Consider the following 288,358-nt stretch of genomic DNA (forward strand, 5'->3'; position numbering starts at 1 on the left):
GCACCCTCGTCAACTACTATGATTATTATTATTTGACCATGCTGGTCATTTATGAACATTTTAACATCTTGACCATGTTCTGTGATAATATCCACCCTGCACAGCCAGAAGAGGACTGGCCACCCCTCATAGCCTGGTTCCTCTCTAGGTTTCTTCCTAGGTTTTTGGCCTTTCTAGGGAGTTTTTCCTAGGGAGTTTTTCCTAGCCACCGTGCTTCTTTCACATGCTTTGCTTGCTGTTTGGGGTTTTATGCTGGGTTTCTGTACAGCACTTTGAGAATATCAGCTGATGTACGAAGGGCTATATAAAAATAAATTTGATTTGATTTGAAATTTGATATGGCAGGCAAAAACCTGATAAAAATCCAACCAGGAAGTGGGAAATCTGAGGTTTGTAGTTTTTCAAGTGATTGCCTCTCCAGTATACAGTGTCTGTGGGGTCATATTGCACTTTCTAAGGCTTCCACTAGATGTCAATAGTCTTTAGAACCTTGTTTCAGGCTTCTACTGTGAATGGGAAGAGAATAAGAGCTGATTCAGTCATGTGTCTGGAAAATTGGCATGAGCTCAAACATGCGCACAGCCGTGAGAGCGAGCTGCCTTTCCTTTCAATTCTAAAGACAATGGAATTGTCCGGTTGGAATATTATTGCAGATTTATGATAAAAACATCCTAAAGATTGATTCTATACATCGTTTGACATGTTTCTACAAACTGTAAAGGAACTATTTTGACTTTTCGTCTGGACTAAACTCACACGCTTAGTGAATTTGGAGTGCTGCACTAAACTCGCGAACAAAATGGAGGTATTTGGACATAAATATGAATTTCATCGAACAAAACGAACATTTATAGTGGAACTGGGATTCCTGGGAGTGCATTCTGATGAAGATCATAAAAGGTAAGTAAATATTTATAATGTTATTTGTGACTTCTGTTGACTCCAAAATGGCGGGTATCTGTATGGCTTGTTTTGATGTCTGAGCGCTGTACTCAGATTATTGCAAAGTTTGCTTTCACCGTAAAGCTTTTTTGAAATCTGACACAGCGTTTGCATGAAGGAGAAGTTTATCTATAATTCTGTGCATAACACTTGTATCTTTTATCAAAGTTTATGATGAGTATTTCTGTAAATTGATGTGCTCATTCACCGTGAGTTTTGGAGGCAAAACATTTCTGAACATTACACGCCAATGTAAATGGGGTTTTTGGATATAAATATGAACTTTATCAAGCAAAACATACATGCATTGTGTAACATGAAGTCCTATGAGTGCCATCTGATGAAATTCATCAAAGGTTAGTGATTAATTTTAGCTGAATTTCTGGGTTTTGTGACGCCTATCCTTGCTTGGAAAATGGCTGTGTGGTTTTTCTTGTCTAGGTGCTGTCCTAACATAATCTAATGCTATGCTTTCGCCGTAAAGCCTTTTTGAAATCGGACAATGTGGTTGGATTATTGAGAAGATTATCTTTAAAATGGTGTATAATACTTGTACGTGTGAGAAATTTGAATTATGAGATTTTTGTTGTTTTGAATTTGGCGCTCTGCTATTTCACTGGCTGTTGGCGAGGTGGGACACTACCGTCCGATATATATTCCTAGAGAGGCTAAGGGAGGTAAAGCAATAAATAAGCCATAGTGGCGAAATAAGTACAATTTAGCAATTAAACACTGGAGTGATAGAGACCGGAGTGATAGATGTGCAGAAGATGAATGTGCAAGTAAAGATACTGGGGTGCAAAGGAGCAACAAAAGAAAGAACAGTATGGGGATGAGGTAGTTGGATGGGCTATTTACAGATGGGCTATGTACAGGTGCAGCGATCTGTGAGCTGCTCTGACAGTTGGTGCTTAAAGTTAGTGAGGGAGATATGAGTCTCCAGCTTCAGTGATTTTTGCAATTCGTTACAGTCATTGGCAGCAGAGAACTGGAAGGAAAGGCGGCCAAAGGAGGAATTGGCTTTGGGGGTGACCAGTGAAATATATCTGCTGGAGCGCGTGCTATGGTTGGGTGCTGCTATGGTGACCAGTGAGCTGAGATAAGGCGGGGCTTTACTTAGCAAAGACTTGTAGATGACCTGGAGCCAGTAGGTTTGGCGACGAATATGAAGCGAGGGCCAGCCAACGAGAGCATACGGGTCACAGTGGTGGGTAGTATATGAGGCCTTGGTGACAAAACGGATGGCACTGTGATAGACTGCATCCAATTTGCTGAGTAGAGTGTTGGAGGCTATTTTGTAAGTGACATCGTTGAAGTCAAGGATCGGTAGAATAGTCAGTTTTACGAGGGTATGTTTGGCAGCATGAGTGAAGGATGCTTTGTTGTGAAATGAAGCCGATTCTAGATTTCATTTTGGATTGGAGACGCTTAATGTGAGTCTGGAAGGAGAGTTTAAAGTCTAAGCAGACACCTAGGAATTTGTAGATGTCCACATATTCTAAGTCAGAACCGTCCAGAGTAGTGATGCTGGATGGGCGGGCAGGTGCTGGTAGCGATCGGTTGAAGAGCATGCATTTAGTTTTACTTGCATTTAAGAGCAGTTGGTGGCCACGGAAGGAAAGTTGTATGGCATTGAAACTCGTCTGGAGGTTAGTTAACACAGTATCCAAAGAAGGGCCAGAAGTATACAGAATGGTATCGTCTGCGTAGAGGTGGATCAGAGAATCACCAGCAGCAAGAGCGACATCATTTATGTATACAGAGAAAAGAGTCGGCCCGAGAATTGAACCCTGTGGCACCCCCATAGAGACTGCCAGAGGTCCGGACAACAGGCCCTCCAATTTAACACACTGAACTCTGTCTGAGAAGTAGTTGGTGAACCAGGCGAGGCAGTCATTTGAGAAACCAAGGCTGTTGAGTCTGCTGATGAGAATGTGGTGATTGACAGAGTCGAATGCCTTGGCAAGGTCTATGAATACAGCTGCACAGTATTGTCTCTTATCGATGGAGGTTATGATATCGTTTAGGACCTTGAGCGTGGCTGAGGTGCACCCATGACCAGCTCAGAAACCATATTGCATAGCGGAGAAGGTACGGTGGGATTCGAAATGGTCGGTGATCTGTTTGTTAACTTGGCTTTCGAAGACCTTAAAAAGTCAGGGTAGGATAGATATAGGTCTGTAACAGTTTGGGTCTAGAGTGTCTCCCCCTTTGAAGAGGGGGATGACCGCGGCAGCTTTCCAGTCTTTGTGGATCTCAGACAATACGAAAGAGAGGTTGAACAGGCTAGTAATAGGGGTTGCGACAATTTCGGCTGATAATTTTAGAAAGAGAGGGTCCAGATTGTCTAGTCCTGCTGATTTGTAGGGGTCCAGATTTTGCAGCTCTTTCAGAACATCAGCTATCTGGATTTGGGTGAAGGAGAAATGTGGGGGCTTGGGCAAGTTGCTGTGGGGGGTGCAGGGCTGTTGACCAGGGTAGGGGTGGAAAGCATGGCCAGCTGTAGAGAAATGCTTATTGAAATTCTCAATTATCATGGATTTATCAGTGGTGACAGAGTTTCCTACCCTCAGTGCAGTGGACAGCTGGGAGGGGGTGCTCTTATTCTCCATGGACTTTACAGTGTCCCAGAACTGTTTGGAGTTTGTGCTGCAGGATGCAAATTTCTGTTTGAAAAAGCTAGCCATTGCTTTCCTAACGGCCTGTGTATATTGGTTCCTAACTTCCCTGAAAAGTTGCATATCGCGGGGGCTATTCGATTCTAATGCAGTACGCCACAGGATGTTTTTGTGCTGGTCAAGGGCAGTCAGGTCTGAGTGAACCACTGGCTATACCTGTTCCTGGTTCTACATTTTTTGAACGGGGCATGCTTATTTAAGATTGTGAGGAAAGCACTTTTAAAGAATAACCAGGCATCTTCTACTGACGGAATTAGGTTAATATCCTTCCAGGATACCCGGGCCAGGTTGATTAGAAAGGCCTGCTCGCTGAAGTGTTTTAGGAAGCGTTTGACAGTGATGAGGGGTGGTCGTTTGACCGCAGACCCATTACGGACGCAAGCAATGAGGCAGTGATCGCTGAGATCCTGGTTGAAGACAGCAGAGGTGTATTTGGAGGGCAGGATGGTTAGGATGATATCTATGAGGGTGCCTATGTTTATGGATTTGGGGTGGAGAAGGTGGAGGCCATTGCCAAGATGAGCCAAGCTCAGCTGATGGAGGTAGACGAATGCACTCCCGCTGCTCGGAGGCTGAAATCCATCTTGGTTATGGTATTACATTACCAGTACTTAATTCCTGACTGTTCCCCCATAGCCAAGCCTTTGTATGCACTCATCGGGGGTCAAAAGAGGAAGAGATGGGAAGAAGAAAGGCAACAGTGTGATTTTTTTGGAAGCTGACGCTATCGGATTGGACTGAGGAGTGTGTTGTTGCATTCTAGAAGCTAAAGGATGCTCTTCTGAATTGTGTCATGCTGGCTCACCCTGATATTGAGAGGTCGTTCATTCTCTTCACTGACGCCTCTTTGGATGGTCTCGGAGCTGTGGTTTGTCAAGTGCCTGAAGGTGAAGATAAAGCAAGGCCCATAACATTTGCGAGCAAGACCCTGAGTAAGTCGCAGAGAATGTATCTGGCACACAGACTTGAATTTCTAGCCCTGAAATGAAGAGTGTGTGAGAAATTCAGTCACTGGCTTAAGGGGTACAAGTTCCATGTCTGGACAGATGGTAACCCGTTAATGTACATCATGACAAAACCCAAGCTGGACGCTTGTGAGCAAAGATGGGTTGCCAAGCTGGCAGCATACAACTTCGATTTGAAGCGTATCCCAGGGAGCATGAATACAGTAGCAGATGCACTGAGCCGTGACTCCTTCGCAGGGACTGTCACGCAGAGACTGATGAGGAAGTCCAACCAAGCACTTCTGTCTGAGGCTGTTGGGACGCTGAATGATGATGTTCAAGATGCCTTCCTGTGGGCTTCTTATACACAGGAGTTAACTTCCTTGACCACTGCTGAAGTGAAAGCCATATATCAGCTCCATATCGACTGGAAATGTTCAACAAAGATGCAAGCAATCCAGCTTGGTTCCAACATCCAACAGCTGCTTTCTCCTGGTATTGACACTTTGCCTGAAATCTCATATGAGGAACTTTGGGATCTCCAGCTGCAAGACTGTGATTTCGAAGGTCATTCCTTTCATCTTCAATAAGAAACAGCCCACCAGACGGGACCGATATGCTGTGTCTTCTAAAGTGTTGTTGCTGATGAAGCAGTGGGACCGCTTGATCCTAAGAGAGGGAGTTCTGTATCGTGTCATTAAGGAGAGTCTCACAAACCGGAGAAAGTTCCAGTATGTCTAACCAGAGGTGTTGAGACTCAAAGCAATGACCATCATTCACAACCTTGCAGGACATCAAGGCCAAGCTAGAACTCTAGCCCTGGCCAGACAGATGTTTTTCTGGCCTGCAATGGAGAGAGACATCAAGGAGTATGTACGCTGCTGCCAGAGATGCGTTCTAGCAAAGACTCCAGAGCCAACGGCTAGAGCCCCGTTAGAGAGCATCGAAACCTGCTCTCCCATGGAGTTGGTGTGTTTGGATTTTTGGACCGCGGAAGACAGTAAGAAGAACTCACGTTGACGTTCTGGTGGTGACTGACCACTTCACTAAAGTTGCACATGCATGGCCATGCAGAAACCAGACAGCCAAGCAAGTGGCTTGTAAGCTGTGGGATCATGTCTTCTGTGTCTATGAAATGTGCTGCAAGATCCATACTGATCAGGGTGTGAATTTCAAGAGCGAGCTAATAGCAGAACTCCTTAAGCTCTCCGGTGTCCAAAAGTCAAGAACCACTGCATATCACCCAATGGAGAATGGAGAGACTGAACGCTTCAACAGGACTTTAGGCAACATGCTCAGGAGTCTACCCCTGAAAATCAAAGAACATTGGCCTGAACAAATCCAGTCATTGACATTCGCCTACAATGCCACTGTTCATGAGACTACGGGCTATGCTCCATTCTTTCTCATGTTTGGTAGGGTCCCTCGGCTACCAGTGAATGTGATGTTCCACAATGTCTTGGATGACTCCAGTGTTGTGGATTGGAACAAGTATGTCGAGACTCTGATCACTGGGCTGAAGGAAGCTATGAGTGTTGCCCAAAGGCACACTGACAAGCAACAGAGACGACATGGTTGGGAGTACGACAAGCAGGTTAGAGGCACAAACTCACATGTACAGAATCCAAGACCACGACGGCAGAGAGGTGGTGGTTCATAGAAATCTACTGCTGCAGGTGAACTTCCTGCCATTTGAAATTGATGATTCAGAGCACTTCAATGACAGTGATGCTGCAGGATCTTCCATCAATGTAGATACAGGAGAGGCCATGCACTCCAGTGATGGACTGGACAGGGAAGAGATGGAGGACTCTGGGGAGGAAAGTGCATCTTGGATGGCGGAGGATTCAAGCAATTACTCCGAGCTCTGGACATTGGATGGAAAGACACAACCTCCCTGAGGAAAATGACTTGGGAAGCAGCCCTGAGATCCTGGCGCCGATTCCTTCAAATCTTCTTCTGATCACTGATCTAAGGCCAGAACCACTATTAGTCACCATGGCCCCTAGCCCAGTCCACTGTAATGCACCTGATAAAAGCAGCCCAGTGGCAGGAAGCACAAGGGCAGGGAGGGTAGTTAAACCAGTCAAGTGACTAATTGAGTCAATCCCCCAGAAGGTGCATGTTTAACGTAGTACAGAATGACTGTTTGTTTTTCTTTACGGCTAAGAAGGTACATATAGTGTAAGAGACACTGTGCATCTAGGGGCAGTTGAAGGCCTGACCAACCTTCACTTGCCTTGAACCCTATGGGTAGCTTTGAGCTGAATTCAGAATTATGCCTTGAGTTTGGTAGTTTTCCACCTTTGGTGAAATTCAGGAGGGGTGAATTTAACAGTTGTTAAAATACTTTGTGAATTTCACCAGGTTCATATATTTATATAGCATGTTGATTTGTTATTATGCATGCCTGCATCCTGGGAATAGGGGAGTGTGTACTTGCGTTTTGCCCTGCATGCTCGTGCTCAAATAATTTTGATGCACTATGAGAGGTAGGCACTCTTTTTCTGTTATCTTCAGAAAAGTAAGATTCCTTTAAGCACAAAGTCATACAGTTTCTTTGTTCATGAATAATGTTGTATATTTAGACTTTGTGACTTAGACTTTAATTGTACTTTTTAGGATGATATTAACATTCTGAATTCAACATGTGGTTACTAGCGAGCTAAGGTATTGTATGTGTGAACGATGCCTTGCTCCTCGACTGATCCCAGTCCTATGAAATTGTGCATCTATGTTGTAGAAAGAGGCGACAATTGGCAGAACATTTTTATGCTCTACAAATGTTTTGTCTTTTCTTTTGGATGCAGAGAGAATCCTAATTCATTAATACAGCCTGATCTCTGAAGTCCACGTCTATAGTCTCAATTCCACAATGCTGAGGTACAGTACAGCACCGGTTACTTACAGTTGAAGTCGGAAGTTTCCATACACTTAGGTTGGAGTCATTAAAACTCGTTTTTCAATCACTCTACAAATTTCTTGTTAACAAACTATAGTTTTGGCAAGTCGGTTAGGACATCTACTTCGTGCATGACACAAGTAATTTTTCCAACAATTGTTTACATACAGATTATTTCACTTATAATCCACTGTATCACAATTCCAGTGGGTCAGAAGTTTACATACACTAAGTTGACTGTGTCTTTAAACAGGTTTTACGGTTTGCAACTGCACACGGGGACAAAGATCATTCTTTTTGGAGAAATGTCATCTGGTCTTATGAAACAAAAATAGAACTGTTCGGCCATAATGACCATCGTTGTTTGGAGGAAAAAGGGGGAGGCTTGCAAGGGGAAGAACACCATCCCAACTGTGAAGCACGGGGGTGGCAGCATCATGTTGTGGGGGTGCTTTGCTGCAGGAGGGACTGCTGCACTTCACAAAATAGATGGCATCATGAGGTAGGAAAATTATGCGGATATATTGAAGCAATATCTCACGACATCAGTCAGGAAGTAAAAGCTTGGTCGGAAATGGGTCTTCCAAATGGACAATGACTCCAAGCATACTTCTAAAGTTGGCAAAATGGCTTAAGGACAAAGTCAAGGTATTGGAGTGGCCATCACAAAGCTCTGACCTCAATCCTATAGAAAATTTGTGGGCAGAACTGAAGTGTGTGCGAGCAAGGAGGCCTACAAACCTGACTCAGTTACACCACCTCTGTCAGGAGGAATGGGCCAAAATTCACCCAACGTATTGTGGGAAGCTTGTGGAAGGCTACCCGAAACATTAGTTTAACTTCTAAATTGTTTAAACAATTTAAAGGCAATGCTACCAAATACTAATTAAGTGTATGTAAACTTCTGACCCACTGGGAATGTGATGAAAGAAATAAAAGCTGAAATAAATAATTCTCTCTATTATTCTGACATTTCACATTCTTAAAATAAAGTGGTGATCCTAACTGACCTAAGACGGAGATTTTACTAGGATTAAATGTCAGGAATTGTGAAAACCTGAGTTTAAACGTATTTGGCTAAGGTGTATGTAAACTTCCCACTTCAACTGTATATACAGTACCAGTCAAAAGTTTGGACACCTACTCATTTCAGGGTTTCTTTATTTTTGCTAATTTTCTACATTGTAAAGTAGTTAAGACAAAACTATGAAAAATCACACATGGAATCATGTAACATAAGTGTTAAATAAAAAAGTATATTTTATATTTAACATTCTTCAAAGTAGCCACCCTTTGCCTTGATGACAGCTTTGCACACTCCTGGCATTCTTTCAACCAGCTTCATGAGGTAGTCACCTGGAATGCATTTAAATTAACAGGTGTGCCTTGTTAAGTTCATTTCTGGAATTTCTTTCCTCAATGTATTTGAGCCAATCAGATGTGTTGTGACAATGTCGGCATACAGAAGATGGTCTTTTACCAAATAGGGCTATGTCCATATTATGTCAAGAACAACTCAAAAAAGCAAAGAGAAACGGCAGTCCATCATTACTTTAAGACATGGTCAGTCAATCCGGAAAATTTTGAACTTTGAAAGTTAAGCGCAGTCACAGAAACTATCAAGCGCTTTGATGAAACTGGCTCATGAGGACTGCCACAAAAGACCTAAGACCCAGAGTTACCTTTGCTGCAGATAAGTTCATTAGTTACCTGCCTCAGAAATTGCAGCCCAAATAAATGCTTCACAATGAGAATGTGTTCTTAACTGACTTGCCTAGTTAAATAAAATACAAATATTCCCACTAAGCACAAACCAGTTGGAATGCTGTATTGCTGCAGAATGCTGGTTAAGTGTGCCTTATTCTACATAAATCACTGACAGTATCACCAGCAAAGCACCATCACCTCCATGCTTTACAGTGGGAACCACATATACGGAAATCATGGAGAACATCCGTTCACCTACTTTACGTCTCACAAAGACACGGCAGTTGGAACAAACTATAATTTGTTTTTCAATAGGACAATGACCCAACACGCCGCCAGGCTGTTTAAGGGCTTAGATCAAGGAGAGTGATTGAGTGCTGCATCAGATAGCCTGGCCTCCACAATCACCCAACCTCAACCCAATTGAGATGGTTTGGGATGAGTTGGACCGTAGTGAAGGAAAAGCAGCCAACAAGTACTCAGCATGTGTGATCTCCTTCAAGACTGTTGGAAAAGCATTCCAGTTGAAGCTGGTTGAGAGAATACAGTGTGTGCAAAGCTGTCAAGGCAGTGTGGCTACTTTGACGAATTGGAAATATAAAAACACTTTTGGTTACTACATGATTCCATGTGTTATTTCATAGTTTTGATGTCTTCACTATTATTCTACAATGTAGAAAATAGTAAAAATAAAGAAAAACCCTTGAATGAGTAGGGGTGTCCAAACTTTTGACTGGTACTGTATGTATATATATACACATTTATTTTCCTAGAAAGACTTAGAACAAATAGAAACCAGACAAAACGGTTGTTTGGAATTAACCTTTTATTGAGTGAAAAACTCAAAGCACATTTACAGACGACGCCCACGACGACCTCCCTTTCTTCGGGTGCTGTCTGATGGAATAGGGGTGACATCCTCTGCAAGGAGAGCAAGCATTGGTGTCTTCACATGCATTAACAGAATTGTACGTTGACTCCCAGATTCATTGACATCCCCATTTACATTTGTAATTTATATTGTCTTTAGGGAATTGGAACAGAGCGACTCGCTAACGATACGTCACGCTGAATAAGTGCATCTGCTAAATGACTGAAGTGTTAAAATGCCATGGTTGTGACAACAGCATGCGAGAGTATAATGTAAACTGTAATGTAATTAACACAGCCTCCTTGTTCAGGAGACTCCCAAGAAAACAGGCCAAGAGAAAAGTTGAATTGTTTCACATGTAGTATTCAAAGACCAGCTAAAAATACATTTCCAACTGAAAAATGTATATCCTCTGGAAAACATCATACAACCAGTATATTTCACCCTTGACACATTAAATATGCAGACACATGGTACAGTGTTTTCCAACCCTCTCCTTGATTAGTTGACTCAGCCACATCAGTGCAGGGGCTATAACTAACATGTGGACGGGACAATCCATTGGTCCAAGGCGAGGGGTGAGAAACATTGGTATATCAAATAAATTATTCTCCCAACAGGACGGCTGAGCTAAAGCTTACCGATGCGTCCGATTTTCATGCCAGAACGAGCCAGGGCACGGAGAGCAGACTGTGCTCCTGGTCCAGGGGTCTTGGTTCTGAAAGGCAAATGTTCACACAGTTACACAAAAGACAAATCTAATGTGTAGTTGACTAGAGAGATCCAGTTCCACAACTCAGAAGACTAAGCAAAATATAGACTGCACTCCTAAATTGATTGTTCTATTTACAGTGGTAACAAGAGTAGTAGTCGAAAGGAAACAATGTGGCCTACCAAAACTATTTAGCTGCATCAAGCACTGTGCAACCCCATGGATGTACAAAAGACAAGGTCTGACGGAGCAACAATAGGTTGCGCTTCAGCGAACAGAGGGAGGGATTCATTACCTGTTACCGCCAGTGGCCCTCAGCTTAATATGCAGGGCAGTGATTCCCAGCTCCTTGCATCTCTGTGCCACATCCTGGGCGGCCAACATGGCAGCGTAGGGGGAGGATTCGTCTCTGTCGGCCTTTACCTTCATACCACCAGTCACACGGCAGATAGTTTCCCTGGAGGGTGCCGGGAAACGTTTAGGGCAAAGCATTTGAAATCAACACTGAACACTATAATGTGATGACATCGATTGCTGTAAGCATGCAGGTTGATTGATAATGTATCAGGTCACTTGAATATTTTCCAAAGCCGAGCATGCACGGTTCCCATGCCTCCAGTACTTACTTGCCGGAGAGGTCAGTGACATGAACGAAGGTGTCATTGAAGGATGCAAAGATGTGGCAGACTCCAAAGACATTCTCGCCTTCGGCAACCTGAGGTCCCAGGGCGATGACCTGTTCTTCCTTCTTTTCCTTACCCTTGCGTGGTGCCATAGCTGCAAAGGAATGCACGTTGGTCAGCATTTAGTTTAAGTGTCAGTTACCAATCCTGGCATTAGCAAGTGATCGGATTGAGGCGAGGCAGGAAGTAACGTTTCCATATCTAGCAAACTGGCTAGATCCTGACTCCTGGTAGGGGATGGATACATTACTCGACAACTTCACCACAAGATGCGTTTGAATTGCTGTATTTAAAAGGTGTCCCTCACTAGTTATGTGCACAATGAGAATACTTAGCAAAATGTCAACCATTAAAGCAACTGACCAATAACTACTAGCTAACGTTATATACAAGCAGTGGTGGGAAAAGTACTCAATTGTCATATTTGAGTAAAAGTAAAGATAACTTAATAGAAAACAACTCAAGGTAGTCAACCCTGTAAAATACTAGAGTAAAAGTATTTGGTATCAAAAGTAAATGGAATTGCTAAAATGTACAAAAAGTAAAAGTATAAACCATTTAACATTCCTTATAGTAAGCAAACCAGACGGCACAACGTTCTTGTTTTTATTTTAGGAGAGCCAGAGACACACTCCAACATAATTTACAAACTAAGCATTTGTGTTTTTAGTGAGTCCGCCAGATCAGAGGCAGTAGGGATGACCTGGGATGTTCTCTTGATAAGTGTGTGAATTGGACCATTTTCCTGTCAAAATGTAACGAGTACTTTTGGGTGTCAGGGAAAAGGTATGGAGTAAAAAGTACATTATTTTCTTTAGGAATGTAGGGAAGTTAATGTAGGCAAAAAATGACAAGGTACAGACAACACAAAAACTACTTACGTAGTACTTTAAAGTATTTTTACTTAAAAACTTTACACCAGTGTATAAAAGTGTCACATGGCAACAAACGCCAGTGGAGTGGCGTTAACGTCAACTAACGTTTTTGTTAACAACCAAACACCAGAATGTATAACACGACAATGTGTGCTTGTCACAACAATGTAAAGACTAAAAACTACAGTAGCCCATAGTTTACCTGGTTAGCATGGGCTAAACAACGCGACAGCAAGTTAGCTACAATAACTAACCGTTAGCGCACCATGAGCAAGCTACACTCCACATGACACTCAGGTACAATTAAAGACGTAGATAACACTTCCCTGCAGCAAAAATGAACACGGGTGAAGACATTCGGCACAATATGGTTAATATAACTAGTGACACATGAGCCCCACTCAATGTGCTTCAGCAAACTACATTTCCAGGCCTTGCGATGATGAACATCCCTTCTTCCAGCCTACACTAAAGTAGTCTAATCCATAAACTTCTAGTCCGATTTTCGAACAAATTGCACATTTTCCTTATCTATAAACGCTTACTTTATCGAATACAAGGACAAGGGGCAATAGATACTTTAAGGGATTGAGGATTCATTTGGATAACAAATCTGCGATAATTTACCTGTGTGTGTCTCTAGTAAAGCCGAAACAGAAAAGGAAAGAACTTTCGCAACCGGGTTGAAAGTTCAAGCTTCCCCCCCCGGAAGTGGATCTTGCTCTTTACTGCCTCATAGCGGTTTGTATGTGTACAGCACGCAATCAGTTTAGAAAGGATCGGCCTTTATTTTTTTACAGGTACACAGCATCATTTTCAACTTGTGAAATTCTGCTATTTCACCCCAAAATATATATAATCAATATATATAATGCTATTTCGTCCTGTCATATTCCATGCCAAATTATACGATTTGTTTCACTACATTAAAGAATCCAATGCCACATGTCAAAATCCTCTAACTGTTTACAAAGTCCTTAGACATAGATATTTGTTTAGAGAAAATAATAAACAGACCTAATTCATGAATTCCTTACCTTACTTATTCCTGCAATGTATTTTGAAGATTCTGGATCCAAGCATGCATGTTTTTCAAAGGGTTGACTATTTTTGTGGGTAATAATGATGACTTTTGCCTTTTTAGTCTTTAGAGACATTCCATTTTCATTGAGTAACTTATTCAAAAGGCTTGAGTAACATTATATCTTTAGAAATTATTTATAGCTGCAACCACATCTGTTACAAGCACATCTGCCACAGACAAGCACACGTAATTCAACTAGTCAAGTCATGGAATGTTTCCTCACAAGTATAATCTATTGGCTGATCCCTCCTGGTGACCTGGGTGGAATTATGTTGTCCTTCCATAACCCATAGCAAGTCCCACCTAGTTGGATACTTCAAAATGGTGAAAGTCCTCAATGGCGCTGCCCATGCTAAAACAAGTTTTTGGGCAGTAGAGTATCTCTATGGCTGAGTCGAATCACCCAAGAGGCTACCATCTAAGATTCACATCAAAGTTTATTGTCGTGTACACAGATTTGCAGATGTTATCGCAGGTGCAGCGAAATGCTTGTGTTTCTAGCACCAGCAGTGCAGTAATACCTAGCAAAAATTAAAATAAATACACACATAATAGAGAAAAATAAAGAAATTAAGTAATATCAAAATGAGCAATGTCAGAGACCAGAATATAAATATATATACATATCATGGTGTGTAAAGACAGTAAGGCCAGTATATGAATAGAAAAGGTGTGTATAGCTGTAGTTATATAAGACGAGTCATGACTAGAATACAGTAAATACATATAAAGTGGGTAAAACAGAATGTAAACATTATTAAAGTGACCAGTGTTCAATGACTGTGTGACCCAAACTGGTGTCAGAATCCGAGACATTCCATTCAGTATGTTATGTTAAGTTTCGTATGCTATGTATTCATTTGTGGATATCCATCAACCATTTTGTATGATATGTTCCAAATTATAATTTGTATTAAACAGTATGTTACAAATTTGCTAAAACTTACAATATGAATTTGCTAAATGTATGATATATTACGAATTCTAGCTAGGTGGCTAACCTTAGGTAGCTGGCTAACGTTAGCTAGGCTAGGGGTTGGGGTTAAGGTTAGGGTTAAGTTTCTTTTTTCAGCCTCCTGAAGTTGAAGAGGCGCTGTTGCACCTTCTTTATATCACGCTGTCTGTGTGAAGGAACCATTTTAGGTTGTCAGTGAAGTGCACACCAAGGAACTTTAAGCTTTTGAGCCTCTCAACTGCAGCCCCATCAATGAGGATGGGTGTGTGCTCTCTCTGCTGTCTCCTGTTGTCCACGATCAACTCCTTCATTTTCCACTCCAGCCATTACCACGAGCCCGTCCTCCCCAATTAAGGTGCCACCAACCTCCTGTGCAGAGCATGCGCCCCAGTGGGGCCCCCGTGTTGATCAGCGTGGTGGTGTTGTTGTTGCCTACCACCTTCACCTACCCATCAAAGCACTTCATGATGACAGAAGTGGGTGCTACAGGTGATAATCATTTCATTTAGTTACCTTTGCTTTCTTGGGTAAAGGAACAATGGTGGCCATCTTGAAGGAAGTGGGGATAACAGAGTGGGATATGGAGAGATTTAATATGTCCGTAAACACTCCAGCCAGCTGGTCTGCACATGCACTGAGGACGCGGCTTGGGATGCCGTTTGGGCCGGCAGCATTGCGAGGGTTAATATGCTTAAATGACTTACTCATGTCAGCCACAGAGAACGATAGCACACAGTCCTCATAAGCGTCGGCACTCTGTGACAGAAAGTGTCACCTTCTATGAAATACCCAACCAGTTGGCGGTGAAACCCTGAAGTAAATTACCAATGTGTGCGGTTAATGTTTCGGCTCATTCTGAATGCCAGGATGATTGAAAGTCCAAAGTTGGCCAAGGTGCACTCTGGGATGATCGATGTCAGCGGTAGTAGCACAGGGCACTGCTCACTCAGGCATCCATTTTGTGTCAACAGGAGATTGAGCTGTATTCTGGACATGCTCTAGATTACTCAAACATCCACCAACATGGATATTGTTTATGTCATAGGAATTGATCAAGTTAACCACCCATGCAAGATGCGGCAGTTCATTTTAGCACATATTTTCATCCATCTAAATGTCCGTTTCTGTAAAGGCTTTATCCAGAAATATTACTTAATTGGCACCACTTCTTTCAATTTGGTAATATAATACTGTTATATAGGCATATCAACTTGTGAAACCCTGTAATCTCTTCTGGCTTGATGAAATTCAGGACCCTTGTAATTTAATTTATGTAAATTACACATTGGCTAAAATGCCCATTTAACCCTCTCAATCTGTACATTGACATGGGGGTGGTGTGCAGTGCAACCAAAGTGCAAGTGTAAAATCAGATGATCTTGATTCAAAAGGTTGAGTTTAAAATCTATTATGGTGACAAGCTCCTTTGGTGAAACATCCTCGATCTTCTACACCGATCTCGACAAACCATTTCTGTATGGACCTTGCTTTGTGCACGAAGGCATTGTCATGTTGAAACAGGAAAGGGCCTTCCCCAAACTGTTGCCACAAAGTTGGAAGCACAGAATCATCTAGAATTTCATTGTATGCTGTGTAGCATTAAGATTTCCCTTCACTGGAACTAAGGGGCCCCCCCGAACCATGTAAAACAGCCCCATACCATTATTAATCCTCCAACAAACTTTACAGTTGGCACTATGCATCGGGGCATCCGCCAAACCCCGAGTTGTCCGTCGGTCTGCCAGAATATGAAGCGTGATTCATCACTCCAGAGAATGGTTTTCCACTTTTCCAGAGTCCAATGGCAGCGACCTTCACACCATCCACTTCGCAGCTGAGCTATTGTTGCTCCTAGATGTTTCCACTTCACAATAACACTTACAGTTGACCGGGGCAGCTCTAGCAGGGCAGAAATCTGACGTACTGACTTGTTGGAAAGGTGGCATCACATGACAGTGCCACATTGAAAGTCCCTGAGCTCTTCAGTAAGGCCATTCTACTGCCAATGTTTTTCTTTGGAGATTGCTACATTTTATACACCTGTCAGCAACAGGTGTTCTGAAAAAGCCAAATCCACTAATTTGTAGTGGTGTCGACACATATATATATATATAATACACATACATACATATAAATAAAACACAAAAGTATGTTGAATCTGCCAACTACGATCTGAAATGAGTTAATATTGCGCTTACAGTAGTAGGGACAGATGGCTGAGGTTTGTGCTTGCAGTGCAGAACAACTGATACGGGTTGGATTTACTGTCATTTGGCAGCTAAGAAACCAATTTACAGTCTATGAGCCACATGAGTTTACACAGCATTCATGATGCACCTTCTCCTGGCCAATAGCTGTTACTTTACTTTGATACAAGAGATCAACTACATAGAAAATGAAGATGCACGACAAGAGTTAAAAAAAGTGGTTTCTTTATTTGTAAATTAAAAATCACAAAAATATTAGCTACCAACAATTTAAAAAAAAATTAACAATTGGTTGATTGTACAGTCCAGATGATTATTTCCTTATAGTTAATTAACAATTACTACTCATTAATGTCCAATATTAACCATTCATTTATTAACTACTCATTAAATGTCATACAGAATCTTTGAAAGTACAACACTAGGACTTTTGCTGGGGTGGGGTAAAGAAGGAACAGCCCAGACATGAGATGTGCTGGGCTCATCTCCTGACTGTAATGTATAGGCTGGAACAACAACACCCTCCCTGATACTCGGAACCAGAACACTTCTACCACATATTGCATTGAAAAATAGGCTCAAGTCACAGGAAGTTGTAAAACGGCTCAAGACAAAAAAGGAAACGTGAATATATTACAGCTCCTCGAGCAAATTGAAATGAGAGCAGCATTTGTGCATCCGTGTATCACCACACAAGGTGCATGATTCAGTACCTTACATACAATTAATCTAGAATGGACTCGTAAGTCCACACTTCCTTACAAGAGTCCAAGTAATACAAAATAGAAAAATGGAGCCCTGCAAAATTCCTACCACAAACAAGGACTGTTCTCCTTAACAGGAAAGTTGTAGCAGTACCTTCTTCTAACACCTAGTGCTGAGAAATAAATATTGTGCTTCTAGGAGAGAATGGATTCAGAGTAGATCATGTGTCTGTACATACTGGAACTGTAATACAACAAATAAATGTCATTAAGCCCCAATATATGTTTAGATGCTTTGTATCTGTATAGCAACTAACAGATGAAACGATGCGAGTTCACATTCCTCTAACCTCGACTAATAACTGGAGAAAAGAAAGCCCTGTGTGTCCTGTACAGAAAACACCAGCTCCTCAGAATGTTTGATTTTGCAGCTTCAAAATCCAATTCCACCTCCTTTCATTTTCACCCAAGTCTTTGCAGAACACTAAAACTCTCCTGATTGAAATGAGCTAGGACCACAAGCTGTGGTGATAAATAAACCATGAGGATGACAGGTCAGAGAGTGAACCTCTTAGAGCCATCATACAGGGACAGATAAGAACAACTTCTTACAGGCGTCCATTTACACTATCAACTGACCCAGTGGGCTTCAGTTCAAAGGGCATACTAAATACTAAATCAACTTCACTGCAGCTAAATGCTGCCGAGCTAGAGACATGTTGCTGTGACTGACGATCCTCAACATCCTGTGTTGGATTAAGCATGTGGCCAAGTCATTCTACTGTAGGTGAAAGGGGAGACTGTGATGTTGTCTAACTGTAAACTAGGACATTATGGCTAAGGGAACCAGTAGACTTCCTTAGTGGAGTAAATCAACATATAACCTTCCATTCTACTCTCCCACATAGCCCAATTTTACAGGAACAGTAGGAGGAACAAATCAAGTGCCCGAATGCATAGGGAGGGGATTTAGCTTGAGTTGAGAAAGACCAGAAGTCCTTACCTCATTAATAACGTATAGATGTACAGGCTACCTGACTCAGGCTCAGGGATGGAGAACTCTGGCGATCCCTTCCATCTCCACTGAGTTGGGGAGACCTGCTTTTAGTTTTGTTGTACACGTGGAATGATCTACAATACACTTTAAAATGGGAGGAATTGGTGCCTCTAGGGCAGGCCTGGGCAATTCCAGTCCTCGGAGGCCTGATGTGTCACACTTTTTCCCCAGCCAACACACCCGACTCCAATAATAAAGATCTTCAGTTTAGAATGCAATTAGTTTAAATCAGCTGTGTTTGCTAGGGATGGGGGAAAAGTGTGACACCAAATCAGGCCCCCGAGGACTGGAATTGCCCAGGCCTGCTCTAGGGCCTTTCAGACAGTTGTTAGGGGACCTTTTTACAGAAAAATGTGTCAGTTTACTTAACGTGTATTGTTGTGTATAATAACGTCTATTTTAATGTGTATATGAATGTGTCGTTTAATGTGTGTATTGTATTTTGATGTGTATGGTTGTGCTAAACAGGGCTCATCTGTTAAATAGACCTTTGTCTCAGCATCGACTCCCTGTCAAAATGAAGGCTGAGTAAAAATGTAGTGCTTAATGTTTTTAATCAATAATTCAAAACTTAATTTAGTCTTAAATTGGTAAGGCATTTGATAAGAATGAGAAGTGCAAATATAAGAGGCGCATTACTGCAAATTTACAAATGTAGGATCTTAATTTGAGCCAGAAAATAATCCGGCAGCAATAGGAAATGTGAATTATAACATTAACCTGCTGTCAAAATAAATGTAAAAAGAAAAAAAAAAGTCAACATCATGCTCCACTTGCTCTACCATCACTAGTGGAAACAAAGATATGCTCGGTACAGTAACACATCGGATGGCGATGATGATGCTCGTCTCCTCAGTGATAAATTGCAATGTCTACCTTAAGGCCTTTTAACTTGCAGCTACATTTCTCATGTCACATTTATGTTCAGTTTGCAGTGTACTCTACAGACATGGTAGAATCAGCTGTATTTAGGAATGGGTTTCAATATTTAATTATTAAAGGAAGTTACAACCAAGGACAAGCGGGAACATTCCACTGACCAAGGCAAGGCCAGCTTGTCTTGTTCGGAAATATCATTATGGATTTAACTTTTTTAATCCACTGTGAATTCATTCAATTGAAGGTCTCAGACAACCAAATGTAGTTGGACAAGATAAAGGTCAAGGGTCAGTGTGGTCTGTGGTAGCAATACATGGGCTCCAGTTAGGTTTTCAGATGAACACAGATTAAAAACAAGAACAGTTAAAAAGAACATACAAGGCTCGACAGATGCGTTGTGCAACCATAACACCTCGGAAACAAATACAGACATCCAGCAGTATATGAGTGTTAATTATGAAAATATAAATTCAGAAATACTTTCAAATGAACATTCCACTCTGGCACTTGAATATCCATTATTGGCTAATGTATTGTTCATGACAGGCACAGAGAAATGACGTTGTCTTGTCTGTGTGTGTCTGTGTGTGTGTGAGAGAGTGCACACTTCAGTGATGGAACAAGAACATCAGTCCCCGTTGAGGGATCGCTCCCTCTTCTCTCTTTGCCCCAGTGTCATTCTCTCTGAGAAGGTAGTAGAACAATCCTAAACTCAGTTCATGTCTCTCCTTCACCTCTGCCTCTTCTCCCTCCTGAGGGCCCACACCCCATGCTAGGGTCCCTGGGGGCCACTGGGAGCAGCTGGGCTGACTTGGCATGGGGGGGGGCCTGTCTCTCCTGTCTTCCTCAGCTCCTGGTCAGCCCGCATGGCGGTGAATAGCTGGAGCCGAGGGGCGAGCACGTGCATCCCCCTCTCTGTGGGGGACAGGAGGGTCAGGTTGGGGTGGTGTCTCTGTCCTCGTGTCCACGGCCGTGCTGAGGCTACCTGGTGTGGAGCAGCTCCTCCCTGAGCCAGCTGGGCAGAGGCTGGCCCATCTTATAGAGCAGCTTGGACAGCTCTATGTTGTTGTCCCTGTAGTGCTCCCTAAGGAAGGAGCGAGACTGCCACAGGACAAGAGAGAAAGAGTGTGTCAAATATAGAGCACAGTTACAAGAAAATGTTTAATAAAAATACATTGTTTGTAGCTCCCACCCTAGATACAGCAGTTGCCCATTTAGTTAGGGGCTCATCAGTGAAGCTGGGTCAAACCCTACGGTATTTGTAGCCATTGGTTATTTTCTTCTGACGATTTGGTTAAATAAAATTCTAATTCCCGTGAGATGGTCGGGCCTTGGAGGTTGCAACCTTGCATCATGGCAAAGGGCCAACTGGCCACATGGTGGCGCTATAACAAGTGACTGAAAATGCTAACTTTGAAAGCTCACACCCCTCACCCAGTTTGAGCTAGTCCTGAAATTCAGTGCATAGGTCTCTGTCCTCACAAGGAACACATTTGCCATGTATCTGCACGAAACTTGATACACGGCATATACGGACCAAGGTCTCACAACGCATGTTTTTCCAGACTAGCATCATAAACAACATGGCCACTACTGACTAATAAACATTAAAGTGGGCGTGACCTGGCACATAAATGCATATCAAATCAGACACAGTTATTCGTAATGAATAAATCAGATTCACCACATGGTGGAGCTATAACAGGCACATATTCATATCTCTTGATCGGTTTGAATCAGTCTTGGAATTTGACATGCTCAGGGCCGTGACTCTTGCTAACCTGCAGAATATGGCCAGTTTGGCCTCATGGGGGTGCTATTGGACAGGAAAAAACATTAATGCAAGCTCATTGGCTTATGTTGTTTGAATTAAGAGTGTTGGAAAATATTTAAAGACGTGGGTTTATAGATGCTTACATACCAAATATGGTGCCAATCGGTTAAGCGGTTCCGGAATATAATACTTTTATAGTAGTCAACATAAAAACGGTACATAATCCATTAAAAGCATACTGCGTGATCCGTTTGATTTTGAGTTCTGATATTAGGCAAACGTGATAAGTACAGAAGTGGCTTGTCCAATTTCTCCTTAAAGTGGCGCTGGGCGGCCAAAGCTTGAACCCCTAGATATGGGGCGGCAGGTAGCCTAGTTGTTAAGAGTGTTGGGCCAGTAACAAAGTTTGCTGGTTCAAATCCCCAAGCCGACTAGGTGAAAAATCTGTCGATGTGCACTTGAGGAAGACACTTAACCCTAATTGCTCCTGTAAGTCACTCTGGATGAGTGTCTGCTAAATGACTCAAAGGTACATGTATATGGCTGCTTGCAGCTAGTTTTGGTATTGAAATTATATGACAATCTTCAATGTTATGATGAGTATTTAACTCTTATACCCAGGGAACAACATCACATTTAATGTTACATTACCTTTAGTTAACTTAGTGTGCAGAGAGAGCTTTAGTCCAGACTACTGAGTAACTCAGGCAGAGGGCACTGCAGCTCTGCTCTGTGTGTCTCATGAGCCCTGTCATCCCAGCTAATTACCCCTGAGGTGTCTGTGCCAACACAGGCAAGGTAACTTCAAGGACCTGAGCTCAGTGCCCACCCTGCCCTCCTCAACACCCCTCTCCTCTCTATGGCTGCTCCTTAGACACTACCAGATCCGGTAGATTTCCATGCCCATCCTGAAAAGAGCTGAGCGGAGGCTGTCACAGACAGACAGGCAATGAGACCATAAAGCACCACTGACTAGAGTAGGAAATACTTCTATAACATCTATTCTAGGAGAGACAATTCAACTATATAAAAAAATACATGCTTATCAAGGTAACAACATTTTTACGTCTAATAATGTTTTTAAGTTGAGGGAAAGACAGACATTTTTGAGGTTTGTGTACATGGTTCATAGTAACTTACATCTGTGTCCATGTCGGGGTATCTTCGTCCTTTACTCTTGCCCAGACATTTGGTCTTCCCTCCGTCTAACAACTGGCACCAGAACCCTTTTTTGGGATCAAACCTGGAAGAGGAATATAGAACCACACAATGGAGGTAGGCAAGTCAAAATGTTTAAATTAATTCTCATCAACCTAATTAAAAGGGAACATCCTGAACAGATGGTTTGCGGCTCTTCGTGTTTAAAGAGTCACGGCGACAAACCATATCCATTGTCCACAGGGGGATGTGGCTGACAGATGTTGCTGTTTACTGCAGTCTGGCTGGGTGATTATGTGGTCAAGCATCAGAGGCAGAAACAGATATGGGGGGGGCTTGTGAACAGGGGGAAGCAGAAGAAAGGGAAAAGGTTGGCATGGTGATGTCAAAGCGATGGTAATCCCTCCAAAAGAGAGCATTCTGAAAATCACATCAAAGCTGTTCAAACCAAGCACCTCCGCTCCGACTGAAAAGATAGGTTCCTTCACAAATCACAGCGGTGTTGAACAGCTCAATGCTTTAACTTGTTATGGATAGGGGGCAGTATTTTCACGGCCGGATAAAAAACGTACCCGATTTAATCTGATTATTACTCCTGCCCAGAAACTAGAATATGCATATAATTATTAGCTTTGGATAGAAAACACTCCAAAGTTTCTAAAACTGTTTGAATGGTGTCTGTGTATAACAGAACTTATTTGACAGGCCAAAACCTGAGAAGATTCCAAACAGGAAGAGCCCTCTCTGACTATTTCTTGGCCTTCTTGATCATCTCTATCCAAAACAGGGGATCTCTGCTGTAACGTGACATTTTCTAACGCTCCCATAGGCTCTCAGAAGGCGCCAGAACGTTGAATGATGACTTTGCAGGCCATGGCTGAAAAACAGTAGCGCATTTGGTAAGTGGTCGATCTGAGAACAATGAGACTGGTGCGCGCGTGCACGAGACGACTCCATGTTTTTATTTTAAGTCTTTGAACGAAAACAGGGTTTCCCGGTTGGAATATTAACGCTTTTTTTACGAGAAAAATCGCATAAAAATTGATTTTAAACAGCGTTTGACATGCTTCGAAGTACGGTAATGGAATATTTTGAAATTATTTGTCACGAAACGCGCTGGGCGCGTCACCCTTCTTTACCCTTCAGATAGTGTCTTGAACGCACAACAAAACGCCGCTATTTGGATATAACTATGGATTATTTGGAACCAAACCAACATTTGTTATTGAAGTAGAAGTCCTGGGAGTGCATTCTGACAAAGAACAGCAAAGGTAATCCAATTCTTCTTATAGTAAATCTGAGTTTGGTGAGTACCAAACTTGGTGGGTGTCAAAATAGCTAGCCATGATGGCCGGGCTATCTACTCAGAATATTGCAAAATGTGCTTTCACCGAAAAGCTATTTTAAAATCGGACACCGCGATTGCATAAAGGAGTTCTGTATCTATAATTCTTAAAATAATTGTTATGTTTTTTTGTGAACGTTTATCGTGAGTAATTTAGTAAATTCACCAGAAGTGTTCGGTGGGAATGCTAGTTCTGAACGTCACATGCTAATGTAAAAAGCTGGTTTTTGATATAAATATGAACTTGATTGAACAAAACATGCATGTATTGTATAACATAATGTCCTAGGAGTGTCATCTGATGAAGATCATCAAAGGTTAGTGCTGCATTTAGCTGTGGTTTTGTTTTTTGTGACATTATATGCTAGCTTGAAAAATGGGTGTCTGATTATTTCTGGCTGGGTACTCTGCTGACATAATCTAATGTTTTGCTTTCGCTGTAAAGCCTTTTTGAAAATCGGACAGTGTGGTTAGATTAACGAGAGTCTTGTCTTTAAAATGGTGTAAAAGAGTCATATGTTTGAAAAATTTACGTTTTCAGATTTTCGAGGAATTTGTATTTCGCGCCACGCCCATCATTGGATATTGGAGCAGGTGTTCCGCTAGCGGAACGTCTAGATGTAAGAGGTTAAAGCAGGGATGGGCAACTGGAGGCCTGCACCCTTTTGAAGGCCCTCAGATGAATTTCCAACAATTTAAATGTTTTATTTAAAATGTTTTAGCAACTCAGTCGGAGTTTCAACTTCATGTTGAGAGTTAGAATAGTAGAATACACAAGGTGCAATTTAGAAATTTGGTTGTGCATCAGCAGTTTTTCTCTTATGTCATTCACAGATAGCAATTCATTTTTTTTCTGCTGATAGGGGCTAATTGACTAAGTTAGTTTAGTGGCCAGCTGTCTAAACTAAAACGCTAGAATTATAGGCTGGGGGGCCAAAGTTGATTTCGTTAGTCAATCTCACTTAGACATATTAAAAACTGTTAACATTTCTCTCCACCCTATGTCAAAATGTTTAGAATTACATCCTGGGGGCAGCCCGTCAAGAAGTCCAGGACCCAGTTGCACAGGGCGGGGTTGAGACCCAGGGTCTCGAGCTTAATGACGAGTTTGGAGGGTACTATGGCGTTAAATGCTGAGCTGTAATCGATGAACAGCATTCTTACATAGGTATTCCTCTTGTCCAGATGGGTTAGGGTAGTGTGCAGTGTGATGGCGATTGCGTCGTCTGTGGACTTATTGGGTCGGTAAGCAAATTGGAGTGGGTCTAGGGTGTCAGGTAGAGTGGAGGTGATTTGGTCCTTGACTAGTCTCTCAAAGCACTTCATGATGACGGAAGTGAGTGCTACAGGGCGGTAGTCATTTAGCTCAGTTACCTTAGCTTTCTTGGGAACAGGAACAATGGTGGCCCTCTTGAAGCATGTGGGGACAGCAGACTGGGATAAGGATTGATTGAATATGTCAGTAAACACACCAGCCAGCTGGTCTGCGCATGCTCTGAGGACGCGGCCGGGGATGCCGTCTGGGCCTGCAGCCTTGCGAGGGTTAACACGTTTAACCTCTCTAGGGTATGTGGGACGAAATCGTCCCACCTAGTCAACAGCCAGTGGAATCGAGTGCCGCGATATTCAAATACCTTAGAAATGCTATTACTTCAATTTCTCAAACATATGACTATTTTACACCATTTTAAAGACAAGACTCTCGTTAATCTAACCACATTGTCCGATTTCAAAAAGGCTTTACAACGAAAGCAAAACATTAGATTATGTCAGGAGAGTACCCAGCCAGAAATAATCACACACCCATTTTTCAAGCTAGCATATAATGTCACAAAAACCAAAACCACAGCTAAATGCAGCACTAACCTTTGATGATCTTCATCAGATGACACTCCTAGGACATTATGTTATACAATACATGCATGTTTTGTTCAATCAAGTTCATATTTATATCAAAAAACAGCTTTTTACATTAGCATGTGACGTTCAGAACTAGCAAACATACCGAAAACTTCCGGTGAATTTACTAAATTACTCACGATAAATGTTCACAAAAAACATAACAATTATTTTAAGAATTATAGATACAGAACTCCTTTATGCAAACGCCGGTGTCAGATTTTAAAATAGCTTTTCGGCAAAAGCACATTTTGCAATATTCTGAGTAGATAGCTCGCCATCACGGGCTAGCTAATTTGACACCCACCAAGATTGGCACTCACCAAACTCAGATTTACTATAAGAAAAATTGGATTACCTTTGCTGTTCTTTGTCAGAATGCACTCCCAGGACTTCTACTTCAGCCACAAATGTTGTTTTGGTTCAAAATAATCCATAGTTATGTTCAAATATCCTCTGTTTTGTTCTTGCGTTCAAGACACTATCCGAACGGTGACGCGCGGATGCGTATCGTGACAAAAAAATTCAAAATATTCCATTACCGTACTGCGAGGCATGTCAAACGCTGTTTAAAATCAATTTTTATGCAATTTTTCTCGTAAAATAGCGATAATATTCCGACCGGGAGACGTCTTTTTCGTTCAAAGACTGAAAATGTAAAATGGCCTCTTCACGTGCACGCGCGCCCCCGTCTCATTGTTCTCAGATCGACCACTATCCAAATGCGCTACTGTTTTTCAGGCAGGGGCTGCAAAGTCATAATTCAACGTTCTGGCGCCTTCTGAGAGCCTATGGGAGCCTTAGAAAGTGTCACGTTACAGCAGAGATCCTCTGTTTTCAATAAAGAGAGTATAGAAGGCCAAGAAATGGTCAGAGAGGGCACTTCCTGTACAGAATCTTCTCAGGTTTTGGCCTGCCATATGAGTTCTGTTATACTCACAGACACCATTCAAACAGTTTTAGAAACTTTAGGGTGTTTTCTATCCAAATCAAACAATTATATGCATATTCTAGTTTCTGGGCAGTAGTAATAACCAGATTAAATCGGGTACGTTTTTTTATCCGGATGTGAAAATACTGCCCCCTACCCTAGAGAGGTTAAATGTTTTACTGACGTTGGCTGCAGTGAAGGAGAGCCCGCAGGTTTTGGTAGCGGGCCGTGTTAGTGGCACTGTATTGTCCTCAAAGCGAGCTAAAAACTTGTTTAGCCTGTCCGGGCGCAAGGCATCGTGATCTGCGACGGGGCTGATTTTTCTTTTGTAGTCCGTGATTGACTGTAGACCCTGCCACTTACCTCTCGTGTCTGAGCCGTTGAATTGCGACTCCACTTTGTCGCTGTACTGACGCTTAGCTTGTTTGATTGCCTTGTGGAGGGAATAGCTACACTGTTTATTTCGGTCATGTTTCCGGTCACTTTGCCATGATTAAAAGCACTGGTTCGCGCTTTCAGTTTTGCGCGAATGCTGCCATCAATCCATGGTTTCTGGTTGGCAAATGTTTTAATAGACGCTGTTGGTACGACATCACCGATGCACTTATTAATGAACTTGCACACCGAGTCAGCATATTCGTCAATGTTGTTGTTCGCAGCAATGCGGAACATATCCCAGTCCACGTGATCGAAGCAATCTTGAAGCGTGGAATCCGATTGGTCGGACCAGCGTTGAACAGACCTGAGGGCGGGAGCTTCCTGTTTTAGTTTCTGTCTATAGGCTGGGAGCAACAAAATGGAGTCGTGGTCAGCTTTTCCAAAGGGAGGGCGGGGGAGGGCCTTATATGCGTCGCGGAAGTTAGAATAACAATGATCCAGGGTTTTACCTGCCCTGGTAGCACAACCGATATGCTGATAGAATTTGGGGAGCCTTGTTTTCAGATTAGCCTTGTTAAAATTCCCGGCTACAATAAATGCAGCCTCAGGATATGTGGTTTCCAGTTTACAGAGAGTCCAATGAAGTTCTTTCAGGGCCGTCGATGTGTCTGCTTGGGGGGGATATACACGGCTGTGATTATAATTGAAGAGAATTCTCTTGGTAGATAACGTGGTCGGCATTTGATAGTGAGGAATTCTAAGTCAGGTGAACAAAATGACTTGAGTTCCTGTATGTTGTTATGATCACACCACGTCTCGTTAATCATAAGGCATACACCCCCACCCTTCTTCTTACCAGAGAGATGCTTGTTTCTGTCGGCGCGATGTGTGAAGAAACCAGGTGGCTGTACCGACTCAGATAGCGTGTCTTGAGTGAGCCATGTTTCCGTGAAACAAAGAATGTTACAGTCTCGGATGTCTCTCTGGAATGCTACCCTTGCTCGGATTTCATCTACCTTGTTGTCAAGAGACTGGACATTGGCGAGTAGTATGCTCGGGAGCGGTGCGCGATGTGCCCGGCTACGGAGCCTTACCAGAAGACCGCTCCGTCTGCCCCTTCTGCGGCGCCGTTGTTTTGGCTCGCCGGCTGGGATCCGATTCTTTGTCCTGGGTGATTCTTTGTCCTGGGTGGTAGGCCAAAAAGAGGATCCGCTTCAGGAAAGTCGTATTCCTGGTCGTAATGTTGGTGAGTTGACGTTGCTCTTATATCCAATAGTTCCTCCCAACTGGTCTGGTGAGCATGCAGGCCATGGATGAACTGGGACATTTTCAAATAAGCTTTTTGTGCATATGGAACATTTATGGGATCTTTTATTTCAGCTCATGAAACATGGGACCAACACATTACATTTTTGTTCAGTATAGTATAAGTCATTATCAATAAAATGTCACAATAAGGTGCAGTGTGTTTGATTTGCCTGTTGGTGGGCAAGGAGACGCCCAGCTCCACTAAAACCATGAATAACTGTGCCGGGATAGTTAAATAAATATTAACTGTTTGGTTGTAATATCATCACCTCTTGAAGAGCATAGTCAGCGATACAAATGTCAGATTATTCAATGCCAAACAATTGCTCACATTTAGATCTATCAGAGTTATAGAGCAAGTAAATCCATGCTTTTCATGATCATGAACATAAATTTAACATGTCATTTCAGATACGTGATGGTCAAGATGAAGGAAAAAGGAAACCGCACACTGCTCTTGATAGTATCACTGATCTTTAATAAGCTTTACGTATCGGACTCGGCCTTCGTCAGAGCTTTTGATTATATATATATTTTTTTATTAGCACCCCTATGTAGACCTAGCCCCACCCACATCCGTTCCACGCATGGAAAGGGGTTGGAGGCGAAGGAAAAACAAATAAGTGCTACCAAATATAACAATACGCATTTCATAAATATTCGAATAAAGTGTGTAAATAAGACGTATTAAACACATCTGTAAAGCCACAATGAGGACATAAACCTACCGAGCAAGTTTTCATTAATCATTGGGTACATCTTACGATGATAGGGGCATAATTCATGTTCAAATTCACAACATAACATACATAGGCATTTCATCATTAAGTCCTTTAGGAAATAATGTCTGGAGGGTTGTATCTCTTATTGCGGGACTCTGAAACTGTGAATTGAGCCACATTTATTGTCAACCTATGTATATTGAACACTATTTAAGAGGAAAAACAATACTGCGTGGATGTTTTGTAGTCTGATAACTCTGAGGATCACTTTCAAGGAGGTATTTTTATTTTGAAGGCAAACTGCAAATTCCACTATTGTGACTAATCCTTACTGTGGCTAGCTTCACAACACATAACCCGGTCCGTTTGAGCTTCACTAGCCAGATGAAGCTAGCTGGCTGCTTATGTTAGCTTTGGGCAACAGGGTTAAGTAGCTGGCGAGATATTTATTTTCAAGAACTCAAGTTCAATTTCAATATGCGAACAAACAAGTGGCTACCTAGCCAATACTCACAAGGATTCCTAAATCATTGCTAAGAATAATGAAAATGACTGCAGTTTCTACCGGTCATTGTTTTCAGGCTGCTAAAGCTAAAGCTAAAGCTAGCTACCCCAGAAGTTACGGTCGAACAAATAATGCTTTATTACCAACACGGTATTGTAAACACATTGTTTGTGGCCGGTGTTTGCAGACTTTTTTGTACAGCTTTGACAGTGCTACTGATAGTAGTGGTGGCGCTTGGCTTGCACGTGCAAATTCAATATCAACCGTTCACCCACGACAGAGAACGGTTGATTGTCAAGGGCAATTAATTCCACTATCTCGGCGTTAATGGATTTCAATTTTGAGCTGTCTCGCTGAGTTGTTACTCTTTTAAATGACTGCTCGACTTGTTGACTGCACCATCCACACAGCAGACATTGTGGCCTAGGTTAGCAATGCCGTGTTGCACGTGTAGCACAACATTTTACATGGCGTCATGTACCTACGTTATATAAGTATGCACGTCAGCTTTGATATCGGTTTTGCTCATCGGCATTAAACTAGACATTGGGCCAATACCGATGTTGGCATTTTTAGCTAATATCGGCCGATTCCGATATGTTCACCGATATATCGTGCATCCCTACTGATGACAGAGCTAAATGTGGAATAATCAGAAATGTGTAGTTCTGACAATGCTCTTCAAGAGGTGATGATATTAAAACAAAACAGCTATAAAATGTATTTAACAATTCCTTTAAAACGGCACGTAGTTCAAATCAAATTTTATTTTTCACATGCACAAAAGTTGTCAATGGTTTTAGCGGAGCTGGGGGTCTCCTTGTTCCCCAGCAGCCAAATCAAATCCTCTGCACCGTATTGTGACATTTTATTGATAATGACCTATAAGAAAGAGTTCCAAACCTCTCTGCCAATAAAAACACACTTTTTGTTTTCCCCTCCCCATTCAGACCACTCCCAGACAGACCTAGAAAAATTACTGCTTGAGAAATTATCCTTTGCTAAGAAGCCATTTCTTTTTGACCATTTTAATTGTAAGGAACTTAATTGTTACACCGAAATAATTTGATAGAGAAAAATGGCTGATAACGCTTTAACCTGTCTGGGCTAGGGGGCAGTATTTTCACGGCCGGATGAAAAACGTACCCAATTTAAACAGGTTACTACTCTGGCCCAGAAACTAGAATATGCATATTATTAGTAGATTTGGATAGAAAACACCCTAAAGTTTCTAAAACTGTTTGAATGGTGTCTGAGTATAACAGAACTCATATGGCAGGCAAAAACCTGAGAAAAATCCAAGCAGGAAGTGAAAAGTCTGAGAATTGTAGTTCTTTTGATTCTCTATCAAAGCTACAGTGTCTCTGGGGTGACGTTGCACTTCCTAAGGCTTCCATTGGCTGTCTAAAGCCTTCAGAAAGTGGTTTGAGCATTTTCCTGTCACTGGGCAGATAATAGGAGCTCAGTTACTGAGTGGTCTGCCTGGCAACAAAGGGATTGGATATGCGCAGTCACACGAGCACGCCGTTCCTTCTTTTTCTTCTTGAATGAATATGCTATTGTCCGGTTGGAATATTATCGCAATTTTACGTTAAAAATACCATAAAGACTGATTTTAAACAGTGTTTGACATGCTTCTAAGTACGGTAATGGAACATTTTGACTTTTCGTCTATTGTTTTGCGCTCGCGCGTTATGCCTTTGGATAAGTGATCTGTACGCACGAACAAAACGGAGGTATTTGGACATAAATATGGATTATTTCAAACAAAAACAAAATTTATTGTGGAAGTAGCAGTCCTTTGAGTGCATTCTGACGAAGATCAGCAAAGGTAAGAGAATATTTCTAATACGAATTCTGAGTTTAGGTTGCCCCGAACTTGGCGGGTGTCTGAATAGCTCACCGTGATAGCTGAGCTATGTACTCAGAATATTGAAAAATGTGCTTTCTCCGCAAAGCTATTTTAAAATCTGACACAGCGGTTGCATCCAGGGGTAGTCTATCTATAATTCTTAAAATAATTGTTATATATTTTGTCAACGTTTATGATGAGTATTTTTGTAAATTGATGTGCACATTCACCGGACGTTTTGGTGGGAATTTTCTGAACACCACGTGCCAATGTAAGATGCTGTTTTTGGATATAAATATGAACTTTATCGAACAAAACATACATGTATTGTGTAACAATGTCCTAGGAGTGTCATCTGATGAAGATCGTCAAAGGTTAGTGCTTCATTTAGCTGTGTTTTGGGTTTTATTGACACATGTCCTTGCTTGGAAAATGGCTGTGTGATTATTTTTGTCTATGTACTCTCCTAACATAATCTAATGTTTTGCTTTTGCTGTAAAGCCTTTTTGAAATCAGACAATGTGGTTAGATTAACGAGAAGTTTATCTTTAAAATGGTGAAAAATAGTTGTATTTTGAGAATGTTGAATTATGACATTGTTGTTTTTGTATTTGCCGCCCTGATATTTCACTGGCTGTGTCCCGCAGGTGGGACGCTAGCCCATAGAAGTTAATGTTACATGCCAAACAGTTATGGAAACAAAAGCCTTCATTTGCCATGTGTTTTCTACAAAAGTGATGTTGGCTCTAGTCTATAGTGTTTAGCAGGCCTAATAAGACACTCACGCTAGAATCTTGTGGTAGTTCAGTGTGTTTGTCAGCTCAAGGAACTTCTGGATCTTGTCCATCACTGCAGCAGGCTCCGTCCTCAGCACTTGACCATCCAGAACCAGGATCTGAGGAACCACAGTTACAATACCACAGTAGGTCAGATAGACTAGCTGAGCAGTCTCAAATTCAAATACCAGCAACAACCTATACACACACCCACTGTACTAACCATGTACATTATAGACAGACTGAATACATCAATGTTTGTTTACATTTAAACCATATGCTTATGAACAAATCTGCAAACACACAAGCATGAACATGCACACGTGGGACCCAGATGACCAAACATACCTGGCTGATGTGGTAGTGGCTAAGCCAGCGGTCCAGGTGGGTGGCGTACAAGCCCGGCACCAGACAGCGGTTCTGGAGCACCCGCAGCTTGATGGGGGCATCGTGGCCAGCAGTGATGACATCATGGAAAGTATACTTCAGGGCGACTGAGTCGTCATGGGCACGTTGGTGCTAAGGGCAGAGCAGACAGGTATGACAGTCAGGCCACCTTGCTAGTTTAATCCAGTGCCCTTGCAGAGGGCATTCTAACTCACTCCTACAAACCGGTACATCACCTATTTCTCCACCAGGATATTAGCTCCTTTATTTCCAAGTTCAAGTGAAATCAGCAGTACAGCTGACCTGGAAAAGGAGTGATGCTACCCTCAAGACACCCATAGCATTTTACCCAATTGCTATCCCTATAATATAGTCTGGTGTTGGAAATGGAACAGTGGGAAGAGGTGCAACTCGGAGGGAGGGAGGCTCACCTGGTACCATGAGTAGGCCCTGTCTGCAGGGTTGATGAGGATGGTGATTATTTTGGCCTTGGGCAGGAGGGCAGCTGCCCGCCGTGCAGCCACCTCCGAGTCAAAGTAGTTGGCGCTCTTCTCATAGTAAAAGTCTGAGCTGGTGTTGGAGGGTAGGGGAAAGTACTCCATGTACCTGTCAATCATAAAACACAGACAGACAGGGGTTTAAACAAGGCCACTGGACTCGATACATACACTGAGTGGACAAAACATTAGGAACACCTGCAATTTCCAAAATACAGACTGACCAGGTGAATGCTACGATCCCTTATTGATATCACTTGTAAAATCCACTTCAAATCAGTGTCGATGAAGGGGAGGAGACAGGTTAAAGAAGGATTTTTAGGGGTCTCCTGAGCGGTGCATCGCAGTGCTAGAGCCTTCGCTACAGATCCAGGTTTGATCCTGGGCTGTGTCGCGGCCGGCTATGACAGGGAGACCCAAGAAACGGTGCACAATTGGCCCAGCGTCGGCCGGGTTAGGGGAGGGTTTGGCAGGTATGGTAGTAGGGGCCAAGCGCATCTACTACGTCTATGAAAGGGTACATTTACTGCCATCTGGAGTGTGTTGTCTGAACAGGTATAAAGCCAAGGTTGGTGATTTACTGCCACCTGGAGTGTGTTGTCTGAACAGGTATAAAGCCAAGGTTGGTGATTTACTGCCACCTGGAGTGTGTTGTCTGAACAGGTATAAAGCCAAGGTTGGTGATTTTACTGCCACCTGCAGTTATGGAATGTTTGCTCAGGAGTATAATTCATCGGCTGATCTCTTCTGATGACTTGGGCTGAATTATGTTATTCTTCCATAACTCCTAGGAAGTCCAACACGTTGACTACTTAAAAATGGTGAAAGTGCCCAATGGCGCTGTCCATGATAAAAAAGGCTTTGGGCATTAGAGCTGTCTATCTAAGTCTATGAAAACACCACAAATACCAATGTCCTACCTAGGGCTGTGGCGGTCATGACATTTTGTCAGCAGGTGATTGTCAAACAAATAACTGCCAGTCTCACAGTAATTTACCGTTAATTAACAAACATTTAGCATCTCCTTGATCCACGCATAGCCTACAAGCCACTGATGCAGACTTTTGGAACATTTACATTTTATAAAGTCGAATAAATCCATGTAATATAGCCTACACCATCACATTAAATATATTTATTTTACATAGGTCTAAAGAAACATGATATGAAGAAAATGTAGTCTATTTCAGAAGAACATATTTGCTTAGAATTCTGTGGCATTTCATAGTATGAAGAATACAATTGAACATAGCCTTTTTATTTTATTGTGCTATTTTCTTCAAATTATTTGAGGGAGTGCGCACATGCGGCTATTCTGTGGTGAGCGGTTATCAAAGAAACAGGTACTCCTATGTGTTTAATTTAGAGTTATGTAACTATAGTTGTGAAATAAATGTTAGGCTATATGTTGATTTTTAATACATTCTAAGGCTGCATGATACAACTAATAATGATTTGAAAAAAGTTGTATGAAAGGCATGAGCTTTGCTTTGTTAATTTTTGCGCAGGCTGTACACACTTAATCAGCCTCTCGGTTACAATTTGAAAAGCACTAAATGCCTTGAATTTCCCGGCTGCATCCCCTTCTGTGGCCGTAATGCCCCTGAAAAGAATCCATGCCTGTTGCAGCCAGTGGCCGTTGTGCCCTTGGGCTGAATATAATAATTATTATTGCCTTCTCCCAGCTGTGTGTCGAAGCACCTCTCACTCACATGGCACTCCGTCACGTGATCGGGTCTTTCTCACAGGCTACAAGTGAAGACCAAAACATCGGGGATGCAACTGCACGGGTCCTTATCCAATTCCGAGGCGAATATTGAAGATATTGGAAGAACTGTCCACATTTACTTTCGTCAGCCAATAACATAAGTAGACCTAACAAACAGCAAAAGCACTAGCCAATGTCAATCTACTATCCCTCATAGTAGAAAAAAGTTTACCTATTCTTTTCGACAAATAAATATTCCAAACAGTCGCGGGATGCGTTAGATCCCAAAAACACAACCACTAGCAAAAAAACAACCTATTTTAAGCAATGATCCTGATGCAACAGATGAGAACACTTAGCCTAATAGTTGATCAACATTTTAAGCTATTTCTTCACATTATAAACCCAGCAATGCGCACACAGCAGTAGGCTATAAGCACAAATGTTCCATTGGAAGGAAAACATTCTCAAAAGTGACCACAAATGTGATTATGCATGTAATGCTTGGATTACAAAAGATGGCTCTAAACCCATTGTAAAGCAGATGAATGTGCTTAATTTTAAGAAGTAATTTGGCCACTTTAGTTGTGATACAAACCTTATCAAAACATATAGGCCTATGGACTAGGCTACATGAGGTGTGCGACTATAATTCGAAAACATTTGGGGGGGGGGGGGGGGGGAGCATGTGCTGTTTCTTGCCTTAAGCTTGGCATCATTCACAAGTTATAATATTTAATTCACAAGCGATAGGATAATAGTCACCCATCACATTATTCTTGATAGAATATTGTCTTTAAATATACAGTACCGCTCAAAAGTTCGGACAAGCCTACTCATTCAAGGGTTTTTCTTTATTTTACTATTTTCTACATTGCATAATAATAGTGAAGACATCAAAACTATGAAATAACATATGGAATCATGTAGTAACCAAAAAATGTAATGTATTTTAGATTCTTCAAAGTAGCCACCCTTTGCCTTGATGATAGCTTTGCATACTCTTGGCATTCTCTCAACCAGGTTCATGAGGTAGTCACCTGGAATGCATTTCAATTAACCTCCCTGGGCAAGGTGGGACGCTAGTCAACAGCCAGTGGAATTGCGTGGCGTGAAATACAAATACCTCATAAATGCTATAACTTCAATTTCTCAAACATATGACTACTTTACACCATTTTAAAGACAAGACTCTCGTTAATCTAACCACACTGTCCGATTTCAAAAAGGCTTTACAGCGAAAGCAAAACATTAGATTATGTCAGGAGAGTACCCTGCCAAAAATAATCACACAGCCATTTTCAAAGCAAGCATATATGTCACAAAAACCAAAACCACAGCTAAATGCAACACTAACCTTCATCAGATGACACTCCTAGGACATTATGTTATGCAATACATGCATGTTTTGTTCAATCAAGTTCATATTTATATCAAAAACCAGCTTTTTACATTAGCATGTGATGTTCAGAACTAGCATACCCACCGCAAACCTCCGGTAAATGTACTTAATTACTCACAATTAACGTTCACAAAATACATAAATTATTTTAAGAATTATAGATACAGAACTCCTTTATGCAATCGCGGTGTCAGATTTTAAAATAGCTTTTCGGCGAAAGCACATTTTGCAATATTCTGAGTACATAGCCCGGCCATCACGGCTAGCTAATTTGACACCCACCAAGTTTGGCCCTCACCAAACTCAGATTTACTATAAGAAAAATTGGATTACCTTTGCTGTTCTTCGTCAGAATGCACTCCCAGGACTTCTACTTCAACAACAAATGTTGTTTTGGTTCGAAATGATCCATAGTTATATCCAAATACCTCCGTTTTGTTCGTGCGTTCAGGTCAGTATCCAAAGGGTGACGCGCGAGCGCATATCGTGACAAAAAAAATTCTAAATATTCCATTACCGTACTTCGAAGCATGTCAAACGCTGTTTAAAATCAATTTGTATGCGATTTTTCCCGTAAAATAGCGATAATATTCCAACCGGGCGACGTTGTATTCATTCAAAGAGCGAAAGAAAAACATGGAGAATTCACATGAACGCGCATCTCCAGTGTCACTGTTCTCAGCCTAACCACTCACAAAATCTCCTGCTGTTTTTCGCCCAGAGACTGGAGAGACGTCATTCCGCCTTCTGAGAGGCAAATGGAAGCCTTAGAAAATGTCACGTTACCGCAGAGATGCTGTATTTTCGATAGAGATGACGCAGAAGGAGAACAAAATTGTCAGACAGGGCACTTCTGTATGGAATCTTCTCAGGTTTTGGCCTGCCATATGAGTTCTGTTATACTCACAGACACCATTCAAACAGTTTTAGAAACTTTAGGGTGTTTTCTATCCAAATCTACTAATTATATGCATATTCTAGTTTCTGGGCAAGAGTAGTAACCAGTTTAAATCGGGTACGTTTTTTATCCGGCCGTGCAAATACTGCCCCCTAGCCCCAACAGGTTTTAACAGGTGTGCCTTTTTAAAAGTACATTTTATGGTATTTCTTTCCTTCTTAATGCGTTGGAGCCAATCAGTTGTGTTGTGACAAGGTAGAAGAAATCCCTATTTGGTAAAATACCAAGTCCATATTATGGCAAGAACAGCTCAAATAAGCAAAGAAAAATGACAGTACTTTAAGATGTGAAGGTCAGTTGATAGTTTTTGCGAATGCATTTGAAGAAACTGGCAACTATCAAGCACAATGATGAAACTTACTCTCACGAGGACCACCATAGGTAAGAAAGACGCAGAGTTACATCTGCCGCAGAGGATGCATTCATTAGAGTTATCAGTCTCAGAAATTGGAGCCAAAATAAATGCTTCAGAGTTCAAGTAACAGACATCTCAACATCAACTGTTCAGAGACCTCGTGTGAATCAGGCCTTCATGGTCGAATTGCTGTTAAGAAACCACTACTTAAGGACACCAATAAGAAGAAACTTGCTTGGGCCAAGAAACACAAGCAATGGACTTTGACCGGTGGAAATATGTTCTTCGGTCTGATGAGTCAAAATATTAGATTTTTGGTTCTAACCGCCTTGTCTTCGTGAAACGCAGAGTAGGTGAACGGATGATCTCCACATGTGTGGTTCCCACCGTGAAGCATGGAGGAGGTGTGATTGTGTGGGGGTGCTTTGCTGGTGACACTGTCAGTGATTTATTTAGAATTCAAGAAACACTTACCCAGCATGGCTACCACAGTATTCTGCAACGAAACGCCATCCGAACGGGTTTGAGCTTAGTGGGACTATAATTTGTTTTTCAACAGGACAATGACCCAACACACATCCAGGCTGTGTAAGGGCTGTTTGACCAAGAAGGAGAGTGATGGAGTGCTGCATCAGATGACCTGGCCTCCACAATCACCCAACCTCAACACAATTGAGGTGGTTTGGAATGAGTTGGACCGCCGAGAAGGAAAAGCAGCCAACAAGTGCTCAGCATTTGTGGGAACTCCAAGACTGTCGTAAAAGCATTCCATGTGAAGCTGGTTGAGAGAATGCCCAGACTAAAGCCGTCATCAAGGCAAAGGGTGGCTACTTTGAAGAAATACTACATGATTCCGATTGTCTTCACTATTATTCTACAATGTAAAAAATAGTAAATATAAATAAAAACCCTTGAATTAATAGGTGTGTCCAAACTTTTGACTGGTACTGGTATGTGTGAAATTTGTTTCGATTTAGAATGGACTATTATCATGCTCTCGAAACAGGGACAGCGGACAAAATACATGTCATCTATCCACTTTTATAGCGCATGGAGGATGCTTTTCCCATGGTTCATTTTCATGCCAGCCAGGTAGGCTATACTGCAGCTGTAAATATAGGAAAGTTGAGAAATAAATAGTACATTCAGAAAATATTCAGACCCCTTTAATTTTTCAAAATGTTGTTACGTTGCAGCCTTATTCTATAATTGATAGAATTGTATCAACACACAATACCCCATAATGACAAAACAAGTTATAGATTTTTTGAAATTTTATTTTAAAAAAGAAAATAATTAAATACCACATTTACATAAGTATTCAGTCCCTTCACTCAGTACTTTGTTGAAGCACCTTTGACAGCAATTACAGCCTCAAGTCTTCTTGGGTATGACGCTACAAGCTTGGCACAACTGTATTTGGGGAGTTTCTCCCATTCTTCTCTGCAGATCCCCTCAAGCTCTGTCAGGTTGGATGGGGAGCGTCGCTGCACAGCTATTTCCAGTTCTCTCCAGATGTTGAAATCGGTTTCAAGTCTGGGCCTGGCCACTTAAGGACATTGAGACTTGTCCCAAAGCCACTCCTGTGTTGTCTTGGCTGTGTGCTTTGGGTCGTTGTCCTGTTGGAAGGTGAACCTTCTCCCCAGTCTGAGGTACTGAGTGCTCTGGAGCAGGTTTTCATCAAGGATCTCTGTACTTTGCGCAGTTCAGCGTTCCCTCGATCCTAACTAGTCTCCCAGTCCCTGAAGCTGAAAAACATCCCCACAGCATGTCAGAGTGGCCATCGGGTTCTTGGTAACCTCCCTGACCAAGGCCCTTCTCCCCGGATTTCTCAGTGTGGCCGGGCGGCCAGCTCTAGGAAGAGTCTTGGTGTTTCCAAACTGCTTCCATTTCTTAAATATATTTTTTTCTCCACAATTTTGTGATATCCAATTGGTAATTACAGTCTTGTCCCATTGCTGCAGGTCGAGAGCCACAGGTCCTCTGAAACACGACCCTGCCAAGCCGCAATGCTTCTTGACACTGCTCGCTTAACCCGGAAGCCAGCCGCACCAATGTGTCGGAGGAAACACTGTCCAGCTGGCGACTGAAGTCAGGTTACAGGCGCCCGGGCCAGCCACAATGAGTCGCTACAGCGCGATGGAAAAAGGAAATCCCTTTTTGAGTGCCGCCTCATGGGTCCCCCGGTCACGGTCGGCTGTGATACAGCCTGGGATCGAACCCGGGGCTTTAGTGACCCCTGAAGCTCTGCGATGCAGTGCCTTAGACTGCTGCGCCACTCCAGAGGCAACAAACTTCTTCCATTTAAAAATGACAGAGGCCACGGTGTTCTTGGGGACATCAAATGATTAAGAAATGTTTTAGTAACCTTCCCCAGATCTGCGCCTCAACACAATCCTATCTCGGAGTTCTACGGACAATTCCTTCAACCTGTCAACCAGGTGGGTACCTTTCAAAATCATGTCCAATCAATTGAATTTACCGCAGGTGGACTCCAATCAAGTTGTAGAAACAGCTCAAGGATGATCAATGGAAACAGGATGCACCTTAGCTCAATTTCGAGTCTCATAGCAAAGCGTTTGAATACTTATGTAAATAAGGTATCTGTTTTTTATTTCTAATAAATTTGCTAAAATGTCTAAAAACCTGTTATCGCTTTGTCATTATGGGGTATTGTGTATAGATTGATGAGGTAATAAAAAAAAAAAAATCAATTTTAGAATAAGCCTGTAACGTAACAAAAATGTGGAAAAAGTCAAGGGGGTCTGAATACTTTGCAAATGCACTGTATAGTAGGCCAGAAAGCTGATGGGATCCTCCTATTTTTAAGAGAGGCAATCATTCTGTTTTCACACAAATCCACAGCCTATAGAAATGTTGCACAACATGAGATCATGGGCTCTCACGAAGTGTTTGAAAATCTAATCAATTACATTTGCATTGATTTCAGAGTGATTAGAGGAACAATAAAGTGCTGAGTACCAGGCAGTTTGCAAGTTTGGTAGGCTACTAATGACCATCAGCAGCATCAGAGCTTGGAGAAGCCTAATTAGCGTGACTAAACGGTATTCGTGGAATTTGCCTGCCGTCATGACTTGTGACCGCAGGTGTGGTGGTAATACGGTCACCGTAACAGCCCTAGTCCTAACTAAACATCACTAGTTTCATTTTTCATCAGTAACTTGCAATTTAATGGATAAAACATATGACGGCACCAGCATAAACCTTACTCCCACAAGCTGAATGGGAGTAAGAGAGACAGACATGAAAGATTTTCCACAACTGAGCCCACCACACACTGTTTGATTCATAAATCCAATTGTCTGCTTTCTGTTAATCAATGATTGAGCTCAGAGGGGGATGAACCAAAGCCTCTGCCTTTGAAGGATGAAACGTTACTCTAAAGCCAAAAATACTAACTGGAATATGTTTCAAAACTGGGCAACTCAGTTGGTTTAATATACTATGAAAAGCACAGCGGTTTACAGGAGCAACATGTCTCCATTCAATCATGCTGCCCCCAAAATACAACCAGGAATGTTGTAAATGTGTTGGAGAAGAGGAATTAATGCCCAACTGACTGGTGGCAATGAATATGTTAGGGTAAGACAAGGGGAAGTCACATACCAGTCTATGCCTCTGTGGTAGCTGTGGCCACTGAAGAATTGGATCTCCTCAAAGGTCTCCTTGCTGGGGTAGTTACTGGTCAGATCAGGATGCATCCCCAGGAACAGATACAGGGCTGTGGTGCCTTCGCAGAGAACACACGTTTTCATTAGTATTGCTCATACTAATATTAAACGGAGATAGCTACTATTAGGTGATGTAAATATAGATTTCATTTAAATATAGAACTTGATGTAAATGCTAAACATGCATATTTACGGGTAATTGGAACAGCTATTTACTACCCATCTCAAATGTGCCAAAGCTTAAATAGCAATAAAGACCAGAACACTCAACTACGTTAGAGATGTGACAGTTAAAGAGGAGTGGTGGATGTAATGTTGATAGTAAACGACCGTTTATCAGCCATGCTGATATATCGGGCCGATATTGGCTTTTCTAATCTATCGGCCCTTCTCTAACGACTTTGCTGATACTCTGTCCACATACCAAAACTGCTGCTATGCCAGCTGCCAGTCACCGCCTGAGCCACGAGCACTGCCCAGAAAGCTCATTCTCCAACAGAAAGGTGCAGTATTGAGAAACAGATGAATTGACACAGTGACCAAAATTGATCTCCTGTTGCATCACCTTTTTGCCCTCAGAACAGCCTCAATTTGTCGGGGCATGGACTTTACAAGGTGTTGAAAGCATTCCACAGGGATGCTGGCCCATGTTGACTCCAATGCTTTCCACAGTTGTGTCAAGTTGGCTGGATGTCCTTTGGATGGTGGACCATTCTTGATACACACAAGAAACTGTTGAGCATGAAAAAACCCAGCAAAGTTGCAGTTCTTGACCCAACCGGTGCGCCTGGCACTTATTACAATACCCCGTTGAAAGGCACCGAAACACAATCCATGTCTCAATTGTCTCAAGGCTTTAAAATCCTTTTTTAACCTGTATCCTCCCATTCATCTACACTAATTGAAGTAGATTTAACAAGTGACATCAATAAGGGATCATAGCTTCACTAATAATAAGGCTTGTGTCGACGTGCATGCAATAAGCTAGCTAGCTAGCTAAGCAGATAGCTATGTGACCCGTTAGCAAATGTAAATGTATAGCTAACATCTCTTGAAAAAAATTAACTACTGGAACCGAGACACAAAAATAAGTGACATTGGCACAAGATGGAGGGAATGTTGGAACATTAACACAATTGCAATTAACAAAAAATGTACACTTAATCCAGTATAAACCAATGTATAGAATATATTACACAAGACACAAAATTCACAAATTCTACAGCACCACGGCAGAGTCATGTCTTAAGTGTAAAACTAACAATGACTCAATAATCCATGCCTTCTGGGAATGTACCAAAAGGTACGGGCAGCTAGAAAGTTGGCTGTCAGAAGTATTACAATGTAAATTTACATTTAATCTGTTTGTCTGCATATTTCCAGACATGGCATAAAAGGGTGTAGGAACAACACTTTTCTCGTCAATTGTAAAAAAGTATACTTAAACTGAAAATCAACCAATCCTCCATCGTTAACATGTTTGTCAACTGTCAGGAGGCATCTGTATTATTTTTTTGCTCTCGATTACTTAAATGACAAAAAAATACTAGTTTCATAAGCATCCTCGAAAACAAATCATGATGTTGCATTGAATAGAGGTTATTTTACATTCTCAAACAGCAGTGCCTATATGATATCCTTCCAAACAGGCGTGACATGCTGGAGTGATGCTTCTATGCAAATGTTGTTGATCAGTAGGCTAATATACACTACATGGCCAAAAGTATGTGGACACCCATTCAATAGTGGTTTTGACTATTTCTGCCACACCCGTTGCTGACAGGTGTATAAAATTGAGCACACAGCCATGCAATCTCCATAGACAAACATTGACAGCAAAATAGCCTGTACTGAAGAGCTCAGTGACTTTCAAAGTGGCACAGTCATAAGATGCCACCTTTCCAACAAGTCAGTTTCGTCAAACTTGTGCCCTGCTGGAGCTGCCTTGGTCAACTGTAAGTGCTGTTACTGTGAAGTGGAAGGACCTTTCTTGTTTCAGCATGACAACGCCCCCGTGCCCAATGCGAGGTCCATACAGAAATGGTTTGTCGATATCGGTGTGGAAGAGCTTGACTGGCCTGCTCAGAGATCTGACCTCAACCCCATCTAACACCTTTGGGATGAATTTGAACACTGGCTGCGAGCCAGGCCTAATCGCCCAACATCAATGCCTGACCTCACCAATGCTAGTGGCTGACTTGAAGCAAGTCCCCGGAGCAATGTTCCAACATCTAGTGGAAAGCCTTCCCAGAAGAGCAGAGGCTGTTATAGCAGTTGGGGGGAGGGGGGGGGAAACATCTCCATATTAATGCCCATGATTTTGGAATGACATGTTTGACGAGTATGTGTCCACATACTTTTGGCAATGTAGTGTAATTCCCAAATTGAAGGCTATCAGATTTGTCATCTGTAGCATCATAGACTCTACTGATCAGCCAAAACAAGCTCAGCTCAATATATGCACACACTCCTATTGAATATGCATTCACCTGTATAGTGAGTAGGCCTATGCCATCTTAATTGACCCAGTTTATTATGAGATTTACCATTCAAATAACATTACCACCATTGTGTTATGTAGTTAGATTGGTGAAAACACAAGTCGAATGGATTGTTTAAAATTGGGAAATTTGTAATACATTTTTTTCACATTTTATGATGTTGAATATCAGCCTAAAATATTGGCCATGGGTCTCCATCCAAAATCAGTATTGGTCGTTCACTAGTTGACAGACAAGATGGCTGACGTGACTATAGTGAATTTTGGTGCAGTTAGGTAATTAAAATGGTGAAGTGTGTGAATTTACTCTCAGCTCCAACCCCCTAATCCATTTTTATTGAAAAGATTAACGGGGCCATTTTACAGCGCTCTCAGAAGGAGGGTTATCGCTCCCTTAAGACATCTTCAAGAACTTTAATTAGGCTACGCAGTAAATCTGGAATTCCCATTTACTGGGGTGCAGTCAAGGTTACAATAAAAGCCAGCGACTGCCTGCCTGCCTACGGTGAACCTATAAATGAAATTAAATGTGTGACACTCTGTAAATGACTGCTCAGTTGCCAATTATCCATCCTTTCTCTCCAGGCTGTCAATAATCGAGGTTCAAGGCTGCCCCATGCCAGACAGAGAAAAACTTCTCCTGGTGCAGTGGATCTAGTACAGTGAGCCACACCCTGGTGGTGTGTAGAGTAGACTGGAAGTGTCCGCATTCGTCACAACCGGAACAGTTTGCGCATATATTATGACAACATTTTGTGACGTATTTGTTCATTTTCATTACGGCAAGTTTTTAGTGAGGTCAGCTGTTCGTGCACACAACATTTGTTCTCGAAGCAAGCCAAAGTCGGAAGCCGATGTCCACACCCATTCGTCTGTGACTGGTCAACAGTAGGGATTCTTTAATGAAGTGTTTGTTGTCATTCAACAAGAGGCGACTTGTTTTCATGCAAGATTTTTCACTTGAGAAACACTGCACCAAACACCTTCGTTAGATATAAAATGGTGCAACTAACACCATGCCCAATGCCCCCACATCAAACGCGATCACGACATGCAGGTTGAAATATCAAAACAAACCATGAACCAATTATATTAATTTGGGGACAGGTCGAAAAGCATTAAAAATGTATGGCAATTTAGCTAGCTAGCTTGTAGTTGCTATTTAATTTGTCCTATTTAGCTAGCTTGCTGTTGCTAGCTAACTTGTCCTGGGATATAAACGTTGAGTTGTTATTTTCGCTGAAAGGCACAAGGTCCTCTACTCCGACAATTAATCCACGCACAAAACGGTCAATCGAATCGTTTCTAGTCATTTCTCCCACTTCTAGGCTTTTTCTTCTTTGGACTTTATATGGCCATTGGCATCTAACTTTCATAATTAGGTGTATTACCACAACCGACCGACCGACCTACCTCACTTCATATTCCAATTACCCACGTGGGCATAACCAATGAGGAGATGGCACGTGGGTATATGCTTCTAAAAGCCAATGAGGAGATGGGGAGAGGCATCGCGTTCGGCGTCACAAATGGAAGCAACTTCTTTTTTAGCGCTTGGAAACGCAGACGCTCGTTGGCGTGCGCGAGCACTGTGGGTGCAATGATTGAATAACATTGTATGTGTATATTTATTTTGCAACGCTCGCACACGCAACAAGTCCGGTTTGGGTAGCGTGTAAGATATCCTCGGCAAAAACGTAAACATTTATGACAGATTTCTTGAGTTATCTTAGATTGATTCTCACTATTTTGAGGAATTGTATACTGGCTACGGCTTCTCAAGATGGACAAACAGTACTATTGCCACTATTTTTGTGGCCCCCCCACAAGCTCATGTTTTTCTCTCTAGGTTCAAACTTGTCATTGCTATGAGTGTGGTTGCATCACTGAACTGAAGTAACCTTGTTAATTAAATGGTTTTTGTACAATACATTTGTTTACTACTCACCTGTCTTCTGTGGTCCAATTATGAGCAGCTTAGGGAATCGGTCGCATGTCTTCTCTTTGGACCAGATGTCTTTGTGTCTTTTGTCCTCACAGGGGTCCTGTGGGGACAGAGTGGGCAGAAATAGTTCACCTGGAAGTTCCGTTCAGTAAACATGGAAGGAATGTATGCCTCAGGATGAGCTGCCATAGGTACGACTTGCCCAACCAGTTCAGAATATACAGTACCAGTCAAAAGTCTAGACAAACCCATCAATGAGTGAGTAAGTGTTTATTTTTACTATTTTCTACACTGTAGAAAAATAGTGAAGACATGAAAACTATAAAATAACACGTATGGAATCATGTAGTAACAAAAAAGCGTTAAACAAATTAAAATATATTTTAGATACGAGATTCTTCAAAGTAGCCACCCTTTGCCTTGATAACTGCTTTGTACACTTAGCCTTCTCTTAACCAGCTTCACCTGGAATGCTTTTCCAACAGTCTTGAAGGAGTTCCCACGTATGCTGAGCACTTGTTGGCTGCTTTTCCTTCACTCTGCACTCCAACTCATCCCAAACCATCTCAATTGGGCTGAGGTAGGGGGATTGTGGAGGCCAGGTCATCTGATGCAGCACTCCATCCCTATCCCTCTTGGCAAAATAGCCCTTACACAGCCTGGAGGTGTGTTGGGTCATTGTCCTGTTGAAAAACAAATGATATTCCCACCAAGCGCAAACCAGATGGGATGGCGTATTGCTGCAGAATGCTGTTGTAGCCATGCTGGTTAAGTGTGCCTTGAATTCTAAATACATTACTGATAGTGTCACCAGTAAAGCACCCCCACACCACCTCCTCCATGCTTCACAATAGGAACCACACATGTGGAGATCATCTGTCTTCATCTACTCTGTCTCACAAAGACAGAGTTTGGAACCAAAAAGTCTCAAATTTGAACATATCAGACGAAAGGATAGATTTCCACCGGTCTAAAGTCCATTGCTCGTGTTTCTTGGTCCAAGAAAGTCTCTTCTTATTGGTGTCCTTTGCAGCAATTTAACCATGACGGCCTGATTCACGCAGTCTCCTCTGAACAGTTGATGTTGAGATGTGTCTGTTACTTGAACTCTTTGAAGCATTTATTTGGGATGCAATTTCTGAGGCTGGTAACTATAATTAACATATCCTCTGCAGCAGAGGTAACTCTGGGTCTTCCTTTCCCGTGGTGGTCCTCATGAGAGCCAGTTTCATCATAGTGCTTGATGGTTTTTGTGACTGCACTTGAAGAAACTTTTAAAGTTCTTGAAATGTTCCGGATTGACTGACCATGTATTAAAGTAATAATGGACTGTCGTTTCTCTTTCCATATTTGAGCTGTTCTTGCCATAATATGGACTTGGTCTTTTACCAAATAGGGCTATCTTCGGTATACCACCCCTACCTTGTCACAAGTAACCTTGTTGCGGTGACAGTATTACTGCCACACCGGCGATCACGAGTCATGAAGGCAGTCAAATTCCACATGACCGTTTAGTCACGGTAATTAGGCTTTTCCAAGCTCCGATGTTGCTGCTGGTCATTAGTTGCCTACCAAACTTGCTAACTGCCTGGTACTCAGCACTCTATTGTCCTTCTAATCACTCTGACATCAATGCAAATGTTTCGAAAATCTAATCCAACACGTCATAAGAGCCCATGATCTCATGTTGCACAACATTTCTATAGGCTATGCAATTGCGGGCTTAAACAGTGATGGGCGCTAATAAAAAGATGTGGATTGTGTCAGCTTTCTAAAGGCTAGGCCAACTATATTTATTTCGCAACTTTCCTAATATCAAGCACATTGCTTATATTTACAATAGGAGTATAGCCTACCTGGCAGGCAGGAAAATAACCTACGGGGAAAAGCGTCTTCCATTCGCTATCTAAGTGCATAGATGACATGTATTTTTTCCCACTGCCCGTTTCGATGAAGGTGCATAATGGTAAATTCTAACTGCCTAACTGGCATACAGTTTTAGTCGGAAGTTAACATACACCTTAACCAAATACAATTAAACTCAGTTTTTCACAATTCCTGAGATGTAATCCGAGCAAATATTCCCTGTTTTAGGTCAGTTAGGATCACCACTTTATTTTATTAAGAATGTGAAATGTCAGAATAATAGTAGAGAGAATTATTTATTTCAGCTTTTATTTCTTTCATCACATTCCCAGTGTTTACATACACTCAATTAGTATTTGGTAAAATTGCCTTTATATTTTCAAATGTTTCGGGAAGCCTTCCACAAGCTTCCCACAATAAGTGGGGTGAATTTTGGCCCATTCCTCCTGACAGAGCTGGTGTTAACTGATTCAGGTTTCTAGGCCTCCTTGCTCACACACACTTTTTCAGTTATGCCCACAGATTTTCTATAGGATTGAGGTCAGGGCTTTGTGATGGCCACTCCAATACCTTGACTTTGTTGTCCTTAAGCCATTTTGCCACAACTTTAGAAGTATGCTTGGTTCATTGTCCATTTGGAAGACCCATTTCCGACCAAGCTTTAACTTCCTGATTGATGTCTTGAGATGTTGCTTTAATATATCCACATCATTTTATTTTCCTCATGATGCCATCTATTTTGTGAAGTGCACCAGTCCCTCCTGCAGCAAAGCACCCCCACAACATGATGCTGCCACCCCCGTGCTTCATGGTTGGGATGGTGTTCTTCAGCTTGCAAGCATCTTCCTTTTCCCTCCAAACATAACGATGGTCATTACGGCCAAACAGTTCTATTTTTCTCTCATCAGACCAGAGGACATTTCTCCAAAAAGTACGATCTTCGTCTCCATGTGCAGTTGCAAACCTTAGTATGGCTATTTTATGGCGGTTTTGGAGCAGTGGCTTCTTCCTTGCTGAGCGGCCTTTCAGGTTATGTCGATATAGGACTCGTTTTACTGTGGATATAGATACTTTCGTACCGGTTTCCTAAAGCATCTTCACAAGGACTTTTGCTGTTGTTCTGGGATTTATTTGCACTTTTCGCACCAAAGTTCGTTCATCTCTAGGTGACAGAACGCGTCTCCTTCCTGAGCGGTATGACGGCTGCTTGGTCCCATGGTGTTTAAACTTGCGTACTATGGTTTGTACCGATGAACGTGGTACCTTCAGGTGTTTGGAAATTGCTCTCAAGGATGAACCAGACTTGTGGAGGTCTACAATTTTTTTTCTGAGGTCTTGGCTGATTTCTTTTGATTTTCCCATGATGTCAAGCAAAGAGGCACTGAGTTTGAAGGAAGGCCTTGAAATACATCCACAGGTACACCTCCAATTGACTCAAATGATGTCAATTAGCCTTTCAGAAGCTTCTAAAGTCATGACATAAATTTCTGGAATTTTCCAAGCTGTTTAAAGGCACAGTCAAGTTAGTGTATGTAAACTTCTGACCCACTGGAATTGTGATACAATGAATTATAAGTGAAATAATCTGTCTCTAAACAATTGTTGGAAAAATGACTTGTGTCATGCACAAAGTAGATGTCCTAACCGACTTGTTAACAAGACATTTGTGGAGTGGTTGAAAAACAAGTTTTAATGACTCCAACCTAAAGTGTATGTAAACTTCCGATAATTTGCACCATAAAAACGCACCATTATAATAAAAGCATTACATTTGTAATTGCATTTGCAGTCACTTTTGAGAATGGTGTTTTCCCACTAATGGAACATTCACATTTACAGCCTACTGCCATGTGCGCATTGCTGCGCTGATAATGTGAAGAAAAAGCCAAATAATTTATCAACATTTTACAATAAACGTTCTGATCTGTTACATCAAGCCAAATTGCAGAAAAAAATATATGTTTTGATGCTAGTGGTCGTATTAATTTGGGACCTATCGTATCCCACAACTGTCCCAGACAATGTTTGGAATATTTATTTCTCGCACAGAGTAGGTTGACTTTTGTACTATGGGGTATAGTAGATTGCCATAGGCTAGTGCTTTTGCTGTTTGTTAGGCCTACTCATCTTGTTGGCTGCCAAAGTAAATGTGGACAGTTCTTCCAATATGCACATCGGAATTGGATGAGGCGCGCAGTTGCTTTCCCGATGTGCCCATCTTCATTTGCAGCCTCTGAGAAAGACCAGATCACGTGACGGAGAGCGCTTCCGATTGCGCAGCACACTCAGGGAGAATTTCATTTAACCTTTATTTAACTAAGCAATTCAGTTTAGAACAAATTCTTATTTTCAATGACGGCCTACCGGGGAACACTGCGGGAGAAGGGCACAATGCTGTAAAATAGATTTTTTTATGGTGCAATATGGCCACAAAGGGAATGCTGCTCTGAAATTCGAGGCATTATCAAGTGCTTGTCAAATTGTAAATGAGAGACAGCCTGCGCAAAAAAACTAAGCAGAGCTCATGCCTTTCAAGCAAATCTTTTCAAATCATCATTAGAATCTCATCATGCAGCCTTACAATGTAAAAATCTAAACATATAGCCCAACGTTTGTAGAACAACTGAAGTGACATGAATAACTCTAAATTAAGCATTTAGGAGTACCTGTTTCTTTGTTAATCGCTTAACACAGAATAGACGCATGTGTGCACTCCCCGAAATGTTCGGAGACAATATTTATATTTTATTCAACTTTGTTCAACTGTATTCTTAATACTATAAAATAATGCCATGGAATGATAAGCAAATCTTGTCTGCTAAATGAACTAGCGTAGTTCACAGCCATTTGGCATAGCCGCATGAGGAGTATGCCATTTCTTTCTTCTGAAGTAGACTACATTTTCTCCATATCATGCTTCTTTAGACCTGTCTAAAATAAATAATGGATTTATTGTGAAAGTGTAGGCTATATTACATGGATTTATTATACTTTTTATAATGTTTTGTATGGAAGCCAGGAGATGCTAAATGTGTTTGTTAATTAACGGTCAATTACCATGAGACCGACAGTTATTTGCTTGACAATCACCGGCTGACGAAATTTTGTGACCTCCACAGCCACAACACAACTGATTGGCTCAAACGCATTGAGGGGAAAAAAATCCACAAATTAACTTTTAATAAGGCACACCTGTTAACTGAAATGCATTCCAGGTGACTACCTCATGAAGCTGGTTGAGAGAATGCCAAGAGCGTGCAAAGCTATCATCAAGGCAAAGGGTGGCTACTTTGAAGAATCTCAAATATATTTTGATTTGTTTAACCTCTCGTGTATGTGGGACGCTAGCATCCCACCTGGCCAACAGCCAGTGCAATTGCCGCGCGCTACAATTCTAAATACACAATTCGTTATATTAAACATTCTTGTAACTACATGTGTCTTACATCACTTAAAAGCTTAACTTCTTGTTAATCCAGCCGCTGTGTCAGATTTCAAAAAAGCTTTACGGTGAAAGAAAACCATGCGATAATCTGAGGAGAGCACCCAGCTAACAAAAGTATTACTAGCATTTTCCAACCAAGTATTAGCGTGACAAAAGTCAGAAATAACAATAAAATAAATAGCTTACCCTTAAAAATATTCCTCTGGTGGCAATGCCAATTGTCCTAGCTCCACAGTGAATGTTAGTTTTGTTTGATAAAATCAATTTTTATAGCCTAAACACGAAACATTTGTTAACCGCTTGCGTCGTGATTTCCGTCTCATTCAACTTTGGATGAAACATTCGTGGTAAATACACACACTTAACACACGTTATCCAGTCATGGTTGGTTTCATTGCAATCCTCTGTTAGTAACACAATCACACTTGATGGCTCTTTCCCCGGGACGTAATGACCGAAACAAACCGATTTGAAGACACCAATCAATGACCTCATTGCGCACCAATGGTAGGAGCGGTCTATCGTTCATTAACTGTATTTTGGCCTAATGACCACTGATCATCTTGAAATCTAGCTTGGAAGATAGCCAATGAGCTGAGGTAAACGGCAATATGTAATGGTTATACGTTCGAAGACCAGCCTTTGTCGTAAACTCTGGCGTAAAAGAGGTTCATTCGCCATTGCAAATCCTACTTGACGGAGCCACGAGTGTTATGCATAGCAGTACATAGTGAAGAGCATTTTCAACAATTTTATATATTTAAATTATGGCAAATAAATCAGGAAAAGTTCAAACAAAGTCTAGATATACAGATGTAACCCAAATTATAGAGGAAATTGATAGAGAAAGCAAGACCGAGTTGCTTCAGGAAGATTAATCTTTCAGCGTGGCAAGTTTTGACTCCCAGGCGGAAGACATGTTTCTGCACGGAGAGGATGCCATGCTGGACTGGTAAAAACTTCTCATGCTGATGTCGTTGTTTGAAATTAATATCAAATATTATTCATTTGAGATTTTTTTGAGACTTTCTTATTTTATTTACAATATATAAAAATATTATCAGTAATGAAATCTGTAATGAAATGTGTTAGGTACACATTGGCTATAGATTGTGTGTGTGTTTGTGAGATACATTTTTAAAAATGTATTTTATATAAACATGGAATGGAACAGCACTTCACCATAGTGATTATGTTCCCTGTACTCTATATAATACATCTGTTTATTTTACGTGTTGATACAGGGCTCATACGTGAAAGTATTCTTACTGAAACAATTTTTTCCCCCCCAGTGGCAGTGATTCTGATTATGTGCCATCAATGTCTAGGTGTCCATCCCCCTCTGAAGCTTGTTCATCCAGCCGGACCCCTGCTGTCTCTGGCTCCACACCTACCCGGCCATCTAGAGGTTTGAAGTCAGTGACAAAGAAGCGGAGGTGGGGAAGACAGAAACCTGCAGAGAGAGGGCCATTGGCACTCTGTGTTGGAAGATGATGTGGAACCAATTCCACCAGTTTTAGACCAAAAAGGCAGCCAGGACCTCAACTAGACATGACTGCAAAGTACAGACCCGTGTGGCTCAGTTGGTAGAGCATGGTGTTTGCAATGCCAGGGTTGTGGGTTCAATTCCCACGGGGGACCAGTACGGAGAAAACAAAATGTATGAAATGTATGCATTCACTACTGTAAGTTGCTCTGGATAAGAGCGTCTGCTAAATTAAGTAAATGTAAAATGTACAGCCCCCTTCAACTTTTTCAACTGTTTTTCACCTCGTCAGTTGTTGATTCCCTGGTGTCGACCACCAATAAGTACGGGGCTAAGAAGCAGGCAGGAAAGAAAGAGGCATTGAAGCCCATTTCCATGTCAGACCTTTTCTGCTTTCAATTCACTGGTCATTTACATGGGGCTGGTGAAGTTGAAAATTCTGAGGGACTAGTGGAAAACATCAGCCCTCTACCAACTGCCTTTCCCCACCACTGTCATGTCTTCTAAAAGGTTTCTGACTATCTCACGGGCGCTTCCCATCAGTGACCCAGAAGTTGATGGGGAGAATGACAAGAAGAGGCACAGCAAGGTTTGATAGGATCTGCAAAATCAAACCTCTCTACCCCAGCATCGTTGAGGCCTGCAAGACCTATTTTCAGCCTGCCCAGAACCTGTCCATCGATGAGAGGATGGTAGCCTCAAAGGCCAGAATCAGCCTCAAACAATACATGCGTCCCAACCCACCAACCAACCAACCAACCAACCAAATGGGGTTATAAACTGTTTTGGCTGATTCTGTGTGTGCCTACACTTGTAATTTTTTTTGTTTATGAGGGGAAAAACAGTTTTGCTACCGGTAATGGACTGAGTTATGATTCCGTTATGGAGTTTTGGGATTTTCAACTGCTGGGGAAGGGCTACAAACTGTTTGTGGACAACTTCTACACAAGCCCTACCCTGTTTACAGACCTGAGGAAGCGGCATGTGTGGGCTTGTGGCACCATTCGGACCAACAGAGTGGGCTTTCCAAAAACAAAGGTGAAGATGGCCTGCTCTTTGTAAAGTGGATTGATACCAGAGAGGTGGTAATGTGCACAACTATCCACAAGTCCTTCAGTGGCGATCACGTCGTCAGGCGTGTGAAGGACGGTAGTGGGGCATGGACTAGAGGTCGACTGATTAATCGGAATGGCCGATTAATTAGGGCCGATTTCAAGTTTTCATAACAATCGTTGCACCAATGTACCTAACCATAAACATCAATGCCTTTCTTTAAAATCAATACACAAGTAAATATTTTTTAAACCTGCATATTTAGTTAATATTGCCTGCCAACATGAATTTCTTATAACTAGGGAAACTGTGTCACTTCTCTTGCGTTCCGTGAAAGCAGCCAGGGTATATGTAGCAGTTTGGGCCGCCTGGCTCATTGCGAACTGTGTGAAGTCCATTTATTCCTAACAAAGACCGTTATTAATTTGCCAGAATTGTACATAATTATGACATAACATTGAAGGTTATACAATGTAACGGCAATATTTAGACTTAGGGATGCCACCTGTTAGATAAAATACGTAACGGTTCCGTATTTCACTGAAATAATAAACGTTTTGTTTTCAAAATGACAGTTTCCGGATTCTAGAAAAAAGAAACGCACACCTTTAAAGGCGAGGTGCTGGCTAGCGGAGTAGAACACTAGAAAATAAAGGAAAGCCGCACACTCTAAGAGCTCAGATGCAAAAATTTTATCACCAACGTTTCGACAGCGAAGCTGTCTTCATCAGGGTATCATCAAACACTGCGAGATGAGTAATTTATATAGTGTCAAGAGACACACAGGTGTTTGTAATCATGGCCAAGTATGGCCTAATATCATTGGTTAACTCAAATATTTAAAAAAATGGCATACAAAGAACATACAAAAAGACAAACAAATGGATAGCATACGATCATAGCATTTGTAGTCTAAAATGTATCTAACAAACAATTACAATGGCAAAATCACAATTATCACAAGAATGGCTTCAGATCAAAGTCTATGTTGAGACCGAAGGGAGCAAGGGTCTTTAAATTAAAGATCCAGGCAGCCTCTCGTTTCAACAATAAATTATCAAGGTCACCCCCTCTCCTCGGGAGGGTGACATGTTCAATACCAATATAACGCAGAGACGAAATCGGATGGTTTGCTTCCAAAAAGTGGGCCGCAACTGGGTAAGTTAAGTTTTTGCACCTAATGGTGCTACGATGCTCTGAGATACGTACTTTTAATTCACGCTTTGTTTTACCCACATAATTTTTACCACAAGGACAAGTTATAAGATAAATAACTGCCTTAGTGGAACACGTAATAACATCATCTCGCAGTGTTTGATGATACCCTGATGAAGACAGCTTCGCTGTCGAAACGTTGGTGATTACATTTTTGCATCTGAGCTCTTAGAGTGTGCGGCTTTCCTTTATTTTCTAGTTTCCGGATTCTACCATTTTAATGACCAAAGACTCGTATTTCTGTGTGTTATTATGTTATAATTAAGTCTATGATTTGATAGAGCAGTCTGACTGAGCGATGGTAGGCACCAGCAGGCTCGTAAGCATTCATTCAAACAGCACTTTCGTGCGTTTTGCCAGCAGCTCTTCGTAATGCTTCAAGCATTGTGCTGTTTATGACTTCAAGCCTATCAACTCCCAAGATTAGGCTGGTGTAACTGATGTGAAATGGCTAGCTAGTTAGCGGGGTGCGCGCTAATAGTGTTTCAAACGTCACTCGCTCTGAGACTTGGAGTTGTTGTTCCCCTTGCTCTACATGGGTAACGCTGCTTCGAGGGTGGCTGTTGTCGATGTGTTCCTGGTTTGGACCCAGGTAGGAGCGAGGAGAGGGACGGAAGCTATACTGTTACACTGGCAATACTAAAGTGCCTATAAGAACATCCAATAGTCAAAGGTATATGAAATACAAATCATATAGAGAGAAATAGTCCTATAATTCCTATAATAACTACAACCTAAAACTTCTTACCTGGGAATATTGAAGTCTCATGTTAAAAGGAACCACCAGCTTCATATGTCCTCATGTTCTGAGCAAGGTACTTAAACGTTAGCTTTTTTACATGGCACATATTGCACTTTTACTTTCTTCTCCAACACTTTGTTTTTGCATTATTTAAACCAAATTGAACATATTTATTTGAGGCTAAATTGATTTTATTCATGTATTATACTAAGTTAAAATAAGTGTTCATTCAGTATTGTTGTAATTGTCATTATTACAAATAAATAAAAATCGTCCGATTAATCGGTATCGTTTTTTTTGGGCCTCCAATAATCGGCATTGGCGTTGAAAAATCATAATCGGTCGACCTCTAGCATGGACCACAAAAAAAAATGTCCCCATTCCAGCTGCTGTGAAGGACTACAACAAGGGCATGGGAGCTGTGGACTGATAGGATACTACAAAAGTTCTCCCGCCATGAAATGGTACAAGACATTTTTCTATCATTTCATTGACATTGCTGTGGTGAATGCCTTCATCCTCCAGAAGGAAATGGCCAAGAGCTGTGGACAGCCCCCCCATCTCACAGCTAGCCTTCAGGGAGCTGCTCATCCAGGAGCTTGCTAGCTACAGCAAGTGCACTGTAGCACCTTCTGTCCCCTCTACCTCTGTCCCTTCTGCCCCAACCAGTGGTGTTGCCCAGATTCATCTCTGCAGGCATGAATGTGCCTCAGGGCAAAAAGGGCACAGTAGGGAGACATCGTTGTGCCCTTTGTCACAGGAAATGCCCCATCACCTGCGCCACCTGTTCAGTAAGCCTCTGCTTTACAGCAGAAAGAGACTGCTATGGGCCATGGCACCAGCAGCACAATATTGTGTAGAGGACTGAGGGTCTTCACAATATTGTAAATAGAAAATGTGTAAATAGTTACCCTTGTTATTTTTTAGTTGTTGTTGAGGGGTGTGTGTGTTAGAAGAGCATTTATGCATTTTGTATATAGTTCTTTCCTTCAAAATGTATCACTGTACCAATTCGGCCACTTGCGTACATTTGTGTGGGACACCTGGGTGACTTCATGCTCAATGTCATGTAGCTCGCTCATTTTTGAAGTTCTGTCTAAAACTTTGCTCAGCTATTGTTGCCATCTTATGTTCTTCATTCAAATCATCCGCAGCATCCTATCTGTATGTTTGGCTGTTCTTGTTCATTTGAAATATGATGCAGCAACAATAAAAAACAGAAAACGTATGTTTATTTCCTTGTATTTTCTTCTACCAGATCTATTGTGTTATATTCGCCTACATTCAATTCACATTTCCACAAAATACAGAGTGTTTCCTTTCAAATAATACCAAGAATATGCATATCCTTGCTTCTGGGCCTGAGCTACAGGCAGTTAGATTAGGGTATGTCTTTAGGCGGAAATTGAGAAGGGGGGCTACCCAGAAGAAGTTAACACTTTTTTGGTTTTTCCATGATTCCATAGTTTTGATGTCTTCACTATTATTCTACAATGTAAAAATAAAGTAAAACCCATGATTGAGTAGGTGTGTCCAAACTTCTGACTGGTACAACACTATTCTCACACACCAGTCTCATATCTAGCGGCAGTCTGTAATTAAAGTCTACCACTGACTTGGCCAGGGAACTTGTTACTGTGGTAAAGCAGTGAGACCTGTGTGTGTGTGTGTGTGTGTGTGTGTGTGTGTGTGTGTGTGTACAAACATGTGGCACAACGGTTACAGACAACTGTATCCACCCTGTGGGACCAACAATGTGCCAAGGCGAGGGGTGCTTTTAATTCAGCTCAAATGAACCCAACCAGTCTAGTCTAACAGAGGCTTGGGGGAGCAGACTCAAACATTTGGTTTCTAAATCAACCCTTGATCAATTGTGCTCTTTTGTCCCTACAAGGGACTAAGGAAAGAACCCATAATCAGCATCAGGAAGGGTGCCTTTTCATTGGTCTTCCTGAGTGGTTAGAAGCCTTCAGTGTATCTATGTGGAAGATTGCTCAGAGCAGCCCTGCAAGGCCCGCGGCTTCATGTGCCTCAGGGTCAATCTGCATGTCAAGACGATACCAACTGCCCTAAATCTATCTACCTCCTTCCCTCCCCACTGCCTCATGGGGATTGAGGCGACCAGGCTATCATATTAATCCCAACACATTTAACACAGTGCTGTGTTTAAGAAACCTCTGGACCCAGGCAGGCACAAGTTTACTCTAAACTTCAAAGGGAGCTGGCTGGCACACATTGACTTCTACACTCTGAGACAACTCCACATTGACTTCTACACTCTGAGACAACTCCACACTGACAGTGTGAGGAACTGCCAAGATGGCAGTTGGACGTCTTAGGGAAAGAAACCGTCTTCTTTCTGTGTTGTTGGGAAACAGTGTCAGAGTCTGCTCCCCCCACAAAACCACAGTTCAAAGAGCCAGCCTCTTGTAGCTCTAAACCCAAATAAGACTTGCACTGTAGGATGCAATGGTCTGAGTCAAAATGACTTGCACTGTAGGATGCAATGGCATGAGTCAAAATGACTTGCACTGCAGGATGCAATGGCATGAGTCAAAATGACTTGCACTGCAGGATGCAATGGCATCAGTCAAAATGACTTGCACTGCATGATGCAATGGAGTCTGATTGAAAAAGCAAAGTCTTTAGCGCCTGTCTAGCCTTCTCTAAAATGACTGCCTGGTTTATGATAGTCCCCGAGCTCCACAAACCCAGTGACCCACAGCTCACATGGCCTCTCACACACGCACCTGCCAGATGGGGTCCCTCTCCTCTGGAAAGATCTGCAAGTAACGCTGGGCCAGCTGCACAGGCGCCAGGGTCTGCAGCCGCAGGTTAGTCCATGTCTGGAGGAACTTCACCAGGTTCCTAAAGGTGTACAGACCCAGACGATCGTTCCCGTAGTTGGACAGGTGGGTCATGAAGATGCTGATCTGTGAGGAAGGAATCAACACAGAACAACGTTCAGAGAAAAACACAATGCAATGCAGGCTGCAATGTCACTTCCAACCACTGTTGCACAAAATACATTTGAGGGGGGAAAAAGGGCTAAAGCAACCATAGAGCATTCCTCTCCTGATGTGATGGAGGTGTGTCTGGTCTCACCGGGTTGAGGAGCACCGTGAGGAAGAGCTCCCCTCCGTTGATGAGTTTGTCCAGCTCCTTGGGTCCTCCAGGATACTCGTTGTAGAAGATGGTGTGAGTAAACAGGCCACACGTCTGCCTCGGCAGCACCTACAGTACACAACACAATTAATATTACATAGCAACACATCTGCACAGTGGGGAGTGTTCTTATATAACCGCACCCTGCTGATTCCCAGTCAACAACAAATCAAATACACAGACGTTCAAACAGGGCCATAAAAGCTCGGTGACACTATTTCGATGTGTTGTTTCCACTTCACTGACAGCTCAGGTGATTCAATTATCCCTGTAAACTAGAGATCACACTGTGGAGAATAAAATGTGACGAAAATCTTTATGCTGTCAGCGAAACCCATTTCTCGAGCCAAACATAAAGCCTCTGTCCTAACATAGTTGAAACACACAATCGATTGGCATCCGAGCACACAATCACAGGAGCAGAACAACCTGGAAAACATTACACTGTCTGTTCAGCCTAGGTGCTGTACACAGTGTACCCATCAGGTTGTGATGTTAGCTAGCTACACAGTGTATCCATCAGGCTGTGATGTTAGCTAGCTACACAGTGTACCCATCAGGTTGTGATGTTAGCTAGCTACACAGTGTATCCATCAGGCTGTGATGTTAGCTAGCTACACAGTGTATCCATCAGGCTGTGATGTTAGCTAGCTACACAGTGTACCCATCAGGTTGTGATGTTAGCTAGCTACACAGTGTATCCATCAGGCTGTGATGTTAGCTAGCTACACAGTGTACCCATCAGGCTGTGATGTTAGCTAGCTACACAGTGTACCCATCAGGCTGTGATGTTAGCTAGCTACACAGTGTATCCATCAGGCTGTGATGTTAGCTAGCTACACAGTGTATCCATCAGGCTGTGATGTTAGCTAGCTACACAGTGTACCCATCAGGCTGTGATGTTAGCTAGCTACACAGTGTACCCATCAGGCTGTGATGTTAGCTAGCTACACAGTGTACCCATCAGGCTGTGATGTTAGCTAGCTACACAGTGTATCCATCAGGCTGTGACGTTAGCTAGCTACACAGTGTATCCATCAGGCTGTGACGTTAGCTAGCTACATGGTGTATCAAATCAAATTTTATTTATCACATACACCAAATACAACAGGTGTAGACCTTACAGTGAAAAGCTTACTTACAAGCCCTTAACCAACAATGCAGTTTTAAGAAAATACCTAAAAAAGAGATAAGAATAACAAGTAAAGAGCAGCAGAAAATAACAAAAGCGGGTCTATATACAGTGAGGGAAAAAAGTATTTGATCCCCTGCTGATTTTGTACGTTTGCCCACTGACAAAGAAATGATCAGTCTATCATTTTAATGGTAGGTTTATTTGAACAGTGAGAGACAGAATAAATACAAAAATCCAGAAAAAAGCATGTCAGAAATGTTTTAAATTGATTTGCATTTTAATGAGGGAAATAAGTATTTGATCCCCTCTCAATCAGAAAAATGTCTGGCTCCCAGGTGTCTTTTATACAGGTAACGAGCTGGTAACTGATCTTTGTCAGTGGGCAAACGTACAAAATCAGCAGGGGATCAAATACCTTTTTTCCCCTCACTGTACAGGGGGTACCGGTACAGAGCCAATGTGTCAATGTGCGGGGTCACCGGTGTCGAGGTAATATGTACATGCAGGTAGAGTTATTAAAGTGGCTATGCATAGATAATAACAGAGTAGCAGCAGTGTGGGGGGTGGGAATGCAAAAGTCTGGGTAGCCATTTTGATTAGCTGTTCAGGAGTCTTATGGCTTGGGGGTAGAAACTGTTTAAAAGCCTCTTGGACCTAGACTTGGCGCTCCAGTACTGCTTGCCATGTGGTAGCAGAGAGTACAGTCTGACTAGGGTGGCTGGAGTCTGACCATTTTTGGGCCTTCCTCTGACACCGCCTGGTATAGAGGTCCCGGATGGCAGGAAGCTTGGTCCTGGTGATGTACTGGGCCATACACACTACCCTCTGTAGTGCCTTACAGTCGGAGGCCGAGCAGTTGCCATACCAGGCAGTGATGCAACCCGTCAGGATGCTCTCGATGGCGCAGCTATAGAACCTTGAGGATCTGAGGACCCATGCCAAGACTTTATAGTCTCCTGAGGGGGAATAGGTTTTGTCGTGCCCTCTTCACGACTGTCTTGGTGTGCTTGGACCATGTTAGTTTGCTGGTGATGTGGACACCAAGGAACTTGAAGCTCTCAAGCTGCTCCACTACAGCCCTGTCGTTAAGGATGGGGGCATGCTCAGTCCTCCTTTTCCTGTAGTCCACAATCATCGCCTTTGTCTTGATCACGTTGAGGGAGAGGTTGTTGTCCTTGGACCACACGGTCAACAAAACAATCTCAACATCTATCAGGCTGTGATGTTAGCTAGCTACACAGTGTATCTATCAGGCTGTAATCTTTGCTAGCTAGGGCTAGAAGTAGCAGCCAAGACAGTACTGAGATGCTTAGAAACAGAAAGGAAGGGAAGGCTGGATACAGACTGAAGCTCCCAGGCTTTTCTCTCTGCTTTATAAAACACAGAGCGGGTCACAGCTAACGGGAGTCACAGACTGCTGATTAAGGGGAAAAGAGAGAGTGGAAGACAGAAGAGAAGAGACACCTCAGAGAGTCTCTGCCAAGTTCCCGGTGAATATTTCACAGGGACGTGTCGAGATGGGAATTAACATCTTTGTGACATCACACTCTTCCACCAGACAAAATAGAAAACTGCTGGGTCTAGAACAGGAGCATTCTACCAGGATAATCACAACATGGTTTGTACATTAATGAAATACAAATGTCTTTAAGCTCTAAAATCTGAGCCATTTCAGCATACATTTCTTAGAGGCAAGCTGTTGTTTATGTCCAGGCCAAGCATATGGACATAAAATGACACTTTGTAAAGATACTGTACATAAATTGGCACTGACAGACAGATTAACATTTGTCAAAAAATTTGAATGTTCTTGTCACATCACAAGCTAGCAGTTGTCTTTGTTGATTTTGCCAAGGCTGTCATTTGCGATGAAATTGTCTTGTTGAGAGTGATAAACATGGCAATTTCCATAATGATCATTCACACTGCTCCATCTGTCTGTCAGCATGCTTTATTCCATGGGGTGTGGGGAGGAGCAGAGAGAGAGACACGCACTGTCTGAGGGGCACTGAAAAGACCACACCACAAGGGCATGGCAACACGACTACTTCAGCACTACTGATCCTTCCCTTCACTCAGCGCGTTGTTCCCAACAGCTAAACTAAATTGTTCAAGCACACCAAAAAAAAACAAGGATTCCAATACCCAGCACTTCCCAAAAGCCAGAGGAGCAATGCAATGCATCTGTCTACACGCAAACCAGAGTAAATACTTCAAACAGCCTAATTTAATACTTCTAGTTAAATTATTGAGCACAAACCCAGGACTGAAAATACCAACTAAGACTTAGTTTCAAGAATAGCTAGTTTATACGTACAGTAGAACCTAGTGTGTGAGTGTGAGTGAGTGAGATAGGGGTGAGTCCTTACACTGATGCCACTGTGGTAGAATCCTCGTCTGAAGCGGGCAGGTTTGAGGTGGGGGTACTCCTCCGTGCTGGTCACCTTGATGCCCCACACCTTCTTCCAAGCGTCGTACAGCTGGACGTGGACGGGGTACACCCCAGAGTGGTGGGGAGCCACCGCGTAGCCCATGTTGGTGGGGATGCCATGCTCCTGGGAAGAGACAGCCAGTGGATTCAACACATTGTTAGGATTTATATAACCCTTGCTATTAATACATATATAAATAAATACACACAAACACGCGTTTTTTTATTTTTACTACCATCTACATTGCACAATAATAGTGAAGACATCGAAACTATGAAATAACACATACGGAATCATGTAGTAACCAAAAGTGTTAAATCAAAATATATTTTTATATTTGAGATTCTTCAATGCAGCCCCCTTTGCCTTGAGATGGAGGTGTGATGGTGCTATGCTGGTGACACTGTCAGTGATTTATCTAGAATTCAAGACACACTTAACCAGCATGGCTACCACAGCATACTGCAGCGATACTCCATCCCATCTGGTTTGAGCTTAGTGGGACTATCAGGACACAGTAGAGGTTGTGTAAGGGCTATTTGACCAAGGAGGAGTGCTGCATCAGATGACCTGGCCTCCAAAATCACCCAACATCAACCCAATTGAGATGGTTTGGGATGAGTCGGACCACAGAGTGAAGGAAAAGCAGCCAACAAGTGCTCAGCATATGTGGGAACTCCTTCAAGACTGTTGGCAAAGCATTCCAGGTGAAGCTGGTTGAGAGAATGCCAAGAGTGTGCAAAGCTGACATCAAGGCAAAGGGTGGATGTTTGAAGAATCTCAAATTTTGATTTGTTCAACACTTTTTTGGTTACTACATGATTCCATGTGTTATTTCATAGTTGTGATGTCTTCACTATTATTCTATAATGTAGAAAATAGTAAAATAAAGAAAAACCATTGAATGAGTAGGTGTTCTAAAATTTGACATGTAGTGTATGTATGTGAAGATGATCCCGGAGTGAAAGACTGGAAACGACCTGGCTCATCCTCCATGTTCCCAGTTCTATCAGCACTATCAGCTGCTAAAGGATAGAAGCGGCCGCGGCTCACAACTGTGATCTTTATTACACTTTTGCTGAAAAGATGATTGCATTTATGATGAGATAATTGCATGTCTTCACAATTATTCTACTATATAAATAAATAAATATATATATATAAAATATATATATATATATATAAAAATATCACACATACATACACCCAATATATATATACACATACACACACACCTGAAGTCGGAGGTTTACATACACCTTAGCCAAATACATTTAAACTCAGTTTTTCACAGTTCCTGACATTTAATCCTAGTAAACATTCCGTCTTAGGTCAGTTAGGATCACCACTTTATTTTAAGAATGTGAAATGTCAGAATAATAGTAGAGAGAATTATTTATTTCAGCTTTTATTTCTTTCATCACATTCCCAGTGGGTCAGAAGTTAACATACAGTCAATTAGTATTTGGTAGCATTGCCTTTAAATTGTTTAACTTGGGTCAAACGTTTTGGGTAGCCTTCCACAAGCTTCCCACAAAAAGTTGGGTGAATTTTGGCCCATTCCTCCTGACAGAGCTGGTGTAACGGAGTCAGGTTTGTAGGCCTCCTTGCTCGCACACACTTTTTCAGTTCTGCCAACAAATTTTCTTTGGGATTGAGGTCAGGGCTTTGTGATGGCCACTCCAATACCTTGACTTTGTTGTCCTTAAGCCATTTTGCCACAACTTTAGAAGTATGCTTGGGGTCATTGTCCATTTGGAAGACCCATTTCCGACCAAGCTTTAACTTCCTGACTGATGTCTTAAGATGTTGCTTCAATATATCCACATAATTTTCCCTTCCTCATGATGCCATCTATATTGTGAAGTGCACCAGGCCCTCCTGCAGCAAAGCACCCCCACAACATGATGCTGCCAACCCCGTGCTTCACGATTGGGATGGTGTTCATCGGCTTGCAAGCCTCCCCCTCTTTCCTCCAAACATAATGATGGTCATTATGGCCAAACAGTTCTATTTTTCTCTCATCAGACCAGAGGACATTTCTCCAAAAAGTACGATCTTGGTCCCCATGTGCAGTTGCAAACCGTAGTATGGCTGTTTTATGTCGATTTTGGAGCAGTGGCTTCTTCCTTGCTGAGCGGCCTTTCAGGTTATGTCAATATAAGACTTGTTTTACTGTGGATATAGATACTTCAGGAAACAAGTACAAAAGTATCTTCACAAGGTCCTTTGCTGTTGTTCTGGGATTGATTTGCACTTTCCGCACCAAAATACATTCATCTCTAGGAGACAGAACGCGTCTCCTTCCTGAGCGGTATGACGGTTGCATGGTCCCATGGTGTTCATACTTGCGTACTATGGTTTGTACAGATGAATGTGGTACCTTCAGGCGTTTGGAAATTGCTTCCAAGGATGAACCAGACTTGAGGTCTACAACTTTATTTCTGAGGTCTTGGCTGATTTCTTTTGATTTTCCCATGTCGTCAAGCAAAGAGGCACTGAGGTTGAAGGTAGGCCTTGAAATACATCCACAGGTACACCTCCTATTGATTCAAATGATGTCAATTAGCCTATCAAAAGCTTCTAAAGCCATGAAATCATTTTCTGGAACATTCCAAGCTGTTTAAAGGCACAGTCAACTTAGTGTATGTAAACTTCTGACCCACTGGAATTGTGATACAGTGAATTATAAGCGAAATAATCTGTCTGTCAACAATTGTTGGAAAAATGACTTGCCAAAACTATAGTTTAACAAGAAATTTGTTGAGTGGTTGAAATACGAGTTTTAATGACGCCAACCTAAGTGTATTTAAACTTCTGACTTCAACTGTATATATTTCTTATTTATTTTTTATCCATGTTTTTTTTTTTGTCAACAAAATTATAACATTCAAATAGAAAAGTTATTTTTTTACCAACAGTAGTACCAGTAGGACCCCCAGTCAGCGTAGAGCAGGACCCACCAACCTACCTGTGCAAACCTCCTGTTGAGGAGCATCTGTTCAGCTAGCACTGACTGGTTGTGGAAGAGGTGGGGCTGCATGTGACTCCACATGTGGGGGAACCACCAGAACTCCTTCCCATAGGAGAGGAGCAGGTCATCCCCCAGGTCCTCCTCATCTGTACCTGGAGCATAGAGACACACAGTGGGGATTTAGTCTAGTCTATATACACTGCTCAAAAAAATAAAGGGAACACTTAAACAACACAATGTAACTCCAAGTCAATCACACTTCTGTGAAATCAAACTGTCCACTTAGGAAGCAACACTGATTGACAATACATTTCACATGCTGTTGTCAAATGGAAGACACAACAGGTGGAAATTATAGGCAATTAGTAAGACACCCCCAATAAAGGAGTGGTTCTGCAGGTGGTGACCACAGACCACTTCTCAGTTCCTATGCTTCCTGGCTGATGTTTTGGTCACTTTTGAATGCTGGCAGTGCTTTCACTCTAGTGGTAGCATGAGACGGAGTCTACAACCCACACAAGTGGCTCAGGTAGTGCAGCTCATCCAGGATGGCACATCAATGCGAGTTGTGGCAAGAAGGTTTGCTGTGTCTGTCAGCGTAGTGTCCAGAGCATGGAGGCGCTACCAGGAGACAGGCCAGTACATCAGGAGACGTGGAGGAGGCCGTAGGAGGGCAACAACCCAGGAGCAGGACCGCTACCTCTGCCTTTGTGCAAGGAGGAGCAGGAGGAGCACTGCCAGAGCCCTGCAAAATGACCTCCAGCAGGCCACAAATGTGCATGCGTCTGCTCAAACGGTCAGAAACAGACTCCACGAGGGTGGTATGAGGGCCCGACGTCCACAGGTGGGGGTTGTGCTTACAGCCCAACACCGTGCAGGACGTTTGGCATTTGCCAGAGAACACCAAGATTGGCAAATTCGCCACTGGCGCCCTGTGCTCTTCACAGATGAAAGCAGGTTCACACTGAGCACATGTGACAGACGTGACAGAGTCTGGGGACGCCGTGGAGAACGTTCTGCTGCCTGCAACATCCTCCAGCATGACCGGTTTGGCAGTGGGTCAGTCATGGTGTGGGGTGGCATTTCTTTGGGGGGCCACACAGCCCTCCATGTGCTCGCCTGAGGTAGCCTGACTGCCATTAGGTACCGAGATGAGATCCTCAGACCCCTTGAGACCATATGCTGGTGCGGTTGGCCCTGGGTTCCTCCTAATGCAAGACAATGCTAGACCTCATGTGGCTGGAGTGTGTCAGCAGTTCCTGCAAGAGGAAGGCATTGATGCTATGGACTGGCCCGCCCGTTCCCCAGACCTGAATCCAGTTGAGCACATCTGGGACATCATGTCTCGCTCCATCCACCAACGCCACGTTGCACCACAGACTGTCCAGGAGATGGCGGAAGCTTTAGTCCAAGTCTGGGCGGAGATCCCTCAGGAGACCATCCGCCACCTCATCAGGAGCATGCCCAGGTGTTGTAGGGAGGCCACACACACACTACTGAGACTCATTTTGACTTGTTTTAAGGACATTACATCAAAGTTGGATCAGCCTGTAGTGTGGTTTTCCACTTTAATTTTGAGTGTGACTCCAAATCCAGACCTCCATGGGTTGATAAATTGGATTTCCATTGATTATTTTTGTGTGATTTTGTTGTCAGCACATTCAACTATGTAAAGAAAAAAGTATTTAATAAGATTATTTCATTCAATCAGATCTAGGATGTGTTATTTTAGTGTTCCCTTTATTTTTGTTGAGCAGTGTATATATATACACAGACATGGCATGTGCAAGGGTGGGTGCCGGTGTTGAAAACCTAGAGATAAACAGTATCAGTCAAAAGTTTGGACACACCTACTAATTCAAGGGTTTTTCTTTATTTGTACTATTTTATTCATTATAGAATAATAGTGATGACTTCAAAACTATGAAATAACACATTTGGAATCATGAAGTAACCCAAAAAGTGTTAAACAAATCTAAATATATATTTGAAATTCTTCAAAGTAGCCACCCTTTGCCTTGACAGCTTTGCACACTCTTGGCATTCTCTTAACCAGCTTCAAGTGGAAGGAGTTAATACATATACTGAGCAGTTGTTGGCTGCTTTTCCTTTACTCTGCGGTCCAACTCATCCCAAACCATTTCAATTGGGTTGATGTCGGGTGATTGTGGAGGCCAGGTCATCTGATGCAGCACTCCATCACTCTCCTTGGTCAAACATCCCTTACACAGCCTGGAGGTGTGTTGGGTCATTGTCCTGTTGAAAAACATAATCCCACTAAGCACAAACCAGATGGGATGGCGTATTGCTGCAGAATGCTGTGGTAGTCATGCTAGTTAAGTGTGCCTTAATAGATCACAGACAGTGTCACCAGCAAAGCACCCCCACACCATCACACCTCCTCCACCATTCTTCACGGTGGGAACCACACATGCAGAGATCATCCGTTCACTTACTCTGCGTCTCACAACGACACGGCAGTTGGAACCAAAATTCTCAAATTTGGACTCAGACCAAAAGGACAGATTTCCACCAGTCTAATGTCTATTGCTTGTGTTTCTTGGCCCAAGCAAGTCTCTTATTCTTATTGGTGTCCTTTAGTACTGGTTTCTTTGCAGCAATTTGACCATATAGGCCTGATTCACACAGTCTCCTCTGAACAGTTGATGTTGAGATGTGTTTGTTACTTGAACTCTGTGAAGCATTTATTTGGGCTGCAATTTCTGAGGCTGGTAACTAATGAACTTATCCTCTGCGGCAGAGGTAACTTTGGGTCTTCCTTTCCTGTGGCGGCCCTCATGAGAGCCAGTTTCATCATAGCGCTTGATGGCTTTTACGAATGCACTTGAAGAAACTTTCAAAGTTCTTGAATTGTTCCAGATTGACTGACCTTCATGTCTTAAAGTAACGGACTGTCGTTTCTCTTTGCTTATTTGAGCTGTTCTTGCCATAATATGGACTTGGTCTTTTACCAAATAGGGCTATATTCTGTATACCACCCCTACCTTGTCACAACACAACTGATTGGCTCAAACACATTAAGGAAATACATTCTACAAATTAACTTTTAACAAGGCACACCTGTTAATTGGAATGCATTCCTAGTGACTACCTCATGAAGCTGGTTGAGAGAATGCCAAGCAGGTGCAAAGCTGTCATCAAGGCAAACAGTGGCTACTTTGAAGAACCTCAAATAAATTTGATTTGTTTAACACTTTTTTGTTTACTACATGATTCCATATGTGTCATTTCATAGTTTTGATGTCTTCACTATTATTCTATAATGTAGAAAAGGCATCCAAACTTTTGACTGGTAGTGTATGTGCTGGGCAAATCTAAAAGCAAGTTCATTATATTAAGCATCAACAGTAATGCAATAATTGATTTGGACATTTGATCCATGCATTTTCTTGGTGAAGTAACTGATGATCTAATATCGGTTAACCCAGAACTAAAAATCACGTGTCGTTTGGTCAAATGTTTACGTAGTCTGTCCACAAGAGATTATTGATGATTGTCTGCCATAAGACATTGTATTTGATCCCCCTGAGTGTTACAGTCATGCAGTGGGTCTGTCCACACCACCCACCAGTATGGAAGAACTTCCCAGAAAAGCCCAGGTTGAAGGTGAAGTTGGGGACGGAGGTTCGGAGGTCATTCTGCGTCTCCAGTAGGGCCTAGACAGAGGGGACAGGGACAACTTAAGACTCATTCACATGCATTCCTTTTTTAAATACATATATGTTTAAGTATGTTGTTTGTTTATTGGATAGAGAGAGACGGAGCTGAAAGGTAGGAGAGATGTGTCAGAGGAAGTGTCTTAGACCACTAGGCCACCACATATGCATTCTTTGTCACTCGCAACAGATGTCATCAGAGCGCGCAACAGAACAGTGTACAGTCTACACTCGGTCTACACTCGGTTTGTTGTTTTTATGAAATATACTGAAAAATAAAACGCAACATGCAATAATTTCAACGAATTTACTGAGTTACAGTTCATATAAGGGAATCAGTCAATTGAAATAAATTAGGCCCTAATCTATGGACTTCACATGACTGAGCAGGGGCGCAGCCATGGATGGGCATAGGCCCACCCACTTGGGAGCCAGGCACAGCCAAACTAGAATTAGTTTATTCCACACAAAAGGGCTTTATTATAGACAGAAATACTCCTCAGTTTTATCAGCTGTCCAGGTGACTGGTCTCAGACGATCCCGCAGGTGAAGAAGCCGGTTGTGGAGGTCCTGGGCTGGCGTGGTTACACGTGGTCTGCGGTTGTGAGGCTGGTTGGACGTACGGCCAAATTCTCTAAAACGACGTTGGAGTGGTATGGTAGAGAAATTAACATTCAATTCTCTAGCAATAGCTCTGGTGGACATTTCTGCAGTCAGCATGCCAATTGCAAGTTCCCTCAAAACTTGAGACATCTGTGGCATTGTGTTGTGACAAAACGTAACATTTCAGAACGGCCTTTTGTTGTCCCCTGCACAAGGTTGCACCTGTCTAATGATAATGCTGTTTGATATGCCACACATGTTAGGTGGATGGATTATCTTGGCAAAGGAGAAATACTCACCAACAGGGATGCAAACAAATTTGTGCACAAAAGTTTAGAGAAATAAGCTTTTAGTGCATATGGAAAATTACTGGGATCTTTTATGGGACCAACACTTTACATGATGCGTTTATATTTTTGGTCAGTATAGTCTTCATTAAATAATTGTTTATTATAGCTAAAGTTTGTATCGCTAAGGATTCCGCAACGTCAGTGGCGGAGTTGGGTATAGGCGACATGGGCAGCCACCCAGAGCAGCGTCTTGCCGGGGACGGACACATTTCTTTTGGAATGGTGACATTTGCGCGATCGGTTTTCTATCGCTCATTTGCACGTCACGTCAATATCATGTCACCACGTGGAACTGTGGGTCAATTAATCTTGTCGGAGTGAGCTCCCTGATTCTAATTTGTAAGCTAGGCAGGCTACTGCCTGGGAAGGTCTCCCACTCAGAAGTACGAGATGGGGCAGGGGTAGGTTGACCTCAGGTCTCTGAACTGGAAGCCCGAGGTAGAGGGAGCGGGGGGAATCTATCAAAAAGCGCACCTCTAACTTCTACAGTACTAATACAATTAGTAAAATCAGTCACACTACGAAACACTACCAAATAAACCACAATTCTTTCATAATACTGTGAATATATAGTTTCACAGACATTTGTTGCATTTTTTCTGGTTTGTGCGAAATCGTGAAGAACAATATAAAACCAGTCTTCACACCACCCAGGTGAATCGGTTTAGTCTTGACTCTTGGTTGACAGTGTGGGGGATGGGTAATGTATTGATGCTCGAGTGCCAAATCACATTTTTTTCTATTTGCCTTTGTTACTTCTTTTTGATATTTATGAGTCTTATTTTTGTATATATTTTTAAATGTTATGATTATTCATTTTTGTTGTTCCAAATGTCTGAATAAAAATTACAGTTCGTGCAGAATGGTGGGATTCAGGGAGCCATACAAGCTAGAAACGCCACTGCGCGACGTGGTCAGTCTTTACCGCTGGGACCTCAAGTTTGTGTCCCGGATTCCCGTTAAGTAGCAGTTAGCTGCTAGCCATCATGAAAACGGAGCAGGCTAATGCTAACAGTGCTAGCCCACTGGTGTTTTTATCCCCGGCTGGGCACAAATGCCTTAGGTGTTAGATGATTTCCACACAATCACAAGATGAAGATAAGGTAGAACTGGAAAATAGACAGGGATTTGTTTGCCCTAAATGCACCACCATCAAGCAGTTTAGGGATGATATCCTCCTGCTGTTAGCTTGGCTGCAGGAAAAGGATAACCTGCTTTCTAAGTACACCGACCTTGCTGTACACTGACCTTGCCGTAACTTAGGTAAACCACATCTCATTTTTAAACGCCTCCTATAGCAAAGCTGTCGATGAGTCGGGGTTCCAGGATTATTTCCAGCAACATTGGAAAAAGTTTTAGAGACTGACAGACAGGGTCTGGTAGTGCTGCAGTCCTCCCTGTCAGAATAAGCAACAGAGGACTTGGAAACCATGTCAACTCCTGTACAAATGGCACTATGGTTATTGTGAGTAACATAATGCTTTTTTTTTTACTCCGCCTTCTAGTGAGTTTATAGAAAAGGTAATCTCCTTTCATTCTGTTAGATGCGAGACTGTGAGAAAATGTGGCTGTAATATGAATAATTTGGTTGTTATTCCATTGGTTACCTCAAGGCAGATGCCCCAGGGGCAAAGTGGCCCTGTAAAGGCCACCAAAGCACTTTCTTTACTGATTTATCAGTAAAGAAAAAGAGACTGACTCCAAGGCCATTGAATTACTGAATCTACTGAGCTCTACAGACTTGATCCAACATGTTACTGGGCCCACCCTAACTGTGGGCATACTCTGGACCTGGTTATTACCAAGGGCTTTCTTTTGATATATCCTCTATTGTTGATGTTGCTTTATCTGATCCCCACTGTGGATTTTTTACTACCTTGTTGCCTATAGCGCATTATTAAGAAACGCCATCTTACCCCTGAAGTTGCTACAGATTTTATTGCGTGTATGAACAATACGACACCACCTATTCTGCCTTCCTCTAGTGATGATTCAGTTAATAACTTTCATTTAATATCAAATTAAGAGTAACCATTGATGCCATAGCTCCAGTAGTTGAAAAAGGCCACATCCAAACAGAGAGGGCCTTGAATGAGTGAGGCAACTAATCAATTAAAGAGAAATTGCAGAAAGGAAGAGTGGCAGTGGAGAAAGTTAAAGTTGCAGGTCCATTATGATATTCTGAGACAGTAACTTGGGATATATAACAAGGCAATTAGTAATGCCAGACGGACTCATTTTTCTAACTTGATCACTATTAAATCAGAATAATTCCAGAGTGCTCTTCTCAACCATTGATGGCCTGATAAATCCTACCCCCTCAAACCTATGTGAACTTTCCTCCCCATCTAAATAAGTTTGCAGCATATTTCAGAGATAAAATAACCAACATTAGGCTGGGTATGAGTCAAGCAAGACCTGATGAGATGTTTAATGATATGTGCCATAGCCTACCACGCAAAGGCACTATGGATTTTTTACCCCCTCGTTTACACAGACGTGCTCAGGAAAGTGATATCACAACTTAAGCCTTCAACCTGCCTTCACAATCCTATCACCTTCTTCAAAACAGTTTTTAATTGCATATCTGAAATAGTGCAAGCGATTGTTAAATCACTCCCTGTTCACAGGCACTTTCCCAACTGCACTAAAAACTGCTATGGTGAAACATTTTACATTACTTTTCTTAATAATCTAGTTTCTTCAGCTATTAGCAATTTGTGTCCAATCTCCAACCTTTCATTCTTAAGCAAAATTCTGGAGAAATTGGTTTTCAAACAGTAAAATATATATATTTTTGCCCACCACAGCAGACAGACAGCCTTAGTTAAAGCGGTAAAATGATCACAGATGCCAAACAGAGCTCTGTCCTTGTACTCTTCGATTTAAGTGCTGCAACCGACAATGTTAACCATGATGACCTCCTGGACAGACTGGAGAGGTGGGTTGGATGTCCGGTCCAGTTCTAAATTGGTTTAGGACCTGTTTAACCGGTCAAGATTGTCACCTTTAGTGAACATAATTCAGAGAAAACACACATCACATGTGGCGTTCCACAAGGTTGGAATTTGGGTCCGGTAGGGTTTAGTTATACATGTTAACCCTTGGCAGCTTTATCAGAAAGCACAGCATTGATTTTCACTGCTACACAGACGATACACAACTTTGCATTTCTGGGTCACCAGAGGATATTATTAGACAGTGTTAGTGATGTAAATAATTAAAAGGCTCTCAACTTCCTCCAGCTAAATCAAGACGAGACCGAGGTACTTATTGTTGGAGCAAAAGCACAGAGAGAAACTGGTGTTATTTTAGATTCGGAACTTTTGAATCACACAATAAGATTCATCCATGTTTTTATTACAAGCAGGCTTGACTACTGTGATTTTCTCCTGTCTGGTCTACCCAAGAAAGCCATTGATCAACTGCAAAACATACATAATGCTGCAGCACAGGTACTGACTAAGACCAGACAGAGACCACACGGACTGTTTTTAAGGTCTCTGCACTGGCTGCCTGTGAGTTTTATTGGTTTTGAAATCAATCCACGATTGCGCATCCCAATACATGTCAGACATGCTTTTAAGTTATGTACCCAGTAGGTCCCTCAGGTCCTCTGGTACTGGCCCTTTAACTATACCAAAACCTAGGACAAAGAGACATGGAGAGGAAACCTTTAGTTATTCCCCGAGCCCCTGGAATAGCCTGCGAGAGAACCTGAGGGCCTGAAACTGTGGACATATTTCAGAGATCTTAAGACATCTTCTTAGCTTTGCTTTTCTGTCAACTGTTTTTTAGTCATTAAGATGGTCATTCCTTTATTTTTTTAATCTTATGTTTGTTGTAAACATTTCAGATTTTATTTTCATTGTTTATATTTTTTTTCCTGTGCAGCACATTGCATTCCATGTATGAAATGTGCTTTATAAATAAAGCTTGATTTGATTTTCTCTAAGGACTGTAGTTAGCAGTAGTATTCAGTGCATACATTTCTCCCCCCCTTCATTACCGTATCCATATTCAAACCTTCCTCAATACCCTTTCCATATTCACTTTGCATCTGCATCCATTTGTTTTTTAGGTTTAGTCCCCCCCCCCCCCATTTCTCCCACAGCTCAATCAGAGCCTGATTCATATTTAACACTGCTGTGGCCCGCCGACATACAAAACAACTCAACAAGACCGCTTTGATTGTGTTTATGTTTCATTCCCCCCTCTTCACTGAAAGTCACTCCCTCGTACCGGGGGAGGGGAGGAAGAAGAAGAGAAAACAACACAAAGCTGTATCAAATATTTATGCTGCAGGCGAGTCTGTGGACGCCCTTTGAACAACAACTCATCACACAAAGCAAAGCTGGAGAAGAGTGGTTAAACTGAGCTTCATACCCTACTGCTGTGGGAGGGAGGCTGTATGGACAAAGACCGTCCTCTGGGTTTGAGGGAGAAAGAGAAAGATGTGGAAGAACGCTGGAGGGCGGCTCCTGACCTTTAGTTTGTTATAAGTGTTTGTCTGAGCTGAGTGGAGGGAATCCAGTAACAGAGTCTTATTCTACTTTCAAACGAGGCATTGGATGGAAATACAAGAAAATATATTCTGTTCCACTCCGCTGCACTAATTTTCTCTCTCTCTCTGTGTGTGTGTGTGTGTGTGTGTGTGTGTGTGTGTGTGTGTGTGTGTGTGTGTGTGTGTGTGTGTGTGTGTGTGTGTGTGTGTGTGTGTGTGTGTGAAAATGGCAGGGTGAGACTGCCATGGCAGTCAGGCCAACTGTGTCCCTCTGTCCTCAAGTCGGCTCCCCCTGGGGACAGACATGTTGGTGACTGCACCTGTGCCCATGTCACCGTCACATCTGCACAGCTCTAGCATGGACTCTGTCCTACAAAGTAATGTCACCTGGCTGTCTCACCTTCTGTCTCCTTCAATCACGGTCAGCTCTGCCTCTGACACCTGCATGACTTACTGTTACTCGCCATGACACAGCATGGCTCTCTGGGAAGTATGTATGCACCAGCAATAGAATAGGGCAGATTGGGATGCAACAGATAAGTGATTACAGATAATGAGCGATTACACATGATTACCCACACAAGTAAACCAACTTCTCACATACAAAACCCCCCGTACAAAGACCAATCCACTGCAGATGCTTACCTTGACATCTGAGACCTTCATGCGGGTGCCCTCCTTGCCCACGAAGATGTCATCGATGTCCACCAGCAGGTAGCGATCTAGAGACAGAGACAGCCTCTTGCCCGTAAGGAAGGCCACAGCGTCCACAAACACCAGCTTGTGCAGCCAGAAGTTGAGGTTGTTGCCGAAGAGCACCCGCTGGATGCCGTCGTGAAGCCCCAGGTCCTGAACAACAGAGGCATGGAGGGGGCTGCTACCCACCCCCATCCCGGACATGCCCAGGTCAGGCACCCGGGTCCTGGCTAAGAGAACAGGCTCGTAGGTAGAGTGGTTGGACTGGAAGACAGTCCAGTCATCTCCAGGTAGGGGGCCTCGCTCCACCTCCCGGGCCTTAGTGATGAGGAGCAGGGGGGACTTGGGGTTGACGCTGCAGTCCTTCAGGCCCAGGTTGGAATGGAGGAAGAGGGGGAAGCCCTTCAACTGGGCACTAAGTAGGCTGTTCTCATTAGCCTGGGAGAGAGGACAAGGGAGAGATGGAGTCAGCTGCATTTCTGTTTACAGTTAGTTTCCTGGTGAAAACATTTGCACACTTTATCCTTGAGATGATTACATACCTGGCAATGTCACTTAAAATTCTCCTACACACAATAGACACCGATTCAGAAATTCATTACCAAAGAGGTAAAGGGGCTCTATAATTCCCATAAGTGTGGCTATGCGTCGGTCGTGTGTATGTGTGTAAATCTGTGTTTGTGTGCAGGTAGCCTCGCGGTTAAGAGCGTTGGGCCAGTAACCGAAAGGTCGGTGTTTCGAATCCCCAAGCCGGCAAGGTGGAAAAATCTACCATTCTGCCCTTGAGCAAGGCAGTTAACCCCCAACAACAGCTGCTCCCCGGGTGCCAATAATGTGGACCCCCCCCCCCGCATCTCTCTAATTTGAAGGGGTTGGGTTAAATGCGGAAGACACATTTCCATTGAATGCAGTCAGTTGTGCAACTGACTAGGTATCCTCTTTCCTATCCATTTGTGTGTGGGGGGGGGGGGGAATAAATACTTAGGTGAACCCTCTGCCCCTTATTTCTTTGTTTACATTCTGAGCAGGAGCCCCATAACTGTTGTATTGATCAGTGATAAACAGCATTTGGCGATTCTAAACAAATCAATCACGGTCACAGCAGCCCCAGGCAGTGAGTCATCCTGAGCCTGTCAAACCATAATTCAGTGGTTTAGCAGATGCTGCTTTGCTCTCAGAGCCACTGGCAATATCATACTTTAAAGAATATGATTTACTATGCATATATCTGTCTGGATATTGACTTAAGGAATTCAACATCACTGACCTATAGCTATTAGGCATACCTCTCAGTCAGATATATATAGGGACTAGGATGGTATATCAAATACTAGCCCTCGGTGCGTCTTGGCAACATGATTACTAGCTCAGGGTTACTACGGGCTGATTGGCCAAACGGCCACAAAACAGCCGGAAAAGGGTGCAGTTCTTAACATAGTCTCCTCATAATTCACCCAGGGTTAGGCTGACTGTAGTGCTAGTTAAGGAGGGGAGGATTTACTCCAATTATACAGCAACTACATGGATATGGGATTAAGCTCAATGACTAATGGGTGGACGAGAGGGGCTTAAAGCAACCTCTATCCCCTGCCTGGGTGTAATTAAAAGTGAGGGTGCTGGTGGCTGGCCTCTGGTTCTAACAGCCCTGCTCTAGTGCTGGGATCTAACCTGTAGTTCTAACAGCCCTGCTCTAGTGCTGGGATCTAACCTGTAGTTCTAACAGCCCTGCTCTAGTGCTGGGATCTAACCTGTAGTTCTAACAGCCCTGCTCTAGTGCTGGGATCTAACCTGTAGTTCTAACAGCCCTGCTCTAGTGCTGGGATCTAACCTGTAGTTCTAACAGCCCTGCTCTAGTGCTGGGATCTAACCTGTAGTTCTAACAGCCCTGCTCTAGTGCTGGGATCTAACCTGTAGTTCTAAACAGCCCTGCTCTAGTGGCGGGATCTAACCTGTAGTTCTAACAGCCCTGCTCTAGTGCTGGGATCTAACCTGTAGTTCTAACAGCCCTGCTCTAGTGCTGGGATCTAACCTGTAGTTCTAACAGCCCTGCTCTAGTGCTAGGATCTAACCTGTAGTTCTAACAGCCCTGCTCTAGTGCTGGGATCTAACCTGTAGTTATTAACAGCCCTGCTCTAGTGCTGGGATCTAACCTGTAGTTATTAACAGCCCTGCTCTAGTGCTGGGATCTAACCTGTAGTTATAACAGCCCTGCTCAAGTGCTGGGATCTAACCTGTAGTTATAACAGCCCTGCTCAAGTGGCGGGATCTAACCTGTAGTTATAACAGCCCTGCTCTAGTGGCGGGATCTAACCTGTAGTTATAACAGCCCTGCTCTAGTGCTGGGATCTAACCTGTAGTTATAACAGCCCTGCTCTAGTGCTGGGATCTAACCTGTAGTTATAACAGCCCTGCTCTAGTGCTGGGATCTAACCTGTAGTTATAACAGCCCTGCTCTAGTGCTGGGATCTAACCTGCAGTTATAACAGCCCTGCTCTAGTGCTGGGATCTAACCTGTAGTTATAACAGCCCTGCTCTAGTGCTGGGATCTAACCTGTAGTTATAACAGCCCTGCTCTAGTGCTGGGATCTAACCTGTAGTTATAACAGCCCTGCTCTAGTGGCGGGATCTAACCTGTAGTTCTAACAGCCCTGCTCTAGTGGCGGGATCTAACCTGTAGTTCTAACAGCCCTGCTCTAGTGCTGGGATCTAACCTGTAGTTCTAACAGCCCTGCTCTAGTGCTGGGATCTAACCTGTAGTTCTAACAGCCCTGCTCTAGTGCTGGGATCTAACCTGTAGTTCTAACAGCCCTGCTCTAGTGCTGGGATCTAACCTGTAGTTCTAACAGCCCTGCTCTAGTGCTGGGATCTAACCTGTAGTTCTAACAGCCCTGCTCTAGTGCTGGGATCTAACCTGTAGTTATAACAGCCCTGCTCTAGTGCTGGGATCTAACCTGTAGTTATTAACAGCCCTGCTCTAGTGCTGGGATCTAACCTGTAGTTATTAACAGCCCTGCTCTAGTGCTGGGATCTAACCTGTAGTTATAACAGCCCTGCTCAAGTGGCGGGATCTAACCTGTAGTTATAACAGCCCTGCTCTAGTGGCGGGATCTAACCTGTAGTTATAACAGCCCTGCTCTAGTGCTGGGATCTAACCTGTAGTTATAACAGCCCTGCTCTAGTGCTGGGATCTAACCTGTAGTTATAACAGCCCTGCTCAAGTGGCGGGATCTAACCTGTAGTTCTAACAGCCCTGCTCTAGTGCTGGGATCTAACCTGTAGTTCTAACAGCCCTGCTCTAGTGCTGGGATCTAACCTGTAGTTCTAACAGCCCTGCTCTAGTGCTGGGATCTAACCTGTAGTTATAACAGCCCTGCTCTAGTGCTGGGATCTAACCTGTAGTTATAACAGCCCTGCTCTAGTGCTGGGATCTAACCTGTAGTTCTAACAGCCCTGCTCTAGTGCTGGGATCTAACCTGCAGTTATAACAGCCCTGCTCTAGTGCTGGGATCTAACCTGTAGTTATAACAGCCCTGCTCTAGTGCTGGGATCTAACCTGTAGTTATAACAGCCCTGCTCTAGTGCTGGGATCTAACCTGTAGTTATAACAGCCCTGCTCTAGTGCTGGGATCTAACCTGTAGTTATAACAGCCCTGCTCTAGTGCTGGGATCTAACCTGTAGTTATTAACAGCCCTGCTCTAGTGCTGGGATCTAACCTGTAGTTATTAACAGCCCTGCTCTAGTGCTGGGATCTAACCTGTAGTTATAACAGCCCTGCTCAAGTGGCGGGATCTAACCTGTAGTTATAACAGCCCTGCTCTAGTGGCGGGATCTAACCTGTAGTTATAACAGCCCTGCTCTAGTGCTGGGATCTAACCTGTAGTTATAACAGCCCTGCTCTAGTGCTGGGATCTAACCTGTAGTTATAACAGCCCTGCTCAAGTGGCGGGATCTAACCTGTAGTTCTAACAGCCCTGCTCTAGTGCTGGGATCTAACCTGTAGTTCTAACAGCCCTGCTCTAGTGCTGGGATCTAACCTGTAGTTCTAACAGCCCTGCTCTAGTGCTGGGATCTAACCTGTAGTTATAACAGCCCTGCTCTAGTGCTGGGATCTAACCTGTAGTTATAACAGCCCTGCTCTAGTGCTGGGATCTAACCTGTAGTTCTAACAGCCCTGCTCTAGTGCTGGGATCTAACCTGCAGTTATAACAGCCCTGCTCTAGTGCTGGGATCTAACCTGTAGTTATAACAGCCCTGCTCTAGTGCTGGGATCTAACCTGTAGTTATAACAGCCCTGCTCTAGTGCTGGGATCTAACCTGTAGTTATAACAGCCCTGCTCTAGTGCTGGGATCTAACCTGTAGTTATAACAGCCCTGCTCTAGTGCTGGGATCTAACCTGTAGTTATAACAGCCCTGTTCAAGTGCCGGGATCTAACTTGAAGTTGCGGTAGCCCTGCTTGAGTGCTCTGGGACCAGGCAGGCTGGGCGAGGCCACTTGGTCCCAGTGTAGTGGTTCTAACAGGTGGGTGTTCACTTCAGAACCAACCAAAGAGAATTAGGTAGGCGGACGTACTGTAGCAGCCAAGCAGCTGAGTCCCACTCCCACTCCTGGTGAATGTGCTGAGCCATGTTCCAACGGGGCCATTATCAGCTGAGCTATCAGCCATGACAGCAGGGTAGCAGCCAACCACAGCATGGCAAACAACCACAGGCACAGGCTCTGTATACAAACCTCTGTGTGTGTGTGTGTGTGTGTGTGTGTGTGTGTGTGTGTGTGTGTGTGTGTGTGTGTGTGTGTGTGTGTGTGTATTATACTGTACTCGCTGCTCTTGGAGGTAGATGACACCAAGGCGGAACCTGCCCGCCTTTTAGGCAGCTGGGAGTCATTTAAAAATTAACGAGCGCATATTTCATTCAGAAACTTTTATCGCAAATCACAGAATTCCCCCTCGGATTCAGGGAGGTACACATTAGGAAAAAAATTACTATTTTATTTAGTCATTTGACTATGTGGTTACATAAACCAATCTAGGTGTCTATTTTCTCTAAACCTGACCTCCAGCAATGCATGCATATCCCAGAGAGGGAAAGGATATTTAGTGCTTAGGTCAGGAGGACGTCTTCTAGTCTATGTGGTGATTGCAGCCTATTGCAGACAGAGGGCCAAGGGCAGAGTCAGGGTGAAGGGGACTGATGAGTCTAATTCACCATGATGGGGTCAGCCTGAAGAGGTGCTTAAGCACAAAAAGATTTGGGGCAGCAGGTAGCCTAGTGGTTAGAGCGTTGGGCCAGTAACCGAAAGGTTGCTGGATCAAATTCCCAAGCTGAAAAGATAAAAATCAGTCTTTCTGCCCCTGAACAAGGCAGTTAACCCACTGTTTCCCGATAGGCCGTCAATGTAAATAAGAATTTGTTCTTAACTGACATGCCTAGTTAAATGAAGGTTACAGCAACATCTGACAGACACAATCAGTACAAGTGCCCCTAGTATTCAAATGAGTAATTTCTATAGCTTCACAGGCATCTATATTTTACCACTGTTTACACAGCTGATTAAAGATAATACGGGATCGGTGTCCTGGGCTGAAATCAGTGACTGGCTCTCATCTTAAAAGAAGCCTATAAAACCCACTGCATACTAACCTTAAAGAAGCCTATGATACCCACTCCATACTCCACACAGTACTTGTCCAGCAGGTCTCTGTTCCAAGCATCCAGGTTGACGTACTTCAGGATGTTCTCGTAGATGACCAGCGTGAAACGGCCTCGGTCCTTGTCTGTCAGGGTGGGCATGTCCCCCTTTCCCGGGGCCATCTCGGTTCGGTAGAGGAAGCGGCCAGACTCCAGGATGGCCACAATGTCCTGTCCCAGCTGGGAGTATAGGCTCTCCACAAACACCAGCACCACAGGGTCAGTGCGCAACGCATCTGAGGGCCTGGCCGTGCGTGGAGGGAGCGCCCGGGAGGAGGTGGAGGGTGTGGCGGCACGGCGGTCGTCCCAGTCAGCAGTGCCCTCCTCCGGCCCTCCCATACCCCCCGCCGCCGGCTCCAGCTCCCGCTTGACTCCGTAGAGGAAGTAGGCAGAGACCAGGACGCTCACCATGCAGAAGAGGAAGAGGAGCAGGAGGCTGGTCTGGAGAGTGAGGGAGTGAGACTGACGGAAGAGCCGCCGGAGGCGACCGCATGACGGCAGCAACATCACCCCGCACAGACTCAGTCCGAGTGCACGGCGAAAACAATCAGATTGTAACAGTAGTTTTGGAGGTGGTAGAGATTCCTCTTCAAAAATACAATAGGCTCCTCCACATCACGCACTCATGTCACCATTGCCGAGGGGTGGTGGGAGCAACATAGGCAGGGGACACCATCAGTGTGGGTGGGTGGCTCTCTGGCAGACAGGGATGTGTGCCTTTAACCCATCCACCTGCCCCCTGCCCTCCCCACCCCCCGACACCGCTTAAGCTCTAAATCCTGGGGCTCTCTACAGGACTTGCAGAAGGACAAAGGTGGTGACGGAAGATGGTTCTCTGGGGTCACACGGGTAGTCCAGCACAGTGCTGCTCTTCCAGCAGGTCATCCCCAAATCCTTCTCCTGGAGACCTGGAGGACAAAGACAAATATTCAGAGATTAGAACAGGACTGTTCAGTGTTCCAGATATACACAGAGATTAGAAAAGGACTGTTCAGTGTTCCAGATTTACACAGAGATTGGAACAGGGCTGTACATTGTTCCAGATTTACAGAGAGATTAGAACAGGGCTGTACATTGTTCCAGATTTACACAGAGATTAGAACAGGACTGTTCAGTGTTCCAGATTTACACAGAGATTAGAACAGGACTGTTCAGTGTTCCAAATATACACAGAGATAAGAACAGGTGAGGATCTGCAGTGAAGAAATGGGAGAAACTCCCCAAATACAGGTATGCCAAGCTTGTAGCATCATACCCAAGAAGAGAGGATGCTGTAATCACTGCCAAAGGTGCTTCAACAAAGTACTCAGTAAAGGGTCTGATTACTTACGTAAATGTGATATTCCCAGGTTTTTGTTTTGTTTCTAAAAACCTGTTTTTGCTTTGTCATTATGGGGCATTGTGTGTAGATTGATGGGGGTGATTTGCGTAACAAAATGTGGGAAAGGTCAAGGGGTCTGAATACTTTCCAAATGCACTGTATGTTATGGGATGTATTGACATTATGGACAGTATGTGAACAGAATATTTAGTATATTTGTAGGATAGAATAGTATATATACACAGCAATAGTTGAATTGGGTAGCATTGACTAGAATACAGTATATACATATGAAACAAGTAAAACAATATGTAAACATTATTAAAGTGACCAGTGATTCCATGACTATGTAAATAGGTCAGCAGCCTCTAAGGTAGCCGGCTAGTGACTAAGTTCAGGGCAGGGTACTGGGTGGAGGCCTAGTGACGACTACTTAAAACTGATGGCTTTAAGATTGAAAAACAGCTTCCGTCTCTCGGTCCCAGCTTTGATGCACCTGTACTGACCTCGCCTTCTGGATGATAGACGGGTGAACAGCCGTGGCCCGGGTGGTTGATGTCCTTCATGATCTTTTTGGCCTTCCTGTGACATCGGGTGCTGTAATTGTCCTGGAGGGCAGGCAGTGTGCCCCCGGTGATGCGTTGGGCAGACCGCACCATTCTCTGGAGAGCCCTGCAGTTGCAGGCGGTGCAGTTGCCGTACCAGGTGGTGATAAAAGCCTGACAGGATGCTCTCAATGGTGCATCTGTAAAAGTTTGTAAGGGTTAGGGGCCAAGCCAAATTTCTTCAGCCTCCTGAGGTTGAAGAGGCGCTGCTGTGCCTTCACCACACTGTTTGCATGGGTGGACCATTTCAAAATTGTCAGTGATGTGTACGGCCCCATCGATGTGGATGTGCTCCCTCTGCTGTGCCCTGAAGTCCATAATCAGCTCCTTTGTTATGTTGAGGGAGAGGTTATTTTCCTGGCACCACTCTGCCATGGCCCTCACCTCCTCCCTGTGGACGGTCTTGACATTGTTGGTAATCAGGCTGCAAACTTGATGATTGAGCTTCATTTAGTTCAGTTACCTTTGATTTCTTGGATACAGGAACAAATGGTGGACATCTTGAAACAATAGGGAGAGATTGAATATGTCCGTAAACACTCCAGCCAGCTGGTCTGCGCATGCTCTGAGGACGTGGCTAGGGATGCCATTGTCGTGTCTTTGGCTATGCCGGATTAAGTGATATGACATACTATTCTATAAAATAATTTCTCTGTAATTCATATTACCCGATTAAGCTAATCAGGTGAATGTAATTAACTAGAAAGTCGGGGCACCACGAAATAATGTTTATAGAGCCGTTATCTTCTGAATAAACTCTTAAAACCTCTCTTGGGTAGGGGGGCAGTATTTTCACATCTGATGAAAAGCATGCCCAAAGTAAACTGCCTGTTACTCAGGCCCAGAAGCTAGGATATGCATATAGTAGATTTGGATAGAAAACACTAACGTTTCCAAAACTGTTAAAATAATGTCTGTGAGTATAACAGAACTGATATGGCAGGCGAAAACCTGAGAAAAATCCATCCAGCAAGTGGAATTATTTTCATGTGGCTGTTTTTCAACTCAATGCCTATAGAGAACCCAATGGGTCAGGAATCAAGATTGCAGTTCCTATGGCTTCTACTAGATGGCAACAGTCTTTAGACATGGTTTCAGGCTTTTATTTTGAAAAACGACAAGTAAAAATACATTTTTGGTCAGAGGAAGTTTGCAGACCTGATTTGGCGCACTTCCGTGAGCACCCTGTTTGTTATTTTTCCTTTCTATTGAAAACGGTATTGTCCGGTTGAAATATTATTGATTATAAAGACAATAAACAACCTGAGGATTAATTATAAACATCGTTTGACATGTTTCGCCGAACTTTACCGGAACTTTTAGTATGTATTCGTCTGCCTGTTGTGACCGCCTTGGAGCCATTGGATTACTGAACAAAACCCGCCAACAAAATTGAGTTTTTGGAACATAAAGAGGGACTTTATTGAACAAAATTAACATTTACTGTGTAACTGGGAATCTTGTGAGTGCAACCATATGAAGATCAAAGGTAAGTGATGAATTTTATCGCTATTTCTGACTTTAGTGACTCCTCGACTTGGCTGGTAAATGTTTGTAAGCTTTTTTACACGGGGCGCTGTCATCAGATAATCACATGGTATGCTTTCACCGTAAAGCCTTATTGAAATCTGACACAGCGGCTGGATTAACAAGAAGTTCATCTTTAAGCCGATGTATAACACTTGTATATTTTATGAATGCTTATTATGTGTATTATGAATTTGGCGCTCTGCAATTTTACCGGATGTTGGCCAGGTGGGAAGCTAGCGTCCCACATACCCTAGACAGGTTAAAGACCGAGTAATCTTTTACATCAATAGCAGTCAATATTTAATCGTCACTTTATTCTGTCTCATCTGAAAGTTGTAAATTCTTGGTTATCTTCACGAACCCTGGCTAACAAGTTGAATCAGCAATACAAAATGTGGTTTAATTATTTATTTACTAAATAATCACACAGAATGGATCATACATTGATTATAAATTCTGTCAAAGAAAACGTCCCTGGTGGACGGAGCCGACATGACGGCTGGTTACACAAAGGAAAGGGGTTGGGTTTCAATGAAAGAGCGGGAAGACTGAGGAGCAAAGGGAGAAGCCATGTCTCTATCGGGCCGTAGGCAGCTACTCTATCGTAAATCCAGAATCTTATGCATTCTAAATAACCGCCCATTTGGAAAAGGAAAATGCAATAAATATTTACTCTGAGCTGCGCTTCGATCGGTTGGTCGTTGATGGGAGGCCGGGGTGTCCTTTGAAGAATGTCTGAAGGTAGAATGGATACAATGGATACCGTCTTCTTGTGGTAGATCTGATACTCTGTCCGTCCTCTCCTAGCCCACATCTACAGTTGCTGCGCTAACGCGACGGCTAGGAATTATCACTACTTTAGTGAATAAGAGTTCAAAGTTCATACCAAGTTTCCATGCTATATGCTCATGCTATATTCTGGCTGGTATAGTCGAAATTCATCCTTCCGGCGTGTAGGCCGTCACCTTCACATTGAAATTCGATGCTAATTTCGTTAGATAACCTAAGGTTGGCTTAGTTCTGTAGGTGGTATTTGACCTTTCAACGTGGGGACCACAAGTCCACACGTCCTTGGAACAGGTTATTATCTGAGCCCTTTTAACGTAGGACCGTCGCCCTAACGTCCTCGGAACAGGAAGTTACATTTTCGTAACAGGGCTTATATAGTAGGGGAGAGAAGGGCATGTTTCATAATTTATAACCGATGTCTGTTCACATGGGCAGGGCCACTGAGTTGAGCATAGTTCACTCATGAAAACCCAATTCTCTCATTTGGAAGCTAAAATTACATTTAATCTTTTCACAAATAGTTTCATATTTAAACATTTAAATTGCACAACAATTCCATGTGAATCTGATGTGTAGAATGTCAATGTGTAGACTAGAATGTGTAGACGTTCCAGGATACAGTTTATGTCGTCCTATCATCAGTAATCATGTCTCAGACGCCAACTGATCTGGCATCATATTCATTTAGTACCAACGCATATTTTCAGCTGGTTGGATTACCGAAATATGGTTCCGTTCCCCCACCCTTTTGATGTTCCCAGGCTCTCTCTCAATGTTAACAAATGGATTTTCAATAGTCACATCGGTAGAGTAGAGAGAGGAAAAAGGGGAAAGGTATTTATGGGGGTCATAAACCTCCCCCCCAGGCCAACGTCATGACACCGTCTGGGCCGGCAGCCCTGTGAGGGTTAACACGCTTAAATATCTTACTTACATCGGCCACTGAGAACAAGAGCCCACAGTCCTCGGGAGCAGCCCCCGTCGGTGGAACTGCGTTATCCTCAAAACGGACGAAGGTGGTGTTTAGCATGTCCAGGAGCAAGACGTCTGTGGTCGCGACGTGGCTGGTTTTCCCTTTGTAGTCTGTGATTGTCTGGAGTCCCTAACACATACATTGTGTCTGAGCCGTTGAATTGCGACTCCACTTTGTCTCTGTACTGTTTTGTCTGTTTGATTGCCTCGTGGAGGGCATAACTGCACTGTTTGTATTATAGGGAAAAACATTCCCTATACCGCTCCTGATGAACTCACCGTGTCAGTGTATATGTCAATGTTATTCTCAGAGGCAACCCGGAACATATACCTGTCCGCGTGAGCAAAACAATCTTGCGTCCATACAGAAATGGTTTGTCAAGATCGTTGTGGATGAACTTCTCTGGCCTGCACAGAGCCCTGACCTCAACCCCATTGAATTTGAACGCAGATTGCGAGCCAGGCTTCATCTCCCAATATCAGTGCCCGACCTCCCTAATGCTGGTGGCTGAATGGAATCAAGTCCAACATATAGTGGAAAGCCTTCCCAGAAGAGAGAATGCTGTTATCGCAGCAAAGGGGGAAAAACGTCATATTAATGATCATGATTTTGGAATGAGCTGTTCGACGAGCAGGTGTCCACATACTTCTGTAGTGTATCTTCAGACTGTTTTACATATATCTGCTAATTGAAAGGCTTCTGATCTCTACTGAACAAAAATATAAAAAACAACATGCAACAATTTCAATAATTTTACTGAGTTACAGTTCATATAAATGCAGTGTATATGCCTCATCACAATTCTAACTCGGAGATCTACGGACAGTTCCTTGAACTACACGGTACAGTTTCTGCACTGTCAGCTGTGGGACCTTTCTTTCGAATTCATGTCCAAACAATTGAATTGGCCACAGGTGGACACCAATCAATTTGTAGTGACATCAAGGATGATCAAGGAAATTGGATGCACCTGAGCTTAACCTGTTGGGGATAGGGGGCAGTATTTGCACGGCCGGATAAAAAACGTACCCGATTTAATCTGGTTACTACTCCTGTCCAGTAACTAGAATATGCATATAATTATTAGCTTTGGATAGAAAACACTCCAAAGTTTCTAAAACTGTTTGAATGGTGTCTGTGAGTATAACAGAACTCATTTGGCAGGCCAAAACCTGAGAAGATTCCAAACAGGAAGCGCTCTCTGACTATTTCTTGGCCTTCTTGATCATCTCTAACCAAAACAGGGGATCTCTGGCATAACGTGACATTTTCTAACGCTCCCATAGGCTCTCAGAAGGCGCCAGAACGTTGAATGATGACTTTGCAGGCCATGGCTGAAAAACAGTAGCGCATTTGGATAGTGGTCGATCTGAGGACAATGAGACTGGAGGCGCGTGCACGAGCCGACACCATGTTTACTTTCTTTCTCTTTGAACGAAAACAATGACTCCCGGTCGGAATATTATCGCTTTTTTACGAGAAAAATCGCATAAAAATTGATTTTAAACAGCGTTTGACATGCTTCGAAGTACGGTAATGGAATATTTTGAATTCTTTTGTCACGAAACGCGTCGGGTGCGTCACCCTTCTTTACCCTTCGGATAGTGTCTTGAACGCACGAACAAAACGCCGCCATTTGGATATAACGATGGATTATTTGGAACCAAACCAACATTTGTTATTGAAGTAGAAGTCCTGGGAGTGCATTCTGACGAAGAACAGCCAAGGTAATCCAATTTTTGTAATAGTAATTCTGAGTTTGGCGAGTACCACACTTGGTGGGTGTCAAAATAGCTAGCCTGTGATGGCCGGGCTATCTACACAGAATATTGCAAAATGTGCTTTCACCGAAAAGCTATTTTAAATTGGACATAGCGAGTGCATAAAGGAGTTCTGTATCTATAATTCTTAAAATAATTATGTTTTTTGTGAACGTTTATCGTGAGTAATTTAGTAAATTCACCGGAAGTGTTCGGTGGGAATGCTAGTCACATGCTAATGTAAAAAGCTGGTTTTTGATATAAATATGAAATTGATTGAACAAAACATGCATGTATTGTATAACATAATGTCCTAGGAGTGTCATCTGATGAAGATCATCAAAGGTTAGTGCTGCATTTAGCTGTGGGTTTTGGCTTTTCTGTAATAGCATTTCTAAGGTATTTGCAATATCGCGCCACAGGACCAACACTGGCTGTTGAGTAGGTGGGACGCAAGCGTCCCACCTAGCCCATAGAGGTTAATTTGGAGTGTCATAGCAAAGGGGTGTGAATACGTATTTAAATTAGGTTTCTGTATTACATTTTCAATACATTTGCTAACATTTCTAAAAACATCGTCATGACTCTCCTGTGAAGATCTGAAGGATCAGAGGGAGAGGGGCGACGTTGGCCATTTTATGACAGTCGTAAATACCTTGTAGAAAATCTGCCTTTGGGCTTTGCAGGATAGAGGGGAAAGGAGATTCCTCCAGCCAAAACTACAACACCAAAAGGCTGGATAATGAAACAATATTTCTGTAATCCAAACATTGGGAATGGTCCGTGGGTATTTGAAGAATAACCATGTCCAACAGTAGTTGTTTTGTGATATCATAAAGGATGGTATAACTAAATACCTGTACCTCTACAAATGTGACATCTGATAACTGGGATGTATACATCTAAATGTTATGGAACTTAAATTATTAAATATGAAACTTTTTGTGAGAAGATGTAATGTGATGTTAGCCTTCTAACCTCTCTGGGCTAGGCGGGACGAATTCGTCCCACCTACGTAACAGCCACTTGAAGCCTGTGGTGCGATTTTCAAAACCTTAAAAATCCTATTACTTCAATTTCTCAAACATATGACTATTTTACAGCTATTTAAAGACAAGACTCTCGTTAATCTAACCACACTGTCCGATTTCAAAAAGGCTTTACAACGAAAGCAAAACATTAGATTATGTCAGCAGAGAACCAAGCCAGAAATAATCAGACACCCATTTTTCAAGCCAGCATATAATGTCACCAAAACCCAGAAGACAGCTAAATGCAGCACTCACCTTTGATGATCTTCATCAGATGACAACCCTAGGACATTATGTTATACACGGTCAGAAACAGACTCCACGAGGGTGGTATGAGGGTCCGACGTCCACAGGTGGGGGTTGTGCTTACAGCCCAACACCGTGCAGGACGTTTGGCATTTGCCAGAGAACACCAAGATTGGCAAATTCGCCACTGGCGCCCTGTGCTCTTCACAGATGAAAGCAGGTTCACACTGAGCACGTGACAGACGTGACAGAGTCTGGAGACGCCGTGGAGAACGTTCTGCTGCCTGCAACATCCTCCAGCATGACCGGTTTGGCGGTGGGTCAGTCATGGTGTGGGGTGGCATTTCTTTGGGGGGCCGCACAGCCCTCCATGTGCTCACCAGCGGTAGCCTGACTGTCATTAGGTACCGAGATGAGATCCTCAGACCCCTTGTGAGACCATATGCTGGTGCGGTTGGCCCTGGGTTCCTCCTAATGCAAGACAAGGCTAGACCTCATGTGGCTGGAGTGTGTCAGCAGTTCCTGCAAGAGGAAGGCATTGATGCTATGGACTGGCCTGCCCGTTCTCCAGACCTGAATCCAATTGAGCACATCTGGGACATCATGTCTCGCTCCATCCACCAACGCCACGTTGCACCACAGACTGCCCAGGAGTTGGCGGATGCTTTAGTCCAGGTCTGGGAGGAGATCCCTCAGGAGACCATCCGCCACCTCATCAGGAGCATGCCCAGGCGTTGTAGGGAGGTCATACAGGCATGTGGAGGCCACACACACTACTGAGCCTCATTTTGACTTGTTTTAAGGACATTAAATCAAAGTTGGATCAGCCTGTAGTGTGGTTTTCCACTTTAATTTTGAGTGTGACTCCAAATCCAGACCTCCATGGGTTGATAAATTGGATTTCCATTGATTATTTTTGTGTGATTTTGTTGTTAGCACATTCAACTATGTAAAGAAAAAAGTATTTAATAAGATTATTTCTTTCATTCAGATCTAGGATGTGTTGTTTAAGTGTTCCCTTTATTTTTTTGAGCAGTGTACATATATATATATATATATATATATATATTTTTTTTTTTTACACAAGTATTCAGACCCTTTGCCATGAGACTCGAAACGGAGCTCAAGTGCATCCTGTTTTCATTGGTCATCCTTGAGATGTTTCTACAACTTGATTGGAGTCCACCTGAGATAACTTAAATTGATTGGACATGATTTGGAAAGGCTGCTGCTGGTTAGAATGCCTGCACCTTGTTTTTTTTTGTCTTCTACAAAGCACCAATTTTCAGAGGATAAAGCTAAAACAAACGAGAGCTTGTTCAACAGTCGGAAAGGGCTGAAGCGACAGGGTGACAAGATCCAGCGTGCTTGGGGATGGATCCAGTCAGGCACCACAGATCCATTAATATATGTAAAGAGTGGAAAAAATTAAAGCCTTGGGGATAAAAAATTAAATAAAAACGCATGAATACCAAAGCAAAGCAACAGCACAAAAGTACATTTATAAAGATGAAAACACAGGCAACGGAAGGGAGAAGGGGGCCAGGGAGAAAGCCATTTCATCACTTCAAAAGGGTGTTGGGAGCAGAGCATGTGAAAGACGCCAGAGTCGTCTTCCCTTTGGTGAGACACAGCTGTTCATGTTCTAGTCCGTTAAGGCTTGCACATATCGCAACGAATGGGGATCTAGCGTTCGTCTGATGATAGTTCAGCTCGCTGTGTTTCAGGGACCACCAGCTGTAGACCTCTGGCTGCTGGGGTTTTTCATGTGTTTCTACATGTAAAATCGGTGTGCACTTGGCTTTCAAATTTCATTGAGGTGCTAAGTATTCTTGGCCAGCAAACACTATTGGTGTGTGAGCCCTTAGCGTGATCCAATTTCCCCAATCAGGAATTTGAGGCGGGCAGGGGGGGGGGGGGGGTTAGCTTTAGGGAAGCAAGAAAGAAAAATTCCATAAGGGGTTGCAAGGATGACGTGCAGGCATTTGAGTCCTTAACCCCACTCCCGGCCCCCTCCCCAGTCCCCACACCCAGAGTCTGAGCTCCAACCACAATACCCATCACTTGGCTCCCATTGTGGCAGTGAGAGGGAGGTGAAGACCTGTCACCATGTCATCTGGGCCAGGATTAGAGGGACGGGGCTCTGCTATTCATCCACAGGGTATTTAGCCCACCCTTTTAAATGTGTAAAGGATTATGAAAACCCACTATAATTCAGATGGCAATGCATTTGTCAAGTGAAAGAGGGGAAAAACCCAATAAACATGAAGCACTAAAGCTGCTGTGTCATAGACAGTATGATTCTACTGTCTGTAATACAGGGCTGGGCTACACAAGATTAGCTAGCTAAAACAGGAGTTTGATTAAATCCGTGTTGATGTTTTTGATGGTGGCCTGGTTTAATGTTGGCAACAAAAACAGGCAAGACAGGGTGGTAAAGGTGGCCACAGCAAGCTCAACTGGGTGCAACAGGCACAGCTCTCAGAAACATTCAGGAAGCAAGTGGTTGGGAGAGCTAACCGTATCCTAGGCTGTCCTGATCACCCCCTTCTTGACGATTTTGAGCTCCTCCCCTCAGGTTCGTCGTTTTAGACTTCACAAACTCAAGAGCAACAGATGGAAGAACTATGTTATCCCATAAGCTTTCTGAATCTGCACATGAAATGAAATCATGTCTAATGCTGCACTTTTGCACAATGACCGCTCCTTTTTTTATTGATTTTAAGAACGTAACCAATCTCATTAGCTGCTGTATGGCTGACACCGTTTTTAATGTTTTTATTGTTGAACCCTGACTGAACAACATTTCCCAATTGGGACAATAATGATAACTTGAAAACACATAAAAAGTGTAACGTTTGAATATCTGTGTTCTTCTATGACAGTAGAGACAAGTGACGAGTCGGAGCGGCCTCTGGCAAATAGCTGACAAAAGAACAGATTGTATTCACCGCTCCTACAGATCAACAAAAACCCAGCTTTTCCCTGACATCATGTGTCTCATCTGAGGAACTGAATACCAGGCTGAGATGAAGGCACATAGTCTTACAAGACAACAGTGCCAAAGGATTTGAGGATTCTTTTTTTGTTCAATGTACCAGACAAAAAAAATGAATGGAGGGAGGAAAAAAAGTTGTCTTCCTGGCTGGTATTTGATTCTTGTGTGTGTGTGTGTGTGTGTGTGTGTGTGTGTGTGTGTGTGTAGTGATGAAACTCGATCCCAACTTCAAGAAAAATGAAAGTTTTAGTAAAAACAGCCTGAGCAACATTAATGGGTTCGAGTAGAGACTGGCTGTCTGGGTCACCAACACACTGCTCACTTCACCACACTAACAAATTGCTTTTGTGTCACAGGTTTCAAAAGCCTCTGCAATGACACACCAAACATGCGGAGGTGGTGTAAAATAAAAGTAAGAAGAAATACCAGTCCAGGACTGCAAAAAAAAAAAGTGGGAAATTGAGGACCTTGACATGTAAGAATACCTCACCAACTCCCATGCCAGACAGTCCCACTATTTGGTCGCAGTCAGGGGACTCTGACAGATGTGTGAAAATGAGCTGTGGGCATCTGGGAACAAACACAAACTGCCATTTTTTAGGATTTGCGTCATCACACATCTTGCTCTCAGGGCATCACATACAGTGGCTTCAGAAAGTATTGATGCCCCTTGACTTATTCCACATGTTGTTGTTAAAGCCAGGAATTCAACATGTATCAAACATATATATTTCTTCACCCATCTACACACAATACCCCATAATGACAAAGTGAAAACATGTTTTTAGAAATGTTAGAAAAAGTATATTAAAAATCTCATTAAGATAAGTATTCACACACATTTGCTGTAACACTTGAAATTGAGCTGTGCCTACAATTTCCTTTGATCATCCTTGAGATTTCCCAACAACTTGATTGGAGTCCACCTGTGGCCAATTCAAGTGCTTGGATATGATTTAGAAATTAACACACCAGTCTATATAAAGGTCCCACAGTTGACAGCGCATGTCAGAGCAGAAACTATACCAAGGAATTGTCCGTAGACCTCTGAGATAGAATTGCGATGAGGCATATATCTAGGGAAGGGTATAAAACAATTTCTAGATTGTTTAAAGTTTCCAAGAGCACAGTAGTCTCCATCATTGGGAAATGCAAAAAAAAATAAAAAAATAAATGGAACTACCCAGACTCTGCCTAAAGCTGTCCGACCAAACTGAGCAACCGGGCAAGAAAACCCAACGACCACTGACAGAACTACAGACATGACAGCACACCTGGAGTTAGCTGAAAAGGCAAGTGACAGCACACCAGGAGTTAGTTGAAAAGCCACGTGACAGCACACCAGGAGTTAGCTGAAAAACCACGTGACAGCACACCAGGAGTTAGCTGAAAAACCACGTGACAGCACACCAGGAGTTAGCTGAAAAACCACGTGACAGCACACCAGGAGTTAGCTGAAAAACCACGTGACAGCACACCAGGAGTTAGCTGAAAAGCCACGTGACAGCACACCAGGAGTTAGCTGAAAAGCCACGTGACAGCACACCAGGAGTTAGCTGAAAAGCCACGTGACAGCACACCAGGAGTTAGCTGAAAAGGCACATGAAATACAGATCATAAGGCAAAAGATTCTGTGGTCTGATGAGACAAAATATTTACTCTTTGAGCCTGAATGCAAAGTGCTATGTCTGGAGAAAACCAGTCACAGCTCATCACCAGTCTAACACCATCCCTACTGTGAAGCATGATGATGGCAGCATCATTCTATGGGGATGCTTTTCAGCAGCAGGGACTTTGAGACTGGTAAGGATAGAGGGAACAATGAATGGAGGCAAATACTGGCAAATCCTTGAGAACCTGCTTCATAGTGCAAACGACCTTAGACTGGGGTGAAGACTTATGTTCCAACAGGACAATGACCCCAAACATAGTCAAAGCAATGCTGGTATGGCTTCAAAACAAGAATGTGAAAGTCCTTGAGGGGCCCAGCCAAAGCCCAGACTGGAATTCCAGAAAAACTTGAAGATCGCTGTTCACCGCCGCTCTCTATCTCAGCGATTGAGAAAATCTGCAAGGAAGAAAATCCCCAAATCCAGATGTGCAAAGCTGATAGACATACCCAAGATGGCTCAAAGTTGTAATCACCGGCAAAGGTGCTTCTACAAAGTATTGACTCAGGGGTGTGAATAGTTCTGTAAAAATGTATTACATTTTTTATAAACTAGCAAACATTTCTAAAAACATGTTTTACTTTGTTTTTCCCGCACTCTAACCCATAATGACATGACAATCAATTGAATCCATTTTGAATTCAGGCTATAACAACAAAATGTGGTATAAGTCAAGGGATATGCATACTTTCTGAAGGCACTGTACTTTATGCATCAAGTGTTCCTACCTCGAGAGACAGATATGCTCCTAGCCCTCTGACCCAGACACATAGAGTACAGGGAAAAGTCCTTTCAACAAATTAGCTACAAGCTGAACCATTAAGCATCACCTAGTTGATTCATGTTCAACAAACAAGGAATACAGTCTTTAATGTGGCTATCAAAATGTGGACAAGAAATCATATTCTAATATAGCCCTATTTTAATTACATTATGTCATCGTAGCCTCAGGTATGTGAGGAAACCTATCGACTACCCTTATTAAAGCAGTTCAAATTGTAACACCGTTGCACCTAATCAAACATGTTGTCAGACTAATACATGGGCAAAGCTCTTAATGTGCTGGAATTACTGGTCATCCAATTCAACCAATCAGTGGGATTTTATTGGAAAATATAGACAAGAGAAGAGGCTAGAATGTAAAGTAATCTTCAAAGCTTCTCGAGTTCCTCTTCATCTGTCACTGCTTCTTCAATATTTTTCTTTCTTTGCCTTTTCAAAGCACATTTGGACAGAGAAGATCGGCTACTGAAAAAAAAGGAGTGCCTCAACAACTGGGAATATTAGTGAGCCACTGATTGGAGCGTAGGCTCATACACACCAGAACCCTTCCTGTAATGAGCACCGTGGGTAACTGCGCCAGGGGCTTGGGCTACAAGACGATCCCTGGCTGCCGGCCCTGGGTGGCTAGCCTTGCAGGACTGCTTTCTCTCAGTCTCAGGCAGCCCCAACTTTAGATTCACCGAGTGTACCCAGGCCTAACCCCATGGGCTCGGTGCCATTTCACATTCACAATGACAGACATTGTTTGGAGCAGATGATGACTGCCTGTGAATCCGGTCCTTGCTCAGGCATGAGGGGTTAGCAGACTGAGACTAATGCAGGTTTTCATGGCCTTCCCTTCCCGCCTCCACTCTTCTCCACTGTACACCTAAAAAGAAGTCAGGGTGGAGTTGGGAATATTGAAACAGAGGAACAGGTTGGCTCATGGGGTTTGGTGGAAGTAAGATGGAGGAGCAACATTTTATGTTTATTTTAACTTGTTCCAATGGTGGAACAAGTTCCCTCACGACGCCAGGACAGCGGAGTCAATCACCACCTTCCGGAGACACCTGAAACCCCACCTCTTTAAGGAATACCTAGGATAGGATAAAGTAATCCTTCTAACCCCCCCCCCCCCCCCTAAAAGATTTAGATGCACTATTGTAAAGTGGTTGTTCCACTGGATATCATAAGGTGAATGCACCAATTTGTAAGTCGCTCTGGATTAGAGCGTCTGCTAAATGACTTAAATGTAATGTAATGTATGTTAAAGCTCAGAGGAATACAGACAATATGAAATACCTCTTCAAAAACCAGATGTGGAGGACACCGATGTTTCCTGTTCCAGCTGTTCATGTGTTGCCTTATTGCAGTAGGCCCTACATGCAATCAAGCTGTCTTCAAACTGCCAAGTTCCTTCCAGAAAATTTAGAGAAAGGAAAAAGTGGAAAGTTGGTATAGAGCAAGAAATATGCTCATTATGGCATGCTAGACCCTGATTATGTTCCATTAGTCAGCCTCTGTATCTAAGGTACTGAGATAGTTAACCAACTGGTGGGAGTCTTCAGACTAACTACCATCATCACTGAGGTCGGTCTCATTTCACTTGAAGTCGTAAATGTTCCTGAATCACCATAGCGTTTGACTGTCTGGGGTATGGGTTAGAGACTATGGTTTAGGTTTACAGATTGACTTGTCTAATTAGCATTGGATAGGAATCACACCGGTTGCTAAGGCAATCCAGGTGATAATAGCCATTACAGAGGGAACCATGCTTACTGGATAACATAGGCTAGATTATTTTATTTGTAATAAATTAGTAAACCTGTTTTTCCTTTGTCATTATGGGGTATTGTGTGTAGATTGATGAGGGGGAAAAAACTATTGAATCCATTTTAGAATAAGGCTGTAAAGTAACAAAATGTGGAAAAAGTCAAGGGGTCTGAATACTTTCCCAAATGCCCTGTTTCTATCACAGAGGGAGGGACAGGACAAAGAGAATCTTCCACATGGATGACCTAAGTTGAGATACTCGGTATACCTTAGAAGTCTCACATGGGCGAGAAATCGGTTTCTGACAACACATACATGAAGAACATAAATATTGCTTTCTGTGGGACAGTATCAGTACCGCACATATGAAAGAGAACACTAACCCAAAAGCTGTAGCCTCTCTGTTAAGTAAATAAGGTAAGGACAAACAACATTCATCAAGAAAGAAAAAAATGGGGCTAAAAACAAGCATTGGTTGGTTCAACGGTTTCAGTCACCGTTTCCAAAGGAAAAGCATAACCACAGCCTTCTTCAGAAAGCAGATTTCAAACGGCGTCTAATCAGACACCAAAGTTCCCCTTCATCAGAATTTGAATTAGTGCTGGAGAGCTGGCAACTGCCATCCGTGAAAACAGACACTACAAAACTCTGACGGAGATGAATCAGAGAAATGCAATCAGGGGCGGATGTAACATGACAATGAGAAGTAAAACACTAAGTTTAAAAGCGCCACTGCTTTGTGACAGCCCTGAATCCGTTTGACTGAGGAGTTTGAGATCCTTAGTGCTGATGTTCTATCTATCACACAGGAGCATTTGTCTGTGAAATGTAATATGCCATGAATGTAGAGCACCACAAACACTAGAGTGTGTCAACTTTACCATGGTAAGACTGAAAAATAAGATTAAAATCCTAACACCGTGGTCCTCTCTTCTCTCTTATTAGTAGGCAATAAAGGTCAGTCAGAACCCAAATGTTGTTCAGTTCACTGCCTTCATTCAGTCATTAGTTTATTGCAGTCACAATTCTTGCTTGCTAAAACTGTAAAATATTATTTTATGCACAGATTAAGGGGTACCATGAAATGGTACACGGAGAAGCAATTTTCAAAACCAACAAGCAAGACCACTGAAAATACAACCAATATCCATTCAAATGCTGTGAGAGAGAATCATATCAGAGGCATTCTTCAGGCCATCCACCACATTTTCTTCATTTTTTAAAAACATTTTGTCATTTAGCAGACACTCTTATTCAGAGCATTCGTTTTCATAAATCTTTTCCCATACTGGTCCCGCAGGGGAATGAAACTCACAACCCTGGTGTTGCAAGCGTCATGCTCTACCAACTGAACCACACGGGATTAATTGCACAGCATACCAATGAATGGGGTACTGGGATGGTTCACCTCTGTCTCAGAGGCAGAGTTAATACAAAACATTAGCAATCTGAAGGGCCTAATCCAGCACAATCTGGGGAGGGTCAGGGAAGTGTAATCCTAAATCTCTAATCCTGTTTATCTAGACTGGACCAAATGCGCAAACAAGTGGCAGATGAATGTACAGACATACAGAGCAGTGACCACAACTTGGTGTCCAACATGGACTACTGCATTGATGGATCCAGAACCCATTTTCAGTAAACCAAATTAAATCTGTCCAAGACATCAATGTGAACCAGTGAATAACATTTATGTCAATATAGCCTCAGCCTACAACGAGAACACAAGTGCCTATCCTATAAAACCATACAATCCCATTTCTTATCGATGGAGCCACTCTGAAGGAAAGTGTCAGCCACAGTACCTTGTGAAGCGTGTCCATCCTGTGAAGAGAACTATCCTCCAGGGCCCTCTAGCAGCCTGTGTGTGTGTGTGTGTGTCCCTGCCAGGATAGCCTCTGTGCTCCTCCAATCTCCACTCTGCTAGCTAGGGCTGCTCCTACCGCTACAGGCGCTCTGCTCTACTCTCAGAGCTTCAACTCCACTTCCCCACCATGCTCAGCTCTGTCTGAGCTCACACACAGCTGCTTACGTCTGGTGATGAACGCACAGTCCACCAGCCAACCCTCTGCGCCAACCCAGCACAAACTGTACCACTACCATCACACCTGCTGTGTCGCTCCAATCCCTCTGCCAGCCCCTAGAGAGTACTTACTTGGCGAGAGCGGGTGCACCCCCCCACCCACGCACTGCATGACCAGTGTTTGGGGTGAGCTGCGAGCCCACCACGCTGCTTATCTAATGTGCGTTTTTGTCCGCGTGCTAATCTCCTGTTTCACTGGGACGGCGCTAACCCCATGAGCTGTACCCCTGACATAATCCCCCCATGGACTGACTCCGGCATGAGGGTAAGGGGATTACTTCCTGTTTGGAGGTGTTTGTCTCCTGACATTAAAAGGAAGGGAGGGCGGGGGACAGGGGAAAAGTCTGTGTTTTCAGAGATAAAGACTGAGGGAAGCTGTGGGTCTAAATCCAATATGATACACCACTGCACGCCGCAATGTAGTTTACTTCCAAAGCGCTTCTGAAGCAGCACAGATATGAAACATGAAAAGGCCAGTAAACTGAAACTGTAACAGTCTCTCCAGAATTCCAGTTGCGTCCAACAACCACTTAGCGTTCATAAAATGCATAATTTAATTGGGTTTCACTCAATCCATCTGTGATTACTGTACATTAAAATATTGTGCCCACAGATGGCCTTAAAGGCAGATGGGTAGTAAGACCGTAGGGCCGCCCGATACAGGAAAAAAACATTACATTTCGATATACTGGTAACTGTCAAAATAATGGAAACACTTGAGTAAAATTAGCAATACAAAGTACATTGAAAGCAGGTGCTTCCACACAGATGTGGTTTCTGAGTTAAAAGGTTAAGCAATTAACATCCCATCATGTATAAAATGCTTGGCAGGCCATTATTTTGGCTACAATGTTATGCACCCATCCACAGGGCACGAGTGGTCACAATGGTTTGATGAGAATGAAAACGATGTAAACTATCTGCCATGGCTGTCTCAGTCACCAGATTTCAACCTAATTGAACACATAGGAGATTCTGGAGCGGCGCCTGAGACAACATTTTCTACCACAATCAAAAAAACACCAAATTATGGAATTTCTGGTGGAAGAATGGTGTCGCATCCCTCCAATAGAGTTTCAGACACTTGTAGAATCTATACCAAGGCACATTGAAGCGGTTCTCGTTCGTGGTGGCCCAATGCCCTATTAAGGCACTTTGGGCGGCAGGTAGCCTGGTGGTTAGAGTGTTGGGCCAGTAACCGAAAGGTTGCTAGATCGAATCCCCGAGCTGACAAGGTAAAAATCTGTTGTTCTGACCCTGAACAAGGCACTGTTAGTAGGCCGTCATTGTATATAAGAATTTGTTCTTAATTGACTTACCTAGTTAAATATTTTGGCGGTTACCTGGGCGAACTGTTGAAATCCTAGAAAGAATGATAATATTAAAGAAGCAAAGTGAAATCTTTCTTGTTTGGAACAATCTGTTGACAGCACTGAAGCAGCCGCAAGAGTAGAGCGGGAGAGAGATAAGAGAGAAGACTGATGGAGAAAACTGACCAAAACGGACATTACACGGGGCTCTGTGGCGTTTTAAAAATATTTCATGCGATATACACTACTGGTCAAAAGTTTTAGAACACCTACTCATTCAATGGTTCTTTATTTGTACTATTTTCTACATTTTAGAATAAAAGTGAAGAAATCAAAACTATGAAATAACACATATGGAAACATGTAGTAAGCAACAAAGTGTTAAACAAATCAAAATGTATTTTATATTTGAGATTCTTCAAATAGCCACCCTTTGCCTTGATGACAGCTTTGCACACTCTTGGCATTCTCTCAACCAGCTTCACCTGGAATGCTTTTCCAACCGTCTTGAAGGCGATCCCGCATATGCTAAGCACTTGTTGGCTGCTTTTCCTTCGCTCTGTGGTCCGACTCATCCCAAACCATCTCAATTGTATTGAGGTTGGGTGATTGTGGATGCCAGGTCATCTGATGCAGCACTCCATCGCTCTCCTTCTTGGTCAAATAGCCCTTACACAGCCTAGATGTGTGTTGGGTCATTGTCTTGTTGTAAAACAAATGATAGTCCCACTAAGCCCAAACCAGATGGGAGGGTGTATTGTTGCAGAATGCTGTGGTAACCATGCTGGTTAAGTGTGCCTTGAGTTCTAAATAAATCACTGACAATGTCACCAGCAAAGCACTCCTACACCATAACACCTCCTCCTCCATGCTTCACGGTGGGAAATACACATGCAGAGATCATACGTTCACCCACACCGCATCTCACAAAGACACGGCGGTTGTAACCAAAAATCTCAAATTAGGACTCCAGACCAAATATCAAATTTCCACTCGTCTCATGTCCTTTGCTCGTGTTCCTTGGCCCAAGCAAGTCTCTTCTTATTCAAGTCCTTTAGTAGTGGCTTCTTGGCAGCAATTCAACCATGAAGGCCTGATTGACACAGTCTCCTCTGAACAGTTGATGTTGAGATTCGTCTGTTCCTTGAACTCGGTGAAGCGTTTATTTGGGCTGCAATTTCTGAGGCTGGTAACTAATGAACTTATCCTCTGCAGCAGAGGTAACTCTGGGTCGTCCTTTCCTGTGGCGGTCCTCATGAGAGCCAGTTTCATCATAGCGCTTGATGTTTTTTTGCGACTGCACTTGAAGAAACTTTCAAAGTTCTTAACATTTTCCATATTGACTGACCTTCATGTCTTAAACTAATGATGGGCTGTCGTTTCTCTTTGCTTATTTGAGCTGTTCTTGCCATAATATGGACTTGGTCTCTTACCAAATAGGGCTATCTTCTGTATACCACCCCTACCTTGTCACAACACAGCTGTTTGGCTCAAACGCATTAAGGAAAGACATTTTTAAGAAGGCACACCTGTTAATTGAAATGCCTTCCAGGTGACTACCTCGTGAAGCTGGTTGAGAGAATGCCAAGAGCGTAATAAAGCTGTCATCAAGGCAAAGGGTGGCTATTTTTAGAATCTCAAATATAAAACACTTCGTTGGTTACTACATGATTCCATATGTGTTATTTCATAGTGTTGATGTCTTCACTATTATTCTACAATGTAGAAAATAGTAAAAATAAAGAAAAACCCTTGAATGAGTAGGTGTTCTAAAACTTGACCGGTAGTGTAGATATTGCACATGTCAATATTGCGATTTGTGTGTCATGACTCCTGTGAGGATCCAAAAGATCAGGTTACAGTAGATAAGCTGTACAGAGCTCTCCCTCTCCCGCAGATGGATGGATGTGTGTTTTATGACACCTCATGTCAATCGTAAACCATAGGCAGCAGACAATTCCTTTTGGGGCCTAGTTTGGATGATCGGAATGCCTTAGTGTCTTATGAAGAGTTTACCGTCCAAAACTACAACATTAAACCATGGACACTTGGACAATATAGTTCAACATCTGAATATTGAGACTGATGAGAGATGGAATATGGAAAATGTATGTCTATTTTGTGATGTCATTAAAAGTTGCATGAAGACAAAACATTGTAACTTGAAGAGTTTTCATACTGTGTATATCAACTTTATATACTGTACGTTGGAAAATATCCAGGATAAAGAGAATGTTTTTGTGACGATAAGATTGTGATTTTAGTTCTCTAATGAGAATATAGTAAATTGTGATACCTTTCCCAGGGAACCCAGAGAGCGTGTCAGCCTGACGTAAACACCCCTTTTCTTTTTTTACCAGAGGGTATCAAGCATTTGAGTTAAGAATTAACTTAAATGGTTAACGTTTAGCTTGTTTTTCTGATTTAAAAAGTCACATAGTGGCTCTCGTTCAGTGTGGGCAATCATTTTTGGCTCGTGGGCAACATCGGGATTTCGAAATTCAACAGGAGGGCCTTCGCTGTTTTTTGGGGGGGGACGATTTGTTCTTCTAGCCTAAATCCATTTGTGGGCCGTATTTTGCCCAGTTCTTTTCCAGCCAGACAATGCCACTTCCCTCATCCGCAGATAAAACATGCTGACCCTTATCTCCAACCCCCTCACTCTCTTGTCACAAGTATTCCCCTGAAAGCAGAGAGAGAAAATTACTAGGGAACTGCAATTTTCCTATCCTGTGTCCACTTTAACTGGCTAAATTAATTCTGGAAAACACAACGCCAGAGCTATTACCATAAATCCAGGGGCGAGAGAAAGGATTGGAACACAACTTGTTTATATGTCTCAGACAGAGAAACCAATCTACATTGCTCACTCCTGTTTACCAAAGGCAGGATGTATATTTCACTAAACTTTGTCAGAATCTGGGGAGGCGATCTGTATTACACCGTTCTGTGATTCCTATGGAAGTACCCTTGATGTCACATTACTGGGGATAATTGGAAGCGGTGTGTAATTACTAGTGCGCATGAACAGGGCAGCCATTCCGCGCCAAACCCAGATGCTTGGAGCAGCGTCGTCCCTCTACCCTTAAAGGAAAAATCCACCCAAAACCACGAATTCCTACAATTTAGTGTTAAATGACACTGAAATGTAATAAAAAAAATTCTAAACAATTTTTTTACATTTTGTTGTATGGTAGTAGCAACATGTTAAAATCATTGTGGAAATCTGTTACAGCTCAAGTCGACTACAAAACCCACAATGCAATGCTCTATGGGCTGGCTAGCTGGCTAGCTAGCAAACGTAGCTACACACAATAATACCATGTGAAGTAGCTAGTTACCTATAAAATGGCCTAAACAAACTGCCCTATCAATTTAGGAGTATACAATCTCACCGTGTTCAACCTGCAGATCGACGTGCCTCGCACAGTGGAGTCTGACAATCACAACGGCAGTACAATGTCACCATGCCATGCAACTGGACTGACAAGGCAGAAAATAGGAGAAATGTGATGGACCCTCTGTTAAATTTCAAAATATCTTGAGGTAGGAATATCGCAAAAATATGATTAATGGCTCGAGAGGCGAGTCATGACATCGGCCAGTATTGAAATCTGACATGAATGGTAGACGTTGTCGCGATCTAAAAGTAATATTCCTATTAACTTCTAGTGTAGTGAGGGCAGATTTATCGCTTCGTCATACTGGCCGAATTTCTGCCTGCTTGAACGGCAATAGCTCAGATACACATGAAATGACCCCAGGAAAAATCGATAGAACGCCACTCAGACGCACATAACCAATACAGTGCATTTGGAAAATATTCAGACCCCTTCAATTTCTCCACATTAAGTTACCCACTGGCTGGGCCCCTCAAGGACATTCAGAGACTTGTCCCGAAGCGACTCCAGCATCGTCTTGGCTGTGTGCTTAGGGTCATTGTCCTGTTGGAAGGTGAAACTTCGCCCCAGTTTGAGGTCCTGAGCGCTCTGGAGAAAGCTTTTATCAAGGATCTCTGTTCTTTGCCCAGTTCATCTTTCCCTTGACCCTGACTAGTCTCCCAGTCTCTGCCGCTGAAAAACATCCCACAGCATGATGCTGGCACCACGGTTCACCGTAGGGATGGTGCTGTTTCCTACAGACGTGACGCTTGGCATTTAGGCCAAAGAGTTCAATCTTGGTTTCATCAGACCATTGAATCTTGTTTCTCATGGTCTGAGAGTCCTTTACGTGCTTTTTAGCAAACTCCAAGCAGGCTGTCATGTGCCTTTTACCAAGGGGTGGCTTCAGTCTGGCCACTATCATTAAGGCCTGATTGGTGGAGTGTTGCAGAGATGGTTGTCCTTCTGCAAGGTTCTCCCATCTCCACAGAAGAACTCTGGAGCTCTGTCAGAGTGACCATCGGGTTCTTGGTCACCTCCCTGAACAAGGACCTTCTCCGCCGATTGCTTAGTTTGGCCGGGCGGCCAGCTCTAGGAAAAGTCTTGGTGGTTACAAACTTCTTCCATTTAAGAACGATGGAGGCCACTGTGTTCTTGGGGACCTTCAATGCTGCAGAAATGTTTTGGTACCCTTCCCCAGATCTGTGCCTCACCACAATCCTGTCTCAGAGGTCTACGGACAATCTCTTCGACCTCATGGACTGGTTTTTGCTCTGACATGCTCTGTCAATTGTCAGACCTTATACAGACAGTTGTGTGCCTTTACAAAATCAAGTCCAATCAATTGAATTTACCACAGGTGGACTCCAATCAAGTTGTAGAAACATTTCTAGGATGATCAATGGAAACAGGATGCACCTGAGCTCAATTTTGAGTCTCATAGCAAAGAGTCTGAATACTTCTGTAAATAATTATTTTTTTTATAAAATATTTTTGTAATACATTTGCAAAAAAATGTAAAAACCCGTTTTTGCTTTGTCATTATGGAGTTATGTCTAGATTAATTAGGGGATTTTTTTTATACCCATTTTAGAATAAGGCTAACGTAACAAAATGAGGAAAAAGTGGTCTGAATACTTTCCGAATGCACTGTGTAACATTCAAAATAGGTGAATCTTTCCTATAATTATGATCCGCAACATGGCATCATGGCCTGGATATGTATAGATGCTTTAACTACTGACAGACAGCACCCAGAGATAGTGGCAGGCTGGGAAAACACACACATCACCTTTATTTCACAGGACACTGCTGCTTTTTTGCTATGGTGGCCTCTGAACTTGAGTGAGATGTAGGCTACTGGCGTCGGAATTGTGGCAAGTCGCACTTACAATCATATTTTCAGAGGTTGGCAGGGAACAAAGCCTACCTGCCATTGTTTACGAAATGACTGTACAGTTGTGGCCAAAAGTTGAGAATGACACAAATATTAATTTTCACAAAGTCTGCTGCCTCAGTTTGTATGATGGCAATTTGTATATACTCCAGAATGTTATGAAGAGTGATCAGATGAATTGCAAAGTCCCTCTTTGCCATGCAAATGAACTGAATCCCCAAAAAACATTTCCACTGCATTTCAGCTCTGCCACAAAAGGACCAAAAGGACCTGACATGTCAGTGATTCTCTCGTTAACACAGGTGTGAGTATTGAGGAGGACAAGGCTGGAGATCACTCTGTCATGCTGATTGAGTTCGAATAACAGACTGGAAGCTTCAAAAGGAGGGTGGTGCTTGGAATCATTGTTCTTCCTCTGTCAGCCATGGTTAACTGAAAGGAAACACGGCCGTCATCATTTCTTTGCATAAAAATAGCTTCACAGACAAGGATATTGCTGCCATTAAGATTGCACCTAAATCAACCATTTATCAGATCATCAAGAAATTCAAGGAGAGCGGTTCAATTGTTGTGAAGAAGGCTTCAGGGCACCCAAGAAAGTCCAGCAAGCGCCAGGACCGTCTCCTAAAGTTGATTCAGCTGCGGGATCGGGGCACCACCAGCTTGCTCAGGAATGGCAGCAGGCAGGTGTGAGTGCATCTGCACGCACAGTGAGGCGAAGACTTTTGGAGGATGGCCTGGTGTCAAGGGCAGCAAAGAAGCCACTTCTCTCCAGGAAAAACATCAGGGACAGACTGATATTCTGCAAAAGGTACAGGGATTGGACTGCTGAGGACTGAGGTAAAGTCATTTTCTCTGATGAATCCCCTTTCCGATTGTTTGGGGCATCCGGAAAAAAGCTTGTCCGGAGAAGACAAGGTGAGCGCAACCATCAGTCCTGTGTCATGCCAACAGTAAAGCATCCCGAGACCATTCATGTGTGGGGTTGCTTCTCAGCCAAGGGAGTGGGCTCACTCACACAATTTAGCCTAAAGACACAGCCATGAATAAAGAATGGTACCAACACACCCTCCGAGAACAACTTCTCCCAACCATCCAGAAATAGTTTGGGGACGAACAATGCCTTTTCCAGCATGATGGAGCACCTTGCCATAAGGCAAAAGTGATAAGAGGCTCGGGGAACAAAACACCGATATTTTGGGTTCATGGCCAGGAAACTCCCCAGACCTTAATCCCATTGAGAACTTGTGGTCAATCCTCAAGAGGCGGGTGGACAAACAAAAACCCACAAATTCTGACAAACTCCAAGCATTGATTATGCAAGAATGGGCTGCCATCAGTCAGGATGTGGCCCAGAAGTTAATTGACAGCATGCCAGAGCGGATTGCAGAGGTCTTGAAAAAGAAGGGTCAACGCTGCAAATATTGACTCTTTGCATCAACTTCATGCAATTGTCAATAAAGGCCTTTGACACTTATGAAATGCTTGTAATTATACTTCAGTATTCCATAGTAACATCTGACAAAAATATCTAAAGACACTGAAGCAGTAAACTTTGTGTAAATTAATATTTGTGTCATTCTCAAAACTTTTGGCCACGTCCGTACGATCCTGTATGTAGTGACACTTCTGCACAGCTCAGTATGAGACCAAGGTCTTTACATGGTTAATTAATCATCCCTGGTATTGTATTGACATCCTAGACATTGCTGTGCCTTTGACCTTTCTGGTGTATAATGCACAACAACTCTTTACCCAGCTTCCATCTGGCTGAGACAAGCCAACCAACACCAGCTGAGTGATGCCAGGTAGTGCCCCCCAGAGGAAGATCTATACATACACACAAAAGTAAACTTACCCTGATCCCACCACAACTTTACATCCAGCTCTATTGATTGGAACCAGCTGCACAAATAGCACACACGTACATGTCTTTCCTTCGACTTTTCTGTGTTTTTTTTTTAAATGTTTAAATAAGCCAAGGGGAGCTATCTGTTCCATGGCCAGTAATTAGATTAGGGCTAACATAATTGAGACTAACTGGATTGCACGGGCGGGTGTGTAGATCTGTTCATTGTGTGAGACATAGGATGTCTTCCCAAAACCCTGTTAAGAAACTCAAAACCTCCCCCTGTTCATTAGCCCTGAAACTCAGTTAATCATTTTACTTCCTGAAAAGGACCCACTACCTCAGTTACAGGATTTCCATTAGCCAGCAAAACAACTTTTGGCCCCCCTAAAAATGAAGATGATAAAGTGTTGCCCGGCCAAAATGAGTGGGAGAAATAAAACCCCATTGTAAAATAATGCTTTTTATTCATTGATGGAAATACCAGTTGATGTAAATACATTTGACCGCCATGCTTATCGGTCTATAGGTTAATTTGCATAATTTACTGGAATTAAAATTGGCCTGTGTATTTTCATTAGTCAATATGCATCTTATTTATCCAAAACAACTATCACATGTGTACAGCATACAGCACCTATTTTGAGTAGGATTTCTCCTGCAGCTTGTCAGCTGGTTGCTGTTTGAGTATAACATGCTTTCATAAGCCCATTCACTGTGCAGCAATTCTAAAACACAATCGCGTGTTAAAAACAGTTTTGGTGTACGATTAAGAAGAGCTACTATTTTTATATCTCAACTGGTAATTGAAGTGCGGCTCCCATTCACCATAAACATCAGCGCGTCACCCACCACTTTACAATGTGAGATGGAAGCAATATGCATTTTGAAAACATACATAACTGTTTGAAACCTGAATTTAATATTATGAGGCATGTCTTACAGTGCCTTCAGAAAGCATTCACACCACTTGACTGGACTAGATAGATAGAATTTGTTTCACACCTATCTAAAACACAATACCCCAGAATGACAAAGTGAAAAAAAAACAGAACCTTAATTGTTTTAAATACAGAAATCTAATTTACATAATTGTTCACACCTCTGAGTCAATACTTTGTAGAAGAACATTTGGCAGTGATCACAGGTGTATATCTTTCTAGGTAAGTCTAAGAGCTTTGCACAACTGGATTGTACAATATGCACTTTATTAAAAACATTTTTTAAAGCTCTGTCAAGTCGGTTGTTAGACAGCCATTTTTAAATCTCGCCATAGATTTTCAAAGCGATTTAAGTCAAAACTGTATTTTGGCCACTCAGGAACATTCAACGTGGTCTTGGTAAGCAACTCGTGTATATTTGGCCTTGCGTTTTAGGTTATTGTCCTGCTGAAAGGTGAATTTGTCTCCCCGTATCTGGTGGAAAGCAGACAACCAGGTTCTCCTCTAGGATTTTGACTGTGCTTAGCAATAGTCCATTTTTTTTTTATCCAAAAAAGCTCCCTAGTCCTTGCCAATGACAAGCATATCCATAACATGATGCAGCCACCACCATGCTTCAAAATATGAAGAGTGGTACTCAGTAATGTGTTGTATTTGTCTCAAACATAACAATTTGTATTCAGGACAAAAAGTTAATTCAATTGCCACATTTTTTCGTTTGGAAAAAAAAATCAAAAATCTGTACAGACTTCCTTCATTTCACTCTGTCATTTAGGTTAATTTTCTGGAGTAACTACAATGTTGTTGATCCATCCTCAGTTTTCTCCAATAACACCCATTAAATCCTTGAGCGGTTTCCTCACTGGATCATAAATTAATCCATACTAGCTTGAATGTGTGTCCGCTGTAAGACTACAAGGTGAAAATTATGGAGAACATGTGCATCCTACTGTTCATCCCTCTAACGTTCAGCGGAGAGCCAATTTACTAAATATATTTTGGTCCCTGCTGGCACCCGTAGACAGCACACACACACACACACACTTCCTCATTCATCTTCATTTGGGAGAGGTGGGGGAACAGACAGCACCTTCTAATGTTAACCTTGTTACAACTACCATGAAAAACGACAACCGAATAAAAAATATAAAAAAATATTCCAAGAGGACACTTAATTCATTCTAGAAGAATGTGTGCATTCCTTAACCCGGGGCAGGAGATTACTAATCATTCCATCTTAAAATGAAAAGAGGGGGACATCCACAGCACTAGTGTTGTCAGCTTCTATAGCTAGCTGCAGAAAATAAACAGGCAGTGAATGGAAAGATGAGTGTGTGTGAGGGGGACGTATAGAAGGGTATAGTATACTAGGCCCAGGGTGAGGAGGTGAGAAAGGTTTAGGAGAGAGGGGGGAAATGCTAAAGAAAGCCGAGAGTGATACATCAGCCTGTCATGGTGCAAGCGTGGGGGAAGGCAGAGTTTACTCTTGTGGATGGTAAAGGAAACCAATAGGCTTGGCCTTCCCAGAGATTCATGACGACTCGAGCACTACCAATTAAAAACGGCAGGAGCTCTCGCAGCCATTGATCTTTTCCAGGAGAAACCTTTTTGTTACACCTTCATTGATGTGTATATACTGTACGTTTACAAAATAGCACATCTGGGGGAAACCAACAACTACAGACAACTATTATTCTACCGTTGTATGGAGATAACAAATACATGGCAGCTCAGCCTCCTGGAAACCTCAGTCCACGGAGCATACCATCCCCCCACACACACACACACACACACGGCACGGACCCCTCCCAAAAAGTGAAATACCAGTGGAAAAAAACAATCTGTGCTGACAACCACAGCAACAGAGGAATTAAGAATAGTTGAGGAGTTCTTAGAACTGTCCCATCTTTGGCATCGGTTAAACAAACACAGACTTAAGAAGCGATTCAATTATCACTAGCTAACAGATGTTAGACCGAGCATTGGCATACCTACCTGCTTTCCTGTCCTTACTGCTTTAGGTGGTGTGTACACAGTCTACCTTATCCCGCACCTGCTGTCTCGACCTCAAAGCTCAGCTATGAAAAGCCAACTGTAATTTACTCTTAAGGTGCTGACCTGTTGCACCCGCTATAACCACTGTGATTATTATTTGTCCCTGCAGGTCAAATAGGAACATTTGAACATCTTGAAGAACAATCTACCCTTAATGGCCATGTACTCAATCTCCACCCAGCACAGCCAGAAGAGGACTGGCCACCCTTCATAGCCTGGTTCCTCTCTAGGTTTCTTCCTAGGTTCCTGCCTTTCTAGGGAGTTTTTCCCTAACCACTGTGCTGCTACATCTGCATTGCTTGCACTTCGTGGGATTTTAGGCTGGGTTTCTGTATACACTGCGTGCACAATTATTAGGCAAGTGAGTATTCTGATCTTATCATTATTTCTATTCACATTTTCGAACTCCAAACCATATAAACTTGAATGCTTATTGGATTTAATCATTTTCAGGTGATATGTATTTGTGTAATGAGGGAGGGTGTGGCGAAAGTGAATAACACCTTATATCAAGGTGTGCATAATTATTAGGCAGCCTCATTACCTCAGGTAAAATGGGACAAAAAAGAGATTTAACTGACACTGAAAAGCCAAACATGTAAAATGCCTTTCAGACAGATGCGACACTCTTTAAATAGCTAAACTATTGAGGCGTGACCACCGGACAATCAAACGTTTTGTTGCGAATAGCCAACTGGGGCACAAAAAATGCATGGGGAAGAAAAGGCGCAAATTAACTGCAAAAGACTTGAGAAGAATTAAACGTCAAACTACCAGGAACCCATTATCCTCCAGTGCCACCGTATTCCAGAACTACAACCTACCTGGAGTGTTCAAAAGTACAAGGTGTCAAGTGCTCAGAGACATGGCCAAGAAGACTGAAACAAGACCACCACTGAATAAGATTCACAAGTTGAAGCGTCAAGATTGGGCAAAGAAATACCTGAAGACAGATTTTTCAAAGATTTTATGGACAGATGAAATGAAAATTACTCTTGATGGACCAAATTGATGGGCCCGTGGCTGGATCAGTAATGGACACAGGGCACCACTTTAAGTCAGGTGCCAAAAAGGTGAAGGAGGGGTACTGGTATGGGCTGCTATCGTTGAGGATAAGATAGTTGGACCTTTCCGGGTTGAAGATGGACTGAAACTCAACTCCCAAACCTACTGCCAGTTTCTGGAAGATTCTTTCGTCAAACAGTGGTACAGGAAGAAGTCCTCAGCACTCTAGAAGGCCATGATCTTTATGCAGGACAATGCTCCATCACATGCATCCAAGTTCTCCACTGCTTGGCTAGCCAGCAAGGGCCTCAAAGATGCCTGAATAATGACCTGGCCCCCTTCCTCACCTGACTTAAATCCTATTGAAAACTTGTGGGCCCTTCTCAAACGTGAGATTTACAGTGAGGGAAGACAATACACCTCTTTGAACAGCATTTGGGAGGCTGTGGTTGCTGCTTCAGCGGAAATTGATCGTGAACAGATCAAGAAACTGACAGACTCCATGGATGGAAGGCTCATGGCAGTTCTTGAAAATAAGTGTGGCTATATTGGTCACTGAATATTTTTGAAAGGCCAAAAATGTTATATAATTGTCATTTTGTGTTACACTTACTCTAAAAATTGAGAATCAACAAGTGAGTTGAGAGAAATTATTTTTGTAATTTAGTTGCCTAATAATTCTGCACACTAATAGTTGCCTAATAATTGTGCACACTAATATATTTCCCTGAGAAAGACAAAACTCACTTTTCCTTTGTTAAACATTCAGGTTTGAGGTTCAATAACATTTTGGATTGACTGAGAGCATCGTGTTTGTTCAACAATAAAATTAATCCCGAGGAATACAATTTGCCTAATAATTGTGCACGCAGTGTAAGCACTTTGTGACATCTGCTGATGTAAAAAGGTCTATATAAATACAGTGGGAAGGAAAAGTATGTGAACCCTTTAGAATTACCTGGATTTCGGCATAAATTGGTCATAAAATGTTGTTCTGATCTTCATCTAAGTCACAACAATAGACGAACAGTCTGCTAAAACTAATAACACAAACAATATGTTTTCATGTTTTTATTGAACACACCGTGTAAACATTCACAGTGTAGGATGGAAAAAGTATGTGAACCCTTGGATTTAATAACTGGCAGCAATAACCTCAACCAAACGTTTTCTGTAGTTGCGGATCAGACCTGCACAACGGTCAGGAGGAATTTTGGACCATTGCTCTTTACAAAACTGTTTCAGTTCAGCAATATTCTTGGGATGTCTGGACAGACAGCCAAACATTCTCTTGCGAAATGTCTTGATAAACTTGGGACTTCCTTTTTCCGTCAGTGATAGCAAGCTGTCCAGGCCCTGAGGCAGCAAAGCAGCCCCAAACCATGATGCACCCTCCACCATAGTTTACAGTTGGGATGAGGTTTTGATGTTTGTGTGGAGAAAAAAAAGGCACAGCACAACGAGTGTTGTGTTCCCTCCAAACAACTCAACTGCAGTTTCATCTGTCCACAGAATATTTTGTCAGTAGCACTGTGGAAGATCCAGGTGCTCTTTCACGAACTTCAGACGTGCAGCAATGTTTTTTTTGGACAGCAGTGGCTTCTTCTGTGGTGTCCTCCCATGAACACCATTCTTGTTTAGTGTTTTTACGTATCGTAGACTCGTCAACAGAGATGTTAGCATGTTCCAGAGATTTCTGTAAATCTTTAGCTGACACTCTAGGATTCTTCTTAACCTCATTGAGCATTCTGCGCTGTGCTCTTGCAGTCATCTTTGCAGGACGACAGCCCCTAGGGAGATTAGCAACAATGCTGAAATTTCTAAATTTTTAGACAATATGTCTTACCATGGACTGACTTCTAGAGATACTTTTGTAATCCTTTCCAGCTTTATGCAAAGCAACAATTCTTAATTTTAGGTCTTCTGAGATCTCTTTTGTTCGAAGCATGGTTCACATCAGGCAATGTTTCTTGTGAATAGCAAACTCAAATTTTGTGAGTGTTTATGGAGCAGGGCAGCTCTAACCAAAATCTCCAATCTCGTCTCATTGATTCCACTCCAAGTTAGTTGACTCCTGACTCCAATTAGCTTTCGGAGAAGTCATTAGCCTAGAGGTTCACATACTTTGTCCAACCTACACTGTGAATGTTTACATGACGTATTCAATATAGACAAGAAAAATACAATCATGTGTGTTATTCGTTTAAGCACACTTTGTCTATTATTGTGACTTAGATGAAGATCAGCTAAAATGTTATGTCAAATGTATGCAGAAATCCAGGTAATTACAAAGGGTTCACATACTTGTTCTTGCCACTGTACATTTGACTGATTGAATTTGACTGATATAGAAATGGAGTAAGTGCTGAAACCACAGGCATGGGCTGCTCCTCATGATATCCATTAGCAGGGTTGCCTATGGAGACTGCATACCAGTACTTTATTAAATACCAGATACCATGCATTCTTCAGGCTGTGGTGAGGGGGTTGTCTCTCCCACAACTGTTTTCACATCCAACCCTCTCTGGCAAAGCCTCATGGGGTTCCTTAAAAATGATCCATGAGGCCTATAATCTGTACTCTACTGGCCTTGACATTTAGCTCAGTAAAACTGCTACAAGTGTAGACTTTTTTGTACCAAACTGAGAATAAAATAACTACGCTCTCACTTTAACGGAACACAGTAAATAAGAACAGAGGAGGAAAAATAGGGCTGCATTCAAAAGTCGATTGAAGGTGCACAGCGGCATCTGAAACGTGTTGATTACATGCCAGCCCTTTCCCAGAAAGAGAGAGCGTGGTGAGATTTAGGATTGCATGTTTTCTAGAATCAGCAATTCAGTTCTGAAACACTAGGGATGACCTCGGGCTGCAGCACGCATCTCCAAACATCCAGATCAATGACACTCACTCTTGGCTTCTCCAATCACAACGCAGGGAGACTGCCCCACCTTTTCACTTCCACTCTATAATTCCTCTCTTACCCTGAGCAAACACACACCGAACAAAAACCCTCATCTTCATCTGAGATTGGCTTACACTTAGATCAGATTAAACTCAATAGCTATATATTTATATTTTGACCCTGAAGAATACAATAATTATTTAATCAGTAATTCAGAATGTGCAAGCCTTGCTTTGTCAGTGGGCAAAGCCAGTACCCCTGAACATTGACTCGGTACCCCCTGTAGCCCCTCTACACTTGTTGTTTTCGGCGCATGTGACAAATAAAGTTTTATTTGATTTTAGACAGCTATTTGTAGACACCAGTGTATTTCCCCTTAATAACGCCTGATAGCACATTGCTCTCTTCTAGGTCCTATTATATTGAATACTACTAAACATCCATTTCCTCTCCATATGTTCTGTGTCCACCATGATAAGATATAAATCCCTAGGCATTTCCAACTGCGTATGTTGACTAAATTCTTATTAAAATAAAAAAAATGTCAGCTCCCATTGCAATCCACAGGATATACAGGGAGAGACAGGAAGGGGGCAGTCCGTACATTCTATTATCTGTGGGATTGAATACCCCCCAGCGATTAGAGTCTTTGACTCTTCAGTGTGGCCTCACTAATCGCGTCACACATTGATACAAAGTTACACCACTGCCCAGAGCTTGGAGGTTAAGACGACAAGGCGTGGGGACTGGAGAAGAGAGCACTAGGGAGCGATTGGCTTTATGGCAGCTGCATCCCTCACTTAAATGGTGTCGTCTCACCCTGAAGTACATCAATTTAGGTCATTACACTTCCCTGCTCCGATGGTGTCACTGTTGGGGAACAGAGGAGACGAGGGGTGGGTTGATGGATTCAAAACGCACAGGGAGCGGTGTCTAGTGGGGAGGAGGCTGCAATAACATGCCGGTGGATGAGGCATGTTCAGAGGGAGCTGACTGGAACACACCACGGGGAGAAGGTGATTAAGTGGAAGAGGACCATGGATTTAGTCAGAACAAAGAAATAGTTGTTTTTTTCCCCACCATGCAGTCCCCTTTCAGTGCTCCTGACACATCCCCATAGCTTCAGTGTCCTGGGAGCCTGAGATAGAAAGGAAAGGAAAAACTCTGCTGTGAGCTTTAAATCCTAAACAACCCATGTGTTATTAAAAAAAAACATGAAGATGGAGGCAAAATACATAGAAGCCATTTAACAGAACGGAGAAAAATAAGTCTTTATCCCTTGATACATGGTCTACTTTGATTCAATGAACATTCCAATTTTTCAAGAGATTAAAATTTCAAATGAATGTGAACAACGTTCACACAACACAATCAGTTGGCATTACAGGAATATGAGAAAACCAGACAAATAACACGACTGCTCTTTTCATTTCAGAAAGAACTATCACAAATGAAAAAAGAAAATGGGAACGGAAACAGGCGATTGTCCAGTTCAGACAGCTCAAGCCACCAATTTGAGCATATGTGACTAAAGCAGGATTACCAGATAAAATATCCTTACATAACTACCATATGCACACATCATTCTGTAAAAACAATACCAGACCAACTACATAGCAGTACCCAAAACAAAATAAAAGGCCTTTAGAGAATAGAAGCCTGGCATGAGGTTTGGCATGGAGTATAGAGGGAGCATGAGAGGGGGAACGGAGAGGGAGAGAAAGGGAAAGAGTGGGGGGAGTAAACAAAAGAGTCACCTTTAGTGTTTAATTTGGCTTGGTGCTGAGGGAGACAGGTGAGGCAGGGTTGGTTCAGTGTGGCCCCCTCCATTGTAATTGTCAGCATGCCGAGAATTCCTAAACACAACAAGCCATTATGAAAAGGGTACAGGCGACTCAGCCATTCATATAATTGAGTTGAATTGCAGCTGAAGAAAAAGTGGCGGTGGGGTCTCGTTTGTGCAGTGCCGTGGGGGTGTGAAGGAAACATTTCCACTCTCCCGCCCTCTTTCCCAGCATAACCAACAAAGCTGGTCAAGGTCACACTTCCAGTCCCCCAGCATAACCAACGAAGTTGGTCAAGGTCACACTTCCAGTCCCCCAGCATAACCAACGAAGTTGGTCAAGGTCACACTTCCAGTCCCCCAGCATAACCAACGAAGTTGGTCAAGGTCACACTTCCAGTCCCCCAGCATAACCAACGAAGTGGTCGGTCCACCCAGCCCCGCTCCACGAGGGCGGTCCACTCCAGTCCCCCAGCATAACCAACGAAGAAGTTCAACATCTTAAGTTTTTTTTTTTTAAAGAATATACGGAACCAACCTCCCGTGTCAGAATTTGTCTCTGATTGTACAGTAAAATATTCATGTTGTGAAGACTGCCTTAATGCTCAGGGAGCAGAGATGGAACCCAAAGAGCTACTATAGTATGATAGACTGTGTGTGTGCGGAACAAGGCTTCAGGGTCAAGCAGCTTAATCAGCGGCAACATCTCACTCAGAGGACCATTCTTCCATTCTCGCTTCCCTTCATCTGGTCTCAATGGGTAGCCTAACTTTTCATCCCCAGGCTTCAACCACTGTCCAACTTGGGAGCACTGCTGCACTCCCATTACCAAGAGACACAGCTGGACCAGTTCTGATATCCGGGCAGCAACGCAACCTCTTCTGGAACACATTCCAGTCAAATTTAGAGACGGCTGGTGGGGACAACATGCTGTCATACTGAACCAGGTGCTGCAGCACATACCTGCAGAAGAACTAGGCCGCTCGCAACACAATCCATCAATCAGGGCAAACAAGGGAGAACAGGGATGACATGCAAAGGCTGGCCGGCTGGGGAGAAGTAGAGGGCACAGCAGAGCAACGTTCACCCACACAGACAGACCATCTGCCAGCTCTCTGTCTGTCAAGGGGGCATGGATCGAAAGAACGCCACAGAGGAATGCTGTCCTGCCGATTCTCAGAATAACCTGCTTAAAGTGTGGGGTTTTGTGTCGTTTGCCTCCCCACTGATCCCTGAAAAAAAACCTTGCCAAGTGTCTCTGGGTCCAGTGTCAGAAGCTAATGTCTTGTAGAGACCATATTAACAGCCTCCTCTGTAATTATGTGTCAAGGCTGCGTGGCTGTGATTTAGGACTACTACTTCCACTGACAAGGCTCCATCCACTATAAAGCTGGGCCATGACAAGTCAGTTCTGCAGGCCTATTTCCCATGACATCCTGATGAACTATGGGCAGAAGAGTGTGTAAGACAGTTCAATGATTCGGTATGGACACATGGACATAGCAACACTGTTGGATACCACGCTGTGCCCCCCCAACCCACTAGAACTTAAACGTTTATGTAGCCTGTGTGAGCAGAGGCCTATTTTCAGGGCTAAAACCAAAGGCAAGTAAAACTCACACTTGAGCACTGACTGTCTACTCAGCTCTATCAACCCTTTCTGCATGCAAATGCCAACCTTCTGACTGGCCTGTCACTATGAACTATCACACTGGCCTCTGCAGTTTAGTGCCACCTGGGTCCCATCAGTTTAGTGGCTGTCCTCTGCATCTTTTCTACTGCGTGAGCGTTTGTGTTTTAAAGTCCCCTCTGAGGGTTATAAAAGCTCTGAGCTGGCGGTTTGGAACGAGGCCCCTGAGAGCCAAAAGTACTGAATCAGGGACAGGTACTGAGTCAGGGACAGAGGCTTAGGCGCCCAGGTTACGGCCAGACACACCGTAGACATCACGTGCCCTGCTCTGACCTCGTATGGACTGGGGGTCATTTTTCTGTCTGAGGGCAGACAGAGACGACGCAAGTGAGGTGTTTTTCAAATGAGGGTCCACAGTACTATATTCATCATTTAGTTAAACATAACATAGCACGGAATTTGGGAAATGCTGCCCTAAGACAAAAAAATTGAAACTCTGGCATTGGGGATGTTCCTATGAGACGCAGGGTTCTAAAAACTTGACAAAAAAATAAGTCCTTCTGACATTTCCTCCTAAAACAACAATAGGAAAATAAACACAGAACAAATTGAAAGCAGGTTAAAAGACAAAAACAAAGCTACATCATAAATCAATGCACAGTGCCCTGGGCCTACCTGCCAGTGCCAGTGACCGTAAAGCAAACAATCAATTTTCTCAAAGGCCCATTTCATTAGAATTCAAAGACATGTGCACTAGAAAACAAGCCAACAGTCAAGTCAACTAATCACAATGGGGAGCATCTGTTGGTCACTACAGTAGCTGAGTGTTGGCTATGCCTCTACCAAGATAGTGGTTCAAAGGACCTGATGAGCATTGTCTGACAGCGCGTCGTATCCGCCTGCACTGATCTGTCTCGTATCTCGCAAAGGGTCATGGGATAGATCAAAAGAAGTCCGGCTACAACGGCTGTTTAACCTCACTAGGGTATGTGGGACGCTAGTCCGTGAAATAGCAGGGCGCCAAATTCAAAACAACAAAAATCTCATAATTCAAATTTCTCAAACATACAACTATTATACACCATTTTAAAGATAATCTTCTCGTTAATCCAACCACATTGTCCGATTTAAAAAAGGCTTTACGGCAAAAGCATAGCATTAGATTATGTTAGGACAGTGCCTAAACAAGAAAAAAAACACAGCCATTTTCCAAGCAAGGAGAGGCGTCACAAAAACCAGAAATACAGCTAAAATTAAGCACTAACCTTTGATGATCTTCATCAGATGGCACTTATAGGACTTCATGTTACACAATACATGTATGTTTTGCTCGATAAAGTTCATATTTATATCCAAAAACCCCATTTTACATTGGCATGTAATGTTCAGAAATGTTTTGCCTCCAAAAACCTCCGGTGAATGAGCACATCAATTTACAAAAATACATCATAAACGTTGATAAAATAAAAAAAAACTGTTATTCAAAGAATTAAAGATAAACTTCTCCTTAATGCAACCACTGTGTCAGATTTCCAAAAAGTTTTACGGCGAAAGCACACTTTGCAATAATCTGAGTACAGAGCTCAGCCAAGCTATACAGTTACCCGCCAAGTTCTGGAGTCAACAAAACTCAGAAATAGTATTATAAATCTTCCCTTACCTTTGCTGATCTTCGTCGGAATGCACTCCTACTTCCACAAGAAATGTTTGTTTTGTTCGATAAACTCCATATTTATGTCCAAATACCTCCGTTTTGTTCGCGCGTTCAGATCACTATTCCAAAGGCATAATACGCGAGCACAAAACCCTAGACGAAAAGTCAAAAAGTACCATTACCATTCGTAGAAACATGTCAAACGATGTTTACAATTAATCCTTAGGGTCTTTTTATCATAAATCTTCGATAATATTCCAACCGGACAATAGCGTATTCATTAGAGGAAAAAGAAGGAACGGCACGCCTGCGTGACTGCGCAATAAACAACTCATTGGCCTCAGGCAGTCCACCTGTTGAGTCAGCTCTTATTCTCTCCCCATTCACAGTGGAAGCATGAAACAACGTTCTAAAGACTGTTGACTTCTAGTGGAAGCCTTAGGAAGTGCAAAATGAATCCTAAGTCACTGTATACTGTATAGGCAATCACTTGAAAAACTACAAAACTCAGATTTCCACACTTCCTGGATGGATTTTTCTCAGGTTTTTGCCTGCCATGTGAGTTCTGTTACACTCACAGACATCATTCAAACAGTTTTAGAACCTTCAGAGTGTTTTCTATCCAAATCTACTAATAATATGCATATCCTACCTTCTGGGCCCGAGTAGCAGGCAGTTTAATTTGGGCACGCTTTTCATCCAAAATTCCAAATGCTGCCCCCTACCCTAGTGAAGTTAACATTAAAAAATATCACCTAGGTGACCGTCTGCTGAACCCCATTTCTGCCCCATAAAAGTTTACATTTATCTGTTTTAGTTGCCACATTTTACATTTGGCAAAGAACTGTTGTGCTTCAAAACGCCATATTTTAAGTTTGACAATGGACACTAAAGCTAGCATAAATTTGTCCAACATTAGCCTGCTAGCTGGGCCAGTCACTGAAAAGATTATGCTAACAAACCAGCTACTTACTTTGTGCTGCACACACACAATGGGTGTGTTAGTGAATTCGCTCTGTGCGTTCGTAAATTCAGAGCATTGTCAGATTGTCTGTCTGTTTGTAAATTGAGTGTTTTGCTCTCGGAGCGTTCAGAGCGCACACTGGACACTCCGGCCGAGGAGTAGGGTTGATCCGAGCGTTCTGACCTCACAACGGCAGTCAAGCACCCAAGCTACCTGGCTAATGTTGGTGACTAACTCTGCTGCTGGCAACAATTTAACTACGCTTTTTTGCAGATATTTACTAACAGCGGCCATATTCAACAGGTGTGGAGCGTTTGTAAATTCATCAGTTATTCTGCGCTCTAGCACGCTCAGACGAGAGTGCTCTGAAATCAGAGTAGATAGTGAATTTACGAAGTAGAGCTAACTAGCTACAGTAAAACTTCTAACAATAGCCAGAGCTTTTAATGGCTTAATTTTTTATTTTTTAACAAATTCTTAAAAAAAATAAAAAAATAAAAAAAAAATATGGAAATAAAAAAATTATAAATAAAATAAATAAATAAATAAAACATAAAAAAAAAAAATTGTTTTATTTTTTCATCGCTAAACAGGCGCTTATTTGTGCCAGGCTTCTATTTCCTTAATGCACACAGCTTCTGCTCATTTGCATAGTTAGTTAATTGTTTAATCCCAGCATTTTCATTTCCTGCACTAATGTGTTACCCTTTACACACAGTGTCACATTTCTTTTGTCTTAGTATGCCGGTTCTGTACTCACGAAGTTGGCAATTGTTTTTTGTGCTTGCCAGTTAGCTAGCAGTTCTCAGCTATTAGCAGCCAATGGCTAGCAGTTTCTTACTGCCGATAAAAACTGATTGTCATAATGTTTTCGAGTCATTACTGAATTAAACATTAAAGCCAGTAAACAATGTATGTTAACCTCAAACAATTTAGACAGCATTTTTTTTAAAAACATTTATATTTTATTGAACCTTTATTTATCTAGGCAAGTAAGTTAAGAACAAATTCTAATCTACAATGACAGCCTACTGGGGACAGTGGGTTAACTGCCTTGTTCAGGGGCAGAACGACAGATTTGTACCTTGTCAGCTCGGGGCTTTGATCCAGCAACCTTACTAGTCCAACGCTCTAACCACTAGGCTACCTGAGTTTATATGAAGTTTAACAGAATGTCAGAACTATACTGAAAAAATATATTAACTCAACATGTAGGGTGTTGGTCCCGTGTTTCATGAGCTGAAATAAAATGTTAAAAAATCCAAAAACAACAAAAAAAATATTTCTCTCAAATGTTGTGCACAAATTTGTGCAAATCCCTGATAGTGGCAATTTATCATTTGCTAAGATAATCCATCCACCTGACAGGTGTGGCATATCCCCTATATTCCCCTACCCTCCCCCCAAAAAAGATATAGATGTACTATTGTAAAGTGGTTGTTCCACTGGATATCATAAGGTGAATGCACCAATTTGTAAGTCGCTCTGGATAAGAGCGTCTGCTAAATGACATAAATGTATATCAAGAAGCTGATTAAACAGCATGATCATTACACAGGTGCACCTTGTGCTAGGGACAATAAAAGCCCACTACAGTGTGCAGTTTTGTCACAACACAATGCCACAGATGTCTCAAGTTGAGGGAGTTCGCAATTGGCATGCTGACTGCAGGAATGTCCACCAGAGCAGTTGCCAGACGCCTTCGTCGTCATTTTAGAGAATTTGGCAGTATGTCCAACCTGTCTCACAACCGCAGACCACAGGTAACCATGCCAGCACAGGACCTGGCTTCTTCACCTGCGGTATCATCTGAGACCAGCCACCCGAACAACTGATGACACCGCGGGTTTGCACAAACTAAGGATTTTTGCACAAACTGTCAGAAACAGTCTCTGGGAAGCTCATCTGCCTGCTCTTCATCCAAACCAGGGTCTTGACCTGACTGCAGTTCAGCGTTGTAACTGACTTCAGTGAGCAAAGGCTCACCTAAGATGGCCACTAGCACCCCGGAGAAGTGTGCTCTTCACAGATTAATCCCGGTGTCAACAGTACCGGACAGAAAGACAGCGTGCATGGCAGTATGTGGACGAGCGGTTTGCTGATGTCAACGTTGTGAACAGAGTGCCCCATGGTGGCGGTGGGGTTATGGTATGGTCAAGTATAAGCTACGGACAACAAACACAATTGCATTTTACCTATGGCAATTTGAATGCACAGAGATACCGTAACGAAATCCTGAGGACCATTGTGGTACCATTTATCCGCTGCCATCACCTCATGTTTCAGCATGATAATGCACGGCCCCATGTTGCAAGGATCTGTACTCAATTCCTGGAAGTTGAAATGTCCCACCATGTTTGGGATGCTCTGGCTCGATATGTACAACAGCGTGTTTCAGTTCCTGCCAATATCCAGCAACTTTGCACAGCCATTGAACAGGAGTGGGACAACATTCCACTGGTCACAGTCAACAGCCTGATCAACTCTATGCGAAGGAGATGTGTCGCGCTGCATGAGGCAAATAGTGGTCACACTAGATACTGACTGCTTTTATGATCCACGCCCCTACCTTTTTTTTTTTTTAAGGTATCTGTGACCAACAGATGCATATCTGCATTCCCAGTCATGTGAAATCCATAGATTAGGACCTAATGAATTTATTTCAAATTACTGATTTGATTATATGAACTGTAACTCAGTAAAATGTTTGAAACTGTTGCATGTTGCGTTTATAAACAGTTGAAGTTTACATACACCTTAGCCAAATACATTTAAACTCAGTTTTTCACAATTCCTGACACTTAATCCTAGTAAAAATGCCCTGTCTTTGGTCAGTTAGGATCCCCACTTTAAGAAGGTGAAATGTAAGAATAATAGTAGAGAATGATTTATTTCAGCTTTTATTTCTTTCATCACATTCCCAGTGGGCCAGAAGTTTACATACACTCAATTAGTATTTGGTAGCATTGCCTTTACATTGTTTAACTTGGGACAAACGTTTTGGGTAGCCTTCCACAAGCTTGGGTGAATTTTGACCCATTCCTCCTGACAGAGCTGGTGTAACTGAGTCAGGTTTGTAGGCCTCCTTGCTCACACACACTTTCAGTTCTGCCCACAAACTTTCTATAGGATTGAGGTCAGGGCTTTGTGATGGCGACTCCAATACCTTGACTCTGATGTCCTTAAGCCATTTTGCCACAACTTTGGAAGTATGCTTGGGGTCATTGTCCATTTGGAAGACCCATTTCCAACCAAGCCTTAACTTCCTGACTGATGTCTTGAGATGTTGCTTCAATATATCCACATCATTTTCCCTTCCTCATGATGCCATCTATTTTGTGAAGTGCACCAGACCCTCCTGCAGAAAAGCACCCCCGCGCTTCACGGTTGGGATGGTGTTCTTCAGCTTGCAAGCCTCCCTCCCTTTTCCTCCAAACATAATGGTCATTATGGCCGAACAGTTCTATTTTTGTTTCATCAGACAAGAGGACATTTCTCCAAAAAGTGCGATCTTTGTCCCCATGTGCAGTTGCAAACCATAGTCTGGCTTTTTTATGGCGTTTTGGAGCAGTGGTTTCTTCCGTGCCGAGCGGCCTTTCAGGCTATGACGATATACTGTTTACTGTGGACAGATACACTTGTACCCGTTTCCCCCAGCATCTTCACAAGGTCCTTTGCTTTTGTTCTGGGATTGAGGTGCCCTTTACGCACGATAGTATGTTCATCTCTAGGAGACAGAACGCGTCTCCTTCCTGAGCGGTATGACAGCTGTGTGGTCCATTGGTGTTTATACTTGCGTACCATTGTACAGATGAACGTGGTACCTTCAGGCGTTTGGAAAGTGCTCCCAAGGATGAACCAGACTTGTGGAGCTCTACAATATTTTGTCTGAGGTCTTGGCTGATTTCTTTTGATTTTCCCATGATGTCAAGCAAAGAGGCACTAAGTTTGAAGGTAGGCCTTGAAATACATCCACAGGTACACCAATTGACTCAAATGATGTCAATTAGCCTATCAGAAGCTTCTAAAGCCATGACATCATTTTCTGGAACTTTCCAAGCTGTTTAAAGGCAGGGTCAACTTAGTGTATGTAAACTTCTGAACCACTTGAATTGTGATACAGTGAATAATAAGTGAAATAATCTGTCTGTCAACAATTGTTGGAAAAATGACTTGTGTCATGCACAAAGTAGATGTCCTAACCGACTTGACAAAACTATAGCTTGATAACAAGAAATTTGTGGAGTGGTTGAAAAACGAGTTTTAATGACAACAACCTATTTGTATGTAAACTTCCAACTTCAACTGTATTTTTGTTCAGTGTAGCTAGCTAACGTTACAACAGTAAGCTAAGCAGATGATCAAGTTGAAGTCATTGCACTGGAGACTGACGTCCTAGCACATCATTTATGTAAGAGAAAGCCATCGCTTAGTTTTTATTTTCTCACAACGGCAAACTATTAAATCACTGTCACATTTGAAAATAATTTTGCTAGTTATTCTGCCTATTTCATGAAGAGTCATACGAGAGCGCAGTGATTATGTTTCCATTGTTGAATGGTAGATACTCGGGAGTATTCAAATACTTAATATAAAACTTCCACATCCTACAAGACAGATCGGTTGAGGGACGAGCGTTGCGTAGGAGTAACGCCATCTGACGTAAGACGATGTCTCATGAGGTCTTAAATATGCATAATTTGACAAAAGGTCTGTCTGCCCTGACTGGCTAATCATTCTCCAGGTTGAAGCAGCCTTGCAGGTGTTGTGAGTTAGTCCCAGCACAGTAAATGGCTCTAGGAGATGCCTTTCTCACATATTAATTATTAAATTCTGCCAAATGCTTTCAATTATTCATGAAAGTTCATAATTCATTCTCCTCCACTTCTTCCCTAACGTACAGAAGGTGAAGAAAATGTAAACTTGTTGAAATACACAAAATGCCTATGAGCCAAATGCCATTTCTTTCAGTAATGAAGTACACATGAATAGTCAAAGATCTTACATGTGTAGTACAAAAAGTACTATAACTTTGTATTTGTTCACAAAGGACATCTCTTTGAGAACTAATAAACTCAAAGCAAATCCATCTTGAGCAGCTAGACAGATCAAGTACCGTGGGCAACAGTGGCCCAAATGGGCAAGTTCCTCCGACTCCTCTATTTTAGTTCCTCATTTTGAAAAAGTCAACCCATTTGCACTGGAAACCCAATATTGTACTTCCTGCATTCGATGCGATCCAATATCGGTGCGAACTTCGAACCCAAGTTGACAGGGGATCTTTTGTGTTAAATTAGCAAGATAAAGCCCCCAAGGTTGGAATGCCCGCTGAACAGGATGCTACTAGCATACCACTGGTACACAATCCAAACCGCAAGTGACAGATACAGGCACTTCCACCTCTCACTTAAGCACAGGGTGCTTTGTCTTATTAGGGGAGGGAGGCCGAGTGTCCACTCTTCGCCCCTTGTTTCAGTGCTGAATGCTCCTCCAGGAGACCTGCCACCTCCACCATCCAAATCAGTCCCCCTCCCACCCAGGATGACAGTAAGCCTTGTCCGAGACAGAATGTGGCAGGAGGTAACCTCTCTCCTGTTTCTGGAGCGTGAGGGAGCTTGATGCTTTCTTTGTCCATTAAAATATCAAATTGATCAGAAATACAGTGTAGACATTGTTAACGTTGTAAATTACTATTGTAGCTGGAAACGGCTGATTGTTAATGGAATATCTACATAGGCGTACAAAGGCCCATTATCAGCAACCATCACTCCTGTGTTCCAATGGCACGATGTGTTAGCTAATCCAATTTCATCATTTTAAAAGTATAATTGATCATTAGAAAACCTTTTTGCAATTATGTTAGCACAGCTGAAAACTGTTGTTCTGATTTAAAGAAGCAATAAAACTGGCCTTCTTTAGACTAGTTGAGTGTCTGGAGCATCAGCATTTGTGGGTTCGATTACAGGCTCAAAATGGCCAGAAACAAAGTCCTTGTCTCTGAAACTCGTCAGTCTACTCTTGTTCTGAGAAATGATGGCTACTCCATGCGAGAAATTGTCAAGAAACTGAAGATCTCATACAATGACGTGTACTGCTCCCTTCACAGAACAGCGCAAACTGGCTCTAACCAGAATAGAAAGAGTGGGAGGTCCTGCTGCACAACTGTGCAAGAGGACAAGTACATTAGTATGTTTAGTTTGAGAATCAGACGCCTCACAAGTCCTCAACTGGCAGCTTCATTAAATAGTACCCGCAAAACCCCAGTCTCAACGTCAACAGTGAAGAGGTGACTCCGGAATGCTGGCCTTCTAGGCAGAGCTGCAAAGAAAAAGCCATATCTCAGACTGGCCAATAAAAATAAAAGATTAAAAGATGGGCAAAAGAACACAAACACTGGACAGAGGAAGTCTGCCTAGAAGGCCAGCATCCCGGAGTCACCTCTTCACTGTTGATGTTGAGACTGGTGTTTTGCGGGTACTATTTAATGAATCTGCCAGTTGAGGACTTGTGAGGCGTCTGTTTCTCAAACTAGACACTAATGTACTTGTCCTCTTGCTCAGTTGTGCACCAGGGCCTCCCACTCTTTCTGTTCTGGTTAGAGCCAGTTTGCGCTGTTCTGTGAAGGGAGCAGTACACAGTGTTGTACGAGATCTTAAAAAAATATATAATAATAACATTAACAATGTCTACTCTGTATTTCTGATCAAATTGATGTTAATGTAGCATTTTTTTTAACTTTTCTTTCAAAACAAGGACATTTCTAAGTGACCCCAAACTTTTGAATGGTAGTGTACATCCCCTGAACAGGATGCTTGTTAGGATAAAAGACAAGTTCTTACCCTTTTCCAAACGGTGGGGGGGAGGGGGTTCTCTTCCTTAAAAAAAAATCTCCAGCCACAGTGCGGTGGTACTCTCTCTTCTGAAAGAGCATCAGATATGAACAGGCTTCAGGTCAGGTCAGAGGACCCTTGTATATTTGGTGATATAGACTAATGTTCCTCACAGACACACCAGACAGGCACGCCTAGAAAAACACAGAAGAAGACATTTATTAAATGAGATGTATGCATGAACAAAAGAGGTCCTCTGTAGCTCAGTTGGTAGACTTTGAAACTTGCAACGGCAGAATAGTGTGTTCGATTTTCAGGGACACCCATACGTAAAAACTTTTCGCAGGCATGACTGTACGTTGCTTTGGATAAAATCATCTGCTAAGTGGCATATTATATTAGAAGAGTCTGGAGCATACAGAGCAACATTGGTTTAAGAGTAAAGCGCCATTGTAGATCATTATGAAGCAAGAGGGGTTAGCCTACACACCACCAGTCATGCTAATTGTGGGCTTGGACGACACGGCATACCTTGTATCAGATTGAACAATGTCACTTTTATGAAAAATACTTATGACTCCGTCAAGTTTACATTCAAAACCATTGAATTACACATTTACACTGATATTTTAACGTGATTGTCAATATTCACACTGTACAGCCAACTGCGAATCAACATTACAGCAACAAGACTTAACAATGTAAACCCACTGGGGTTTAAGATAAAGGAAAGGGTACCACTTTAAAAAGAGCACTTATCAGATTACAATTGGGTCAACTCACTACCTAAGACCGTCTCCTGTGGAATGTGCATACTAGTGCAGTATTGAGAATGAAAGCGTGACCGGGAATATAAAAGGAAACGTCAAACTCCCTTATTCATCATCTTGATAAATACACATTACCTGACTTGAGTACTATTCAAAAATGAGTAACTCCAACCAGTTGTGTGCTGGCCAGCTCACTGTTGGCAGAGCTAGTGTGGTGATTCTGAGGAACATACAGCTACTTCCCAGAGGGAGGGAGGGATTGATCCACACACACACACACACACACACACACACACACACACACACACACACACACACACACACACACACACACACACACACACACACACCTTTCCTAAACTACATGCTTTCTTTGTGGTAATAGTGAGCACACGTCTTTTAGTATGTGCTATATGATTTAGGTTCTCATAGAACTAAGTAATCCTCTCTAGAAAATCCTCTACAGAACGAAGTAGTTTGATGTGTCTGACCATTGTTTGAATCTGCTCCCCATATTTCCCATTCAGAGAGAACAAATCCTCAGTCTAGTCTATCTGGAAAGGAAATGCTCAACATTTTCAAAGAGGGATTTTTTTTCTCCCTGAGTTGTCGTGGGAAGAATGTGGAGGAGTTACCATTGGAGGAGTAACCATTCTCATTTCTGTACTGTTAACTAGTCAATCCTTCTGACAGTGGTTTGCGTTCCAAGGCCGGTGGTGTTTTGGATTGCTGTTTATTTGCAAACATTTTGAAAAATCTGATGGCTGTAAGCAGCAGCCTATATTTGTAGGGATAGAGAATTTGGGATAGTAGTCAAATATATTTTATTGGGCCCAGAATGTATACTCCTCATATCCTGAAACCAAGGCCAAAACAATCATACTATTTTACCGACTGTTGACAGATCATGTCAGAGCTCACAGCTGATGCTAATGGTTTTGTTATTGTTGGCAGTTTGAGCCTGTCCCCTTCTCTCACCTACAAAAGGGTTACGATACTCTAAAAATGACGGATGCCAACCCCAAATAATGGGGTTCTATCCCTGAACAGACTAAATAACTCTCCCAATGCCACTCAAAATCTACCCGTATCCCAGTCTCTCCCGCAATGGAATATAAGTATATATGTTTTTAAATCTTCTGTGCCCACTGTCCGGGCTGACGTGATGTGCACCTGAAAGTTGTCACCGTGAGGAGGCATGCTGGCTGGTTGTCAGCAGGTCAGGCAGAGAAGATCTTGTGGTCTCAGGAAACTGCCAGCGAGTGACTTGATATGGACATGGGGAGAATCTCAATTGCATTTCCTTGATTCCTCAAGTTTCCCTCTCGTCACCTTCCCAAAACCCATTGGATGAGAAGAAAGGAGGTCCCTCCCCTCTGACCTTCTCATTCAATGGGTTTTGGGAAGGTGAAGAGAGAAAAACTTGAGGAATCAAGGAAATGCAATTGAGATTTTCCCATAGATAGATATGCTGTCCCCTGACAGACCTTCTCCCTGAGACAACAGTGCTCATTGGCAAAATCACTTATGTTATGCCAACCAGGACTGGGGTTGTGAAGTGATGGATGTTATCAATGTGGCTTTATAAATATATATATAAATATAAATCAAAACAAGCGAGAGCGGAGAGAGGCATATTGACAGACACGGCAGGTTAATACGACCTGCATGACAATTCCAGACATGAAAAGCCTATACAATATGCATGCATAGAAATGCAATCACATTTGTGGAAGGAATGAAGGTAGAAGGAATCATAATTCAATAGGCTACTCATTTAATTTTCCTCCCTCGCTTTTTCCTCACACATACACACAGATCTTTGCAAAAGAGATCATGCTAAACCAGATTAAATAAATGCACTTAAGAGCGGCAGGAATTGGAGAAAGAATTTCACTGCTCTGTGGAACTGCCAAGGAGCATATCACCCAGAGAATCCATCCATGCTAATGTACTTAGCTATCTATGTGGTGCTCAGTGAGGCAGCACGTGACTTGCAACAAAATTATTTTATATACTGTTTATATCTAGAGATTGTGTAAATTCCTCTATATTATGTCTGTATATTTAGTCTATTGCTAGCATCACCACTTCACCAAGTCAAATTCCAGGTATGTGAAAATGTACTTGACAAATAAAGCTTATTCTGGTAGAGCCAAGGTTTGGTCTCAGGCTCAGCCCCAACACTTAACTGGCTGCTCCACAAATGTGCTCTGAACTCATCTCACATGCCAGTCCTCAATGCGCACGAAGGTCGTTTTCACACAGTTCTGAGCTAAAGTTCGAATTAGCGTTTGATTATTTGTTTCATTGTATTTTTTTCTCCATTTGGTTTTACATTCCATAGATACACAGTAAAACTGACTATCCTACCAATCCTCGACTTCAGCGATGCCATTTACAAAATAGCCTCCAACACTCTACTGAGCAAATTGGATGCAGTCTATCGCAGTGCCATCCGTTTTGTCACCAAAGCCCCATATACTACCCACCACTGCGACCTGTATGCTCTCGTTGGCTGGCCCTCGCTTCATGTCCGTTGCCAAACCCACTGGCTCCAGGTCATCTACAAGTCTCTGCTAGGTAAAGCTCCGCCTTATCTCAGCTCACTGACCACCATAGCAGCACCCACCCATAGCACGCGCTCCAGCAGGTATATTTCACTGGTCACCCCCAAAGTCAATTCCTCCTTCGTCCGCCTTTCCTTCCAGTTCTCTGCTGCCAACAATGACTAGAACGAACTGCAAAAATCACTAAAGCTGGAGACTCATATCTCCCTCACTAACTTTAAACACCAGCTGTCAGAGCAGCTCACAGATCACTGCACCTGTACATAGCCAATCTGTAAATAGCCCATCCAACTACCTCCTCACCATATTGTTATTTTATTATTTTGCACCCCAGTATCGCTACTTGCACACTCATCTATCACCCCAGTGTTTAATTTGCCATATTGTAATAATTGCGCCACTATGGCCTGTTTATTGCCTCACCCCCCCTTATCCTACCTCATTTGCACACACTGTATATAGACTTTATTGTATTATTGACTGCATGTTTGTTTATTCCATGTGTAACTATGTGTCGCACTGCTTTGCTTTATCTTGGCCAGGTCACAGTTGTAAATTAGAACTTGTTGTCAACTAGCGTACCTGGTTAAATAAAAGGTGAAATATCTTTATTTTTTTTAAATTCCCAATTTCCAAAAATTGTTCATGTTAAATCCATCTATGATTATCAAGAAACACAACTTGTGTCATCTTCATTACTTTCGATTTGCTCTTCCAACATGTGGGAGGAAACAGAGCAATAGCTGCTCTAAGTGCTAGGTGAAGTCTATATTCAACAACCTACATCCCCGGTACAGCCCCCGTGTCCCCTAATCTGCATCACATGTGCTCAGAAACATGCTGCTGTCAAACAACCATTAATACTGTGCCATTCTGGTTCTTCTCATTTGTTTGATCCTGAAAACTCTCACCTGCAGCAAACCACACCACTGTACGAATTGGTACAAATTGAATCTGACCGAGACCACCATTTAATAAACCACGTAGGAAGTGTGTTCACTTTACACCACTCCAAACAAACCAAGCGGGCTAACACACCAGAGTTCGGAAAAACCGTTCCAAACCAATTCGGTGTGAAAGCCCCTTAGTGTTTTCCACAGAACTCAATGAGACATGGCATTAATTTCATGACATTTCGTGACCATAACAACAGATGATGAACGCAAAGCTGAGTGAAGGACACATTATAATTGTGCTATGACTACCATTGCAAAATGCAAGTCATTTTGCTTTGTTCTCTTTTTCTATAGCCTTTTTGATCGTTATGTGATTACATTGTTGTTTCTGTCATTTCCCCACAAACACAAGAATGTTATTATGATAATGACCATCTTTTTCTAGTCATGGCAAGGCATTAGCCTAATTCTGTCCCGCTATAACAAAACGTCTTTGTGGAAAAAACGAATTCATTAAATGCAATCTTTTCAGCAAAGGTTTAATAAAGAGCACAGTTTTGAGCTGCGGCCGCTTCTATCCTTTAGCAGCTGATAGAACTGGGAACATGGAGGATGAGCCAGGTCGTTTCCAGTCTTTCACTCCGGGATCATCTTCACATACATACACTACGTCAAGTTTTAGAACACCTACTCATTCAAGGGTTTTTCTTTATTTTTACTATTTTCCACATTATAGAATAATAATGAAGACATCAAAGCTATGAAATAACACATATGGAGTAACCAAAAAAAAAAAGTTAAATCAAAATGTATTTTATATTTGGCTGTTTAAAGAACATCACCCTTTGCCTTGATGTCAGCTTTGCACACTCTGGGCATTCTCTCAACCAGCTTCACCTGGAATGCTTTTCCAACAGTCTTGAAGGAGTTCCCGCATATGCTGACCACTTGTCGGCTGTTTTTCCTTCATTCTGTGGTCCGACTCATCCCAAACTATATCAATTGGGTTGAGGTTGGGTGATTTTGGAGGCCAGGTCATCTGATGCAGCACTGCATCACTCGCTTTCTTGGTGAAATAGTCCTTACACAGCCTGGAGGTGTGTTTTGGGTCATTGTCCTGTTGAACATTATAGTCCCACTAAGGGCAAACCAGATGGGATGGCGTATCGCTGCAGAATGCTGTGGTTGCCATGCTGGTTAACCTCTCTTGGGGAGGTAGGACGCCACCCACTGTTCACACTATTAAACAAGATTCAAAAGGCACTCGCACATCTGAGCAATCTTGTTACAGGTGCATGGCAACAGTTGAAACAGGATGAATGAAAAAAGGAAACCGCACACTGTTCTTGATAGTATCACTGATATTTAATAAGCTTACGTATCGGCCTAACGGCCTTCGTCAGAGCTTTTGTGAATTTTCGGAAAACAGCACCTCTATGTAGACCTAGCCCCACCCACATCCGTTCCACGTATGGAAAGGGGTTGGAGGCAAAGGAAAAATAAATAAGTGCTACCAAACATAACAATATGCATTTCACAAATATTACAAAAGTGTATAGACAAAACGTACCCTACACGTCCATAAAATCTCAACGAGGACATAGCAAGTTTTCATTAATCATTGGGTACATCATACGAAAAAACAAAGTAATCTTAAATAGGAACATATTTTAAATTCACAACATAACATACATAGGCATTTCATCATTAAGTCCTTTAGGAAATAATGTCTGGAGGGTGAAAATCCAAAAACATTCTCTTTTGCTCAGAGTATTATTAATATCACCTCCCCTGTCTGATATCTTGACTTTCTCTATACCACAAAATCTAAAAGGTAGAAATGTCATGTTTTAGGTCATTAAAATGTACTGCGACTGGATAATCCCTGTCGTTTCTCCTGATTGAACTTTTATGTTCACTAATTCTCTGTTTGAGAGAGCGGGAGGTTTTACCGACATAGCAGAGCCCACATGGACATTTAATAATGTAAATAACATGGGTGGTGGTGCATGTGATGATATCGTTAATTTGAAACCGTTTTCCTGTGTGTGGGTGGCAGAAATATTCACACTTCATCATATTGTTGCACTGTGCGCATCCTCTACATTTATAGCTACCATTTGGTGATATTAATAATACTCTGAGCAAAAGAGAATGTTTTTGGATTTTCACCCTCCAGACATTATTTCCTAAAGGACTTAATGATGAAATGCCTATGTATGTTATGTTGTGAATTTAAAATATGTTCCTATTTAAGATTACTTTGTTTTTTCGTATGATGTACCCAATGATTAATGAAAACTTGCTATGTCCTCGTTGAGATTTTGTTGAGATACTGCTATGTCCTCGTTGAGATACTGCCCCCTACCCAAGAGAGGTTAACTGTGCCTTGAAATCCACAAATTAACTTTTAACAAGGCACACCTGTTAATTGAAATGCATTCCAGGTAACTAACTCATGAAGCTGGTTGAGAGAATGCCAAGAGTGTGAAAAGCTGTCAAAATTTGTTAGGTCATAGTTTTGTTGATGTCTTCACTATTATTCTACAATGTAGAAAATATAAAAAATAAAGAAAAACCCTGAAATGAGTAGGTGTCCAAACTTTTGACTGGTACTGTATAATCATCAACTCCATAGTGTCAGCCTGGAAGTTGTAATTACACATGATGTTACAGCTTAATCCCTAGACACACCAAAAGAAAATAACCACTGCATTTTCCTCTCAGAGGAAAAATGAAATGGATGAAAGAGAACCTCTACTGGCAACTTCACCAAAACAGTTTAAAACAGCTAGTTACCATATAAAACAGTAGAAAACAGCTACTGTAGCTCCCATATAAAACAGCTACAGTAGCTCCCATATAAAACAGTTTAAAACATAAAACAGCTAGCTCCCACATATTTGTTTTATTTAACTAGGCAAGTCAATTAAGAACAAATTCTTATTTGACTGCCTACCCACCCCAGGACAAACCCTCCCCTAACGCCGACGACGCTGGGCCAATTGTGCACCGCCCTATGGGACTCCAGATAACGTCCGGTATAAAACAGCTAGTTACCATATATAAAAACAGTTAGTGATCATATAAAACAGCTAGTAACAAAAAAAAAACAGTATAAAATAGTACATGAAACAGAAACACCTTAGGGCTCCTCTAAAACAACACCACTACCTACATTCCTGTGCTGCGGGAATGAAGGTTTTTAGTTAAAGAGAACGTTTTAGCGCTCGCGTCTCCTGCATAGGTCAAGACAGGCAGCAGCTGAGGTAAAAGCGACCTAGATCTAGAACTAACGCATGGATGAAGCTAGATGCATGTATGATGAGTTCACTGACAACTGGCCTAGATGCTCAAGATTAAAGAGCCAAGCTTACAGGAGTGCAGCTCATCGTTTACATTCACGTCCCCAAACAACAAGCTCTAAGCCAGGCAATCTGTGTGTGTTCCTCTGAGCCAAAGGGCCATGTCCTAGTACAATCTCAGGAAATGTAGATGACCTTCAACAGCTCAGAGTTGCTAAAAAACAGTGTCCTATAATGAGAGATTGATTGCAGCTCACATTTAGTGCCCCATGCCATGTCGGCTGAACATAATATAGGCTTTGCCACAGCCTATCGCACAGCTCTCACAGAAACTTGATCGCCCCGTTATCTCACAACAGAGCTAGTCTGCCTTCTTAACATATGTATCATATTGTAAGTAGTGTAAGTAATTCAATGTTAACTGCGAATACATTCCAAAGTAAACATTAAAACAACATCCCAGAAAGCAGCCTCATGTGTTTGTGCCTGATAAGTGGAGCTAGTTTCCCACCTGAGGGGCCCTGAGGCAAACGAAGAAAATACATTTTTCCTTCCTTCCAGGTTGCACATTCAATCTCTTCCCCATACAGTCCCAGACAACAGATGGAAACAGCAGGAGAAATCACACACACACACAGCACCAGTGTCGCGCCATATCGGATGTGCACGTGGGTGCAAGGCACTGGAAACTAGAGCAAAAGGCAGACACTTAAAAAGTTCAGATGGGGGGGGAGAGAGAGAGACAGTCCTCGCGTCAGCAGTTGTGGCTACAGGCTTTAACAAAATGGGGGCTAAGATCCTTATTATATTATAGACTAGAGGAAGGCATGCGAGTCTGCAGAAAAGCCCAGCCCCAGCTTAGACATATATAGGCCTATTGCACCTAAACACAAGCTTAGGCTGATCATATTGTGCTGCCAGGGAAAAACAGTGTTTATTCCACAAGCAAATGGAGTAGCCAGCCTAATAGAAAAAGTAGCCAGCCAGGCTCCCCCGGGCTAGGGTGGTGGGTCCAGCCAACCAGAGTTTGTCTAGAATGTCATTGTATGCTGTAACATTAAGATTTCCCTTCACTGGAACTAAGGGGCCCAGCCCGAACCATGAAAAACCACCGCAGACCATTATTCCTCCTCCAAACTTTACAGTTGGCACTATGCATTGGAGCAGGTAGCATTCTCCTGGCATCCTCCAAACACGTCTGTCGGACTGCCAAAAGGTGAAGCGTGATTCATCACGCCAGAGAATGCATTTCCGCTGCTCCAGATACCAATATTTTTGGGCTGCTACACTGCACATTATTACATTGTACACTTTGCCTGTGGACATCTGTTCTAAGCTTGTGCCAAGCTTTACACCAGTCCAGCTGTCGCTTGGTATTGCACATGGTGATCTTAGGCTTGTGTGCGGCTGCTCGTCCATGGAAACCCATTTCATGAACCTCCCGACAAACAGTTCTTGTGCTCACGTTGCTTCCAGAGTCAGTTTGGAACTCGGTAGTGAGTGTTGCAACCGAAGACAGGCAATTTTCACGTGCTACAGCACTCAGCCGTCCCGTTCTGTGAGATTGTGTGGCCTACCACTTCGCGACTGAGCAGTTGTTGCTCCTAGATGTTTCCACTTTACAGTAACAGCACTTACAGCTGACCGGGGTAGCTCTAGCAGGGCAGAAATTTGACAAACGGACTTGTTGGAAAGGTGGCACCCTATGACGGTGCAACGTTAAAAGTCACTGAGCTCTTCAGTAAGGCCATTCTACTGCAAATATTTGTCTATGGAGATTGAATGGCTGTGTGCTCGATTTTATACACCTGTCAGCAACGGTTATGGCTGAAATAGCCGAATCCACTAATTTGAAAGGGTGTCCACATACATTTGGCCATGTAGTGTAGTTTCACTTGGTCTAATGCTAATTAGAGTTCACCCGAATCTGGGGAAGTAGATAAAGGGCAAATAAACACTTTATATGGGATGTGCAAATTCATGCTCTCTTCCTCAGTGTAAAGAAATTTGACTGCCACCACAGCACACACACACACGTATCAAGAGGCGGGACAGACTGACAGGGAAACACTGCTGGTTTGACAGTCTTCGCTGACTTTGTGAGCGACAGGCACCTTGTCCTATCAATAGATCGCTAGAAATGCATACCTTTCATTCCAGCGGCAGAATTTTTTCTGACTACCGAATTGTAAAGTAGCCTAGTTAATTTAAATGGGAAAAGTAGCCGGCTGAAAATGAGTAAATCGGCTGTATAGCAGTCGGCGCTTGTGGAAAAGACGAATACAACACAACAATAATTTTTTTATTTTACTAGGCAAGTCATTTAAGAACAAATTCTTATTTACAATGACAGCCTAGGAACAGTGGGTTAACTGCCTTGTTCAGTGGCAGAATGACAGATTTTTACCTCGTCAGCTCGGGGATTCAATCTAGCAACCTTTCGGCTATTAGTCCAGCGCTCTAACCACTAGGCTACCTGCCAACCCCAACATCAACGTTTAGATAACATTTCTTAAGATGGTTGTTGCAAAGGGAAATAATGAACTAGAAATGTATGGCCTTCATGTTACAGTAGGAGAGACAGGGATGCAAACTGCTGAGGGTCCAAAAAGGTGACACTTCTTTGTCGATGCACTGAAACATGAAAAATCCCTGCTTGGTGGAAATGCAGGTTTTAACTAATTAAACAACAAAGAATATTATCTACATGACCAGTCTCTGTGTGTAAAATAAAAGTGGTTACTGTGAACCTAACTCACAGCTAAAAAAATGTAAGGAAAGCAATGCAATGTTATTTGTTGCCTAGACTTTACTGCAAATGACAAGTCTTGAGAAAAAAAACAATACACTAATATTGCAGTTAGCCATGACAGCATTTATAATAGAACGCTTGTGACCACACACATCTAAATATCGCACTTGGGAAAAAAACATCTTATAGTAGAAATAGAATGTAACAAACAGGCATTCTATTTCTGCTCTATTATATTGGCCACTATAGATATAGATCAAGCACACATTGCTACATGTGTGCAAAAATAACATTCACTGAGTTTTAAAAAATGGAACCCCCCCCCTCACACACACAGTGTTACTGTCAAGTTAAACAACATATTTGGGCTGCTACACTGCACATTATTACATTGTACACTTTCTGCCTGTGGACATCTGTTCTGCAATGTGCCAGCAAAAGTGATAAAGAGGAAAAGTGTGTGGCGTTCCTTTCACCTCTATAGGCATCCAGCTTAAGCCAGGCCCAGCTCCAGCTTCACTTGATCCCTGAATCCACTTGTTCAGCAAGCAACACCTAATTTTCACCTAATTCTGGTGGTCACACGGGGCGGCAGGTAGCCTAGTGGTTAGAGCGTTGGACTTGTAACCGGAAGGTTGCAAGATCGAATCCCCGAGCTGACAAGGTAAAAATCTGTCATTCTGCCCCTGGACAAGGCAGTTAACCCACTAGGTCGTCATTGAAAATAAGAATTTGTTCATAACTGACTTGCCTAGTTAAATAAAGTAAAAGCAATTAAATAAATTCACCCAATTCTCTCATTCTGAAAATTAACCACATACTGCGTACGCTTCATCACCTTCTCACCCTGTCCCCGTGGTCAGGCTTCTCACCTACCTCTTCCTTATCGTTCAGTGGACACGCTGCTGTAACTGGAAAGCTGACTTTCCAGAACGCGCGTTGATGCTATAACTCGTAAGTTGGTTCTCTTCTTTCTTCAGTCGGGTGCTGCACTGCATTCTGTTATGTAAACGATTGGCTGAGCCTTGGATACAGCAGCCAGTATTGCTCCAAACGCACATCACTCGTTTGCCTACAGTAGTGATCCAACCCCTCCCCATACTAAACTTTTCTCATCGGATCTACATGAATCACGTAGGTCACCTATTTTGGATTCAAAACGGCAAATTTCACCAAAAGGTGACTAGTTTGCATCCCTGGAGAGAAGGGGGGGGCAATATGCCCTTCATGTTAAAGTAGTAGAGTGAAGGGGGGAGCTGTGTGCCCTTCATGTTAGTGTAGGAGAGAGAAGGGGGGGTGAGCAGTATGTACTTCATGTTACTGTAGGAGAGAAGGGGGTGAGCAGTAAGCCTACTGTAACATTAAGGGCATACTGCTCCCCCCTTCTCTCTCTGACATAGCCTACTGTAACATTAAGGGCAATGTCAGAGAGAGAAGGGGGAGCAGTATGCCCTTCATGTTGCAGTAGGAGAGAGAAGGGGGAGCTGTGTGCCCTTCATGTTAGTGTAGGAGAGAGAAGGGGGGGTGAGCAGTATGTACTTCATGTTACTGTAGGAGAGAAGGGGGTGAGCAGTAAGCCTACTGTAACATTAAGGGCATACTGCTCCCCCCTTCTCTCTCTGACATAGCCTACTGTAACATTAAGGGCAATGTCAGAGAGAGAAGGGGGAGCAGTATGCCCTTCATGTTGCAGTAGAAGAGAGAAGGGGGAGCAGTATGCCCTTCATGTTGCAGTAGGAGAGAGAAAGGGGGGAGCAGTATGCCCTTCATGTTACAGTAGGAGAGAGAAAGGGGGGAGCAGTATGCCCTTCATGTTACAGTAGGAGAGAGAAAGGGGGGAGCAGTATGCCCTTCATGTTACAGTAGGAGAGAGAAAGGGGGGAGCAGTATGCCCTTCATGTTACAGTAGGAGAGAGAAGGGGGAGCAGTATGCACTTCATGTTACAGTAGGAGAGAGAAGGGAGAGCAGTATGCCCTTCATGTTACAGTAGGCTGTCCGCGAGAGAAGGGGGGGTGAGCAGAATGTGAGCACTGACACAGATCTACTGCAACAGCAAGCTCAAATCAGTCTTTCCCAGAAGACAGAAATACATGCAGTTCAGAAAAATGTATCAGAAGATTGGATAGAACATTCCAGCGTGCAATGTAATAAGAAAATAAATCAGATGTCCGTGTGAGATGGGTGTGTTCCAGGGCGTAGGGGCTCTGGTGTAAGCGAAGGTCTCAGGCTCCACGCCAGCCAGAGCAGTGGAATTACATAATGAGAGAAGGGAAGTGTTTATGGAGCAGAGGGGCTGAGAGGCTTGAACTGCTGCCTGCCACATCTCTCCTCTACGTTTCATCAGCCTTTCCTCCCCATGACAACTCCACCTTTGTCAGCTCTCCATGCAAATAACACAGACAGGGAAGCAAAAACAAGTCAGTCATTTTTGTCACCGCTCTTGACATTTGAACCCAATTTTTTCCCCCTCCAACAGCAATGTAATTCAAACAGCTTGCTTGCCTGGAAGAGATCACACTTCGGCTGACAGAAGGAAAAGAAGCGAGTGAAATAAATTGCCGTGTGTGTCATATGCAAGCATTGAGATGAGCAAAATCAGTTATTCATTCTGTTTGAGCAAGTTAGAAAAAACAATTTTTGAAAAACGATTTAACTGAGACGAAATGCCAATTCTGGCCTTGACCATGTCTGGGATTGAGCATTTCATCCAGGGCTGTGTGATGCAGTGACCCTTCTCTGCTTGCCTCTGTTGTTTTCTCTGTCTGCAAACACTGCGCAGTAAACACATTGACGCAATCTCACAACCTGGAATGGAACAAGTACACAGGCTGCATAATCAAATGATTTAGTTAAATTCCACTAAGAGGAGCAATTGCTATATAATTGTAAAACAGTGCATGACAATCTCTTCAGTTTTTGCTTCATTTAAAGTGAACAATTCTGGAGTGCAGGGCTCAGCCGCATCTGCTTTCTGCAACTAAAACCCATCAAGACACTGGTGCCTGACATCATTAGGGATGTAAACCGTGTCCCGGCCACTGGAGTTTAGCTGCTTGTTAAGAAACCTACCTACTGGACATCTAAGCATGACAACTTTTAAATGGAGAATCCATTTACTGGCAAGATTAGAAGAAAAAAAATGTTTGGGCATGACAGGCCAACACAAAACTCTGAACCTCACATCCATGCATAACTGACCAAAATATGAAAAACAAGCATTGTACTGTTGAATTCTGTAATGTGAGTGTGGAAGAGGTGAACAAATTGTTGACTACCTACTAAATCATGGCCGCCACGGCAAAAGAAAAGTAAAATGTTTCCCTTTGCCAAGATATAATCCATCCACCTGACAGGTGTGGCATCTTGAAGCTGATTAAACAGCATGATCATTATACAGGTGCACCTTGTGCTGGGGATAATAAAAGGCCACGAAAATGTGCAGTTTTATCATGCAACACAATGCCACAAATGTCTGAGGTATTGAGGGAGCGTGCAATTGGCATGCTGACTGCAGGAATGTACAACAGAGCTGTTGCCAGAGAATTTAATGTTCATTTCTGTACCATAAGCTGCCTCCAACCGAAGAATTTCTTCAGAAACTTTGCTCATCTGCTCTGAGGTGGTTTCTGAAAGTTTCTGAAGAAATTCTTCGGTTGGAGGCAGCTTATGGTACAGAAATTAACATTAAATTCTCTGGCAACAGCTCTGTTGTACATTCCTGCAGTCAGCATGCCAATTGCACGCTCCCTCAATACCTCAGACATTTGTGGCATTGTGTTGCATGATAAAACGTCGTCCTCACCAGGATCTTGACCTGAATGCAGTTTGGCGTCATAACCGACTAAAATGGGCAAATGCTCACCTTCATGCACACGCTGGAGAAGTGTGCTCTTCACAGATTAATCCCGGTTTCAACTGGACCAGGGGCATGGAAGACAGCGTGTATGGTGTCGTGTGGGTGCATTTTATCTATAGCAATTCGAATGCAGAGATACCGTGACGAGATCCTGAGGCCCATTGTCGTGCCATTCATCCTCCGCAATCACCTCACGTTTCAGCATGATAAAGCACAGCCCCATGTCGCAACGATCTGTACACAATTCCTGGAAGCTTAAAAATGTCCCAGTTCTTCCATGACCTGCATACTCAGACAGGTCACCCGCTGAGCATGTTAGGGATGCTCTGGATCTACGTGTACGACAGTGTGTTCCATATCCCGCAAATATCCAGCAACTTCACCCAGCCATTAAAGAGGAGTGAGATAACATTCCACAATCAACAGCCTGAACAACTCTATGCGAAGGAGATGCGTTGTGCTGCATGAGGCAAATGGTGGTCACACCAGATACTGACTGGCTTTCTGATCCACAACACTATCTTTTTTTTGTAAGGTATCCCTCGCACGAGGTCCACACTCACTGTACATCTTTCTTTGTTTTACTTGTCTTTGTAAGAGTTGACATGTTCAAAAGCACCAAACTGTCTGTTTAAAATGACTAGCACACAGCTCAGACACCCATGCATACCACACAAGACATACCACTAGGGGTCTCTTCACAGACCCCAAGTCCAAAACAGACTCTGGGAAATACAGAGTACTACATAGAGCCATGACTACATGGAACTCTATTACACATCAAGTAACTCAAGCGGGTAGTAAAATCAGATTGAAGAAACATAAAACTACATCTTATGGAACAATGCAGACTGTGAAGACACACACGTACATTAAAATGTAATATTGTGGTATTATACATTCTGTATTGTAGATATGTAGTGGTGTAATAATGTGCTATATCATGTACTGTTTATTTTGTTGTTGACATTGCCTTAATCTTGTTTGGACACGAGGAAGAAGAGCTGCTGCCTTGGCAGGAACTACTGGGGACCCTTAATAAACCCCAGGAAGAAGAGCTGCTGCCTTGGCAGGAACTACTGGGGACCCTTAATAAACCCCAGGAAGAAGAGCTGCTGCCTTGGCAGGAACTAATGGGAACCCTTAATAAAAACAAAATATTATAAGTACAGATAAAAGGCTGCAAATCAATAGAATGACTGACTGCACCTGAGACCCAGTCACAAAAGGGACAGCAGTCAGCTTCACATCCATGAGGGAATACAGTCTAGTCCTGCTGGGAGAGACCTGGCCTACAGTCTAGTCCTGCCTACAATTTCTGACTCAACACTTACTTGAATGCTTCTCATTAATTATTCATGTTCAGAACAAGACATGGCACCATCCCTGACTGATAAAAGGAATGTAAAACTACATCAGTCATTGTGACAGGTTCATACTGTGGTGCATGACATCAGTGAAAACCTGGACTGTAACAAACGGAAACCTGGAGAGCAGGCTCAAGGCTGGGCGAAATCAGTTGTTAGCAATAGAACATGGGACTGGAAACACACATCTAATATTTGTGTGTAGAATAGATAGCTTGGTGTAAACTGTAATATTATAGAATACTGAAATCCCACAGTAAACCCAGTAAATGTATCACTAAACCCTACTGTAGACTGGGACCATCATGCTAATCTCACCTGGGGGGAAAAAAAATAAATCACATAGCAGTAGACTTCCTACTGTATCACGGCTGACTGAAAATGAAAAGGTATGGCAGTCTGATACCTGCGGGATGGTATACCACTCACTGCGCGCGTGTGTGTGTGTGTGTGTGTGTGTGTGTGTGTGTGTGTGTGTGTGTGTGTGTGTGTGTCAACGTTTACAAAGTCAAAATGCATGTAGACTAATTCACATTGGCTGAATGGAGATTTGCTTATCTAGATCCATGTGATTATAAATGCAGGCTTAATACTAACACTAACAGTGGAGGCCACCTACAGTGGCAGAGCTGCATGGCTCATTCCCACCAGATTATGGGATCATACACAGATTAACATTATAGCCTACTCAGCATTTTTGCGGCTGGCCTGGCAGGACATTTATCAGGATGCTAACAGGTGAATTTTAGACCTCACTGGTTTGTCAGATAAGTGGATTTGACATGCTGTAAATATCTGTTGTTGTGATTGGCATTTAATAAGCCTTACAGCGTGACAAATGTACACGGGTATTGAGAGAGTACGCATTGAACAAATGTGTGTTTATGAGGATTCTTGTTCAAATTAAAGTTGTTGCAAGCCTGAGTGTCAGCTGGCAATGGCAAATTGAGTAAAACAGCCCAATCTAGCCTAACTACTGTGCTAAGGGCACTAACCGTAGGGGTTTGCTCATTTGACACGCACTGAAACATGGTGGCTCACGTGTCAGAGGCTCTTTACTGTCAACAATGCTGTTCACATCAATTGTGACAACGTGGACATGAGCCAAATCTAAACTGGCATAGATTGGTTGGTGAGAATCTCTCCCAATGAAATCAAAATGGACCTGCATGACACTGTCGGGTCAAACCGGACTCATCAGAAGAAGGGCACAAACACTGCTGCATAAAAGGAAGACTCCTACTGCCAACAAACTTCAACTCTGGTCTCCACAAAGCAATAAGTGACTCATTAGTACAAAACAGTGGCACATTCTTATAGCATTTAGACACCGTCTATGTCATGATATAATAAACTGCATTCCGAACATGCGAGCAGACAGCGAGTCTGCATTTTTCTATCACTTAACTACTCTCAGTAAATCCTAATTCCATTTCAACCAGTCAAAAGAATTCAGTAGAATAAACATAAGGAGCTGAGCTACGCCAAACAAATTACATTAGTGTGGTTTACAATAGTAGCAAGGACACCTGGATAATCATTAGCGTAAAACCATAGATCAACAGAGTAATCCCAGACTTTACAGAAAATCCGCTAGTTCTCTCCTCGCATGCACAGACGAACACGTGATGAACCAGGGCCGGGTTTCCTGATAAAACTTTGGCTTTCATGTGTTTTAACAATACATCTCTTCCCTATAAATAACAGCCAAAGATGTAACATGCGTTTCCCAGAACACCACGCAGAGAGAACGACCGCTAAGCGCGTCGTTGGAGCATGTTGTTTCGATACCGACAAGATGGAAAGAACGGGAGCGCTGCTCTCAAATTCCCCTTCTCCATTCAAATCTTCCCTTAACATTATTTCACAATACTGACGACAGAAATTCCTTGAGAGATACTAGGCCTACCACTTAAGGCTGCAAATATTGAGGCGGCTTATCGTAGAAAAATGCACCAAATCTCAGATTTGCCACATCATTGCACACGTAAGGCAACACATTAAATATATGGAAACAAATTACAGACAGCGTACGTATGAAATGTATTTCCATTATTTATATTTTAATGCAGTCATCTCAGTTTTCATTTGAAGCATATTTTTGTACGTTGCTTATTTGTATCAACTGCAAAGACATTGGCAACTTTGTAGTCAACTTTGTTCTGAAGTTATCGGTGGTCACAGAGACGAATAAACCATGTGATTCGATTATCTGAGATTCTGTGTATAAAGTGATGCATGAGGGCAAAAAAATAATCTAGTGATGCACTTAGCTGTTCTACGAGTGGTCTAAGGCAGGTGTTCAAGCGTAACGTTAATAACGATGGTTTTGGGAAACAGCTCGGAGATTTAACGATGCTTCTACGAAGGTTCTAAGGGTGAACTTAGTCTTAAGATGCTTTTGGGAAGCCAGTATGTCTGACTTGGAGGGTTTTTACAACGGATGGAGGCCAAGGCATACATCTAACGAAAGGGTAAACTTGCCTGTCACTGTGCCTTACTTTAGAGCAGTTTGACAGATCTCTTCTATCATAATCTGTCACTATCTGAAGTTAAACCCCATACATTTCCAGAACATCACATGCACCTTATTAATGAAGTCAAGCGGCTCGTCCTGACAAGAGATAAGAGGCCTGCTGCCAATGTATCCCACTGTGAATGAGAAGGAGTTGATACTTGGGCGAGTTTAACACAAATGTCGACAGAGGCAAAGTGTGTTGACAGAGAGGCAAAGTGTGTTGACAGAGAGGCAAAGTGTGTTGACAGAGAGGCAAAGTGACAGCTTGCTCAGTGTTGGTTCCAGCCGAGAGGGTGACTGGGCGGCTAGGCAGAACTTGGCAGTGCCCCTTGCGAAGAAAAATTATTATGCAGTCCCCAGATTTGGCACGCTCCTCCCGGAGATTAATTACTCTTTCCTCCACGTCGAACAGAATGAGCGCTGAAGGGGAGAGAGGCGCTGGCTGACTGGCACTACAGGGACGAGGACCAGTGACAGGCAGGCAAAGGCATTACGTGGCTTGGTCCCTTCACTTCTGGCTACCAAACAACCCACAGGCAGGAACAGTTTTCAGATGAATGGAAAATTATTAGACCAAAAGGTGAGTTCAAAACAGTTCACCTGACAAGACTGAATCTAAACTTTACACTTGATTTTATGTGCATTTTCCATTTACTGTACTTGGAGACATTCAGTAATATAAGAACATTCCTGGAAAATATGGGTTAGGTACACCTTAAGACAAAAAAATGACAAGGGTTTGAGTGAGAAGACTAACTGGTGTCTCCAAGTGGTCACACACCTCTCCACAGTGTGCACAGTTCCTAGGTCATTTCAATGCACTTTTATGACTCAAAGAAGAGTCTTCAACTATAAGGAGTTCTCCTAGCTGTGCTGTTGAGGAACTAGAGCAAACACACTTGTAGTTGTTTTGTTTACAACACAGCCCTGCATCCCCGCCATCACACAATTACTGTTGTTGTTTACGCAATCCAAAACCGTTCCATTATAAATCAATCTGGGTCAGGTGGGCATCATTTGAAAGCTTGTTCTATTGCCAACATGTCTAGATAAGTTATAACGTACGATCTTACGGTGTTTGGTTTCCCTGAATTGCCCTGTGATAGCCCATCATAATTTTGGTCCGCATACAAAAGGGTCATGCATGTATTCAGGTGTGTGTTCCACAGCGAATTTCCTCCACAATAGACAAACATGTTCAGAAGAACCCAGGGTATGAGGCCATGTCATCTGGTAACTAACGGTATATCAAACAGGTTTGTTCAGAAGAACCCAGGGTTTTGAGGCCATGTCATCTGGTAACTAACTGTATATCAAACAGGCTTGTTCAGAAGAACCCAGGGTATGAGGCCATGTCATCTGGTAACTAACTGTATATCAAACAGGCTTGTTCAGAAGAACCCAGGGTATGAGGCCATGTCATCTGGTAACTAACTGTATATCAAACAGGCTTGTTCAGAAGAACCCAGGGTATGATGCCATGTCATCTGGTAACTAACTGTATATCAAACAGGCTTGTTCAGAAGAACCCAGGGTATGATGCCATGTCATCTGGTAACTAACTGTATATCAAACAGGCTTGTTCAGAAGAACCCAGGGTATGACGCCATGTCATCTGGTAACTGTACATCAAACATAAGTGATCATAAACTTTGACACTGTATATGACATGAATTTTATGATATGGAAACGTGAAGTGCACGTTTGGACTCACGGGTGTTTGGCTTTGTTGTATGACAGAGGTATTTATTATGACCCTCAATGTCTCATCCTTCAAAATACATCATCCTCTTAATTTACAGTGATTGGGGACATTGCCCTTTGTAGGGTGCCGTCTTTCGGATGGGACTTTAAAAATTGGTGCCCTGACCCCATGGCACTTATCGTAAGAGTAGGGGTGTTAACCCCAGTGTCCTGGCTAAATTCCCAATCTGGCCCTCATACTATCATGGTCACCTAATCATCCCCAGCTTCCAATAGGCTCATTCATCTCCCCGTAACTATTCCCCAGGTCATAAATGAGTGTGTTCAGTCAACTTACCTGGTAAAACATGTAAATGTGTTTTTTTTTACAGTATTTCCCCTCACTCCAAAAAATTGCTGAAGTTTCCCAATTAGCAGGGGGTATTAGGGCAAGTTCTTGTCGCGTGAGGTGCCCAAGTTCAGAATGGCTGTCAGTCAAAACTCATACAGCGCAGAGCCTGAGCTCTGACGTCATGTATAGCATGTTACTGAACAGCCACTGGGTTCCAATGTAGGTGTTTAGCTGGGTCCAAATTAGCAATTTTCAACCTGCATACAGGTACGAGTGTAAAGGGTAACGTTAGGCAGTTAAGTTAGTGGCCATTTAATTTAGTGGCGTTAAGGTGAGTTGTTTTGCTTTGGTAGAAAACGTGCTGCCAGAATGTATAGAATCGAGTTAGGCGGCGGTTAGTAGGCCACTCAATATTTAATGACAGTGTGCTGACATATATACTGAACAAAAATATTAAAAAACGCAACATGTCAAGTGTTGGTCCCATGTTTCATGATCCTAAATTAAACCCGAGTTCCATACGCGCAAAAAGCTTATTTCTGAAATGTGCACAAATTTGTTTACATCACTGTTAATGCGCATTTCTCCTTTGCCAAGATAATCCATCCACTTGACAGGTGTGGCATATCAAGAAGCCGATTAAACAGCATGATCATTATACAGGTGCACCTTGTGCTTGGGAATATAAAAGGCCACAAAAATGTGCGGCAACACAATGCCACAGATATGTCAAGTTGAGGGAGCTTGCAATTGGCATGTTGAATGCAGTAATGTCCACCAGAGCTGTTTCCAGAGAATTTAATGTTAATTTCTCTTCCACATCGTTTTAGAGAAATTGGCAGTACGTCCAACCAGCCTCACAACCACGTGTAACCACGCTAGCTCAGGACCTCCACATCCGGTTTCTTCACCTACGGGATCATCTGAGACCAGCCACCCGGCCAGCTGATGAAACTGAGGAGTATTTGTGTCTGTAATAAAGCCCGTTTGTGGGGGAAAAAACTAATTCTGATTGGCTGAACCTGGCTCCCCAGTGGGTGGGCCTATGCCCTTCCTGGCCCACCCATGGCTGCGCCTCTTCCCAGTCATGTGAAATCCATTGATTAGGGCCTAATTAATTGATTTCAATTGACTGATTTCCTTAAATTAACTATAAATCTGTAAAAATCGTCTAAATTGCTGCATGTTGCGTTTATATTTTTGTTCAGTATATTTTAGACTACTGAGCCAAATGACGGGACATGACGAGACTTGATATTATTACTGTTACTATTTATTTAAGCTGCTATACAAAGTAACTTTACTAGTCTTCATTCATACTGCTATTACTACTACTTGTTATTTTTGGACATTTGAGATTACATTTGATTCTTGATATTACTGCATTGAGGAGAATTAGCAAGCATTTCACTGTACCGTGTGCACGTGACCAATAAACTTTGATTTGAGTAAGTCTAAGTCATCTTAAGTTACTTATTTTGTGCAATCATGGACCAAGTAGAACGCCCTAATACAACTACCAAGCTGATAGGCTATCTGAATGGGAGACGAGCTACTCAACTTTTACTCGGCAAAAACTACAAATGGGAACATTATTGCACAAACAATAGATAGCTTGATGAGCAACCCAGGTCATGCGTCACAGCCTCAAAATAGTTATTTAAGTAGGATTGTCTCACCATTCATTACATCTCAATTGACCAATATTGCAACCGGACACCCACACAATGCCGGTTATGGGAGCAGGGGGAAGCCAATCTGGAGAGCATATCAATCTGCGGCACACTAATACATGCATAAGCATCTCTGGTAATGGTTTAAATGGAATATACTAATGGATATTGCACAATTTTAGGATGATCTTGATAATACCTAGAAACAGTGCAGCTTTTTAAAGAGCATTTCAAAGCTCAGAGGGATAATTCTCAAGTACACTAAAATCTACAATCCGGGGCCATAAAACACTAAGATTACCGTGTAAAAACAGCTGGTCTTCATTTTGCTAAAAAAGGTCCATTAGACAGGTTATACCAGCACAAGATGGGCAGAAAAGCAATTGCTTGTGGTTGAAATTACACTAAATGGTGGAATAAGGAGAGTGAGTATTAGTTATTATTACCCTACAATTCATCACATAGGAGAAGCTTGAGGCTTAACACACCTACATGGATAGGACAACATTTAAAGTGTTTCTTACAGAAGAACGATAAAAAGCAAATGGATGACCATGGTAGCACTGAAAGAGAACTTTGGGGAAATGATCAGACCCCCCCAAAAAAGTGAGGACACAACAGTTCACCTGACAAGACTGACTCCAAAACATTAGTGTTGATAAAGTGCATTTACTGTACTTATCACAGCATTTGTCAATAACAAAAATCTGAAAAGAGTATTCCTGAAAATGTTGGGGTAGGTGCAACATTAGAAAAAAATGATAAGGGTTTGTTGTCAGAGCTCTAACTGGTGTCTCCAAGTGGCCACACACACACACTTCTCCAAACTGAGCACAGATCCTAAGTAATATCAAAGCACTTGACTTAATGAAATAACCTTAAAATATAAATATATATATTTTTTAGCTCTCCCATCTTTGCCGTTGAGGAACTGCAGCAACCACAGTTTTTGTTTAGAACACAGCCCTGCATCCACACAATTACGGTTGTTGTTTAAGCAATGCAAAACCGTTCCATTATAAATCAATCTGGGTCAGGTGGGCATCATTTGAAAGCTTGGTCTATTGCCAACATGTCTAGATAAGTTATAACATACGACCTTACAGTGTTAGGCTTTCACAGGGCAATTCAGACAGACTGTAATTTTGGTGTGCATAGAATGGAGTCATGAGTTCATTCAAGTGCGTGTTGCACGGCTAATTTTCTTCACAATACGACAAACATAGGGTCATTCCTATCAGGACAACCCAGGGTATAGCGCATGTCATCCTTTTAACTGTACAATCATAGCGATCATAAATGTTCATACTATAAATGACATGAATTTTCAAATATGGAAATGTGAAGTGCACATTTGTACTCACAGGTGTGTGGCTTGCTTGTATGACATCCAAACTATTTATTATAATCCTCAACAACTCATCTTTCAGAGGACATCGACTCCTCTCGAGATAGAGCATTCCCCTCACCCTCGCAAAAAAACTGCCAATTAGCGGGAGGGATGGGGCCATTTTAAATGCATCATGCAACAATTAAGATTTTACTGAGTTACAGTTCATAAGGAAATCAGTCAATTGAAATAAATTCATTAGGCCCTAATCTATGGATTTCACATGACTGGGAATACAGACATGCATTTGTTGTTCACATATCTATCTATATCTATATATATATCTATATATATATATCTATATATATATATATATATATATATATATATATATATATATATATATAGATCAGAAAACCAGTCAGTATCTAGTGTGACCACCATTTGCCTCATGCAGGGCGACATCTCCTTCGCATAGAGTTGATCAGGCTGTCGATTGTGGTCTGTGGAATGTTGTCCCACACCTCTTCAATGGCTGTGCGAAGTTGCTGGATAGTGGCAGGAACTGGAACACGCTGTCGTACACGTCAATCCAAAGCATGCCAATCATGCTCAAATGGGTGGCATATGTCTGGTGAGTATGCAGGCCATGGAAGAAGTGGGATATTTTCAGCTTCCAGGAATTGTGAACAGATCTTTGCGACATGGGGCTGTGCATTATCATGCTGAAACATAAGGTGGTTTACGATAGAGAAATTAACATTAAATTCTCTGGCAACAGCTCTGGTGAACATTTCCGCAGTCAGCATGCCAACTGCATGCTCCCGCAAAACTTGAGACATCTGTGGCATTGTATGATAAATCTGCGCATTTTAGAGTGGGATTTTGTTGTCCCTTGCACAAGGTGCACCTGTGCAATTATCATGTTGTTAAATTAGCTTCTTGATATGCTACGCCTGTCAGGTGGATGGATTATCTTGGCAAAGGAGAAATGCTCACTAACAGGGATGTAAACAAATTTGTACACAAAAACTGAGAAAAAGATTTGAGCATATGGAACATTTCTGGAATGTTTTATTTCAGCCCATGAAACCAACACTTTACATGTTGCGTTTATATTTTTGTTCAGTGTATATATAAATAGTGTTCATATTAGTTGACGGGGGTCTTCAAAATTGTGTTTTGATGTATTTCTAAAACATTTTTCTGGTAGATGTTTTCAAAAGACCCATTTTCCATCTGTCTGAACAGAAATCAAAGCATTCCCATATTCCTTAATGTATGCCTTAATTTCTCAAAAATATATAGACTCTTCGCTTTCATTTGACATCCAATTTGATATGCTCCCATCACGTTGGTGCTCATGAGTCCTTTTACCTGAAATGAGAATTGGCTATTGGTGTGCATGGATTATGCTATAGCTGTAAGGAGCCGTTACTTAAAACCTGTTGGGGGTAGGGGGCAGTATTTGCACGGCCGGATAAAAAACGTACCCGATTTAATCTGGTTATTACTACTGCCTAGAAACTAGAATATGCATATAATTGACTTTGGATAGAAAAGACCCTAAAGTTTCTAAAACTGTTTGAATGGTGTCTGTGAGTATAACAGAACTCCTATGGCAGGCAAAAACCTGAGAAGATTCCTTACAGGAAGTGGCCTGTCTGACAACTTCTTGGGCTTCTTGACTCTGTTTATTGAAAACTTAGGATCTCTGCTGTAACGTGACACTTCCTACAGCTCCCATAGGCTCTCAGAAGGCGGGACAAAGCTGAATGATGTCTTTGCAGCCCCTGGCTGAAAAACATTAGCGCATTTGTCCTCTGATAGACCACTTACCAATGAGACTGAGGCGCGTGCACGAGGCGACCCCATGTTTTTATTTTCTCTCTCTTCGAACGTAAACACGGTTTCCCGGTCGGAATATTATCGCTTTTTTACGAGAAAAATGGCATAAAAATTGATTTTAAACAGCGGTTGACATGCTTCGAAGTACGGTAATGGAATATTTAGAATTTTTTTGTCACGAAATGCGTCGTGCACGTCACCCTTCTTTACCCTTCGGATAGTGTCTTGAACGCAGGAACAAAACAGAGGATATTTGAACATAACTATGGATTATTTTGAACCAAACCAACATTTGTTATTGAAGTAGAAGTCCTGGGAGTGCATTCTGACGAAGAACAGCAAAGGTAATCAAACTTTTCTAATAGTAAATCTGACTTTGGTGAGGGCTAAACTTGGTGGGTGTCTAAATAGCTAGCCTGTGATGGCTGGGCTATCTACTCAGAATATTGCAAAATGTGCTTTCACCGAAAAGCTATTTTAAAATCGGACATAGCGATTGCATAAAAGGAGTTCTGTATCTATAATTCTTAAAATAATTGTTATGTTTTTTGTGAACGTTTATCGTGAGTAATTTAGTAAATTCACCGGAAGTTTGCGGTGGGTATGCTAATTCTGAACGTCACATGCTAATGTAAAAAGCTGTTTTTTGATATAAATATGAACTTGATTGAACAAAACATGCATGTATTGTATAACATAATGTCCTAGGATTGTCATCTGATGAAGATCATCAAAGGTTAGTGCTGCATTTAGCTGTGGTTTGGGTTTATGTGACATTATATGCTAGCTTGAAAAACGGGTGTCTGATTATTTCTGGCTGGGTACTCTCCTGACATAATCTAATGTTTTGCTTTCGTTGTAAAGCCTTTTTGAAATCGGACAGTGCGGTTAGATTAACGAGAGTCTTGTCTTTAAAATGGTGTAAAATAGTCATATGTTTGAGAAATTGAAGTAATAGCATTTCTAAGGTATTTGAATAACGCGCCACGGGATTCCACTGGCTGTTGAGTAGGTGGGACGATTTTGTCCCACCTAGCCCAGAGAGGTTAACACAACAAAAAAATCCAGCCAAGAGTTTGAACATAGTGCCTTCCTTCAGAAAGTATTCACACCCTTGACTTTATACACATTTTGTTGTGTTACAACCGGAATTTAAAATTGATTAAATTGAGATTGTGTGTCACAATACCCCATCATGGCAAAGTGGAAGTGTTAAATAATTTTCCAACTTATTTAAATTAAAAGCTGAAATGTCTTGAGTCAAAAAGTATTCAACCCCTTTGTTATGGAAAGTCTAAATAAGTTCAGGAGTAAAAATGCACTTAGTAGTTACAGTTGAAATCGGAGGTTTACATACACCTTAGCTAAATACATTTAAACTCGGTTTCACAATTCCTGACATTTAAACCTAGTCAAAATTCCCTGTCTTTGGTCAGTTAGGATCACCACTTTATTTTAAGAACGTGAATTGTCTGAATAATAGTAGAAAGAATGATTTATTTCAGCTTTTATTTCTTTCATCACATTCCAAGTAGGTCAGAAGTTTACATACACTCAATTAGTATTTGGTAGCATTGCCTTTAAATTGTTTAACTTGGGTCAAACGTTTTGGGTAGCATTCCACAAGCTTCCCACAATAAGTTGGGTGAATTTTGGCCCATTCCTCCTGACAGAGCTGGTGTAACGGAGTCAGGTTTGTAGGCCTCCTTGCTCACACACGCTTTTTCAGTTCTGCCCACAAGTTTTCTATAGGATTGAGGTCAGGGCTTTGTGATGGCCACTCCAATACCTTGACTTTGTTGTCCTTAAGCCATTTTGCCACAACTTTGGAAGTATGCTTGGGGTCATTGTCCATTTCGAAGACCCATTTGCAACCAAGCTTTAACTTCCTGACTGATGTCGTGAGATGTTGCTTCAATATTGGTTGGGATGGTGTTCTTCGGTTTGCAAGCCTCTCTTTTTCCTCCAAACATAACGATGGTCATTATGGCCAAACAGTTCTATTTTTGTTTCATCAGACCAGAAGACATTTCTCCAAAAAGTACAATCTTTGACCCCATGTGCAGTTGCAAACCGCAGTCTGTCTTTTTTTATGGCGGTTATGGAGCAGTGGCTTCTTCCTTGCTGAGCGGCCTTTCAGGTTATGTCGATATAAGACTTGTTTTACTGTGGATATAGATACTTTTTGTACCAGTTTCCTCCAGCATCTTCACAAGGTCCTTTGCTGTTGTTCTGGGATTGATTTGCACTTTTCGCACCAAAGTACGTTCATCTCTAGGAGACAGAAAGCGTCTCCTTCCTGAGCGGTATGACGGCTGCGTAGTCCCATGGTGTTTATACTTGCGTATTATTGTTTGTACAGATGAACGTGGTACCTTCAAGCGTATGGAAATTGCTCCCAAGGATGAACCATACTTGTGGAGGTCTACAATTTTTTTTCTGAGGTCTTGGCTGATATCTTTTGATTTTCCCATGATGTCAAGCAAAGAGGCACTAAGTTTGAAGGTAGGCCTTGAAATACATCCACAGGTACACCTCCAATTGACTCAAATGATGTCAATTAGCCTTTCAGAAGCTTCTAAAGCCATGACACCATTTTCTGGAATTTTCCAAGCTGTTTAAAGGCACAGTCAACTTAGTGTGTGTAAACTTCTGACCCACTGGAATTGTGATACAGTGAATTATAAGTGAAATAATCTGTCTGTAAACAATTGTTGGAAAAATTATTTGCGTCAGGCACAAAGTAGATGTTCTTACCGACTTGCCAAAACTATAGTTTGTTAACAAGAAATGTATGGTGTGGTTGAAAAACAAGTTTTAATGACTCCAACCTAAGTGTATGTAAACTTCCGACTTCAACTGTACATGGACTGTGTGCAATAAGCGGTTAACAAATTTTGAATGACTACCTCGTCTCTGTACCCCACAGATACAGATCATTTTGTAAGGTCCCTCAAATTTCAAACACTGATTCAAACACAAAGACCAGGGAGATTTTCCAATGCCTCGCAAAGATGGGCACCTATTGGCAGATGGGGGGAAGCAGACCCTTTAAGCATGAAGTTATTAATTACACATTGGATCGTGTATCAATATATCCAGTCACCACAAAGATACAGGCGTCATTCCGAACTCAGTTGCAGGAGTGGAAGGAAACCACTCAGGGATTTCACCATGAGCCCAACGGTGACTTTAAAACAGATAGAGTTGAACGGCTGTTTGGGACACATCTAACACTGCAACAACTTAATATGTTCAAGCATGGTAGTGGCTGAACCATGTTATGGGTATGCTTGTCATAGGCAAGGAGTAGGGAGCTTTTTAAACAAAAATAAATGGAATATCGCTAAGCACACTCAAAATCCTAGAGAAAAACCTGGTTCAGTCTGCTTTCCAACAGACACTTGGAGATTAATTCACCTTTCTGCAGAGTTCCTGTCTAGCAATGGTTAACAATCAACTTGACAGAGCTGGAAGATTTTTTTTTTTTTTAAGTATAATGTGCAAATACTGTACAATCCAGAAAGACTGACAGCTGTAATCGCTGCCAAATGTAATTCTAACAGGTATTGGCTCAGGGGTGTGAATACTTGTGTACATGACATATCTGTAAACATATTTCTAAATACATTTTCACTTTGTCAATATAAGGTATTGTGTAGATGGTAAGAATTTGTTTTAGCCATTTTGAATTCAGGCTGTAATAGAATGTGGAATAAGTCAAGGGGCATGAATACTTTCTGAAAGCACATATCCATAGCAAACCGAGTCGACTTGAAATGGCATTGTACAACAGACCAGTCAACTCAACAAAGGTAGCCTACTTCAACACACAAGTGACAACCAAAAATTGATATTATTGCATTTTTAGTTAGCTACACTTCAGTTATCACACTCAAACTGGAAGCATAATTCACCAATTTAGTAGCCATGGCCAAGTACCCACAAAACCAATGTTATGGTTTACGTGCGAATTACATTGCGTCAGGCTCCATCACTGGAGTTCTCACGTTATATTATAAAGTGTGCATTGGAAACCGGTATGGTTACACTTAAACATAGGCATAATAAGATGCATTCAACATATCCTTGTTACTATGTTGTTTTATATTTATCAGCCCAAAGCAAAGTGTGAGTCTTCTGAAATCTAAGTAACGTTAAATGAGCACGCATTATAGTAGATCTAATCATCAATCATTACTCAGCAACTGTGCATATAAACAAATGTTCTAGCTACAATGTACGTAAACGCCATCCTACCCAACATAGCCTGCCAGCTAGTTTCGGGGCTTTTCAAGTCATGATTAGCTGGCTAACAGAACTAGCTGGCTAATTGAATCAGTGAAAAACTAACATCACCACCTGATAAGGCTAGCAAACTAGCTATCATGCAACAGCATGGCAGTTCTCCAGAATAATAAATCACTGTAAACTCTTTGTTTGTGATAAAGACAGCTCACAAGCAACAGTAGTTAAGATTTTAGACACGAACATTTACATATCTAGCTAACTGACGTTAGCCATGTCCTCGTTGCTTTGTCGCTTACCTAGCTAGCTGCCACTCACTCTTGAGTCAAATTCGGAGAAAGGGGGACTTTCAGAGGCTAGCGTTCCCCATAAAACGTGCGTGCTTTCCAGATGCACGCTTACTGGACAAACACATTTAACAAAATAGCAACTTACCCACTTGATTGTTTCGTCGACACGACCAGCTTGGTGTATACAATCTGGATTTAGAGTTGACATTAGGCAGTAGCTAGCTTTACCAGTATCGGGGCGTCCCGGTTTAGATGTGGTTTGTTACTGGTGGAGAGAAACATGAGGACTCGCCACCCTCCTTCACCTCGTAGCCTTCTCGGAGAAGCGATTGCTCGCTAGAGGGCGTAATAGCACCTCCAGTGCCCTGCCCCCCCCTCCCTCCCTCCCACTAAAACAAAACAAACGTGTCTATACTTTGGTTTATAAAGCAATGCATGTTGAAAACAAGCTGATAGGGCTCATTGTAAAAAAAAAAAATAACAATAATAATAATTAACTTTGGAAAAATGACTATTGTCAATGATGTTTGTATGGCATTCCACTGAATATTCTTGATAATGTTAAACTGAAATATCACATTTACTTAAGCATTCAAACCCATTACTCAGTACTTTGTTAAAGCACCTTTAGCAGCAATTACAGCCTCGAGTCTCCTCAAGTTCTGTCAGGTTGGATGGGGAGCGTCGCTGCACAGCTATTTTCAGGTCTATCCAGAGATGTTCGATCAGGTTCAAGTCTGGGCTCTGGCTGGGCCACTCAAGGACATTCAGAGACTTGTCCCGAATCCACTCCTGCAGTGTCTTGGCTGTGTGCTTAGGGTCGTTGTCCTATTGGAAGGTAAACCTTCTCCCCAGTCTGAGCGCTTTGGAGCAGGTTTTCATCAAGGATCTCTGTAATTTACGCAGTTGATCTTTCACTTGATCCTGACTAGTCTCCTTGCCGCTGAAAAACATCCCCACCACCATGCTACACCATAGGGATGTGTCTTGTTTTGTACACTTTGTACAAAATAATAAAACGCAGAACTACAGGATGTTTCTTAACATAACTCTTTATTAACTAGCTACAACTACATGTTAGCCTATCTCCAACCACGATCAACTGCCCATGACCTAACCGTCTGGGTGGTCTTAACCAATCACCGCACAGTATGATACGGCGGTAAAATGCATCCAATTATAATTCAGTATGTATTCACATATGAATATTACAGGATGGTGCCAGGTTGCCTCCAGATGTGACCTTTGGCAGTCAGGCCAAAGAATTCAATCTTGGTTTCATCAGACCAAAGAATCTTGTTTCTCATAGTCTGAGAGTCCTTTAGGTGCCTTTTGACAAACTCCAAGTAGGCTGTCATGTGCCTTTTACTCAGCAGTGGCTTCAGTCTGGCCACTCTAACATAAATACCTGATTCTCCCCCGATTGCTTAGTTTGGCCGGGTGGCCAGCTCTAGGAAGAGTCTTGGTGGTTACAAATTTCTTGCATTTAAGAATGATTGAGGCCACTGTGTTCTTGGGGACCTTCAATGATGCAGATATGTTTTGGTACCCTTCCCCAGATCTGTGCCTCGACACAATCCTATCTTGGAGCTCTACGGACAGTTCCTTCGACCGCATGGCTTGATTTCTTTGCTCTGACATGCATTGTCAACTATGGGACATAGTGTGGTCCCGTGTGGCTCAGTTGGTAGAGCATGGCGTTTGCAACGCCAGGGTTGTGGGTTCGATTCCCACGGGGGACCAGTATGGAAAGGAAAAAAAATGTATGAAATGTATGCATTCAATACTGTAATTCGCTCTCGATAAGAGCATCAACTAAAATGTAAAAAATGTAATGGGACCTTATATAGACAGGTGTGTGCCTTTCCAAATCATGTCTAATCAATTGAATTTACCACAGGTGGACTCTCCAATCAAGTTGTAGAAACATCTCAAGGATAATCAATGGAAACAGCATGTACCTGAGGTCAATTTGAAGTCTCATAGCAAAGGAATACTTATGTAAATAAGGTATTTCTGCGATATAAATATATGTACTTTTGCTCCCGAATTTCGATCTAGTCTCATCGTCGCAACTCGCCAACGGGTTCAGGAGAGGAGAAGGTCGAGTCATGCGTCCTCCAAAACATGACCCGTCTAACCGCTCTTCTTAACACCCACCCGCTTAACCCAGAAGCCAGCTGCACCAATGTGTCGGAGGAAACACCGTTCAACTGATGACCCGAAGTCATTCTGCAGGCGCCCGGCCCGTCACAAGGAGTCGCTAGAGCGCGATGAGCCAAGTAAAGCCCCCCCAGCCAAACCCTCCCCTAACCCGGACAACGCTGGGCCAATTGTGCACCGCCTGGGATCGAACCCAGGTCTTTAGTTACGCTTCAAGCTGTTTAGATTTTTGTGCTTAAGAGTTATGAAACATGAGCTGTTTTGATAATCTGTTTAGATTTTTGTGCTTAGAGTTATGAAACATGAGCTGTTTTGATAATCTGTTTATATTTTTGTCCTTAGAGTTGCGAAAATGTACAAAATACTTGTGAAAATTGCAAGAAAGGGATTTAAAAATAATAATATTAGGTTATATTTAACCTCAGCTCAGGATCCTAATCATCACCTGAGAGACTGGGGGTAAATTACTTTCCCCTTTCCTCAATGAACCACTCCTATATATACACACAACCATGCAGGTAGAACTATTCACCATACACAAGAAAATGATCCACAGATGAATGTTGAAGATGTTGTTTTCACTCTGAAATAATAGTTATACACTTTTATAAAACTGTCTATGTGGTGTGTGTGTGTGTGTGTCAATGACTGTATACAATGTATGAAGGTGCGTGTGTGTGTGTTTTGGTCTGATCACTTGAGAATGCTTTTTGCTGCAGTGTATGCTGGGAAGACGCTGAGCCAGGGTCAGAGTAGTACAGAAGGTGTCATATGCTGAGGCAGTGAAGACAGTAGTAAAGGAAGATGGGTCCGTGAGCTAGGTTGAAGATGACATTGTGAGTAGGCCAAGGCCAATAGAGACCGATAAGAAAAACATCTGCTTCAGTAAGGTTGGCTTCTTAGTGGTCATAGCCATGGTTATCAACTCTACTGCATTAAACATAAGTCACAGAAAACAGATGTTGTGGTGGCAGCTGCAGAGAAGTTCTTGGGTGTACAAGATTTTATTGCAGAAGAATTACAAAGTGTGTAGAACGACCGCGTCCGTTCTCCCAGGCTGCCGACCTGGTGTAGGATCAGACAGGGCCAAAGTAGTGGAATAGTGGTGCGGTTTTAATGGGTGTAGGGCAGGTTTTCCCGAAACTCGGTCCTGGGGACACGAATGGGTGCACGTTTTGGTTTTTGCCCTAGCACTGTCTACACAGCCGATTCAACTAATCAAAGCTTGATGATGAGTTGATTATTTGAATCAGCTGTGTAGTGCTAGGGCAAAAATCAGTTGCCATACCAGGCGGTGATGCAACCGGTCACGATGCTCTCGATGGTGCAGCTGGAGAACTTTTTGAGGATCTGGGGACCCATTCCAAATCTTTTCAGTCTCCTGAGGGGGAAAAGGTGTTGTCATGCCCTCTTAACAACTGTCTTGGTGTGTTTGGACCATGATAGTTCGTTGGTGATGTGGACACCAAGGAACTTGAAACTCTCGTCACGCTCCACTACAGCCCTCTTGATGTTAATGGAGGCCTGTTCGGCCCGCCTATTCCTGTAGTCCACGATCAGCTCCTTTGTCTTGCTCACATTGAGGGAGAGGTTGTTGTCCTGGCACCACACTGCCATTTCTCTGACCTTCTCCCTATAGGCTGTTTCATCGTTGTCAGTTATCAGGCCTACCACTGTTGTGTCGTCAGCAAACTTAATGATGGTGTTGGAGTCATGTTTGGCCACGCAGTCGTGGGTGAACAGGGTGTACAGGATGGGACTAAGTACACACCCCTGAGGGGCCCCAGTGTTGAGGATCAGCGTGGCAGACGTGTTGTTGCCTACCATTACCACCTGGGGGCTGCCCGTCAGGAAGTGCAGGATCCAGTCGCAGAGGGAGGGTTTTAGTCCCAGGGTCCTTACCTTAGTGATTACCTTTGTGGGCAATATGGCATTGAACGCTGAGTTGTAGTCAATGAACAACATTCTCACATAGATGTTCCTTTTGTCCAGGTGGGAAAGGGCAGTGTGGTGTGCGATTGAGATTGCGTCATCTGTGGATCTGTTGGGGTGGTATGCAAATTGGAGTGAGTCTAGGGTATCCGGGAGGATGCTGTTTATGTGAGCCACGACCAGCCTTTCAGCCGATTCACCAGAGGAATACATTTAAATCTACAGAATTTTGATTAAATGTTTCAAGGACAAAATTAAATATATTTAAGTATTTTTTTGTAGTGGGGACAGTAACAGAAATCTCTAAAAAATTATACCTAAAGAAATGTTATATCATTTTTTAAATGTTTTACAAATGTTTTTATGTTTGTTTTTAGCTCACATAATATCATTTACAAGTATGTATAAAGGTGTCAGTAATATAATAAATGTGTCAAAAACAAATGTAGACGTTAATTACCAAATTTCAATAGAGTCCAAAATATGTGTTTACAACGGTGGAGGAGTGCCAAGATGGAGGCACTGTGGCTTCAACACAGCGCCCCCATTGGTCATCTAGTGTAAAGCATTGGTTTCCATTAGTTACTATAGCCACAAAGTCAAAATTGGCTATTGTAAAAATTCATGCAAACAAAAATGTGCTTTTCGGGCTTAGTTTAAAGTTAGGGTTAAGCATAAGGTTAGCAGTGTGGTTAAGGTTAGGTTCAAGATCAGATTTAAATAAATATACATTTTAGAAATAGGCGTGGTTTATGACTTTGTGGCTGTGGTAACTAGTGAATACCGGGAAGACACTGACAGAGGATTTCTAAAATGGCGACATCCTTAGGAGCTAACACTTACAATAGACAAAATTGGGAAGACGCGGTATGTTTTAAGTGATAATTTTCAGTTAATCTGAAAGGAAAATGTAATGTGTAATTGTTATTCTGTGACATTGATTGTGTCAATAAGCAGTGGTACTAGAGATACGTTTAGTGTTTTCCTGGGAGCTCGCTTAGCTAACTAGCTAATGGCAAATCAGATGGTTTCTAGCTAGCTAAGTCGTTGCTCTTTTAATAGTTAGCAAAATAAACATTCACAGCTGCGTAGCTAAAAATGTAATTTTCTTGAACTATTTAATCGATTATTCAAAGTATCTAGCTAGCTAGTTAATTGGTAAAATATCAGATTTTAGCTTTATCGTCAGCTAACCACGTTACTAGTAGCTACTATAAGTTAGCTAGCTAACGTTAATGGTTTTGTTTGTTGCCATCTTCCCTTCCACAGGATTTTCCCATTCTCTGCCAGACATGTCTTGGAGAGAATCCTTATATTCGAATGGTACGTTTAATCAATTCTCTGACTTCGGGTTAATGTTCTCTGGGAGCTAACTAACGTTAGCCCATTATCATGAGTATCCGTTCATTAACAATAACGACAGTAACGTTACACATAGCTTACGAAGAGCGTCTTCTGTAGGGGGAAGTTGTATTAAGATCCCCGACACTCAGTCTGAACATTAACACGTATCACTTGCGGTACGTTTTTGGAAGGACCTAGACTTTTATATCAGCGAGAAATAATTGTTCAAAAAAAAGTTAACTTCATACACACCTTCATAGGTTTAGTGTAGCCATATATCCATGTTTGGAGACGGAAGACAAGAGGTGCTAATGAGCGACCTCTCATGCGCCAAACACCTGTGTGTAAGCATAACTCGGGAAGTGCAGCAGTGTAGGTTGTCAGATGGAGTCACCCGTAGTTGTATGGATCTGTTCAAAACCGCTACAATAAATTCTTATTTTTGTTATAACTATGTTTTTCTCTTATATAAGGTAAGGGCCATATAGTTAGAAAGCCATATACCAAGCACTGATTAACGTTTCTAAGCGTTAATACACAGTGTCGGGATTGTAGCTCACTCGAGACAATCATGGGCAAAGCTAATGGGTGAGAACTGTTGGCAGAAGGCTGCCTAGAGTTTTCGAGAGCTAGGAGCTAACCACCTTTTTGCTAAATGTATGTCTATGTAGCGGAATCTTGCTATTTTAATTGACATGTCCTTCTAGATATGGTAATTCAAAACAAAACAAAGAACTACAAAAATCTCTAAAACGTGGAACACTTATCTCCCTCACTAGCTTTAAGCACCAGCTGTCAGAGCAGCTCACAGATCACTGCACCTGTACATAGCCCATCTATAATTTAGCCCAAACAACTACCCCTTCCCCTACTGTATTTTATTTATTTATTTATTTTGTTCCTTTGCACCCCATTGTTTCTATTTCTACTTTGCACTTTCTTCCACTGCAAATCAGTGTTTTACTTGCTATATTGTATTTACTTTGCCACCATGGTCTTTTTTGCCTTTACCTCCCTTATCTCACCTCATTTGCTCACTTTGTATATAGACTTATTTTTCTACTATATTATTGACTGTTGGTTTGTTTTACTCCATGTGTTGTATGCGTCAAACTGCTTTGCTTTATCTTGGCCAGGTCGCAATTGTAAATGAGAACTTGTTCTCAACTTGCCTACCTGGTTAAATAAAGGTGAAATAAAATAAATGTAAAGAACGTACTCATCCTGTATCACAATCTGTTTTTTTTGATAGACCAAGGAGAAGTATGGCAAGGAGTGCAAGGTAAGAAATTCACAAGTGCATTAATGCTCAATTAGATTAATCAGTCACAGTTACACATATAGCGGAGTTCTCCAACATAGGTTCTGAGGAGATACTGGGTGTGCAAATCTTTGTTCCAGACTACACCTGGTACAACTTACCTATTCAAGGTATTCAATCTGGACCACTACTGGCTGATTTATTTGTGTTGGCTAGTGCTGGGCCGGAAAGAAACCCTGTACATAAGTAGAGTACCCTGCTACAGAGTATGCCACTGCAATCTAAACCTTTACTGACCTCCTGCTTCCGCTATGTCCTTCTTAGATATGTGCCAGACCATTCACTGTGTTCCGATGGTGTCCTGGGACCCGCATGCGCTTCAAGAAGACAGAGGCGTGCCAGACGTGCAGCAAGATAAAGAATGTCTGTCAGACCTGCCTACTGGATCTAGAGTATGGTGAGTCAACAAGGACAGGGTTTGGAACAGGTTATTATCTGTACCATCCAGAGAATGACTACACACACACACACACACACACACACACACACACACACACACACAGAGTATGTGTATGTTGTACAGGTATAAAAAATATATATATTGCATGTCCAACAAGTTCAGGGTGGATGTTAATTTTCATTACCCCTTCATCTAGGCTTGCCAATACAGGTCCGAGACACTGGTCTGTCAATCAAGGACGACGTGCCAAAATCAGATGTGAACAAGGAATACTACACACAGAACATGGAAAGAGAGGTGATGTATTTTCCCTTATTCAAGATCAAAGGTAGTTGGTAACATTATGATCTGAGTCCCGTGTGTAAACTTCTAATTGTGTGACAGCAGTAATGTTACCAGACAGATCAATGTTTACATTCTGTCATTTAGCCTAATTCTGCTTGCTTTGTAAATATCCTAACAGTGTGTTCATACCAAGAGGGTTCAGATGGCACCCTTTGACCCTTCTCATTTTCCCTTGAAGATTCCAGACAATGTTTACTCGCCAAGTCACATGACTTATTCATGAGGACCACCCAGAAATATCTGGTCTTTGGTCCTCTGGTCTTAGTTGTGTACCTTCCGTGGCCAGGTCATTCGTCATTATTTCAGCCTTCATGAGATCTGGTAAATTAAATGGTTTAAATGGGGTGAAATGCATCCACTTGACAGTCGCTCTCTCCTGACTGCAGATAGGGAACTCTGATGGTACCCGGCCGGTGGGTCTCCTGGGTAAGGCCCCCAGCTCTAGTGACATGCTGCTGAAGCTAGCCCGCACCACGCCTTACTACAAAAGGAACAGACCACATATCTGCTCCTTCTGGGTGAAGGGAGAATGTAAGAGAGGAGAGGAGTGTCCTTACAGGTGAGCAACTGTCAACATCATCATGAAACCATAGGTGCAAAGAAATGACACATGTTAAACATCGGGCAGTTGTTGACTTTTGAGCCAATGGGGAAAAGTAAATACAGTGGCACAGGTCTGGTTCTCTACTTTGGCCAGAATAAGATTGCTTCCAAGATGTTGACAGACGTTTTGCTTTAACTCTCATTATCTCTGAACTACTGCACTCCAGGCATGAGAAGCCAACGGATCCAGATGATCCCCTGGCAGACCAGAACATTAAGGACCGTTACTATGGTATCAACGACCCTGTGGCTGACAAGCTGCTGAAGAGAGCCTCCACCATGCCGAGACTGGACACTCCAGAGGACAAGTCCATCACTACACTGTACGTGGGAGGGCTCGGAGATTCCATCACAGACTCGGAGCTCAGGTGAGTGCCTGCCCAGTATAATACATTTTTACTCCAAATGAAGCAGACGGGGCTCACTTACCAGGTAAGTTGATTGAAAACACACTCATTTACAGGAATGACCTGTGGAATAGTTACAGGGGAGAGGAGGGGGGATAAATGAACCAATATAACTGCTTGCCCCCCAACAGGAACCATTTCTACCAGTTTGGGGAGATCCGAACCACCACCATCGTTCAGAGGCAGCAGTGTGCCTTCATCCAGTTTGCCACCCGTCAGGCTGCAGAGTTAGCTGCTGAGAAATCCTTCAACAAGCTCATTATCAACGGTCGCAGACTCAACGTCAAATGGGGCAGGTAAAGTACCATCCTATGTTATGACAGTCTCATACACTTCCACTTGTGGTTCCTAATACTTGTGACAGATGGCTGTGGCAGCAGGTACCTGTGTTTCTGTTGACTGATTGCTCTGCTATCACAGATATTGTAAGTAAAAACACCTCCAGTGTGACATGAGTTGATGTGATGGATTGACTGTGTGTTATTCTGTTCCAGGTCCCAGGGAGAGGGGGGAAGGAGGGATGGGAGAGGGGGGAAAGACGGAAGGGGAGAAGGGCTGACTGAGATGGGGCTGAAGCTGGAGCCGGTACCTGGACTGCCTGGAGGTGAGAGCTATACACGGGGAGAATCTCAATTTGATTTCCTTGATTCCTAGCTACCTCTGTCTCTCACCTCATCCTCAAAACTCATTAGATGAGAAGGTCAGAGGATGAGGGACCTCAGACCTCTTCCAATGGGGTTTGAGAAGGAGGCTAGAAGATCGGAACCAGGGTTGTCGCGGTGACCGTATTATCGCCACACCGGTATTCATGAGTCATGACCGCAGTAGAATTCTATGTGACCCGGTCACGATAATCTCCTCTTCGGCACTCAGGACATGCTTTAGTAGTACCCAACTCGCTAACACTCATCAGGTCACTAATGGTCTGGTACTCAGGGATCTATTGTCCCTCTAACCACTCTGACATCAATGCAATTGAAATCACATCAAACACTTATCATCAAAACAGTACGTGCGTTTAAAACTCACCTCACTGATTGATTAATCTAAAGAAAGAAGTTCAACAATATGTTGAAACTGAGTGGATAACGTGGTCATTGTAGATGTTGTTTCAAATCCTAACACAAAGAAATGGACAGTGCTTTCTAAGGTGATGATTAATCAAAAACACTATGCATATTAGAGCTTATGCATAGGCCTGTATATGAGCCCAAGCCCCCCCCCCCCCCCCCCCCAAAAAAAAACTGAATTAAAATAATGATTGCGCTGTTATACAAAGCCTACTGTAGGGCTGGGCGATATGATGATATACAGTTGAAGTGGGAAGTTTACATACACCTTAGCCAAATACATTTAAACTCAGTTTTTCACAATTCCTGACATTTTATCCTAGTAAAGATTCCCTAATTTAGGTCAGTTAGGATCACCACTTTATTTTAAGACTGTGAGATGTCAGAATAATAGTAGAGAGAATTATTTATTTCATATTTTATTTCTATCATCACATTCCCAGTGGGTCAGAAGTTTACATACACTCAATTAGTATTTGGTAGCATTGCCTTTAAATTGTTTAACTTGGGTCAAATGTTTCGGGTAGCCTTCCACAAGCTTCCCACAATAAATTGGGTGAATTTTGGCCCATTCCTCCTGACAGAGCTGATGTAACTGAGTCAGGTTTGTAAGCCTCCTTGCTTGCGCACACTTTTTCAGTTCCGCCCACAAATTTTCTATAGGATTGAGGTCAAGGCTTTTTGATGGCCACTCCAATACCTTGACTTTGTTGTCCTTAAGCCATTTTGCCACAACTTTGGAAGTATGCTTGGGGTCATTGTCCATTTGGAAGACCCATTTGGGACCAAGCTTTAACTTCCTGACTGATGTTGCTTCAATATATCCACATAATTTTCCTACCTCATGATGCCATCTATTTTGTGAAGTGCACCAGTCCCTCCTGCAGCAAAGCACCCCCACAACATGATGCTGCCACCCCCGTGCTTCACGGTTGGGATGGTGTTCTTCGGCTTGCAAGCCTCCCCCTTTTTCCTCCAAGCATAATGATGGTCATTATGACCAAATAGTTCTATTTTTGTTTCATCAGACCAGAGGACATTTCTCCAAAAAGTACAATCTTTGTCCCCATGTGCAGTTGCAAACCGCAGTCTTGTCTTTTTTATGGCGGTTATGGAGCAGTGGCTTCTTCCTTGCTGAGCGGCCTTTCAGGTTATGTCGATATAGGACTTGTTTTACTGTGGATATAGATACTTTTGTACCTGTTTCCTCCAGCATCTTCACAAGGTCCTTTGCTGTTGTTCTGGAATTGATTTGCACTTTTCGCACCAAAGTACGTTCATCTCTAGGAGACAGAACGTGTCTCCTTCCTGAGCGGTATGACGGCTGCGTGGTCCCATGGTGTTTATACTTGCATACTATTGTTTGTACAGGTGAATGTGGTACCTTCAGGTGTTTGGAAATTGCTCCCAAGGATGAACCAGACTTGTGGGGGTCTACAATTTTTTTTCTTCTGAGGTCTTGGCTGATTTCTTTTGATTTTTCCAATGATGTCAAGCAAAGAGGCACTGATTTTGAAGGTTGGTCTTGAAATACATCCACAGGTACACCTCTAATTGATTCAAATGATGTAAATTAGCCTTTCAGAAGCATCTAAAGCCATGACCTCATTTTCTGTAATTTTCCAAGCTGTTTAAAGGCACAGTCAACTTAGTGTATGTAAACTTCTGACCCACTTGAATTGTGACAGTGAATGATAAGTGAAATAATCTGTCTGTCATCAATTGTTGGAAAAATGACGTGTGTCATGCACAAAGTAGATTTCCTAACCCACTTGCCAAAACTATTTTTTGTTAATAAGACATTTGAGGAGTGGTTGAAAAACTAGTTTTAATGACTCCAACCTAAGTGTATGTAAACTTCCGACTTCAACTCTATAATATTGTGTGACGATAGAGCATAATATGAAATCATAGACATTTTTCTATAGTTTATTTAGTTGTTGCAAATCACACGATACGGCAATATTTTAGTCAATTGGACGTAGCTTTGTGTGGAAGGAAATTTGCAACACAAACAAACATGGAGAGTGAACGTGACACAGAGCACGGAGACACGGAGCTCGTACCTAACAGAGGGGCTACTTCGGTCGCATGGACGTGGTTTGGGTATGAACAGTCAGACACGCACCAGAAAACCGTCCTCTGCAAAATATGCCACAGGCCGGTCCCGACAACAGGCTCAAACACCACTAACTTCTTTTACCACCTACGCAAGAATCATGTGAAACACTACGGAGAAAGTCTACGGATGAGACCCATAAAAGTGCAGTCGAGTGCTCAAAACACACCCCAGACTCAGACATTGCAAGAGGCTTTTTCCCGCGACACACCATGTGGCAAAGAATCACGAAGATGGAAGGAGATAACAGCTGCCGTTACAATTTACGTCTGCAAAGAAATGGCCCCAATTTACACGGTGGAGAAACGTGAGTTTCGTGAGTTGGTGCTATCACTCGACCCAAGGTGCCAAATGCAAATACATTTTATTTGTTGAGTATAATTCAAAATGTAATAAGAAATAGGCCTGTACATGTGGTCATTTTATATAAACTATTTATTCATTGAATTTACATAAAATGTCTATCGTGATATGTATCGTTATCGGGATATGAAATGACCTATATCGGGAAATGAGATTTTGGCCATGTCGCCCAGCCCTAGACTAATGCATATTACACACGGCAGAAGGAAAAAAACAGATTTGAGATATCTTTGGAACATTATTGGTCTACATTAAATACATTCAGCCTATAGTTAATTTGTATTTGAATAGCCTAGTAATAGGGTATGCTTTCATAATTAACTGTTTGGAACATGTACCTTTTTAGCTACAGAATATCTCATCACTGAGTTTCCATTTCCTCTTCTCTTCCTGCGTTTCTTCCACCAGCGTGCAGAGGGTGGGGCTGTCAACAGTTTAATGGAATGGTTTTTTTGTGAAAACACGTTACTATTTCTGTTCCTGAGCAGATTTCACCTGGGATCCCAAATTAAGCACTGGGTAGCTGCAGGAACATGTTTGAAGAATATTTAAAATGTTTTACTACTTTATCAAATCATCAATAGCTATAATGCAGCCCATATATGTTTTGGTTTCTAAGACATTCTAAGGTTTGTATCATTCACAACTAAAGTTGACAAATAACTCTTAAGTCTACCGTTTCGGACCTGTTTCAAATGCTAACTTTTATGCTCAACATAGCCACTTCGTATGCACGCATTCTCGCACCAGAATGGGGAAAATATCCTTTATAATTTATTCAGCGAAGTTCAATTATATTCTTCTTACTATAAAATAATGGCACTTATAAGCATATATTTTCAGCTAAACGAACCAGCCTTCAGCGTGATGCCTAGCCAGACAACATACATTAGGCCAACTCATTATGTTCTTCTAAAATCCATTTTCTTCATATCATGTTTGTTTAGACCTGACTAAAATAATGGATTTATTGTGATGGTGTATATTCAATTGATTCATTAGACTTATCGACGTTTCAAAGGAACGCATCAGCCACTTGTATGTGTGGAGGCCTGGAGATGCTAAACATGTTTATGCATGGGTAACGGGTTAATAATGCTCTTACGTTCCAAACATTTTTTTCCAGTCGTGCAACAAAGCGCCTATGCAAAACCCTCACTCTGTCACTCGAACGTGTTCCTGCTTCCGCCTGCCAGCTGGAAGTCTTTGCTAGTAGGTGTGCGTGTAGGCTATCTGCTCCGAAGCCTAGGTTACTGTAGCCTAGGTTACTGTAGTCTACTGATGACGTTACAAGCATGATTCAGAAATGAGGGAGAGATGTTTTAAAAGAATGGATTAACTTTTTCAATGCTAGTTAAGGATACTATAGTTATATGTTTCACATTGGATTTATTAACTACAAAAAGTTAAGATGTGTTTCTAATTCTTGTGCTCCTCTGTACACACAAGTTTGCGAACGTTTGCTCGGGTCCAACGTTAAACCAACTCGGAAGTTCAGACATTCAAAGTTCCCCCATAGAACCCCCCCCCCGTAGGGGTAATTCTGTGGGACTAATTCAAATAATGCATGTCATAAAAAAATACCCAGCCCTTCAAGGTAAGCTTCCTCCATCTTCTCGCTAAATTTCAGTTGCATCTCACGGCCTACACTGTAACTGGCAGCACAGCGTGTGTGGGTTTGTCATGATTAAACCATGCTGAATAACAGAAATTATGCTGTTATGGCAAAATACAACTTCTTTCCTATACAGATTAAATTACTTACCCGCTCCATAGCAAGCTACTCTATCCCCACTAATTGGTGAAGTATTTTAATGGTTTAGAGGTTTTAAAAGGAATGATATCAACCAGTACTTTTTGGGGGGTCGAACCGGTTGCTGGTAGGAGCAGTGGAACGGAATAAAAAATATAATGGTTCTGCTCATACTGAAACGATTTGAAAATAATTTCGGTTTCAACCCCTGAGTAAAACCCTCACACACAGTTGACCATACTCTTCCAGTAATGTGACTTGTCAATACTGACCCTCTGTCTCTGTCCTGCAGCGCTACCTCCACTGCCTGTGGATGAAGACGCCCCTACCAACTACTTCAACCTGGGCCCCAACTCAGCTCCTCCTGTCATGAACATCAGTCTACCCCCACCCCCCGGTGTGGCTATGCCCCCCCCTCCAGGTAAAACAAGACCCCCCCCCCTGAAGTGGACCACAAATTTAACATTTGAAAAAAAAGTGTTTTCATTGTGTCGTCCTCTGAAGTACAGATAGACAGGGTAAATTAGGACAAGTTATTTATTTATTTTTACAAATTTCTTTTATCCCCATCAACTAAGATTTTATAGCCTGTGGTGTTTCTATCCCTACAGGCTTTGGGCCACCCATGTTCCACTCCATGGACCCCATGGGGATGCCCCCTCCCATGGGCATGAGGCCCCCTGGCCATGTCCACTACCCCTCCCAGGATCCACAGCGCATGGGTGCACACGCCAGCCGTCACGGAGGCTCCTAGACCCTCGTACCTCACTGTTTATGATTTACCATTGTGATAATTTGACCAATTTCGCCCTATTAATAACCGACACAGTGACTATAGTCACAGTTCACAGATGTGAGATGCTTCTTTTATATAAGCGTAATGGAGAAGAACCTCTGTTTTGTGCACCAGCAAGGTCTTGCTCGTTAGGAAGCTGGAGTGCTGAACAGTATAGTTTTAAATGATTTGTTATACCTTCCTCCATCAAACCTACAGGTAACTGCCAAAATAATGGAAACATAAAGTGTCTTAATAGGGCGTTGGGCCACCACAAGCCAGAACCGCTTCAATGCGCCTTGGCATAGAACTCTACAAGTGTCTGGAACTCTATTGGAGGGATGCGACACCCATTCTTCCACAAGAAATTCATTCATTTGGTGTTTTGTTGATAGTGGTGGAAAATGCTGTCTCAGACGCTGCTCCAGAATCTCCTGTAAGTGTTCAATTGGATTGAGACCTGGTGACTGAGAGACACACACATTTTAAACCCCCTATGCTCCTATGAGACCCCTTTTCTTTTCTTTTTTTCAAAGTCACTGATCTCTTCTAACCATGGTAGCCAAAATAATGGGCAGCTGGGCATTTTTATGCATGATGGGAAGTTAATTGCTTAATGAACTCAGGGACAACACCTCTGTGGAAACACCTGCTTTCAATACACTTCGTATCCCTCATTTTCTAAAGTGTTTCCTTTATTTTGGCAGTTACCTGTATGTTCTATCTCTGGCTTGTAGATTTGAAAGGGGGGAGGGTTACGTTTGCAAGTTGTGCATATTGTACTGAACCTTTCTTATAGAAGAGAATGTCACCATTTCTACAATTTTTTTCCCCCTTATAATGCATTTTATGCAGAATTGTCAGATGTTAACGGTTTTCAGAACATCCAATTGTTAAGACCATTTTACTTCCATGTGGTGGCACTATTATCTAAAGATTGATAAAGGTGTCCATGACTCCACAGCATTGTCAACATCTTTTATTAGAACTGTGAAAAGTGTATGGTTCACATTTTTGCTTCATTAAACATATCCTTTCTTTTAAAGTGTTTTTTTTTTTTTTTTTTGTAATAGCATAATTTAACAAGTTGTGACCTTGATGAAGTATGACCTGGTCTAAGACATTGTGGATATCATTAGCTGTGGCAGAACAAGACGAGAGAACATAATTTTTCTAAAGTGATTACATGCTAGAAAATTGTACATGCTAAAATTGCACATTAGTATCCACTATTTGGACTTGCAGTTCATGTCTGTAAGAGTGTAACGAGGTCATCTAAAGCTGTCATGGAGCACATTCGACATTGAAGCCGACTTTACAGGAGAGTCGAGACTGATCAACAAATCACCTTTCACCATAAATAACTAAATATTATTTGGAGATCAGTCAGTCACAATTTACCCATGATGCTCTCCATCACAGCCATGGGCTCAGAGGTCTGAAGTCTCTGTTTCAGCAGTGTAGTGGGCAGCCCAGCCCCTTGGGGTGCGGTTGAAGTTGGGCCGGTCACATATGCTCTCCCAGGTCCGACTCGGCTCAGTATGGGCCTGCAGGAGCTCAAACCCAGGCAGAGGGAACATCCTCGCACTACCTGCTGTCCCCCCAAATGGCAGTGGGGCCCTACAGAAATAAATGGGTGTCAGGATCTACAGTTAGTAAGTCTAACGAATCCCCTAGCTGACAAGGTAAAAATCTGTCGTTCTGCCCCTGAGCAAGGCAGTTAACCCACTTCCCCGGGCGCCGAAGACATGGATGTCGATTATGGCAGCCTCCCGCACCTCTGATTCAGAGGGGTTGGGTTAAATGCGGAAGACACATTTCAGTTTAATATATTGTTGGACATCTGACTAGGTATCCCCCTTTCCCTAAACCACAGATTAAATAAAATGTCTGATCAAAAGGCCTCTGGTGTGTGTGTGGGTCATGGTAGCATGGTGCGAGTAGATTCTCAAAGTTTAATGACTCAGACAGATGACTACTTCTGATTATTAATTTCCCTTTGTATCTAGATATAAATCTATCTTGAGTGTTTTCTAGAGTTGTGTGGGCATCAGCTTACAGACGCTGTGTTTTAAAATAGACGCTTTACTCAGTGGCCCAGCCTGGTGTGAGCCAGCGACAGATTCTGGTTTCACAAGCAGACGACAGCCTTTTAGAAAGAGGTCTCAGAAGCCAGCCAAGGAGGAAACCAGAGGCCTAGAACTTTCTTTGACTGGACTGAAAGGTTGACTCCTGAGTATTTCTCAAAAACACACACTTTGGTTAGTCAACCACAAGCTGTGTGGGGGTGTAGGGAGTGGTCAAGGGCAGGCTAAAGAGCCAGTCACTTGGGCTCACCTGTTGAAGCACCTGTAGTTGTTTGGGGTGAGCTTCTGTGGCAGCTCAGGGAGATGGGCAGAGATGGCAGACAGCAGCTTGTCACTGTTACCGTTCTGGTCCTGAACCTGCCATGGGGAGCAGTAGGACTTGGGAATCACAGTGACGTTGAACCTCTCATGAGGAACTTCTTTCAGAGGCCCATTGTAACCTTTGAGGGAGAGGTAGATTGTTATTGTAGGGGTAATACCCTGTCCCCTTCCATCAGACAGACAGACAGACACTCTCTCACAATCAGTTACCTGGGGCCAGGACACTGGGGTTTCCCTTACTGGCTATGGTGTTCTTCAGGGATCTGACTAGGCTGTTTCTTCCTGGTTGTCCAATATAGACCTCTGTGTGGTAATTATTCTTCCCCCCTTGTAAGGCTCCCTGGTTGTGTGTACTGCTATGGTCTGGCTGCTGGAGGTCGAGGGGCACCACCCTGTGAGTGTCTGGTGCTACGTTCTCCAAGGTGAACCTCTCCACCCTCTTCTGTCTCTCCTGGTACATTCTGGAACCTCTGTTAGACTGCAGGTTAAGCTCTTCCATCATCACATCCTGAGGAGCGCTGATCTTCTTCCCCAGGTCAAAGTGCTCTGAGGTGTTAGCAACACAGAGACAAGAGAACATACAAAGGCAGACACGTAGATAGTGTAGACAGATGAACAATCAAATAAGTAGAGGTAAACACAGACTAACATATCAATATCCTCCACAGAGTCTTTTGATTTGATTGTAGTGACCTCTTTACCTTACAAGCAAAGCCACTGCCCAAGCCGGAGCTGGATTGATTCAAAGTTCTCTATGTCTTCGGTGTTCAATAGAATATGGCTAACTGGCTCTAACAGTACATGACTGAATTGCAGACACATCATACAGCTAACCTCTCACTGTAACAATATCTGATTCTGGCACATTGAGTTCTGTTTTCAGACCCTGAATGAGGATGGTTACATCAGGAAGGTGTTTGATTGCTGGAGATGTTGAATCATTAAACATGACACTTGGAGGAGTATGGGACATGCTGTTCTTGTTATGAGGTCATGTATGTGGGATTCATGGCTCTGCCCCACCCTGCTACTATGAGTCACACCTCGCCTCAGCATAATGATATTCCTCCCCTGGAGTGATATACATTAATGGGTTCTCGCTCCCTTCACTCCCTCATAATTCACAACTCTCACAGTTGAGCTCAGAGGGATTGCCGTTTGCCCTGTTGAGCTAGAATATATTAACTTTTCTGGATGAAATAGGAATGAAAGGGAAACAAAAGATAATGGAATTCTCCTATGAAATGCAATGCAATGTGGCATTCTTTTTCAATAGCTCGTCTTGAGTCTTGACTCCCTCTGTGGACTATGGTGGTTGCCATACCTCCTTGTTTTTCCATGCACAGTTCCTGGACCAACTGTTTCCTCTGCTTGGCCAGGTCACAGTCTGGTTCCTGCATCTTCCCTGTCAATAGGATTACACCCTGCCATCAGAGACTAGTATGATTACACCCTGCCATCAAAGACTAGTATGATTACACCCTGCCATCAAAGACTAGTGTGATTACACCCTGCCATCAGAGACTAGTGTGATTACACCCTGCCATCAGAGACTAGAATGATTACATCCTGCCGTCAGAGACTAGTGTGATTACACCCTGCCGTGAGAGACTAGTATGATTACACCCTCCCATCAGAGACTAGTGTGATTACACCCTGCCATCAGAGACTAGTATGATTACACCCTGCCATCAGAGACTAGTGTGATTACACCCTGCCGTCAGAGACAAGTGTGATTACACTCTGCCATCAGAGACTAGTATGATTACACCCTGCCATCAGAGACTAGTGTGATTACACCCTGCCGTCAGAGACAAGTGTGATTACACTCTGCCATCAGAGACTAGTATGATTACACCCTGCCATCAGAGACTAGTATGATTACACCCTGCCATCAGAGACTAGTATGATTACACCCTGCCATCAGAGACTAGTGTGATTACACCCTGCCGTCAGAGACAAGTGTGATTACACTCTGCCATCAGAGACTAGTATGATTACACCCTGCCATCAGAGACTAGTATGATTACACCCTGCCGTCAGAGACTAGTATGATTACACCCTGCCGTCAGAGACTAGTGTGATTACACCCTGCCGTGAGAGACTAGTATGATTACACCCTGCCATCAGAGACTAGTGTGATTACACCCTGCCATCAGAGACTAGTATGATTACACCCTGCCGTCAGAGACTAGTGTGATTACACCCTGCCGTGAGAGACTAGTATGATTACACCCTGCCATCAGAGACTAGTGTGATTACACCCTGCCATCAGAGAGCAGTATGATTACACCCTGTCATCAGAGACTAGTATGATTACACCCTGCCATCAGAGACTAGTGTGATTACACCCTGCCAGCAGAGACTAGTGTGATTACACCCTGCCATCAGAGAGTTGTGTGATTACACCCTGACATCAGAGACTAGTATGATTACACCCTGTCATCAGAGACTAGTATGATTACACCCTGCCATCAGAGACTAGTGTGATTACACCCTGCCATCAGAGACTAGTGTGATTACACCCTGCCAGCAGAGACTAGTGTGATTACACCCTGTCATCAGAGACTAGTATGATTACACCCTGCCATCAGAGACTAGTGTGATTACACCCTGCCATCAGAGACTAGTGTGATTACACCCTGCCAGCAGAGACTAGTGTGATTACACCCTGCCAGCAGAGACTAGTGTGATTACACCCTGCCATCAGAGAGTTGTGTGATTACACCCTGACATCAGAGACTAGTATGATTACACCCTGTCATCAGAGACTAGTATGATTACACCCTGCCATCAGAGACTAGTGTGATTACACCCTGCCATCAGAGACTAGTGTGATTACACCCTGCCAGCCGAGACTAGTGTGATTACACCCTGCCAGCAGAGACTAGTGTGATTACACCCTGCCAGCAGAGACTAGTGTGATTACACCCTGCCAGCAGAGACTAGTGTGATTACACCCTGCCATCAGAGAGTTGTGTGATTACACCCTGCCATCAGAGACTAGTATGATTACACCCTGCCATCAGAGAGCAGTATGATTACACCCTGCCATCAGAGACTAGTATGATTACACCCTGCCATCAGAGAGTTGCATGATTACACCCTGCCATCAGAGACTAGTGTGATTACACCCTGCCAGCAGAGACTAGTGTGATTACACCCTGCCATCAGAGGCTAGTATGATTACACCCTGCCATCAGAGACTAGTATGATTACACCCTGCCATCAGAGACTAGTGTGATTACACCCTGCCATCAGAGACTAGTGTGATTACACCCTGCCATCAGAGACTAGTATGATTACACCCTGCCAGCAGAGACTAGTGTGATTACACCCTGCCATCAGAGACTAGTATGATTACACCCTGCCATCAGAGAGCAGTATGATTACACCCTGCCATCAAATACTAGTGGGATTACACCCTGCCACCAGAGTGCAGTATGATTACACCCGGCCATCAGAGACTAGTATGATTACACCCTGCCATCAGAGACTAGTGTGATTACCCCTGCCATCAGAGAGTTGTATGATTACACCCTGCCATCAGAGACTAGTATGATTACACCCTGCCATCAGAGACTAGTATGATTACACCCTGCCATCAGAGACTAGTGTGATTACACCCTGCCATCAGAGACTAGTGTGATTACACCCTGCCATCAGAGGCTAGTATGATTAGACCCTGCCATCAGAGACTAGTATGATTAGACCCTGCCATCAGAGACTAGTATGATTAGACCCTGCCATCAGAGACTAGTATGATTACACCCTGCCATCAGAGAGTTGTGTGATTACACCTTGCCATCAGAGAGTAGTGGGATTACACCCTGCCATCAGAGACTAGTATGATTACACCCTGCCATCAGAGACTATTGTGATTACACCCTGCCATCAGAGACTAGTGTGATTACACCCTGCCAGCAGAGACTAGTGTGATTACACCCTGCCATCAGAGAGTTGTGTGATTACACCCTGACATCAGAGGCTAGTATGATTAGACCCTGCCATCAGACACTAGTATGATTAGACCCTGCCATCAGAGACTAGTATGATTAGACCCTGCCATCAGAGACTATTGTGATTACACCTTGCCATCAGAGAGTAGTGGGATTACACCCTGCCATCAGAGAGTATGGCAGACAGAAACAGTCTCTGTAAGCATGTGTTGTTCTTATGTTATAAGGGGGCGGCAGATAGCCTAGTGGTGAGAGCGTTGAGACCGGTAACCGATCGAATCCCCGAGCTGACAAGGTAAAAATCTGTCGTTCTGTCCCTGAGCAAGGCAGTTAACCCAGCGTTCCTCGGGCACTGAAGACGTGGATGTCGATTATGGCAGCCACCCATACCTGTCTGATTCAGAGGGGTTGGGTTAAATGCGGAAGACACATTTCAGTTGATGGCATTCAGTTGTACAACTGACTAGGTATCTCCCTTTCCCCTAATCTTGTTACTACATAACAATCCAGCATAGTAACAAGTAAACATTCAGAGATATGACAAGTAACCTGGTCACAGCCAAGCCTTTCTATCGAATGTCACGCAGCGTACAATGTATATAGAACATGAGTTATACCGGAGTTATAAAGTAATAACGTGAGACTATCCGACAGAATTAGATCCTCGTGTCATCATGATGTCTTACCTGCTATTGAAATTCCAGAACTACCTCCAGATATCAGCAAACTCACTCCTCAATGAGGCTGTAAGAAACTGTTTAATAATTGCTTATGTCTCTTTATTCAAGGCAGAGCTTCCTTTGCTAGTGGAAGACTGGGTTCTGACGGTCGGACCACCCACCTTAGATCACAGGCTTATTTTAGTGGTGGTGGTCACTAGTCAGAGTGCTCCTCACATTATCCCCGATAATAAAAACATGATCTAGCTGACACAGACCCTGAGTGGACACCATAGTCCAGGGGTATTCAAATCTTACCTTACCAGGTCCACAGTCTAAATCAGTCCCTGATACGAGGGAAGAATGAAAAAAAGCAGTGGAACTGGCTTCAAAGTCAATAGAATTTGAGGGCCATAGTCTATAAAGATACAGATACTATTCTCTCAGTTGTTCACTGTGCCCTCATCGTGTGTGTGATCTACATTTTACTGAATAGTCTTCAGAAATATACAGTACATTAATGTACAATGAATTTGACACAGACCAAATAGTTTTATTTGTGTGTTTACCATTCCTGCCTCAAGTGTAATGATGACAGTGCCCACTGTGGGGCAGCACTGACTTACTGTCTGACAACAAGGCGATGGAATGGTGCTTGTCTACATTGATGGTACAAACCAAGCATATCACATCAAGTATGAAGAGATTCTTCTAATTCAATATTTATTTGATATCACAGTCTCAATTCACACAATATAGATTTTTTTGTATTTTTTTTTTACAAACAGTGAAACCACACAAACTACAAAATCTAACCTTTTTTTGTGAGTGTATGAATGAAGCCTTATTCACATGCCTTAAACTAAACAGAGATGTTCTACTCAAAACGTTGTTGGGCTATTGACCCATTACATGCTCTGTCCCTTGTTTTTACTTGTGCTCTTCAAGGATAGTTTTTTTCTTCCATCGACCAAATCAAAGAAAGTATCATTCCAGAGCAGTGGCAATAACCCTTAATGGGACCGGGAGTTGTGATTTTTCTCTTGTTGATGGTCTCTGTTGTGAACCCAAAACCTTCCATCCATTTTCTTGTGGCTGGATTTGAAAAGCCAGCAAGCTCTCAAATGTTTTGGGGACATCATCAGAGAGAAGGCTTCATCTATAAAACCTGCCACCATTGCATTGGGTGTCAACATATGTACATGAAACACTCAAAAGTGTGTTTAAAAAGCATCACGTTGGATATTCAGGGGTTAGTCATCTCTCTTCTTATTTACAATGTTGTTGGAAATCCAGTTCATTCCGTCCTGTGAGAACAAATACATCACATATACACATGAAATGTTCCAAGCTACAGAATTTCCAAAGCAATCAAAGCATACACCGGTTGTAAATGTATACTGTACTGTGTTACGTATGGTCATAGGACATCATGCCTGACCTCCTGACCTGATCCTCCATCACAGTACTCAGGGGCAGATGATAATCTGGAGCTTTACACGGCATCCATGTTGTGTCACGACAATGAGGCAAAACATTTGTCGGCCCCCCACTAGTTTGTTTTTACTCTTAATTTCCCCCCTACTGAGATGTTGCCGTGATAACCCTACTGTAAACTGTAATGACAGAATCTCCTGCACAGTATGTGAAACGATCTGAAAAGATTCTACAAAGACTACTACGTTCTGAAAAGATCCTACTAATGACATGGTGGCCAGCAGAAAATAACTTCTGATTCTCCTGTGGGCTCTCAATTATTTTACTACATGAACAGAGTGAGAAGAGGATATGTTCTACAGTGCAGACAGGCTGCACTCCCCCTCCTGTACCACATGAATAGGAATAGAACATGAACTGACACTGGATAATGCCTTTAATATCTGTCTTGTAAGTCCTAGAGGATGATACAGTACTGTTGTTATCCATCTAACTTCATAAAACTGATATGATTTGTCCTATTTTGAGAGAGATGTTGTGACCTACCTGTACACCCTCTCCAGAGACAGCTGAGCAGGCCTGGATCTGCCACGCCCGGTCGCGGTATGTGTGCAGGTTCAGGCCCTCTGCGATCTCGCTGGCGGGCGAGGCCGTGGCCAGGTCCTGCTTGTTAGCAAAGATGAGCACCGGAACCCCCTTCAGGTTCTCCTCATCAATCAGCTCTGATAGCTCCTGAGGGATCAAAGGACCAGCAGTGTTATCTGACTCAGAGCTGAACAAAGTCTTGGAGACTACATCTCTGTGTTGCAGCACTTAAAGGTTTGCATGTCCACTGTTAATATGCAAAGCTTACTGTTAACATGAACTTTTTACAAGACAACACTTGTGGAACAGGGTATAACAGCTATTTCAGTTGGCCTCACCAGTCCTGTTTCTTCAAACCGCTTCTTGTCCGTACTGTCTATGACATATATCTGGAGGAAAGAAGAATATTGAATCAAACTGAGACATGTATTATCTTGTAACACAAATAAGATTGATTCTCTATTCGGTTTCTAGCTTTTGAAATGGAAGATTCTGAAGTAAACTAATGCCCAGTTTTTTCCCCACCCAATAGAACAGGCTGTAGTCTACATCTAAACTGTAGTTAATGGAAACTATTTTACTCTCTGAAACAGATTACAGATATAATAAGACAAAATAAAATGAGAAATGTGCTAACATAATTTACACACCAACAAATCAGTGTTTTCCAGATATTTCTTCCAGAAGGGCCGGATCTTCCTCTGTCCTCCGATGTCCCACACGTTCAGTTTCATTCCGTGAGACGTGAGACTCTTAATGTTGAAGCCCTTTGGCATCAATGGAGAAGCAGAATTAAATGATCTAACACAGTTTAGCAGAACACAGCTTTATTCTGTTACTAGTGGCTCTAAATAAGCATTTATTTATAACATCATTTTATTAGAAGCAAATCCTGACATGACCAGAAAAACAGGTACAATGATACAAAACTTGAACCTCGATTTGTTACCTGGAGCTTACAAAATGTGTGTTGCACCCTCTCTGACTTTATGGTTAAGTAATCTTCAACCCCCGGATTAAAGTCTCAGCCTAGTCTCTATTCTTAGTCTAGCTAAATGTATCAATGCCAATGTGCTATTTTCTGCGACAGAGGGACTGCATAAACCAACCGGCTGTGATGCTTTGCTACGAGAAAACATGGCATGAAGAAGAACCAAGTCAAGCATCACTACTGTGGTATTTTAGAGACATATGAACATCTTATTTGATGTGTTAAAGTCCACATTGGAGGATACTACTTGTCTACTTCCAGAGCCGCGTAGCGTTTGACCTGACCCTGGTACGGTCATCTAAGACATTGATATAATCAGAGATCAGATTTTGAATCAGCAGGTAAAAAATGCTTCCATTGAGTAAGTGCCATTATGTGGTACGTTGCCTTGGGCAACAACCTGAGGGAGGAAGTGTCACAGGGTTGTCATTACAAAACTACATGGCCAGCTTAGAGCACGCCAGGATCGGATCTGACCTGTGTGGGAGTAATGGTGTTGACATCCTCGGATGATAGCTGTTTTAGCAGCGTTGTTTTGCCAGCGTTGTCTAGACCCAGGAGGACTATCCGAAGTTCCTGTTCTGTGGTTCCTTTTAATTTCTGTAGGACCGAAAAGAACCCCTGAGCGAAATGAGATAGAACAGGATATTACAAACAGACACAGAAAGCAATTAGGAAGCTTGTAAGGGACTACTATGTAGTTTATTTGCAGAGAAAGTGTCAACTCATCAGCTAGCTTCTTATTAAAAAGGGAAAACAATCTGTCCCTGAATCACGCTCTAGGACTCATCAACATGTACATTCCCATCAAACTCAAAGATCAGCAGAAGGTAGCAAGCGGGATTACCTTTTGAACTTCTCCCATGTTGAATGATGTGCTTCAGAAGGAAAGAAAGAGGACAGGTAAGAGACAAAGCCTCATTCTATGGTGAATCTTCAGTTGAGCCCAGTGTTGTCCAGCAGGTACCCTGTAAATAGGCCTACAGATAGATCCTTGGTCCCCCTTATGTCCGTTTGAAGCGTCCAGAGCCGGGTGGAGTCATCTCCTGCTTGGCCTCCCTCGGGAGGAGGAGGTGGGGGCCAGGGAGGGATTAGGGGGACCCAATTAGTCCTCCCTGTTGTGCACGCCTTTCCTCCGCCTCCATTGGCTTCCGCCCCTCCCTTGCTCTTCCAGTTCCTCCCTTCCATGCATTAAAGACTTTACCTGGATTATCCTCCCCACCACCTGTTACAGGACACCCAGGGTTCTCCATCACTCTGAACTACCACCTGTTACAGAACACCCAGGGTTCTCCATCACTCTGAACTACCACCTGTTACAGGACGCCCAGGGTTCTCCATCACTCTGAACTACCACCTGTTACAGGATGCCATGGGCTCTCCATCCCTTTGAATTACCACCTGTTACAGGACGCCCAGGGTTCTCCATCACTCTGAACTACCACCTGTTACAGGACGCCCAGGGCTCTGCTCTCCATCACTCTGAACTACCACCTGTTACAGGACGCCCAGGGTTCTCCATCACTCTGAACTACCACCTGTTACAGGACGCCCAGGGTTCTCCATCACTCTGAACTACCACTTGTTACAGGACGCCCAGGGTTCTCCATCACTCTGAACTACCACCTGTTACAGGACGCCCAGGGTTCTCCATCACTCTGAACTACCACCTGTTACAGGACGCCCTGGGCTCTGCTCTCCATCACTCTGAACTACCACATGTTACAGGACACCCAGGGTTCTCCATCACTCTGAACTACCACCTGTTACAGGACGCCCTGGGCTCTGCTCTCCATCACTCTGAACTACCACATGTTACAGGACACCCAGGGTTCTCCATCACTCTGAACTACCACCTGTTACAGGACAACCAGGGCTCTGCTCTCCATCACTCTGAACTACCACCTGTTACAGGACACCCAGGGTTCTCCATCACTCTGAACTACCACCTGTTACAGGACGCCCAGGGCTCTGCTCTCCATCACTCTGAACTACCACCTGTTACAGGACAACCAGGGTTCTCCATCACTCTGAACTACCACCTGTTACAGGACAACCAGGGTTCTCCATCACTCTGAACTACCACCTGTTACAGGACGCCCTGGGCTCTGCTCTCCATCACTCTGAACTACCACATGTTACAGGACACCCAGGGTTCTCCATCACTCTGAACTACCACCTGTTACAGGACGCCCAGGGCTCTGCTCTCCATCACTCTGAACTACCACCTGTTACAGGACGCCCTGGGCTCTGCTCTCCATCACTCTGAACTACCACATGTTACAGGACACCCAGGGTTCTCCATCACTCTGAACTACCACCTGTTACAGGACGCCCAGGGCTCTGCTCTCCATCACTCTGAACTACCACATGTTACAGGACACCCAGGGTTCTCCATCACTCTGAACTACCACCTGTTACAGGACGCCCTGGGCTCTGCTCTCCATCACTCTGAACTACCACATGTTACAGGACACCCAGGGTTCTCCATCACTCTGAACTACCACCTGTTACAGGACGCCCAGGGCTCTGCTCTCCATCACTCTGAACTACCACCTGTTACAGGACAACCAGGGTTCTCCATCACTCTGAACTACCACCTGTTACAGGACAACCAGGGTTCTCCATCACTCTGAACTACCACCTGTTACAGGACGCCCAGGGTTCTCCATCCCTCTGAACTACGACCTGTTACAGGACGCCCTGGGCTCTGCTCTCCATCACTCTGAACTACCACATGTTACAGGACACCCAGGGTTCTCCATCACTCTGAACTACCACCTGTTACAGGACGCCCAGGGCTCTGCTCTCCATCACTCTGAACTACCACATGTTACAGGACACCCAGGGTTCTCCATCACTCTACTGGAAGAAGGAAAATATCTGCCTTATTTTGCTTTATTCTGGTCTCTGCCCATTATCCTCCAAGCCGTGATCCTTCTCCATAGTCTGCTTTCCTCAAAAATCTTGGTTTACTGTTTCAATGTTTTAAACATTGTTTCTGTGTTTTCCTTACGTAAGACAATAAAACAAAACATGTTGAGTCAGAATGACATACTGTATGACCATTCATTCATTGGTGACCAAAACCTTTGATTCCTCTGAGTCATGCTCATACAGCTGGAGAACTGTGGAGGCTGCTAAGGAGAGGAAAGATACATTTAGAAAGATATATATAATTAATTCTTAGAGGAAGACAAAAAAATAAGGTGAAGAATTAAAAAGTATTTTATCAACGTTTATTAACACTTAAAGAAACGTGTATACTGTGAACATGAGTCTTGACAGGGGTCTAACAACAAGCCCAATAACTCTCAATGGAGATAATGAAATACATTTGGTAGAATTCTCAATCAAGTGGTGAGGTAGGTAGGTGTGTTGAGCTCTACACTAATGCTGTCCATCTTGGACACTGACGTATGTGGACACAGTCATATGGAAAGGGTTCTCACTAGATGGCGAAACTGCAAAGTCAAGTCAACTACATTGTAAAAATGTATGAAAACTAAAATGAGCTTTTTGGTCTTAATTAAAGGTTATGGTTAGGCATAAGGTTAACAGTGCGGTTAATGTTTAGGGTTAAGGTTAAGGTCAGGGTCATGGTCAGGTTTAAAATCTGTAATCAGCTTTTAAGAAGAGAAATTGTAGAAATAGGAGGACCTTCCGACTTCTCAACTTGGTCAGGTAGTCACGACCCGTGTAAAGGTTACCTCATTTACAATAGGACCACCTGTTGGAAGCTGTGGGACACATGGCCATGTTTACATTTAGATTGAGTGGTGAAGGTCCCCGGGGGATCAACCTTTGCCACTCAGACACATTGATTTACCTCATTTGTACAATGCACTCCAGGATATGTCAGAATCGATGAAATACTCAGTGATTGTTTGTGAATAATACCAAGGGAAATCCAGTCAGAGTCACGCTGGGGTTCATTGATCACCATCAGATGGTTATATTTGACATCATGGATGTTTGTGTGAGGAAAATAGAACATAAGCCCAACCAATCTTCAAGTCTTTTTTGAGTCTCTCCATTGTGTTTTGTGTTTGAAGTAAAAATTGCTTTCTGAAAGTGTTTCAAATTTGAAAGAATCACAACTTCATTTTACCCTCAGAGGACCTTTACTCAAGAATTAGAAGCTTGGGTGTCCTTTTCTTCCTCTCTCAGTACAAACGCCTGCAGTTCCCTGGTCTGGGTCTATTATAAACCAAGTAGGGTAGTCTTTGTTCACTGTCCTCTAAAAGGGGACAGAGGCACAATAGAGCCACTCTGGGCTGTCCCCCTTAGTTATGTCACAGTAATCTTTCTTAAATTGACTTTGCTCCTGCAGTGATTGTCGTGAGTGACATCCTCCCCTCCTGTATAGCTGCAGTCTCCAGTCTCCAGTCTCAATCCTCAATTATTAACGAGCCAACCCTGAGTAACAGCTGAACCAGACTGTCAGAGTGAGAAAAAACGAAGAGGTATTGCGTTTTACATTTACATTTTAGTCATTTTGCGGACGCTCTTATCCAGAGTGACTTACAGTAGTGAGTGAATACATTTTCTTACTTTTTTATACTGGTCCCCCGTGGGAGTCAAACCTACAATCCTGGCGTATTGCTACAGTTTACACAATGCAGTCCAGCACAAATGCCTGTTAAATGACTGTAAATTATATGATAGACAGTCAAAAAAGATTGTACATTATTATGGAATATTATCAGACTTTAGAGAAAGCAACCCTGACTAAAACTAAATGACAACTATAGCAGCCATACCAAACGCTCTGTTGGCCTCCTTACTTACTCACTGCAATACAAACACCTGGACTGCTAAGAGGAGAGGGTGTTGCCAAGGTAATCCAAGTGGTGAGTACCTCTCAGTCTTGTGGCCTGATGCCTCTAGGTTCTGTCTCAAATGACACCCTATTTCCTATATAGTGCACTACCTTTGTAGTGCACTACCTATATAGTGCTGGTCAAAAGTAGTGCACTATCTAGGGAATAGTGTACCATTTGAGACATAGCCTAGAGTGAGAGCTGAGAGCCTTGACAGTGCACTTCTGACTCAGTCCGGTTTGAGGCCCAGTCTGCTCCAGCTGTGGTCAATTCCAAGCTGCACTGCTGCTGATGCGTTGAGCGAGAGGATAACGCCATACAAGGAGACAAAAGGGGTTGGGAGCTTATTCTGATGATGTCATAAACTACTGAGACAATTTGTGTTTTAAACTTCCATTGCACCCTGGAATCTCTTTGCTTTTCTATTGCCGATAAACTCCATTCTATCCCAAAACAAAAACATTTCTCTGGACTCACAAATTTAAAGCAAATTGTCTCTTGTGTTTGGTTTTAGTATTTGGTCCTTGTCCACCCATGCATCATCTTGCCATGAGTCATATTCATCTGACGCACATTCCCACACTTATCCACCACTATTATTCTGTACGCATGATGCCAGCCCCACAAGCTGACGCTCATCTTTTCTCCTCAGGTCCTCTCAGTATGACTGAGCCACAGGCAAATCTAACATTTAGGTAACTGCAAATAATTAAATGTTACAGTGAATGGTGTCATATAGAGTATATTACACAAGGATGGATGTCAATATTATTTTCTTGAATTAAGGAATAAAAACACGGTACTCACAGGTCTATACAGTGTACGTCTAAATGACCATATGGGCATGTAGGCTGGTTTATGTTAAAATGGGTTATGGTGGGTTACATATGGGCTGGTTCATGTTAAAATGGGTTATGGTGTGTTACATATGGGCTGGTTCATGTTAAAATGGGTTATGGTGGATTACATATGGGCTGGTTCATGTTAAAATGGGTTATGGTGGGTTACATATGGGCTGGTTCATGTTAAAATGGGTTATGGTGGGTTACATATGGGCTGGTTCATGTTAAAATGGGTTATGGTGGATTACATGTAGGTTGGTTTATGTTAAAATGGGTTATGGTGGGTTACATGTAGGCTGGTTCATGTTAAAATGGGTTATGGTGGGTTACATGTAGGCTGGTTTATGTTAAAATGGGTTATGGTGGGTTACATGTAGGCTGGTTCATGTTAAAATGGGTTATGGTGGGTTACATATGGGCTGGTTCATGTTAAAATGGGTTATGGTGGGTTACATATGGGCTGGTTTATGTTAAAATGGGTTATGGTGGATTACATATGGGCTGGTTCATGTTAAAATGGGTTATGGTGGATTACATATGGGCTGGTTCATGTTAAAATGGGTTATGGTGGGTTACATATGGGCTGGTTCATGTTAAAATGGGTTATGGTGGATTACATTTAGGCTGGTTTATGTTAAAATGGGTTATGGTGGGTTACATATGGGCTGGTTCATGTTAAAATGGGTTATGGTGGGTTACATATGGGCTGGTTCATGTTAAAATGGGTTATGGTGGGTTACATGTAGGCTGGTTCATGTTAAAATGGGTTATGGTGGGTTACATATGGGCTGGTTCATGTTAAAATGGGTTATGGTGGGTTACGTATGGGCTGGTTCATGTTAAAATGGGTTATGGTGGGTTACATATGGGCTGGTTCATGTTAAAATGGGTTATGGTGGGTTAAATATGGGCTGGTTCATGTTAAAATGGGTTATGGTGGATTACATATGGGCTGGTTTATGTTAAAATGGGTTATGGTGGATTACATGTGGGCTGGTTCACACAGGTTAAGGAACAGACAGTCACTGTGAAACTGGAATGGAGAAGGAGGAGACTACCTGAGACTTTCTCCTGAGCGGTTGCTGTGTGTGTCTGTCTCCTACCCATTGAGTTTTATATCCATTATTGCTGTTGGTTTATGGCAGTGATGGTCTTTGTTCAGTGATAGGCCATCATCACTGTGGGCCCCAGATCAGTCCACTGGCATCAGCGGCCCAAAGCTGTTTACCTCTCCTTTTCTGTCATTTCTCTCTCTACTCCAGTAGGCTCCACCACGGCCATGGAGACCTCTGCGTCCTGCCACTGTCCTTTGAGGAAAACAGCTGGAGAATCCAGAGAGAAGGTACGATACCTTTATGTTAATTAAAACATGTGCAGTGTTTAGTTCTGCCTCTTGTGAGGATTGTGGGTTTTTGATGGAATTTCCTTTTGTGCCTTGTAACAATTGTGACCATTAGGGCTATCTATGATCAGATCCCCTTGGAGCTCATAAACCTAACTCTAACCCTTAGGGCTATCTCTGATCAAATTTGCCAGCTAGCCTTGGGTTGTTATGGAAGTTTACGGTTTTCAGAGAGTATGAAACATGCTCAAACAAGTAATATGAGTTTTGGCAAGTGTGACGTGATTTTTCCGTTTCTTCCATATCTGATCAATGATGGATTGTTTTGAAATTATATTTTACAGAAAACAATAATGTTTAAAGAGTTCAAAGGTTTCTCTCACTTTGCCCTGAGAACTTCTCTCAGATGGAGACTTGGAAGATACAATACTGGGACCAGCATCAAACCACTGAATATCACAAGGGTAAACCTATAATAAAATTCACATGTAGAAAAATAATTGATCAACTAATTATTAACTAATATCAGACTTAATCTGAGCCGTGGTTTATGGTAGTGACAACGTTTGTTTAGTTACTTACAGTGGCTGGCAGTTTCTCATGGTTTACTGTCCCACTTTTAACAGTTCATATTCTGTTAACTCATACCCAAATTAACGTTGTTGACTCATCCTATTCTAGTATTTGTGGCTAGAGCATAAATTGGAGAAAACACACTTCAAAAGCCCCACCTCAAACTTGTTGTCATTGTCGTGTGTGTAGGTGACAGGGAAGTCAGGCGCAGGAGAAACCAACTTGTTGTAACTGGAGTATTTTAATAAAGATAAAACAAACTCCAAAAACCAACGTACATAAAAAAATTTAAATAACATGGGTAAAATAACCCGTCGCGCACCAATACAACATACACGAGCACATAACAACAAACAATCTCTGACAAGGACATGAGGGGAAACAGAGGGTTAAATACACAACATGTAATGAATGGGATTTGAACCAGGTGTGTAGGAAGACAAGACAAAACCAATGGAAAATGAAAAATGGATCAATGATGGCTAGAAGACCGATGACGTCGACCGCCGAGCACCACCCGAACAAGGAGGGGCATCGACTTCGGCAGAAGTCGTGACACTTGTATCTAACACAGACTGCTTAAAAAAATGCTTGCTATTTCCTGATAGAGGATAATGTCATCCTCCTGAGAAGGATGAGCTGGCCAGTCAGTGGTCTGCTCATACTGTATGAATACTTTTTATGACCGGTATACATCCACACCATTCTGTTGTTGGGGTACACCAACACCATTCCAACACAGAAAAGTTGCTTTTTAACATACTTCATAAAAACATTTTTGTAAGGAAAACTATTTAACTCATATTGTAATTAATTATAGGTTATATTTCACAGAAATATTGGACAGTTTGACATACTGTATGACCAACACCCAGAAAATTCAGATACCACAAACTATTTCCAAGCTGTGTGTTGTTCAGTGTATTGATTTCATGTTTTGGTGTATACTATTGCATCTGCATGAATGATAATAATGTTGCTTCAGACAAGGTGGCAAAAGAGGACATAGGTTTGTGTAGAGTGCACACACATCAGGTTGTGGTCTTGTTGCTATGGCAACACTTCCTGGCCATGTTTCTATGGCAAGACTTTCTGTGCAGTTAGGAAGTGACAATTGGTGCAAAGCAAGTATGTTCAGATAAGAACACTACCGGAACCCTTCTTCAGTGATCTATCAATGTCTCTCTTGGAATCTTTCAATGAACTGAAGCAATAGGGCAATGTTCCTAGTATTGGAATACGCAATATACGTGCAGTAAATTTATGATTTAATCTGTCTGTCTGTCTGTCTGTCTGTCTGTCTGTCTGTCTGTCTGTCTGTCTGTCTGTCTGTCTGTCTGTCTGTCTGTCTGTCTGTCTGTCTGTCTCGTGCTCTGTCTGTCTCTCTGCTCTGTCTGTCTGTCTGTCTGTCTGTCTGTCTGTCTGTCTGTCTGTCTGTCTGTCTGTCTGTCTGTCTGTCTGTCTGTCTGTCTGTCTGTCTGTCTGTCTGTCTGTCTGTCTGTCTGTCTCTGTCTATTTCTCTCTGTGTCTGTCTATCTCACAGTCTCAGCTCTAAGTCTGCTAAAGATCACAGGGTTTAAGCCCCCCCCAAAAAATGGTACGTCATATATTCAATCATTGTGTTTCTGATTGTTGTTTCCCTAATCCAAAGCAGATGTATTCACTGGTTTATGTCTGTGCTTACAGGGTCTGGCAGTATCTGATGGAGGTGAACTGAAACATGGAGACATACAGAACAAGTCAAACGTTTGGACACACTCTTCCATGCCGTCCCTAGGAGGGGTGCGTCACTTGAGTGGGTTGAGTCACTGACGTGATCTTCCTGTCTGGGTTTGACCCTGCTGGTCATCTATGAACATTTGAACATCTTGGCCATGTGCTGTTATAATCTCCACCCAGCACAGCCAGAAGAGACTGGCCACCCCTCATAGCCTGGTTCCTCTCTAGGTTTCTTCCTAGGTTCCTAGTTTTTCCTAGCCACCGTACTTCCACACCTGCATTGCTTGCTGTTTGGGGTTTTAGGCTGGGTTTCTGTACAGCACTTTGAGATATCAGCTGATGTAAGAAGGGCTTTATAAATACATTTGATTTGATTGATTTGACACACCTACACCTACATTGTAGAATAATAGCGAAGACATCAAATAACACATATTTTTATGTTAGATAGCCCTAACCAAATAGGGCTATCTTCTGTATACCACCCCTACCTTGTCACAACACAACTGATTGGCTCAAACACATTAAGAAGGAAAGCAATTCCACAAATTAACTTTTACCAAGGCACACCTGTTAATTGAAATGCATTCCACGTGACTACCTCATAAAGCTGGTTGAGAGAATACCAAGAGTGTAAAATACATATATTTCGATTTGTTTAACACTTTTTTGGTTACTACATGATTCCATATGTGTTATTTCATAGTTTTGATGTCTTCACTATTATTCTACAATGTATAAAATAGTAAAAATAAAGAAAAACCCTTGAATGAGTAGATGTGTCCAAACTTTTGACTGGTGCTGGGTATATATATATTTTTTACTGAACATGTTAGACCTATTAGACTTCTGCTTCCTCCCAGTTATACATATGGATGGCCAGCCTCATCCACCTATACACACACACACACACACACACACACACACACACACACACACACACACACACACACACACACACACACACACACACACACACACACACACACACACACACACACACACACACACACACAATTTCTGCTGAGTGCTCTGAAGAATTGTAAATCAGAGCTACATGGGAATCAGCGAATAGCCCAGTAGCACATTGTGTCCTTCTCCCTCAACATACAGTATTTCACTCACATAGGCTAAATAGTGTTTACTATTTGTCGAAGAGAACGCGTGCACTGTCTATTGGGTTGACCTGCCTTTCTGGCTTTGAGGTTCAGGGGTTACCACAATGACTTTCTCCTCGAAAGCTGACAGCTGTATGTGAGAGAAAGTCACTTGAAGGAGTTTCTCAGGACTTTTTCTCTTGTACATTCATCTTTTAAATGTCCTATACATTGTAGTTTCTGTATTACATCCAATACAGCCCTGTTGTTAATGTCTCCAGAGTTGAATGTGGTGCCAGAGGCGCAAGGGGCCAGTGTAGGCCTCTGTTCCAGCAGTAACTCCAATCTCCCCACAGTGCCCAGTGAGGAAGCCAGTGGTGTGGGGAAGTTGACCAGCTGGGCTGTCAGTTTCGAGAGGCTCCTGCAGTGTTCTATACTTCACGGTGAGGGCTCAATCTGACCGTATACAATCTTTGAAGCTTATGTCATGATGATCTGTTGTATAGAGAGTTTTTGTGCTAGTCTGTTTATTGGTCTTGTGTGTTTGTTTCAAGGAGGGCCCATTGTTTTGAAGCGATAAATGAAGTAATTTAGAACAATTACATTGTCAGCCCAACCGTTTAGTTTACATCACTTTAGATGACAAATTGTTATCTGAAGTGATGCCTCCTATTTTAAAGCATTTTACTGACTAGGACACAAAACAAAACTCCGCTACAAGGATTGATTGTCAAATTGCCCAAGAAATTCGAATGAGAAAGAGGCCCACGCATGAGTCACTTAAATAGTACGAACCGTGTGGGTGTCTGATTTTCTCCTTTGGGCTGGATGATTTATGGCAAAAGAGATGAGATTCGCCAATCTGGATTATGAGGCCTGTGGAGAATAGAGAGATGTGTGTGTGCTTGACAGAAATATCAGTGTGAACAATATAAGTCAAATATAAAGTAGTGCTAAGGTCTAATAATAGTTCTCAGACAGCGTCAAATCAGGCTGAAGATGATGCCTGGTGATAATGTACTGTGGCTGCTGGGTAGAAATTGGTGACAAAAATGTTTTTCTGTTTAAACTGACAGGCTTTCCTGAAGTCGGAGGTCAGTGTTGAGAACATCTTATTTGGGAAGGCATGTGAGAAGTTCCGACAGATCCCAGCCAATTAGAAAGAGAAGGTACTTCACAGATGAAAAGGGATTTGGAAAGTTTGATAGTTTAAGAGGGGTCTCTATGAGTCAGGGTCTGACCATGTTTCTCTCCTGACCAGTTAAACCAGGAGGCTCGCTCCATCTACAACACCTACCTCTCAGGCAGTGCTTCCCATCCCATCAACATTGATGACACAGTCCGCATTGAGGAGCGGGACGTGAGAAACCCTCACCTTGACATGTATCACAAGACCCAAAACAGGTACACCACCATGGACACGTCATTATAAAGTATATTAAAATACAATTCCATTTAGCAGATTATCTAAAGTGACTTACAGTGATGCATGCATACAGTTATTACATATGGGTGGCCCTGGGAAGCAAACCCACAATCCTGGCATTGAAAGGGCCTTACTCTACCAACTGAGTCATTCAGGACAATATAATCTACTGTACCAAGGCTCACTAGAAAATAATGAAATATTCCTCTATTCCCCATACAGTAGCATGCCCATGTATTGCTGTGGGAAACACAGTAGTACAAATAAGAAATGCCATGGAAAACTGAGTTTAGTAACAAAGATGGTTGTGCTGCCTGACCTGACGAGGGTTTTCCTCTATCTCTCTCTCACTTCAGGTCTTCAAGCTGATGAAGTTTGACAGCTACACGCGCTTTGTTCACTCCCAGCTCTACCAGAGCTGCATGTTGGCCAATGTGGAGGGCAGACCTCTACCTGAGCTGGGACCCCGCTCGAAGAGCACTGCAACCAGGAAAACTTCTGGGACTGACAGTGCCTCTCTCAGTGACAGGCACAAGGCTGACTAGAAACCCCAAAAGTACAGTATTGTGAAGCTTGGCTATAATGTTTGTGCATAAACCAACTCATGACTGAGTATTGTTTTTAGAAACCAAAGGTCAAATCAGGAAAGTCTCTTCCTTTGGATGTGGATGAGGGAGCAGAGAAGAAGATGAAAGCTCTACAGAACAAGTTGACCAGAGACAAACTTCAGGAAAAGAGGTGCTCGTGGGGAGGTACAGTATCATACAATGGGGATAGCATTGGTTCAGAGTTTACGGTACAGTATATGACGTTTCTGGTACGGTGACCTACTGTACATTATTTGAAAAAAGGGTTATTCGACTGTCCCCATAGGAGAGCTCTTTTTGGTTCTAGTTAGAGCCCTTTTTGGTTCCAGGTAGAATCTTTTTGGGTTTCAGGTAGAACCCTCTGTGGAAAGGGTTCTACATGGAATCCAAAAGTGTTTGACCTGGAACCAAAAAGGGTTCTTCAAAGGGTTCTCCTATGGGGACAGCTGAAAAACCCTTTTAGCTTTCAAATAGCTCCTTTTGTTCCTAAGAGTGTACCTGCAGCTGAATATAATGCACCCTATTCCCTTAGCAGAGCTTGCTGACCATACTGCAGTCTTACAGAGGAGTGCCAGGCCGGGGTCTCTCCTCAATGCAGTAGAGGTAAGCACACTACACACCAAGCTCTAACTATATCACAAAATATGTTCCGACAACATTTCCCTTTGAATTAACTTGTGACTTTTGCCCCCTTTCCCCACATCAGTTGGAGAGAGAGCGTTGGCACGCGGCCCAGGCTGAGAACTGCTGTGTGTTCCTACCTGACGGTACTGCCTCCCTGGCTCCAGCCCGTGCTGGACTTTCCATCCGCACCATGCTGACTGGGCTCTGTGAGAAGAAAGGTCTCCCCCTCTCGGATGTCATCATCTACCTGCAGGGCAAGGACAAGATGAGCCTCAGTCAGAGTTGGCTCCTACATGCAGAGCAGAGGCCAACTGTGTAATAAGCATGTACCTCCCAAGCAGATTTTTTTTATTTTATTTAACCTTTATTTACCAGGCAAGTCAGTTAAGAACAAATTCTTATTTACAATGACGGCCTAAGAATCAGAATCACGTTTATTGTCCTACAAGAGGAAAATCTTGGCACAGCTCACACATGACATATACACATGACATACACATGACATACACATGAACGCTACATGGAATTGTTCATAATAGCTCCTGGAATGAAACTATTGGTTTAACCCAAAATGGTGTCTGTCTGTCACTTAGCAACATCTTAGGTGGAAAAGAGTTTCTATTGTTGATGTACCAGCCTTGTTTGTTCTCTTTCTGTTCTCTGGTCCCTCCACAGAAACCCCTCTCTCTGGACCAGGACAGCTCAGTTCTGAAGGAACAGCAGGTTTTTCTGGAGCTCAGCATGACTTTTGCATAAGTGATCAAATCCTGATATTCAATTACTTTTATTTATCCTTGAAAGGGAAAAGGCTCCATGCTTGCTCAACATTAAAAAACGTGTCACTGTTAAAAGCTGGACATTTCGGCCTTCATCAATGGCCTTCATCAATTAGAAAAATGACACAGAGGGAGTATATAGGTCATAAGGCATAAGTCATAGGGAAGACAATTTTATTATCCTGTAATTAAATAAATCATACAACCAGACAAAAAGTATTTCTCAGGGTGGAGATAGTGTCCACAGGGAAGACAGTGGGTATTGTGGTGACGTCCAATGAAACTCTACAGGAAGCAATGACCCCGGTGCTCCAGAAGCAACGTCTGCTATCACAGGACGTCATAGTCACCATGGTAAGTCATTCTGGGGGACTGTGACTGTGACGTTCTGTTGCATAACCTGTAAATCCTCTGATGTTTTCTCTCCATACATTTTATTTCAGAGTGGGAGCAGAGTCACTAAGCATGAGCATGGCCTTAACCTCACTGGACAAGAAAAAGCTAACACTGGACCGAGTAAAAGGCTAGTATGCTGCAAAGTTGTGTTTTTTGTGTGTATTTGTGTTTAGGAGAGAGACTAAGACAGTGAGATTGCCTGTGCTCAAAAGTAACACTAATGCTGAATCAACCAAGCTTATGCATTTATTTCCCAAAGGAGTTTGTGCAATATTCTGCAATACACTTTTTCCTATTATGCCAAAACACTATGATTTCCCATGACAATTTTCTGTAAGGCTTGATCCTTTACGGTGCTCGATCAGCTTGTGTTTTTTTGTGGTAATGGGTTCTTCATGGTAATTAGCTGTGAGTCTTTATGGGTGAGTCTGTAAGAGCTTTGCACAATGTTTGCTCATTATTCTTTAAAAAATGATTCAAGCTTTGTCAAGTTGGTTGTTGATCATTGCTAGACTGCCATAGATTTTCAAGCTGATTTAAGTCAAAACTTTAAATGTACCACTCAAGAACATTCAATGTCATCTCAGTAAGCAACTGCAATATATATTTGGCTTTTTGATTTAGGTTATTGTCCTGCTGAAAGGTGAATTTGTCTTCCAGTGTCGGTTGGAAAGCAGACTGAACCAGGTTTTCCTGTAGGATTTTGTCTGTGCTTAGCTCTAATCCATTAATTTTTGTCCTAAAAAACTCCATAGCTTTTTATTCAGGACATAAAGTTAATTTCTTTCCCCATTTTTTGCAGTTTTACTTGAGTACCTTCTTGCGAACAGGATGCATGTTGTGGAATATTTTTATTCTGTTCAGGCTCCCTTCTTTTCACTCTTTCATTTAGCTTAGTATTGTGGATTAACTACAATGTTATTGATCCATCCTCAGTTTTCTCCTATCACAGACATTAAACTCTGTAACTGTTTTAAAGTCACCATTGGCCTCTTGGTGAAATCCCTGAGCGGTTTCTTTCCTCTCCGGCAACTTACAGTATTTAGGAAGGACGCATGTATCTTTGTAGTGATTGGGTGTATTGATACACCATCCAAAGTGTAATTTACTTCAACATGTTCAAAGGGATATTCAGTGTCTCTTTTTTTATTTTATTTTTGTATCTACCAATCGGTGCCCTTCTTCGCGAGGCGTTGGAAAACCTCCCTGGTCTTTGTGGTTGAAAATTAAAATATATTTTATATTTGAGATTTTTCAAAGTAGCCACCCTTTGCCTTGATAACAGCTTTGCACACACTTGGCATTCTCTCAACAAGCTTTATGAGGTAGTCACCTGGAATGCATTTCAATTAACAGGTGTGCCTTGTTAAAAGTGAATTTATGGAATTTCTTTCCTTCTTAATGCGTTTGAGTCAATCAGTTGTGTTGTGATAAGGTAGGGGTTGTATACAGATGAAAGCCCTATTTGGTAAAAGACCAAGTCCATATTATGGCAAGAACAGCTCAACTAAGCAAGGAGAAATGACAGTCCATCATTACTTTAAGACATGAAGGTCAGTCAATACGGAACATTTCAAGAACTTTGAGCGTTTTGTCAAGTGCAGTCGCAAAAACCATCAATGATGAAACTGGCTCTCATGAGGATCGCCACAGGATAGGAAGACCCAGAGTTCAAATCAAATCAAATCAAACTTTATTTGTCACATGCGCCAAATATAACAGACTTTTCCGTGAAATGCTTACTTACAAGCCGGTGGCGATTGTATTAATTGTTCAGCAGTCTTATGGCTTGGGGGTAGAAGCTGTTGAGGAGCCTCTTGGTCTTAGACTTGGCGCTCCGGTACTGCTTGCCTTCGGGTAGCAGAGAAAACAGTCTATATCTTGGGTGACTGGAGTCTCTGACAATTTTTTGGGCTTTCCTCTGACACCGCCTATTATATAGGTCCTGGATGGCAGGAAGCTTGGCCCCAGTGATGTGCTGGGCCGTTTGCACTACCCTCCGTAGCGCCTTGCGGTCAGATGGCGAGCAGTTGCCATACCAGTCAGGATGCTCTCGATGGTGCAGCTGTAGAACCTTTTGAGGATCTAGGGACCCATGCCAAATCTTTTCAGTCTCCTGAGGGGAAAAGGTTTTGTTGTGCCCTCTTTACAACTGTCTTGGTATGTTTGGACCATGATAGTTCGTTGGTGATGTGGACACTTAGGAACTTGAAACTATCGAACCGCTTCACTACAGCCCCGTCGATGTTAATGGGGGCCTGTTCGGCCCGCCTTTTCCTGTAGTCCACGATCAGCTCCTTAGTCTTGCTCACATTGAGGGAGAGGTTGTTGTCCTGACACCACACTGCCAGTTGTCTGATCTCCTCCCTATAGGCCGTCTCATCGTTGTCGGTGATCAGGCCTACCACTGTTGTGTTGTCAGCAAACTTAATGATGGTGTTGGAGTCGTGTTTGGCCATGCAGTCGTGGGTGAACAGGGAATACGGGGGGGGGACTAAGTACACACCCCTGAGGGGCCCCAGTGTTAAGGATCAGCGTGGCAGATGTGTTGTTGCCTACTCTTACCACCTGGGGGCAGCCTGTCAGGAAGTCCAGGATCCAGTTGCAGAGGGAGGTGTTTAGTCCCAGCGTCCTTGGTGATGAGCTTTGTGGGTGCTATGGTGTTGAACGCTGGAGCTGTAGTCAATGAACAGCATTCTCACATAGATGTTCCTTTTGTCCAGGTGAGAAAGGGCAGTGTGGTGTGCGATTGAGATAGCGTCATCTGTGGATCTGTTGGGGCGGTATGCGAATTGGAGTGGGTCTAGGGTGTCCGGGAGGATGCTGTTGATGTGAGCCATGACCAGCCTTTCAAAGCACTTCATTTAGGCAGGTTACCTTCGGTAATTATTTAGGCAGGTTACCTTCGCTTCCTTGGGCACGGGGACAATTGTGGTCTGCTTCAAACATGTAGGTATAAGAGTCTCGGTCAGGGAGAGGTTTAATATGTCAGTGAAGACACCTGCCAGTTGGTCCGCGCATGGTTTGAGTACACGTCCTGGTAATCCGTCTGGCCCAGCGACTTTGTGAATGTTGGCCTGTTTAAGGTTTTGCTCACACCAGCTACCAAGAGCATTGTCACACAGTCAACCAGAACAGCTGGTGCTCTCGTGCATGCTTCAGTGTTGCTTGCCGTGAAGCGAGCATAAAAGGCATTTAGCTCATCTGGTAGGCTCACGTCACTGGGCAGCCCACGTTTGGGTTTCTTTTTGTAGTCCATAATAGTTTTGAAGCCATGCCACATCCGACCAGCGTCAGAGCCGGTGTATTAGGATTCAATGTTAATCCTGTATTGACGCTTTGCTTGTTTGTGGTTCCTCTGAGGGCATAGCGGGATATCTCATAAGCACCCGAATTAGTCTCCCGCTCCTTGAAAGCGGCAGCTCTAGCCTTTAGCTCGATGCGGATGTTGCCTGTAATCCAAGGCTTCTGGTTGGGATATGTACGTACACTTATTATTACACTTATTGATGAAGCCGATGACCGAGGTGGTGTACTCCTCAATGCCATTGGATGAATCCCAGAACATATTCCAGTCATATTCCAGTCTGCTAGCAAAACAGTCCTGTAATGTAGCGTCCGCGTCATCTGACCACTTCCGTATTGAGCAAGTCACTGGTACTTCCTGCTTTAGTTTTTGCTTGTAAGCAGGAATCAGGAGGATGTAATTATGGTCAGATTTGCCAAATGGAGGGCGGGGGAGAGCTTTCTATGCATCTCTGTGTGTGGAGTAAAGGTGGTCTAGGATTTTTTTTCTCTGGTTGCACATGTGACATGCTGGTAAAAATTTGGTAAAACTGATTTAAGTTTGAATGCATAAAAAAATAAAAAATAAACATGAAATGTATTTATATAGCCCTTCTTACATCAGTTGATATCTCAAAGTGCTGTACAGAAACCCAGCCTAAAACCCCAAATAGCAAGCAATGCAGGTGTAGAAGCACGGTGGCTAGGAAAAACTCCCTAGAAAGGCCAAAACCTAGGAAGAAACCTTGAGAGGAACCAGGCTATGAGGGGTGGCCAGTCCTCTTCTGGCTGTGCCGGGTGGAGATTATAACAGAACATGGCCAAGATGTTCAAATGTTCATAAATGACCAGCATGTTCAAATAATAATAATCACAGTAGTTGTCGAGGGTGCAACAAGTCAGCACCTCAGGAGTAAATGTCAGTTGGATTTTCATAGCCGATCATTGAGAGTATCTCTACCACTCCTGCTGTCTCTAGAGAGTTGAAAACAGCAGGTCTGGGACAGGTAGTACGTCCGGTGAACAGGTCAGGGTTCCATAGCCACAGGCAGAACAGTTGAAACTGAAGCAGCAGCACGGCCAGGTGGACTGGGGACAGCAAGGAGTCATCATGCCAGGTAGTCCTGAGGCATGGTCCTAGGGCTCAGGTCCTCCGAGAGAGAGAAAGAAAGAAAGAGAGAAAGAGAGAATTAGAGAGAGCATATTTAAATTCACACAGGACACTGGATAAGACAGGAGAAGTACTCCAGATATAACAGACTGACCCTAGCTCTCCGACACATAAACTACTGCAGCATAAATACTGGAGGCTGAGACAGGAGGGGTCAGGAGACACTGTGGCCCCATCTGATGATACCCCCGGACAGGGCCAAACAGGCAGGATATAACCCCACCCACTTTGCCAAAGCACAGCACCCACACCACTAGAGGGATATCTTCAAACACCAACTTACCATCCTGAGACAAGGCCGAGTATAGCCCACAAAGATCTCCGCCATGGCACAACCCAAGGGGTGGCGCCAACCCAGACAGGAAGACCACATCAGTGACTCAACCCACTCAAGTGACGCACCCCTCCTAGGGACGGCATGGAAGAGCACCAGTAAGCCAGTGACTCAGCCCCTGTAATAGGGTTAGAGGCAGAGAATCCCAGTGGAGAGAGGGGAACCGGCCAGGCAGAGACAGCAAGGGCGGTTTGTTGCTCCAGAGCCTTTCCGTTCACCTTCACACTCCTTGGCCAGACTACACTCAATCATAGGACCTACTGAAGAGATGAGTCTTCAGTAAAGACTTAAAGGTTGAGACCGAGTCTGCATCTCTCACATGGGTAGGCAGACCATTCCATAAAAATGGAGCTCTATAGGAGAAAGCCCTGCCTCCAGCTGTTTGCTTAGAAATTCTAGGGACAATTAGGAGGCCTGTGTCTTGTGACCGTATAGGTATGTACGGCAGGACCAAATCGGAAAGAAAGGTAGGAGCAAGCCCATGTAATGCTTTGTAGGTTAGCAGTAAAACCTTGAAATCAGCCCTTGACTTTTAACAGGAAGCCAGTGTAGGGAGGCTAGCACTGGAGTAAAATTATCACATTTTTTGGTTCTAGTCAGGATTCTAGCAGCCGTATTTAGCACTAACTGAAGTTTATTTAGTGCTTTACCGGAAAGTGCTTTGCCGGAAAGTAGAGCATTGCAGTAGTCCAACCTAGAAGTAACAAAAGCATGGATTAATTTTTCTGCATCATTTTTGGACAGAAAGTTTCTGGTTTTGCAATGTTACGTAGATGGAAAAAAATATTAAAGTTCTAGGCCACTAAGAGCGACGCTTCTGCGTGAGCATTTTCTTCTTTGCTAATGGCCTTAGAGAGTTGGTTGAGAGCGGTCTTAGTGCCAGCTTCGTTCTGTGGTGGTAAATAGACTGCTACGAATAATATAGATGAGAACTCTCTTGGAAGATAGTGTGGTCTACAGCTTATCATAAGGTACTCTACATCAGGCGAGCAATACCTTGAGACTTCTTTAATATTAGACATCGCGCACCAGCTGTTATTGACAAATAGACACACACCCCTCGTCTTACCAGAGGTAGCGTCTCTGTTCTGCCGGTGCATGGAAAATCCCGCTAGCTCTATATTGTCCGTATCGTCGTTCAGCCTCGTCACGGTGAATTTTTATTTTATATTTTTTATTTCACCTTTATTTAGCCAGGTAAGCAAGTTGAGAACAAGTTCTCATTTACACCTGCGACCTGGCCAAGAATTAAGCAAAGTAGTTCGACACATGCAACAACTCAGAGTTACACATGGAATAAACAAAACATACAGTCAATAATACAGTTGAAGAAAATCTATATACAGTGTGTGCAAATGAGGAAAGAAAAGGGAGGTAAAGCAATAAATAGGCCATGGTGGAGAAGTAATTACAACATACCAATTAGACACTAGAGTGATTTAACTGCAGAAGATGAATGTGCAAGTAGAGATATAGGGGTACAAAGGAGCAAGATAAATAAATAAATACAGTACGGGGATGAGGTAGTTGGATGGGCTATTTACAGATGGGCTAAGTTCAGGTGCAGTGATCTGTGAGCTGCTCTGACAGCTGGTGCTTAAAGCTAGTGAGGGAAGTAAGAGTCTCCAGCTTCAGTGATTTTTTAAATTCATTCCAGTCATTGGCAGCAAAGAAGTGGAAGGAACGGCGGCCAAAGAGGAATTGGCTTTGGGGGTGACTAGAGAGATATACCTGCTGGAGCGCGTGCTACGGGTGGGTGCTGCTATGGTGACCAGTGAGCTGAGATAAGGTGGGGCCTTACCTATCAGAGACTTGTAGATTACCTGAAGCAAGTGGGTTTGGCGACGAGTATGAAGCGAGGACCAGCCAACAGTTCGCAGTGTTGGGTAGTATATGGGGCTTTGGTGACAAAGCGGATGGCACTGTGATAGACTGCATCCAATTTGTTGAGTAGAGTGTTGGAAGCTATTTTGTAAATTACATCGTAGAAGTTGAGGATCGGTAGGATAGTCAGTTTTATGAGGGTATGTTTTGCAGCATGAGTGAAAGATGCTTTGTTGCGAAATAGGAAGCCGATTCCAGGTTCATTTTGGATTGGAGATGCTTAATGTGAATCTGGAAGGAGAGTTTACAGTCTAACCAGACACCTAGGTATTTGTAGTTGTCCACATATTCTAAGTCAGAGCCGTCCAGAGTAGTGATGCTGGGCAGGTGGACAGGTGTGGGCAGCGATCGTTGAAGAGCTTGCATTTAGTTTTACTTGCATTTAACAGCAGTTGGAGGCCACGGAAGGAGAGTTGTATGGCATTGAAGCTCGTCTGGAAGTTAGTTAACACAGTGTCCAAAGTAGGGCCAGAAGTATACAGAATGGTGTCGTCTGCGTAGAGGTGGATCAGAGAATCACCATCAGCAAGAGCGACATCATTGATGTATACAGAGAAGAGAGTCGGCCCGAGAATTGAATCCTGTGGCACCCCCATAGAGACTGCCAGAGGTCCGGACAACAGGCTCTCCGATTTGACACACTGAACTCTGTCAGAGAAGTAGTTGGTGAACCAGGCGAGGCAGTCATTTGAGAAACCAAGGCTGTTTAGTCTGCCGAAAAGAATGTGGTGATTGACAGAGTCAAAAGCCTTAGCCAGGTCGATGAATACGGCTGCACAGTAATGTCTCTTATTGATGGCAGTTATGATATTGTTTAGGACCTTGAGCGTGGCTGAGGTGCACCCATGACCAGCTCTGAAACCAGATTGCATAGCGGAGAAGGTAAGGTAGGATTCGAAATGGTCAGTAATCTGTTTGTTAACTTGGCTTTCAAAGACCTTAGAAAGGCAGGGTAGGATAGATATAGGTCTGAAACATAAGATGTTACAGTTTTTAATGTCCCGTTGGTAGGGTGATCTTAATCGTAGGTCATCAATTTTATTATCCAATGATTGCATGTTAGCAAGAAGAACGGATGGCAGTGGGAGTTTACTCGCTCGCCTACGGATCTTCAGAAAGATGCCTGATCTGCGGCCCCTTTTCCTGCGTCTTTTCTTTATGCAAAAGGCGGGGATCTGGGCCTGTTCAAGTGAAATCAGGATATCCTTCTCGTCGGACTCGTTAAAGGAAAAGGTTTCTTCCAGTCCGCGGTGAGTAATCGCTGTTCTGATGTCCAGAAGTTCTTTTTGGTCATAAGAGACAGTAGCAGCAACATTATGTACACAATAAGTAAAAAAACAAGTTACACAAAATGCAAAAAAATGAACAAAATAGCAGAATTGGTTGGGAGAACGCAAACCGTCAGCCATCTTCTTTGGCTGAGGATAAGTTCATTACAGTTAACTGCACCAGACTGCACCCAAAATAAATGCTTCACAGATTTCAAGTAAAGAACACATCTCAACGTCAACTGTTCAGAGGAGACTGCTTGAATCAGGCCTTCATGGTCAAATTGCTGCAAAGAAACACGAGCAATGGACATAAGGCCAGTGGAAATCTGTTCTTTGGTCTGATGAGTCCAAATTGGAGATTTTTAGTTCCAACCGCCACATCTTTGTGAGACGCAGAGTATGTGAACGGATGATCATGTGTGGTTCCCACCATGAAGCATGGAAGAGGAGGAGTGATGGTGTGGGTGTGCTTTGCTGGTGACACTGTCAGTGATTTATTTAGAATTCAAGGTACACTAAATTAGCATGGCTACCACAACATTCTACAGCGATACGTCCTCCCATCTGGTTTGCGCTTATCATTTGTTTTTCAACAGGGCAATGACCCAACACACCTTCAGGCTGTGTAAGGGCTATTTGACCAAGAAGAAGAGTGATGGAGTGCTGCATCAAATGACCTGACCTCCATAATCACCCGACCTCATCCCATTTGAGATGGTTTGGGATGAGTTGGACCGCAGAGTGAAGGAAAAGCAGCCAACAAGTGCTTAGCATATGTGAGAACTCCTTCAAGACTGTTGGAAAAGCATTCCAGGTGAAGCTGGTTGAGAGAATGCCAAGAGTGTGCAAAGCTGTCATCAAGGCAAAGGCTGGCTACTTTGAAGAATCTCATTTGTTTAACAGTTTTTTGGTTACTACATGATTTCATATGTGTTATTTCATAGTTTTGATGTCTTCACTATTATTCTCCAATGTAGAAAATAGTCAAAATAAAGAAAAACCCTTGAAAGAGTAGGTGTGTCCAAACTTTTGACTGGTACTGTAATTCCACTTTGACATTATGGGGTGTTGTGTGTTGATCAATGACACGAAATCTAAATTTAATACATTTTAAATTCAGGCAGTAACACAACAAAATGTGGAAACGGGAAAGGGGTATGAATACTTTCTGAAGGCACTGTAATTACCTAGCAAACTCACTGTCACTAATTGTCATGTTTGGCTTGACACTGACAACAATGGAGCTGGCAAAAGCACAAACATATCCGGAACCAAGCTAGTAATTACCATTTTACCATGTGATTTCAATGTAAACACCAGATAAATAGCCACCTTTAAATTATAATTCTCTTATAAGTGAAATATATTTTCTCGTAAGTAAAATACATTTTCTGATGAATATTCGACATCTAGTACTGTAGATGTCGTTGTACTTGTTTCATGTACACTACATTCTCTCTTTATCTTCTGCTTATGTGCATCAGTGAGCAAAACAGTGTTTCCTCCTGAGCAAATGTCTCCTCACATTTATGTTGTTGTGGACTGTGTAACCCCTCCCCAGTGGAGCTCTTACTAGCATCACTAAACCCACATCACTTTGCATCTACTGGACTGACTGTACCACAACCATTACTGACCAAGGAATTCATGTATTATGTATAACAAATAGAGAATAATGCATTTGACAACTTCTCTTTTAGCTTCTAAGAGCAGGAACTTCTCTAGTTTGTTTATGTTGAAGTCCATCAACACATTTCTCTGTGCTGTTCTTACATTTAATCTAAACCTCTAAATTGTTCTGTATAGTTTCATTGTTGAGTTTGAGAATATTTTCATAATATTCCCTGCCAGGTACCAAGCAGAGCAGCAGCACAAGGGTGAGTGGTACTGGAGCACTGCTCTGTCTGTCTGCTCTGTCTGTCTGCTTGGTCTGACTGTCTGTAAGTCTGTCTGCCTACTCTGTCTGCCTACTCTGTCTGTCTGTCTGTCTGTCTGTCTGTCTGTCTGTCTGTCTGTCTGTCTGTCTGTCTGTCTGTCTGTCTGTCTGTCTGTCTGTCTGTCTGTCTGTCTGTCTGTCTGTCTGTCTGTCTGTCTGTCTGTCTGTCTGTCTGTCTGTCTGTCTGTCTGTCTGTCTGTCTGTCTGGTCTGTCTGTCTGTCTGTCTGTCTGTCTGTCTGTCTGTCTGTCTGTCTGTCTGTCTGTCTGTCTGTCTGTCTGTCTGTCTGTCTGTCTGTCTGTCCAAGGACAATACATGAATTCAGGCGTTAAAAAGTTATTGTCTTGTCCAACATTGTGAATGTATTCCATGTTGTTTAGATGAGAAGATCAGCTGTTGTAGAGGTGGACACTAGCTCCCTCTGTAGTGCTGATAGAGTCCCCACCAACGCCAGGCTGAGAAACCCTGCTGTTAGAAAAACCTATAACATGGTTGGTAAGGTAGTGGTTTGGGAACCTACTGGACATTAGTGCTATGATCAGCTGGTATCTAGCAATTAGTTTATGTTATTGTTGTACCTTTATTCAACCAGGTTAGTCTTGGTGAGATACTATTAAATCTGTCTAAAGAAAGGTTAAATAAAAAAATCTATAAAATAAAATGTTAACAAGAATTGTCTGTTGTCTGTATTTCTGATGGAGCTTCTATCCAGAGCCCTGTGCTGCCCTGTGGACGACCAGAGAGGGCTTCTGAAGAAGGAGAAGCTGAGCAGCTCAGTTCCTACAGCTCCCCTTGGAGGATGTGCACATGAGGGGGACCAGGAGGAGGAACATGGGAGGAGAGGAGGAAGAAGGATACTGGCGGGACTACAGGGTCAGGGTTGATTTAGGCTCCCTGAGACAGAGCTGGAGCTGGAGACAGCCAGATTTCAGACCCTGACCCTGGCAGGGAGACTGTGGTGTGAGGGAGGGAGGGGAGACATGCTGTGGATAAACGGGTTTTGAATTAGCCTGTGTACCAGTCTGTTTAGCAATGACACAGACTACAAGGGGTGGAATGTTCGCTAAACAGGCTGGTATCCAGGCTAGTGGAATGTTAGCTAAACAGGCTGGTACTCAGGCTAGTGGAATGTTAGCTAAACAGGCTGGTATCCAGGCTAGTGGAATGTTAGCTAAACAGGCTGGTACTCAGGCTAGTGGAATGTTAGCTAAACAGGCTGGTATCCAGGCTAGTGGAATGTTAGCTAAACAGGCTGGTACTCAGGCTAGTGGAATGTTAGCTAAACAGGCTGGTATCTAGGCTTGTGGAATGTTAGCTAAACAGGCTTGTACTCAGGCTAGTGGAATGTTAGCTAAACACGCTGGTATCTAGGCTAGTGGAATGTTAGCTAAACAGGCTGGTACTCAGGCTAGTGGAATGTTAGCTAAACAGGCTGGTATCTAGGCTAGTGGAATGTTAGCTAAACAGGCTGGTACCCAGGCTAGTGGAATGTTAGCTAAACAGGCTGGTACATAGGCTAGTGGAATGTTAGCTAAACAGGCTGGTACACAGGCTAGTTATGAATGTCTGTTTGACCTTATTTATTCAGCTGACTTACAGTGAAGTGCCTTCTACTGCCCCATGATATTTACCTGATGTATATTAATATACTTAAATACAAAATATGAACAGTTACATGTGTTTTGTGCTGTTGTTCTGTTGTTTATTTTGTCTGGGAGAAAATAAATGCATGTATTGATAACCTACAGTGTAAAGTGTAAATACAATTATATTGTCATTGGAATACAATGTTTGCCACAACAATGTAATCTCTGACAATGTAATTTCTGGAATTAATTATTCTCTCTCTCTGGGTGAAGAGCTGCTGTGGAGTATTACATGGATGATAATTGCCTCAGTATGTGGTAGCCTTTTATCTTCAGTCTCCTTTGTTGGGTTGTTAGTATTCACTCCATACGCCTTCAAATAAAAAAGGAGGATGACCATAATGCTTTCGTGATAAGGAGAAGAGAGAGAACAGAAAGGGAGGGGCAAGACCTCAGTGGTGAGTGTGGGGGTGTGGGGGGTGGGTGGAGATAATGGAGGATTAATGACGTAGTTTCTAGCCTGTTGAGCTTGAGCTGGAACTGCTGTTCACACAATTGAATACCCCCCCCCATCTCTCTGCTTCTGCCGCTCTCTCAATTCAATTCAAGGGCTTTATTGGCATGGGAAACATATGTTAACATTGCCAAAGCAAGTGAAATAGATAATAAACAAAAGTGAAATAAACAATAAAAATTAACAGTAAACATTTCTCTCTCTCTCTCTCTCTCTCTCTCTCTCTCTCTCTCTCTCTCTCTCCCTCTGTCTCTCTCAATTCAATTCAATCCAATGGCTTTATTGGCATGGGAAGCATATGTTAACATTGCCAAAGCAAGTGAAGTAGATAATAAACAAAAGTGAAATAAACGATAGAAATTAACAGTAAACGTTACTCTCTCTCTCTCTTTCAATTCAATTCAATTCAATTCAATGGCTTTATTGGCATGGGAAGTATATGTTAACATTGCCAAAGCAAGTGAAGTAGATAATAAACAGAAGTGAAATAAACAATAAAAATTCTCTCTCTCTCTCTCTCTCTCTCTCTCTCTCTCTCTCTCTCTCTCTCTCTCTCCCTCTCTCTCTCTCTCTCTCTCTCTCTCCCTCCCTCCCTGTCATACAAACACACTCAAACACATACCTTGACGTGATTGGTCCATGCCGGCACACCTGATGCTCACAGAGAAGAATATTTGGATCTGTGCTGCTCTTCATATAGTACTGGACATATCATTTACTGAGAAATAAAGAGGTGAGGACTGATAACTTGGAGTAATCACTCTAACAGGTTCTACGTAGAGGGGAGAGAAAGGAACAAGTGAGACAGAGAAGGGAGGACAGAGAGAGGGAGAGAAGAGAAGAACTCTTAGCCACCCCACTTAAACATCCTTGGGCGTTTCTCTTAGCAGTTCTGTGTCTCATTGTAGAAGAGAGCACAAGTAGGCTACAGATTCTCAAAGAAAGCACTGTCTTTGTACTATTCTCCACATCCCACTGTAGCTCTTAAATTCCCCGGGGCTGGACTTCATACAGAACAGCAAGGTGAGCTTCCTTTGCATGGCTTTGTTGCAGTATTGTAAAGCTTGAGGAGGTCAGCTATTTACAGTATCTCTACATTTGTCATTGTATTTTTAACAGCTTACAGCAGCCCACATCACTTGATAGTGGAGTTGTTTTATACTATGACTGTTGTCATAGTGTAAAATTACCTTGACTAACCTGTACCCCCGCATATTGACTCGGTACCAGTACCTCCTGTGTAGAGCCTCGTTGTTGTTATGTAAATTGATAGTGTTTCTTTTTGATTGATTCAATTTTTTTAACTTTAGTTTATTTAAAAAAGATTTCATTAACTCTATTTCTTGAACTGCATTGTCGGTTAAGGGCTTGTAAGTAAGCATTTCACGGTAAGGTTGTATTCCTGTTGTATTCGGAGCATGTGACAAATACAATTTGATTTGATTTGATTTGTCAGGTGATGCATAGTCTAAAACATGAGGAAGTAAGCCCACATCACTGGCTAGTGGAGTTGTTTTACACTATGACTGCTGTCAGGTGATGTGTCATAGTCTAAGGCACTATGACTGTTCTCAGGTGATGTGTCATAGTCTAAGGCACTATGACTGTTGTCAGGTGCTGTGTCATAGTCTAAGGCACTATGACTGTTGTCAGGTGATGTGTCATAGTCTAAGGCACTATGACTGTTGTCATGTGAAGTGTCATAGTCTAAGGCACTATGACTGTTGTCAGGGGATGTGTCATAGTCTAAGGCATGAGGAAGTAAGCCCACACCACTGGCTAGTGGAGTTGTTTTACACTATGACTGTTGTCAGGGGATGTGTCATGGTCTAAAACCCGAGGAAGTAAGAAATAACGGATTACATTGTTGCATTTCATTTAGTAATCAATACAAGTTTTTAATCATACATGGGGTTTGTTGAGCCCATGACATTGCAGGTTATTCCAAACTGTCATAAGGTCATGAACCCCCTCTATGTTAGACATTGGTTTTGTGCCTAATGACACCCTATTACCAGAGCCCTATCTGCCCTGTTCAAAAGTAGTGCACTACATAGGGAATAGGGTGTAATTTGGGAAATAACGATTGCCATTCTAGGTCCAGAGATGTGACATCTCACTGGAAATGGTTTGTTCAGTTTTTTTGACAGAGTCAACGGGTGGACCGTGAATTTCACAGCTTCCACTGGGAGTCATACAAACCACTACAGTGCAGAATATGCTGCACTTGAGTGTTAAAACCATTTTAGGTGGATGCCACTCAGGTGGGGCTTATTGTCCCCTTACCTTCCATCCTTTAACTAACCCTTTAACTAACCCTTCAACTAACCCTTTAACTAACCCTTTAACTAACCCTTTAACTAACCCTTCAACGAACACTTTAACTAACCCTTTAACTAACCATATGACTAACCCTTGAACTAACCCTTTAACTAACCATATGACTAACCCTTGAACTAACCCTTTAACTAACCGTATGACTAACCCTTGAACTAACCCCCGAACTAACCCTTTAACTAACCCTTCAACTAACCCTTTAAATAACCCTTTAACTAACCATATGACTAACCCTTTAACTAGCCCTATAACTAATCATTTAATTAACCATATAACCAACCCATTATCTAACCATATAACTAACCCTTGAACTAACCCTTTAACTAACCCTTTAACTAACCCTATGCATCAGAGGTGGACTGGGACAAGAATGCAGCCCTGGTATTTTATCCACACCAGCCCACATCACTGCGCTCACCACATACACCCCCCCCCCCCCCCCCCCCCCTTCTTAGACACAGGCAGTAGTGCTGACATATAACACTGACAGTACATTAAAGCATTTCTCAACCAAGATTAAATTGAGATTCTGTGTCACTGGCCAACACACAATACCCCATCATGTCAAAGTTGAAATTTGTTTGTAGAAAAATCTAAAATAAAAGCTGAAATGTCTTGAGTCAATAAAGATTCAACCACTTTGTTATTGCAAGCCTAATTAACTTCAGGATTAAAAATGTGCTCATCAAATTGTATAATTCGTTGCATGGACTCATTCCATGTTCGATAATAGTGGTTAACATGATTTTTGAATGACTGCCCCATCTCTGTACCCCCTTACAATACAATTATCGGTAAGTTTCTCAATCGAGTAGTGAATTTCAAGCAGAGATTCAACCACAAAGACCAGGGAGGTTTTTCAATGCCTTGAAGTAGGGCACCGATTGGTAGATGTGAAAAAAAACAGACATTGAATATCCCTTTGAGAATGGTGAAGTTATTAATTAGGCTTTTTGATGGTGTATCAATACACCCAGTCACTACAAAGATACAGGCGTCCTTCCTAACTCAGTTGCCCAGAGAGGAATGAAAACGCTCAGGGATTTCCCTATGAGGCCAATGGAGAAAACTGAGGATGGATCAACAACATTGTAGTTACTTCACAACACTAACCTAAATGACAGAGTGATAAGAAAAAAGCCTGTACTGAATATATATATCTATATATATATTCTGTACTGGCTTTTTTCTATATACACTGCTCAAAAAAATAAAGGGAACACTTAAACAACACAATGTAACTCCAAGTCAATCACACTTCTGTGAAATCAAACTGTCCACTTAGGAAGCAACACTGATTGACAATACATTTCACATGCTGTTGTTCAAATGGAATAGACAACAGGTGGAAATTATAGGCAATTAGCAAGACACCCCCAATAAAGGAGTGGTTCGGCAGGTGGTGACCACAGACCACTTCTCAGTTCTTATGCTTTCTGGCTGATGTTTTGGTCACTTTTGAATGCTGGCGGTGCTTTCACTCTAGTGGTAGCATGAGACGGAGTCTACAACCCACACAAGTAGCTCAGGTAGTGCAGCTCATCCAGGATGGCACATCAATGCGAGCTGTGGCAAGAAGGTTTGCTGTGTCTGTCAGCGTAGTGTCCAGAGTATGGAGGCGCTACCAGGAGACAGGCCAGTACATCAGGAGACGTGGAGGAGGCCGTAGGAGGGCAACAACCCAGCAGCAGGACCGCTACCTCCGCCTTTGTGCAAGGAAGAGCAGGAGGAGCACTGCCAGAGCCCTGCAAAATGACCTCCAGCAGGCCACAAATGTGCATGTGTCTGCTCAAACGGTCAGAAACAGACTCCATGAGGGTGGGCCGACGTCCACAGGTGGGGGTTGTGCTTACAGTCCAACACCGTGCAGGACGTTTGGCATTTGCCAGAGAACACCAAGATTGGCAAATTCGCCACTGGCGCCCTGTGCTCTTCACAGATGAAGCAGGTTCACACTGAGCACATGTGACAGACGTGACAGAGTCTGGAGACGCCGTGGAGAACGTTCTGCTGCCTGCAACATCCTCCAGCATGACCGGTTTGGCGGTGGGTCAGTCATGGTGTGGGGTGGCATTTCTTTGGGGGGCCGCACAGCCCTCCATGTGCTCGCCAGAGGTAGGCTGACTGCCATTAGGTACCGAGATGAGATCCTCAGACCCCTTGTGAGACCATATGCTGGTGCGGTTGGCCCTGGGTTCCTCCTAATGCAAGACAATGCTAGACCTCATGTGGCTGGAGTGTGTCAGCAGTTCCTGCAAGAGGAAGGCATTGATGCTATGGACTGGCCCGCCCATTCCCCAGACCTGAATCCAATTGAGCACATCTGGGACATCATGTCTCGCTCCATCCAGTCTGCACTACAGACTGTCCAGGAGTTGGCGGATGCTTTAGTCCAGGTCTGGGAGGAGATCCCTCAGGAGACCATCCGCCACCTCATCAGGAGCATGCCCAGGCATTGTAGGGAGGTCATACAGGCACGTGGAGGCCACACACACTACTGACTCTCATTTTGACTTGTTTTAAGGACATTACATCAAAGTTGGATCAGCCTGTAGTGTGGTTTTCCACTTTAATTTTGTGTGTGACTCCAAATCCAGACCTCCATGGGTTGATAAATTGGATTTCCATTGATTATTTTTGTGTGATTTTGTTGTCAGCACATTCAACTATGTAAAGAAAAAAGTATTTAATAAGATTATTTCATTCATTCAGATCTAGGATGTGTTATTTTAGTGTTCCCTTTATTTTTTGGAGCAGTATATATAAAGGCACTGAAGTAATACTGCAAAAAAATGTGGCAAAGAAATTGGCTTTATGTCCAAATAAATCGTTATGTTTGTGGCAAATCCAACACAACACATCATTGAGTACCACTCCTCATATTTTCAAGCATAGTGCTGGCTGCATCATGTTATGGGTATGCTTGTCATTAGCAAGGACGAGGGAGCTTTTTTAGGATACAAATAAACAGAATAGAGCTAAGCACAGGCAAAATCCTAAAGGAAAACCTGGTTCAGTCTGCTTTCAAACATCACTAGGAAACAAATTCACCTTTCAGCAGGACAATAACCTAAAACATAAGGCCAAATCTACACTGGAGTTGCCTACAAAGACAACATTGAATGTTCCTGAGTGGCCTAGTTACAGCTTTGACTTAAATCGGCTTGAAAATCTATGGCAAGACTTGAAAATGGCTGTCTAGCAATGGTCAACAATCAATTTGACAGAGCTTGAAGAATTTAAAAAAGAATAATGGGCAAATATTGTACAATCCAGGTGTGCAAAGCTCTTAGAGACTTACCCAGAAAGACTCACAGCTGTAATCGCCGCCAAAGGTGCTTCTACAAAGTAATGACTCAGACGTGTGAATACTTATGTAAATGAGATATTTCTGCATTTCATTTTCAATAAATTTGCAAACATTTCTAAAAACATGTTTTCACTTTGTCATTATAGTATATTGTGTGTAGATGAGTGAGAGAAAAAAATATCTATTTCATTAATTAATAATTTGAATTCAGGCTGTAACAACAAAATGTGGAATAAGTACATTGTTCTGATGATTATATGGAAATTACATTGATTTAGCAACCTCTTAGTCAGGTTAAGTCAATGTATTTAAGTTGAAGTTTTACCGTAATTGTCACATCCTGACCAGTAATAGGGATTATTTGTTATTGTAGTTTGGTCAGGACGTGGCAGGGGGTATTTGTTTTATGTGGTTAGGGGTGGTTGTGTGTTTAGTGGTGTGTTTGATTTAATATTCTGGGGTTTTGGGCACTGTTCTATGTTAATGTATTTCTATGTTTAGTCTAGTTCTTTGTATTTCTATATTTAGTTTATTGGGGGTTGAACCCTCAATTGGAGGCAGGTGTTTTCTCGTTGCCTCTGATTGAGGGTTCTATAAATAGGTATGTGTTTGTTTTAGTATTTGTGGAGATTGTGCTGTGTATAGCTTTGTGCCTTACCGGCCTGTTATTAGTCGTTGTGGTTTTTTGTGTACATGTTGTTTTGGTTCACCTTCTTGTCCATTTAAATAAAAGAAGATGAGTGCACATTTTCCCGCTGCGTCTTGGTCCACTTTACCCTACGACAACCATGACAGAATCTCCCACCAACCAAGGACCAAGCAGCGGGGTAAGGAGCAACGGGATAATTATATGGACTATCGGGAGTTTTGGACGTGGGAGGAGATTTTGGCCGGAGAGGGCCCATGGAGGAAGTCTGGTGAGGACCGGGAACGCTACCGGGGAACACGGCTGGCTAGGAAGCCGGAGAGGCAGCCCCAAGACTTTTTTTGGGGGGGGGGCACACGGGTAGGTTGGCTAGGCCAGGCAGTGGACCTAAGCCAGCTCCCCGTGCTTTTTATGGGGAACAGGTGGAGAAGAGAGCACCGGAGTATGCGGAAGTGCGCACGATCTTGCCCATACGCACGCACAGTCCGGTGCGAGTGATCCCAGCCCCTCGCAAGTGCCGTGCTAGAGTGGGCATCCAGCCTGGAAGGAGGATGCCTGCGCAGCGCATCTGGTCACCGGTGCGCCTCCTAGGTCCAGGCTACCCTACGCCCGCTCTACGCACGGCAACCATCAGGCCCCTGCACAGCCCAGTTTGCCCTGTGCCAGCACTTCGCTTGTGCAGGGCTACTAGTTCCATCCAGCCAGGACGGGTTGTGCAGGAGGTGCGATCGAGACCTCCAGTGCGTCTCCACGGCCCGGTATATCCAGTATTAGCACCACGCACCAGGCCTCCAGTGCGTCAGCCCAGTCCTATTCAGCCTGTTCCCACTCCTCGCACTAGCCTTGAAGTGCGTGCCTCCAGTCTGATACCTCCAGTACCAGCCCCACGCACTAGGCTTCCAGTGCATCAGCCCAGTCCAGTACGTCCTGTTCCCGCTCCTCGCACTAGCCCTGAGGTGCGTGTCCCCAAACTGGTACCTCCACTACCAGCCCCACGCATCAGGCTTCCAGTGCGTCAGCCCAGTCCCGAGTGTCCGGCAACAGTACCTCGTCCAGAGTGTCCGGCAACAGTGCCTCGTCCAGAACTTCCGGCAACAGTGCCTCGTCCAGAACTTCCGGCAACAGTGCCTCGTCCAGAACTTCCGGCAACAGTGCCTCGTCCAGAGTATCCGGCAACAGTGCCTCGTCCAGAGTATCCGGCAACAGTGCCTCGTCCAGAGTGTCCAGAACCAAGAGAGACGGCCCACTGTCCGGAACCAAGAGAGACGGCCCGCAGTCCGGAGCCGAGTGAGTCTGCCCACAGTCCGGAGCCGAGTGAGTCTGCCCGCAGTCTGGAGCCGAGTGAGTCTGCCCGCAGTCCGGAGCCGAGTGAGTCTGCCCGCAGTCCGGAGCTCCCAGAGACACTCTACAGCCCTGAGCATTCAGCAGGGGTGGACAGGTTGGGTGGGGGAAGTAGACCTGAGCCTGAGCCACCTCCAGTATAGGTTGGTTGGGGAGGGGTGGGGTGTAGCACAGGAGTCGTCGTTGACGGCAGCCACCCTCCCTTCCCTCCCTTTAGTTTAGGGGATTTTTTTTTGTTTTGGGGTTATTTTGTTTATTTGTGTGAGGTGCATCCGGGGTCTGCACCTTTGGGGGGGGGGGGGGGGGTACTGTCACGTCCTGACCAGTAATAGGGGTTATTTGTTATTGTAGTTTGGTCAGGACGTGGGCACTGTTCTATGTTAATGTATTTCTATGTTTAGTCTAGTTCTTTGTATTTCTATGTTTAGTTTATTGGGGGTTGAACCCTCACTTGGAGGCAGGTGTTTTCTCGTTGCCTCTGATTGAGGGTTCTATAAATAGGTATGTGTTTGTTTTAGTATTTGTGGGAGATTGTGCTGTGTATAGCTTTGTGCCTTACCGGCCTGTTATTAGTCGTTGTGTTTTTTTTTGTTGTGTACGTGTTGTTTTGGTTCACCTTCTTGTCCATTTAAATAAAAGAAGATGAGTGCACATTTTCCCGCTGCGTCTTGGTCCACTTTACCCTACGACAACCGTGACAGTAATTTCGATGTTTACAGTGCTGGTTGAAATTAGATGAAAACGGTACTGGTTGATCCCACATCACACAATTGACAAATTATTTTGAAAAAATATTGACTCAACCAGTGTGCCCAGTGGGGAGTGAGTGACTGACTATGTGAGTGAGTGAGTGAGTGACTGACTTAGTGACTGAGTGAGTGAGAGACTGACTGACATACTGACCGAGTTAGTGGGTGAGTGACTGAATGAGTGTGTAGCAGAAGACTTTCCCCAGGGGGGTATCTCTCAGACAGTTGGGCTCCTTCAGTTAGCCCACTAGGCTCCTGCCGACATGTTGCCATGGTGATGCTTTCTGAACTGTCATTCTGTCTTTAGTTCCTGCATGTTATGGTGCTGTGTATTTTGGGCAATACTTTTATTATATTATTTTCAGGGATGAAAAGCAAGGCTGTATGATGTTATTTTTCTTCAAAAGTATGAGATAACATGTTTTCATTTTTAATGCCTTTCAGAGCTCTCCTCAAAGCTAGAATCAGAATACACACACACACACACACACACACACACACACACACACACACACACACACACACACACACACACACACACACACACACACACACACACACACACACACACACACACACACACACACACACACACGTGCACAGAGAGGGAGAGTGAGAGAGAGAAAACCCATTAGCTTTTAGAGTGTCAAACCCATAGCTGGAGACGTACAGTATGTATGACTCACTGTTTGTCTTCTCTTTAAAAGCAGCACCATTTGCTTCTGGCTTCCTCTTCAACACATCATACATACAACCTGATGGGAGCCAGATGGGAAATGTCATTCAAACACATACGCATGCACGTGAGGGGTTAGAGAGGTGTGTGACACAGAAGTGGATATTATATCATCTAGTCTGTACTGCAAACTATCTGTAACTCTAGTTCCTATTCAAGGTCAATATACTCCTCCCTATATGAGACATTAATAGTAGACTATGGCTGTCACTGTGATGGGATGAGTTTCCTTGACTTTGCACCACTCGTTTTGGTTTATACAAGGTCAGTCTGACAGTCTCAGCAATACACTTACGCCCATTAAAGCCTCCAAATTAGTAGGCTATTTCAGACCAAGTCTATTGCAATTGAGAAAGCTCCATAACAAAACTAATGTATTATGTTCATTTCCTGCTTGGGACCACAGAGAGCCCCTGATCAGAGAGAAGCCTCAGTCTGCGCCCTGACTGAGCTGGTGTCCTGTTTCCTATTGATTTATTTCCCAGAAGAACAGTCATCGGTGGATAGAGATTGCCGTTGAACTACAGACCGTAGATAACCTTGGGCTAGCAGAGACTACTATGGAGTCAGCACAGAATAAAGTTAGTGTATTTTTACAATTTTAGGGGAGGGGGGACTTAAGTATGTCAATTGGTGATATAATCCTGTCTGAACAATTTCCTTTTCCTGTTTCCCATGTAGGCTCAACCAACCTCTCCTCATAAACAGACAGTGAAGAACAGGTCCAAGTCAACAGATGAGATTCAACAAGCCAAAAAGGTGGACGACATTATACCGTCCATCAGCCTGCTCATTTTGAGCTCAAAAGTGGCGCAGCAGTCTAAGGCACTGAATCTCAGTGCTAGAGGCGTCACTTCAGACCCTGGTTTGATCCTGGGCTGTATCACAACCAGCCGTGATATAGTGTCCCATAGGGCAGCGCACAATTGGCCCAGCGTCGTCCCGGGTTAGGGGAGGGTTTGGCCAGAGTAGGCAGTCATTGTAAATAACAATTTATTTTTAACTGACTTGCCTAGTTAAATAAAGGTAAAAAAATGTAAATGTCATGTGTATTCAAAAGCATCTTGATCCATCTCATTGTTTTACAGCAGAGAGTGCCCCTTGCTTGTGTGTTTAAACCATCTGATCTGCAGGTCTTTCTTTCATTACTACACGTGGCATGTTATGGCGGAGAGAGGAGGAGAGAGAGAGATGGCTGAAAAATTCCTTAAACTAGTGATGGAACTAGTGTTCATCAGATAGATAACTTTGGGCTGGTTTCCTTTTGTTGGTATGCTAATGATAGTCTTTCTCCAGGCTTTTCACACGACACAGAAATCGTTGCCAGGGAAGCCGGAGACTGAGAATAAGGTGGATATAACGCACTTTATCTTTTGCCTCATCCGAGCCATAGACCACATGACCTTTCCATTGCCTAATCACATTCCCTGCCGATACTGCTAAAATATCTTATTCTCCACATCTGCCAGGAGCCCCCAGAGAGTCCATCCTCATCAGAAGAACTGAAATGAAGGGGCAGACAGCGCCAGGCAGAGAGTCAGAGTCATGGGCTACATCAATCATTCCTCTGGAAATCTATTCAGTTTTCTGCAGTTTGTATTCTCATAACGAAAAAAGGCTGTACATTTTTTGTAAACGTCTTATGAATGTGGTTGTTTACTAAATAAGAAAAAGTGTAAAATGCATTGTTTGTGAGAATATAATGTTCAAAGAATGACGAGAGACTTACTCTACAAAACACAGACACTTAACAGAAAGCTGTAATTCAGTGAGTGGAAAACATGTGCATGTGCCAGTTGGGATGTGTGTAAGTATGAGGTATAGTGAATTTGTTATGTACACTCTCCTAAAACATTTAGTTTTTTGGAACTGATGTCAGAATTAATGTCTGTATGCCACTTTGAAAATGTGAAGCAATTGAACGTGTAAATAAAACTTGTGTATGTCAAAAAAATGGGTTATTTCAATCCCAATACCACACACAGGTCAGGGTTTGCAGTTCTTTAATAGCCTTCTTTTCTCTGTTCTTAGTATCAAAATGTCTTTGTTTACAGGCTAAAAGCAACAGAACAATAACACAAGGCCAGAGCCGGCGACACTCACAACACATACATGCAAGAATCCACAGTTGTTCGGGCATGGAACGTTCTTCACGTCGGCATCATAGGGTTCTGACGCGGAAGTCGCAGCCTCAGCAGTATCATTGTAGCAGGCCACGTTTGGGGAGGGTGGAGAAAGCTTCATCATTAACCTACAGTAACATACTGGAAACCATAGGTTTGCCCTCTGCCCGGCAGTAGTAGTGGTGCGGCTGAGCACAGTTTGTGGCACCTGTCCACTCCCGTGGCTGACTTCAATATCCTGAACAACGTCTGAGAGCTGCCCTTGTGCAGGGACAGCTTGTTAGCCACAGTGCTCCTGGTGTGGGGGCGTGGCTTAGGTCCTTGATTGACACTCATTCCCACGAGACAAAGACTAAAAAGGAGCAGTATGTAAATCTTGGTGGAGCCCCCCAAAAAATATATGTTCTATGCATGCCAGCAAAGCCTCTACACAACACAACACTAAACAATACATTAGTTGCACTATAACGGTGAAAAACGGTGCCCACAAACTGTTAGGGCCCAAAACCTTACCACTGTTACATCTGGCTATCAGCGGAGCCTTGTCTGGCAGCGAAACAGTCATTCAGCCTCATTAACTACCTTTAAAAAAAACCTAGCTGATATTGCTGATTTGCTTAAACAAACGTGGTTTCTACTAACAATTGAGATGTACAAACTATGGCATAAGGGGACGACGAGCGGACAAGAGGCAAGCCGTAATTTCAATTAAGACATTAATGAGCGAGCTAGGACGGACGTAGTCAATATAACTATTTGTTCAGCACTTTTTAAATTTACAGCGACAGAATTCAAAACATGTGCCGTTCTTACAGTATTCTCCCTGTATACCAAGTTAGAACCGTAGGATAAATAAAGGGGGCACATAAGCAGACAATGACAGCTCTTTACAATTTTCGATATGACATTTCTCTAAAACAGGCTATAGGCTGCATGTGCACCATCTACAGCTAACAGCTTAATACACAACATACACTTATTATTACTTCTAAGCTACAGTATACATATCTCCCTGGCATATTACATAATTTATGCAGCAGCATAAATACATTTTTGGACTCACCTTGTTGTGCTGTACTCACTTGAACAGGAAGGTGGCGCGGAGAACCTTTGTGGGCAAATTTTGTCATTAAACTTTGTCACCAAAGTATGTCATTCTCTGGATTTATGGTGCTTTCAAGACAACTGGGAACTCAGAAAAAAACAAGGTTGAATCATAATGATGTCAGTGATCTTCAGGTCGGAGCTCTAGAAAGAAGCCCGAGTTCCCGACTTGCAATTCTGAGTTGGATGACCGTTATAAACTTATTTTCCCAGTCGGAGATTGTTTTTTTCCGAGTTCCCAGTTGTCTTGAATGCACTATAGTCAGATTTCCCAGTTCAGAATTTCCAGTTGTTTTGAGCGCGGCAGAAGTCATGCTGGATTGACAGCATGGCCAATGTTGAACGTTTATCCTTCTAAGCTTGGAAAGAGACCCTTATACCCAAACTTGGGACCACACACCCACTCCACTGAATAGCAGGCTACTGATTGCTTTGCAATGCTTGCAGTTAGCCACTGATTCCTTCCAAACCACTCATTGTTGAATTTGCGATTTCCGACTTGTTGTGTAATGTTTATGTCCAATGGCCAATGAGCACAGATACGTTTTATCTATAATTTCTCTTCATATGACAAGGATTGAAAAGGATTTGCCAGCAGATTGTCGACTTGATTCATGATGATGACTGCTAGCTTGCTAGCTAAGATTTTGAAAGTATGATGTTGACATGATCAGTCCAATCAAAGCTACTATAGATATAACATGATTTAACTTAACTTTATCTGTGGCCAATATCCTTGAGCCTTCATGGGTGGGCACTTCTAATTTAACTCTATGGCAGCACGCAAGGGAATTGAATTTTCGAGATCTACTGTTAGATTTTGCGCTGACGTGGTGTCCCCATGAGTGACAGAACACTGAGCCAATCACGACACAACTATAGAACATTACCAACCCCTATGCTCCGTATTTTCCGCTGGCTGCCCCACCACCACAGAAAGCACTGAGTTATGCTGAAACACCTGCATTGTGGAGCTGCCTTACTTAAGAAAGCAAAAACGAGACCATGTTGGTATGCAGCTTTATTAACTCAATGATGATGATTATTATAATTGTTTACATTGTTTGCAAACTGATATGTGACATGTATTAGTGCCAAAATAACATGCAAAACCTGCCCTGAATGACAGGTCGCCACTGAAAAGGAGGATAACCGATTCAAAGGAAGTCACTCAAATAAGGAAATAAGAATTCAACCAAAACACAGCACACGATAGGATAAATATTTAAAGCACTTCTAAGTTAATATGTTCAAATTCAAATCCTACATCTCTATATGACTTGTGTGTGTGTGCGCGTGTCCGTGTGTGCGTGTGTGTGTGCGTGTGTGTGTGTGCGTGTGTGTGTGTGTGTGTGTGTGTGTAATCAATAATGTATTTTACATGGCATATATCTCTGTGTGAATCATCATGTTTATCTGTGGGACAGAAATCGGACGTTTCTGTCCAGGAAGCAGATTCATCATTCACAGCCGGGGGTATGACATCATTCACCAACAACTGTTCCTGTCCCGAGTGACCACACAAGTAGTGGGCAGCCAGCTCCACAGAGAGCAACGTTTGCCTGCTTCTCTAGGTCTCACCACCGGGTGTCACCCTCTGCATTCTGTTCCAACACTCGAAAAGCCAGAGTAAAGCTGAAAGAATGCTCCCCATCTCTTTCCGTATGAAAGTTGCAGCCTTTAGGCATTTGCCACATAATCAGTGAACTCTCTCTTCATATTAGCACTAAGTATAATTTAACCACCTGGAGCACATTCAATGTTTTGTGGTTAAACACGTGAGTTGCTACTTTTAGACTTTGCACCTCAGACTCAGGAGGAGACATACAAAAGCCAGGTCTCTCTCCTTCACACATTGTCAAAAGAGGAGTATACTGTCATTGTTTGGTGGTAAAGTGTTGGGCATAAGACGGTAAGACAAGTCTATCTAATAGCTGTCACTAATCTAATCAATGTTTTCATGACCAAATGATTTTGGTCATGGCCCCTGTTAACATTATCCATTGTTTGGGTTGTGAGCTAGCATGTGCTATCTAGATATATATTTTTATTCAAAGGGATTAGAGAGCTTTCGACTGGCATTGGAGATCTTTTTGTACCCACAGATGTAAAGCCTTTGAATTATTGAAGTGGAAGACTACTGGCTTGATGTTCAGCCTCCTCAGCAGCCCCAGAGACAGTGAAAACAGGATCTAAACCTTTCATCTAACACCAGGCTTTATAGTGCCGCTATGCTTTGCAGAAACAGCGCTTCGAGCTGTATTTTAAAAGCTGTAGATCCACAAAGTGCACACTCCTTAAATGCAACAAATATATTGTACTGAGAGATAACTTAATGAGAACAATTAGCATAATGAAGGAATACGATAGAAAAATCTACACCCTTTAAATTAACAAATAAATACATCAAGAATGAACCCAATGTTGACTACTTTATACAAAATAAAATTTATATTATTAAAGTCTTATTTCACCTGACCTCAGTCAACTGATCCAACTGGCTTATTGTCATATTCCTACGGTTCTGTTGGGTCCATTCTTTAGAAAGATTGCTCACCGGAGCAGTAATTTGACTTTACTGTGGTCAATAATGTAATTTCTATATTACTTCAATTGGACATAGAATCCTCTACAATAGGACGTGTTCCATGACAGCATGCCCCTCCAGGACTCATCATGTGCTCTGGTAAAGAGGAAATACCTGGGACAACAGTCACACCTGGACAGAGACATCCTTCCTGACCCCCCAAAAACCTGGCCTGAATCCCCACTCACAAAAGCACGTGTTACGTGGAGGAGGGGATGGACACATTCAGGAATGGAATATAGTGTGACTGATTTACCTGCACCACTCCAGGCACAATGTTGAAAAGTAAACCATTTAATACAGAATGTTTGTTTTCATGCATGGTTATCCATTAACCAACTAATAGTTCATCTCACTATGACAACAGCTTATCTGATATGCCGGAACTTGTTATTTTAACCTGCAGATATTGCTTCGTCAATGTCCCAGACTCAGGCAGAGAGAATGAGATCAGTTTTCATCAACGTCTCCAAGATCCCCCTGCTCCTCCTCTTCCTGTACATGTTCGTCTGCTCGCTGGATGTTTTGAGTTCTGCCTTCCAGTTAGCAGGAGGTATCCTTCCTCAGGTTCATTCATCCTGGTTGATTACTGTATGACTACTCTCCCATCAATCTCTGACTACATGAGACAAAACTTTATAGATTGCCATAAAAAAAGAAATGATTAGCCTTACCCCACAGCTGTAAATGTAAGTGGTGTGTTCCCCACTGGGTGGACAGGTAAGGTGGCTGGGGACATCTTCAACGACAACGCCATCCTGTCCAACCCGGTGGCAGGGCTGGTGGTGGGCATCCTGGTGACGGTTCTGGTCCAGAGCTCCTCTACCTCCACCTCCATTGTCGTCAGCCTCGTCTCCTCGGGACGTAAGTCACACACACACACACACACACACACACACACACACACACACACACACACACACACACACACACACACACACACACACACACACACACACACACACACACACACACACACACACACACACACACAAATGAAAGGTATTTCTTGACATGTCTCCTCAATACAAGATGAAAGAGTATTTCTTGACATGTTGCCTCAATACCAGATGAAAGGTATTTCTTGACCTGTTGCCTCAATACAAGATGAAAGGGTATTTCTTGATGTGTTGCCTCAATACAAGATGAAAGGGTATTTCTTGATGTGTTGCCTCAATACAAGATGAAAGGGTATTTCTTGATGTGTTGCCTCAATACAAGATGAAAGGGTATTTCTTGACGGGTTGCCTCAATACAAGATGAAAGGGTATTTCTTGATGTGTTGCCTCAATACAAGATGAAAGGGTATTTATTGACGTGTTGCCTCAATACAAATGAAAGAGTATTTCTATAAAAAAGATTGACTTTGTAATATAGATGAATAGTGGTTTATTGTTTTGCTCCTTGCTTGTGCAGTACTCAATGTGAGGTCTGCCATCCCAATCCTCATGGGATCCAATATTGGGACGTCCGTCACCAACACCATCGTTGCTCTGATGCAGGCTGGAGAGAGGGATGAGTTTGAACGGTAAGAAATGGCTGTGTATCCTCCTCTCCTGTAATTCCTTAGGATTTAAACAAACCCTATACCAAGTATCGCCACAGTTTGGCATCATGAATGATTTATAATAACATGGCCTGTTCATTGCAGGGCATTTGCTGGAGCGACGGTGCATGACTGTTTTAACTGGCTGTCAGTGCTGGTGCTACTGCCCCTGGAGGAAACCACAGGCCTGCTGAGAAGACTGTCTCAGGCCGTAGTTGACACCTTCCACATCAGCTCTGGAGACAAAGCCCCAGAGATGCTTAAGGTCATGACTGAACCACTCACCAAACTCATCATTCAGGTACTGAACCACTCACCAAACTCATCATTCAGGCACTGAATCACTAATCAAACTCATCATTCAGGCACTGAACCACTCACCAAACTCATCATTCAGGTACTGAACCAATCACCAAACTCATTATTCAGGTACTGAACCACTCACCAAACTCATCATTCAGGCACTGAACCACTCACCAAACTCATCATTCAGGTACTGAACCAATCACCAAACTCATTATTCAGGTACTGAACCACTCACCAAACTCATTATTCAGGTACTGAACCACTCACCAAACTCATCATTCAGGTACTGAACCACTCACCAAATTCATCATTCAGGTACTGAACCAATCACCAAACTCATTATTCAGGTACTGAACCACTCACCAAACTCATCAGTCAGGTACTGAACCACTCACCAAACTCATCATTCAGGTACTGAGGCACTCACCAAACTCATCATTCAGGTACTGAACCAATCACCAAACTCATTATTCAGGTACTGTTGGGGTTGGGCAAAATGTGTGGGTCTGCACTGTGTGGCTTTGGTCAAACACGAGTCACATGTCCAGGTATGTAGAAAGACTTATGAGCTTGTCTTTGGATCATTCATCCTTCCTTTGATCACCTCGCATTGATCGATATTATGTTTTATTCCCATTTATCCTTACAGTTGGACAAGTCTGTCATCACAGGCATCGCCATGGGAGATGAGGCCATGAGTAACAGGAGTCTGGTGAGGGTATGGTGTAAGAATCACATCCTAACGGTAAGACCAAATGCCACAGGCCTCTCTTGATGTGCAAAATATCTGGAGTCACTGGTTTGTTGGTTTCAAATACAGATGTTTCTCTCTCATCCCCCTGCAGTCCTCTGTGAATGTTTATGTTGGTGATTCCTTCAACTGTACGTCAATACAACCCTGCTGGCAAAGCAATGCAACAACCTGGACAACACAGAACATGACTCTGCTTGTAAATATAGAAAAATGTAAATCAATGTAATTTTCATTCCTGGAATTGAGCGAGTGTCAAAGTACTGTCACAGGGAAATATGTGACAGTCATACTGATTCCGCTACAGTCCTGGGGCTGCGGGCCCTGGGGCTGCGGACCCGTAGTGGGGCCTTAGTGACAGATAATCTTGACAGATAAAAGCAGCAGAGTAGAAAGACTGACCCAGTCCTCTGTTGATGTCCCTAGGCAGCCATCTGTTTGTGGACTCGTTTTTGTCCGACCTGGAAGTAGGCATCATTCTGCTAGCCTGCTCTCTTCTGCTCCTGTGCACCTGTTTGTTGCTGCTGGTCAAGCTGCTCAATTCCCTGCTCCAAGGCCAGGTGGCTAAGGCCATCCAGAGGATAATCAACACAGGTGGGTGTAATCTAAATGTGACTGGAACATTGAGCTCAGAAAACTTAGTTATGATTTATTTTTGTCCTCACTGTGGTGTATGATTGCAAAGAATATCTATTTGAAGTGGTGCCCATAGGATCTGCATAGCTTATTAGAGGTGGGGCCCATAGGCTCTGCATAGCTTATTTGAGGTGACATCCATAAGCTCTACATAGCTTATTAAAGGTGGGGTCCATAGGCTCTGCATAGCTTATTAGAGGGGGTGTCCATAGGCTCTGCATAGCTTATTAGAGGGGGTGTCCATAGGCTCTGCATAGCTTATTAGAGGGGACGCCCATTGGCTCTGCACAGCTTTTACATAAGCACTATGTAGCTATTTAGTAAGCATAGATACATTTTGGTTGTGTGAGGAAAACAAAGCAGTAACAAAACACAGAGGTAGATTATGCAGTAAGTAAAATATATATATATATTTTTTTATTTATTTCACCTTTATTTAACCAGGTAGGCTAGTTGAGTACAAGTTCTCATTCACAACTGCGACCTGGCCAAGATTAAGCAAAGCAGTGCGACACAAACAACAACACAGAGTTACACATGGAGTAAACAAACATACAGTCAATAATACAATAGAAAAAAAATCTATATACAATGTGTGCAAATGAGGTAAGATTAGGGAGGTAAGGCAGTAAATAGGCCATAGTGGCAAAATTATTACAATATAGCAAATAAAACACCGGAGTGATAGATGTGCAGAAGATGAGTGTGCAAGTAGAGATACTGGGGTGCAAAGGAGCAAAATAAATTAAATAAATAACAGTATGGGGATGAGGTAGTTGGATGGTTATTTACAGATGAGCTATGTACAGGTGCAGTGATCTGTGAGCTGCTCTGACAGCTGGTGCTTAAAGCTAGTGAGGGAGATATGAGTCTCCAGCTTCAGTGATTTTTGCAGTTCATTCCAGTCATTGGTAGCAGAGAACTGGAAGGAAAGGTGGCCAAAGGAAGAATTGGCTTTGAGAGTGACCAGTGAGATATACCTGCTGGAGCGTGTGCTACGGGTGGGTGCTGCTATGGTAACCAGTGAGCTGAGATAAGGCGGGGCTTTACCTAGCAAAGACTTATAGATGACCTGGAGCCAGTGGGTTTGGCGACGAATATGAAGCGAGGGCCAGCCAACAAGAGCATACAGGTCGCAGTGGTGGGTAGTATATGGGGCTCTGGTGACAAAACGGATGGCACTGTGATAGATTGCATCCAATTTGCTGAGTAGAGTGTTGGAGGCTATTTTGTAAATGACATCGCCGAAGTCAAGGATCGGTAGGATAGTCCGTTTTACGAGGGTATGTTTGGCAGCATAAAATAACAATCCCAGCATCTGACATATTTCCCTTGAAAGCTCTTTACTGAAACTCCACATACTGTAAGTAATATGAATCTCCCCTCTCTCCCCTCCTCCAGACTTCCCCTACCCGTTTGGCTGGCTGGCAGGTTACCTGGCCATCCTGGTGGGGGCTGGCATGACCTTTGTGGTCCAGAGCAGCTCAGTGTTCACCTCTGCCATCACTCCTCTCATAGGTGAGTGTTACGAATACTATTTACCATGCAGATCACTTTGTAAGTTCTGGGCTCATAGGAGTGCTGATCTACGACTAGATTCAGAGTCATTAACCGGTACCTACAAAGCAGATCATTGTTTTTATTTAGGTCATACAGTGCCTTTAGAAAGCATTCAGACCCCTTGACTTTTCCACATGTTGTTATGTTACAGCCTTATTCTAAATTGGACTAAATACAAAAAAATCCTCAGCAAACTACACACAATATCCCATAATGACAAAGGGAAAACAGGTTTACATTTTTTTTGCACATTTATTAAAAATAAAAACCCTTTGCTATGAGACTCGAAATTGTCAGGTGCATCCTGTTTTCATTGATCATCCTTGAGATGTTTCTACAACTTGATTGGAGTCCACCTGTGGTAAATTCAATTGGTTGGACATGATTTGGAAAGACACACACCTGTCTATTTAAGGTCCCACAGTTGACAGTGCATGTCAGAGAAAAAACCAGGCCATGAGTGTCAGGTTTCAGGTAGACCCAAATGCAGACTGTGTTGAAGTAACAAAGCTTATTGCAGCAACAGGGGCAAGCACATGACAGGTCAAGGCAGGAAGGGGTCGATAATCCAGAGTAGAGGGCAATGGTACAGGATGGCAGTCAGGCTCAGGGTCAGGGCAGGGCAGAGAGGTCAGGCAGGCGGGCTCAGAGTCAGGACAGGCAAGGGTCAAAACCAGGAGGGCAAGAAACAGAGACAGGGGAAAAGCAGGAGGTGAGACAAAACGCAGGTTGACTTGACAAACAAGATGAACTGGCAACAGACAAACAGAGAACACAGGTATACAGTTGAAGTAGGAAGTTTACATACACTTAGGTTGGAGATATTAAAACTCATTTTTCAACCACTCCACAAATTTCTTGTTAGCAAATTATAGTTCTGGCAAGTCGGTTAGGACATTTACTTTGTGCATGACACAAGTAATTTTTCCAACAATTTTTTACAGACAGATTACTTCACTTATTATTCACTGTATCACAATTCCAGTGGGTCAGAAGTTTACATACACTAAGGACTGTGCCTTTAAACAGCTTGGAAAATTCCAGAAAAGATGTCATGGCTTTAGAAGCTTCTGATAGGCTAATTGACATCATTTGAGTCAATTGGAGGTGTACCTGTGGATGTATTTCAAGGCCTACCTTCAAACTCAGTGCCTCTTTGCTTAACATCATGGGAAAAGAAATCAGGACAAATTAGCCAAGACCTCAGAAAAACAATTGTAGTGCTTCACAAGTCTGGTTCATCCTTGGGAGCAATTTCCAAACGCCTGAAGGTACCACGTTCATCTGTACAAACAATAGTACGCAAGTATAAACACCATGGGACCACGCAGCCGTCATACCACTCAGGAAGCAGACGGGTTCTGTGTCCTAGAGATGAATGTACTTTGGTGCGAAAAGTGCTAATCAATCCCAGAACAACAGCAAAGGACCTTGTGAAGATGCTGGAGGAAACAGGTACAAAAGGATCTATATCCACAGTAAAACGAGTCCTATGGCAGCATCATGTTGTGGGGGTGCTTTGCTGCAGGAGGGACTGGTGTACTTCACAAAATAGATGGCATCATGAGGCAGGAAAATTATGTGGATATATTGAAGCAACATCTCAAGACATCAGTCAGGAAGTTAAAGCTTGGTCCCAAATGGTCTTCCAAATGGACAATGACCCCAAGCATACTTCCAAAGTTGTGGCAAAATGGCTTAAGGACAACAAAGTCAAGGTATTGGAGTGGCCATCAAAAAGCCCAGACCTCAATCCTATAGAAAATTTGTGGGCAGAACTGAAAAAGCATGTGTGAGCAAGGAGGCCTAGAAACCTGACTCAGTTACACCAGCTCTGTCAGGAGGAATGGGCCAAAATTCACCCAACTTATTGTGGGAAGCTTGTGGAAGGCTCCCCGAAACATTTGACCCAAGTTAAACAATTTAAAAGCAATGCTACCAAATACTAATTGAGTGTATGTAAACTTCTGAACCACTGGAAATGTGATGAAAGAAATAAAAGCTGAAATAAATAATTCTCTCTACTATTATTCTGACATTTCACATTCTTAAAATATAGTGGTGATCCTAACTGACCTAAGACAGGGACGTTTTACTAGGATTAAATGTCAGGAATTGTGAAAAACCGAGTTTACATGTATTTGGCTAAGGTGTATGTAAACTTCCAACTTCAACTGTGAGTACCCAGGGGATAATAGGGAAGATGGGCGACACCTGGAGGGCGGTGGAGACAATTGGAAGGACAGGTGAAACAGATCAGGTCGTGACAATGAGATTGAAGGAATTGTCCGTACAGCTCTGAGACAGGATTGTGTTGAGGCAAAGACCTGGGGACGGGTGCCACAAAAATTCTGCAGTATTGAAGGTCCCCAAGAACACAGTGGCCTCCATCATTCTTAAATTGAAGAAGTTTGGAACCACCAAGACTCTTCCTAAAGCTGGCCGCCGGGCCAAATTGAGCAATCAGGGGAGATGGGTCTTGGTCAGGGAGGTGAAAAAGAGCCTGATGGTCACTCTGACAGAGCTCCAGAGTTCTTCTGTGGAGTTGGGACAACCAGCTCTGCAGCACTCCACCAATCAGGCCCTTATGGTAGAGTGGCTAGACAGAAGCCACTCCTCAGTAAAAGGCACATGACAGCCCGTTTGGAATTTGCCATCAGATTCTCTGGTCTGATGAAACCAAGATTGAACTCTTTGGCCTGAATGGCAAGCGTCACGTCTGGAGTAAACCTGGCACCATCCTTTCGGTGAAGCATTCTGGTGGCAGCATCATGCTGAGGGGATGTTTTTCAGCGGCAGGGACTAGTCAGGATCGATGGAAAGATGAACGGATCAAAGTACAGAGAGATCCTTGATGAAAACCTGCTCCAGAGTGTTCAGGACCTCAGACTGGGACGAAGGTTCCCCCTCCAACAGGACAACGACCCTAACCACACAGCCAAGACAACGCAGGAGTGGCCACTGCGTTGAGTGGTCTCTGAAGGAGTGGTCTCTGAATGTCCTTGAGTGGCCCAGCCAGAGCCCGGACTTAAACTCCATCGAGCAACTCTGGAGAGACCTGAAAATAGCTGTGCAGCAACGCTCCCAATCAAACCTGACAGGGCTTGAAAGGACCGGCAGAGAAGATTGGGAGAAACTCCCTCCAAATACAGGTGTGCCAAGCTTGTAGTGTCTTACCCAAGAAGACTCGAGGCTGTAATCGCTGCCAAAAAGTGCTTCAAGAAAGTACTGAGTAAAATATTCTGAATACTTATGTAATGGGATCTGTTTTTGCTTTGTCATTATGGGGTATTGTGTGTAGATTGATGAGAAAAAAATTGTTTTAATCAAGTTTAGGATAAGGCTGTAACGTAACAAAATGTGGATAAAGTCAAGGGGTCTGAATTTTTTAGCTCCCAAGCACGGCCCACTTGTAAAACTGTAATAAACTACTACTTCTTTTCCAGGGTTAGAACTTATAAACAAGGCTGCATGGGATTTCTCTTAACGTGACTCTGTGCAGCCAATGGCAATGTTCGCTTTAGGTATAACGCCGGGAGCCGCTTCTGGATTTGACAGCTCAACCGCAGTTCCACCTCCGACATGTCAAAACAACAGGGAATCGGCTAGAGCGAATCTGATTGAATCTAGCCTCTAGAATCAGCCCCAGTGTCTATGTAATCTTATTCATTATAATCTAATATACAAAACTGATCCTAGATCAGCACTCCTACTCTGAGACGCTTAAGAATACGGGCCCTGGAATCTTCCAAGCTAAAGGTATTCTGTAGACAGCTGACCTGAGCAGGAGATCAAATGACTCATTCCTCTGGTGGTGATAGTGACACATATGAGTTCATGAGGAGGTGGCACTAGTTTCTCTTTAAGCCTTTGTGAGGTATTACTTTTCTCATGAATTTCACTTTTTTTACGTGTGTGTGTGTGCGGGGGGGGGGGCATTAACCCAATTGAAAAATGCAGGGCTTGTTTTTGCTCTATTTGTTGATGAAACACTTACAGGAGAAACAAGAGGTCATACTAATATGAATTAAGGTAGGTTTTGTTTGGGAATGAATGATGTGTGTGATGATGGAGCCAGGTGTATTATTTGCTAGAGAGTGGAGGATCCATTTCATGCTGTCTAATCCCCGGCACTCTCTGGGGGATAGATCTACCTCAGTGTTCTGAGATCAGCAATAATTAACTGCACAGTGGCTGGACTCTCCCACGGAGCATGGGAGTGAGCTGTGGCTCCATGGAATCCCTATTTCTGGGCTGCCCAGAGTTTAAGCAGGCACGGAGACAAAGTCTTTCTCACACAGAATAGCTACTGCTATTCAAATCAAATCAAACTTTATTTGTCGCATGCGCCGAATACAACGTGTAGACCTTACTGTGAAATGCTTACTTACAAGCCCTTAACCAACAGGTAGACCTTACTGTGAAATGCTTACTGACAAGCCCTTAACCAACAGTGCAGTTCAAGAAGAGTTAAGTAAATATTTACTAAGTACACTAAAGTAAAAAATTATAAAAAGTAACACAATAACATAACAATAACGAGGCTATATACAGGGTTACCGGTACCGAGTCAGTGTGCAGGGGTACAGGTTTGAGGTAATTTGTACATGTAGGTAGGGGTGAAGTGACTATGCATAGATAATAAACAGCGAGTAGCAGTAACAACAGTATACAGGGGGGGTTGTCTGGTGGTGATTGTATTAATTGTTCAGCAGTCTTATGGCTTGGGGGTAGAAGCTATTGAGGAGCCTCTTGGTCCTAGACTTGGCGCTCCAGTACCGCTTGCCGTTTGGTAGCAGAGATAACAGTCTATAACTTGGGTGACAGGAGTCTCTGACAATTTTTGGGGCTTTCCTCTGACACCGCCTATTATATAGGTCCTGGATGGCAGGAAGCTTGGCCCCAGTGACGTACTGGGCCGTTCACATTACCCTCTGTAGCGCCATGCGGTCAGATGCCGAGCAGTTGCCATACCAGGCAGTGATGCAACCGGTCAGGATGCTCTCGATGGTGCAGCTGTAGAACCTTTTGAGGATCTGGGGACCCATGCCAAATCTTTTCAGTCTCCTGAGGGGAAAAGGTGTTGTCGTGCCCTCTTCACGACTGTCTTGGTATGTTTGGACCATGATAGTTCGTTGGTGATGTGGACACCAAGGAACTTGAAAGTCTCGACCCACTCCACTACAGCCCCGTTGATGTTAATGGGGGCCTGTTCATCCCGCCTTTTCCTGTAGTCCACGATCAGCTCCTTTGTCTTGCTCACATTGAGGGAGAGGTTGTTGTCCTGGCACCACACTGCCAGTTCTCTGACCTCCTCCCTGTAGGCTGTCTCATTGTTGTCGGTGATCAGGCCTACCTACCACTGTTGTGTCGTCAGAAAATGTAAGGATGGTGTTGGAGTCGTATTTGACCACGCAGTCGTTGGTGAACAGGGAGTACAGGAGGGGACTAAGTACACACGCCTGAGGGTCCCCTGTGGTGAAGATCAACTTATCAGACGTGTTGTTGCTCCAGCCAACAGTTCCTTAACTGGAACTAGATAATGCTGTCTCCTCACCAACCATGTGATTCCTCTACTAAATAAAGCTTCAGTCTATGGAGTTGCAGCCCCATCACATGGCTCTGTAATGCCATTGTACTTTGTGCTCTCAGGTATTGGTGTTATCAGCATTGAACGTGCCTACCCTTTGACCCTGGGGTCAAACATTGGCACAACCGCTACAGCTATCCTGGCAGCATTGGCAAGCCCAGGGGACACGCTGGCTGCAGCTTTCCAGGTACAGAAATCTCATCCTTTTACACTGGAACTTAACATTACTGTTTTTGTTATCCTTTCCAATCAATCAATCAATCAAATGTATTTATAAAGCCCTTTTTACATCAGCCAAAAACTCAGCCTAAAACCCCAAACAGCAAGCAATGCAGATGTAGAAGCACGTTTACAGGGTCTTCTGTCCTATCATGTCTCTGTCATTACGTTACCCTGATCTGTTTACCAGGTTTTCTGCCCTATCATATCTCTCTCATTACATTACCCTGGTCTGTTTACACGGTCTTCTGTCCCATCATATCTCTGTCATTACGTTACCCTGGTCTGTTCTACAGGGTCTTCTGTCCCATCATGTCTCTGTCATTACATTACCCTGGTCTGTTTACACGGTCTTCTGTCCCATCATATCTCTGTCATTACATTACCCTGGTCTGTTCTACAGGGTCTTCTGTTCCATCATATCTCTCTCATTACATTACCCTGGTCTGTTCTACAGGGTCTTCTGTTCCATCATATCTCTCTCATTACATTACCCTGGTCTGTTTACACGGTCTTCTGTCCCATCATATCTCTGTCATTACGTTACCCTGGTCTGTTCTACAGGGTCTTCTGTCCCAGCATATCTCTCTCATTACATTACCCTGGTCTGTTTACATGGTCTTCTGTCCCATCATATCTCTGTCATTACATTACCCTGGTCTGTTCTACAGGGTCTTCTGTCCCAGCATATCTCTGTCATTACATTACCCTGGTCTGTTTACATGGTCTTCTGTCCCATCATATCTCTGTCATTACATTACCCTGGTCTGTTCTACAGGGTCTTCTGTTCCATCATATCTCTCTCATTACATTACCCTGGTCTGTTCTACAGGGTCTTCTGTTCCATCATATCTCTGTCATTACATTACCCTGGTCTGTTTACACGGTCTTCTGTCCCATCATATCTCTGTCATTACATTACCCTGGTCTGTTCTACAGGGTCTTCTGTTCCATCATATCTCTGTCATTACATTACCCTGGTCTGTTCTACAGGGTCTTCTGTTCCATCATATCTCTCTCATTACATTACCCTGGTCTGTTCTACAGGGTCTTCTGTTCCATCATATCTCTCTCATTACGTTACCCTGGTCTGTTCTACAGGGTCTTCTGTTCCATCATATCTCTGTCATTACATTACCCTGGTCTGTTCTACAGGGTCTTCTGTTCCATCGTATCTCTGTCATTACATTACCCTGGTCTGTTCTACAGGGTCTTCTGTTCCATCATATCTCTGTCATTACATTACCCTGGTCTGTTCTACAGGGTCTTCTGTTCCATCGTATCTCTGTCATTACATTACCCTGGTCTGTTCTACAGGGTCTTCTGTTCCATCATATCTCTGTCATTACATTACCCTGGTCTGTTCTACAGGGTCTTCTGTTCCATCATATCTCTGTCATTACATTACCCTGGTCTGTTCTACAGGGTCTTCTGTCCCAGCATATCTCTCTCATTACATTACCCTGGTCTGTTCTACAGGGTCTTCTGTTCCATCATATCTCTCTCATTACATTACCCTGGTCTGTTCTACAGGGTCTTCTGTTCCATCATATCTCTGTCATTACATTACCCTGGTCTGTTCTACAGGGTCTTCTGTTCCATCATATCTCTGTCATTACATTACCCTGGTCTGTTCTACAGGGTCTTCTGTTCCATCATATCTCTGTCATTACGTTACCCTGGTCTGTTCTACAGGGTCTTCTGTTCCATCATATCTCTGTCATTACATTACCCTGGTCTGTTCTACAGGGTCTTCTGTCCCATCATATCTCTGTCATTACATTACCCTGGTCTGTTCTACAGGGTCTTCTGTTCCATCATATCTCTCTCATTACATTACCCTGGTCTGTTCTACAGGGTCTTCTGTTCCATCATATCTCTGTCATTACATTACCCTGGTCTGTTCTACAGGGTCTTCTGTTCCATCGTATCTCTGTCATTACATTACCCTGGTCTGTTCTACAGGGTCTTCTGTTCCATCATATCTCTGTCATTACATTACCGTGGTCTGTTCTACAGGGTCTTCTGTTCCATCATATCTCTGTCATTACATTACCCTGGTCTGTTTACACGGTCTTCTGTCCCATCATATCTCTGTCATTACATTACCCTGGTCTGTTCTACAGGGTCTTCTGTTCCATCGTATCTCTGTCATTACATTACCCTGGTCTGTTCTACAGGGTCTTCTGTTCCATCGTATCTCTGTCATTACATTACCCTGGTCTGTTCTACAGGGTCTTCTGTCCATCATATCTCTGTCATTACATTACCCTGGTCTGTTCTACAGGGTCTTCTGTCCCATCATATCTCTGTCATTACATTACCCTGGTCTGTTCTACAGGGTCTTCTGTTCCATCATATCTCTCTCATTACATTACCCTGGTCTGTTCTACAGGGTCTTCTGTTCCATCATATCTCTGTCATTACATTACCCTGGTCTGTTCTACAGGGTCTTCTGTTCCCATCATATCTCTGTCATTACATTACCCTGGTCTGTTCTACAGGGTCTTCTGTTCCATCATATCTCTGTCATTACATTACCCTGGTCTGTTCTACAGGGTCTTCTGTTCCATCATATCTCTGTCATTACATTACCCTGGTCTGTTCTACAGGGTCTTCTGTTCCATCATATCTCTGTCATTACATTACCCTGGTCTGTTCTACAGGGTCTTCTGTCCCATCATATCTCTGTCATTACATTACCCTGGTCTGTTCTACAGGGTCTTCTGTCCCATCATATCTCTGTCATTACATTACCCTGGTCTGTTCTACAGGGTCTTCTGTTCCATCATATCTCTGTCATTACATTACCCTGGTCTGTTCTACAGGGTCTTCTGTTCCATCATATCTCTGTCATTACATTACCCTGGTCTGTTCTACAGGGTCTTCTGTTCCATCATATCTCTGTCATTACATTACCCTGGTCTGTTCTACAGGGTCTTCTGTCCCATCATATCTCTGTCATTACATTACCCTGGTCTGTTTACACGGTCTTCTGTCCCATCATATCTCTGTCATTACATTACCCTGGTCTGTTCTACAGGGTCTTCTGTCCCATCATATCTCTCTCATTACATTACCCTGGTCTGTTCTACAGGGTCTTCTGTTCCATCATATCTCTGTCATTACATTACCCTGGTCTGTTCTACAGGGTCTTCTGTTCCATCATATCTCTCTCATTACATTACCCTGGTCTGTTCTACAGGGTCTTCTGTTCCATCATATCTCTGTCATTACATTACCCTGGTCTGTTCTACAGGTCGCCTTGTGTCATTTCTTCTTCAACATACTGGGCATTCTGCTGTGGTACCCTGTGCCCACCACCCGCCTGCCCATCCGTATGGCCAGGACTCTGGGGCAGCGCACAGCCAAGTATCGCTGGTTTGCTGTACTCTACCTGCTTCTGTGCTTCCTGCTCCTGCCCTCGCTCGTCTTCGCCCTCTCCATGGCAGGCTGGCAAATGATGGCTGGGGTGGGCGTGCCCTTCGCTGCGGCCCTCCTCTTGGTGTCTGTGGTGAACATGCTGCAGGTTCACAGGCCAGGGTGTCTGCCAGTGAGGCTGCAGAGCTGGGACTTCCTACCTGTCTGGATGCATTCCCTTCAACCCCTGGATACCCTAATCACCAAGGTGACCCTGTGCTGCGCTAAAGGAGCCAGCGAGCCTGGTCTGATACAGTGCTCCATGGACCATGATGGTCCTCAGAAGAGGAGCCACATGGCTTTGGACAACCTTGTTCTGTGTTACATAGACGAAGCCCCCACAGTGGTAATGTCCCAGGGGGCAGACGAAGCCCCCACAGTGGTAATGTCCCAAGCAGCAGACAAAGCCCCCACAGTGGTAATGTCCCAGGGGGCAGACAAAGCCCCCACAGTGGTAATGTCCCAGGGGGCAGACAAAGCCCCCACAGTGGTAATGTCCCAGGGGGCAGACAAAGCCCCCACAGTGGTAATGTCCCAGGCAGCAGACAAAGTCCCCACAGTGGTAATGTCCCAGGGGGCAGACAAAGCCCCCACAGTGGTAATGTCCCAGGCAGCAGACAAAGCCCCCAAAGTGGTAATGTCCCAGGGGGCAGACGAAGCCCCCACAGTGGTAATGTCCCAGGCAGCAGACAAAGCCCCCACAGTGGTAATGTCCCAGGGGGTGAACAGGGTCAGGAGCACACGTCTGTAGAACATATGACACTGGAACAACAGAAAAACAGAGCAGAATATCTTGTGAAAGCAGCATCGTGGACTGCAAGAAATGTGCAGTGATGATCTAATGTTATGGAACAACGAGACTGGAGCAGAAAACTGTAGGAGCTTGTGGTTGCATGAAAACATGACCCCACTCACAGTCAGTTCTTTTATGGATTGCGGAAATCATGCATGATGCAAGCAGTTACAAAACAGTGTTTACTGTAGTTGAGTTATGTCACACACTGTACAAAGCCAAGGAATCATTAAGAGTTTATTATTTACTCACAGTAACTCTATTTCCAGACAAATGTTTGGGCCTATAGCCAACAGGACATATGTATTATACCATCATTTCCCACAATCAGGATAGAATTTCACTTTCTGTCAAAACAAACACTTCTTCCTCTTTGCTATCAGTCAGGAGAGGCAGTAAATGTCTGTCTCTCTGCTGAAAATGCAGGAAGTCTGATTGAATAGAATGACAAAAACCACTCAGCCAATTAAAAGGCCTTAAAAAAAGAATACAAGTTATGCATATGAATGGCTGCGTAATTGAAGCTATATAGGAGGGAATGGACGCCTCCACTCGCTAATTATAAAGCGACGGGGCTCTGAATGGTTGATTAAACATCCATTTGGTGGCATAATGGCAAGTGATTTCCCCAGTTTCAATACATTTTAGGCTTAACGTCTCCTCGCTACTCTTTGAACAATTGGTACTTTAACCACATGCATATTCCAGAGAGTTAAAATGAGATGATTTGATCATTTTGTTCAAAATCACAATTATTGTACATATAGGAGTTTCATATTTGGCATGAGATGGGAAGCAATTGTTATATATGCTAAATGTATCAAGTCAACTGTGTGTAACACAGAAAGACATGATTCTGCCTTTCCTATTTAAAAGACACAGTAGAGCAGGGCAAATGGCTTTTCACCGGACCAGTTTTTCCAACCGAGCTGAGACAGACAAGAGAGTTGCCAGTGTCATGAAACTAGAAGCTAGAATAGAATTTAGTAATAATTCAGAATATACCACATCTAACAGTCAGCAGATAGGGAGTTTGATATCATCCGTAATAGCCAAGGACGATAGATGAAGAGCAGCCATGAGATGGCATGTTTTTATTAGATAAAAAGTTCTTGAGGCAGACCTATTTTAAGTGTAGGCTACTTTTCTTGTGACAGAAGCCTACAGAGCCTTCCAGTACAGAGCCCTAGACTACATTTTACAGAACAGAGCCCTAGACTACATCTTACAGTACAGAGCTCTAGACTACATCTTACAGTACAGAGCCCTAGACTACAGCTTCCAGTACAGAGCCCTACACTACATCTTACAGTACAGAGCCCTAGACTACATCTTACAGTACAGAGCCCTAGACTACAGCTTACAGTACAGAGCCCTAGACTACAGTTTACAGTACAGAGCCCTAGACTACATCTTACAGTACAGAGCCCTAGACTACATCTAACAGTACAGAGCCCTAGACTACATCTTACAGTACAGAGCCCTACACTACATCTAACAGTACAGAGCCCTACACTACATCTTACAGTACAGAGCCCTACACTACATCTTACAGTACAGAGCCCTACACTACATCTAACAGTACAGAGCCCTACACTACATCTTACAGTACAGAGCCCTACACTACATCTAACAGTACAGAGCCCTACACTACATCTTACAGTACAGAGCCCTACACTACATCTTACAGTACAGAGCCCTACACTACATCTTACAGTACAGAGCCCTAGACTACATCTTACAGTACAGAGCCCTAGACTACATCTTACAGTACAGAGCCCTACACTACATCTTACAGTACAGAGCCCTACACTACATCTTACAGTAAAGAGACCTAGACTACATCTTCCAGTACAGAGCCCTACACTACATCTAACAGTACAGAGCCCTACACTACAGCTTCCAGTACAGAGCCCTACAATACATCTTACAGTACAGAGCCCTAGACTACATCTAACAGTACAGAGCCCTACACTACAGCTTACAGTACAGAGCCCTAGACTACATCTAACAGTACAGAGCCCTACACTACATCTTACAGTACAGAGCCCTACACTACATCTTCCAGTACAGAGCCCTACACTACAGAGCCATAGACTACATCTTACAGTACAGAGCCCTACACTACAGCTTCCAGTTCAGAGCCCTAGACTACATCTTACAGTACAGAGCCCTAGACTACATCTTACAGTACAGAGCCCTACACTAAATCTTACAGTACAGAGCCCTACACTACAGCTTCCAGTACAGAGCCCTAGACTACATCTAACAGTACAGAGCCCTAGACTACATCTAACAGTACAGAGCCCTAGACTACATCTTACAGTACAGAGCCCTAGACTACATCTTACAGTACAGAGCCCTACACTAAATCTTACAGTACAGAGCCCTACACTACAGCTTCCAGTACAGAGCCCTAGACTACATCTAACAGTACAGAGCCCTAGACTACATCTTACAGTACAGAGCCCTAGACTACATCTTACAGTACAGAGCCCTAGACTACATCTTACAGTACAGAGCCCTACACTACATCTTACAGTACAGAGCCCTACACTACATCTAACAGTACAGAGCCCTACACTACATCTTACAGTACAGAGCCCTAGACTACATCTTACAGTACAGAGCCCTAGACTACATCTTACAGTACAGAGCCCTACACTACATCTAACAGTACAGAGCCCTAGACTACATCTTACAGTACAGAGCCCTACACTACATCTTACAGTAAAGAGACCTAGACTACATCTTCCAGTACAGAGCCCTACACTACATCTAACAGTACAGAGCCCTACACTACAGCTTCCAGTACAGAGCCCTACAATACATCTTACAGTACAGAGCCCTAGACTACATCTAACAGTACAGAGCCCTACACTACAGCTTACAGTACAGAGCCCTAGACTACATCTAACAGTACAGAGCCCTACACTACATCTTACAGTACAGAGCCCTACACTACATCTTCCAGTACAGAGCCCTACACTACAGAGCCATAGACTACATCTTACAGTACAGAGCCCTACACTACAGCTTCCAGTTCAGAGCCCTAGACTACATCTTACAGTACAGAGCCCTAGACTACATCTTACAGTACAGAGCCCTACACTACAGCTTCCAGTACAGAGCCCTACACTACAGCTTCCAGTTCAGAGCCCTAGACTACATCTTACAGTACAGAGCCCTAGACTACATCTAACAGTACAGAGCCCTAGACTACATCTAACAGTACAGAGCCCTAGACTACATCTTACAGTACAGAGCCCTAGACTACATCTTACAGTACAGAGCCCTAGACTACATCTTACAGTACAGAGCCCTAGACTACATCTTACAGTACAGAGCCCTACACTACATCTTACAGTACAGAGCCCTACACTACATCTTACAGTAAAGAGACCTAGACTACATCTTCCAGTACAGAGCCCTACACTACAGCTTCCAGTACAGAGCCCTAGACTACATCTAACAGTACAGAGCCCTACACTACAGCTTCCAGTACAGAGCCCTACAATACATCTTACAGTACAGAGCCCTAGACTACATCTAACAGTACAGAGCCCTACACTACAGCTTACAGTACAGAGCCCTAGACTACATCTAACAGTACAGAGCCCTATACTACATCTTACAGTACAGAGCCCTACACTACATCTTCCAGTACAGAGCCCTACACTACAGAGCCATAGACTACATCTTACAGTACAGAGCCCTACACTACAGCTTCCAGTTCAGAGCCCTAGACTACATCTTACAGTACAGAGCCCTAGACTACATCTTACAGTACAGAGCCCTACACTAAATCTTACAGTACAGAGCCCTACACTACAGCTTCCAGTACAGAGCCCTAGACTACATCTAACAGTACAGAGCCCTAGACTACATCTAACAGTACAGAGCCCTAGACTACATCTTACAGTACAGAGCCCTAGACTACATCTTACAGTACAGAGCCCTAGACTACATCTTACAGTACAGAGCCCTAGACTACATCTTACAGTACAGAGCCCTAGACTACAGCTTCCAGTACAGAGCCCTAGACTACATCTAACAGTACAGAGCCCTAGACTACATCTAACAGTACAGAGCCCTAGACTACATCTTACAGTACAGAGCCCTAGACTACATCTTACAGTACAGAGCCCTAGACTACATCTTACAGTACAGAGCCCTAGACTACATCTTACAGTACAGAGCCCTACACTACATCTTACAGTACAGAGCCCTACACTACATCTTACATTACATTTACATTTAAGTCATTTAGCAGACGCTCTTATCCAGAGCGACATACAAATTGGTGGATTCACCTTATGTTATCCAGTGGAACAACCACTTTACAATAGTGCATCTAAATCTTTTAAGGGGGGGGGGGGGGGGTTAGAAGGATTACTTTATCCTATCCTAGGTATTCCTTAAAGAGGTGGGGTTTCAGCTGTCTCCGGAAGGTGGTGATTGACTCCGCTGTCCTGGAGTCGTGAGGGAGCTTGTTCCACCATTGGGGTGCCAGAGCAGCGAACAGTTTTGACTGGGCTGAGCGGGAACTGTGCTTCCTCAGAGGTAGGGAGGCGAGCAGGCCAGAGGTGGATGAACGCAGTGCCCTTGTTTGGGTGTAGGGCCTGATCAGAGCCTGAAGGTACGGAGGTGCCGTTCCCCTCACAGCTCCGTAGGCAAGCACCATGGTCTTGTAGCGGATGCGAGCTTCAACAGGAAGCCAGTGGAGAGAGCGGAGGAGCGGGGTGACGTGAGAGAACTTGGGAAGGTTGAACACCAGACGGGCTGCGGCGTTCTGGATGAGTTGTAGGGGTTTAATGGCACAGGCAGGGAGCCCAGCCAACAGCGAGTTGCAGTAATCCAGACGGGAGATGACAAGTGCCTGGATTAGGACCTGCGCCGCTTCCTGTGTGAGGCAGGGTCGTACTCTGCGAATGTTGTAGAGCATGAACCTACAGGATCGGGTCACCGCCTTGATGTTAGTAGAGAACGACAGGGTGTTGTCCAGGGTCACGCCAAGGTTCTTAGCACTCTGGGAGGAAGACACAATGGAGTTGTCAACCGTGATGGCGAGATCATGGAACGGGCAGTCCTTCCCCGGGAGGAAGAGCAGCTCCGTCTTGCCGAGGTTCAGCTTGAGGTGGTGATCCGTCATCCACACTGATATGTCTGCCAGACATGCAGAGATGCGATTCGCCACCTGGTTATCAGAAGGGGGAAAGGAGAAGATTAATTGTGTGTCATCTGCATAGCAATGATAGGAGAGACCATGTGAGGATATGACAGAGCCAAGTGACTTGGTGTATAGCGAGAATAGGAGAGGGCCTAGAACAGAGCCCTGGGGGACACCAGTGGTGAGAGCACGTGGTGCGGAGACAGATTCTCGCCACGCCACCTGGTAGGAGCAACCTGTCAGGTAGGACGCAATTCAAGCGTGGGCCGCGCCGGAGATGCCCAACTCGGAGAGGGTGGAGAGGAGGATCTGATGGTTCACCGTATCAAAGGCAGCAGATAGGTCTAGGAGGATGAGAGCAGAGGAGAGAGAGTTAGCTTTAGCAGTGCGGAGAGCCTCCGTGACACAGAGAAGAGCAGTCTCAGTTGAATAACCAGCCTTGAAACCTGACTGATTTGGATCGAGAAGGTCATTCTGAGAGAGATAGCAGGAGATCTGGCCAAGGACGGCACGTTCAAGAGTTTTGGAGAGAAAAGAAAGAAGGGATACTGGTCTGTAGTGTAGGGCTCTGTACTGTAAGATTACAGTACAGAGCCCTAGACTATAGGTTACAGTACAGAGCCCTAGACTATATCTTACAGTACAGAGCCCTACACTACATCTTCCAGTACAGAGCCCTACACTACAGCTTACAGTACAGAGCCCTAGACTACATCTTACTGTCCAGAGCCCTAGAATACATCTTACAGTACAGAGCCCTACACTACATCTTACAGTACAGAGCCCTACACTACATCTAACAGTACAGAGCCCTAGACTACAGCTTCCAGTACAGAGCCCTAGACTACAGATTCCAGTACAGAGCCCTAGACTACATCTTACAGTACAGAGCCCTAGACTACAGCTTTATGTACCGAGCCCTAGACTACATCTTACAGTACAGAGCCCTAGACTACATCTTACAGTACAGAGCCCTAGACTACATCCTACAGTACTGAGCACTAGACTACAGCTTCCAGTACAGAGCCCTAGACTATATCTTACAGTACAGACCCTAGACTACATCTTACAGTACAGAGCCCTACAATACATCTTACAGTACAGAGCCCTAGACTATATCTTACAGTAGAGAGCCAGCGACTACAGCTTCCAGTACAGAGCCCTACACTACATCTAACAGTACAGAGCCCTAGACTACAGCTTCCAGTACAGAGCCCTAGACTACATCTAACAGTACAGAGCCCTACTCTACATCTTACAGTACAGAGCCCTAGACTACATCTAACAGTACAGAGCCCTACACTACAGCTTCCAGTACAGAGCCCTACAATACATCTTACAGTACAGAGCCCTACACTACATCTAACAGTACAGAGCCCTACACTACATATTACAGTACAGAGCCCTAGACTACATCTTACAGTACAGAGCCCTACACTACAGCTTCCAGTACAGAGCCCTAGACTACATCTTACAGTACAGAGCCCTACACTACAGCTTCCAGTACAGAGTCCTACAATACATCTTACAGTACAGAGCCCTACAATACATCTTACAGTACAGAGCCCTACACTACAGCTTCCAGTACAGAGCCCTACACTACATCTAACAGTACAGAGCCCTAGACTACATCTTCCAGTACAGAGCCCTAGACTACATCTTACAGTACAGAGCCCTACACTACATCTTACAGTACAGAGCCCTACACTACATCTTACAGTACAGAGCCCTACACTACATATTACAGTACAGAGCCCTAGACTACATCTTACAGTACAGAGCCAATGAGTACACCTTCCAGTACAGAGCCCTACACTACAGAGCCCTAGACTACATCTTACAGTACAGAGCCCAACACTACAGCTTCCAGTACAGAGCCCTACACCACATCTTACAGTACAGAGCCCTAGACTACAGCTTCCAGTACAGAGCCCTACACTACAGCTTCCAGTACAGAGCCCTAGACTACATCTTACAGTACAGAGCCCTACACTACAGCTTCCAGTACAGAGCCCTACAATACATCTTACAGTACAGAGCCCTAGACTAAATCTAACAGTTCAGAGCCCTACACTACAGCTTCCAGTACAGAGCCCTACACTACATCTAACAGTACAGAGCCCTAGACTACACCTTCCAGTACAGAGCCCTAGACTACATCTTACAGTACAGAGCCCTACACTACATCTTACAGTACAGAGCCCTACACTACATCTTACAGTACTGAGCACTACACTACATCTAACAGTACAGAGCCCTAGACTACATCTTACAGTACAGAGTCAACGACTACAGCTTCCAGTACAGAGCCCTACACTACAGAGCCCTAGACTACATCTTACAGTACAGAGCCCTACACTACAGCTTCCAGTACAGAGCCCTACACTACATCTTACAGTACAGAGCCCTACACTACATCTTACAGTATAGAGCCCTACACTACAGCTTCCAGTACAGAGCCCTACATTACAGCTTCCAGTACAGAGCCCTAGACTACATCTTACAGTACAGAGCCCTACACTACAGCTTCCAGTACAGAGCCCTACATTACAGCTTCCAGTACAGAGCCCTACACTACAGAGCGCTACACTACATCTTACAGTACAGAGCCCTACACTACAGCTTCCAGTACAGAGCCCTACATTACAGCTTCCAGTACAGAGCCCTACACTACAGAGCCCTAGACTACATCTTACAGTACAGAGCCCTACACTACATCTTACAGTACAGAGCCCTACACTACATCTAACAGTACAGAGCCCTAGACTACAGCTTCCAGTACAGAGCCCTAGACTACAGATTCCAGTACAGAGCCCTAGACTACATCTTACAGTACAGAGCCCTAGACTACATCTTACAGTACAGAGCCCTAGACTACAGCTTCCAGTACAGAGCCCTAGACTACATCTTACAGTACAGAGCCCTAGACTACATCTTACAGTACAGAGCCCTAGACTACATCCTACAGTACTGAGCCCTAGACTACAGCTTCCAGTACAGAGCCCTAGACTATATCTTACAGTAGAGAGCCAACGACAACAGCTTCCAGTACAGAGCCCTACACTACATCTAACAGTACAGAGCCCTAGACTACAGCTTCCAGTACAGAGCCCTACTCTACATCTTACAGTAAAGAGCCCTAGACTACATCTAACTGTACTGAGCCCTACACTACAGCTTCCAGTACAGAGCCCTACAATACATCTTACAGTACAGAGCCCTACACTACATCTTACAGTACAGAGCCCTACACTACATCTAACAGTACAGAGCCCTAGACTACAGCTTCCAGTACAGAGCCCTAGACTACAGATTCCAGTACAGAGCCCTAGACTACATCTTACAGTACAGAGCCCTAGACTATAGCTTCCAGTACCGAGCCCTAGACTACATCTTACAGTACAGAGCCCTAGACTACATCTTACAGTACAGAGCCCTAGACTACATTCCTACAGTACTGAGCACTAGACTACAGCTTCCAGTACAGAGCCCTAGACTATATCTTACAGTACAGACCCTAGACTACATCTTACAGTACAGAGCCCTACAATACATCTTACAGTACAGAGCCCTAGACTATATCTTACAGTAGAGAGCCAGCGACTACAGCTTCCAGTACAGAGCCCTACACTACATCTAACAGTACAGAGCCCTAGACTACAGCTTCCAGTACAGAGCCCTAGACTACATCTAACAGTACAGAGCCCTACTCTACATCTTACAGTACAGAGCCCTAGACTACATCTAACAGTACAGAGCCCTACACTACAGCTTCCAGTACAGAGCCCTACAATACATCTTACAGTACAGAGCCCTACACTACATCTAACAGTACAGAGCCCTACACTACATATTACAGTACAGAGCCCTAGACTACATCTTACAGTACAGAGCCCTACACTACAGCTTCCAGTACAGAGCCCTAGACTACATCTTACAGTACAGAGCCCTACACTACAGCTTCCAGTACAGAGCCCTACAATACATCTTACAGTACAGAGCCCTACAATACATCTTACAGTACAGAGCCCTACACTACAGCTTCCAGTACAGAGCCCTACACTACATCTAACAGTACAGAGCCCTAGACTACATCTTCCAGTACAGAGCCCTAGACTACATCTTACAGTACAGAGCCCTACACTACATCTTACAGTACAGAGCCCTACACTACATCTTACAGTACAGAGCCCTACACTACATATTACAGTACAGAGCCCTAGACTACATCTTACAGTACAGAGCCAATGAGTACACCTTCCAGTACAGAGCCCTACACTACAGAGCCCTAGACTACATCTTACAGTACAGAGCCCAACACTACAGCTTCCAGTACAGAGCCCTACACCACATCTTACAGTACAGAGCCCTAGACTACAGCTTCCAGTACAGAGCCCTACACTACAGCTTCCAGTACAGAGCCCTAGACTACATCTTACAGTACAGAGCCCTACACTACAGCTTCCAGTACAGAGCCCTACAATACATCTTACAGTACAGAGCCCTAGACTAAATATAACAGTTCAGAGCCCTACACTACAGCTTCCAGTACAGAGCCCTACACTACATCTAACAGTACAGAGCCCTAGACTACACCTTCCAGTACAGAGCCCTAGACTACATCTTACAGTACAGAGCCCTACACTACATCTTACAGTACAGAGCCCTACACTACATCTTACAGTACTGAGCACTACACTACATCTAACAGTACAGAGCCCTAGACTACATCTTACAGTACAGAGTCAACGACTACAGCTTCCAGTACAGAGCCCTACACTACAGAGCCCTAGACTACATCTTACAGTACAGAGCCCTACACTACAGCTTCCAGTACAGAGCCCTACACTACATCTTACAGTACAGAGCCCTACACTACATCTTACAGTATAGAGCCCTACACTACAGCTTCCAGTACAGAGCCCTACATTACAGCTTCCAGTACAGAGCCCTAGACTACATCTTACAGTACAGAGCCCTACACTACAGCTTCCAGTACAGAGCCCTACATTACAGCTTCCAGTACAGAGCCCTACACTACAGAGCGCTACACTACATCTTACAGTACAGAGCCCTACACTACAGCTTCCAGTACAGAGCCCTACATTACAGCTTCCAGTACAGAGCCCTACACTACAGAGCCCTAGACTACATCTTACAGTACAGAGCCCTACACTACATCTTACAGTACAGAGCCCTACACTACATCTAACAGTACAGAGCCCTAGACTACAGCTTCCAGTACAGAGCCCTAGACTACAGATTCCAGTACAGAGCCCTAGACTACATCTTACAGTACAGAGCCCTAGACTACATCTTACAGTACAGAGCCCTAGACTACAGCTTCCAGTACAGAGCCCTAGACTACATCTTACAGTACAGAGCCCTAGACTACATCTTACAGTACAGAGCCCTAGACTACATCCTACAGTACTGAGCCCTAGACTACAGCTTCCAGTACAGAGCCCTAGACTATATCTTACAGTAGAGAGCCAACGACAACAGCTTCCAGTACAGAGCCCTACACTACATCTAACAGTACAGAGCCCTAGACTACAGCTTCCAGTACAGAGCCCTACTCTACATCTTACAGTAAAGAGCCCTAGACTACATCTAACTGTACAGAGCCCTACACTACAGCTTCCAGTACAGAGCCCTACAATACATCTTACAGTACAGAGCCCTACACTACATCTAACAGTACAGAGCCCTACACTACATATTACAGTACAGAGAACTAGACTACATCTTACAGTACAGAGCCCTACACTACAGCTTCCAGTACAGAGCCCTAGACTACATCTTACAGTACAGAGCCCTGCAATACATCTTACAGTAAATAGCCCTACACTACAGCTTCCAGTACAGAGCCCTACACTACATCTAACAGTACAGAGCCCTAGACTACATCTTCCAGTACAGAGCCCTAGACTACATCTTACAGTACAGAGCCCTAAACTACATCTTACAGTACAGAGCCCTACACTACATCTTACAGTACAGAGCCCTACACTACATATTACAGTACAGAGCCCTAGACTACATCTTACAGTACAGAGCCAACGACTACACCTTCCAGTACAGAGCCCTACACTACAGAGCCCTAGATTACATCTTACAGTACAGAGCCCTACACTACAGCTTCCAGTACAGAGCCCTACACCACATCTTACAGTACAGAGCCCTAGACTACAGCTTCCAGTAGAGAGCCCTACACTACAGCTTCCAGTACAGAGCCCTAGACTACATCTTACAGTACAGAGCCCTACACTACAGCTTCCAGTACAGAGCCCTACAATACATCTTACAGTACAGAGCCCTAGACTACATCTAACAGTTCAGAGCCCTACACTACAGCTTCCATTACAGAGCCCTACACAACATCTAACAGTACAGAGCACTAGACTACACCTTCCAGTACAGAGCCCTAGACTACATCTTACAGTACAGAGCCCTACACTACATCTTACAGTACAGAGCCCTACACTACATCTTACAGTACTGAGCCCTACACTACATCTAACAGTACAGAGCCCTAGACTACATCTTACAGTACAGAGTCAACGACTACAGCTTCCAGTACAGAGCCCTACACTACAGAGCACTAGACTACATCTTACAGTACAGAGCCCTACACTACAGCTTCCAGAACAGAGCCCTACACTACATCTTACAGTACAGAGCCCTACACTACATCTTACAGTACAGAGCCCTACACTACAGCTTCCAGTACAGAGCCCTACATTACAGCTTCCAGTACAGAGCCCTAGACTACATCTTACAGTACAGAGCCCTACACTACAGCTTCCAGTACAGAGCCCTACATTACAGCTTCCAGTACAGAGCCCTACACTACAGAGCGCTACACTACATCTTACAGTACAGAGCCCTACACTACATCTTTCAGTACAGAGCCCTACATTACAGCTTCCAGTACAGAGCCCTACACTTCAGAGCCCTAGACTACATCTTACAGTACAGAGCCCTACACTACATCTTACAGTACAGAGCCCTAGACTACATCTTCCAGTACAGAGCCCTAGACCACATCTTACAGTACAGAGCCCTACACTACATCTTACAGTACAGAGCCCTACACTACATCATACAGTACAGAGCCCTACACTACAGCTTCCAGTACAGAGCCCTACACTACATCTTACAGAACAGAGCCCTACACTACAGCTTCCAGTACAGAGCCCTAGACTACATCTTACAGTACAGAGCCAATGACTACAGCTTCCAGTACAGAGCCCTACACTACAGAGCCCTAGACTACATCTTACAGTACAGAGCCCCACACTACAGCTTCCAGTACAGAGCCCTACACTACTTATAACAATACAGAGCCCTAGACTACATCTTCCAGTACAGAGCCCTAGACTACATCTTACAGTACAGAGCCCTACACGACATCTTACAGTACAGAGCCCTAGACTACATCTTACAGTACAGAGCCAATGACTACAGCTTCCAGTACAGAGCCCTACACTACAGAGCCCTAGACTACATCTTACAGTACAGAGCCCTACACTACAGCTTCCAGTACAGAGCCCTACACTACATCTTACAGTACAGAGCCCTACACTACAGCTTCCAGTACAGAGCCCTACACTACATCTTACAGTACAGAGCCCTAGACTACAGCTTCCAGTACAGAGCCCTACATTACAGCTTCCAGTACAGAGCCCTAGACTACATCTTACATTACAGAGTCCTAGACTACATCTTACAGTACAGAGCCCTACACTACAGCATCCAGTACAAAGCCCTAGACTACATCTAACAGTACAGTGCCCTAGACTAAATCTTACAGTACAGAGCCCTACACTACAGCTTCCAGTACAGAGCACTAGACTACATCGTACAGTACAGAGCCCTAGACTACATCTTACAGTACAGAGCCCTACACTACATCTTACAGTACAAAGCCCTAGACTACATCTAACAGTACAGAGCCCTACACTACATCTAACAGTACAGAGCCCTACACTACATCTTACAGTACAGAGCCCTAGACTACATCTTACAGTACAGAGCCCTACACTACAGCTTCCAGTACAGAGCCCTAGACTACATCTTACAGTACAGAGCTCTACACTCCAGCTTCCAGGACAGAGCCCTACACTACATCTTACATTACAGATCCCTAGACTACATCTTACAGTACAGAGCCAACGACTACAGCTTCCAGTACAGAGCCCTACACTATAGAGCCCAAGACTATATCTTACAGTACAGAGCCCTACACTACAGCTTCCAGTACAGAGCCCTACACTACATCTTACAGTACAGAGCCCTAGACTACAGCTTCCAGTACAGAGACTTACACTACAGCTTCCAGTACAGAGCTCTAGACTACATCTTACAGTACAGAGCCCTAGACTACATCTTACAGTACAGAGCCCTACACTACAGCTTCCAGTACAGAGCCCTACACTACATCTTACAGTACAGAGCCCTAGACTACAGCTTCCAGTACAGAGACTTACACTACATCTTACAGTACAGAGCCCTACACTACAGCTTCCAGTACAGAGACTTACACTACATCTTACAGTACAGAGCCCTAGACTACAGCTTCCAGTACAGAGACTTACACTACATCCTACAGTACAGAGCCCTAGACTACATCTTACAGTACAGAGCCCTAGACTACATCTTATAGTACAGAGCCCTAGACTACATCTCCCAGTACAGAACCCTAGACTACATCTTACAGTACAGAGCCCTACAGTACATCTTACAGTACAGAGCACTACACTACATCTTACAGTACAGAGCCCTACACTACATCTTACAGTACAGAGCCCTAGACTACATCTTACAGTACAGAGCCAACGACTACACCTTCCAGGACAGAGCCCTACACTACAGAGCCCTAGACTACATCTTACAGTACAGAGCGCTACACAACAGCTTCCAGTACAGAGCCCTACACCACATCTTACAGTACAGAGCCCTAGACTACAGCTTCCAGTACAGAGCCCTACACTACAGCTTCCAGTACAGAGCCCTAGACTACATCTTACAGTACAGAGCCCTAGACTACATCTTACAGTACAGAGCCCTACACTACATCTTACAGTACAGAGCCCTAGACTACATCTTACAGTACAGAGCCCTACACTACAGCTTACAGAACAGAGCACTAGACTACATCTTACAGTACAGAGCCAACGACTACACCTTCCAGTACAGAGCCCTACACTACAGAGCCCTAGACTACATCTTACAGTACAGAGCCCTACACTTCAGCTTCCAGTACAGCGCCCTACAATACATCTTACAGTACAGAGCCCTACACTACATCTTACAATACAGAGCCCTACACTAAAGCTTCCAGTACAGAGCCCTACACTACATCTAAGAGTACAGAGCCCTAGACTACACCTTCCAGTACAGAGCCCTAGACTACATCTTACAGTACAGAGCCCTAGACTACATCTTACAGTACAGAGCCCTAGACTACATCGTACAGTACAGAGCCCTACACTACATCTTACAGTACTGAGCCCTACACTACATCTTACAGTACAGAGCCCTAGACTACATCTTACAGTACAGAGCCAACGACTACAGCTTCCAGTACAGAGCCCTACACTACAGAGCCCTAGACTACATCTTACAGCACAGAGCCCTACACTACAGCTTCCAGTACAGAGCCCTACACTACATCTTACAGTACAGAGCCCTACATTACATCTTACAGTACAGAGCCCTACACTACAGCTTCCAGTACAGAGCCCTACACTACAGCTTCCATTACAGAGCCCTAGACTACATCTAACAGTACAGAGCCCTAGACTAAATCTTACAGTACAGAGCCCTACACTACATCTTACAGTACAGAGCCCTAGACTACATCTAACAGTACAGAGCCCTACACTACATCTTACAGTACAGAGCCCTAGACTACATCTAACAGTACAGAGCCCTAGACTATATCTTACAATACATAGCCCTACACTACATCTTTCAGTACAGAGCCCTACACTACAGCTTCCAGTACAGAGCCCTACACTACAGCTTCCAGTACAGAGCCCTACACTACATCTAACAGTACAGAGCCCTAGACTACATCTTCCAGTACATAGCCCTAGACTACATCTAACAGTACAGAGCCCTACAATACATCTTCCAGTACAGAGCCCTAGACTACATCTTACAGTACAGAGCCCTACATTACATCTTACAGTACAGAGCCCTACACGACATCTTATAGTTCAGAGCCCTAGACTACATCTTACAGTACAGAGCCAACGACTACAGCTTCCAGTACAGAGCCCTACACTACAGAGCCCTAGACTACATCTTACAGTACAGAGCCCTACACTACAGCTTCCAGTACAGAGCCCTACACTACATCTAACCGTACAGAGCCCTAGACTACACCTTCCAGTACAGAGCCCTAGACTACATCTTACAGTACAGAGCCCTAGACTACATCTTACAGTACAGAGCCCTACACTACATCGTACAGTACAGAGCCCTACACTACATCTTACAGTACTGAGCCCTACACTACATCTTACAGTACAGAGCCCTAGACTACATCTTACAGTACAGAGCCAACGACTACAGCTTCCAGTACAGAGCCCTACACTACAGAGCCCTAGACTACATCTTACAGCACAGAGCCCTACACTACAGCTTCCAGTACAGAGCCCTACACTACATCTTACAGTACAGAGCCCTACATTACATCTTACAGTACAGAGCCCTACACTTCAGCTTCCAGTACAGAGCCCTACACTACAGCTTCCAGTACAGAGCCCTAGACTAAATCTTACAGTACAGAGCCCTAGACTACATCTAACAGTACAGAGCCCTACACTACAACTTACAGTACAGAGCCCTAGACTACATCTAACAGTACAGAGCCCTAGACTATATCTTACAATACATAGCCCTACACTACATCTTACAGTACAGAGCCCTACACTACAGCTTCCAGTACAGAGCCCTACACTACAGCTTCCAGTACAGAGCCCTACACTACATCTAACAGTACAGAGCCCTATACTACATCTTCCAGTACAGAGCCCTAGACTACATCTAACAGTACAGAGCCCTACACTACATCTTCCAGTAGAGAGCCCTAGACTACATCTTACAGTACAGAGCCCTACACTACAGCTTCCAGTACAGAGATTTACACTACATCCTACAGTACAGAGCAATAGACTACATCTTACAGTACAGAGCCCTAGACTACATCTTATAGTACAGAGCCCTAGACTACATCTTCCAGTACAGAACCCTAGACTACATCTTACAGTACAGAGCCCTACAGTACATCTTCCAGTACAGAGCCCTAGACCACATCTTACAGTACAGAGCCCTACACTACATCTTACAGTACAGAGCCCTACACTACATCATACAGTACAGAGCCCTACACTACAGCTTCCAGTACAGAGCCCTACACTACATCTTACAGAACAGAGCCCTACACTACAGCTTCCAGTACAGAGCCCTACACTACAGAGCCCTAGACTACATCTTACAGTACAGAGCCCTACACTACAGCTTCCAGTACAGAGCCCTACACTACTTATAACAGTACAGAGCCCTAGACTACATCTTCCAGTACAGAGCCCTAGACTACATCTTACAGTACAGAGCCCTACACGACATCTTACAGTACAGAGCCCTAGACTACATCTTACAGTACAGAGCCAATGACTACAGCTTCCAGTACAGAGCCCTACACTACAGAGCCCTAGACTACATCTTACAGTACAGAGCCCTACACTACAGCTTCCAGTACAGAGCCCTACACTACATCTTACAGTACAGAGCCCTACACTACAGCTTCCAGTACAGAGCCCTACACTACATCTTACAGTACAGAGCCCTAGACTACAGCTTCCAGTACAGAGCCCTACATTACAGCTTCCAGTACAGAGCCCTAGACTACATCTTACATTACAGAGTCCTAGACTACATCTTACAGTACAGAGCCCTACACTACAGCATCCAGTACAAAGCCCTAGACTACATCTAACAGTACAGTGCCCTAGACTAAATCTTACAGTACAGAGCCCTACACTACAGCTTCCAGTACAGAGCACTAGACTACATCGTACAGTACAGAGCCCTAGACTACATCTTACAGTACAGAGCCCTACACTACATCTTACAGTACAAAGCCCTAGACTACATCTAACAGTACAGAGCCCTAGACTAAATCTTACAGTACAGAGCCCTACACTACATCTAACAGTACAGAGCCCTACACTACATCTTACAGTACAGAGCCCTAGACTACATCTTACAGTACAGAGCCCTGCACTACAGCTTCCAGTACAGAGCCCTAGACTACATCTTACAGTACAGAGCTCTACACTCCAGCTTCCAGGACAGAGCCCTACACTACATCTTACATTACAGATCCCTAGACTACATCTTACAGTACAGAGCCAACGACTACAGCTTCCAGTACAGAGCACTACACTATAGAGCCCAAGACTATATCTTACAGTACAGAGCCCTACACTACAGCTTCCAGTACAGAGCCCTACACTACATCTTACAGTACAGAGCCCTAGACTACAGCTTCCAGTACAGAGACTTACACTACAGCTTCCAGTACAGAGCTCTAGACTACATCTTACAGTACAGAGCCCTAGACTACATCTTACAGTACAGAGCCCTACACTACAGCTTCCAGTACAGAGCCCTACACTACATCTTACAGTACAGAGCCCTAGACTACAGCTTCCAGTACAGAGACTTACACTACATCTTACAGTACAGAGCCCTACACTACAGCTTCCAGTACAGAGACTTACACTACATCTTACAGTACAGAGCCCTAGACTACAGCTTCCAGTACAGAGACTTACACTACATCCTACAGTACAGAGCCCTAGACTACATCTTACAGTACAGAGCCCTAGACTACATCTTATAGTACAGAGCCCTAGACTACATCTTCCAGTACAGAACCCTAGACTACATCTTACAGTACAGAGCCAACGACTACACCTTCCAGGACAGAGCCCTACACTACAGAGCCCTAGACTACATCTTACAGTACAGAGCGCTACACTACAGCTTCCAGTACAGAGCCCTACACCACATCTTACAGTACAGAGCCCTAGACTACAGCTTCCAGTACAGAGCCCTACACTACAGCTTCCAGTACAGAGCCCTAGACTACATCTTACAGTACAGAGCCCTAGACTAGATCTTACAGTACAGAGCCCTACACTACATCTTACAGTACAGAGCCCTAGACTACATCTTACAGTACAGAGCCCTACACTACAGCTTACAGAACAGAGCCCTAGACTACATCTTACAGTACAGAGCCAACGACTACACCTTCCAGTACAGAGCCCTACACTACAGAGCCCTAGACTACATCTTACAGTACAGAGCCCTACACTTCAGCTTCCAGTACAGCGCCCTACAATACATCTTACAGTACAGAGCCCTACACTACATCTTACAGTACAGAGCCCTACACTAAAGCTTCCAGTACAGAGCCCTACACTACATCTAAGAGTACAGAGTCCTAGACTACACCTTCCAGTACAGAGCCCTAGACTACATCTTACAGTACAGAGCCCTAGACTACATCTTACAGTACAGAGCCCTAGACTACATCGTACAGTACAGAGCCCTACACTACATCTTACAGTACTTAGCCCTACACTACATCTTACAGTACAGAGCCCTAGACTACATCTTACAGTACAGAGCCAACGACTACAGCTTCCAGTACAGAGCCCTACACTACAGAGCCCTAGACTACATCTTACAGCACAGAGCCCTACACTACAGCTTCCAGTACAGAGCCCTACACTACATCTTACAGTACAGAGCCCTACATTACATCTTACAGTACAGAGCCCTACACTACAGCTTCCAGTACAGAACCCTACACTACAGCTTCCAGTACAGAGCCCTAGACTACATCTAACAGTACAGAGCCCTAGACTAAATCTTACAGTACAGAGCCCTACACTACATCTTACAGTACAGAGCCCTAGACTACATCTAACAGTACAGAGCCCTACACTACATCTTACAGTACAGAGCCCTAGACTACATCTAACAGTACAGAGCCCTAGACTATATCTTACAATACATAGCCCTACACTACATCTTTCAGTACAGAGCCCTACACTACAGCTTCCAGTACAGAGCCCTACACTACAGCTTCCAGTACAGAGCCCTACACTACATCTAACAGTACAGAGCCCTAGACTACATCTTCCAGTACATAGCCCTAGACTACATCTAACAGTACAGAGCCCTACAATACATCTTCCAGTACAGAGCCCTAGACTACATCTTACAGTACAGAGCCCTACATTACATCTTACAGTACAGAGCCCTACACGACATCTTATAGTTCAGAGCCCTAGACTAGATCTTACAGTACAGAGCCAACGACTACAGCTTCCAGTACAGAGCCCTACACTACAGAGCCCTAGACTACATCTTACAGTACAGAGCCCTACACTACAGCTTCCAGTACAGAGCCCTACACTACATCTAACCGTACAGAGCCCTAGACTACACCTTCCAGTACAGAGCCCTAGACTACATCTTACAGTACAGAGCCCTAGACTACATCTTACAGTACAGAGCCCTAGACTACATCGTACAGTACAGAGCCCTACACTACATCTTACAGTACTGAGCCCTACACTACATCTTACAGTACAGAGCCCTAGACTACATCTTACAGTACAGAGCCAACGACTACAGCTTCCAGTACAGAGCCCTACACTACAGAGCCCTAGACTACATCTTACAGCACAGAGCCCTACACTACAGCTTCCAGTACAGAGCCCTACACTACATCTTACAGTACAGAGCCCTACATTACATCTTACAGTACAGAGCCCTACACTTCAGCTTCCAGTACAGAGCCCTACACTACAGCTTCCAGTACAGAGCCCTAGACTAAATCTTACAGTACAGAGCCCTAGACTACATCTAACAGTACAGAGCCCTACACTACAACTTACAGTACAGAGCCCTAGACTACATCTAACAGTACAGAGCCCTAGACTATATCTTACAATACATAGCCCTACACTACATCTTACAGTACAGAGCCCTACACTACAGCTTCCAGTACAGAGCCCTACACTACAGCTTCCAGTACAGAGCCCTACACTACATCTAACAGTACAGAGCCCTATACTACATCTTCCAGTACAGAGCCCTAGACTACATCTAACAGTACAGAGCCCTACACTACATCTTCCAGTAGAGAGCCCTAGACTACATCTTACAGTACAGAGCCCTACACTACAGCTTCCAGTACAGAGATTTACACTACATCCTACAGTACAGAGCAATAGACTACATCTTACAGTACAGAGCCCTAGACTACATCTTATAGTACAGAGCCCTAGACTACATCTTCCAGTACAGAACCCTAGACTACATCTTACAGTACAGAGCCCTACAGTACATCTTCCAGTACAGAGCCCTAGACCACATCTTACAGTACAGAGCCCTACACTACATCTTACAGTACAGAGCCCTACACTACATCATACAGTACAGAGCCCTACACTACAGCTTCCAGTACAGAGCCCTAGACTACATCTTACAGTACAGAGCCAATGACTACAGCTTCCAGTACAGAGCCCTACACTACAGAGCCCTAGACTACATCTTACAGTACAGAGCCCTACACTACAGCTTCCAGTACAGAGCCCTACACTACTTATAACAGTACAGAGCCCTAGACTACATCTTCCAGTACAGAGCCCTAGACTACATCTTACAGTACAGAGCCCTACACGACATCTTACAGTACAGAGCCCTAGACTACATCTTACAGTACAGAGCCAATGACTACAGCTTCCAGTACAGAGCCCTACACTACAGAGCCCTAGACTACATCTTACAGTACAGAGCCCTACACTACAGCTTCCAGTACAGAGCCCTACACTACATCTTACAGTACAGAGCCCTACACTACAGCTTCCAGTACAGAGCCCTACAATACATCTTCCAGTACAGAGCCCTAGACTACATCTTACAGTACAGAGCCCTACATTACATCTTACAGTACAGAGCCCTACACGACATCTTATAGTTCAGAGCCCTAGACTAGATCTTACAGTACAGAGCCAACGACTACAGCTTCCAGTACAGAGCCCTACACTACAGAGCCCTAGACTACATCTTACAGTACAGAGCCCTACACTACAGCTTCCAGTACAGAGCCCTACACTACATCTAACCGTACAGAGCCCTAGACTACACCTTCCAGTACAGAGCCCTAGACTACATCTTACAGTACAGAGCCCTAGACTACATCTTACAGTACAGAGCCCTACACTACATCGTACAGTACAGAGCCCTACACTACATCTTACAGTACTGAGCCCTACACTACATCTTACAGTACAGAGCCCTAGACTACATCTTACAGTACAGAGCCAACGACTACAGCTTCCAGTACAGAGCCCTACACTACAGAGCCCTAGACTACATCTTACAGCACAGAGCCCTACACTACAGCTTCCAGTACAGAGCCCTACACTACATCTTACAGTACAGAGCCCTACATTACATCTTACAGTACAGAGCCCTACACTTCAGCTTCCAGTACAGAGCCCTACACTACAGCTTCCAGTACAGAGCCCTAGACTAAATCTTACAGTACAGAGCCCTAGACTACATCTAACAGTACAGAGCCCTACACTACAACTTACAGTACAGAGCCCTAGACTACATCTAACAGTACAGAGCCCTAGACTATATCTTACAATACATAGCCCTACACTACATCTTACAGTACAGAGCCCTACACTACAGCTTCCAGTACAGAGCCCTACACTACAGCTTCCAGTACAGAGCCCTACACTACATCTAACAGTACAGAGCCCTATACTACATCTTCCAGTACAGAGCCCTAGACTACATCTAACAGTACAGAGCCCTACACTACATCTTCCAGTAGAGAGCCCTAGACTACATCTTACAGTACAGAGCCCTACACTACAGCTTCCAGTACAGAGATTTACACTACATCCTACAGTACAGAGCAATAGACTACATCTTACAGTACAGAGCCCTAGACTACATCTTATAGTACAGAGCCCTAGACTACATCTTCCAGTACAGAACCCTAGACTACATCTTACAGTACAGAGCCCTACAGTACATCTTCCAGTACAGAGCCCTAGACCACATCTTACAGTACAGAGCCCTACACTACATCTTACAGTACAGAGCCCTACACTACATCATACAGTACAGAGCCCTACACGACATCTTACAGTACAGAGCCCTAGACTACATCTTACAGTACAGAGCCAATGACTACAGCTTCCAGTACAGAGCCCTACACTACAGAGCCCTAGACTACATCTTACAGTACAGAGCCCTACACTACAGCTTCCAGTACAGAGCCCTACACTACATCTTACAGTACAGAGCCCTACACTACAGCTTCCAGTACAGAGCCCTAGACTACATCTCCCTAGACTACATCTTACAGTACAGAGCCAACGACTACAGCTTCCAGTACAGAGCCCTACACTACAGAGCCCAAGACTACATCTTACAGTACAGAGCCCTACACTACAGCTTCCAGTACAGAGCCCTACACTACTTATAACAGTACAGAGCCCTAGACTACATCTTACAGTACAGAGCCCTAGACTACATCTTACAGTACAGAGCCCTACACGACATCTTACAGTACAGAGCCCTAGACTACATCTTACAGTACAGAGCCAACGACTACAGCTTCCAGTACAGAGCCCTACACTACAGAGCCCTAGACTACATCTTACAGTACAGAGCCCTACACTACAGCTTCCAGTACAGAGCCCTACACTACATCTTACAGTACAGAGCCCTAGACTACAGCTTCCAGTACAGAGCCCTACACTACAGCTTCCAGTACAGAGCCCTAGACTACATCTTACAGTACAGAGCCCTAGACTACATCTTACAGTACAGAGCCCTACACTACAGCTTCCAGTACAGAGCCCTAGACTACATCTAACAGTACAGTGCCCTAGACTACATCTTACAGTACAGAGCCCTACACTACAGCTTCCAGTACAGAGCACTACACTACATCGTACAGTACAGAGCCCTACACTACATCTTACAGTACAGAGCCCTACACTACATCTTACAGTACAGAGCCCTAGACTACATCTAACAGTACAGAGCCCTAGACTACATCTTACAGTACAGAGCCCTACACTACATCTAACAGTACAGAGCCCTACACTACATCTTACAGTACAGAGCCCTAGACTACATCTTACAGTACAGAGCCCTACACTCCAGCTTCCAGGACAGAGCCCTACACTACATCTTACAGTACAGAGCCCTAGACTACATCTTACAGTACAGAGCCTCGACTACAGCTTCCAGTACAGAGCCCTACACTACAGAGCCCAAGACTACATCTTACAGTACAGAGCCCTACACTACAGCTTCCAGTACAGAGCCCTACACTACATCTTACAGTACAGAGCCCTAGACTACAGCTTCCAGTACAGAGACCTACACTACAGCTTCCAGTACAGAGCTCTAGACTACATCTTACAGTACAGAGCCCTAGACTACATCTTACAGTACAGAGCCCTACACTACAGCTTCCAGTACAGAGCCCTACACTACATCTTACAGTACAGAGCCCTAGACTACAGCTTCCAGTACAGAGACCTACACTACATCTTACAGTACAGAGCCCTACACTACAGCTTCCAGTAGAGACTTACACTACATCTTACAGTACAGAGCCCTACACTACAGCTTCCAGTACAGAGCCCTACACTACATCCTACAGTACAGAGCCCTACACTACATCTTACAGTACAGAGCCCTAGACTACATCTTATAGTACAGAGCCCTAGACTACATCTTCCAGTACAGAACCCTAGACTACATCTTACAGTACAGAGCCCTACAGTACATCTTACAGTACAGAGCACTACACTACATCTTACAGTACAGAGCCCTACACTACATCTTACAGTACAGAGCCCTAGACTACATCTTACAGTACAGAGCCAACGACTACACCTTCCAGGACAGAGCCCTACACTACAGAGCCCTAGACTACATCTTACAGTACAGAGCGCTACACTACAGCTTCCAGTACAGAGCCCTACACCACATCTTACAGTACAGAGCCCTACACTACAGCTTTCAGTACAGAGATTTACACTACATCCTACAGTACAGAGCAATAGACTACATCTTACAGTACAGAGCCCTAGACTACATCTTATAGTACAGAGCCCTAGACTACATCTTCCAGTACAGAACCCTAGACTACATCTTACAGTACAGAGCCCTACAGTACATCTTCCAGTACAGAGCCCTAGACCACATCTTACAGTACAGAGCCCTACACTACATCTTACAGTACAGAGCCCTACACTACATCATACAGTACAGAGCCCTACACTACAGCTTCCAGTACAGAGCCCTACACTACATCTTACAGAACAGAGCCCTACACTACAGCTTCCAGTACAGAGCCCTAGACTACATCTTACAGTACAGAGCCAATGACTACAGCTTCCAGTACAGAGCCCTACACTACAGAGCCCTAGACTACATCTTACAGTACAGAGCCCTACACTACAGCTTCCAGTACAGAGCCCTACACTACTTATAACAGTACAGAGCCCTAGACTACATCTTCCAGTACAGAGCCCTAGACTACATCTTACAGTACAGAGCCCTACACGACATCTTACAGTACAGAGCCCTAGACTACATCTTACAGTACAGAGCCAATGACTACAGCTTCCAGTACAGAGCCCTACACTACAGAGCCCTAGACTACATCTTACAGTACAGAGCCCTACACTACAGCTTCCAGTACAGAGCCCTACACTACATCTTACAGTACAGAGCCCTAGACTACAGCTTCCAGTACAGAGCCCTACATTACAGCTTCCAGTACAGAGCCCTAGACTACATCTTACATTACAGAGTCCTAGACTACATCTTACAGTACAGAGCCCTACACTACAGCATCCAGTACAAAGCCCTAGACTACATCTAACAGTACAGTGCCCTAGACTAAATCTTACAGTACAGAGCCCTACACTACAGCTTCCAGTACAGAGCACTAGACTACATCGTACAGTACAGAGCCCTAGACTACATCTTACAGTACAGAGCCCTACACTACATCTTACAGTACAAAGCCCTAGACTACATCTAACAGTACAGAGCCCTAGACTAAATCTTACAGTACAGAGCCCTACACTACATCTAACAGTACAGAGCCCTACACTACATCTTACAGTACAGAGCCCTAGACTACATCTTACAGTACAGAGCTCTACACTCCAGCTTCCAGGACAGAGCCCTACACTACATCTTACATTACAGATCCCTAGACTACATCTTACAGTACAGAGCCATCGACTACAGCTTCCAGTACAGAGCCCTACACTATAGAGCCCAAGACTATATCTTACAGTACAGAGCCCTACACTACAGCTTCCAGTACAGAGCCCTACACTACATCTTACAGTACAGAGCCCTAGACTACAGCTTCCAGTACAGAGACTTACACTACAGCTTCCAGTACAGAGCTCTAGACTACATCTTACAGTACAGAGCCCTAGACTACATCTTACAGTACAGAGCCCTACACTACAGCTTCCAGTACAGAGCCCTACACTACATCTTACAGTACAGAGCCCTAGACTACAGCTTCCAGTACAGAGACTTACACTACATCTTACAGTACAGAGCCCTACACTACAGCTTCCAGTACAGAGACTTACACTACATCTTACAGTACAGAGCCCTAGACTACAGCTTCCAGTACAGAGACTTACACTACATCCTACAGTACAGAGCCCTAGACTACATCTTACAGTACAGAGCCCTAGACTACATCTTATAGTACAGAGCCCTAGACTACATCTTCCAGTACAGAACCCTAGACTACATCTTACAGTACAGAGCCCTACAGTACATCTTACAGTACAGAGCACTACACTACATCTACAGTACAGAGCCCACACTACATCTTACAGTACAGAGCCCTAGACTACATCTTACGTACAGAGCCAACGACTACACCTTCCAGGACAGAGCCCTACACTACAGAGCCCTAGACTACATCTTACAGTACAGAGCGCTACACTACAGCTTCCAGTACAGAGCCCTACACCACATCTTACAGTACAGAGCCCTAGACTACAGCTTCCAGTACAGAGCCCTACACTACAGCTTCCAGTACAGAGCCCTAGACTACATCTTACAGTACAGAGCCCTAGACTAGATCTTACAGTACAGAGCCCTACACTACATCTTACAGTACAGAGCCCTAGACTACATCTTACAGTACAGAGCCCTACACTACAGCTTACAGAACAGAGCCCTAGACTACATCTTACAGTACAGAGCCAACGACTACACCTTCCAGTACAGAGCCCTACACTACAGAGCCCTAGACTACATCTTACAGTACAGAGCCCTACACTTCAGCTTCCAGTACAGCGCCCTACAATACATCTTACAGTACAGAGCCCTACACTACATCTTACAGTACAGAGCCCTACACTAAAGCTTCCAGTACAGAGCCCTACACTACATCTAAGAGTACAGAGTCCTAGACTACACCTTCCAGTACAGAGCCCTAGACTACATCTTACAGTACAGAGCCCTAGACTACATCTTACAGTACAGAGCCCTAGACTACATCGTACAGTACAGAGCCCTACACTACATCTTACAGTACTGAGCCCTACACTACATCTTACAGTACAGAGCCCTAGACTACATCTTACAGTACAGAGCCAACGACTACAGCTTCCAGTACAGAGCCCTACACTACAGAGCCCTAGACTACATCTTACAGCACAGAGCCCTACACTACAGCTTCCAGTACAGAGCCCTACACTACATCTTACAGTACAGAGCCCTACATTACATCTTACAGTACAGAGCCCTACACTACAGCTTCCAGTACAGAACCCTACACTACAGCTTCCAGTACAGAGCCCTAGACTACATCTAACAGTACAGAGCCCTAGACTAAATCTTACAGTACAGAGCCCTACACTACATCTTACAGTACAGAGCCCTAGACTACATCTAACAGTACAGAGCCCTACACTACATCTTACAGTACAGAGCCCTAGACTACATCTAACAGTACAGAGCCCTAGACTATATCTTACAATACATAGCCCTACACTACATCTTTCAGTACAGAGCCCTACACTACAGCTTCCAGTACAGAGCCCTACACTACAGCTTCCAGTACAGAGCCCTACACTACATCTAACAGTACAGAGCCCTAGACTACATCTTCCAGTACATAGCCCTAGACTACATCTAACAGTACAGAGCCCTACAATACATCTTCCAGTACAGAGCCCTAGACTACATCTTACAGTACAGAGCCCTACATTACATCTTACAGTACAGAGCCCTACACGACATCTTATAGTTCAGAGCCCTAGACTAGATCTTACAGTACAGAGCCAACGACTACAGCTTCCAGTACAGAGCCCTACACTACAGAGCCCTAGACTACATCTTACAGTACAGAGCCCTACACTACAGCTTCCAGTACAGAGCCCTACACTACATCTAACCGTACAGAGCCCTAGACTACACCTTCCAGTACAGAGCCCTAGACTACATCTTACAGTACAGAGCCCTAGACTACATCTTACAGTACAGAGCCCTACACTACATCGTACAGTACAGAGCCCTACACTACATCTTACAGTACTGAGCCCTACACTACATCTTACAGTACAGAGCCCTAGACTACATCTTACAGTACAGAGCCAACGACTACAGCTTCCAGTACAGAGCCCTACACTACAGAGCCCTAGACTACATCTTACAGCACAGAGCCCTACACTACAGCTTCCAGTACAGAGCCCTACACTACATCTTACAGTACAGAGCCCTACATTACATCTTACAGTACAGAGCCCTACACTTCAGCTTCCAGTACAGAGCCCTACACTACAGCTTCCAGTACAGAGCCCTAGACTAAATCTTACAGTACAGAGCCCTAGACTACATCTAACAGTACAGAGCCCTACACTACAACTTACAGTACAGAGCCCTAGACTACATCTAACAGTACAGAGCCCTAGACTATATCTTACAATACATAGCCCTACACTACATCTTACAGTACAGAGCCCTACACTACAGCTTCCAGTACAGAGCCCTACACTACAGCTTCCAGTACAGAGCCCTACACTACATCTAACAGTACAGAGCCCTATACTACATCTTCCAGTACAGAGCCCTAGACTACATCTAACAGTACAGAGCCCTACACTACATCTTCCAGTAGAGAGCCCTAGACTACATCTTACAGTACAGAGCCCTACACTACAGCTTCCAGTACAGAGATTTACACTACATCCTACAGTACAGAGCAATAGACTACATCTTACAGTACAGAGCCCTAGACTACATCTTATAGTACAGAGCCCTAGACTACATCTTCCAGTACAGAACCCTAGACTACATCTTACAGTACAGAGCCCTACACTACAGAGCCCTAGACTACATCTTACAGTACAGAGCCGTACACTACAGCTTCCAGTACAGAGCCCTACACTACATCTTTCAGTACAGAGCCCTAGACTACAGCTTCCAGTACAGAGCCCTACATTACAGCTTCCAGTACAGAGCCCTAGACTACATCTTACAGTACAGAGCCCTAGACTACATCTTACAGTACAGAGCCCTACACGACATCTTACAGTACAGAGCCCTAGACTACATCTTACAGTACAGAGCCAATGACTACAGCTTCCAGTACAGAGCCCTACACTACAGAGCCCTAGACTACATCTTACAGTACAGAGCCCTACACTACAGCTTCCAGTACAGAGCCCTACACTACATCTTACAGTACAGAGCCCTACACTACAGCTTCCAGTACAGAGCCCTACAATACATCTTCCAGTACAGAGCCCTAGACTACATCTTACAGTACAGAGCCCTACATTACATCTTACAGTACAGAGCCCTACACGACATCTTATAGTTCAGAGCCCTAGACTAGATCTTACAGTACAGAGCCAACGACTACAGCTTCCAGTACAGAGCCCTACACTACAGAGCCCTAGACTACATCTTACAGTACAGAGCCCTACACTACAGCTTCCAGTACAGAGCCCTACACTACATCTAACCGTACAGAGCCCTAGACTACACCTTCCAGTACAGAGCCCTAGACTACATCTTACAGTACAGAGCCCTAGACTACATCTTACAGTACAGAGCCCTAGACTACATCGTACAGTACAGAGCCCTATACTACATCTTACAGTACTGAGCCCTACACTACATCTTACAGTACAGAGCCCTAGACTACATCTTACAGTACAGAGCCAACGACTACAGCTTCCAGTACAGAGCCCTACACTACAGAGCCCTAGACTACATCTTACAGCACAGAGCCCTACACTACAGCTTCCAGTACAGAGCCCTACACTACATCTTACAGTACAGAGCCCTACATTACATCTTACAGTACAGAGCCCTACACTTCAGCTTCCAGTACAGAGCCCTACACTACAGCTTCCAGTACAGAGCCCTAGACTAAATCTTACAGTACAGAGCCCTAGACTACATCTAACAGTACAGAGCCCTACACTACAACTTACAGTACAGAGCCCTAGACTACATCTAACAGTACAGAGCCCTAGACTATATCTTACAATACATAGCCCTACACTACATCTTACAGTACAGAGCCCTACACTACAGCTTCCAGTACAGAGCCCTACACTACAGCTTCCAGTACAGAGCCCTACACTACATCTAACAGTACAGAGCCCTATACTACATCTTCCAGTACAGAGCCCTAGACTACATCTAACAGTACAGAGCCCTACACTACATCTTCCAGTAGAGAGCCCTAGACTACATCTTACAGTACAGAGCCCTACACTACAGCTTCCAGTACAGAGATTTACACTACATCCTACAGTACAGAGCAATAGACTACATCTTACAGTACAGAGCCCTAGACTACATCTTATAGTACAGAGCCCTAGACTACATCTTCCAGTACAGAACCCTAGACTACATCTTACAGTACAGAGCCCTACAGTACATCTTCCAGTACAGAGCCCTAGACCACATCTTACAGTACAGAGCCCTACACTACATCTTACAGTACAGAGCCCTACACTACATCATACAGTACAGAGCCCTACACGACATCTTACAGTACAGAGCCCTAGACTACATCTTACAGTACAGAGCCAATGACTACAGCTTCCAGTACAGAGCCCTACACTACAGAGCCCTAGACTACATCTTACAGTACAGAGCCCTACACTACAGCTTCCAGTACAGAGCCCTACACTACATCTTACAGTACAGAGCCCTACACTACAGCTTCCAGTACAGAGCCCTACACTACATCTTACAGTACAGAGCCCTAGACTACAGCTTCCAGTACAGAGCCCTACATTACAGCTTCCAGTACAGAGCCCTAGACTACATCTTACATTACAGAGTCCTAGACTACATCTTACAGTACAGAGCCCTACACTACAGCATCCAGTACAAAGCCCTAGACTACATCTAACAGTACAGTGCCCTAGACTAAATCTTACAGTACAGAGCCCTACACTACAGCTTCCAGTACAGAGCACTAGACTACATCGTACAGTACAGAGCCCTAGACTACATCTTACAGTACAGAGCCCTACACTACATCTTACAGTACAAAGCCCTAGACTACATCTAACAGTACAGAGCCCTAGACTAAATCTTACAGTACAGAGCCCTACACTACATCTAACAGTACAGAGCCCTACACTACATCTTACAGTACAGAGCCCTAGACTACATCTTACAGTACAGAGCCCTGCACTACAGCTTCCAGTACAGAGCCCTAGACTACATCTTACAGTACAGAGCTCTACACTCCAGCTTCCAGGACAGAGCCCTACACTACATCTTACATTACAGATCCCTAGACTACATCTTACAGTACAGAGCCAACGACTACAGCTTCCAGTACAGAGCCCTACACTATAGAGCCCAAGACTATATCTTACAGTACAGAGCCCTACACTACAGCTTCCAGTACAGAGCCCTACACTACATCTTACAGTACAGAGCCCTAGACTACAGCTTCCAGTACAGAGACTTACACTACAGCTTCCAGTACAGAGCTCTAGACTACATCTTACAGTACAGAGCCCTAGACTACATCTTACAGTACAGAGCCCTACACTACAGCTTCCAGTACAGAGCCCTACACTACATCTTACAGTACAGAGCCCTAGACTACAGCTTCCAGTACAGAGACTTACACTACATCTTACAGTACAGAGCCCTACACTACAGCTTCCAGTACAGAGACTTACACTACATCTTACAGTACAGAGCCCTAGACTACAGCTTCCAGTACAGAGACTTACACTACATCCTACAGTACAGAGCCCTAGACTACATCTTACAGTACAGAGCCCTAGACTACATCTTATAGTACAGAGCCCTAGACTACATCTTCCAGTACAGAACCCTAGACTACATCTTACAGTACAGAGCCAACGACTACACCTTCCAGGACAGAGCCCTACACTACAGAGCCCTAGACTACATCTTACAGTACAGAGCGCTACACTACAGCTTCCAGTACAGAGCCCTACACCACATCTTACAGTACAGAGCCCTAGACTACAGCTTCCAGTACAGAGCCCTACACTACAGCTTCCAGTACAGAGCCCTAGACTACATCTTACAGTACAGAGCCCTAGACTAGATCTTACAGTACAGAGCCCTACACTACATCTTACAGTACAGAGCCCTAGACTACATCTTACAGTACAGAGCCCTACACTACAGCTTACAGAACAGAGCCCTAGACTACATCTTACAGTACAGAGCCAACGACTACACCTTCCAGTACAGAGCCCTACACTACAGAGCCCTAGACTACATCTTACAGTACAGAGCCCTACACTTCAGCTTCCAGTACAGCGCCCTACAATACATCTTACAGTACAGAGCCCTACACTACATCTTACAGTACAGAGCCCTACACTACAGCTTCCAGTACAGAGCCCTACACTACATCTAAGAGTACAGAGTCCTAGACTACACCTTCCAGTACAGAGCCCTAGACTACATCTTACAGTACAGAGCCCTAGACTACATCTTACAGTACAGAGCCCTAGACTACATCGTACAGTACAGAGCCCTACACTACATCTTACAGTACTGAGCCCTACACTACATCTTACAGTACAGAGCCCTAGACTACATCTTACAGTACAGAGCCAACGACTACAGCTTCCAGTACAGAGCCCTACACTACAGAGCCCTAGACTACATCTTACAGCACAGAGCCCTACACTACAGCTTCCAGTACAGAGCCCTACACTACATCTTACAGTACAGAGCCCTACATTACATCTTACAGTACAGAGCCCTACACTACAGCTTCCAGTACAGAACCCTACACTACAGCTTCCAGTACAGAGCCCTAGACTACATCTAACAGTACAGAGCCCTAGACTAAATCTTACAGTACAGAGCCCTACACTACATCTTACAGTACAGAGCCCTAGACTACATCTAACAGTACAGAGCCCTACACTACATCTTACAGTACAGAGCCCTAGACTACATCTAACAGTACAGAGCCCTAGACTATATCTTACAATACATAGCCCTACACTACATCTTTCAGTACAGAGCCCTACACTACAGCTTCCAGTACAGAGCCCTACACTACAGCTTCCAGTACAGAGCCCTACACTACATCTAACAGTACAGAGCCCTAGACTACATCTTCCAGTACATAGCCCTAGACTACATCTAACAGTACAGAGCCCTACAATACATCTTCCAGTACAGAGCCCTAGACTACATCTTACAGTACAGAGCCCTACATTACATCTTACAGTACAGAGCCCTACACGACATCTTATAGTTCAGAGCCCTAGACTAGATCTTACAGTACAGAGCCAACGACTACAGCTTCCAGTACAGAGCCCTACACTACAGAGCCCTAGACTACATCTTACAGTACAGAGCCCTACACTACAGCTTCCAGTACAGAGCCCTACACTACATCTAACCGTACAGAGCCCTAGACTACACCTTCCAGTACAGAGCCCTAGACTACATCTTACAGTACAGAGCCCTAGACTACATCTTACAGTACAGAGCCCTACACTACATCGTACAGTACAGAGCCCTACACTACATCTTACAGTACTGAGCCCTACACTACATCTTACAGTACAGAGCCCTAGACTACATCTTACAGTACAGAGCCAACGACTACAGCTTCCAGTACAGAGCCCTACACTACAGAGCCCTAGACTACATCTTACAGCACAGAGCCCTACACTACAGCTTCCAGTACAGAGCCCTACACTACATCTTACAGTACAGAGCCCTACATTACATCTTACAGTACAGAGCCCTACACTTCAGCTTCCAGTACAGAGCCCTACACTACAGCTTCCAGTACAGAGCCCTAGACTAAATCTTACAGTACAGAGCCCTAGACTACATCTAACAGTACAGAGCCCTACACTACAACTTACAGTACAGAGCCCTAGACTACATCTAACAGTACAGAGCCCTAGACTATATCTTACAATACATAGCCCTACACTACATCTTACAGTACAGAGCCCTACACTACATCTTCCAGTACAGAGCCCTACACTACAGCTTCCAGTACAGAGCCCTACACTACATCTAACAGTACAGAGCCCTATACTACATCTTCCAGTACAGAGCCCTAGACTACATCTAACAGTACAGAGCCCTACACTACATCTTCCAGTAGAGAGCCCTAGACTACATCTTACAGTACAGAGCCCTACACTACAGCTTCCAGTACAGAGATTTACACTACATCCTACAGTACAGAGCAATAGACTACATCTTACAGTACAGAGCCCTAGACTACATCTTATAGTACAGAGCCCTAGACTACATCTTCCAGTACAGAACCCTAGACTACATCTTACAGTACAGAGCCCTACAGTACATCTTCCAGTACAGAGCCCTAGACCACATCTTACAGTACAGAGCCCTACACTACATCTTACAGTACAGAGCCCTACACTACATCATACAGTACAGAGCCCTACACTACAGCTTCCAGTACAGAGCCCTAGACTACATCTTACAGTACAGAGCCAATGACTACAGCTTCCAGTACAGAGCCCTACACTACAGAGCCCTAGACTACATCTTACAGTACAGAGCCCTAGACTACATCTTCCAGTACAGAGCCCTAGACTACATCTTACAGTACAGAGCCCTACACGACATCTTACAGTACAGAGCCCTAGACTACATCTTACAGTACAGAGCCAATGACTACAGCTTCCAGTACAGAGCCCTACACTACAGAGCCCTAGACTACATCTTACAGTACAGAGCCCTACACTACAGCTTCCAGTACAGAGCCCTACACTACATCTTACAGTACAGAGCCCTACACTACAGCTTCCAGTACAGAGCCCTACAATACATCTTCCAGTACAGAGCCCTAGACTACATCTTACAGTACAGAGCCCTACATTACATCTTACAGTACAGAGCCCTACACGACATCTTATAGTTCAGAGCCCTAGACTAGATCTTACAGTACAGAGCCAACGACTACAGCTTCCAGTACAGAGCCCTACACTACAGAGCCCTAGACTACATCTTACAGTACAGAGCCCTACACTACAGCTTCCAGTACAGAGCCCTACACTACATCTAACCGTACAGAGCCCTAGACTACACCTTCCAGTACAGAGCCCTAGACTACATCTTACAGTACAGAGCCCTAGACTACATCTTACAGTACAGAGCCCTACACTACATCGTACAGTACAGAGCCCTACACTACATCTTACAGTACTGAGCCCTACACTACATCTTACAGTACAGAGCCCTAGACTACATCTTACAGTACAGAGCCAACGACTACAGCTTCCAGTACAGAGCCCTACACTACAGAGCCCTAGACTGCATCTTACAGCACAGAGCCCTACACTACAGCTTCCAGTACAGAGCCCTACACTACATCTTACAGTACAGAGCCCTACATTACATCTTACAGTACAGAGCCCTACACTACAGCTTCCAGTACAGAGCCCTACACTACAGCTTCCAGTACAGAGCCCTAGACTACATCTAACAGTACAGAGCCCTAGACTAAATCTTACAGTACAGAGCCCTACACTACATCTTACAGTACAGAGCCCTAGACTACATCTAACAGTACAGAGCCCTACACTACATCTTACAGTACAGAGCCCTAGACTACATCTAACAGTACAGAGCCCTAGACTATATCTTACAATACATAGCCCTACACTACATCTTACAGTACAGAGCCCTACACTACAGCTTCCAGTACAGAGCCCTACACTACAGCTTCCAGTACAGAGCCCTACACTACATCTAACAGTACAGAGCCCTAGACTACATCTTCCAGTACAGAGCCCTAGACTACATCTAACAGTACAGAGCCCTACACTACATCTTCCAGTACAGAGCCCTAGACTACATCTTACAGTACAGAGCCCTACACTACATCTTACAGTACAGAGCCCTACACGACATCTTATAGTTCAGAGCCCTAGACTAGATCTTACAGTATAGAGCCAACGACTACAGCTTCCAGTACAGAGCCCTACACTACAGAGCCCTAGACTACATCTTACAGTACAGAGCCGTACACTACAGCTTCCAGTACAGAGCCCTACACTACATCTTTCAGTACAGAGCCCTAGACTACAGCTTCCAGTACAGAGCCCTACATTACAGCTTCCAGTACAGAGCCCTAGACTACATCTTACAGTACAGAGCCCTAGACTACATCTTACAGTACAGAGCCCTACACTACATCTTACAGTACAGAGCCCTAGACTACAGCTTCCAGTACAGAGCCCTACACTACAGCTTCCAGTACAGAGCCCTAGACTACATCTTACAGTACAGAGCCCTACACTACATCTTACAGTACAGAGCCCAACACTACAGCTTACAGTACAGAGCCCTAGACTACATCTTACAGTACAGAGCCCTAGACTACATCTTACAGTACAGAGCCCTAGACTACAGCTTCCAGTACAGTGCCCTACACTTCAGCTTACGTGAGCAGCTGTGCAACATATAATTTTTACATGAGTATGTAAAAGATGTACAAGATGTGATATTTAACCCAAATGTAATTTAAGTCTTAATTGCAGTCTTTGCCTTGAATTCTGTGATTTTATTAAATCTGTGCCAAAATTGTGGTAGAAACGTAACATTAAATTAAATGAACGACTTTGTTGATTATTTTTGCTTAATTGAATGCCGATGTCTGTCAGGCTGGTTCTGTTGTTGTCCTGGACGTCTGGGGAGCAGGGTCGCACATACAGTTGAGTTTTATCCACAAAGCCTCTGAGTAGGAGTTCTGATCTAAGATCAGTTTTGCCTTTTAGATCATAAAGAATATGATTATATGGAAAGGTTGGGGACCTGATCCTAGATCAGCACTCCCACTCCGATACGCTTTTTATTATATTTATTCTTTATTTAACTAGGCAAGTCAGTTAAGAAAAAATTCTTATTTACAATGACGGCCTACCCTGGGCCAATTGTGCACCACCCTATGGGACTCCAAATCACAGCTGAATGTGATAGAGCCTGGATTTGAACCAGGGACTCTATTGACGCCTCTTAACCCTGAGATACAGTGCCTTAGACCACTGCGCCACACAGGAGATTTGTGGATATATACAGGGGATATATTAAATGTGTTATTGTACTTATTGACCATGTCAAATCAAATCAAACTTTATTTGACAGATGCGCCGAATACAACCTTACCGTGAAATGCTTACTTACAAGCCCTTAACCAAACTAAAGTAAAAAATAAGAAGAAGTAGCACAATAAAATAACAATAACAAGGATATATACAGGAGGTACCGGTACCGAGTCAATGTGCGGGGGTACAGGTTAGTCAAAGTCATTTGTACATGTACTGTAGGTAGGGGTAAAGTGACTCTGCATAGATATGATTCACATCAGTATGCTGAGGGAGTACACACAGTACACACAATATATCCTCAAACTGTCACATATCCCTTGAGGAGCTGGTAGTCGCATCATGCACCAATTGAAAAAGGCACGGTTGAAGGATTAGCATCTCGAGTTTTGGATTACAGCGAGCTGCAGATTAAGGAATCAAAACACTCCCGCCACTGCCTCCTCTGCTCACAGCCCAGGGATGTTCTCCTGCCTGTGTCACTGGGCCTCCTTCTGTCACTCACACTTCCTGTCATCAAACCGTCACAGCAGAGGAGGAGAAGATGGGACCTGGAGTCAATGCAGTCAGCTTGGATTCGTTGAAACAGGTTGATTCCTGTATCAATAGTCATGGGTGTAAATGCCAATACCACAGCAAACTGTAGCAGTTTTAGAAACATTTCAAACGTTAGACAAAAACGACACAGTGTAGTTTTACACCAAGTACTGTGATATCGTTCCCTAAAAACTCAAACCCACATGCAGACATGGCCTAAAAACTCAAACCCACATGCAGACATGCCTTAAAAACTCAAACCCACAAGCAGACTGGAGATTTAAACATGTCGAACAAAACTGCCACCCCACTGGACATGAATCAAGTTGTTTCCACGTAATTTCAACCAAAAAAGTAAATGTGATGATATTGAATCAGCATGGAATACTGATTGGATTTGCAAAAAGTCATCAACATCAAGGATTTTTTTTCACTAACTTTTAACCTAAATCCAATGTCATTGTGAATTATTTTGTTGATTTTGCGTCAGTTGACAACTCAACCAAATATAAATCGAAAATAGACTTCAACTGACTGCACAGTGGGATTATTCAATTTCCTCTTTACTTAGCCCTTTGCATTCAATTTCCATTTCAGATGCTCTGACTATTCAATGCTATTTCAACAGAGTCATACACTACCTAACAGCACTTTTTTTTAACTTGGTCTTATCAGTAGGCTTTCTGTTTCTGAGCTTCCATGAGCTCCTCCCCCTCAATCTCCAGGGTGAAGTGTCTAGTAAACTCCAACCACCTACACGCAGCAACAACAAGCCCCTCCCTCAGCAAACGGCATTCCAGAACAGAACGCTTTCTCACTATTGGGCTTTGAAGTGCAATCCAGACCTGGATAATGTATTGTTAGAGGCTTAATGCCCTGTTATGGAAAATATTTTAGTATACTTTGGAACACTAGATTAACCTGATAGCGTTTCAATGTGGGTTGGAAACCTTATATTTGTTGTTTTACAGTGAGGGGAAAAAGTATTTGATCCCCTGCTGATTTTGTATGTTTGCCCACTGACAAGAAAATGATCAGTCTATAATTTTAATGGTAGGTTTATTTGAACAGTGAGAGACAGAATAACAACAAAAGAATCCTGAAAAACGCATGTCATAAATGTGATAAATTGATTTGCATTTTAATGAGGGAAATAAGTATTTGACCCCCCTCTCAATCAGAAAGATTTCTGGCTCCCAGGTGTCTTTTATACAGGTAACGAGCTGAGATTACGAGCACACTCTTAAAGGGAGTGCTCCTAATCTCAGTTTGTTACCTGTATAAAAGACACCTGTCCACAAAAGCAATCAATCAATCAGATTCCAAACTCTCCACCATGGCCAAGAACAAAGAGCTCTCCAAGGATGTCAGGGACAAGATTGTAGACCTACACAAGGCTGGAATGGGCTACAAGACCATCGCCAAGCAGCTTGGTGAGAAGGTGACAACAGTTGGTGCGATTATTTGCAAATGGAAGAAACACAAAGAACTGTCAATCTCCCTCGGCCTGGGGCTCCATGCAAGATCTCACCTCGTGGAGTTGCAATGATCATGAGAACGGTGAGGAATCAGCCCAGAACTACACGGGAGGATCTTGTCAATGATTTCAAGGCAGCTGGGACCATAGTCACCAAGCAAACAATTGGTAACACACTACGCCGTGAAGGACTGTAATCCTGCAGCGCCCGCAAGGTCCCCCTGCTCAAGAAAGCACATATACATGCCCGTCTGAAGTTTGCCGAAGAACATCTGAATGATTCAGAGGACAACTGGGTGAAAGTGTTGTGGTCAGATGAGACCAACATGGAGCTCTTTGGCATCAACTCAACTCTCCGTGTTTGGAGGAGGAGGAATGCTGCCTATGACCCCAAGAACACCATCCCCACCGTCAAACATGGAGATAGAAACATTATGCTTTGGGGGTGTTTTTCTGATAAGGGGACAGGACAACTTCACCGCAACAAAGAGACGATGGACGGGGCCATGTACCGTCAAATCTTGGGTGAGAACCTCCTTCCCTCAGCAAGGGCATTGAAAATGGGTCGTGGATGGGTATTCCAGCATGACAATGACCCAAAACACACGGCCAAGGCAACAAAGGAGTGGCTCAAGAAGAAGCACATTAAGGTCCTGGAGTGGCCTAGCCAGTCTCCAGACCTTAATCCCATAGAACATCTGTGGCGGGAGCTGAAGGTTCGAGTTGCCAAACGTCAGCCTTGAAACCTTAATGACTTGGAGAAGATCTGCAAAGAGGAGTGGGACAAAATCACTCCTGAGATGTGTGCAAACCTGGTGGCCATATTTTTGACTTGCTTTTTTATGTATTTTTTTGTTGTTATCTGTCTCCCACTGTTCAAATAAAGCTACCATTAAAATTATAGACTGATCATTTCTTTGTCAGTGGGAAAACGAACAAAATCAGCAGGGGATCAAATACTTTTTTCCCTCACTGTACAAGCCCTTAACTAACAGTGCAGTTCAAGAAAGAGTTAAGAAAATACTTACCAAACAAACTAAAGTAAAAAATAATAAAAAGTAATACAATAAAATAACAATAAAGATGCTATATACAGGGGTACTGGTACCGAGTCAATGTGCAGGGGTACAGGTTAGTCGAGGTAATTTGTACATGTAGATAGATGTGAAATGACTATGCGTAGATAATAAACAGTGAGTAGCAGCAGTGTAAAAAACAAATGGAAGGGGGGTGTCAATGTAAATAGTCCGGTGACCATTTGATTAATTGTTCAGCAGTCTTATGGCTTGGGGGTTGTTAAGGAGCCTTTGGGTCTTAGACTTGGCACTCCGGTACCGCTTGCTGTGTAGTAGCAGAGAAAACAGTCCAATCTATGACTTGGGTGACTGAAGTCTTTGACAATTGTTTGGGCTTTCCTCTGACACTGCCTAGTATATATGTCCCAGATGACAGGAAGCTTGGCCCCAGTGATGTACTGGGCTGTACGCACTACCATCTGTAGCGCCTTACGGTCAGATGCCGAGCAGTTACCGTATCAGGTGGTGATGCAACCGGTCAGGATGCTCTCAATGGTGCAGCTGTATAACCTTTTGAGGATGTAGGGACACATGCCAAGTCTTTTCAGTCTCCTGAGGGGGAAAGGTGTTGTCGTGCCCTCTTCACGACTGTCTTGGTGTGTTTGGACCATGATAGCTTGTTGTTGATGTGGACACCAAGGAACTTGAACGTCTCGACCCACTCCACTACAGCTCCGTTGATGTTAATGGGGGCCTGTTCGGCCCACCTTTTCCTGTAGTCCACAATCAGCTCCTTTGTCTTGTTCACATTGAGGGAGAGGTTGTTGTCCTGGCAACACACTGCCAGTTCTCTGACCTTCTCCCTATAGGCCGTCTCATTGTTGTTGGTGATCAGGCCTACCACTGTTGTGTTGTCAGCAAACTTAATGATGGTGTTGGAGTCGTGTTTGACCACACAGTCGTGGGTGAACAGGGAGTACAGGAGGGGAATAAGCACACACCCCTGAGGGGCTCCAGTGTTGAAGATCAGCGTGGAAGATGTGTTGTTGCCTACCATTGGGGGTGGCCCATCAGGAAGTCCAGGATCCAGTTGCAGAGGGAGGTGTTTAGTCCCAGGGTCCTTAGCTTAGTGATGAGCTTTGTATGCACTATGGTGTTGAATGCTGTGCTGTAGTCAATTAACAGCATTCTCACATAGGTTTTCCTTTTGTCCAGGTGGGAAAGGGCAGGATGGAGTGTGATTTAGGTAGCGGCATCTGTGGATCTGTTGGGGCGGTATGCAAATTGGAGTGTGTCTAGGGTATCCTGTAAGATGCTGTTGATGTGAGCCATGTTTGCGGTGGTAAATAGGCGGTAAATAGGCGGCTACAAATAATATAGATGAGAACTCTCTTGGTAGATAGTGTGGTCTACAGCTTATCATAAGGTACTCTACCTCAGATGAGCATGACCTCGAGACTTCTTTAATATTAGACATTGCGCACCAGCTGTTATTGACAAATAGTCACACACCCCCGCCCCTCGTCTTACCAGATGTAGCTTCTCTGTCCTGCCGGTGCACGGAAAATCCCGCCAGCTCTATACTAAATATTTCTTAAACTAAAAGCATTGTATTTGGAACAAAACCCTAAACCTCAACTAAATCTTGCGATAAATACTGTCGAAATTGAGCAAGTTGAGATCACTAAACTGCTTGGAGTAACCCTAGATTGTAAACTGTCATGGTCAAAACATATTGATGCAGTAGTAGCTAAGATGGGGAGAAGTCTGTCCATAATAAAGCAATGCTCTGCCTTCTTAACAACACTATCAACAGGGCAGGTCCTACAGGCCCTAGTTTTGTCGCACCTTGACTACTGTTCAGTCGTGAGGTCAGGTGCCACAAAAAAGGACTTAGGAAAATTGCAATTGGCTCAGAACAGGGCAGCACAGCTGGCCCTTGGATGTACACAGAGAGCTAATATCAATAATATGCATGTCAATCTCTCCTGGCTGAAAGTGGATGAGAGATTGACTTCATCGCTACTTTTATTTATGAGAGGTATGTTGAATGCACCGAGCTGTCTGTTTATACAACTAGACACTCACGCATACCCCACAAGACATGCCACAAGATGTCTCTTCATAGTCCCCAAATCCAGAACAGATTATGGGAGGCACACAGTAGTACATAGAGCCATGACTACATGGAACTCTATTCCACATCAAGTAACTCATGCCAGCAGTAAAATTAGATTTAAAAAACAGATAAAAAACACCTTATGGAACAGGAGGCACTGTGAAGCAACACAAACACATGCATCACACACACACACACACACACACACACACACACACGATAACATGCGCACAATACATACACATGGATTTAGTACTGTAGATAATGTGGTAGGGTGGGAAGTATGGGCCTGAGAGCACACAGTGTGTTGTGAAATCTGTGAATGTATTGTATTGTTTTTAAAATTGTATAAACTTCTTTAATTTTGCTGGACCCCAGGAAGTGTAGCTGCTGCTTTGGCAGCAGCTAATGGGGATCCATAATAATTACAAATACAAATACAAATATTATCCGTGTCATCGTTCATCCATGACTCAGTGAAACATCAAAATATTACAGTTTTTAATGTCCCGTTGGTAGTATAATCTTGATCGTAGGTTATCCATTTTATTTTCCAATGATTGCACGTTGGCCAATAGAACGGATTGCAGTGGGGGTTTACACACTCGTCTACGAATTCTCAGAAGGCAGCCCGACCTCTGCACCCTTTTTCTCTGTCTTTTCTTCATGTAAATGAAGGGGATTTGAGCCCGTTCCCGAGAAAGCAGTATATCCTTTGCGTCAATTCGCTTCACCTATTTAGGAGTCCTCAATTGAAGTACTAACTGGTATAGAATACAATATCTATGAGGACGGTCGTCATACTCTCCCACACAACAATAGTCACTCCTTCATAGAATATATTGCAAAATGCCCCCAGCTATTGGAAATGAAATTGACCTTAGAACTTTCCGTTTGACATGCATATCATCTATTCTGTCTGTAGATAAAAATATACAAATAAATAATGAATTCCTCTTTCACTGGTCATTAGCCATTCATTTGACTTTGCGAGCTATGAATTATAGAAGTTTGGAATTATATTAGAGAAATTTGCAGCATTCATGTCATTTCTCCCCTATAGTTTCCTAATAGAGTAATACTTAAATATATTTTTTCTTTGTCTTTTAGTATGTTGTGTTCCCACAGAGAAACAGATTTAAACATCATTATAAAATACTCAATCTAATTTAGACTGCTCCAGGTTTCAAATCAAATCAAATTTTATTGGTCACATACACATGGTTAGCAGATGTTAATGCTAGTGTAGCAAAATGTTTGTGCTTCTTGTTCCGACAGTGCAGTAATATCTAACAAGTAACAATTTCACAACAACTACCTAATACACACAAATCTAAAGGGGTGAATGAGAATATGTACATATAAATATATGGATGAGTGATGGCCGAGCGGCATAGGCAAGGTGCAATAGATGGTATAAAATACAGTATATACATATGATATGAGTAATGTAAGATATGTAAACATTATTAAAGTGGCATTATTTAAAGTGGCATTGTTTAAAGTGACTAGTGATCCATTTATTAAAGTGGCCAGTGATTGGGTCTCAACGTAGACAGAAGGACAAGTTCCCTCTGAGTTAGTGATTGCTGTTTAGCAGTCTGATGGCCTTGAGATAGAAGCTGTTTTTCAGTCTCTCGGTCCCAGCTTTGATGCACCTGTACTGACCTCACCTTCTAGATGGTAGCGGTGTGAACAGGCAGTGGCTCGTTAAAGCCAGGGCTATGGTACATTAACTCAGGTTGTCTCGTTTTTTTCTTCTTCTACTATTGAGTCGCCCAAGAGAAAGTATGACAATGCATTCGGTCGTCTCTCTCTCTCTCTTTTTTTAAGAACTATTTATTTAGCTAAATAAATTGTTGCAGAATGTGTGCCTTCACCTTTACTCTGTTCCAGTCATATTGAGAAGGCTTGACAAGTGCTTTTCAATCCCACCTGGTTGAGACTTGGTAATGCAAACGCTGCCAACAAGAACAACTCAAGACATGCTCAGAGAATCTTCTGATCCTTGATCAAAGAAGCAGCTGACCATGTGACTCTCTTGGACAAGTTCCTTTTTATTGTCAAAAAGGCTTGACAGTCCTCAACAGCAAATTGGGATCATCCATTTGTTGTCAAGGCTTTTGGGCTTTGCATATAATTTGTGCCCAAGCAGGTTCAGTAACAGTGGCGAGTGGTGTTTAAATTGTTGGTTATATGTGATGTGTGTTAATGAAGAGTCCTCCTGCTGGCCAATGGCAATTGAGCTCCACCAGGAAATTGGTCTCCATTCAGCCTTTATTAAACCTGCCTGGGTCAACTATGTCTGTCTGATAGTGAGTGAGAAGAGTTATCTGCAGGAGGGGGGGACATGAGGAGGATTAATAAAGGTAGGTCCTTCTGATAACCCATAACAGAACTCAGGGGACATATCAGTGGGGGTGACTGACAGGTCCAATCAATCAATCAAGCACAATTTACATCAGCAGTTGTCACAAAGTGCTTTACAGATACTCAGCCTAAAACCCCAAAAGAGAAAGCAATGTAGAGGCAGAAGCACAGTGGGAAGAACTCCCTAGAAAGACAGGAACCAGGAAGAAACCTACAGAGGAACCAAGCTCTGAGGGGAGGCCAGTCCTCTTCTGGCTGCCGGGTTGAAAAGGTATCTGCAGTCAGCTATCCATTCTATTCCTTCTGGTTATTTAACAGGCTTTCTAAAGCCCACATACCATGATTCTACTATTCAAGCGTAGATTCACCCCATGGAGCCAAAAGCTTTTTCTTTTTGTATTGTGTTTAGAAGGGAATTTATTTTTTCTATGATTGAAAAACCATTTTGTCAGAGAATTTGACAGTAAATGACAAGGCACAATGGCTGTCCATTGTTTATGGCTATTTATGGCTACAACGATAGAGCTTCTACACGCAACACACATACAGTTACCTATCACAACTCTCAACTGTTAGGTGGTGCCATTAATTCTAATGCAAAATAATCCCGTGGCCATCATGGTATGAGGCTATGCCTTCAGTGGAGTCAGAGCAATGCTATGGAACCAAAAACTAGTAATTGCCCACGAGGGGGAAGCTGTCCACAGTGTATTCTCTCTGGTGGCTTCCTCCCCCCTGCCCTTGAATTGAAGTCTATAGACACAGTCACAGATTAATACTGTTGATTTCCCATAGAGACAGGTCTCTGTGCAATTCCTGTTGCACGTTTCAGAGCATGATGTTTTCAGCCTGCAAAGCCCCAGAATGTAAAATCTTTCAAACAGATGATCCCATATGAATGAAGCGATGCTGATTTCAAGGTTTGATACAGTTTGCATGAAGAGTTCAGACGACTGAAAGGCAGGCAAAAATAAAGCCATCGAGTCACATTCAACATGTTGAGTGTCCATTTAGTGGCCAAAGCGACTGACAGTCAGTCATGCGTGTATACATATTCAAAGGCCACTAAATCGACACTCAAAACATGTCGAATGTGACTCAATGGCTTTATTTTTGCCTGCCTTTCAGTCAACTTACTGTAATAATGTGTATATATCATTGTATTTATCATTACACTCAGTTGATATATATATATATATATATTAATATATATATATATATATATATATATATATATATATATATATATATATATATATATATATATATATATATATATATATATATTAATTAATTAAAACCTCCAATCTGGAAGTTTCTCAGTCTGTATGACCTTTTCTTATGACTCTGTCGACATAATTAGATGAACCTTTCTCAACTGTCTTTCCATTTCTCTGGTTCTACAGTTGTAATTAACCTATATTAATCTTACGTATCTTGATACAGAACTGAACACTTTATTTAGCATGCTGTCCTCCATAATCCACTGTAATTACAGAGGTAACCTTTGTGGTCTGTGCTGTTTGTTCAAGCATCCTCAACTGTAATGAGATTCCTCCTACTCGTATTAGTGGCCCAGTGGATTTGTTTTTAGAAACCAACACTCAGAAGGCTAGTGCTCATAATTGTTCACTACACCCCCTATACTGTCTGTGATTTAAAGGGAAAGTCCACTCAAAAACAATATTTTGGTATTTTTTTCATTCGATCACTGTTGTTACAGTCCTAAAAAAGTGTGCGTTGTCAGCAGTCTAGTTTTCAAGCTATTGGACTTTCAGAAGCAAAGTGTCACCAGCCACATCATCATACTGTATGTATTTGTTATGTTGTCACTCATTTGATAAACATACTTATCCACAAAGCACCAGATTGGACAGCCCTAAATAACAACATAATCGTAAAGATTAGAGATTGGAGGAAGATATTCTAATACGTCAATCACGCCTGCACCCTCTGCTCTTAACTCCAAAATATTTGTTTGATGGATTAGTGATGTTACCCACTTAAATAACATGCTAAACAGATTTAGTTATTTTTCTTAACTTGCATAATTCATTAATTACACACAGGATGCTTTGCCTTTGGCTATTGCTATTTGTGAATGGTGTATGGGGAAGCACAAGGTCCAAACCATCCATCCTTCTCCAAACCATCCATCCATCCTCCAAACCATTAATCCTCCTCCAAACCATCCGTCCTCCTCCAAACCATCCATCCATCCTCCAAAACATCCATCCTCCAAACCATCCATCCTCCTCCAAACCATGCATCCATCCTCAAAACCATTAATCCTCCTCCAAACCATCCATCCTCCTCCAAACCATCCATCCATCCTCCAAACCATCCATCCATCCTCCAAAACATCCATCCTCCAAACCATCCATCCTCCTCCAAACCATCCATCCTCCTCCAAACCATCCATCCATCCTCAAAACCATTAATCCTCCTCCAAACCATCCATCCATCCTCCAAAACATCCATCCTCCAAACCATCCATCCATCCTCCTCCAAAACATCCATCCATCCGCCAAACCACCCATCTTCCTCCAAAAGATCCATCCATCCTCCAAAAAATCCATCCTCCAAACCACCCATCTTCCTCCAAACCATCCATCCTCCAAACCATTAATCCTCCTCCAAACCATCCATCCATCCTCCAAACCATCCATCCTCCTCTAAAAAATGAATCCTCATCCAAATCATGTTCTCTATCGGCCAGTTCTGTCCTGCTACTTCTTATCACCCAGCGTACAATATTTAATTATCTGTACTGTGATCAAGGACAACTTTGGAAACTATTATTTTAATAAATTATTAGTGCTCTGGGAATACAATGTACACTGAGTGTACAAACCATTAAGAACGACCTAATATTGAGTTGCACTCCCCCACCCCCCACCCATTTTGCACTCAGAACAGCCTCAATTTGTCGGGGCATGGACTCTACAAGGTGTCGAAAGCGTTCCACAGGGATGCTGGTCCATGTTGACTCCAATGCTTCCCACAGTTGTGTTAAGTTGACTGGATGTCCTTTGGGTGGTGGATTGTTCTTGACTCACACGGGAAACTGTTGAGCATAAAAAAAACCAGCAGCGTTGCAGTTCTTGACACAAATCGGTGTGTCTGGCACCTACTACAATACCCCGTTCCAAAAAATCTCAGGTTTATATCACTCAGCTGATATCTTTAACCTTTTAAATCTGAACAGTGCCTTTTCAGTAGTTTCATTCTCTCAATAATATGACAGCAGTGTCTTTCAGGAATAAAGTTTGAAACTCATTGCACTGTTATGGAGTCCTAAAGAAGCCACATAGTTGTTTTTACCTGTGTACTGTACCCTCCTTTCCCCAGATTTCTATAGCTCTCCCAGGACTAGAAACGCTTGGGGTTTGTGTGCAAGAAGTACAGCTGCGCTTTTTCAATGACTCTAGTGGACCACAGGCTCCAGGTTCAGTTCCCTGTAGCTCATATAGAATACTGGAAAGAGAGAGAGAGAGTGAGAGAAAGAGAATCTAAGCTACAGCCTAGGGTCATAGCAGCATGATGGGTACAACACAGCCCAAACTCCTTATCAAGTCACTGCAGTCTCTCAGGTCAAAATTGCACATTCATACGAGTGTCTAACGGAGTTCCTGTTGCCTTTTTTTCATTTTATTTGGTGTCTCTGGACTGGTTCAGACAACGATAAGCGTGTGGTGAACTTCACATTTCCATATGACCTTCTTGGCCTGTCACCTACTCCGTTATTACAATATGCCACCTTCTGTAATTAGCGGAAGTTTATGGAGCTTGGTTTTTAATTGGCTCGGGGCATGTTAGCTCTTGACGACAGAGACATGGCCTAGGAGAGACATCTGTGGTTAACATAAAATGTCTCCTATTGTCATATGAGATGTTTTATAGCCTAGGAGAGACATCTGTGGTTACCGTAAAATGTTTCCCATTGTCATGAGATGTTTTATAGCCTAGGAGAGACATCTGTGGTTACCGTAAAATGTTTCCCATTGTCATGAGATGTTTTATAGCCTAGGAGAGACATCTGTGGTTACCGTAAAATGTTTCCAATTGTCATCTGAGATGTTTCAGAGCCTAGGAGAGACATCTGTGGTTACCGTAAAATGTTTCCTATTGTCATCTGATACGTTTCAGAGCCTAGAATGAAAAGATAATACCATTGAAATGCAAATGAAACTGAATCTTTCATCTCGGATTCCTCCTCATTAAATCAAAGGCTTTTATTGTGTAGGTTTGATGTGTGTTAAATCAATGTGAAACCTTGAGGCACGGGGGCACCTAACTATCATCTGCATGAGTTGCAGTCTGCAGAGAGTATCCCAGCCGTTTCCATGGTCACCACTGGAACCGGATCACGCCTTTGTGAAATAAATGTATTTTTCTCTGAAAAAGCACAGAAATGTATTGGGCAGTGTGTCAGACTACAGCAGGCAACAGAACTCATGCGGCGCTAGGTGACTCTGTGCTGGCTCACTATTTTCTACTGTCACATTAAGCCTGAGGCCATTCCTGACCATTCTGGACTGTCAATCATGGGGGTCAACTTTCTCTCCTACAGGGTTGATTGATAGGCTATTTTGTTCTTCACACTGAAAGATATCAATCGGTAGAATCATCACAAATGATTATTCTCATCTCTCCCTTCTTATGATAATACATTTTACTGTACTGTCAGCCCATACATTGTTGGACTGTGCTTTTATTGATGATAGCAGAATGAAACACTTCACTTTTTAATGAAAACATCTTAGTGATGACATGCTGTGTGTCTGGAATGCAAATCCCCTCAGGACAGTGTCATGCCAAGGTTGTCTGACTGTATAAACTGGACAATGATTTAATCAAAGTGATTTAGAAGTAAAGCCTCTGAAACTGACATAGACTAGCACAATCTGTTGGCATAACTTTTATAGATAACTTCGACACATTTTGGAAACAGAATGACGGAGTCCATCTAAATCATCTTGGTGCCTGGACCCTGTCCTGGCATTTCAAAGCCGTGCTGAGACAATGACCTATCAGTGACCGAAGCCCTGCTGAGATAATCCCGCTGAATGATGCTGAGTTGTCATAGTGCTGCTGCAAATGCACATTTTCCCAGGGGTGTTGACAGTCATACTGTAAGTAACCTATTTTATGTTCCGCCTAAATGCATCTGTCAATCCTACAGCTATCGTTAGCAGTAATCATGTGCTGATGAACCTGAGTTATACTGTTAGCACTGAGACGTTTTGTCCTAGTAAGAAGTCCGTTGTGAGCAGTGCACCCTATACTATCAGCTGTCATTTCTACCTTTGATAAGCCTCCCAGTAAAGCAATACAAACTATCAAGAATCCCTAAAATTTGCATAAAATAGCCCACCCTATACTACAAATGTAGCCCAAGAAACAAGGTTCATGAAATCGATATTTTGCTAGTAACAAATGACAATTATATTCTATCTCTGAAACTCACTTAGATAATTAATTTGATACAGTGGTAGCAATATATGGTTATAATGTCTACAAAAGAGACAGGAATGTCAATGGGGGAGGTGTTGCTGTTTATATTCAAAGTCATATGCTAGAATCCTGACTAGAACCAAAACATTTGATCATATTACTCCAGTGCTAGCCTCCCTACACTGGCTTCCTGTTAAGGCAAGGGCTGATTTCAAGGTTTTACTGCTAACCTACAAAGCATTACATGGGCTTGCTCCTACCTATCTTTCCGATTTGGTCCTACACGTACGCTACGGTCATAAGACGCAGGCCTCCTAATTGTCCCTAGAATTTCTAAGCAAACGGCTGGAGGTAGGGCTTTCTCCTATAGAGCTCCATTTTTATGGAATGGTCTGCCTACCAATGTGAGAGACGCAGACTCAGTCTCAACCTTTAAGTCTTTACTGAAGACTTACCTCTTCAGTAGGTCCTATGATTAAGTATAGTCTGGCCCAGGAGTGTGAAGGTGAACGGAAAGGCTACGAACCGCCCTTGCTGTCTCTGCCTTGCCGGTTCCCCTCTTTCCACTGGGATTCTCTGCCTCTAACCCTTTTACAGGGGCTGAGTCACTGGCTTACTGGTGTTCTTCCATGCCGTCCATGGGAGGGGTGCGTCACTTGAGTGGGTTGAGTCACTGACGTGGTCTTCCTGTCTGGGTTGGCGCCCCCCCTTGGGTTGTGCCATGGCGGAGATCGTTGTGGGCTATACTCGGCCTTGTCTTAGGACGGTAAGTTGGTGGTTGGAGACATCCCTCTAGTGGTGTGGGGGCTGTGCTTTGGCAAAGTGGGTGGGGTTATATCCTGCCTGTTTGGCCCTGTCCGGGGGTATCATCGGATGGGGCCACAGTGTCTTCTGATCCCTCCTGTCTCAGCCTCCAGTATTTATGCTGCAGTAGTTTATGTGTCGGGGGGCTAGGGTCAGTCTGTTACATCTGGCGTATTTCTCTTGTCTTATCCGGTGTCCTGTGTGAATTTAAATATGCTCTCTCTAATTCTCTCTTTCTCTCTTTCTGTCTTTCTCTCGGAGGACCTGAGCCCTAGGACCATGCCTCAGGACTACCTGGTATGATGACTCCTTGCTGTCCCCAGTCCACCTGGCCGTGCTGCTGCTCCAGCTTCAACTGTTCTGCCTGCGGCTATGGAACCCTGACCTGTTCACCGGACGTGCTTGTTGCACCCTCGACAACTACTATGATTATTATTATTTGACCATGCTGGTCATTTATGAACATTTTAACATCTTGACCATGTTCTGTTATAATATCCACCCTGCACAGCCAGAAGAGGACTGGCCACCCCTCATAGCCTGGTTCCTCTCTAGGTTTCTTCCTAGGTTTTTGGCCTTTCTAGGGAGTTTTTCCTAGGGAGTTTTTCCTAGCCACCGTGCTTCTTTCACATGCTTTGCTTGCTGTTTGGGGTTTTAGGCTGGGTTTCTGTACAGCACTTTGAGATATCAGCTGATGTACGAAGGGCTATATAAATACATTTGATTTGATTTGATTTGATTCATATTCCCGTAAAGCTTAGAGGATCTCATGTCAAATGCTGTTGAAGTAATAAGGTTCATCTGCCTCCCTCAAATCGCATTTGTGTGGGAAGCTGCTATAGACCAAGTGCTAACAGTAAGTATCTGGATAATATGTGTGAAATGCTTGATAATTTATATGATCTCAACAGAGAGGTATATTTCCTTGGGGACCTAAATATTGACTGGCTTAATAGCTGTCCACTCAAGAAAAAGCTTCAAAATGTAACCAGTGCCTGCAACCTGGTTCAGGTTATCAGTCAACCTACCAGGGTATTTACAAACGGAACAGGAACTAAATCATCCAAGTGGAAATTTTCTTTAAAGCAGTATCCAAATCCATCAAATGTGATGATTATAATATAATAGACATATCTAGGAAAACCAAAGTTCCAAAGGCTGGGCCTAATATAATGTATAAAAGGTCATACAAGAGGTTTTGAAGTGATTCATGTGTTTAAGATGTAAATAATATTTGCTTGTATGTGGTGTGTAATACGGATCAACCAGACACTGCACTTGACACATTTATGAAATTGCTTATTCCAGTTACGAATAAGCATGCACCATTAAGAATATGACTGTAAAAACAGTTAAATCCCCGTAGATTGATAAGGAATTGAAGAATTTTATGGTTGAGAGAGATGAGGCTAAAGGAATGGCAAATAAGTCTGGCTGCACAACCGATTGGCAAATAAATAAACTGAGAAATCATGTGACTAAACTTAACAAAAAGAAGAAACTGTACTATGAAACAAAGATAAATGAAAGAAAGTATCAGGCATGAA

The 288,358-nt window shown here is 43.3% G+C and overlaps 6 protein-coding genes, 1 long non-coding RNA gene and 1 other non-coding gene across 13 annotated transcripts; 4 read left to right on the forward strand and 4 right to left on the reverse strand.

The window, feature by feature from the left end:
- Positions 1 to 9,981: 9,981 nt before the first annotated feature.
- rps14 (ribosomal protein S14) lies at positions 9,982 to 12,962 on the reverse strand. Its single transcript, NM_001139736.1, has 5 exons — positions 12,942 to 12,962; positions 11,383 to 11,533; positions 11,052 to 11,213; positions 10,686 to 10,762; positions 9,982 to 10,094 (listed from the first exon to the last, which is right to left on the reverse strand). Exons 2-5 carry the CDS (start codon positions 11,529 to 11,531, stop codon positions 10,027 to 10,029), a joined length of 456 nt encoding a protein of 151 aa, NP_001133208.1. The 5' UTR covers positions 11,532 to 11,533; positions 12,942 to 12,962; the 3' UTR covers positions 9,982 to 10,026.
- Positions 12,963 to 16,768: 3,806 nt separating this feature from the next.
- Positions 16,769 to 155,842, reverse strand: LOC106563726 (bifunctional heparan sulfate N-deacetylase/N-sulfotransferase 1). 5 transcript variants are annotated; one of them, XR_014379475.1, is made up of 17 exons: positions 155,674 to 155,842; positions 126,079 to 126,263; positions 80,278 to 81,233; positions 74,585 to 75,073; positions 68,395 to 68,482; positions 64,803 to 64,957; positions 61,769 to 61,954; positions 58,205 to 58,333; positions 57,850 to 58,032; positions 45,296 to 45,392; positions 40,783 to 40,906; positions 32,667 to 32,841; positions 32,197 to 32,367; positions 31,858 to 31,967; positions 22,115 to 22,217; positions 18,645 to 20,301; positions 16,769 to 18,458 (listed from the first exon to the last, which is right to left on the reverse strand). XR_014379475.1 is itself a non-coding variant. In XM_045690147.2 (17 exons), the coding sequence occupies exons 4-17, from the start codon at positions 80,830 to 80,832 to the stop codon at positions 20,182 to 20,184; spliced, it is 2,685 nt and encodes an 894-aa protein (XP_045546103.1). In that variant the 5' UTR covers positions 80,833 to 81,233; positions 114,966 to 115,064; positions 126,079 to 126,263; positions 155,674 to 155,842; the 3' UTR covers positions 18,859 to 20,181. The 5 variants fall into 5 exon arrangements, 4 of the variants coding, with proteins under 4 accessions (XP_045546103.1, XP_045546105.1, XP_013985023.1 ...); XM_045690147.2 differs by lacking the exon at positions 16,769 to 18,458 and adding an exon at positions 114,966 to 115,064 and having other exon boundaries at positions 18,859 to 20,301; XM_045690149.2 differs by lacking the exon at positions 16,769 to 18,458 and having other exon boundaries at positions 18,859 to 20,301; positions 155,678 to 155,842.
- A 1,353-nt stretch (positions 155,843 to 157,195) lies between these two features.
- Positions 157,196 to 157,271, forward strand: trnaa-ugc (transfer RNA alanine (anticodon UGC)). Its single transcript has one exon. It is a non-coding gene; the product is annotated as a tRNA-Ala (tRNA).
- A 3,107-nt stretch (positions 157,272 to 160,378) lies between these two features.
- On the forward strand, positions 160,379 to 171,168 carry LOC106563727 (pre-mRNA-splicing factor RBM22). Its single transcript, XM_014129551.3, has 11 exons — positions 160,379 to 160,490; positions 160,893 to 160,946; positions 162,220 to 162,249; positions 162,553 to 162,685; positions 162,885 to 162,985; positions 163,420 to 163,592; positions 163,804 to 164,004; positions 164,175 to 164,339; positions 164,538 to 164,647; positions 169,641 to 169,769; positions 169,960 to 171,168. Exons 1-11 carry the CDS (start codon positions 160,437 to 160,439, stop codon positions 170,100 to 170,102), a joined length of 1,293 nt encoding a protein of 430 aa, XP_013985026.1. The 5' UTR covers positions 160,379 to 160,436; the 3' UTR covers positions 170,103 to 171,168.
- Positions 171,088 to 177,365, reverse strand: LOC106563728 (myozenin-2). 2 transcript variants are annotated; one of them, XM_014129552.3, is made up of 5 exons: positions 177,177 to 177,365; positions 173,856 to 173,936; positions 172,742 to 173,077; positions 172,461 to 172,650; positions 171,088 to 171,743 (listed from the first exon to the last, which is right to left on the reverse strand). In XM_014129552.3, exons 2-5 carry the CDS (start codon positions 173,929 to 173,931, stop codon positions 171,554 to 171,556), a joined length of 792 nt encoding a protein of 263 aa, XP_013985027.1. In that variant the 5' UTR covers positions 173,932 to 173,936; positions 177,177 to 177,365; the 3' UTR covers positions 171,088 to 171,553. The 2 variants fall into 2 exon arrangements, with proteins under 2 accessions (XP_013985027.1, XP_013985028.1); XM_014129553.3 differs by lacking the exon at positions 173,856 to 173,936.
- Positions 177,366 to 177,855: 490 nt separating this feature from the next.
- Positions 177,856 to 181,227, reverse strand: arl3l1 (ADP ribosylation factor like GTPase 3, like 1). Its single transcript, XM_014129594.3, has 6 exons — positions 181,010 to 181,227; positions 180,640 to 180,783; positions 179,822 to 179,938; positions 179,510 to 179,560; positions 179,133 to 179,318; positions 177,856 to 178,456 (listed from the first exon to the last, which is right to left on the reverse strand). The coding sequence occupies exons 1-6, from the start codon at positions 181,025 to 181,027 to the stop codon at positions 178,403 to 178,405; spliced, it is 570 nt and encodes a 189-aa protein (XP_013985069.1). The 5' UTR covers positions 181,028 to 181,227; the 3' UTR covers positions 177,856 to 178,402.
- A 25,747-nt stretch (positions 181,228 to 206,974) lies between these two features.
- LOC106563725 (uncharacterized) lies at positions 206,975 to 217,414 on the forward strand. The gene is made up of 5 exons (XR_001319306.3): positions 206,975 to 207,370; positions 215,952 to 216,047; positions 216,148 to 216,225; positions 216,763 to 216,816; positions 216,936 to 217,414. It is a non-coding gene; the product is annotated as an uncharacterized LOC106563725 (long non-coding RNA).
- Positions 217,415 to 220,463: 3,049 nt separating this feature from the next.
- slc34a1b (solute carrier family 34 member 1b) lies at positions 220,464 to 237,276 on the forward strand. The gene is made up of 11 exons (XM_045690150.2): positions 220,464 to 220,605; positions 221,687 to 221,833; positions 222,001 to 222,144; positions 222,697 to 222,808; positions 222,932 to 223,127; positions 223,782 to 223,877; positions 223,978 to 224,098; positions 224,310 to 224,477; positions 225,921 to 226,037; positions 231,732 to 231,856; positions 235,148 to 237,276. Exons 2-11 carry the CDS (start codon positions 221,701 to 221,703, stop codon positions 236,057 to 236,059), a joined length of 2,124 nt encoding a protein of 707 aa, XP_045546106.1. The 5' UTR covers positions 220,464 to 220,605; positions 221,687 to 221,700; the 3' UTR covers positions 236,060 to 237,276.
- Positions 237,277 to 288,358: the final 51,082 nt, after the last annotated feature.

This window comes from Salmo salar, chromosome 11 (assembly GCF_965601325.2).
Source record: "Salmo salar chromosome 11, fSalSal1, whole genome shotgun sequence".
NCBI classification, from domain to species: domain Eukaryota; kingdom Metazoa; phylum Chordata; class Actinopteri; order Salmoniformes; family Salmonidae; genus Salmo; species Salmo salar.

Excerpts from the sequence above, each read along its gene's own strand:
- LOC106563726 (XM_045690149.2), bottom strand. The coding sequence starts at position 80,832 with ATGTTGCTGCCGTCATGCGGTCGCCTCCGGCGGCTCTTCCGTCAGTCT. Across the intron at positions 58,033-58,204 it reads TCACGGTGCTCCTCAACCCG|ATCAGCATCTTCATGACCCA; the intron begins GTGAGACCAGAC and ends CCTTCCTCACAG. Across the intron at positions 32,842-40,782 it reads TACCACAGAGGCATAGACTG|GTACATGGAGTACTTTCCCC; the intron begins GTATGTGACTTC and ends TATGATTGACAG.
- rps14 (NM_001139736.1), bottom strand. The coding sequence starts at position 11,531 with ATGGCACCACGCAAGGGTAAGGAAAAGAAGGAAGAACAGGTCATCGCC. Across the intron at positions 10,763-11,051 it reads AGGGCCACTGGCGGTAACAG|AACCAAGACCCCTGGACCAG; the intron begins GTAATGAATCCC and ends TTTGCCTTTCAG. Across the intron at positions 10,095-10,685 it reads CATGAAAATCGGACGCATCG|AGGATGTCACCCCTATTCCA; the intron begins GTAAGCTTTAGC and ends CTCTCCTTGCAG.
- arl3l1 (XM_014129594.3), bottom strand. Across the intron at positions 179,319-179,509 it reads GGTTTGAAGAAACAGGACTG|GAGCTATCAGAGCTGATTGA; the intron begins GTGAGGCCAACT and ends TTGATCCCTCAG. Across the intron at positions 178,457-179,132 it reads TCTCTGGAGAGGGTGTACAG|GACGGAATGAACTGGATTTC; the intron begins GTAGGTCACAAC and ends TTGTTCTCACAG.
- LOC106563727 (XM_014129551.3), top strand. The coding sequence starts at position 160,437 with ATGGCGACATCCTTAGGAGCTAACACTTACAATAGACAAAATTGGGAA. Across the intron at positions 163,593-163,803 it reads GGAGAGGAGTGTCCTTACAG|GCATGAGAAGCCAACGGATC; the intron begins GTGAGCAACTGT and ends ACTGCACTCCAG. Across the intron at positions 164,340-164,537 it reads CTCAACGTCAAATGGGGCAG|GTCCCAGGGAGAGGGGGGAA; the intron begins GTAAAGTACCAT and ends ATTCTGTTCCAG.
- slc34a1b (XM_045690150.2), top strand. The coding sequence starts at position 221,701 with ATGTCCCAGACTCAGGCAGAGAGAATGAGATCAGTTTTCATCAACGTC. Across the intron at positions 222,809-222,931 it reads GAGAGGGATGAGTTTGAACG|GGCATTTGCTGGAGCGACGG; the intron begins GTAAGAAATGGC and ends TGTTCATTGCAG. Across the intron at positions 224,478-225,920 it reads CCAGAGGATAATCAACACAG|ACTTCCCCTACCCGTTTGGC; the intron begins GTGGGTGTAATC and ends CCCCTCCTCCAG.
- LOC106563728 (XM_014129552.3), bottom strand. The coding sequence starts at position 173,931 with ATGCAGGAACCAGACTGTGACCTGGCCAAGCAGAGGAAACAGTTGGTC. Across the intron at positions 172,651-172,741 it reads CCCCAGTGTCCTGGCCCCAG|GTTACAATGGGCCTCTGAAA; the intron begins GTAACTGATTGT and ends TCTCCCTCAAAG. Across the intron at positions 171,744-172,460 it reads AACTACAGGTGCTTCAACAG|GGCCCCACTGCCATTTGGGG; the intron begins GTGAGCCCAAGT and ends TTATTTCTGTAG.